Source organism: Pongo pygmaeus, chromosome 3 (assembly GCF_028885625.2).
Source record: "Pongo pygmaeus isolate AG05252 chromosome 3, NHGRI_mPonPyg2-v2.0_pri, whole genome shotgun sequence".
NCBI lineage: Eukaryota > Metazoa > Chordata > Mammalia > Primates > Hominidae > Pongo > Pongo pygmaeus.
Genome location: NC_072376.2, coordinates 140,190,121 through 140,415,020, shown reverse-complemented (window position 1 = coordinate 140,415,020; position 224,900 = coordinate 140,190,121). Strand labels below are relative to the sequence as shown.

Sequence of the window (224,900 nt, the reverse complement as noted above, 5' to 3'; positions counted from 1 at the left end):
TATTTTCCAATCTTTTGTCATCCATTATTGAGTGTAAATAATGTTCCTTTTTAAATAATGTTTGTCTTTTCTTGGAAATTTTGCAATTTTATTATGTCTTTAATTGTAGATTTGCTTTTACTTATTCACTCAAGAGTTTTTTTGTTAACCTGAAGACAAATGGATTCTTGAGATTCTGGAAAAGTATCAAACATTATTCTTTTGTTGTCTCTCACTTTTTTCAGTTTCTTCTGGATCTCTTATTAGAATATGTAAAATGTATTCAAACCACTATGACCTTTAGACTCTCCTTTGTCATGTTTTTAATTTCAAACACTGTACTTACAATTTCTAGATGTTTTTTCAAACTTGCCTGTCCTTTCATACTGTACTATTAAAAAATAAAAAATCTAATTACTTAAAAAGTCTATCATTTTAAACATTCTAATTTTATAGTTTCTTTTACAGTGTTTCATCACATTTTTAGTTCTTGGGGTGCTCATTCTGTTTGTCATGTCTACCACCTTTGCCACACAGTGCTTTGTTTTCTCAGTGACTCATCAGTTCATCTTCACTGAAGGCTACCTTTTCTGTAGGATTTTTTGTGGCCTAGGTTGTAGAAGTGTTTCAGAGAGGTTTTGTATTTGTTTTTGCCAATGCCCTGAGGGCTTCACTGGTCCTATAACAGTTTTAATGGTTTGGCTTGGAGTTCCTGTATTATACGGATAGTTTAAATATATATATATATATATGTGTGTTCTATACTTTGTTGTGGCACAAGCTTGTGGGGTTTTGATTTCTCACAGGTGGCTTTTTAATTTTTAAAATTGTTAACCCCCAAACCAGAGACATCACAGGTGGGTTTTTCTTTCCCTATTCACTGTTGGGGTAGTTGGCAATTCTTTTCCACTATGATTTGTTGCCTATTTTTCTAGCGTCTCTTCTTAAATAAAACACTCTTTTTTAAGATTGTAGCTTTTTTTTCTTTAAACAGAAATAGGGTCTTGCTCTGTGGCCAAAGCTGTAGGTCAGTGGCATGATCTTGGCTCACTGCAGCATCCGTCCCCTGGGCTCAAGTGATCCTCCCACCTCAGTCTCCTGAGTAGCTGGGACTACAGGCATGTGCCAGCACACTTGGCTAATTTTTTTTTTTTTTTTAGAGACAGGGGTCTCGGTATGTTGCCCAGGCTGGTCTTGAATTCCTGGCCTCAAACCAGCCGCATGCCTCACGTCCTGTGCCTGGACCCAAGTTTGTAGCTTCACTGGACAGTTTGTGTGGTTGGTAGGCATGGTATGTTTCAGTTTCAACCGCCTACTCTACCAGGGCCCCAATTCCTTAACTCCTATCTACACATGTGGGTGTCAAAATCACCCTTACTATTTGTTTCTGAAATCTGTGGGCTGCTACAATGTTAGCTCCTAGTTACTCTCCTGGCCTTGAGCATCTTTATTTCTGACATCTCTTGATATGCTATTTCCCTATTTAAAACAATACAAAACAAAAACAAATCTTTTTGGATATATTTTATCCAGCATGTTCTTGTGGGGGAGGGGCATCTGTCAGCACAATCTACCATATATAAAGTGAGAAAAGAGCAAAGGACTGGCCCTGGAGAATACTAACATTTAAGAAGTGGTGGAAGAAAAGGAGCCCTTCTGAATCTACATTTTGATCTATCAGCTAATGAGGAATGAAGGTATCAATTTCTTACTTGTGTAGCATAATGTTTATATATGAACAAAGGAACTGTTTCAGAAAATTTAATGTGAGGGTACCAAAGTTCTAATTTTTATTAGAAAGCATCAATCTAGAGTAGGAATATAAAATAGCAAAAATCTCTTCAGGGGCTTTTGGCCTCTTACTACCCAGACAATGTCTGTTATTTTCATTCCCACCTCCACTTTCTCTAGCATAACGTGCTGTGAGAAAACAATGTAAAATTCATCAAAATAAATGTAGTTTCAGTAAGTATAAATGACTACCAACTTAAAAGGTCATCTTGTTTTATGGAGGGTGTATTTTAATGAATTGAGAGAATGAAGCTCTGAGAATGGAATTTTAGGTATTATTTGGGGAGATGGTTTTAGGGCAGGAAATTAAAAATCCTATCTAATAAGACACTGTAAAAGATGCAGTATTCCAGCTCTCTTCTACAGAAAAAAAAAAAAGATGCAGCACTAGTCATTTAAGATAAAAATTGTATATATTTTAAATATATTTTAACTATTCATTTTCCAATGTTAATATTTTAAAAAATAATTTCCTTATAAAATCACGTTATGATTTTGCTCACTATAAACTATCTCTCGTTAATAACAGTTTAATGTAGTTTATACAGTTTTAGCTCTGTCCAGGATACTAAGTAATATTTTTACTTTTTGTTCTAACTATACATCTTTTAGGCTTCAAAGAATAGAATTTTTGTCTAGCAATTTAGTGATTAAATTCCTGTTTGCCCTCTATCCATGCCATTCAGAATTTAGAGCCTTTTTTCCTCTATGCATGCCTCTGTACAAATTGAAAACTTTTATATTATCTTACTCTTTATATGGGAAACTATTCCTCATATTTGGTTATTTTAACCATCTTTCTTTGCACCATTTGATAGCGTAGCAGGAAAGGAAAATATTTTCTATTTTGTTCCTGTAACTCCGTTATGTTGACCACTGAAAGAAATGATGTTTAGAGTTTGACTTTTTTTCCTCTTGAGGGATAACACCAATATATTTAAAAGTATGGTCTGTATTATTGTCCTTGAAATACGCTTTGTCCCTGTGCATGAGGAAGTTCATCCACCCCATTTTGCCCATTCACAGCCTCACAAAATCCATCTATAGTTTATCCCCACTAGCTTAACATCTCTTTACTCATTAGAACGTTAAAAACTTGGGGATTTCAAATATACTGTATTCTACAACAGCTCTGAAAAACAAGACAAACTCCTGTACAAAACCTTGGAATGCTGTTTATATCTGTTCATTGAGAAATACCTTTCTCTTTAGTTAAGCCAGTTCTGACAAAAATTTTGCTATACTCTGCTTACTAATGAAGTCAGAGTCAGGGAAAAAAAGACTCCTTTGTAACAGTTTTAAACTTCCTTTATTGTCAACAAAATATACAAACTAATTTTCAAGAGGATACCTTTTGTTCTAAGATATATTCACACTAGCAAGATTTTATTTATTTTAAAGATAAACTTCAGCAGATAAGCCATTTTTATTTTCCAGTTTCAGTTTTAAAATGTCACTAAAGTCATTATCAAATTTTAAATGATCACATTTATAATCAAAGGCTGATACCGTAAATATTATACACACGTAATAACAGCTGTCTTAGAAGAGATATAGAACAAAGCTTATTTGTGCCTACAGATATGATGACATCTATTGATAAGCTTTTAAGAAATATGTCATACCATATGACTTTAAAAGATGGGAAAACAGGTATATTAAATGAATAGCAATTTAAAAGAAGATACTTTCATTTCCTAGATTTCAGCATTATGTTTTACTTTTTAATCATAAAAAGAATTTTAAACTAACAAATTAAAATATACTACCTATAATAAATGAAATATCACACTAAAATGTGTTTGAGTCTAAGTGGGAGGAAAATCCACATTCATCTGATTTTTAGTATTTAAATTCTTGAAAAAATGTATGCTTTATTGCAGAACTGGCACTTTAACAAAATACAGACAATAACACACTATCAAAATGTATGCAAATGGCAGCTTGTATGTTTAACAAGTTAAATCCATGTATTTCTTAATTTACTCTCCCGATTACCTACCACCAATATCAATATGAAAGAATTCTTTGATTTTATCATATAATACCAACACCAAAGCACCCCCTGTACCGCGAAGAACATTGGAGAAGGCACCACGAAAAAAGGAACTGATTCCTTCATGTTGGTATATCTTCACAAAGCAGTCTAAGGTTCCTTTATATTGCCGTTTAGCCTCACCACTCTATACAAAGAAAGACAAAGGTTTTCCATTATCTGAATATCTTTTATCTTAAAATAGTCTTCTATTAGCACTAAGGATAGATAAGATAAACACTGTGTTGAGTAGCACTGTGTTAATAGGCATATATGACTACTGTCCCTAGTGGTTATAGAACATTCATACTTTTCAGGCATACTTGAAAACTGACCATACATTAGGCGTAACAAATGTCAAAGGATGTCATCACATAGACCATGATTTATCCTCTCACCACACTGCAATTAACTGACAAATCAATAGCAAAATAGAAAAATACCATATGGGCTAGGCACGGTGGCTCATGCCTGTAATCTCAGCACTTTGGGAGGCCGACACAGGAAGATCGCTTGAGCCCAAGAGTTTGAGACCACCCTGGGCAATATGGAAAAATGCCATCTCAACAAAAAATACAAAAAATTAGCTGGGTGTGCTGGCACATGCCTGTGGTCCCAGCTACCTGGGAGGCTGAAGTGGGAGGATCACCTGAGCCTGGGAGGTCAAAGTTGCAGTGAGCCATTGGTCACACCATTGCACTCTAGCCTAGGTGACAGGGTAAGACCCTGTCTCAAAAAAAAAAAAAAAAAAAAAAAAAGAAATCATATGTTGGGATGTTAAGAAGAACACTTCTTCTTAGAAAATACTGAAAACCAAATGATAATTATAAAACCTCTTAACTAAATTTTTAAGATGCAGCTTGAGTGGTAATTTATAAGGAAATTAATGACCTTGAAATATTAGAAAAGGCTAAAAGTTAATGAGCAACCTAAACATTTTTAGACAAAGTATAAACCTAAAGAAAGTAAAAACAAGAAAATAACTGGCAGAAATAAAGGAAATAGAAAACACATACAACAGCACAAAAAAAGTCCAGTTAGGTCTTTGAAATACTTTGCTGACAGAGTCTGGAAATATTGTTTGAGGAAAAAAGAGAAAAGGCCCCAAGATTATTGGAAATGGCAACGGTAACAAAAATGCAGATGATCCAGAAATTTAAGAGCAAGATGATATCATAAAAAACTTCATGACAATTATTTTTAAGTCATAAAAAATGGATAAATTCCTAGAAAAGTATAATTTACCAACAGAGTAGAAAAGAACTGGAATAATACTATAGTTGTTAAAAATTCAATCAGTTGTTGAAAATCTTCTCATAAAGAAAACCACATGTCCAAAAGGCTTTACATGTGAGTTCTGCTAAACAGTCAATGAACATTTAATTCCAATCTTACAGAAATTATTCTAGAGAAGAGAAAAAGTGGGATGACTCCTCAACATATTTTATGAGGCTCGCACAGCCTTGCTACCGAAGTCATACTAGAGCAATACAAGAAGGAAAAATACAAGCCAGTGTCATTAAACATGGATGCAAAAATCCTGCACAAAACCCAGCAATCAAATCTAGCAAGTGCTACAGAATACAATACTTACAAACTGGGTTTATCCCAGGCATACAAGAGTTAGCTCTAGAAAACAGATTAATTTAACACAATATGTAAACATATTAAAAGAAAAAAAGGTTTAATAATCTCAGCAGATATAGAAAGAACATGACTGCCATTCATAATTAAAAATTGTTGTAATCCAGGAACAGAAAGGAACTGTCATTACATGATAAAGGATAATGACAAAAAACCCCCACAGTTAATATTAAATTATGTAACACTGACATCATTTTCTGTATGATTAGGAACAAGATAAAGTTGCCAGTTACTACTTTGTAAATATAACACTGCATCCGGGGTCTCAGTGAGTACAGAAAGGCAAGAAAGAGAAATAAAAGGTGTAAGAATTGATAAGGAAGGAAGAAAACACTGATATTAGTTGCAGATTATATGCCTGTTCGTGTAAATAAAAACTTGGAAGGTATGTACATACACATTCGTGTTTGTAATAGCGTTAACAAAGTTGTGGGATGTAAAATGAAAATATAAAAATTAAGTAGTACTGTTATGCGCTGAATTGTTAAAATCATATATTGAAATCCTAATAACACCCTACGTATCTCATAATGTGACTGTGTTTGGAGATAGGGTCTTTAAAGGTAATTAGAATTAAATGAGATCACAAGAGTGAACCCTAAGCCAATATGACTGTCCTTATAAAAAGTGGAACAGGCCAGACGTGGTGGTTCAGGCCTGTAATCCTAGCACTTCGGGAGGCCGCGGTGGGTGGATTGCCTGAGCTCAGGAGTTCAAGACCAGCCTGGGAAACATGGTGAAACCCTGTCTCTACTAAAATACAAAAAATTAGCTGGGTATGGCAGTGTGTGCCTGTAATCTCAGCTACTTGGGAGACTGAGGCAGGAGAATTGCTAGAACCCGGGAGGCAGAGGTTGCAGTGAACCGAGATTGCACCACTGCACTCCAGCCTCGGCGACAGAGTGAGACTCCATCTCCAAAAAAAAAAAAAAAAAGAGGAACGGAGGAGGAAGAACCCTGTGAAAACACAGGAAGAAGATAGCCATTTATAAGACAAGGAGAGAGGTCTTCAGAGGAAACCAATTCTTGCTGACATCTTGATCTCAGACTTGTAGCCTTCAGAACTGTGAGAAAATAAATTTGTTGTTTAAGCAAACCACTTTTGTGGGTGACACCAGCCCTAGCAAACTAATATACACACACATATATAAGACTCATATTCCCATATTTTTTTTCTGTACTGTTGTGAGATTAGGTTGCAGACATCATGCCGTTTATCCTTAAACACTCGAGTGCATATTTTCTTTTTTTTTTTTTTGAGACAGAGTCTCGCTCTGTTGCCCAGCCTGGAGTGCAGTGGCGCCATCTTGGCTCACTGCAAGCTCTGCCTCCTGGTTCACGCCATTCTCCTGCCTCAGCCTCCCGAGTAGCTGGGACTACAGGCGCCTGCCACCACGCCCGGCTAATTTTTTGTATTTTTAGTAAAGATGGGGTTTCACCGTGTTAGCCAGGATGGTCTTGATCTCTTGACCTCGTGATCCACTCGCCTCAGCCTCCCAAAGTGTTGGGATTACAGGCGTGAGCCACAGTGCCTGGCTCAAGTGCATATTTTCTAAATACTGGGATATTTTCTTACATATCCAAAGTACAGTTATCAAATTCAGGAAATTTAATATAATACCACTGACCCAATCCATAGTCTACATGCAAATTAATTTTCCATTTTAAAAAGTTTCTCAATGTGCTAAATTAGAGCTAGCTATAGAAAGAGAAGAAACACAGACATAAATGGAATAACTCTAAGTATTATCCCTAAGTGAAGTAACGGGTTAGTTTTAATCTGCCAGATTGCCTACTGGTCCTTCCAGGACCATTTTGTAGTCAATAAAAATGAGGATAATGATAGGAACTACACCTCAGTGTTTTGAGAATTTAATGAGTAAAAGTATAGAATTCTTAGGACAGTATAAAGCATATAATAAGCACTATATTACTATTCTAGTTTTCTGACCTCATTATTTTCACTTGCCCTCATAAAACTTATGACCTGGCTATCCTGAACTACTTCTCAAGCCATATTTTTGTGTACGATTTCCCCCCTATGCTTAGAATGTTCTCTCACTGACTGAAGTAAGCCTACTGACTGAGATTTAGCTCTCTAAGAGACCACGTCTGATCATTTTAAGCATTTGGGCAACCCTCCTCTATGTATTCCTGGAACCTACACACATTTGTATTTAAACCACTAACTGTTATCTTCAATATTAGACTATGAATTTGGGTGCAGATTTTGTCTTTTTCTGTCACCAGAGCTTAGCATAGATTAACATGCAAATATTTGCGGAATGGATGAATGTAATAAGTACAGGTTGGTATCCTTTATCTGAAATGCTTGGAATTAGATGTGTTTTGAATTTTTTCAGATTTTAAAATATTTGCTTTGTATACTTACCAGCTGAGCATCTGAAATCTGAAAAGCTCCAATGGGCATTTCCCTTGAGCATCACGTTGGTGCTCAAAACATTTTGAATTTTGGGGTGTTCTGGATTTAGGATTTTCAGATTTGGGATGGTCAACTGGTAATAACAATGAGATCAAATGTATCAAAAATTTTGTTTAGGGACTTATATTTAGAACATAAATCATTACAAACAAGTTTTTGTCCTTGGAGTTCAAAATTATTTACTTTCTTAAAAATATATTACAATAAATAATGAAATATTTCAGTGGCTTGTGACTGGGCTTATTCTACTTAATCTAATATTTCAGTTAAGATAGACATACTCATCCAATTTCTGCCATAACCCTCTACCTTCCAAGCAATATATGCTACAGGAATAGTAGGCATTTCTGTTTTGATGGTAGGTGAGGAAGAAGCTTTGCTGGCTGATGGTTATTTTAGGATAGGAAAGAATATAAGACAGAATACATCATGTATTTATTTTAGCTAAGTAAAACAAATGACCTATGCCTTTCAGCCAACATTTCTCTTAAATTTGATTATACCTAAATATCAGCGATATTAAAAACTCAACTAAGCTTAGAAACAATAACATAAAATACCTGCATCATCATACGTCTTCTAACTGTGTCAAAGGGATAAGAAAGTATTCCAGAGCATGTAGTCACAACTTGAGCAATGAAAAAGGAGACAAGAAATGGAGTTTTCTTTGGCTTTGGTAATAAACCCTAGAAAAGAAAAATGTACCAAGTAACTATCCAAATTTCTAAGATATCTTAAATTCTTAAGTTAAAGGATAATTTTTATAAATATATGAAAGAGGGCCCAATTATACTTAAAATAAAATAAAAAAGTTGGATTTAATAGTAGCAGATCAGTAAAAAGTGGAATGCCACACATGACTGTATTTCAAAGGTATATTTCAAAAATATAAAGCATATTTGCCATTATAAGAATTTGTTATTAATGCACATAAAACTAGGGAAGATAGCAGACATTGACAAAATAGAAGTTCTTCCATGGCTCTTCCTTGTGGGGTTGAAAAAAGTGAAACAAATGCTTGCTTTTATCATCAACACATATTTGATGGGCAGCTTTAAAACTTTAAGCTAGTGGAGAAATGTTCCTAAATTTCACAACTACTGCAGGTGATAACAAACTAGAGACAGAATACACACATAACTTTTTTTGTGATTAAATAAATGTACGAGATCCTGTAATTTTCATTAACATAGCAGTCTAAAAAATACACTAAAAACTGATCTGTCCAGACAACAATAAAAATGCTATGCAACTACATTTATATCAATGAAGGAGTATAGAATAATTATTTATTATACTAATAAATAATACTGATATTAATTTCATTGCTTCCTTTTGGAAGCATTATAATGTAGTCATTAAGAACATGGATTTTTTTGCTTGCCTTTAACAAGTAAATTACTTAACCATTCCTAGGCTATTTACTTAACAATTCCTAGGCTATTTGTCTTTAAACAAAGGGGGGATTTTATTTTTTTTTATTATTTATTTTAAACAACTAGAATTATCTTTATTTTCTTATTATTTTTTATTTCAATAGGTTTTTTGGGGAACAGTAGTGTTTTGGTTACATGAGTAAGTTCTTTACTGGTGATTTCTGAGATTTAAGACGTAAAGTACTTTAAAAAGATTCCTAGAACTAGGTAATAGCTAAAAATTGGTAGCCACTATTACAATTTTTCTTTTTCCTACCACATAGAAGTGTTCTTAAAATCTGAAATGAAAAGGTAAATTGCAGAACAACCTGGAGAATACAACACAGAATCTAACAGTATCCAGTAGATAACCAAGCTATAGTAGCATTTATTTAATTAATTTTGCTTTGCCTACTTCTCAAAATGACATTTGATTATTTGCATATAAAAAAGTGATAATAGGGTTAATATAAAATCAGAAAAACTGTTAGAAGATGCCTTTCCATATACCAATGATTTGATTATGACATAAGCTTAATTAGCATGTTTTTCATTTGCAATGTGATGTACAGTGAAAACACCTCAAAAACTTAGATACATGCTTTATAACTAAAGTCAGATCCATACTGCAGTTATAATTTAATTAGGTTATGGCAAAATCATGATTAAGCAGAATTTCATGTCTCTCTTATTTCATCACTGATTTTTATTTTTATAATTAAAAGTAACATATCTGCTGAAAACATTACTAATTAAATAAATGGAAACCATATATTTAATATGTCTAAGTTAAAGCCCCCAGATTACCTTAACTGTGTCATAAGCTCCAAAATAAGAGGCTCGGTACACAATGATGCCCTGTACTGAAACACCAAACCCTTGGTATAAACCAGCAATTCCATCTGATTTTGCTATTTTCATAATACAGTCACCTAAACCCTTGAATTGTCGTTCCTCAGGACCTAAAATAAAGCCATTTTAAATCTATTAGCAACATTATATATCCAATAAACACTTTAATCAAAATAAACCTTTACAGATCTAAATGATCTGAAATTCCCACTTACAAGTCTAACAAAGAAGGCACAAATCAAAATCCTCCCATTCTTTTACAGATAATCAAGATTTCAAGCAATATCTCAAAAGAAATAAATGGAAAATATTAATCTCTCATAAAAACAATTTACTTCAAACAACCTGCCTTAAAGTATTTTATTAAAGTTACCAGAAGTTACTAATTGAGGTTCAGAAAATAATTTGAAACAGGCCAGGTGAGATGGTTCATGCCTGTAATTCTAGTGCTTTGGGAGGCCGAGGCAGAAGGACTGCTTGAGGCCAGGAGTTCGAGACCAGCCTGGGCAACATAGTGAGAACCTGCCACTACAAAAAATAAAAGAATATTAGCCAGGAGGCTGAGGCAGTGGATCACTTGAGACTAGGAGTTGGAGGTATCATTGAGCTATGATTGTGCCACTGTACTCCAGCCTAGGCAACAGAGTAAGACCCTGTCTCTATTAAAACAAAACAAAACAAAGAAACACTTAGAAATGAAAAACTTGGCAGGGCACGGTGCCTCACGCCTGTAATCCCAGCACTTTGGGAGACTGAGGTGGTTGGATCATGAGGTCAGGAGTTCAAGACCAGCCTGGCCAAGATGGTGAAACCCTGTCTCGACTAAAAATACAAAAATTAGCCAGGCGTCGTGGTGGTCGCCTGTAATCCCAGCTACGCAGGAGGCTGAGGCAGGAGAACTGCTTGAACCTGGGAGGTGGAGGCTGCAGTGAGCTGAGATCATGCCACTGTACTCCAGCCTGGGTGACAGAGCGAGACTCTGTCTCAAAAAACAAAACAAAACAAAACAAACAAACAAACAAACTCTAGGACTGTTGAAAAGCAAAAAGATAAAGCTAAAACTTAGTAAGGATAGTTTAAGATAGTTAACATGTCATATGAAGGGGTCATATTTTCCTAGTATTTTCTGGTTTTATTTTTCTTTTCCCTTGACCAAGAATTCCTTGACAATATTTTAAAACTATTATATATGTACAATGTAATCTTCCAAAAATAAACTAAATCTTCCTGATTTGAAAGAGAAAACAAAACTATGGAACTTAAAGCAAGATAATATTGAGTTATTTTTACCCTCTTATTAATAAAAATAAACTTTCAACTTCCAGTTAAATAGATGAAACTCACATTTTTATTTTTGCTCAAACTGCCACCCCTTCTGAGACATTTTCTGATCACTTACTTAAAATTGGTATCACTCTCTTCTAACTTTTTTCCCTAGCATTTATCAGTAAGTGACAATATATTTTAGTCATTTATTCGTTTATTATTACTTGTGTCCTCCACTAGACTCTTAGGTACATGAGGCATGAGCTCTATGTCTTACATGGGGGGTGGGGTGTGAATATGTGTGCATATATATATACACATATACAAACTCACACACGCTCTGAACTCTATGTCTTATATGAGGGGTGGGGTGTGAATATGTGTGCATATATATACACACACACACACACTCACACACGCCCTGTATCTGCAGGCATCCTGTATTCCAGAAGGCACTCAATATTTGTTGAATGAATCTCTGTACCCTAAAGAAACTCTATTACATTAATAATAATGAAATAAAACAGGTTTAAAGCCAGATAGGCCAATAAGAGAACATGACAGAATGAAATCTACGAAATTTTCCCAGATGGAGAGAATAGGGAGGAGTGGTAATTCACCAAATAGAGCAGAAAAAGCTGAACCTATTTTCTTACAGAGGAAGATACTGTTGGGAAGCAAGCCATTTGATCACAATAACCTCAGAAAGACTTAGAAATTAGAGGAACTAACTACTATTTCCAGGATGAAAGCAAAGGAGCAGGGAGATGCTCAATATCCACAACCTCACCCTGAGCAGCCAAATGACTTACTGTGCTGCCACCCACAGAACTGAACACAAGGCTCCAGATTTAACTGGGCCAGTTGTATGACCTCTGCAATCACTCAAACACTGAAAAAAGACTCACATAAAGATATTTTACTGTGAAATATAAGATCATCAGGGATAGAAAGAAACTAAAAAGAAAAAACATATACTAAAGGATCCGGAGTAAGCAAATTGGTATCTTAAGAGCAACATTAGAAACTAGAAGTCAGGGTAATATTTTCATAATTGTGAAGGAAAATAATTTTAAACTCAGACTTTTATATATGTCTTACCCTTTTTGAGAGGGTAAGACAAACACTTTTTTTAAGATATGTAAGAGCTCAATTTATTTTTTTTCACTCTTTCTCAAAAAGTTACCAAAGAATATACTCTACCAAAAAACAAGGGTGTAATAACAAAAAAGGGAAGATGTGATATTTAAGTAAGGATAGAGGCAAAGGGACTCCCTAGGATGAGATTTGTGCATCTAACCTAGAAGGGAGCCATAGCTGAGACAGGACTAAGTGCACGGAAGAAAAATCTAGGAAGGGCTTTCTAGGAAAAAAAGATGGGACTAAGTTATAAGCAGTTTTTATGTTCACTTTTTTGTTACAACAGGCTTTCCCTCCTTCCCTTTTTTAAGGGAAAAGAAGCAAGTAATAGACTTTAGGCCCTATGATTCCACCATCTGGTTGAGAACAAAGTTTGTAGACTTTATCTGGTAACACTATTATAGCACAATTAATGACAATAAATAACAGATGGTTCAAAATGCAAAGAAGGAAAAGTTAGTATTTCTAAAAATCTCATACCTTTTCCAATATCGACACCTAATCGGGTTCGGGCAAAATCCAGAGGATATACTACACATAAGGATGTTGCCCCAGCAGCTCCACCAGAAGCCAGGTTTGCCAAAAACCACCTCCAGAACTGAAATATATTAATTTAAAAGTGGTTATTAAACCACAGAATCTAACTGTTTAAAATACCTGGTAAATTCTTATTTTTATAAATGTTAAAACACCAGATTTATAAGCTACTTTTATAAAGTAAACATCTATAATAATGCATACCATGCTATCCAAAATATTTTCTCTTTATAGCCATATAGCTTTTGTTTCATGCAGTCTGGAAGACACAGTTTAGATGCTGACATACTGAAATTCCAGGATAGTTTAATGTTCTCTAGCAAAGCAGCCCAAATTAGCAAAAGAGGTCACATAATCATCTCTTTATGCTGCATACTTTTTTTTTCCTTAATAGCTACATACATTCTTAATAATAGTGCTTGCTATGATTACAATATCAGGCACATATGGAGGCTTTAGTTGTGCCCTTTTTCTGGGAAGGGTGCAGTAAGTAGTATTATGGCAAAAAACTGCAATTACTTTTTGCACCAACCTAAAATACTTCACAATGCCCCAGCTTCACTTTGTAATTTAAATAGAATTAAATTTGAATAGCTCAAAAATATGTATTTAATTATGTTCAAATGACAACATGGAAATTGGCAGACATCAATCATAATGTAGTTGTATGATATTTAAGTTAGGCCTCACTGGTCTACTTGTTCACATGAGCTACTGAAGAAGTATAATTATTTTTGATCAACATTTAAAATGTGCCTTCCCCAGGTTTAGCAAGATGCTTTTCAACATCTAGTGCTTATGGGAGAAGAAAGGAGTATCTGAATTGGAGCTGTTATGAAAAATCCAGGATACGAGGCTACTGCAAGCATTAAATACATTAAAGTGAATAATATTCTAGTCAAGCTCAATTTCTTGCTTTATTTTCTGGCTTTTATTTCTAACAATAAAGTGTCAGACAGCTTTGCAATTCTCAATGTTCTCTAGCCCTGGAATGCCCTTCCTTTTTTAAACAAAAAAAATAGTTATTGCTTCATGCTCTAATTCAAGTTCTACTTCTCTCATGAAATATCTGATCTCCAACCCATCTACTGAAACTGTATATGATCATACCCTCTTCCCATAAATACTTCATCTCTGTCAGAGAATTAAAGTTGAATCCCATGACCAATACGTAAAATGTATTAACATGTTATAGACTCTTTTTTTTTTCTGAGATGGAGTCTAGCTCTGTCACCCAGGCTGGAGTGCAGTGGTGCGATCTCAACTCACTGCATAGACTCTTATTTTTTAAATAGCACTTACAACCATTTTCTACTTTCAATTTATAATTATTTGTGTACATTTATACTCCTACAGACTATAAATTTCCTTTTTTTTTTTTGAGACAGAGTCTCACTCTGTTGCCCAGGCTGGAGTGCAGTGGCGCAATCTTGGCTCACTGCAAGCTCTGCCTACCGGGTTCACGCCATTCTCCTGCCTCAGCCTCCCGAGTAGCTGGGACTACAGGTACCAGCCACCATGGCCAGATAATTTTTTTGTATTTTTTTTTTCTTTTTTAGTAGAGATAGGGTTTCACTGTGTTAGCCAGGATGGTCTCGATCTCCTGACCTCGTGATCCGCCTGCCTAGGCCTCCCAAAGTGCTGGGATTACAGGCGTGAGCCACCGCGCCCAGCCCAGACTATAAATTTCTTGAGGCCAGCATTATTTTTCCTTAACAGCTTTACTAAGTATAATTCACACATCATAAAATTCACCTATGTAAAGTGTACAATTCAATTGTTACTATATTCACAGAGTTGTGCAACCATCACCACAGTTTTAGAATATTTTCATCACACCAAAAAGAAACCTCAGGCCTGTTTTAAGTCACTCCGGATGCTCCCTACCTCCTTAAGTCCTAGGTAACCATTAAACTACTTTCTGTCTCTATATATTTGCTTATCCTGGACATTTCATATAAATGGAATTACACAAGACACACTCTTTTGTGACTGGTTTCCTTCATTTAGCATGTTTTCAAGGTTCATCCATGTTGTAGTACGTATTAATACTTCATTCCTTTTTATTGCCAAATAATATTCTATTTTATGAACATTATCTACTCATCAGCTGATGAACATTTGGGTTGTTTCCATTTGTTTGAGGCCAAGATTCTTAATTCCTCTGTTTATTTCACAGAGCAAGTCACGAGGTCTTGCCCAGAGATATGTATTAAGTAAGTATTTGTTTAATAAAGTGTACTGGTAATGCCACTTACTGTTCCCAGACTCCCAAGGATCTTTTTAAGTAACACTCATCAGTTTTATTGTATAAGCAGCATGTCTCATCATACAGAAATAATTAGATCAGGAGATTACATCTGACATAAGGGTAGTTAATCCATAGTGTAGTAGATGATTGGTAACCTGGTAGAAAAAGATGAGCTGGGCCAGAGCCTCTTTCTTGGGAACTGAACTTTAAAGATTCAATACTAGTTATCAATAAGGACAGAAAAGGAAAAGTCTAAGACTTTTTGGAGACTGTTTAAAGCTATAGATCCTCTCCTAAGAAAAATCACACATGTATAAACATATATTTTTAGAGTGTGGGGTATTCTGGAAGCATTCATGGATCCCAGGTTAAGAACCTCTGACCTTTAGAAAGGCCAAAAAGGATTACTATGGTACAAATATTGAATTTAAAGGAATAAGAAAATATCAGTAAGTAAAAAAAGTAGGCAATAATGAGAAAACAGAGCAAACACACACACTAAAAGCAGATAATTAGAGAGAAAGACCAGGTGACTTGGGAGAGAAAGATGAGAGTATAGTTTGGTCCGTAGAGGTGCCTGTGGCTGAAATTCAAGTGCCACTGTATCATTACAATAAATCCTCTTTTTCCTGAGGTAATCTGAGTCAATCTCTGCTTCTGAAAACCAAGCACATCAACCCAACAAGATATGTGGCATAAAGATTTATAAAGTAGATCTTAAGTTCTACTTAATCTTTTTTTCTTTCTTGATGAGAAAGAAGGCAGATCAATGATTTTTGGTGTGGATAATCGTGTAATTTATCATTCAGACCAGGACACTTCTGATACAGAAAGTGGGAGCTATGAAAAAACGACAGGGGCAGGCACAACATATATAAACAGTATGGCCAATCTATGTAGTGATGGTAGGAAGGATAGAAATAGAGGGAGAAAAGCAGTAAGAATCTGCCCATGCTGAGTGACGATCCTGCATTTATGTAACAAAGCCTGTCCCTCCACAAGACTGAAAATAAAACAGACCCAGAAAAGGTAGTATGTATATAAGTATAAGTGAGTTTTGGTTGTTGTAAGTTAGTAATTTAAAGCATTACTATATTGGTGTGTGTGTGTTTTTTTTTTTTTTCCCCAGGCTGGAGTGCTGGGACTACAGGCGCCTGCCACCACACTCGGCTAATTTTTTGTATTTTTAGTAGAGACGGGGTTTCACCATGTTAGCCAGGATGGTCTTGATCTCCTGACCTTGTGATCTGCCCACCTCGGCCTCCCAAAGTGCTGGGATTACAGGCGTGAGCCACCATGCCTGGCCTACTATATTGTTAAAAGAAGAGGCACGGAGAAGAATCAGGAAGGGAGAAGAAGATGAAAGTCTGAGAGTCCTGAGGAAAAATAATCTTAGTGATTTTTAATTGTTGACAGACACTGTGTGAAAAGACTCAATGATGCATCAAACAACAAATGCCCTGAGACCAAAGTTGTTTATAACAACTTGTCTGGACAAGGAAGAGAACTGGGAGCAGCTCTAGTCTTCCTCATTGAGGGTTGTGCTGAAAGCTGCTAAGGGGTGGCTGAGGAGCAGTTTATGCCCAGGCCCAGCTGAGGCTCATCCAGTCTAGTCACCTCCGGTGAGTTTGAGAGTTAGATTGGAACAAACTAGTGGAGCAAAAGCTTTAAGCTCTGAGTCCCACTCTCCTTATCTGTACCTTTTGGGTAAAAATAATTACCTCAAAGAGTGAAGTGAAAATTCAATGAAACAATATATATAGTAGGCACACGCTTCCCTTACCATTTTTTAAAAAACTTTTTATTTTGAGATAATTTTGGATTCACATGTATTATAAGGAGTAATATACAGAGAGACTATCAATCCTTCAACGAATTATCCTCAGTGTACTAGCATACCTGTAGTACAAGAAATTGACATGATAAGGCCTACCCTATTCAGATTTTCTCAGTTTAACATGACTCAGTTGTGTGTTTATTCAGTTACATGCAGTTTTGTCACATGTTCAAATTGGTCAACAGTTCCATGAAAAGGATCCCTCATGCCACTCTCAAAATCACAGCCACTTCTCTCCCTCCTGGCAAACAGTATTCTTTTTTCCGTCACTATAATTTCATCATCTCAAGAATGTTATATAAAAGCAATCAGAAAGCATATAACCTTTGAGATTGGCTTTTTCTACCTTAAAATCCAAAGTTGGTGCACATATCAAAAGTTTGTTCCTTTTTTGTATGCTGATAAAATATACACAAGATTTACCATTTTGACTATTTTAAGTGTACAATTCAATAGCATTAAGTATGTTTGCAACGTTGTTTAAACTTTGTCACTATTTCCAGAACTTTTTCGTCATCCTAAACAGAACTCTGTAACTCATTAAACACTAACTCCCCATCTCCCCTCTCAGTAGTTTAGCAGAGGTTAACCACCTATTAATCTATAATCTGCCTTCTGTCGCTATGAATTTGTCTATACTAAGTACTTAAGTAGAATCATACAATATTTGCCCTATCAAAAGTTTGTTCCTAGACAAGAATGTCCACTCTCATCACTTCTATTGAACATAGTGGTGAAAGTCATAGCCAGAGCAATCAGGAAAGAGAAAGAAATAAAAGGCATCCAAATAGGAAACGGGGAAGTCAAATTACATGAGTAATTTAACCTAGAAAACCCTAGATATACCTCCCAAACCCTAAATATACCTCTAGACCTGATAAATGACTTCAGTAAAGTTTCCGGATACAAAATCAATGTACAAAATTCAGTAGCATTTCTACACACCAATAGCATTCAAGTTGAGACTCAAATCAAGAACTCTATCCCATTTATAGTAGCCACAAAAAAAACATAGGAATACATTTCACCAAGGAGGTGAAAGATCCCTACAAGGAGAACTACAAAACATTGATGGAAGAAATCACACATGACACAAACAAATGGAGAAACATTCCATGCTCATGTACTGGAAGAATCAGTATCATTAAAATGACCATACTGCCCAAAGCAATTACAGATTCAACAGAATTCCTATCAAATTACCAACATCAGTTTTCAAAGAATTAGAAAAAAGCATTCTAAAATTCATATGGAACCAAAAAAAGAGACTGAATTGCCAAAGGAATCCCAAGCAAAAAGAACAAATCCATAGGTATCACATTACCTGACTTCAAACTATACTACAAGGCTATAATACCCCAAACAGCATGGTGCTTGTGCAAAAACAGGCACATAGACCAATGGAACCAAATAAAGAACCCAGAAACAAGGCCACACGCCTACACTCAACTGATCTTTAACAAAGTTGACAATAATAAACAATGAGAAATGGACACCCTATTCAACAAATGGTGCTGGGAAAAATGGCTAGCCATATGCAGAAGAATGAAACTGGGTCCCTACCCTTCACCATATACAAACATTAATTCAAGATGAATTAAAGACTAAAATTAAATGTAAGACCTCAAACTAAAAAAATCCTAGACAAAAACCTAGGAAAAATTCTAAACATTGGCCTTGGCAAAGAATTGATAACTTAGACCTCAAAGCCAAATGCAACAAAAACAAAAATTGACAAATGGGACTTAAAAAGCTTCTGCACAACATTCAATGGAGGAAACAGACAATATGCAGAATGGGAGAAAATATGTGCAAACTATGCATCTGACAAAGGATTAATATCCAGAATCTATAAGGAACTTAAATAAATTGACCAGAAAAAAACCAAATAACCCCATTAAAAAATGGGCAAAGGACATGAACAGACATTTCTCAAAAGATGACAGTCAACTGGCCAACAAACATATGAAAAAATGTTCAACATCACTGATATGGTTTGGCTGTGTCCTCACCGAAACCTCAACTTGAATTGTATCTCCCAGAATTCCCACATGCTGTGGGAAGGACCCGGGGGGTAACTGAATCATGGGGGTCAGTCTTTCCTATGCTGCTCTTATGATAGTAAATAAGTCTCATGAGATCTGATGGGCTTATCAGGGGTTTCCACTTTTGCTTCCTCCTCCTTTTTCTCTTGCCACCACCATGTAAGAAGTGCCTTTCACCACCCACCGTGATTATGAGGCCTCCCCAGCCATGTGGAACTGTAAGTCCAATTAAACCTCTTTTTCTTCCCAGTCTCAGGTATGTCTTTATCAGCAGCATGAAAATGGACTAATACACTAATCATCAGAGAAATGCATATTAAAAGCACAATGACCTATTAAAAGCACAATACCATCTCACACTAGTCAAAATGGCTATTAAAAGGTCATAAAATAATATATGTCAGTCATGTGTAAAAAAGGGAATGCTTATACATTGTTGGTGGGAATGTAAATTAGTTCAACCCCCATGGAAAACAGTATGGAGATATCTCAAAGAACTAAAAATAGAACTACTATGCAATCCTATTACTGGCTATCTATCCAAAGGAAGAGAAATTATTGTATGAAAAAGACATCTGAACTTGTATGTTTATCTTAGCACGAATCACAATAACAAAGTCGTAGAATCAACCTAAGCGCCCATCAATGGATGACTGGATAAATAAATGTGGTACATATACACCATGGAATACCATACAGCTTTAAAAAAAGAATGAAATAATGACCTTGGCAGCAACATGGATGCAGCTGGAGGCCATTATCCTAAGTGAATTAATGCAGAAACAGAAAATTAAACACTGCATGTTCTCACTTATAAGTGGGAACTAAACAGAGGGTACACGTGTACATAAAGGTGGAAACAATAGACACTGGCAACTCCAAAAGCAGGGAGGAAAGTGGGGGAAGGGTTGAAAAGCTACCTGCTGGGTACCATGTTGACTATTTGGTTGATGGGTTCAACAGATGCCCAAACCCCAGCATTACACAATATACCCATGTAACAAACGTGTATGTATCCCCCGAATCTATTATTTTAAAATTTTCTTCCTTTCTACTGCTGAGTAATAACCCGTGATGTGGTTTACCACAGTTTAACCATTTGCCTACTGAAGGACATCTGAGTTGTTTCTAGATTTTGCCTATTGTAAGAAAAGCTGCTATTGAACATTGTGTATGCTGGTTTTTGTATGAACATAAATTTTCATTTCTCCAGGATAAATGCCCACCCAGAAGTGTAAACATGCATTATATGGTGGGTGTATGTTAGTTTCTAAGAAATCGCCATACTTTTTTCCAGAGTGGCAGTGCCATTTCACATTCCACCGGCAATATAAGAGTGATTTGGTTTCTCTGCACTGTGACCACTTCGGTGTTGTCATTATTGTAGGTATTTAGTGATATCTTATTGTGTTGTATCAATGACTTAAAAAAATTTTTCGGTACAATGGCTAAAAGTATCAATGACAAAAAAATTTTTAGTTGACAAATAATTGTATATATTTATGGGGTACAATGTGGTATTTTGATTTACATTTATATTGTTGAGTGGCCAAGCTAATTAACATATACATCACATACTTAAATTTTTGTGGTGAGAACATTTAAAACATACTCTTTTAGCAATTTTGAAATACACATTATTATTAACTACAGTCTCATGGTGTACAACAGAGCCCTAAAACTTATTCCTCCTGTCTAAATGAAACTTTGTACCCTTTGAGCAACATCTACCCATTCCTCATCCCCCGACGCTCCATCGACCTCAGAAACCACCAGTCTACTTTGCTTCTATGAGATCAACATTTTAAAATTCCATATATAAGTGGGATATACAAAGTCAGTAGCAGTATTTGTCTTTCTGCACCTGTTACTTCACTTAGCTGGTTATTCCACGTCACAAATGACAGAATTTCTGTCTTCTATAAGGCTCAGTAATATTCCACTGAATACATACATTTTCTTTATCCATTCATCTGCTCATGGACACTTAGGTTGCTTCCATATCTTAGCTATTGTGAATAATGCTGCAATAAACAAGACTGCAGATTGTGCAGATATCTCTTCATCATGCTGATTTCAATTCCTTTGGAATATATAACCCAGTAGTGGGATTGCTGAATACTGTGGTAGTTCTATTTTTTTTTTTTTTTGAGGTGGGGTCTTGCTCTGTCGCCCAGGCTGGAGCGCAATGGCACGATCTTGGCTCACTGCAACCTCCACCTCCTGGGTTCAAGCGATTTTCCTGCCTCAGCCTTTCTAGTAGCTAGGATTACAGGAACACACCACCATGTCCAGCTAATTTTTGTATTTTTAGTAGAGATGGAATTTCACCATGTTGGCCAGCTGGTCTCAAACTCCTGACCTCAGGTGATCCGCCCGCCTCGGCCTCTCAAAGTGCTGGGATTATAGGCGTGAGCCGCCACACCTGGCCCTATTTTTAGTTTTTTAAGGTACTTTTATATTATTTTCTAAAGCGTCTAAAGTAATTTACATTTCCAACAGTATACAAGGGTTTTCTTTTCTCTATAGTCTTGCTAACACATATCTTTCATATTTTTGATAATGGTCATTCTAACAGGTATGAGGTGATATTTCAAAGTGGTTTTAATTTGCATCTCCCTGGTTAGTAATGTTCAGCATTTTTTCATGTACCTGTTGTCCATCTGTATGTCTTCGTTTGAGAAGTGTCTCTTTAGGTTTTTGGTACATTTTCTAATCAGGTCATTTGTTTTTATATTATGAAAGTATTTGAATTCTCTATACAGTTTTTATATTAGCCCCTTTGTCAGATTTTTTTTTGGCAAATATTTTGTTTGCAAACATATTCTCCCAAGTGATGGGTTGTCTCATCACTCTGTTGTTTCCTTTCCTGTTCAGAAGCATTTTGGTTTGATACTATCCCATCTGTCTGTAAGTTTTGCTTTTATTACTTGTGCTTTTAGGGTCATATCCAAAAAATCATGGCTCAGACCAATGTCATGGAGCTTTTCCCCAATGTTTTATTCTACTAGTTTTATGTTTCAGGTCTCATATTTAAATCTTTAGTATGTTTTAATTTTTTTGTATATGGTGTGAGATAAAAGTCCAATTTCATTCTTCTGCATATGGACATCCATTTTGTCAATACCACTTATTGAAGAGACTGTCCTTTCCCCATTGTGTGTTCTTGGCTTCTTTGTCAAGAATCAACTGACCATAGATATGTGAGTTTACTTCTGGGCTTTCTGTCCTGTCATACTGGTTATGTTTGTTTTTATGCCATTTTCATGCTGTTTTGATTACTATAGCTTTGTAGCAGATTTTAAAACCAGGTGGTATGATAGCTCCAGCTTTGTTCTTTTTGTGGGTATTTTGTGATCCCATATAAATTGAAGGATTCTTTTTTTATTTCTGTGAAAAAATGCCATTGGAATTTTGATAGAAACAGCACTGCATCTGTAGATTATTTTGGATAGTAGGGGCATTTTAATAGTATTAATTTTTCCAAACTATGAACACACAATGAGTTTCTAGTTACTTGTGCGTTCTTCTGCTAGTTTTATGTTTCAGGTCTTATATTTCAGTTTTGGTTTCTTTAATCAGTGTTTTACACTTTTCAGTATATGGATCTTTCACCTCCTTGGTTAAATTTACTAAGTATTTTTTTTTTAAAGCCATTGTAAATATTACTTTCTTATTCCTTGTTAAGAGAATTCATTGTTAGTATGTAAAACGTGACTAATTTTTGCATGTTAATTTTGTATCCTGTGACTTTACTGAGTTCATTTACCAGTACTAACAGTTTTCTGGTGGTCCTTGGGGTTTTCTATGTATAAGATCATGCTACCTGACAACAGAGACAATATTACTTCTTTCTGTCCACGTGCATGCCTTTTATTTCTTTTTCTTGTTTAACTGCTCTGGCTAGGACTTCTAGTACTTTGTGGAATAGAAGTGGTGAGTGTGTCTGGTTTGTGATCTTAGAGAAAAAGTTTTCAATTTTTCACTGTTGTATATAATGTTAGCTGTGGGCTTATTATATGTGATCTTTTTTTGTGTTGAGATACATTCCTTCTACGCCTAACTTGTTGAGTTTTTAATGTGAAAGAATGAACTTTGTAAAATGCTTTTTCTGACATCTACTCAGATGCTGCTATGGTTTTTGTTAATACAGTTTATCACATGTATTGATTTGTGTATATTGAACTATCCTTATATCTCAGGAATAAATCCCACTTGATCATAATAAATAATCCTTTTAATGTGCAGGTGAATTCAGTTTGCTAGTATTTTCTTGAGGATTTCTGCATGTTTGTTCACTAGGGACGCTGACCTGTAATTTTCTTTTCTTCTAGTGTCCTTCTCTGGCTTTGGTATCAGAGTAATGCTGACCTCATAAAATGAGTCTGAAGGTGTTGCCTTCTCTTCCATTTTTTTGAAGACTGTGAGGAGGACTGGTATTAGTTCTTAAATATTTGCCATAAAGCCATCTGATCCTGGGTTTTTCTTTGTTTGGAAGTTTTTGATTATGGACTTAATTTCCTTACTCATTGTTGGTCTGTTCAGATTTTCTAGTTCTTCATGATTCAGTGTTGATAAGTTGTATGTTTCTATGAATTTATCCATTTCTTCCAGGCTACATAATTACTTGGCATATAAATTTTCATAATTTATATGGCATAAAAATCCTTCAATACTCTTAAAGATCCTTTGCATTTCTAGGTTTCAGCTACAATGTCTCCTCTTTCGCTTCTGATTTATATGAGACTTATTTTTAGTCCTGGCCAAGGGTTTTTTCTATTTTGTTTATCTGTTCAAAGAACCCACTCTTAGTTTTTAAAAATCTTTTATCTCTAGTCTCTATTTCATTTATTTCTATTGTGATGTTTTTTTCCTTCCTTCAACTGATTTTGGGCTTAGTTTATTCTTCTTTTTCTAGTTCTATAAGGTTTAACATTAGGTTATTTGAGGTCTTTCTTCTGTTGCTATAAACTTCCTCTTAGAACTGCTTTTGCTATACCCTATAAGTTTTGCTATGTTGTGCTTCCATTTAAATTTCTCTCAAGATATTTAAAAATTTTCCTTTTGGTTTCTTCTTTGATCCACTGGTTGTTCAGAAGCATGTTGTTTAATTTCCACATATTTGTGATTTTCCCTAAATTTCTCCTGTTCTTGATTTCTAGTTTCACTCCACTATGGTCAGAAAAGATAACTTGACATGATTTCAACCTCCTTAAATTTCTTAAGACTTGCATATATGCTTGTGAAAATGTGTATTCTGCAGGTTTTGGATAGAATGTTCTAAATATATCTGTTAGATCTATTTGATCTAAAGTGTAGTTCAAGCTCAATGTTTTCTTATTTTCTGTCTGGATGATCTGCCCATTGTTGAAAGTGCAGTATGCTTTGCAGTCTGTCTCTCCCTTCAAATCTATTAATATTTGTTTTATAGATTTAGGTGCTCCAATGTAGAGTGCATTTATATTTACAATTGTTATATGCTCTTGATGAACTGACCCCTTTATCATTACGTAATGATATTCTTTGTTTTCACAGTTTTTGACTTAAAGTCTATTTTGTATGATGTAAGTATAGCCACCTCTGCTCTTTTTAAATTTCCATTTGCCTGCAATATCTTTTTTTTTTAATTATACTTTAAGTTCTAGGGTACATGTGCACAACGTGCAGGTTTGTTACATATGTATACATGTGCCATGCTGGTGTGCTGCACCCATTAACTCGTCATTTACATTAGGTATATCTCCTAATGCTATCCTCCCCGCTCCCCCTACCCCACAACAGGCCCCGGTGTGTGATGTTCCCCTTCCTGTGTCCAAGTGTTCTCATTGTTCAATTCCAACCTATGAGTGAGAACATGCGGTGTTTGGTTTTTTGTCCTTGTGATAGTTTGCTGAGAATGATAGTTTCCACCTTCCTTCATGTCCCTACAAAGGACATGAACTCATCCTTTTTTATGGCTGCATAGTATTCCATGGTGTACATGTGCCACGTTTTCTTAATCCAGTCTATCACTGATGGACATTTGGGTTGGTTCCAAGTCTTTGCTATTGTGAATAGTGCCACAATAAATATACGTATGCATGTGTCTTTATAGCAGCATGATTTATAATCCTTTGGGTATATACCCAGTAATGGGATGGCTGGGTCAAATGATATTTCTAGATCTAGATCCTTGAGGAATCACCACACTGTCTTCCACAATGGTTGAACTACTTTACAGTCCCACCAACAGTGTAAAAGTGTTCCTATTTCTCCACATCCTCTCCAGCACCTGTTGTTTCCTGACTTTTTAATGACTGCCATTCTAAATGGTGTGAGATGGTATCTCACTGTGGTTTTGATTTGCATTTCTCTGATGGCCAGTGATGATGAGCATTTTTTCATGTTTGTTGGCTGCATAAATGTCTTCTTTTGAGAAGTGTCTGTTCATATCTTTTGCCCACTTTTTGATGGGGTTGTTTTTTTCTTGTAAATTTGTTTGAGTTCTTTGTAGATTGTGGATATTAGCCCTTTGTCAGATGAGTAGATTGCAAAAATTTTCTCCCATTCTGTAGGTTGCCTGTTCACTCTGATGGTAGTTTCTTTTGCTGTGCAGAAGCTCTTGAGTTTAATTAGATCCCATTTGTCAATTTTGGCTTTTGTTGCCATTGCTTTTGGTGTTTTAGACATGAAGTCCTTGCCCATGCCTATGTCCTGAATGGTAATGCCTAGGTTTTCTTCTAGGGTTTTTATGGTTTTAGGTCTAACATTTAAGTCTTTAATCCATCTTGAATTAATTTTTCTACAAGGTGTAAGGAAGGGATCCAGTTTCAGCTTTCTACATATGGCTAGCCAGTTGTCCAGCACCATTTATTAAATAGGGAATCCTTTCCCCATTTCTTGTTTTTGTCAGGTTTGTCAAAGATCAGATGGTTGTAGATGTGTGGTATTATTTCTGAGGGCTCTGTTCTGTTCCATTGGTGTATATCTCTGTTTTGGTACCAGTACCATGCTGTTTTGGTTACTGTAGCCTTGTATTATAGTTTGAAGTCAGGTAGCGTGATGTCTCCAGCTTTGTTCTTTTGGCTTAGGATTGACTTGGCAATGTGGGCTCTTTTTTGGTTCCATGGGAACTTTAAAGTAGTTTTTTCCAATTCTGTGAAGAAAGTCATTGGTAGCTTGATGGGGTATATGTGTATACTTAAGGCTAATGTAAGCCTCTTATAGGCAACAAATTGTTGAGTCTTTTTAATCCCTTTACCACTATGTTTTTAAATTAAAAATCATTCATTTACAATTTAAGTTATTAATAATATGGACTTACTATTGCCATTTTGTTAACTGTTTACTTTTTTGTAGTTCATTTCTTCTTTTCCTCCAATCTTGGTGTCTTCCTTCATAATTTGTTGTATTTCTGTAAAGGCAGGCTTTAATTCCTTTCTCCTTTTTTTTGTATTTACTAGAGGTTTTTAACTTTATGGTTATCATGGGGCTCACATAAAACACCTTATAATTACAATATTCTAATTTAAGCTGATATCAACTTAAGTTCAACTGCACATAAAAACTCTATATGTTTACTTCTCCATTTTATGCTACTGATATCACATTTTACATTTATGTATACTGCATATCTGTTAAATATTATAGTTAGTTGTTTTTAATAATGTCTTCTGACTTTAAAGATTAAAAGTGATAAACACATCACCTTTACAGTATTAGAGTATTTCAAATTTGACAATACAAATGGTTCAAATTACAATTTTTGACTTTACCATGAGTTTATAAGGAAATAATCGCATCATGAGTCAAGGAGTATTTGGACTTCCAATGGTTCAACTTATGATTTTTGACTATATAATCGATTTATCAGGGCATTAAATGTATTTTTGACTTAATATTTTCCACTTATTATGAGTTTAACATGCTGTCACCCCACTGTAAGTTGAGGAGCACCTGTATACCTTTACCACTGAAGTTTATACTTTCATATGTTTTCATGTTGTTATTGTCCTTTCAACTTTAAGAATTCCCATTAGCATTTCTTGCAACGTCAGTCTGGTGGTGATGAACTCCTTTAGCTTTTGCCTTGAAATGTGTCTTTATCTCTCTTTCATTTCTGACAGACAATTCAGCCAGGTATAATATTCTTGGCTAACATTTTTTTTTCTTTTAGCACTCTGAAAATGTCATGCCAATACTTCTGGCTTGCAAGGTTTCCTTTGAGAAGTTCACTTATAACCTCACATGTGATTAATTCTTTCTGCTAATTTTAAAACTCTCTGTTTTTGACTCTTGGCAAGTTGATTAAAATGTATCTCCAAGTATTCTTTGTTTATGTATTTTTCGACATGGGGTCTTGCTGTATTGCCCAGGCTTGTCTCAAACTCCTGGCTTCAAGCAATCATCCCACCTCAAGTATTCAGGATAACAGGAGTTATCCCAGCCTCCTCAGAATCTGGGATAACAAGAGTGAGCCACTGAACCTGGCTATTTTTTTTTTTTTTTTTTTGAGATGGAGTCTCCCTCAGTTGCCCAGGCTGGAGTGCAGTGGCGCAATTTCAGCTCACTGCAATCTCCACCTCCTGGGTTCAAGCGATTCTCCTGCCTCACCATACCCAGCTGAATGGGAGAAAATATTTGCAAAGTGACAAAGGTCTACTATCTAGCATCTACAAGGAACTTAAATTTGCAACAGAAAAACAACCCCATTAAAAAGTGGGCAAAGGACATGAACAGACACTCTTAAAAAAAAAGACATACACACGGCCAACAACCATATGGAAAAGGCTCAGTATCACTGATCATTAGAAAAATGCAAATCAAAACCACAATGTGATACTGTCTCATGGTCAAAATGGCTACTATTCAAAAGTCAAAAAATAACAGATGCTGGCGAGGTTGTGGAGAAAAGGGAACACTTATATACTGTTGGTGGGAGTGTAAATTAGTTGGACCATTGTGGAAAGCAGTATAGTGATTCCTCAAAGAGCTAAAAACAGAGGTATCATTACTGGGTATATACCCAGAGTAACACAAATCATTCTACTATAAAGACACATGTATGTGAATGTTCATTGTAGCACTACTCACAATAGCAAAAACCTAGAATCAACCTAAGTGCCCATAAATGGCAGATTGGATAAAGAAAATGTGGTACATATATAACATGCAATACTATGCAGCCATAAAAAAGTACAAAATCATGTCTTTTGTGGGAACGTGAACAGAGCTGGAGGCTATTATCCTTAGCAAACTAATGCAGGAACAGAAAACCAAATACTGCATGTTCTCACTTGTAAGTGGGAGCTAAATGATGAGAACTTATGAATACAAAGAAGGAAAAAACAGACATTGGGATCTACTTGAGGGTGGGGGGTGGGAGGATGGAGAGATGCAGGAGAAATAACTATTGGGTGGTAGGCTTAATACTTGAGTGATGAAATTATCTGTACAAAAAACCCCTGTGACACGAGTTTACCTATAAAGCAAACCTTCACATGTACCCCCAAACCTAAAATAAAATTTAAAAAACCTCATGTAGCTAAACAAGATCAAAATCTAAACCTTCCAATTCTAAGTCTAGGGAATTTTCTTGGTTACCTTTCTACCTGCGCCCCCTCACCCTGCCCCACCACCCTGGCCAAAGTACAGGGCAAAACATTCAATGAACAACTGTTAATAAAACTGTGAAAAAGGGGAATACAGAGCATAAAAGGAAATTTAAGGGGGCAGCAACAATGAAATGTTCCACAAAGACTTGCTTTTAAAAAACCTCCTAAGACAGCTTGGTTGGCTGAGGCAGGAGTGGGAGATGAGGAGTGATAGGGAGAAAAAGAGAAAAGATGAGGGGGAAGAGAGATTTTGTAAGAGTGAGGGGAAGATCTCGGGAGTAATGTAGGTAGTATAGTGTATTGGATACAACAAAACAAATAGAAATCAGAATAAATAACATGTAGTTTATATGAGTAGGAAATTTTGAAACTGAGATATTGTAACCAAGGGAGTAATTACTTGGAAAAAAAAAAAGTATCCTTGCAATAAAAAGAATTCTCTAGTTTAAATTTATCATTTTCCAGTTTTGCTCCATTTGGACTTCTATACACTTTAATCTCAGCTAAATATATCTTTATTCTCAAAGAAGAAATAATTTACTTCTTCAGGATATAAATTACCTCAGTAATAGGAACTACGAACTTGTTGATTTCTTTCTGCACTTACAATAAGCAGACAAAATGCCATGTTTCCCCAGGGCAAAACAGTAATAAGATGAAATTACATTAAGTGTAATATTTATTCAAACAATACTGCCTTGAGACAAAAGATCCTTTATGATTTTTGTAACAATACATACTTATTATTTTTTCCCACTACTTGAGCACATCTTCCCCAAATAAAACATCACAGTTAAGACAAATCTAACCATTTTAAAGAAAATTTTAGAGATAGTGAAATATATTTACACTGGATAGGAAATTTATATTGGATGGAAAATTTCTATATTGGAAGCAAAAAGTAAAAAAAAAAAATAATTACCTGTTTTTCTTTATTAACTCCAGACATGAATAGCTGCTTGTATTTGTCCTTAAAAGCAAAGTTTAGAGCTTGTGTTGGAAAATACCGAATAACATTTGCCAAATTGCCACGCCAAAAACTGAAGAAACCTATAGAAGGAAACATAAGTACAAAAACCTACATTGTATTATTAAACAATTGCCATAGTTTTAGCAAATTTAGCTATATGAACTATCTAAAACATACCTTTTCTTATGAGAAAAATAAAGTTTTCTAAAATGTGTGTCTCCATTGAAAAATAAAAAGGCAGTGTTAACTCTATTGAACCCCATTCCATTTTTTAAAAAATTTCAAATAGGGACCAAGTCAAGATGGCCAAATAGGAATAGCTCCGGTCTACAGCTCCCAGCGTGAGTGACGCAGAAGATGGGTGATTTCTGCATTTCCATCTGAGGTACCGGGTTCACCTCACTAGGGAGTGCCAGACAGTGGGCACAGGACAGTGGGTGCAGCGCACTGTGCACGAGCCGAAGCAGGGCGAGGCATTGCCTCACTCGGGAAGCGCAAGGGGTCAGGGAGTTCCCTTTCCTGGTCAACAGAAAAACAACCCCATCAAAAAGTGGGCGAAGGACATGAACAGACACTTCTCAAAAGAAGACATTTATGCAGCCAAAAAACACATGAAAAAATGCTCACCATCACTGGCCATCAGAGAAATGCAAATCAAAACTACAATGAGATACCATCTCACACCAGTTAGAATGGCAATCATTAAAAAGTCAGGAAACAACAGGTGCTGGAGAGGATGTGGAGAAATAGGAACACTTTTACACTGTTGGTGGGACTGTAAACTAGTTCAACCATTGTGGAAGTCAGTGTGGCGATTCCTCAGGGATCTACAACTAGAAATAACATTTGACCCAGCCATCCCATTACTGGGTATGTACCCAAAGGGCTATAAATCATGCTGGTATAAAGACACATGCACACGTATGTTTACTGCGGCACTATTTACAATAGTAAAGACTTGGAACCAACCCAAATGTCCAACAATGATAGACTGGATTAAGAAAATGTGGCATATATACACCATGGAATACTCTGCAGCCATAAAAAAGGATGAGTTCATGTCCTTTGTAGGGACATGGATGAAACTGGAAATCATCATTCTCAGTAAACTATTGCAAGGACAAAATACCAAACACCGCATGTTCTCACTCATAGGTGGGAATTGAACAATGAGAACACATGGACACAGGAAGGGGAACATCACACTCTGGGGACTGTTGTGGGGTGGGGGGAGGGGGGAGGGATAGCATGAGGAGATATACCTAATGCTAAATGACGAGTTAATGGGTGGAGCATACCAGCATGGCACATGGATACATATGTAACTAACCTGCACACTGTGCACATGTACCCTAAAACTTAAAGTATAAAAAAAAACTAAAGTAAATAAATAAAGATTCAAAAGAAAATAATCTCAGTTAACTGGGCTAGTGCTCAGAATTGAACAAAGTTAGATAAGTACATAGAGGGAAAGCTACTTGTTTGTTAAATAAGTAACATTAACCCTGTGGGAAAAAAATAAAGAATCTTGGTGAACCCAAGGCTGAATATAAAGTGATTACACAAAGACAATTCAGAAGCATATTTAATGGCAAAGAAATAATCTCAGTACTCATGGCTGACTCCATCTTTACTAGGGTATTCAACATGTGATGGTAACAGCTACTACTTACTGAGCATTCACTATATGAACCAGTCACTGGCAAAGAATTTACATGTATATCATTTAATCAATTATGCTTATTACATAGGTTCTCCAACCTACCCATTTTAAGTATGTACAAAGTGAAACTTTAAAAAGTTTAAAAACTAGGCTGGGGCAGTGGCTCACGCCTGTAATTCCAGCACTTTGGGAGGCCAAATTGGGAGGACTGCTTGAGCTCAAGAATTCAAGACCAGCCTGGGCAACATTGTGAGACCGCATCTCTACAAAAAATTAAAAAAATAAATTAGCCATGTGCAGTGTCATGTGCCTGTAGTTCCAACTACTCAGGAGGCTGAAGTAGGAGGATTTCTTGAGCTGAGGATGTAGAGGCTGCAGTGAGCTATGATCACTCAACCTCATTCCAGCATGGGTGACAGAATAAGAACCTGTCTTTAAAAAAAAAAAAAAAAAAAAAAGAAAAGAAAAGAAAAAGAAAAACTGTCTGAGGATTACTAGCCAACCAAGACTTAAAGTCAGGCTTTCTGTCTGACTCCAAAACTCTATTCTAGGCTTGGATTTCTGGAGAAACAAATCAGAAAAAAGTTCTAAAATTATTATAATAGATGAAGCTTTATTAAAAAAAGAAACTGCTGTAACAATTTTTGAACAGGAAGATAATTAAAAAATTCACAAATACATGGAAAGTAAACAACATGCTCTTAACAACCAATGGGTCAAAGAAGAAATGAAGAGGAAAATTAAATCTTGGGATAAAATGGAAACACAACATACCAACACTCATAGATGCATCAAAAGCAGTCAAGAGAGAAGTTTATAGCAATAAATGCATATGTATAAAGAAGAAAGATCTCAAATAACCTAATTTTATACCACAAGGAGCTAGAAAAAAGAACAAACTAAGTCCAAAGTTAGAAGAAGGAGAGAGACAATAAAAATTAGTGTTACCAAAATGCCAAGGGTTTAGTCTAGGTTCTGCTGCTCATTGCACAGAAAGCCAATCACAGAGACGATGAGTACTGCCAGGGAAGAAGGCTTTTTTGGGTGCTGTGTCTGAGGAGAACAGATCAATCTCAAATCCATCTCTTTCACGCACTAAAATTAGGAGTTTATATAGCAGAAAAGAAATGTAACTATGTGTGGGAAAGCAAGAATTAGGGAGGGATAAGAAGAAGGACTTGGTCAACAGGTAATCAATCAGGCAACCATGACAGGCAAGGGGTTAGTGTCTCAATGTCCAGATGTGGTGATCTGGTAAGTTTCAGTTCCTTGATACTATCTGGGAGGCCCAAAGGTTGGTTTCCTGAGAAAGGAACTCAGATATGACAAATACGAGTTTCTCAAGTTTTAAGACTGAGAAGGTCAATTTCTTGGTTTATTGATGAGAAACAATAAACATCCGTTCCATGGGCCAATTGAGCTGGTTTCAATGGCAGAAATAAATGAAATAGAGACTATAAAAATAATAGAAAAATATCAATCAAACTAAGAGTTTATTTTTTTGAGATCCAGTGCTGGTTGGTATTTTATTAGAAGATAAACAAAATTGACAAACCTCTAGCTAGACTTAAGAAAAAAAGAGAGGAGACTCAAGTAAGTAAAATTATAAGTGAAAGAAGAGACATTACCACTAATAGTACAGTAATACAAAGAGTCATAAGAGATTACTATGAACAGTTATATACCAAGAAATTAAATAACATATATGACATTGATAAATTTCTAGAAACATATAATCTAACAAGTCTGAATCATGAATAAATTTCTGAACAGACCAACAATGATTGAATCAGTAATCAGAAACTTAACAATAAAGAAAAGCCCAGGATCTGATGATTTCACAGCTGAATTCTACTAAATTCATTTTACAAGGCCAACATTACCCGGGTACCAAATCAAACCAAAATACTACAAGAAAAGAAAATTACAGGCCAATATTCCAATGAACAAACATGCAAAAATCCTCAACAAAATACTACCAAATTGAATTCAATATAATGATAAAAAGATCATTCACCACAATCAAGTGCGATTTATGCCTGGGATGCAAGGATGGCTCAACATGCACAAATTGGTAAATGTGATATACCACATTAACAGAATGAAGGACAAAAATCATATGAGCATCTCAAAAAATGCTGAAGAAGCATTTGACAGAATTTATCTTTATGTAATAAAAACTCTCAACAAATTAGGTATAGAAGCAATGTACTACAACATAATAAAGGCCATATGTGACAAGCTCACAGATAACATCATACTCAGTGGAGAAAAGTTGAAAACTTTCCTCCGAGATCAGGAATAAGACAAAGGGATCCACTCTTGCACTTTTATTCAATATAGTACCTTAAGTTCTAGCCAGAGTGATTAGGAAAAAAACAAGAAAAGTATCCAAATTAAAAAGAAGTTAAACTGTCTCTGTTTGCAGATGACATGATCTTACATACAGAAAACCCTAAATATGCCAACAAACTATTAGACTAATAATTCAGTAAAGTTTTAGGATATAAAATCAACACAGAAAAATCAATCACATTTCTATATACTAACAATGAACTACCTGAAAAAGTAATAAAACAGTGTCATTCACAATAGCATAAACAAAACATTAGGAATAAATTTAACCAAAGAGGTGAAAGATCTGTACGCCAAAAAGTTTAAAAAACTGATGAAAGAAACTGAAGAGACCTCCAGGCATTTGGAGCACCCACTCACCTAGATAAGCAGCCTGAGCCACCTACCCTTTCTGTGCAGAGATTGTGGTGCAGTGGGGCCCTCTCTGCTCCATACACAGGCAGATCTCCAGGCATTCAAAGAACCTGCTCATCTGCATTGGCAGCCTGAGTCACCCCACCCTTCCTTTGCAAAGATCTGTGCGGAGGGGGCCTTCTCAGCTTCACACTCAGGCAGGCAGAGTACCTAATTGCCATGATCAGCAGCCTGAGCTGCCCCATCCTTCCTGTGTAGACATTGTGGTGAAGTGGGGCTGTCTCTGCTCCGCAACCAGGCAGATTTCCAGGCATTCTGACCATCTGCTCTCCTGAATCATCAGCCTGGCCCATCCTTTCTCCCAGTAAATAGGGGTCAAGTACATATGTAGCCTCAGTTGACTTAGCTGTACATGCAATCTACTGGCCTGCAGGTTGGATCCCATAGCCCAATAAAAAACCTGCTGACATACGTGCATAGGGCTATAGAAGCAAAGTCAAAAGCCCCTGTCCAACACTGTCTACAGTTACACCCCCAAGGGTTACAGAGCAAAGTCTAAAGCCCCTACCCAGAATGTCCAAGGTCACCTGAATGTCCAAGGTCAACACTAAAGAAAAAATCTTAAAGAGAGCTAAAGGAAAAGGTCAGATCATGTACAAAGAGAAACCCATCAAGCTAACAGTAGCCTTCTCAGCAGAAACATTACAAGCCAGGAGAGATTGGGGGCCTATTTTCAGCATTCTTAAAGAAAAATTCAAACCAAGAATTTCATATCACATCAAACTAAATTTTATACATGAAGAAGAGATAAAATCTTTCCCAGGCAAGCAAGTGCTAAGAGAATTTAGTTACCACCAGACCAGGTGACAAGCAATCCTTAAGGGAGCTCTACACATGGAAATGAAAGAAAAATACCTGCTACTACAAAAACACTGTTAAGAACATAGCCAAGAGATCCTACAAAGCAACCACACAATATAAAATATGAAGAAACCAGCTAACAAATTCACAATATGATCAAAACCTCATATATCAAATATTAACCTTCAATGTAAACCTCTAACCACCCCATTTAAAAGGTACAGAGTGACAAGCTGGATAAAAAACAAGATGCATCTGTCTGCTGTCTTTAAGAGACCAATCTCACATGTAATGACACCCACAGGCTCAAAGTAAAGGGTTGGAAAAGGATCATGCAAATAAAAAACAAAAAAGAGCAGGGGTCATTATTCTTATATGAGATATAACAGAGTTTAAACCAGCAAAAATAAAAAGGACAAAGATGTGCATCACATAATGAAAAAGGGTTCAATTCAACAAGAAGATTTAACTATCCTAAATATATACATACCCAACATTTGGACCACCCAGATTTATAAAACAAGTACTTCTACACTTACAAAAAGACTTAGCCAGTCACACAATAAGAGTGGGGGACTTCAACACCCCACCAACAGCATTAGACCATCAAGGCAGAAAATGAACATAGAAATTCTAGACTTAATTTCCACACTTGACCATTTGAACCTAATAGACATCTATAGAATACTCCACCCATCAACCAGAGAATTACATTCTTCTCTTCTACACATGGAACATACTCCAAGATTGACCACATGCTAAGCCATAAAGCAAGTCTCCATAAATACAAAAAAATTGAAATTATATCAAACACAACAGAATAAAAACAGAAGTCAATATCAAAAAAAAAGTCAAAAGAACAGATTATATGGTAATTAAACAATTTGGGCCAGGCGTGGTGGCTCACATCTATAATCCTAGCACTTTGGGAGGCTGAGCCAGGTAGATTGCCTGAGCTTAATTTGAGACCAGCCTGGGCAACACGGTGAAAGCCCATCTCTACTGAAATACAAAAAATTAGCTGGGTGTGGTGGTGCACGTCTGTAGTCTCAGCTACTCAGGAGGCTGAGGAATGAGAATTGCTTGAATCCAGAGTGGGAATCGCTTGACCCTGGGAGGCCAAGGCTGCAGTGAGCTGTGATGGTGGCACCACACTCCAGCCTGGGGAACAAAGTGAGACCCTCTCCTAAAAAGAAAATTGAAATCAGCTGTTTAAAGGAAAAAACTAATAAACTGGTTTTTGAACGCTATTTTACACATGGCTTTTTAACTATTAATGGCCACTCTGGAAATGGCTAATTCAGCTGACTGGTATGAGATATTATGGGTTTCAGACTAGGAGTTATTAGTTATAATTCTGTAATTATGATTATATTGCTGAGCATACAAAAAATGAGTATAACATATAATAGCACAAGCCAGGCATGGTGGCTCATGCCTGTAATCCCAATGACTTGGAAGGCTGAAGAGGGATGACTGCTTGAGGCCAGAAGTTTGAGACCAGCCTGGGTAACACAGTGAGATCCTATCTCTAAAAAAAACAAACCCCAAACAAACTTAGCTGCCATGGTGGCATGTGCCTGTGCTCCCTGCTACTGAGGAGGCTGAGGTGGGAGTTCTTGAACACCAAAACTCCAGGCTGCAGTTAAGTCACGATTGTGCCCTGCAGTCCAGCCTGTGCGATGGAGCAGGACCCTATCTGAAAGAAAAAAAAAAAGAGTAGTACAAAGGTTTGTAACTTTGATTAGTGTACTGAACATAAACAGAAGGTTTTAATGATAAAGACATCTGGAAACTAACATGAGACCATGATGACAGAGTGTCAGATTTATGACTAAAGAGGTTTGCTAGTGTTGGCTGAAGAATGTGTGCCTTTGAGAAAAATTGTATTTGCTCGAATAAAACCATTTGCATCAAAAGAAACGTCAGTATCTCAATGAAAATTTACAAACAAATCCCTAGGAGTATAACAGGAAAACTGTTAAAGTAGTATAGCAGGCAATTCTTAATGGGTTAGGTCAGAAAAAATATAAAATCTCCCATACATAAAATAGTTTTACATAGATGTCACAGAATTCTTGAATTCCCTGAAGCTCCGGGTGTCAGGTTAAGAACTCTTGTTTTAACCTCTTTTCCCATAGATCACACTAAAACATCTTATTCTTATTTCCTTCTTTGTCTCTGCTGTACCTTGCTGTTAGAAACTCCAATGCCCCTGCCAAGAGTACAATACAGGAGGAGCCCCTAAGTAAAATTCTGAATGCATTTTCTAACTATTTTTGGGAGTCAGGTTTCAGCGTTTTAATTCAACTCTAACTTAGATATGCTATGCACTACATAGGTTCCAGCTCCCTTGGAAAGACTACAAAAATCTACTCTATGTGTAATGCAAGTTTATCCCAAATAATTTCATTTGCAAATGAACATCTGGAGTACATGTTTATAAATTCAGGAACACACACATACACATTAGTTACAATTACTTGAGCACTAACTATGGTATAGACACATGTTGAATATTTTACATGCATTATCTTTTTAAATCCTCACAACTACTGTATCAGATAGGTATAGTTATTATACCAGTATACCACTGAGGAAACTGGGGCTGAGAAAGGTTAAATAAAAACTGTTCAAAGTTACAAGGTATGGGAAAGGCTGAGACTTGGTTCTAGGTCCATTTGACTCCAGGTCTAGAGTTACTGCACTTCTATTGCCTCTATATAAAAATCCATTCTGGATAAAACAGTATTTTTTGGTTAGAATAAAACAAGGTTAAAGCAGAAGTGATACAATGGCAGGAACGTTTTGACTCTCTAGTCATACAGAATAAATGGATGGTTTCTTAATATATATCACAAAATTGGTAGAGAAAAATACAGTGATGGTGACCTCTTTCTCCATTAAAAGTAAAATAAATAAATAAAAGTTTAAAAGTTTCTAACCTAATTCCTAAGAAAAAAATTTCTTCAAAATTTAAGAAGGATGAGAAAAACCTGCTCTGAACCTAATTTTGAACAAATAAATAAGAATTGAAATAAAAGTGACAGGAAAAAGTTACTGGGCCATTTATTGGCTGGCTTTGCCAAGAACAAGAATGTTAGGCATGTTTGGATATATAGTCTAAACCAACATTTTTTTTTTTTTTTTTTGCAGAGAAGGTTCAACATGTTTTGATGATATGCCTATCAATTAAAAAAAAGTCTGCATGACTTCCAAATAGTATACATTAATAAATTACATACCTTTGCAATTATACTACCATATTATGTACATCTGTAAAACATACTCAAAATATAAATTAAAGAATGAGATAAAGATTTTTCATTTAAAAACTTTTATTTGGTACCTCCTCCACAGCAGACATTTTGTGCCTACTGGGGACAGCACTAGGAACAATGTTCCTGATCTTATGGAACTTACATCTTAAGAGGGAGGGACCAGGGAGATAGGTAGCAAATAACTATGTCTGTTAGCAATAAAAAACTGTAAAGAAAAAAACAATATATGAATATTGGGAATAATAAAAGGCTATTTAGATAGGGTTGTTAGGGAAACTTGAATGTTAGATGATATTAGAGCAAAGTTAAACATTTATTTAAAAGATGAAAAACAATATTTTCAAATATCTTGCTAATTATGATGTTTTCACACCATCATTTGCTATTATGTCAAGGCACTGTTAGGGTGAGGTTCATTTTTAAGAACAGTATATAGGAATCTATATTTCAAATAGTCTTCTTGTCTCAGGTCCAATTAGACTGTCATTGTTTCTACACTGAATGTCATGTGAATGATGAAATAATACGCCATTTCTTGGAGTAAATGGCATCAGCTATGTCTTTTTCTTGTGGTTCATCATTTGATATTGGTGTTACCCTTGATTTGGTTTTCACGGCAGAATCTTTTTCAAAGTTTTGTCCATGTTTTGAGGATTTAGTTAAAACCTGATAATAGAATCTATAAATCCAGTTAATTGGGCAAACATAAACAATAATATATTACTGAGGAAGGGTGCTTGTCATTCCCTCTACCCTGTGTAACTCCCACTCTTTTTTTCAGGATCCCTTAATGTCCTGTGATATGTAACTGACATTGGGCCCAAGCATAGGTGACAATGCCAATTTATAATATATATTAAATATCAGTAAAATTTATTTTTGTATTTTACTTAAAGTACATATAAATAAAATACCTAATATTTTCTTCCCATACCCCAAAATAGCATCTTCAAGATGGACCCTAGGATATTAAAAAACCTCACTGTTCTAAGTCTTCAGAAAAATGGGTTTGGGAAAAGCTTAGATGAAAGCTGATAAACTCATGACATGGAACTCCTAATAGAGAAGAGTTTGGATAGACTTGTAAAAAAGACTGTATGGATCTTTTTTTTTTTTTTTTTTGAGACAGTCTTGCTCTGTACCCAGGCTGGAGTGTAGCGGCACGATCTTGGCTCACTGAAGCCTGTGCTTCCCAGGTTCAAGTGGTTCTTGTGTTTCAGCTTCCCAGGTAGCTGGGACTATAGGCATGTGCCACCATGCCCAGCTAATTTTTGTATTTTTAGTAGAGACGAGGTTTCACCATGTTGGCCAGGCTGTTCTTGAACTCCTGGCTTCAAGTGATCTGCCCACCTCTGCCTCCCAAAGTGCTGCGATTATAGGCATGAGCTACCACACTCAGATCAGTTCTTTAAAAGGCTACATTTACAACATACTAATAAGACAGTTCCTTTGATTAAACACATATTTACATATGCATATTTTGCTCAGTGAAAAACCAAAATGTTAACTGTGGTGACTTTAGCAGTGATGTCACTTTTTGCTTCTTTATATTTTCTAATTTTCTACAATAATCATGCATAATTTGCATAATAAAGGTTTAACTGTGTTAAATAAAAGTACACATACAAAGTTGGAAGGTGATAAAACCAACTAAAGAATATATCTTTAAGAACAACATGAGGATAAATCCAGAAGCTTTCATAAGCCAAGAAAAGCTTATAAAAAGTGTCAAAAACACTCAAAGTGATATTTAAAGCTATATTCAAGGCGATAATGCAGAGATCTATCCTTGTAATGGAAAGAAAGCAGAGATAAGGTAAGAAACTAGAGAGCATCTAGTTGTGCATTCTGTGTTCATGTCTCTTTCTCCAGCTCATCTCACATGGCCTAAAGAAAGGAAAAGTTGTGAATAAAATTAAAGAAAACATAAAAACAATCTTCAGGACACCTGAGATGTGCATGTGTCTTGACTTTCAAAAAAGAAAGAGAAGGCAAATTGCAAGAAATTTATGTTTTAAAATAAGGAAGTTGGTAGGTCATGACCATACCAAAAATATAATAGTCAAGCTTGCCTCTACTTATAACGATTCAGTTGTAATTAACTGCATATTGACATTTTGAAATACGTCAAATAAATATGTGTACAAGTATACATACAATCATCATAGATTCAATAGCTACAAATACAGATGATACAGGTTGAGCAACACTAATCCAAAAATCCAAAATTCTCCAAAATCTGAAACTTTTTGAGCACTGACATGATGGGCAAAGGAAATGCTTATTAGAGCATTTTGGACTTTAGATTAGGGATGCTCATGTGGTAAATATAATGAGAATATTCTAAAATCTGAAAAAATTAAAAATTCCACAACTTTTGGTCCCAAGCTTTTCGGATACTCAGCCTGTATAAATGATGACCAAATACTATAAGCAGAGTTGTTGACATGAGTTTCTGCAATGATGAACAACTCTTAGTAAACTTCTGAACAAAAGAAAGTACAATCTTTTTTCTACTTCCTTATATGGTAGCTGCATTACTGGAATCAGTGTATACTAAAATCATGCCCCAGACAATGTGTGTTTATAAGTAAATCAGGGTTAAGTTATTTCTAGGCTTAGAGAATCATAAACAGGTTTTACTGCTACACGAAAATCGAAAGGGAGATCTAAAAGTCATTCAGGTTGCGGGATAAATCTTCATCATGTATGACTGGCCCGGATATAGCAGCAGGACGTTTAACATTCCTGGCCCTTGCCTTTCATACCATTGTAATGTAGGATTACACCCCTCTATCTTTGTGCTAAATAAAAAAAACTGCCCCACAAGTTTCCAAAATTGCCTCTAGATGGCAATAGTATCCTTGTTGTAAATTACTGATCTCTTAGCATAGGATACACCATGGTACCTTCATAAAGCTTTATATATAATAGAAAACACCTTCAAGTTCTACTTATGATCCTCTCATCTTGGAACTTAAAGCAAGGACCAGGATACATCTGACAATGATATCAACTTACAAGGGCCATATTGAATACGTCTAGGTTTAAATACTGTGAAAAACATTTAAAATATGAAATAAATTAGCACTAGTCAGCCCTATCTGACCAGAATACTTCATTTTACCTGACAAAATATTTGAAGCAGAAAAGCTAATAATAGAGAGGCCCCTACTTCTCTTCAGAAGTCTTAGAATATAAACGAAGAAGAGACAGTTTCCTTGCTTTTCCTGAAAAAATCCTGGGGGAAATGACAAGCTTGCTTTAATTAAATGAATGAGTGGAGAGAGGCAAAATGTGAAAGACCTGAGCTTAGCTCCCAGATGATGCATTAAGTTTCTACCCCTGACCCCATATACTCCACGCCACAGGTCTGGAAGAGTTGTAACCACATCCCTAGCATTCCTAGGGTACAAGGTGCTTTTTTAAATGGGACAGTATCTGGCCCTAGAACAGGACTAAAAGAAACGTCTGCACTGGAGTTGAAGCCACTTCATTTCTTGAGAATACACAATAAATAAGTCTATTTCTTTTTAAAAGATCATACAGATTTTTCTATTGAATCCAACTATATGGGCGGATTATATAAAATATCTGATAAACTTATCCCTTTAGCTAACTTGGGAGTCATTTTGCAGCAATGGTTCACAAAGCACTTTCGTTATTTCTTTAAATCATTCCAATATTAATAGAAAAAATCCATGATGAACAAAAATGAAATTTTAAATAAGGACAGCGCTTGATGCAAAAAGAAAAACTGGTAATACTGATCCCATCTTTATTTTAAACTTGTATATATTGTGCTCGTTATGAATTTTTTTGCATGACTTGATTTTTAAAAGATTGCATTAAAATAGTTTAAAGTTTTTTTTTTTTTCTGTTTTTAGGAGTGGAGGTTTAATAGCAAAAATAAAGAGAAAGGAGAACAGCTCTCTCTCTAGTGAAAGAGAGGGGCTTCGGAAACGCAAGGACCCTAAAGTTTTGTTTGTTTTTTTGAGACAGGGTCTCACTCCTTCAACCAGGCTGGAGTGCAGTGGCGCGATCTGGGCTCCCTGAAACCCCCGCATCAGGGTCCCCCAAGTAGCTGTGACTGCAGGCGTGCGCCACCACGCCCGGCTAATTTTTGTATATTTAGTAGAGACTGGGTTTCGCCATGTTAGCCAGGCTCGTCTAGAACTCCTGAGCTCGAGCTCAAGTGATCCGCCTGCCTCGGCCTTCCAAAGTGCTAGGATTATAGGGGTGAGCCACCGCGCCTGGCCTTAAAATACTTTTTATCTTTATGACTGAGGGTTGGTTTTTTTTTTTTTTTTTTTTTTTTTAGCACCCCCTTGAATTTTGGGCAGAACGAAGTGCCCCCTTGGTCTTCAGTAGAATAAGCAGAACCTCTTTTCACTAATTGGTTTCAGAGTACTGGTAAGCCCTAGTGCTCCCATATTTGTACTTCTCTTAGACATACTATTTCAACAAATATACATATAGATTTTGACACAAGGTCTCCTCTGTCGCCCATGCTGGAGCATAGTGGGGTGATTATACCAACAAATATTCAAGCAACTTACAGCATTAGTTATAGCAGAGTGCCTAATGGCATCTCCCTCAATCCTGGGAGGTCAACCACTTTCTTTCTGGACCTGGCACAGGTGCACCAAGGTGTAAATCTCACTGCAGATTCGGAGAAAGAGAAGGCAGTGGTCTCCCCGTTACCAGGACTTGGTCAGGACCAACGCGGCCCTGGGAAAGCAGAGCCTGTTAGGTTCAGAAACTAAATTCTGGAAGGGTAAGAAGCAAATTCATCACCAACAGCTGTAGCCGCGGTTGTGGGGCCCACAATCATGCCCCTCCCAGCCACCCCTCTTCTCTGGGAAGCTGCCTGGGGCGCTGGGAGAGGCTGACGGGGCGGCCTGCCTTTACGCACCCTGCTCGCGAGGAATCCGCACCAGGCAGTCCACCATGCCTTTGTACCGCGCCTCGGGGCTGATCTGCTTCGACGACGCCTGCACCTGCAGCAGCAGCTTCACCCGCTCGATGGGCGCCACCGCTGTCTTGGACACAGCTGCCGCGACTCCGCCGGCCAGAAGGTCCTTCCCGAAGGACGAGGCGTCAAACAGCCGCTTTTCTGCCTTCTTCTTCGCAGGCTCACGATGCATGATGGAGAAGGATATAAAAACCGGCAGCAGTGGCTAAAAATGAGTACGGGAGCTACGACGAAGGGAAGAGGAAAACCGCTGCAGCATCGTACTGGCGAGAAAGTGGCTCTTGGGACCCTGGGAGAGCGGCGCGCCGGCGTGGGGCGTGCGGAAAAGCTGCGCAGGCGCTCCAACGGCCTCCAGCCACGTGTCGCCTGACACGTGACTCCTGACACGTGACTCCTGACACGTGGCTCCTGGATGCGCGGTGACGCCTGCGCACTTCTAGGAGCGGAGCCTGGTCTTTCTGATGAGGGAGGGGTCCGGAGGCGGTGAGCACTGAGCAGGAAAGGCGAGGGGAGGGGCCTAGGAGAGCCAGTTTTGTATGAAGAAATTTAGTAGCTGAGACTAAGCCAGAGCAGTAAACCAGCGATGTGAGATTAACAGAATTTAGTTTTAGTTCCTAGTGTTACCCCCTTCACTTTCTTAATCGCTTTAATCCGTTACGTTTTCTTTTACCAGAGATGGTTCCTTTGACCTTTCTTGGCATCTTAAAAAAGACAGTCTTATCTGTTGTGTGATTCAAGTGATGTTCCCCTTAAATTTTACCCTATGTGCCTGTTAATGCTTCAGATTCCCTTGGAAATTGCTTTAATCCGTTCCTTTAATTAAGCAGGGATCCTTTGTCTAGTCACTTTCTGTGTCGTTTTGATGATTGTGCCCCCACAGCATAATACATGTTCCTCTTTTTCATATTGTATTTAAATTGATAATATCCAGAGCAGTGGTTCTCAATCCAGACTGCACATTCAAGGGGATGAGGGGTGTTTTGTTTTGTTTTTCAAATTGATGCTTGGGATTAGGCCCTGCACATTAAATCAGAACGTCTAGAAGTGAGGCCTGGCATCAGTATTTAAATTCTCCAGGTAATTCTAATCTTTGAAGTAATTCTAATTCTAGGGTTGAGGGCCAATGACCTATCTAGAAGAGTAGTTCACAAACTTTTCGATTGCAGGACCCCTCTTTTTCACCCTGAAAAATTATTGAAGGCCAGGTACCAGTAATCCCAAAACTTTGGGCCAAGTCCAGCCTGGGCAACATAGTGAGACCCCTCCTTTACAAAAAAAAAAATAGCTGGGCGTGGCTGCACAAGCCTGTAGTCCTAAGTATAGCTACTTAGGAGGCTGAGACAGGAGAATTGCTTGGGCGCGGGAGTTGTAGGCTGCAGTGAGTTATGATCTCACCACTGCACTCCAGCCTGGGCAACAGAGCAGGACCCTGTCTCTTAAAAAAAATTATTGAAGACACAATGAAGCTTCTGTTTTTATTATGTATATTGGCATTTACCACTCAGAAATTAAAACACAATTTAAAAATGTTTAATTCATTTAAAATAAAAATAATCCATTACAGGATAGCATAAGTAAGACTTTTAAATAAAAAATGTAGTAGAAAAATAGTATTGTTTTGTATTTTTGAATCTCTAATGTCTGGCTTAATAAAAGACAGCTAGATTCACATTACTGCTTTTGCATTCAGTCTGTTGCGATATCACACATGTAGCCACTGGAAAACTCCACTGTTTATTCAGGACAGAATGAAAGTGAAAAAGGCAAATAACAGTATCATTTAAGAAAATATCTTTGACCTCATGGTGTTCCTGTCTCCGTGACACAGAGGGGTTTTCCAAACTGCACTCTGAGAACTCATTTAGAGGAGGTTGGCAGATTCAGGTTTGACTTCTTTTGGCAAAAATACTCAGTAGAGATACGTCTGGCCTGTACATAACGTTTGTGTTTTTCTTCCACCTCACTTTTTTCACTTAATATATCGTGGAGATCCTTCTATAGTAGCATTTAATATATCCCTTTTTACAGCTCGTTTGGTGGTTTGAAATAAATGGAGATCCCATCTTATCACCTCTTACTCTGTAGGAACTGCAGAGCCTTACAACACATCTATAAAATGTGAGATGAGTTTTTAGCTTTTTTTGAATGTTAGGTTCTTATTTTTCCTTTGTCTTAAGTGTGTTATAACCCTTCTACTAGTAGTTGTCACTAGTAAAAAACCATTTAGGTCAGAAGGATTGCAGACCAGGAATGTTGTCAACATTTTGATTACCTCACATAAAATCAGTTGGCAAGTCCTACTGATATCATATGTTTGGTGCTACTTCCTTTCCATGGTGGCTTATTCAACTTTTTTTTTTGAGACAGTGTCGCTCTGTTGCCCAGGCTGGAATGCAGTGGTGCAATATGGGCTCACCGAAACCTGGGTTTCAAGCAGTTCTCCTGCCTCCACCTCCCAAATAGCTGGGATTACAGGCATCCACCACAACACCCAGCTAAGTTTTGTATTTTTAGTGGAGACAGGGTTTCACCATGTTGGCCAGGCTGGTCTCAAACTCCTGAACTCAAGTGATCCACCCGCCTCGGCCTCCCAAAGTGCTGGGATTACAGGCGTGAGCCACCGTGCCCGACCGGCTTATTCAACTCTTAACTGGGTTTTCCAGCTCGAATCTCTGTTTCTCTCTTTCACATGCAGCAGCCAGATTAATGTGTGTGTCTAAAGCATTAATTAATTAATTCCTAGGCTTAAACAAAATGAAAAGCCTTTCCATTGCATTGACTTCAAAATCCTTTGTCAAATTCATTGTAAATTCAATAAACAATTGGCTTTTTATTAGCAAACATCTGAAAAATGAAAGGTTTCATTCTCCTTCAAGGGAATTTGAAGCATTAGCAGGCACATAGGGAGAAATTTAAGGGGGAAATTACTTGAATCACTACAGGTAAGAGTGTCTTTTTAAGATCCGAGAAAGGTAAAGGAACCATCTTGGAGGACAGAAAGGAGGTGTTCTGCTGCTCCCCAGGGCAATTTTCTCTTTCTACCCTCCTCTAACATTTGATAGTTGACAATGTTTATATCATATTCCTTTATGATATCAAGCTTATTTCTGACATGTATTCATTGATAGAAGACAGACAAAACTGAAAGTATCAACTTAAAAATATAGCTTTGTAACCTTTGAAAAAACTTTTTGTTGAGACGGGGTCTCACTCTGCACCCAGACTGGAGTGCAGTAGCAAGATCATGGCACATTGAAGCCTTGAACTCCTGGGCTCATGTGATTCTCCCACCTCAGCCTCCCAAGTAGCTAGGACTACAGGCAAAGACCACCATATCCCGCTAATTTTTAAAATTTTTTGTGGAGATGGGGTCTCCCTATCAAGACAAGCCCAAGCTTGTCTTGAACTAATAGACTCAAGCAGTCCTTCCGCCTCAGCCTTTCAAAGTGCTAGGATTACAGTAGTGAGTCACCGTGCCCAATAGCTTTTTAACCTTATTAAAAGCACTAAATGAACTCTTCAATAGGTCGGAGCTGAAAATGAGTAATTTACTGCATTGATTTTACTTACTGATTAGGGAAGGAAAAAAATTCTAGTGATTTATGTTAATATTAAAAGTATAGAGTCTCTGGATCTTTGTTCTGTTCATTTTGCTCTCCAGAGAAATCAGCATGATTAGTTTCCTTACTTCAGGTCTGCAGTCAGCTCAGCAACCCTTTCCTTGGTCACCCTGTCTGCCACATCTTACATCCCCTTCTCTTGCTTCACGATTTTTTCTCTTAGCATTTACATATTTTACTTATTTATCTTGTCTGTGGTATGCCTCTCCCATTGGAACATGAACTCCATGAGGGCAGGAATTTTTTGCTGTTTTATTCATTGCTATAGCCTCTGCCTCCACATCAGCGCTTGACAAAGGGTAGAAATGCAATAAATACATGTCGGATGAATGCATGAAAAGGCAATGCAACTGCAAACAAACCTCCAAACCAGTTTTATTTAAAACTATCAATATCGTATAAAAGTAGCTTTAATTACATAGAATATAGAAACACAACTCTGCAAAATTAAATTATTTCATACAGTTTTGGTGCATAAAGTTTCAATAACATTGAATAATTTAAAAATATCCAAAGTATAAATTCTTGTTCTGAAAACTGTTTATTGATAAATGATTTTTCTCAGCTTTTCCCCAACATTTTGTACAGTAGCAGGTATGATTTAGCTGACTACTTGGTTTTTCAACCAATGGATATTTAATAATGATAATAATAAATGGTAGCAGTAGTAGCTAACACTTTTATAGCATGTAATATGTGCCAGGCACTGTTTAGAGAGAATTAACATGTACAATAATGTCCAAAGCAGAAAAACCTAGTAAATTGGTTTCACAGCTTTGCCCATTTGTATTAGAAATATAAAAAAGCAGGTATTACAAAATACTATCTTGCCGTTATACAGCATCATCAATAGTCCCTTGGCACAAATAAGAAACATTCCCTTACTAGGTACACTTCTCTGGCAAGACAAAAACAAGAGCTAAAGAAAGAGGAGAGGGAGAGAAAGTAAGAGTCTAAAATGTAATTTCGGGGGGCTAAAACATATGATAATGACACAATTTGATACTTTAAAAAATGCTAGCTATATATAGTTTTTCACATTAATAGTTGTTGGTGGAAGGGAACATTTGCATGATACTAATAAAATCCAATTTAACAACGTTTCCATGTCTTCTAAAGCATATTTCTAGGATATCTGCACTGTCATCCTGTCCACCTTTATTTAATTAAGTAATAGACACTTTACTGTCTGATAATCAGTTTGATGTTTCAGATGTGATTCTGAACATATTTGGAAAAATAGGCAGCTAAGTTTGCCTACAGAGCTTAGTTCAATATCCATTTAGAAATGAAAAAATAAGGTGTGATTTTATTTCTTAAAAATGCAGTGCCTCTTTAACATGGAAATTACAGTACACATCTACGATACAGCAAATAATTTTCCTTTTATTAAGATCAGTAGTCTGCTCTGCCTTTTTATTTCCATTATTGAGCGATGGTCTCATGTTTCTCTGACACCAGGAAAGCAGTTCAACACATCAAAATTTCATTAAATGAAACAAAAAGTCCCCTATGATAAAACCCTATCTTAGTTCAGTTTGTATGAAAACCTGAGGTGATCAACAGCTACATTTATTCATAATTATCAGTATTAGAAGTAGTTAATGGTATTTTCAGGGACATATCCAGAAATTTAAGACATTTAATAAGTTGTTTTAACCAAAGTGTCTTAATACATATATATGTAAATAAGTAGTCCTAAGACAGCAGTTGTGAGTCAAATGGTAGCATATGACAATATTGTGATCTTAAGGGGAGGATATTTCAAGTTTTGTTTTTTACACAGAGCCTCATTCTGTTGCCCAGGCTAGAGTGGCAGTGGCATGAGCTAGGCTCACTGCAGCCTCTGCTTCCCGGGTTCAAGTGATTCTCCTGCCTCAGCCTCCCAAGTAGCTGGGACTTCAGGCACCTGCCACCATGACCGGCTAATTTTTTTTTTTTTTTTTTTTTTGGTAGTATTTTTAGTAGAGACAGGATTTCACCATGTTGACCAGGCTGGTCTCAAACTTCTGACCTTAAGTGATCTGCCTGCCTCAGCCTTCCAAAGTGCTGGAGTTACAGGTGTGAGCAACTGTGCCGGGCCTCAAGCTATTTTCTATAGCATTTCAAGAACCAAGGTTTTTTGCCCTAATTTGAATGCCAAAATTAAGGCCCACTAGTCACTAATGGGACAAATATGTAGTGGTTTGCAACTTAAATGCTTAAGTGAAAATCTCTCAAACTATGACACAGTGATAATAGTGTTTCTTTTAAGACCAAATGACTCAAATGGTACACCCAGTGTTTTGCAGTTAGTTTTGACTAAGCTGGACAGCTCATGTTTAAAATGGAAAAATGTAGAGACCGATTTTAGATGTGCTGGTATAGCTTGTATTCAAAGCTTAAGACGTGGAGAAGAAACAGCTCAGTGTTGGAATGTCTTGGGGGCATCGAACCTCTAGGAGGATCTACAGGGTAAATGTCAAGTAAAAATGCAGTATTGATGTTCTTCCTTTCTCTCAATCTACCAAATTCTCACAGCCAAAGAAAATTCTCCACCATTAGTTTTCTTTTCCAACTAAAGGTCAAGTAAACTATTGTTCACTAAAGTGTTCCCCCTTTGAAAAAACCCAATGCATAATGATCTATATTTCTAAGACAAAAGTTAGTATTTTTTTTTTTTTTTTTTGAGATGGAGTCTCATTCTGTTCCACAGGCAGAAGTGCAGTGGTGTGATCTTGGCTCACTGCAACCTCTGCTTCCTGGGTTCAAGCGATTCTCCTGCCTCAGCCTCCTAGGTAGCTAGGATTACAGGTGCGCACCACCACGCCCAGCTAATTTTTGTATTTTTAGTAGAGATGGGGTGTCACCATGTTGGTCAGGCTGGTCTCGAATTCCTGACCTCATGATCCACCTGCCTCGGCCTCCCAAAGTGCTGGGATTACAGGCGTGAGCCACCAGCACGCCCAGCCAAAAATTAGTGTTTTATAAAAGAAGTCACCACAGAATTTTAGTTAACTTTTTCAGTGTCTTTAACATGATTTAGTTTTAAAAAAAGATTTACATGCAGCTTTCCTGAAATTCATGAATTATATAAAATGCATGTGAAATATACTTGAATGTGATTTTTTTTTTTTGAGACAGGGTCTCACTGTGTTGCCCAGGCTAGAGTACAGTGGCATAATCATAGCTCACTGCAGCCTCAACCGACTGAGCTCAGATGATCTTCCCACCTCAGCCTCCCAGATATGTGGGACTGTTAAAAGAGAGTGCTACCACACCCGGCTAATTTTTGTATTTTTTGTAGAGATGGAGTTTTTGCTATGTTGCTCAGGCTGGTCTTGAACTCCTGGACTCAAGCGATCCACCTGCCTCAGCCTCCCGAAGTGTTGAGATTACAGGCGTGAGCCACCAAGCCCAGCCGCTGAATGTATTTAAACAAAAACAAAAAAAATGAAAGTTGACAAATAGTTTAAAAAACACATATATATATACACACATATATATATCCTAGTCAAAATCGAGCTTACCTGAAACTTAAAGAGAATCAAATAAATAAAAAGTAAGTTAATTTTCATCTTTCCCCCTTTCCCCACAGTGAGGTATGTACTAGGATAGTTAAATTAATGAAAAGTATCTGATAAGGAATAAGTACTTGGACATTACTAATTTAGGAGGTGACCAACATGCAAGAGGCAAAAAAAAAAAAAAGTAGAACAGAGAGCCAAGATGGTCAAAGACAGGCAGCTCTGCTCTGCAGCTCCCACCAAGAAGGAAGAAAACTGTGAGTAAACTCTGCATCTTCAGTTGAGGTACCGAAGTTCTCTTATTGGGACTGCTAGGTGGTTGGCATGACCCACGGAGAGTGAGCAAAAACAGGGTGGAGCAAGATCCCATCCAGGAGCTGCACGCAGCAAAGTGAACTCCCTCCTCCAGCCAAGGGAGATGGTGAAGGATTGTGCTTCCCCTCCCTGAAAACCAGGCTTTTCCCACAGATCCTTGCAACCTGTATATCAGGAGATTCCCTCCTGAGCCAATGCTACCAGAGCTTTGGGTCCCAAGCACAAATCTGTGCTTGGGTGGGCAGCCGCTTTGAGCAGGCACTGAGACACTGGAGTATTTGCATACTTTGGCTCCGGGAACTCCCGTGAGGCAGGTGATCTGTCCACTCTCATGGGGAGGGGGCTGAAGCCAGGGAGCCAAGCAGCCTTGCTCTCACAGAACTCTATAAGCTAAAACCCACTGGCTTGGAATCCTCCCCCGCCAGCTAGAAACTGCCTAAGAAGACTGAGTTCTGGAAGTGGGGAAGGAGAGGGGGGAGAAGGGAGGGGAGGCCGCCATCACTGTGGCTCCAATTGGCCACTTTCCCTTGCTGCTAGCGCCAGCGAGATGGGGTGGAACCCAGATTCACTCCTCTTCACTGGATAGGGCCTCCCTGTGGGAATCTCAGCATCCCCAGCCAGGGGTTTATGGACAAAACATTGATAACCCTGAGAGGAGCCCCTAGGAGGAAGTATGGCTGCAGTATCATGGATCAGTGATCTTAGTCTTCTCTGCCTGCTGGCTCTGGAGAGTCAAGGCAGTCCAGATGAGGGGGATTCCCCCCAGTGTAGCACACCCACCCTGTCAAGGGGCAGACAGACTGCTTATTTAAGTGGTTCTCTGACCCTGCTCCTCCTGACTGAGACCTCCCAACAGGAGTCTCCAGACACTTCATACAGGAGCATTCCGGCTAGCATCAGGCCAGTGCCCCTCTGGGACAGAGCTCCCAGAGGAAGGAGAAGGCTGCCATCTTTGCTGTTCTGCAGCCTCCACTGGTGATATCTCCTGGGAGACGAGAGACCCAGGCAAATACGGACTAGAGTGGACCCCAGGCAAACTGCAGCAGCCCTGCAGAAGAGGGGCCTGACTGCTAAAGAAAAACAGAACGCAACAACATCAACAAAAAAGACACCACAAAAACCCCATCCAAAAGTCAGCAGCCTCAAAGATCAAAGGTAGATAAACCCATGAAGATGAGAAAGAATGCAAGGATACAGAAAACTCAGAAAGCCAGAGTGCCTCTTCTCCTCCAAAAGATTGCAACATGTCTCTAGCAAGGGCTAGAACTGGGCTGAGGCTGAGATGGATGAATGTCAATCATCCATCCAAGATGGGAAATAACAAACTTCACCAAGCTAAGGGAATATGTTCTAACTCACTGCAAAGAAGCTAAGGACCATGATAAAACATTATAGGAGCTGTTAAACAGAATAACCAGTTTGGAGAGGAACGTAAATGATCTGATGGAGCTGAAAAACACGAGAACTTTATAATGCAAACACAAGTATCCATAGCCGAATAGACTACGTGGAAGAAAGGATATGAGAGTTTGAAGACTATCTTGCTGAAATAAGGCAGGCAGACAAGATTAGAGAAAAAAGAATGAAAAGGAACGAACAAAACCTCTGAGAACTGTGGGATTATGTTAAAAGACTGAACCTACGACTGGTAGATATACCTGAAAGAGACAGAAGAATGGAACCAAGTTGGAAAACACACTTCTGGATATCATCCAGGAAAACTTCCCCAACCTAGCAAGACAGGCCAACATTCAAATTCAGGAAATCCAGAGAACCCCAATACAATACTCCATGAGATCAACCCCAAGACACATAATCATCAGATTCTCCAAGACTGAAATGAAGGAAAAAATGTTAAAAGCAGTCAGAGAGATAGGCCAGGTCACTTATAAAGGGAAGCCCATCAGACTAACAGCAGACCTCTCAGCAGAAACCTTATAAGCCGGAAGAGGTTGGGGGCCAATTTTCAACATTCTTAAAGAAAAGAATTTCCAACCTAGAATTTCATATCTGGCTGAACTAAGCTTCATAAGTGAAGGAGAAATAAAATCTTTTTCAGACAAGCAAATGCTGAGGGAATTCGTCACCACCAGGCCTGCCTTGCAAGTGCTCCTGAAGGCAGCACTCAATATGGAAAGGAAAAACTGTTACCAATCACTACAAAAAACACATTGAAATACACAGATCGGTAACACTATGAAGCAAAAACATAAACAAGTCTGCAAAATAATCAACTAGCATCATGATGTCAGGATAAAATTCACACATAACAATATTAACCTTAAATGTAAATGCACTAAATGCCCCAAATAAAAGACGCAGAGTGGCAAGCTGGATAAAGAGTCAAAATCCATCAGTGTGCTGTATTCAAGAGACCCATCTCACATGCAAGGACACACATAGACTCAAAATAAAAGGATGGAGGAAAATCTACCAAGCAAAAGGAAAACAGAAAAAAGGAGAGGCTGCAATCCTAGTTTCTGACAAAGACTTTAAACGAACAAAGATTAAAAAAAAGACAAAGGCATTACATACTGGTAAAGGGGTCAATTCAACAAGAAGAGCTAACTATCCTAAATATATATGCACCTAATATAGGGGCACTCAGATTCATAAAACAAGCTCTTAGAGACCCACAAAGAGACTTAGATTTCCACACAATAATAGTGGGAGGCTTTAACACCCCACTGTCAATATTAGATCATCGAGACAGAAAATTAACAAAGATATTCAGGACTTGACCTCAGCTCTGGATCAAGTGGGACCTGATAAATATCTAGAGATCTTTCCACCCCCAAACAACAGAATATATATTCTTCTCAGTGCCACATGGTACTTACTCTAAAATTGATCACACAATTAGAAGTAAAGCACTCCTCAGCAAATGCTAAAGAACTGAAGTAATAACAAACAGTCTGTCAGATCACAGCGTAATCAAATTGGAACTCAAGAGTAAGAAAGTCACTCAAAACCACACAACTACATGGAAATTGAACAACCTGCTCCTGAATGACTCCTGGGTAAATAATGAAATTAAGAGAGAAATCAAGAAGTTCTTTGAAACCAATGAAAACAAAGAGACAATGTACCCGAATCTCTGGGGCACAGCTAAAGCAGTGTTAAGAGGGAAATTAATAGCACTAAATGCCCACATCAAAAAGCTAGAAAGATCTCAAATTGACACCCTAGTATCACAACTAAAAGAACTAGTGAACCAAGAGCAAACAAACCCAAAAGCTAGCAGAAGACAAAAAATAACCAAAATCAGAGTGGAAATGAAGGAGCTAGAGACATGAAAAACCCTTCAAAAAATAAATGAATCCAGGGGCTGGTTTTTTTTTTTTTTTTTGAAAAGATTAACAAAATAGACCACTAGCCAGACTGATAAAGAAGAAAAGAGAGAAGAATCAAATAGACACAATAAAAAATGATAAAGGGGATATTACCACTGATCCCACGGAAATAGAAACAACCATCAGAGAATACTATAACAGCTCTGTGCAAATAAACTCAAAAATCTAGAAGAAATGGATACATTCCTGGACACATACACCCTCCCAAGACTGAACCAGGAAGAAGTTGAATCACTGAATAGACCAATAACAAGTTCTGAAATTGAGGCAGTAATTAATAGGCTACCAACCAAAAAAAGCCCAGGACCAGATGGATCTACAGCTGAATTCTGCTAGAAATACAAAGAGAAGCTGATACCACTTCTTCTGAAACTATTCCAAACAAATGAAAAGGAGAGACTCCTCCCTAACTCATTCTATGAGGCCAGCATCATCCTGATATCAAAACCTGGCAGAGATACAACAAAAAAAGAAAACTTCAGGCCAATATCCCTGATGAACATCAATGCAAAAATTCTCAATAAAACACTGGCAAACTGAATCCAGCAGCACATCAAAAAGCTTATCCACCATGATCAAGTTGGCTTCATTCCCGGGATGTGAGGCTGGTTCAACACAGGCAAATCAATAAACATAATTCATCACACAAACAGAACTAAAGACAAAGACCACATGATTATCTCAATAGATGCAGAAAAGGCCTTCAATAAAATTCAACATCCTTTCATGTTAAAAAGTCTCAATAAACTAGGTATTGAAGGAACATACTTCAAAATAATAAGAGCCATTTATGACAGACTCACAGCCAATATCATACCAAATGGGCAAAAGCTGGAAGCACCCCCCTTGAAAACCAGCACAAGACAAGGATGCCCTCTCTCACCACTATTCAACATAGTATTGGAAGTTCTGGCCAGGGCAATCAGGCAAGAGAAAGAAATAAAGGGTATTCAAACAGGAAGAGAGGAAGTCAAAATGTCTTTGTTTGCAGAGGACATTATCCTATATCTAGAAAACCCCATTGTCTCAGCCCAAAAGCTTCTTAAGCTGATAAGCAACTTCAGCAAAGTCTCAAGATACAAAATCATTGTGCAGAAGTCACCAGAATTCCTATACACCAACAACAGGCAAACAGAGATCCAAATCATGAATGAACTCCTACTCACAATTGCTTCAAAGAGAATAAAATACCTAGGAATACAGCTAACAAGGGAAGTGAAGGACCTCTTCAAGGAGAACTACAAACCACTGCTCAAGGAAACCAGAGAGGACACAAACAAATGGAAAAATATTCCATGCTCACAGACAGGAATAATCAATATCATGAAAATAGCCATACTGCCCAAAGTAATTTATAGAGTCAATGTTATTCCCATTAAACTACCATTGATATTCTTCACAGAATTAGAAAAAACTATTTTAAAATTTATATGGAACCAAAAAAAGAGCCTGTATAGCCAAGGCAATCCTAAGCCAAAAGACCAAAGCTGGAGGCATCACACTACCAAACTTCAAACTGTACTGTAAGGGTACAATAACCAAAACAGCATGGTACTGGTACAAAAACTGACACATAGACCAATGGAATAGAATAGAGAACTCAGAAATAAGATTGCACATCTACAACCATCTGATCTTCAACAAACCTGAGAAAAACAAGCAATGGGGAAAGGATTCCTTATTTAATAAATGGTGCTGGGAGAACTGGCTCTCCATATGCAGAAAATAGAAACTGGACCCATTCCTCATACCTTATACAAAAAATTAAGATAGAATAAAGGCTTAAATGTAAAGCCCAACACTATAAAATCCCTAGAAGAAAATCTAGACAATACCATTTAAGACATGAGCATGGGCAAAGATTTCCTGATGAAATCACAAAAGCAACTGCAACAAAAGCAAAACTTGACAAATGGGATCTAGTTAAATTAAAGACCTTCTGCACAGCAAAACAAACTATCATCAGAGTGAACAGGCAACCTACAGAGTGGAAGAAAATTTTGGCAATCTATCCATCCAACAATGATCTGATATCCAGAATCTACAAGGAACTCAAACAAATTTACAAGAAAAAAAAGAACCGCACTAAAAACTGGGCAAAGGACATGAACAGACACTTCTCAAAAGAAGACATTCATGCAGCCAACAAACATATGAAAAAAAAGCTCAGTATCACTGATTACTAGAGAAATGCAAATCAAAACCACAATGAGACACCATCTCACACCAGTCAGAGTGGCCATTATTAAAAAGTCAAGAAATAACAGATGCTGGCGAGGCTGTGAGGAAACAGGAATGCTTTTACACTGTTGGTGGGAATGTGAATTAGTTCAACCATTGTGGAAGACAGTGTGGTAATTCTTCAAAGATCTAGAACCAGAAATGCCATTTGACCCAGCAATCCTATTACTGGGTTTATACTCAAAGGAATATAAATCATTCAATTACAAATATACATGCACACATTATGTTCATTGAAGCACTATTTACAATAGCAAAGACATGGAATCAACCCAAATGCCCATCAGCGATAGACTGGATAAAGAAAATGTGGTACATATACACCAGGGAATACTATGCAGCCACAAAAAGGAATGAGATCATGTCCTTTGCAGGGACATGAATGAAACTGGAAGCCATTATCCTCAGCAAACTAGTGCAGGAACAGAAAACCAAACACTGTAGGTTCTCACTTATAAGTGGGAGCTGACCATGAGAACACACGGACAAAGGGAGGGGAACAATACACACCTGGGCCTGTTGTGGGGGTAGGGAGAGTATTAGGAAAAATAGCTAATGCATGCTAGGCTTAATACCTAGGTGATGGGTTGACAGGTGGAGCAAACCGCCATGGCACTTGTTTACCTATGTAACAAACCTGCACATCCTGCACATGCACCCCAGAACTAAAACTAAAACTAAAATAAAATAAAAGCACATTTTACTTAAGAGGTATTTTTGAAACCTCAATGCAATCATCTCATTTTACATGAAAACTCTGAGCTTAGAGAGGTACAAAAACTTGCTCATGGTCATAGCACTACTTAGTTACAGCACCTGGTCACCTGCTCCCAATTTCATAATCGTTTCATCAGATATCAGTATGAATTTTGAGAAAAATAAACAACAAATTGGGTATTTTTCAAGAATAAACATTTCCTATATTAATCTTATATAAAAAACACTTCACATTATTTCAAACCAGTCAATAAATTAACATTATATACCAAAATAGCAATAAGTTAACAATCCCTTCCTTCACATTTTAATCAAGTATATTCTCAAAAGTCTTACAATATTACATTAAGATTTAATGTATCAAATCCAACAGCATTTCATCTCAATATTTAACAATATTATGTTCAATATTGAATAGTAAAAAGAAGCTAAACTTTATCTCTTTGTGTATTGATTTCAGCAATTCTGACAGTGTTTGATCCTCCATGCACGTGTTTCTATGCATCAAGAAAGCACGGCTACAAGGTTAACCCAAAGAACAATTTAAAAGCTATTTCAATGGCAATTTCTGTGACTGAGTCATGAAAACAGACATAAAGTTCTTGAGGTTTTGGATGAAGAAAAAGTCTCCTGCAGAAGAAAAGAACACACTCATTTCAGAAATTAAAACAGCAACAACAACAAAAACTCTAACCATCCAATTAATTTAATTTTTGTTTCTGAAAGCATCAGTAGCAAATTTAAAATCCATGAATCTAAATCTATACTAGGGAGAAAGGAGCTAGATTTATTTCTAAATAAATAATATATGCCTTAGGTCAATTAGTTTTTATTGCTCTAGAGTGTAATAATCCTATTTTATCAATATGTATTATGATACCACTCAGTTTTTAAATAGCAAATCTAGTTATTATAATAAAGGCAATAGCACTAGCATCATAGGCACAATAGTTATTAAATATTTTATTGCTCTTTACTTTCTAATGTTTAATTTTTATTAAAACATTAAATATATGGTAGCTTTTTTTGGCAAATAGAACTGAATTGGAATTAACATTGACATTTTGTTTGATTTTCTTAAAGAGTTAAAATTCAAATCTATTTAATCAATACTAATGTATATAAATTGATCTATTTAAACTGGAGATAGTTCTGCCTGATTTTCTTAAATTTCTCTTCTGCATAAATCTGCATTATCATAATTCAACATCTTTTGATTCTTTCTATTCCAATTGTAATGAACGTAGTTAACACTCCACTGAACAGCTACATGTGTGCCTAACTGGTCTTCTCATTTCTAGTCTCTCTCATGTGCACATCATTCCATTGGCGCTCCCAGTTTAATCTTCCAGTAGTACAACTCTGATTACACTACATGGAATTAAGCTTACACTGATGTTCCCAAGCCTGGTTCACATGATAATCACAAAGGAGCTTACTAAAAATACCGATTCCCACTCTCATAGATTTTGATTTAGTAGGTCTGGGGCCCAGGCATCTCAGATTTTAACAAGTGACTCAGGTGATTCTAAATCCCATGGACCAGCACATGGGAATTTCTGCTTTGGATAATGTCTGTTAAGTGTCTGTCATATAGCTTAATACTACATGGTATGTGTCCACTACCCCTACTCCCAACTAATTCTGTGCCCTTTCCTCCACCAACCTTTACTCCAACTCAAATAACCTTCCGCAGTGGTTTAACTTAGGTTCCCAACTTGATCTTTCACTTAATCTTTGTATATGTCATTCCTCTACCATCCTGGCAAACCAGTCTGTTCACTGCTGCGCTGTATAATTTCCACTGTTCGCATCTTTGTTCATTAGATTTTGCCCCCTCCTCAGAATTCCTATAGTATTTGGTTGTATCATCTAATTCATTTTACATATATGTATACACACACATATATAAGGTTTCTCTCTATATCTATAAATATAGATATATAAAATATAGATATTTGAGCATATTTCATAATTCTTCTGCTAGATATAAGGCCCTTAAAGGCAATGACTATATCTCTGTGTTTGCCATACCACCCACTGCCCACCCACCCCACCACCAGTTTCACATTTTGCCAGGCACAGTCTCACCTACTGAGCCATCACATATTTATCAAGTGACTATATTATGTGCCAGGTACTGTTGCAGGTGCCAGTGGTGGACAAGACAGATACAATTCCTGACCTCATGAAGCTGACATTGTAATGAGGGTGGGGGGTGGAGAAGGACAAGAAAATAAACAATAAAAGAGTCATATAGAGAATAACTGAGTAGCCACTTTGATGAGGGAAAGAGATAATAGATCCTCTGACAAGATGACCTGTTAGCACTGGTCTGAATATCAAGGATCCAGAAGTGCAAAGGTCAAGGGATAGAATATCCCATGCAGAAGGAACAACAGAAACAAGATTTGATTGGTGCTCGTGCAGCTGGTGCACAGCAGATGGAAGAGCAAGGAGACAGGAGATGGAAACAAAGGTGGGCAGGGTCCTGACTGGGCATGGTCTTGTGGCAGGGGGCAGAGAGAGGGGAAGGGAAGGAAAGGGAAGGAAAGGGAGAGGATGGAAAGAGGGAAAGAAAGGAGAGAGGGGGAAGAAATGAAGGAAGCAGGGGAAAAGGGAAGAAGAGAAAAACCGTGGAATTATTATTTCAGTATATTACTGAAATTTAATTTTTTAAGATAATTTTCAATAGAAAAATACTCGGGAGGGATTTAAAGGAGATACTTAGCAAATAAAATAAATTAAAATAGTATAGCTAGATAAAAAATTCCATGCCTACATTTTAAAATGTTAATCTCCTTTACTACTTTTCTTTCACTTTTCCAACACTTTACTTTCAAATATCTTTTTTTCCCACTTACCCTACTACCCAGTAAGCCATAACTGGTGGTGCTTTTTTCTGATCAGTCCAGTTTCCAGGCGAACATTCAAACAACACACCATGTTCTTTAACAGGGTTAAGAGAAGACACCAACTTTGCAGAATCTGAATGGTCTCCACTATTTAATCCTTTCTTTTTCTGTAAATTAATAAGTATTGTTAGTATTAACTGGTATTACTAGTGTTACTTTAAAATGTTTTCACAGAGTAATTTGAATTGGCTGATCCAAATACTTAAGTGCCTGCAATGACATTCTTCTTATCTGCAGGAAAATTTCTACTCTTCCTCAATACTTAAATACCATATCCTAAAGGAGACTTCATGGATAAAGTGTCCCTTGACTTTTCTAGGGAACACTTTGTTCACAGGCCTATATTATTAGTATGCACATTATATTATATTAGCAGTTTATAGATCTGTCTTCCACAGTGGAAGATAGAAAATTATAAGCTTTTTTCCCCAGGGAAGAGACAATATGCAATCTTCTTTGTGTGTTTTAAAACCAGCAGTGCCTGGTTCATAGTAGGTGCTTAATAAATGTGTTCTAAATGAACAGATAATTCTGTAATAAATTGAAAAAATATATATTAAAAACAGTATTTTGTCTTCCTTTGACCCATAATCTCTAAATTTCATACTGATTAAAGCATTAGCAAAACAATGACTCATTTGGACTATAAAGACTTCTTATAAGTTTCAGGCCAAACAGTGGAGTGATCCTTGATCCTTTTCTTTCCTTCATAGCTTTTATCTAATCCATCAACAGATCTTTTTGGTTTGCCCTCCAAAATATATCCAGAGTCCAGAAGCCATAATCATTTCTTGCTTTGAGAATTTTGAAAGCCTCCTAACTGGTCCCTGCCTCCACCCTTGCTATTCTGTTTCCTGTTCTACCCACAGTAGCCTGAGTGATCCTTTAAAAAAAATTACGGATCATATCCCTTATTTGGGCAGAACTGTTCAAGAATGTATCATCTCTTTCAGAACAAAGCCCAAAGTCCTTATCATAGTCTATCCGGCCATGCATAAGCTGGCCCTGCTACCTTTGTGATATCTTCTTTCACTTTCTTCTCACTCAGTCTGCTCCAGTACTCTCCCAGCCCCTAGGGGATGGTTTCGGGATGAAACTGTTCCACCTCAGATCATCAGGCATTAGAGTCTCATAAGAAGTGGGCAGCCTAGATCCCTTGCATGGACAGTTCACAGTAGGGTTTGCACTCCTATGAGAATCTAATGCCACAGCTGACCTGACAGGAGACAGACCTCAGGCGGTAATGCTCTGCAGCTTTGCATTTGCCATTCCCCTTGCTGGAAGCTCTGTCCCCAGAGAGCAACATGGCTTGCTCCCTCACTTCATTCAGGTCTCTGTTCAAGTATCACTTGACATGATCAGAGAGACCTTTCAAAATAGTCACTCCCACCTCTCATCCTTACCATGTTTTATTATTTTGCTTGACACTGATTCTTCTCAGCATACTATTTTCTAATTCTTTTCTTTCCCTCATTAGAAAATAGGCTTCATGAAGGAAGGGACTTTGTTTTGCCACTGTTGTATCCCACGTTCCTAGAATAGTGTCTGGTGCAGAGGAGGTACCTCAATGTTTAAATAAGATAGGGAAAACTAATTTATATTACTAAATATTATCAAATAAGTAAATGAAATATTCCTTTATAACATTTATCAGTTATGTTAAAAAGGGAAATAGGAGCATAAGAACCCAAAGCATATAGAAATATATGGTCAAACACAGTATTTTTACAGAATAACAATTTCTGAGGACTCAAAAAAAATCCTATAAGACATAGAATTTTACTGCTGAATGAACTTGGAGAGATGATGTAATTCAGCCCACTTGCTTCATAGCTAAGGAAATAGGAGGTGAGGCTCAGTCCAGGATTCCTTATTCCTTGTCCAATGTTCTTCCACTTTTAAACCCAAGTTCTTCACAAATTTGGCATCCCTAACACATGTATTGCTATATACATTACAACCATTTTCAGAGAGGTTTTTCGGCTGTATAACGTCACAAGTAAACCTCTGTATGTTTTATCCTTTTCAAGAAATCAACACCTATCTTTTCCTGCCATTTAAATAATCTGATATTGTAATTGTATACAGCATTATTATTTATTCAACAGATAACAACATTCAATGAAACTTCATCCTGGATAGAAAAGCAAGCAAGCAATCAACCAACCAAATGCCAAAAAATTTGCATTAGTCTTGTGCCTATAGCTGTACCTTAACCCAGCGGTCCCCAGCCTTTCTGGCATTGGAGACCAATTTCTGGGGGAGGGATGGTTTCAAGATGAAACTATTCTACCTCAGATCATCAGGCATTAGATTCTCATAAGAAGTGCACAGCTTAGATCCCTCACATGCACAGTTCACAATAATAGGGTTTGCACTCGTATGCGCTGCTGATTTGATAGGAAGCAGAGCTCAGGCGGTAAGGCTCCCTGGCCCGCCACTCACCTCTTGCTGTGCAGCCTGGTTCCTAATAGGCCACAGAGAGCTACTGGTATGTGGCCCAGGGGGGTTGGGGACCCCTGCCTTAATCCATTATGTTCCAAAATACCTTATACTGTTGGCTAAATACTCAAAGAATTATCAGAGTTATTTTAGGAACCAATTGGTAGATATTATTACCAAGTAATGGTTGAGTCACAGATATCAAATATGGAAGGTTAATTTACATTACAAACGACTGTATTTTGCTTTGCTGTAGAAAACACAGGTCTACCATATCCTGAAAAGTAACCCAAGACATCAAATTCAGTATGAAATAAAACCTTGAAGTACTGTGAGTATAATTGTTTTGGCACCCACATTAAATTGAGTGACTATTTAAAAAAACTTAATTAAATGAAAACAATGCTGGGCATACTGATTAGATAATAGAATGCTTAGAAATCTGGAAATTAAACTGGCAGAAAACTGTATTTATAGCAGTGCCCTACCTCTTCCACCAATGTCTGTTGGAAAATTGCACGAATGGAAAGACAACACTGATGGAAATTCTTTATTAGCTGAGGGTGGATAGAGCCACTTAGCTGTGCCACCTCTTCAAGCGTAGGAGTAATAAAGATTCCTTGCACTGTTTCTAAGGCAACATAGTGGAAAAGTGTGTTCTCAGGACCAGATGTCAGTCTTAAAAAGAAAAAAAATCAAAGAGAAGAAAAAAGAAATTTTAGTAAATTTTAAAATATTGGTTCATTTTGAATTTAGTAGACTTCTTATAAGCTTTTATCTACAATATAATATTAGTAGTATAATTAGGGATGGGAAACTGGGCTAAACATTTAATTCCCTCTTCATCCTTAACTGAAGTACAAGCTAGGGTTATTAATTCCCTTAATGGAGGCAAATACTACATGTTATGCAAGGATAAGTAAACATCGATTCATTTGCAAGTAACTTAATCATTCCTTTGCTAAACAACCCAAATTGGCTAATTGTCTCTTTTTCCATGGTTGGTATTAAATAATTCAGCTCGTGTCTGGCCCAGATGGCTATAAGCCATAAACAAGATATCAGTCTAGGGTAGACCACATATAAAAATACCTTCCAACAAACTAAATATATTTAAGTTAGTAGCATTAAAGTATTTTACCATGACAGTCAAACTGATGTTCCTCAAGAACTACTGGAATGCAGAATGGGTAGGACTTAGTTACTGAATGAGATGTTTTATATATATTATTTTCAATATATTATATATATTGTATTTTGCAAAGATAGGTGCATAAAAGGTTAGGATAATATATTACATCCTGTTTTATATCATGATTTTAAAATGAACTACATCATATAAAAACATCTTTGCCTGTCAATAATGAGAATAAACACACATCTTTGGCACCTTTTAAAATAGGAGAGCCTATGATTTACACCACATGTGAATTTATGTTTAAACCATTGAACTTGAAAAAAGAGTCTCCTTTTACTAGAGACAATGCCAACACAACATACATATTTTTAAAATTCTGATATGGAGTTAATAAAATTTCAGAGCAATAGTTTTTGTTAAATGGAAGACTAGAGTTTTGTGAAGGTACTTTTGGGTTCCATAAAAGGTTTGGTTCCAATTTATTTGTCTTAAAATCATGTTTAACTATCAAAAAATTAAACATTCATATTTGGAGGCATTAAATACTAAAATTTAACACATCAGGTTTCTAATATTTTATGCAGACAAGTTACTTTGTTTTTGTCTTGACTTGAGAAAAAAAGAATTTTCTAACAACTTTGTAACACATATATTTGAACTTACTGTAAAGTGTTTCAGTGATTAAGAATGTGGTAGCTCTGTACTCTGTGTGTGTGTGTGTGTGTGCGCACACGTGTGTGTGTGAATTCTATTAGTACATGTCTAGTTGTTCAAATGAAAGTATGCAATTGAGTTTATTACACCAGTTGATCCCACACATGATGACATAATTAAATACCTGCCAAGACACAGGCAGAACTGCGTGTCACCACATAATAAGTGCACAAGAAGTGAATATATAACATTTCATATTATAATAATTACAGACAGTTTAAGTTGCTAAACATTCTCTCCTCACTCAGTTTCTTTTACCTCAGAATTCCCTACTCAATGAACGTTTGAAATTATACCTATTTTCTAAAGAGAGTGTTATGGGACCAGTTCCCTGGGACCCAAACTCTGAGAGTGAGATATGCCGGGAGGAAACTTATTAGGAAGTACTCTTGGGAAAAACAGCTGTAGGGGTGTAGTGACTGAGCAGGATTGAGCAGATGGAGAAGATGAACTGTGCTGCAGTGGCAACAAGTCTCAGTCGATACCACTGGGTACTGTGAAACTTGGCTGGCCTTTCAGAGTTGTCTTCAATATAGGCAAGGGGCCAAGCCTTTGTACTCACTCATTTATTAGTCATTAGAAGTGGGCTCCTCCCAGGGAGGAATGTAACTTTAGCTGAGTCAACAAGTTTCCATGTAGGACACAGCTGGGGGAGTGACAAGGCTAGGGGAGCTGTGAGGCATTAGCAGCCACCATTCTCAAGTGTTGGGAAGGAATATCCTGAACTAAGGTGTAACTGGACAGCACACCACTGCATCCACCAAACACTCTAAAAAATAGTAAACTCTAATTTAAAAATTATATTAAATATACAAAAGGGAGGTTACCTGTGGAGAGATAAAGGGGGACTTTCACATTTTGAAATATTACTTTGTGTGTTTTTCTCTTTCATAATACTAATATGGTCATTTTCCTAAATGTGTAATGAAATACTAAAGAAATACCACAGATACTACCTTTAATATGTAAGATATATCAGAATTACATTTGTTGAGTAAAATACATGTTATAAAATTGTACTTTCTCACTGTAAAACTTCCTGAGTTTAAGTGAACAAGAATAAGAAAGTTTCTTACTTCACTGTGTTATATATTTCTAATTCTTTTTCTGGAAGGTCCTTTTTCAAGTTTCCCAAATGAAATGGATTTGGAAGAGTAGACTTCTTTTTAGTGACCTGAAAAATATAGTTAAGTAGATCAGTTTATATCTAAGAATGGAATCGTATAGCAGAAACAATTTAAAAATTAAACATCCTTCTGAGGGAATTACTTACCATCTGCAATGGTTCCTTTAAATATTTTTGATGCTAACTTGTACCTCTTGGCTTATCCATGGCTGACAGGGATCCCAGGGTCATGTCCTGGGAGGGCATGATGGTGTTCCCTGAAAACCTCCTACCAGAGCCATTACCAAATTTACACGTATGCATACTTGTCTCCCCTCCCTAGATTCTGCACTCCTCAAAGGCACGGGCTGTGTCTTATTCATCTCTGTATCTCCTTTGTGTAGTATGGCCCTTGGCACTTAGTAGGTATTCAATCAACATTTGTTGAATGGCTGAATCTTAAAGGTTAACTCAATTTCTCTTAGGAGCTATTGATGGCTTGGTAATTCTTTAATCTGTCCAAATCTTTTTAGACTATTTCCTACCAATTCCATCGACTGTGATAATAGGTATGGTACTGATGTAAGTACTTCCAAATATACCCCACTTAGGGGTCCAAAAGTATTCTATTGTTTGGTATGAGGAGATTGCATTTGGTTATTTATGCCATGCTACCAGCATTTCATATTTTATTTGTGCTCCTTCTTAGACTCCTCATCTGGTGTCACCTCCATCCACCCAAATGACAAGTTTCAAAAATGTTTTGAAAGACGACAGCATCACTAGAATAAGCACAAAGCCTCCCAGGGTGAATGTTTTGATAATCATTTGGATATTTTATGGTATTTTCATGGGAAAAAATTAGGAAAAATTATCTGAAAAATGAACATCCTCTTTAGAGTCAACTTTTAAACTTTAAGTGTTACAAAGGTTCAGATTTTAAAATCTATAAAAATAGGATAATACAGACATATACACACACACACACACACACACATACACACATTTAGGGTTCTGATTCTCTTTGCTGAATATTTCATTGGCTATTTAGTCAGATCAGCCCCCAACAGGCCCCACAACTTGGATGCTCTCTGTTGTCATTGCAAATAGGGAAGAGATGAACACGGAAATTGAGATTAAAGTTTTCCTATTTGTAAGTACTGTTAAACAGATATGGATGTCAAGGGGCTCTTGTCTTATTACTTTATATTTCTTTTTTTTTGAGACAGAGTCTCACTCTGTCACCCAGGCTGGAGTGACAAATCATGCAGTGGCACAATCTCGGCTCATTGCAACCTCTGCCTCCTGGGTGTAAGCAATTCTTGTGCCTCAGCCTCCCGATGCATCTGGGATCACAGGTGTGCACCAACATGCCTGGCAATTTTTTTGTAATTTTATTAGAGACTGGGTTTTGCCACATTGGCCAAGCTGGTCTTGAACTCCTGGCCTCTAGCAATCTGCCACACCTGGCCTGATATTTCTTTTTCTTTTTGGTTTGCCAGCAGTGACTGAAATAACCACCATATCAAATGAAGAATGGTATGCCACTAAAAAAAATGTCTTGCAATTATAAAACAAGGACTGGAGAGACAACTTAGCTCCCAGAATGTACACACTTGAATAAGCACACACCTTAAGCAAGGTCCCACTTTCTTCTAAACCATCAGAGCCCTGAGATTCTCTTTGCTTCCGTACTGCATCCAGTGTAGTATGGGGGCTAAAGCCATCATCTTCTCCACCTTCACAACCATTGTCAGATCCTCCACTACTACGGGGAGGACTAGGCTTACGTGTCTTTAAGGAATAGTCACCAAAAAGCGTTCTTCTGCATGTTGGAGAAGTTGCTGCTTTGGAAGTACCTTGTAGCCTACTGAGAATAGGCGAAGTGGTCAAGCTATCTGTTTTTTCACGTGATCCAGTAAGGAACCAGTCAGCACAAGACAAACAGGGGATTGGAGAAGATGCTAGCCGTTCATCTATGCGAGAATCTACTCCATCCAGCTGGTGAAGAGTTGTTTTGACCTGATCCACATATATACAGTCTGGTCCAGGACTCCCAATAGCTTTGGATGCGCAACCTCCAGCTTCTAATAGTACACATAGCATATAATGTTTCTATAGGGAAAAAAATTACAAATGTAGGTTTAGCTACCATGAAAATATTTACATAAAATGTGCATGTATAAACTTACAAATATCGAAGACATAGAGGCATATGGCATAATCATGTGATGATTATTAAAAATTCCTCCCTCGTCTTTCCTTTTTGGTTATTATCAATGCTTCTTGATCCCAGTTGAAAACAATCTTACATTGCCTTATCTTGATATACTATCAAACCACTTCTTTTGAGACACAGAAATCCCTAAGATAGCTGTCAAGAGCCTCAGTTACTGGAAGTCCTTTCACCTACAATTGCATATTTATTCTGTTTCTGATTCTATATTATTTTCATGTCTCCCTCTATCTCCCAAAACAAGTCAATGGATAAAACCACTATAGAAAGGGGAACAAAAGACTTTAAAAACCTGCTAAAATCTTTTCTTAGATTTTATTAATATTTGTCCATGAGTATTAAATGGATGCAAAAGAAAAGGAATAAGGGGGCATATAACATTTCCTTGAATACTGATATTAGACATACTAATAATTTTACATGAGCATGTTTGTGTATTTATTTAGACAGTCAATAGATACCTACCTACCACTGCATCCCTCAACCCCTGCCGAAAAGAAAAAAAGAAAAGAAAAGAATAAAAATCCTAAGAAAGAAGCTGAGGTAAACTTACCAAGCCAACAATTAGCAAAAAATATCTTCCTTCGGGTTCCGGAAAGACTTCAGTGCTTGAGTCTTCCAAAGGTTGGAGGTGATGCTGAGGAAACACTTCTCTCCATATTATCAACTGACCAATTCTTTGTTTTGCTGCTAAAGGCAGCAGGCAATAGTGGCGACAGTATACGGCAATATCAATAAGATCATCCTTGGGCAAATGACTGCATATCAAATAACCCTTGAATTTAACCACAAAGAGCAAAAGTCTACTAGTGATGTAAAGCAATAGTCCCATAATATTTCTAAGAGTTTCATAAACACTTCTTCTGTTGGTTTAGAATATTCTAGTTTCAAATGGGGTAAATGAAGATATAGTAAAAGTAAATGTTTTTTTTTCTTGAGGTCAAAGTAGAGCTCAAATGATAACTTAAGGTGTACCGACAGGTAGACTTCAGCACAAAGCAAGATCCCTTCTGCGCAGCATAGCTTCAGTATTTGACAACATTAGAAAAGAACTGAATTCTGAGAATGGAAAGTCAAGAAGCAGGGGTCATGACAGAGACTTACTTTTCACTGTGCACCCTTCCCTACTGCTTCTTTGTTAGATGTGTTTTATATTGTGTTTAAAAATCCTTTTTTAAAAATAAAAGTACTTAAATTCATTTGATGCTTTGCTTTACATGAACGAAATGTTATATAAGATTTATTTAAAAGATAAATCTTTTTTTTTTTTTTTTTTTGAGACAGAGTCTCACTCTGTCACCCAGGCTGGAGTGCAGTGGCATGAACTCGGCTCACTGCAGCTTCTGCTTCCTGGGTTCACGCCATTCTCCTGCCTCAGCCTCCCGAGTAGCTGGGATTACAGGCACACATCACCATGCCCAGATAGTTTTTTTTTGTATTTTTAGTAGAGATGGGGTTTCACCATGTTAGACAGGCTGATCTCGAACTCCTGACCTCTGCTGATCTGCCTGCCTTGGCGCCCCAAAGTGATGGGATTACAGGTGTGAGCCACTGTGCCCAGCTGACTTTTCAACACAGGATAAAAAATACACTCTTTCAAAAGGAAATCCAGAAAAATATTGTTCTTCTCTCTTACATACTTGGTTCTTTGGTATTGCTTCTCCTGTGCACATTTGTAAGTACTTTATAAATGCTTTAGAATGCAATGAAACCATAAATATTTATTATATTTACAAGTATGTAGATGCAAATCTTGTTTTAAGGTCTTAATCTGGTCAGGCATGGTGGCTCACGCCTGTAATCCCAGTACTTTGGGAGGCCAAGGCAGGAGGATTGCTTGAGCTCGGGAATTGCTTAAGCCCAGAAATTGGAGGTTGCAGTGAGCTATGATTGTACCCCGCACTCCAGCCTAGGTGGCAGAGCGAGACCCTGTCTCTAAAATAAGAAAGATCTTAATCTTATGGTACCTACATTTAAAAGAAAAGAGATAAATGTATTTTTCATGTTTGTAAAAGTTTTGAAAATTTAGGTCTGTTTATACAGCAGCTGGACATGTAGACTTCAAGCTTCAACTTACCTTGTAAAATAGAGAAGACCCCAAAATTGTATACAGCCGCCTCATGTCATAGTAATCTTCAGACTGGGGGAAAAATTCATAGTGGATTTTATATTTTTATTTTTTTGTGATAAAAATTCCAATTAAGCTACAATAGTTAAAATGAAAATTATATTCCTTAGTAACTAAACTTTTCATAGTGCCATCTTTAGAAATCAATATACCAGAGTACTAGGATGAAATATAATATGCATATGTTTACTTCACTGAGAACAACCTTAATTTTTATTTTTTTAAGACGCTTGATTAGAGACATTAAGAACATAAAATCTGTCACTCTATGAGGGATTTCTTACAACATATCTTTTTAGGCAAAAAACTTTTACTCTACATCATCTACAGTGTCCAATATTACCACAAGCTATTTTTGAAAGCACTAATTGATGCAACCTATTTGCAAGCAACTGAGTGGTATGTAAAAAAAAATTAAGTATATATACCCTCTGAGTAATTCTACTTCTAGAAATCTACAGGAATACTCAAGCAGTGGAATCATGATTTTTATATAAAAAGTTAAGTTGGATTATTTGTAATATGGAAAAATTAGAGATAACATGAAATTCCACAGAATATCATACCTATGTTAAAAAAATATGATTGATCTATAAGAGCAGGCATAAAAGGTTTTAGGATACATTGCTCAGCAAAGAAGGCAAGCTGCAGAACAAAATATACATTATTATCTGATTTTTATTAAAAATAGCATCTCCACCAACTATATACATGTGTGTTGGTTTGTGTGTGGGAATGTATGTATACGGAAAAAGGTCTGGAAGGATACATTCCAATCCATAAGAGCAGTTACACCTGGGGATGGAAGTGAGAGAAAGGGATAAGCGAAGGTATTTGCTTTTAATAACCATGCTTGGAGCTTCACCCCGTATACAGCTATTACTTTTATAAGATTTTTTTCTTTTTAAAAAACCCAATGAAACCTAAAGAAAACTAAAAACTGGAAATAACCCAGCCATTCCTCAATTGGGGAATGGATAAACAAATTGTGATACATGTATATGATGGAATACTACTATTCAGAAATATTAAGGACTGAACTGCCTGTACAACAGCAGGAATGAATCTTAAATCCATTTATGCTAAGTTTAAGCCAGACACAAAAATTACCTACTGTATGATTATTTATTTATTTAAATTCTCAAGACACATGTGGAGTGTCTGGTTTATTCAAAGGGGCTGTCAGAGGCCCGACCATGGAGCAGGAACCAAATAGTTGGGAACTGTGGGGCTGAACAGGGCAGGGATGCCCAGGTATGAGAAGGTAAAAGGAGGTAGGCTAAGCGACCAGAACAGCATTAGGGCCAGGCTGAGTAGGATGATTCACTTTATATGACATCCTGGAAAAGGCAAAATCATGGCGACAGAACACACATCAGTGATTGCCAGAGGTTGGGGGTATGGAGAGGGGTTGACTATAAAGGGGACAGAAGAATTTACTGAACATAAATTATCGCTTAATAATATTTTTTAAAAACTAAGGAAAACACAGCATTAGGATGTAAGATTAAATCTTTAATCTAATTTCACCAAAAAGTGTAGAATAGATCCTTATTTTCATATTTTTTTAAAGGCAAAATTCAATGTGAAGTGTTGTGTGAGTTTTTACAAATGCATATAGCTATGTAAGTGCCACCAAATCGAGATGTAGAACAGTTCCCTCAACACCTCCCTACACCAACTTTTTTTCTGAGTAGTAGTCCATTCCTGGATATACCAGAATTTGTTTTGGTATTCACACCTGCTGATGGACAGTTAAGTTATTTGAGTTGTTTCCACTTTTTGGCTATTACAAATAAAGTTGCTCTGTATACAGGTCTTTGTATTACATATGCTTTCAGTTCTCTTAGTTTAAAAAGATAGGAACAGACTGGTTGAATTATATGGTAGGTATATGTTTAGGTTATTAAGAAATTGCCAAACTGTCTTCCAAAGTAGTTGTACCATTTTACAGTCTCAATTTATCCATTTTTTCTTTTATGAATTATGGTTTTCTTTTTTTTTTACTGTATCTAAGGAATCCCAATAGATTATTTTTTAACCATAGAAAATATTGTTAACTCCACTGCTCATTAAAATAGTGTTCTATAAAGGCAGGAATTAGATTTTTAAATTAAACATTTTGGATGTAAGTTCCAAAAACCAGATATTTTAATACTTTAGATCTGAACTGCTCCTAATAGTTAATATCCATCTAAACATTTTCCATTACTCAAAAAATTATGAGCCATAAGAGTTTACAATGCCTAAATTTCTATTATTTTTACAGACAAAACACCCTTCCACTTGTTTAGGGTGTTTGTTAAGACTCAGTTACCCTTCAAGCTAACATTCTCCTCCCACTTTCACTGGCAATCTTCTTGAGAATAATCCACACCTCGTGGCTTTTGCCTCCTTACTTCCTATTTACTTTGTAAAAGAACTTTTATTACTGAGAATTTTAGCGTATACAAAAAGGGAATTGTATAATTAGTTCCTGTATAGCCATCATCACCCAGGTTTAACTATGACCAGTCCATGGCTTATCTTGTTTCATCTGTATCATCATCTTCCCTTCCTCCTGCTGAATTATTTCAAAACCAATCCCAGATATTATATCATTTCATCTGTAAACACTTCAGAATGTATGTATAAAATAGAAGGAATCTTAAAATACATATAATCCTACCATTACCACAATATAAAGAATTATTTTCATCTAATACCCAGTCATTAGTGTTTACATTTCCTTGAATGTATGAGACTCATGAATAGATTCAGCCTCATCTATGAGATTCATTGTCTCATAGATGTTTTTAAAAGTTTGTTTGAATTAGGATCTAAGAAAGGACATACATACACTTGGTTGATAATATTCAGTCTCTTGTAACTGAGTTCTCTCTCAACTTCTCTCTCTTCTCCCCCACCTCACACCAACTTTTTCTAATTTATTTGGAGAAGAAACTGTCCAGTAGTATTTGCCAGTCTGGATTTTGCTGACTGCAACCCCTCTTCCAAAAATGGGGTCATTTAACATGCCTCCTTTTCAGTGGTATTTCCTATAAGTTGGTAGTTCGATCTTGAGGCCTCATCAAGCATATTTTATAGGTGGTCTGTGTGCTTCCATCAGGAACAACATATTATCTGCTGTTTTTCTGTTTGTGATATTAATAGCTATTGATGACCATTGCCTAGATCCATTAATTCATTGAGGGACTGCAAAATGGTGATATTCCAATTCTGTCAGTCTTTCTTGACATTTCAGTTAGACTACTTTCATAAAAAGAAGCTTTCCTTCACCTCTGTTTGGTAACCTTGACATATGGTTTAGACAAGAAAGGCAGGATAAATGTCTGATTTTTCTTCATTTAACAGTTTTCACAAAAACAAGTTAGTGCCCTCATATTCTCCAAAGTTGACTAGTAAGTTTCCTTTTTTTTTTTTTTAGTATCATTATGCACTCATGAACTTATACATATCTGATGTGTTTCAATCTGTTCTAGGTATTTCCTTATACATGTTCAACAGGGAGCCTCTTCAAGTTGTGTCATGACAATTAGAGCTCTACTATAACTCTATTAATTTTTGGAAAGCTTTCTGAATTTCTGATATGACAAGATGTTCTCAGACTTATCTTGTGCATTTTCAGTCCCAGTTTTGAATGAGCCAATTCCTGAGGAGTCCTGGTTCCTTTTGGTGAGAAATGTTATTTATACACCATGGTCTGGGTATTAGTGGTACTTATTGCTACTGCGATGGTCACTATTGCTAGGCCTTTTCATAGCTAGGAAATACAATAATTAAAAGATTAAAAATGATATTGAGACTTCCAGTTTAAGTACAGCTCTACAGGGTTCTTACTTAACTTAATCAGTATCACATCTATATTTATTTTCCTCAAAAGCTTAGTTCTTAGTGACACCAGTGTAATTAATCATTTTTAATCCCATAATATACACTGTGTAACAACTGTTTCAACTGAGTAGAAAATCCTAAGGCAAGCAAAATAGATTTTGTCACTGTCAAAACAGAGGCCTAATGTGTATTTCAAGATTATTATATATCCACTTGGTAAATATTTAGAATAATGACTGGTATACAAAATAAGAATTCAACATTGAGCCTTTTATAAAACCCCCTCCTTCTCTTACCAGTTCTGCAAAATCTGCAGCCTCCAAGTCACTTAATGCCATGTCTAATTCCATCTATGTTAAAAAAAAGAGTAACATAAACATTTGACTCATATTAGTTACTTTTTTAGTAATGGCCATATAAAAAGTGCTTAATTACTGCTTGAAAAATTGAGTATCTTTCTCCTTTGTGTTACTTAGGAAATGTCTCAAAATGGAACATATTGTTTTTAAGCTTTGCCACTGTAAAACAGTTTACTTATTTAACATATTGTTTTTAAGCTTTGCAAATATAAAAAAACTTACTCATTTAACATAGCATATTTCAACTAAATCTCAATAACTGCAAAATGGTCTTCACATATTCAATGCATAGTAAATTTATGAGCTTCAAAAGTTGCTTTCCAGTTTTAAGTTAGAAATTAATTTAACCCTTTTGATTTCGTAGAAGAAAATGAAAATCAGTCTTAAAGTAGCCAATTTATTTTGAGTTGTTCTCGTTTCTCCATTTCTTGTATATTACTCAATAGTTGGATTCTTGAAAAATATCAACATTCTTCCCTGTCTTTCTCCTGGACACAATGTTTTGCATTCAAGGACTGTCAATCGTTATTCCTAGATTAAAACACGAAGGCAAGTGTTCCTCTGGAATCTGGCACAGTTCAACTACCCCACAGAGTTATTAGAAAAAAAATCTCTTACTTAGGATTTGGGTTTTGTTTCTATGGAAACTGCCTGAACTCTTTCATGTATCACCTTTGTTCTTCTTTGAAGCATTCCAAATTTAAAAACAGAATAAATTTAATCTGAAGTTTAATCTGTAATACAAATATATATATAAATGAAAACTATCGGCAATTGAATTTTGTAGCATACATGCTATTCGTGAATAAGAAACCCCTTTTTTTTTTTTTTGAGATGGAATCTCACTCTGTCACCCAGGCTGGAGTGCAGTGGCGCGATCTCAGCTCACTGCAATCCGCCTCCCAGAGAATCACTTTTTTTCTTTAAAGGCCAAGGCACTCTCTGCAGGACTGTTTCACACACTAACTGTGTCTTACTGAGATGACAAAAGCTTTTGAAATATTAGTCATGCCTTTCAATGCTTTTCACACAGTATGAGTTATTACTCATTTGTGACCTACATTTTTCTGCATCTAGCAAATACTTTAGGTTCCCTTTTTTTTTGTGGCTATTAGTCTGTCTTGTGAAAAACCACAGGACAAAAAATTACCAATTTGTGGTATTTGATCTCAGAAACTGTTCAATGAGTTGCTATTCCTGCTACTAAACTCTACAGGCTAATTAATATACAAGATTAATATATATGTTTGTTTATATTCCTTAAACGAAAACATACAAATATCTTTTCTCTTAATTATTTCACTGTACCCTTGGAAAATACGATTGAAAAAAAACATCAAAATGAGGAAATTCTCAAATACCTGGGAAGAAAAACTAAAGTAAGACCTCATCATATACTAAACCTGGAACAAATAAGTTTTTTCCAAGTTAAAAATAACTATTTAGTTTGCTTTTAAAAATAAACAAGCAAAAATAACTATTTCCACCTAAAATTGCCAGGCATAAGTTACCTCACACACGATTTTTTTTTTTTTTTGAGACGGAGTGTTCCTCTGTTGCTCAGGCTGGAGTGCCAGTGGCACAATCTTGGCTCACTGCAAGCTCCGCCTCCTAGGTTCACGCCATTCTCCTGCCTCTGCCTCCCAAGTAGCTGAGACTACAGGCACCCGCCACCACGCCCACCTAATTTTTTGTATTTTTAGTAGAGATGGGGTTTCGCCGTGTTAGCCAGGATGGTCTCAATCTCCTGACCTCAGGTGATCTGTCCGCCTCAGCCTCCCAAAGTGCTGGGATTACAGGCATAAGCCACCATGCCTGGCCTTTAACTAGATTTCTTAAGGCATTCAATTCCTTAATATTTTCCATTAGAAGATACATACTCAATAAATCCTACTATTTTTAATACAATGAGAAATCTCAAGAGAAATGGAATCAACCTAAGTGTTCATCAACAGATGAATGGATAAAGAAAATGTGCCATATATACATAATGGAATACTATTCAGCCATAAAAATAACAAAATCCTGTTATTTATGACAACATAGATGAACCTAGAGGACATTATGTTAAATGAAATAAGCCAGGCACAGAAAGACAACTACCACATGATCTCACTCATATGTGGAACCTAAAAAAGCCGATATCACAGAAGGAGAGAGTAGAATGGTGATTACCAAAGGCTTGGGTAGTTAGGGGAGAGGGTAAATGAGGAAATGTTGGTCAAAGGATATACAATCACAGATAAGAGGAGTCAAATTTAAAAAAAATATTTAGAACAGGTAAGCTTACAGAAATGAAAACTATGCAAATGATTGCCTGGGGCTAGAGGGGTAGGGAGAAGAAGAAATTGGGAGAGGAAAGAGAGAAGTAAATAATAACTATTAATGGTCACGGAATTTCTTTATTAGATGGTGAAATGTTCTAAAATTGATTGCAGTGATGGTTAGGCAGCTCTGTGAACAGACTAAAAAATGTTGGATTGTACATTTTAAATAGGAAAATTCTATGATATGTGAAATATCTCAATGAAGCCATTAAGGAAAAAGAACTTGATTAAGTTCACGTAACTACTGTTCAAGCTGAAATTTTAAAATACACTGAGTAGAGAATCTTGACTATTAAACTGCTGTGCTATACTGCCTTAAATGAAGTAATTGGCAATTTAAACAGATAGGGCTTTATTGGTCTAAAACAGTGAGGTTTAATAATTTACTTTCATGTCTCAGAATAAAGTTTCAGTATAAAGTGAAGGTCTTAAAAATATTTTGAACTAAAAAAAATGAAATCACAACTTATCAAAACTTACATGGTGCAGCAAAAGTGGTGCTCGGGGGAAATTTATACCATTAAATGCATACATTAAAAAAGAAGAAATATCTAAAATCAATAATCTAAGTTTCTATTTTAAGAAACTAGAACAAAAAGCAAATTAAATCTAAAATAAGCAGAAGAAAAGAAATAATAAAAATTAGAGGAGAAATCAATGACACTGAAAACAGGAAAGCCATAGAGAAAAATCAATGAAACCAAAAGCTGTTTCTTTGAAAAAAAATCAATAAAATTTATAAGCCTCTAGCCTAACTAAGATAAAAATAGAGAGGACACAAATTACTAATACCAGAAATGAAAGTGGGGGCATTAGCACAGGGTCCATGGACATTAAAAGGATAGGAGAAGAATACTGTAAACAACCCCATGCTCACATATTTGATAACCTAGATGGAATGGACAAATTCCTTGAAAGATACAAGAAGAAACAGATACTATAAATTGGTCTATAAAAAATTGAATCAATAATTAATCAACTTGCAAAAGCAGAATGCACCAGGCCCAGATGGGTAGACTAGTGAATTCTACCAAACATTTAAGTAAGAAATTATACCAATTCTCTATAATTTCTTTCAGAAGACAGAAACAGAGGGAATACTTCCTAACTCATTCTATGAGGTCAGCATTACCCTAATACTAAAACCAGACAAAGACATTGTAAGAAAAAAACAAAAAAAAATGACAGGCCAGGATCTTTCATGAACATAGATTCGAAAACCTCCAATAAAATATTAGCAGAGGGAATCCAACAATGTCTAAAAAGAAATATACACCACAGCCAAGGGAGATTTATTCCAGGTATGCAAGGCAGGTTTGACATTCAAAAACCAGTTAATGTAATCCATCAGATCAATGGGCTTAAAAAAAATCACATGATTCTATCAATATATGCAGAAAAAGCATTTGATAAAATCCAATACCCCTTCATGATAAAAACTCTTAGTATACTAGGAATAGAGGGAAACTTCTTTATCTTGATAAAGCATATCTACAAAAAACCTACAGCTAACTTCATACTTAATGGTGAGAAATGAGATATTTCCTAAGATCAGAAAGGGGCAAGGATGTCCCCTACCACCACTCCTTTTCAACATCACAGTGGGAGGCCTAGCTAATGCAATAAGGCAAGAACATGAAATACGTGATTGGGAAGGAAGAAATAAACTGTCTTTGTTCATAGATGACATGATTGTTTACACAGGAAATCTGAAAGGATTGACACAATCTTATATATTACAATTTTCTATATTAACCTTATATACTGCAGCAGTATATAAGGAGCCTCTGCCTCCCAGATTCAAGTGATTCTCTCACCTCAGCCTCCTGAGTAGCTGGGACTACAGGCATGTGCCACCACACCTGGCTTATTTTTGTATTTTTTGGTAGAGGTGGGGTTTCACCATGTTGGCCAGGCTGGTCTTGAACTCCTGACCTCAAGTGATCCACCCATCTCAGCCTCCCAAAGCGCTGGAATTACAGGCATGAGCCACTGCACCCAAGCATAAAAGTCAATTGCTTTCCTATATACCAGCAATGAATAAGTGGAATTTGAAATTGAAAACACAATACCATGTACCTTAGCACTCCCCAAAATAAAATATACTTAGTTATAAATTTAACAAAGTATATACAATATCTGTATGAGGAAAACTACCATACTCTGATAAATGAAATCAAAGGAGAACTAAACAGATGGAGAGATATTCCACATTCATGGATAGGAAGACTCAATATTGTCAAGATGTCAGTTCTTCATAACTTGATCTATATAGTCAATGCAATCCCAATCAAAATTCCAACAAGGTATTCTAAAGTTTATATGGAGAAGCAAAAGACCAAGAATAGCCAGTACAATATTGAATGAGGACAACAAAATCTGGGGACTGATACCATCCTACTTTAAGACTTAATATAAACCTACAGTAATCAAGACATTGTATTATTGGTGAAAGAACAGACAAATATGTCAATGGAACAGAGAGTCCACAAATATACCCACATAAATACTGTCAACTGATCTTTGACAAAGGAACAACTACAATGTAAAGAGCAAAGATGGTCTTTTCAACAAATGGTGCTAGAACCACTGGGCACCCATATAAAAAATATCAATCTAGACACACACCCTACACCCTTCACAAAAATCAACTCTAAGTGGATCATATATCTAAATGTAAAAGGCTAAACTATAAAATTCCTAGAACATAGGAGAAAATTTAGATGACACTGGGTATGACACTAACTTTTTAGAGACAACACCAAAACCACAATCCATGAAACTGATAAGCTAGACTTCATTAAACTAATCCGGTTCTTTGAAAATATACATAAAATTGATAGACCATTAGAAAGATTAACCAAGAAAAGAGAGAAGATCCAAATAAGTTCAATTAGAAATGAAATGGGAGATATTACAACTGATACCACAGAAATACAAAAGATTACTGAAGGCTACTATGGACACCTTTATGTGCATAAACTAGAAAACCTAAAAGAGATGGATAAATTCCTGGAAATATACAACCATCCTAGATTAAACAAGGAAGATATAGGATCTCTGAATAGACAAATAACAAGTAGTGAGATTGAAATGGTTATGGAAAAACTGCCAACAAAAAAAGTCCAGGACCAGACAGACTCACAGATAAATTCTATCAGACATTCAAAAAAGAATTGGTACCAAACCTATTGACACTATTCCGAAAGATAGAAAAAGAGGGATCCTTCCTAAACCATTGTATGAAGCCAGTATCACCCTAACACCCAAACCAGGGAAGGACATAACAGAAAAAGAAAACTACAGACTGATATCCCTGATGAACATAGGGGCAAAAATCCTCAACAAAATACTAGTGAACCAAATCCAATAGCATATCAGAAAGATAATCCACTATGATCAAGTGGGTTTCATACCAGGAATGCAGGGCTGGTTTAACAAACATAAGTCAATAAATGATACACCACATAAACAGAACTTAGAACAAAAATCACATGATCATCTCAATAGATGCAGAAAAAGCATTTGACAAAATCCAGCATCCTTATATGATTAAAACCCTTAGCAAAATCAGCATACAAGGGACATACCTTAAGGTTATAAAAGCCACCTATGACAAACTTACAGCCAATATTATACTGAATGGGGAAAAGTTGAAAGCATTCCTCCTGAGAACTGGAACAAGACAAGGATGCCCACTTTCACCACTTCTTGTCAACACAGTACTCAAAGTCCTACCCAGAGAAATCCGACAACAGAAAAAAATAAAGGGCATCTAAATAAGTAAAGAAGAAGTCAAACTGTCACTGTTTGCTAATGATATGACTGTATAACTAGAAAACCCTAAAGACTCATCCAAAAAGCACCTAGGTCTGCTAAATGAATTCAGCAAAGTTTCAGGATACAACATTAATGTACACAAATCAGTAGCTCTGCTATACACCAACAGTGACCAAACTGAGAATCAAATCAAGAACTCAACCCCTTTCGCAATAGCTGCAAAAAAAAACTTAGGAATATACTGAACCAAGGAGGTGAAAGACGTCTACAAAGAAAACTACAAAACACTGATGAAAGAAATCATAGACAACACAAACAAATGGAAACACATCCCATGCCCATGGATGGGTAGAATCAATATTGTGAAAATGGCCATACTGCCAAAAGCAATCTACAAATTCAGTGCAATTCCCATCAAAATACCACCATCATTCTTCACATAACTAGAAAAACCAATCCTAAAATTAATACTTGGAACCAAAAAGAAGCCCTCATAGCCAAAGCATTACTAAGCAAAAAAAATCTGGAGGCATCTCATTACCCAACTTCAAATTCTAATATAAAGCCATAGTCACCAAAACGGCATGGTATAAAAATTAGGCACATAGAACAATGGAACAAAATAGAGAACCCAGAAATAAAGCCAAATACTTACAGCCAACTGATCTTTGACAAAGTAAACAAAAACATAAAATAGGGAAAGGACATCCTATTCAACAAATGGTGCTGGGGTGGTTGGCAAGCCACACGTGGAAGAATGAAACTGGATCCTGATTTCTCAGCCTTATACAAAAATCAACTCAAGATGGATCAAAGACTTAAATCTAAGATGTGAAACCATAAAGATTCTAGAAGATAACATTGGAAAAACTCTTCTAGACACTTGCTTAGGCAAAGACTTCATGACCAAGAACCCAAAAGCAAATGCAACAAAAACAAAGATAAATAGATGGGACTTAATTAAACTAAAAAGTTTCTGCATAGCAAAATAAATAATCATCAGAGTTAACACCCCACAGAGTGGGAGAAAATCTTCACAATCTATACATCTGACAAAGGACTAGTATCCAAAATCTACAAGGAACTCAAACAAATCAGCAAGAAAAAAACAAACAATCCCATCAAAAAGTGGGCTAAGGAGATGAAGAGACAATTCTCAAAAGAAGATATACAAATGGCTAACCAGCATATGGAAAAATGATCAACATCACTAATGATCAGAGAAATGCAAATCAAAACCACAATGTGATACCACCTCACTCCTGCAACAATGGCCATAATAAAAAAAAATAGATGTTGGTGTGGATGGGGCAAAAAGGGAACACTTTTATACTGTTGGTGGGAATGTAAACTAGTACAACCACTATGGAAAACATTGTGGAGATTCCTTAACTAAAAGTAGATCTACTGATTGATCTAGCAATCCCACTAGTAGGTATCTACTCAGAGGAAAACAGGTCATTATACAAATAAGATATTTGCACACATGTTTATGGCAGCACAATTCGCAATTGCAAAAATATGGAACCAGATGCCCACTAATCAACGAGTGGATAAAGAAAATGTGGCACATATATATATATACCATGGAACACTACTCAGCCATAAAAAGGAACAAAATAATGGCATTTGCAGCAACCTGGATGGAATTGGAGACTATTATTCTAAGTGAAGTAACTCAGAAATGGAAAACCAAACATCGTATGTTCTCACTCATATGTGGGAGCTAAGCTATGAGGATGCAAAGGCATAAGGATGATACATTGGACTTTGGGAACTTGGGGGAAAGAGCAGGGGGTGGCAAGAGATAAAAGACTACACATTAGGTACAGTGTACACTCCTTGGGTGATGGGTGGACCAAAATCGCAGAAATCGCCACTAATGGACTTATTCATGTAACCAAACACCACTTGTTCCCCAAAAACCTACTGAATTAAAAAAAAAATGGGCCAAAGGCCTTAACAAACACTTCACCAAAGAAGATATTCAGAAGGCAAATAAACACATGAAAAGATGTTCCACATCATATGGTCATCAGGGAAATGCAAATTAAAATAACAATGAGACAGAACTAGACACACAATAGAATGACCCAAATCCAAAATACTGACAAAACTAAGTCCTGACAAGGATATGGAACAACAGGAACTCTCATTCATTGCTGGTAGGAATACAAAATAAAGCCACTTTGGAAGACAGTTTGGTAGTTTCTTACAAAACTAAACATTCTCTTGCTATTTGACCAAGAATTAATTGCCCAAACATGGGAGCAACCAAGATTTTCCGCTAATGGATAAATAAACTATGGTACATCTGAACAATGAAATACTATTCAGCATTAAAAAGAAATGAGCTATCAAGCTGTAAAAAGACAAAGAGGAACTTAAGATGTATATTACTAAGTGAAAGAAGCCAATCTGAAAAGACTACATACCATATGATTACAACTATATAACATTTTGGAAAATGCAAAACGATGGAGGCAGTGAAAAGATCAATTGTTTCCAGAGGTTAATGGAAAGGGAGGGATGAAAGAGAGGGATAGGCAGAACACAGAGGATTTCTGGGGCTGTGAAACTACTTGTATGATACTAAAAGGATGGATCCATGTCATTGTAATCTGTCTAAATCCATAGAATGTACACCACCAAGAATGAACCCTAATGTAAATGATGGACTTTGGGTTATTATGATGTGTCAATGTAGGTTCATCAATTATAACAACTGTATCCCTGTGGTGGGGAATGTTGATAATGGAGAGGCTATGCATGTATGATGTATGGGGGAAGGGGGTATGTGGGAAATCTGTACCTTTCTCTCAATTTTACTGTGAACCTAAAACTGCAGTAAAAAATAGAATTAAAAAAAAAACTTCAAATGTTATTGTTATTCAAATTTTATATTAATCAAATAGAGCTTTAGACTACTTTAGCAGAAGGTATCTAGCTCTCTACCCAAAAGTATTGTTCTTAATCTCCTAACTGGACTACAAAATGTAGAAAACATCTAAGCCAGATCCTCACTGTTTCCTGTGTATTAATTTCATCTGCTCAACTTGACTGTGAACATCTGGAGGTTTTTCTGGATTCTGCAAAGCACGGCACAGACTTGAGCAACCAGCACAATGAACACTGATCTCCACACAGTAGTGTTAGACGTAACAAGGATAAAAGCAGCCAAAGCATTGGCAAGATAAACAACAGCTATGGTTTAACGCAATGAATTAAAAATGTATACCAGAATTCACACAGTGATTTCTTAATTTGATATTCTTTTAGGGTGAAATAAAGAAAAGCATATAAATCTTTTAAAGAAATATATGCTAAATTAACAAAAATCTCAATGAAAAAGAGGTAGCCTTCACATGGAATCTGTAAGCCCAAATAGACAATACTTTAGAACATCTTAAACTTCTTCGAGGGAAGATAATATTTAATGTATCTAAATTCTAAACACACTGGCCCTAAAACATTAAGTACCTCTACTATCACAGAAAGAAGGGACTATATATTTTGAGGGAAGAGGTTTCTTCAATGAAGAAATTCTGACAGAGGGGCAAGAACCTAGGTAATGGCCAGGTAGAATGGCAAGCCTCACGAGATGGTACCTTCTGACTCATGAAGTGGGCATGGGCCCTGTGACTGAGGATAAAAGACCCCAGAACGGGCATGAGACAGTCTTTGGAACCAGGGTCTTTCTCTTTTAAAGGTAAAGTTATCTAGTTACTTTCTACGTTTCTATCTATATTGAACACTTATATCCTTCCCTTCCCTTCCCTCTTCCCTCCCCCTCTCCTTTCCCTTTCTTTCTCCTTTCCTTTCCTTTTTCCTTTTCTCTTCCCTTTTCCCTCTTCTTTTTCCTTTTCTTTTCCTTTCCTGAGATAGGGTCTCACTCTGTTACCCCACTGTAGTACAGTGGTGCAATCATAGCTCACTGCAACTATGATTGAGTGGGGAGCCCAACTCCTGGGCTCAAGTAATCCTCCCACCTCAGCCGACTGAGTAGCTGGAATACAGGTGCGTGCCACCATGCTCTGCTAATGTTTACAGTTTTTGTGGAGACAGGGTCTCCCTTTGTTGTCCAGGCTGGTCTTGAACTCTTGGCCTCAAGTGATCCTCCCACCTCAGTCTCCCAAAGCACGAGGATTACAGGCATGAGCCACCACGCCCAGCCAATGCTTATGTATTCTTATGAAAACATTAGGTAGAATTATATATCTCATACTTTTTAGTTTTTAATGCAATTTAAGAAAATGGTAGGCCAGGTGCCATGGCTCATGCCTGTAATCCAGCACTCTAGGAGACTGAGGCGGGCAGATTGCTTGAGCTCAGGAGTTTGAGACCAGCCTGGGAAACATGGAGAAACCTGGTCTCTACTAAAAATACAAAAATTAGCCAGGCATGGTGGTGTGCATGTGTAGTCCCAGCTACTTGAGAGGCTGAGGTGGGAAGATCACCCGAGCCTGGGATGTGGAGGCTGCAGTGAGCTATGATCACGCCACTGCACTCCCACTCCAGCTGGGGTGACAAAGCGAGACCCTCTCTCACAAAAAACAAAAAAAAAAGAGAAAGAAAAGAAAAAGAAAGAAAGAAAGGAAGGAAGGAAGAAAGAAAGAAAGAAGGAAAAGGTAATTATTATCCTGAAATATCAAAAGACCAGGCAGTTGATAGAGCTAAGGACAAAAAAAATACCAGAAGGCAAAGCATCTTTTGAACATGCTCTAACACCTCATCTCCTTTCAAATAGTAATTGTATAATAATGCTCCCATAACAACAACTACAATGTGCCAGGCACAATTCTAAATACTTCACGTGTAATAACTCATAATTCTTCCATGAAGTAGGGACTATTATTTCCTCCATTTTACAGATGAGGAAACTGAGCAAAGTGATTGATACAACAATTTAAATAACTATTAAGCTGTCAAAAAGGCATTTATTTGATCATACATTGTAGAGTCTTATGAAGAGTAGGAACTTGAATTAGGTTTCTTCCGTAACATAGCCTAGGTTTCTTCATGAGCAGAGAAGTGGCTATGGCATAATGCCTCATTTAATACTAATACAAATGCTGTAACTAAATAGATTACATGGTGATCTACGTTGATGAAAATGTCTGAAATAATCTTGTCAGTCATTCAATAATAAAGTTATTCTAGGTTTACAGATATAACTAAAATCATATTGATAATTCTCAACCGTCATACAGTCTTACTATTGGTATGCAATCCATGGGACAAGCCAAAAGCTAATCACGTATGTTCATGTAAAAAAAGATTTTGGTAGATTAGTGGACTTTGTATTTTAACTGAGAATACTCTTAGTCAATCATGTCATCCACTTTTTTTTTTTTTGTACAGAAACATAATTCTAACTTGATAACCTTACATTATAAAATCAAAGTCACAAAATTCCAAAGTAAGACACACCATTTAATTATGATTTCTGAAAAGTAGTCCCAGCTTGGACAAAGCTTAAATTTAAAAGTAAGAGGAGACAGCTAATTTTTACTTATAAAGAATAATTTCGCTTTTTGGGTTTATTGCACTGGACCTCCTACTTTGTCAACCAATTGCCTCTTTAATTTTTAACCATAATTCCAAAAATAACAAAAAGTCTACGAAAAAAAGAGAAGATACAAGATTATAATAAGGCACCTGGTTCTGGTTCTTCTTTATAATACCTAAGATTACCTTGATTTCCAGTGGAAGTGTGAGCCACCGGACTCCAGGGAGGTTGTCTAAAAGTACTGCACTGGAAGCATCGTACTGCTGAGCACTGGGACTGGCGCTGGAATGCAGTTTTGCAGGCTGAAGTGCTCTTTGAAAGAACAAGTTAAAAAAATGATCCAAACGAGGAACATTCTCAATCTGGCAAAAGGCACTGGAGAAATAAGAGCTGTAAGTTAGAACAACATATGGAAATGGTGGTCATTTTTTGTGTGCTCCTAAGGGAACTGGATCTTTCCCAATTACACAGGCTATCTTCCTCACTCCTCTCTTCCTTCAATAAAATCGCTGCTAGAATGTTACTGACGGATTGTGTAAAGAAATTTCACCCTGTCCATACTTTTTACCCTAAAACCTACTCTTAAGTGTATCGAGTAGATGGCTCAATGGAAGAACCACAGGGCTAACACAAGTGACATATTTATAACAAAAAGGGCTGAAGTACCCTTTTTGTAAAAAATGTAGGTTGTTTTTACCTCTGACTATCTTTCAACCGTTTACAACTCCTGAAATCTTTCAGGAAATGTGGAATGATAAAGAGATTTTGAACTTTGTAATAGAACAGATCTGGCTTATCACAGCTCTTTCTAGGTAGCTATCACAGGCAAGTCACCTAACCTTTCTCTAACTTTGGTTTCCAACTCTGTAAAAATAGGGTTAATACAATCTAGCTCACATGCAGAATGCCTAGAACATAACAAGCCTAAGTTCTTATTATGCTTTTTATTTACTGGTAAACAGTAAGTACATAACAAGCATAAGTTATTTCCTCCTCTCTTTACTACTGAAAATATAACATTAAAGAACTCAAAAAACAAAATGACAGAAAAAACTGAAATACTTCGTTTTAGCCATATAAAAGTAACACAGCATTGACTGCAATCATTTATTGGAACAGCTCACTGAACGACAAAATAGCAGGTATATATGCTATCGGCATATCAAAACAATATTTGCTGATTCATCCAACAACTATTTGAGTGACTACTACATTCCAGGCACTATTCTCATTGCTGGAGGTATGGTAGTAAAAATATCAAGACAAAAGACAATGAGCTCCCATGAAGCTTATGTTCTAATGGAGAAAGACAGCAAATGAACAAACAGTAAAAAACATGAATTCATAAAAAGGACTATGCAGAAAACAGCACAATGTGAATGGGTGGTGCAACAGGTTGGCTATTTTAGGTTGAATGGTTGGAGAAGAATCTCTGAGAAAGGGCATTTGAGCTGATATTTCAATGTCAGGAAGATCCAGCGAGAAGAAAAAGTACAAAAGCCCTGGGCTGGGGAAAAGCTTTGCCAGGGTGTTTGCAATACAGTGCAGAGGAGGCACATGTGGTTTGATATCTGAAGTCAGAGGGGTAGGTAGGAGCCAGATAATATGTAGAAAGATCATGCTAACTGCTATATGAAAATTAGTTCAAGTGGCAAGAATGAAGGGAAGGAGACCAGTTAGGAGGCTACTGTAGTGTGTGAGAGATACCAGTGGCTGGACAGGGCAACGGTAAAGATAAAGAGAAATGGACAGATTGGAGATTTTGAAGACAGACTGATTAGGACTTGCTGATGAATTAGTTGGGAATGGTGAAGGAAATTATTATAGCTTTAATTTGGTCACAACATTAAACTGTTAGTATACAGTCAGTTTTCTGTGGCTCATAGAGAATTAACCAGCTCACAACTTTAAAAAGATAATCAAGTCTCTACACTTTTTGGTCTTTTTGCAATTTTTCACAATTGGCCCTTAATATCTTTCATAAACAGAAAAAAAGTTATTATAAAAAATTATTATAAAATGTCTATTAATAACATCCTGGATTCACTGTGCTTCTTGGTTTTAAGAACTCAATGGATCTTCACATTTATTATCGTAGTTTGCTCTTTAAATTCTCACTTGAAGTAGAAAAGAGTTAAATTTGCTGCCATCAAAAAGACACTTCCACTATCAATGGAAGATAAATTTCAAGATGGAAGAGAAATTAAGTCCCTCTGTCCCCAGTCTACTCTAATGGAATTTGTAGGACAACTCCAGTGGACTATTTTCACGTATGAAACTCATTGCAAAAATTTAATCTTTGATAATTTCTGGTTTTATGAAAACAGAAAGCTTCAATTAGGGCAAAATATGGCAAAGTTTGCTTCTGTTGAGTAAACTTAAAGAGGCAGTTCATAACCACATTCTTACTCTTCATTGATTAAAAATTTCCTTATTAGTAAAAGGTAAAAGTACTATTTATGGATGCCCAGCTCTTTGTAGCTCACTCATTTGGAAAATGTTGGTAAGCAATCAGGTTTGACAGGGATGTGCCTCCTCAGCGGTTCCTCTAGAGAACACTGCAAACTAGATAATTTTCCCAGATGACACAATCACAGAAAATTCCTTCATGCTACTGTGAGAACAATGAGAACAAAGATCCACTATAGATAAACAGAGAGCTGATATCACTGTGGTTTGGAAAAATGTATAAACTGCCTTTGGATTTTTGTATTGATATACTCCTAAGGCTTTAAACGTAAAGATACCATTTTAGCCCTCAGAAATACAAGAACAAAAGTCACTAAGAGAAAAATCAATTTCCCATACCCAATTTCATGTGCTCAAATGTTAAATGTTACCTCAAATTTCTGCCTTCCAATCAAGAAGGTTAAAAAAGCAAGAAGCAGAAAAATATGCATAATAGCATACTTTTATTAAAAAGGGAGTATGTATATTTTTATTGTATAGAAAATATATGGAAGGACACGAACAAAACCAGTCAATACCGTCTCTACCATATGTCTTTTTAAATAATAGTGCATAAATTTTTTACTAAAGAAATTTTTTTGAGAAAGAAGCATATTTCAGGATAGTGAATTTGATGGTCTTATAAGCAAAGAAAAACACAAAAATGTATTTTAAGTCTTTCTCTTTTCTGTATGTTATGAAGAAATACTCTTACATTTGCCCCTACAGAAATATATCAAATCAGAACACAGTTGTGGTTATATCACTAATTCACTAAGAAATTTCACTAAAGTCATATATGAGACCAAAAAGGAAAAAAAAAGGAAATGAATCAAATGAAAAACTGTCTACTGTTGTAACATAAAAGCTAGTAATAAAAGATGAGAAAATAAGAAGAGGAAGGAGAAAAAGAAGGAGGTGGAGGAATAAGGAAAGGGAAAGGGGGAAGGAAGAGGAAGAGAAGGAAGAAGGAGGAGGAGGAAGAGGAAGGAAGAGGAGGAGGAAAGAGGGGAGGAGGAGAAAAGGAGACAAATAACTAACCTGTCAAGCAAGAAATGGTCTTAAATGCAAAAGGTAACTTAGAATCACATAATTAAAACTTGAGTTTCAATTTGAAGAAGTACTTACCTATCTAAAGAACCATACATAAATTTTAAGGTTTGGACGACATTTTCTATCATGTTCCTTAGACGAGGAAGAGGAACTCTAAAAAAGCAAAATTACATGTATTAATTTACAACATAATCAAATGACATTTATCTAAAAGAAGCAGTTCATCCTTGAATTTTATACATATGGAATGTGAAAAGTATGTCTGTCAACTCTGAGTAAAGCTGTATAAAATGGTCGCTTTCGATGACTATTGATCACTTTATTCTAGATTTAGTTCCAGCATGAATCTAACAGGGATTTTATAACACCATTTATTTGTAAATCATGTAATTCTCTCTAAAGTTCAGTTTCTTCATCTGTAAAATGAGGCCAACAGTCACCAAGCCCTTCTCAGATTGATTCTGAGGATTAAATGAAATTAATGCAAAAAACTAGTTTTTACAAGACCTGGGCCCATAAAAAGAAATGCTAAATTCTTGACACTTTTTAGTATTACCTACATATCAACTGGGCCTCCAAATCCTGTGACAAAAACACACTCTTAATTGAAATGGAGAATGGGAAGAAAGTAGGAGAAAGGAAATAAAGAAATGGACTTATATTTTCTCATTGAAGCCTTGTAAGAATTTTATAAGGTAGCTCTTATTATTCCCATTATACAAATGAGTAAACAGAAGTCCAAGAAATTACATGATTTCTGCAAGGGTAGAAAAGGAGTAGAGCCTGCCGGTGAGCACTCATCTTCTTAGACCCAAAGTTATTCTCCCACTACCCCACACTGTCCTCCTGGTTAGGTTTCTGCTATTCACTGCAGCCATCACGGGAATGTGATCTTCCCATCTGAAAACACACGTCCCTCGATCATGTGCCCCACCCTAAATTCTGTGGGACACCACTTTTCTCACCCTGCTTATAAAAGGCATAGAGGTGAGGAGGGAAACACGCAGTCTATGGCACTGAGATTGACGAGGAGAAAATCCCAGGGCTGTGAGTTCAATTACAAAGCACGTGCAAAATGTTGGTGATACCAAGACATGTAAGTTGACACTGAAGAGGTGCTTATGCGTGATATCTCAATACTCTATTTGCAAGTTTGAATAAATGAGAATAATACTACCTATCTTTTAGTTATGTGAAACGAGATAGAAGAGGGAAAATAATCCGGAACAGAGGGTTGGTGTGAGCATTTAAGAGAAGGGTAAAGAGATGGCTCAAGCTTACTTTTCACTGGAAGCTCAGGAAAGAGAATAAAGGGGATCTTCAAATTAATTCTAACTTATCAAGCCAAGTTCTTTAGGATAGGAATGACATAAATATTTAGGGAAGATGGCCTCCCTTCCCCTACCCTGATTAATAAAGATTGAGAAATTGGCTAGAGCATCCCTCATGTGGCACAACCTTGGTCCAGAGCTCAGCAGTGACAGTCCTTTGTTGGCACCAGGATACAACCTCACCTGGAAACTGTCTCTGCCTAGCTGATTCAGCTGGTGTCATCAGAGTGTGGTTGAACAGCCTTTGCTCAGTTCCTTAACCAGGTCTGCCTTTCCTCCCTCTAACTGCCTATGCTACCTTTATCTCACCACTGTATTTTCTTTCTTCTCTTTTGCCTTTTGGGCTGGTACAAAAGTCTTAAAGAGACATGTTTTATTCTGCTGCTACATCCTAAATCATCTCATTCTGGATGTTCTCCAATCCTTGTAAACCCATAATTTATTTCTTTTCTTTTCTTTTTTTTGAGACATTGTCTTGCTCTGTCACCCAGGGTGGAGTACAGTGGCAGCATCACAGCTAACTGCAACCTCTGCCTCCAAGGCCCAAGCAATCCTCCCACCTCAGCCTACCAAGTAGCTGGGACTACAGGTGCATGCCACCGTGCCTGGCTAATTTTTGTATTTTCTGTAGAGACGGGGTTTCACCATGTTACCCTAGCCTGGTCTTGAACTCCTGAGCTCAAGCAATCTGTCAGCCTTGGCCTCCCAAAGTGCTAGGATTACAGGTGTGAGCCACTGCCTGGCTGTAGACCCATACTTTCTAAACAACTCCTTTTTTCCTCATGATCCAAACCCAAAGGACAGTCTCTGAGAAGGGTTCAGTATCCTATTTTAGACAGAAAAACACATTTTTATCTTGTGTGGCTGGTTAAAAAGTGCCCTCATCTAGTATATGTCACTGCGCCATTATCCCCCCATGTTAAAAGATTTGAACCCCACATTGATGGTAGATTATATTTCTTTCTGTCCAAAATTAAAGTTACCTTCAAAACATAATCATTTTGATATTTTTCACTGTAGCCATCTCTGGAATTCCTGTTTGTGATGGTAAAATAGGTCACAAATTCTCTGATACTCTTCCCCTCAAGAAGTGAGGCTTAATTCCTCTCCCCATGAGTGTGGGCTGAGCTTAGTAACTCAATTCTAACAAACAGAATGGTGGAAATGACAAATATTGTGGAAATGGCAGTGTATCACTTCTAAGGCTAAGCCATAAAAGGTCTTGTAGCATCCCCCTCTTTCTGTCTTTTGGCTCGCCACTTTGGAGGAAGCCAGTTGACATGTTATGAGGATACCCAAGCAGCTACACGGAGAGGTCCATGTGGCAAGAAACTAGGCCTCCTGACAATGGCCATGTGTGTAAGCCACTTTGGAAGCAGATTCTCCAGCTCCAGTTAAAGCCTTCAGGTAAGTCTATCCCTGGCCAACACTGGACTGTAACCTCAAGAAAAGACCTTGAGGCAGAACTACCTGCTAGGTTACTCCTGGATTCCTGAACCACAAAAACACCTCTGTGTTAATAAATGTTTACTATTTAAGTTTAAATTACCCCTATGTTTTTGGGAACGATTTGTTACACAGCAATAAAAAATGAATACACTGCTATATAATGAAGGAAATCTGGTTAACAAATTCATTAGTAATAAAAAATAGTCATATTCATGTTCAGATTGGCTAGATAATGCATCTTTCTGGTACATCTTTTTCTTTCTTGGGAAGCTTGGAGCAACACCAAAAGAAAATTTATCTCAACTGGTATTCTCTGAAGTTGTATCCATCACATATTATAGTATTTATTTTGATATTTGATTCCTATTTTGTAGACCATATGCTATGATTCTACCGACCAAAGAAGAAAACTAAAGTGTGTTTAATTACTTAATAAAAGTTGTCTGAAGACCTTTTAAAGTAGGCAAAAGTCTAAATTACAAGTTTTAAAAACCATTGAACAGGAACATAACATTATTATAATAGTAGTTAAGTCCATCTCTTTGGGGCCATTCTCCATACTTGTAGTCTATTTCTCCCTTAGTTTTCAATGTCCTATGACGTTAGGGAATCAATGTTGTAAAAAGAATTCAGACAGACCCTCATTCAATTTCCAATCCTGCCTCTTACTAATTATGCGAGTTTTGGCAAGTTACTGAACCCTCTTTTGATTTTACTTTCCTCATATGTAAAATGGAGCCAGTAATCACTAAGTACGTCTGGAAGTGATTTTGAAGATTAAATGAGTTTAATAAATGTAAAGTACCTAATGCAGTCCCTGGAGCACAAGATCAGTTTATTATAGTATCAATCCTGCTTTTACCTCCAACTATTAAAATAATGTATACTTCAAAATACTCACAAAAAAGTTAGCAGGGAGACCATGATAATATAAGATGTACCATTAGAGAAGTCACTTTAGAGTTACATATACCTTATGTTGTCAAAGATGCTCAACATCAGGGCAAAACACCCTTCTGCTGACCCTTAATTCTCCAAAACCTCCAACAGTAAAAAACTGTAAATGTGCGAAATCCAAATCACAATATTGTCAAAAATTTAAGCAGAGGCAGAGCTCATCTCTCAGCCACCTCTCTACTGACCACAACAGAAGCAAGTGTATTGACAGCCCCACCCTTACTAACTGGCCCAGCTGAGGCTTCATGGTACCTTTCTGCATTATTCATACCAAATGAACACAGGTAACTATTTTACTCGTGCAATAGATCTTTAAACTGTAAAACTGTTCAAGGAGTTTGTCTTTTGACAAAAATGTAATAATTTTAACAAAACAAAAGTTAACATTATTTTGAAATGATTTTAAGGTAAGCAAAAACCTCAACTTACTCTTCAGCAGGCAGGCCAATTAGCAACAACTTGTCAGATTCTTTCCAATAAGCCACATGAATTTGTTTTCCATTTAAAACGAGGGATGAGCTAAGAAACAATAAATTCAAAATAAGGTTAGAATATCTTTAAATGTCATAAAATTGTAAGTATAATTCATAAAAGATTGCATATGGTATGATTTAAGAACTGCATACTTAATAAGTAGATTTCTTTTCATATACCTGTCACACAAAAAATGCAAGGAATCATATGACAGTAAAAATATACTCCAACATATTAAAAAAAAACAAAACAGAAAACTCTAGGCCAGGCTGGGTGTGGTGGCTCACACCTATGATCCCAGCACTTTGGGAGACCAAGGCAGATGGATCTCTCAAGGTCAGGAGTTTGAGAACAGCCTGGCCAACATGGCAAAACCCTGTCTCTACTAAAATTACAAAAGATAGCCTGGTGTGGTGGTGCATGCCTGTGATCCCGGCTACTCGGGAGGCTGAGGTACGAGAAGTGCTTGAACCCGGGAGGCGGAGGTTGCAGTGAGCCAAGATTGTGCCACTGCACTCCAGCCTAGGTGACACAGTGAGACTCTATCTCAAAAAAAGAAAAAAGAAAACTCTAGGCCAAACAAAAATAGACCCACTATAGAAAAAAAAAAAGTTGAAATTCTCTTGCTAACATTAAGTGACTAAATATAATTTTTTTTCCCAAAAGAAAGCTTCAAAACTGGGTGCAGTGGATCATACCTATAATCCCAGCACTTAAGGGAAGCTAAAGTGGGAAGATTGCTTGAGCCCAGGAGTTTGAGACCAGCCTGGGGAACAAAGTAAGACCCCATCTCTTAAAAAAAAAAAAAATTAGCTGGGCGTAGTGGAGTGGTCCTGTAGTCCTAGCTACATGGGGTAGGGACTGAGATGGGAAGATCACTTGAGGCTGGGAGGTCAAGGCTGTGGTGAGCCATGATTGCACCAATGCACTCCAGCATGGATGACAAAGCGAGGCCCTGTCTCAAAAACAAAAACAAAAACAAAAACAAAACAAAAAAAGAAAGCTTCATCTCAGTTGGTTAATTTAACAAATATTTTGTGACTGCCTATTTATGAAGATGATTTGCTAAAGAAAGGAAGATGTAGTCCCAGCTGAGATGACAATCAGTATGGGACACAAATATTTAAACAAGTAACCAAAATCCAAGTCAGATTTAAATGTGTTCTCAAGGAAACTTTTGGGGTGATGAATGTATTCACTGTGTTGATAGTTTCAGGGTATACACCTATGTGAAAACTAATCAAATTGTACATTTTACATGTTCAGTTTACTTCATTATACTTCAGTGAAGTTTTAAAAATTTAAATATGTTCTAAAAAGAGATACAATAATGAATTATGATAATATAGAGAACTTAAGTGTGTGGAATTTAAAATATAAATTATAAAATAAATTTTTTCACACAGAACATTGCTTTTGTCTTAATACTTTTAGAAACGCATACACTTTTAGACAAATATTAGCCTCTTGTAGTATACTAATATTACTATAGTTTAAAAAGTGTGTATGCAACAAAAGATACACACATTGCTAAGGAACCCCTAAAATAATTTTCATATTTATTACCTTTTCAAAAAAGTTTTTCTAGCTGTATTTATTGCTTTCCAGAATTAACCCATATCTCATGGTTAGTAACAAAATCTAAATATTAGGTAAAATAACATCTATTCTTTACAGTGGAAAAAATAAAGGCAAAAAAAAAAAAAAAAAAAAGCAACACCGCACAGAAAAACTTAAATTTTCTTTCTAATAAGACTGAAAAGGAGGAATGCACCTCCTTATGCTAAACGAAATGCACCTCCTTATGCTAAATGAAAGAAGCCAGTCACAAATAGCCACACATTATATGATTCCATTCATATGTAATATCCAGAACAGGGATATCTATAGGAATGGAAAGTAGATTAGCAATTGCCCAGGGGTTGGGCTGGCTGAGCTAAAGAGTATAGGATTTCTTTCTGAGGTGAGAAAAATGTTTTAAAATTGAGTTTGATGAGGGTTGCGCATATCTGTGAAAACACCAAAAAGCATTTACTTGTACACTTTAAAATTTATTATCTGTATATATTTAGGGGGTACAAGTACAGTTTTAATAGATGGATGTTGCATGGTGGTGAAGTCTGGGCTTTTAGTGTAACCATCACCTGAGGAGTGTACATTGTATCCATTAAGTAGTTTTTCATTTCTGACTCCCCTCCTGCCCTTCAAAAGCTCCAATGTCTGTTATTTTACACTCTATGTCCATGTGTATACATTATTTAGCCCCCATTTATAAGTGAGAATATGTAATATTTGACTTTCTGTTTGAGTTGTTTCACTTAAGATAATGGCCTCCAGTTCTATCTACGTTGCTGCAAATGACATGATTTCATTCTTTGTTATTTATTCCATTTATTTATTTAATTTACTCCATTTATTTATTTGTTCTTTTTTATTCCATAGTATATACATACACCACATTTTCTTTATCCAGTCATCTGTTGATGGATGCTTAGATTGATTCCATTATCTTTGCTATTGTGAATAGCACTCATAAATATATGAGTGCAGGTATCTTTTTGATATAATGATTTCTTTTCCTTTGGGTATATACCCAGTCATGGGGTTACTGGATCAAATTGTAGTTCTATTTTTAGTTTTTTGAGAAATCTCCATACTGTTTTCTGTAGAGGTTGTACTCATTTACAATTCCACCAGCACTGTATAAACATTCCCTTTTCTCTGCATCCTCACCAGCATCTGTTATTTTTTGACCTTTTAATAATAGCCATTCTGACTGGTGTTAAGATGTTATCTCATATCTTGCATTTCTCTGATGATTAGTGATGAGCATTTTTTCATATGCACGTTATCCATTTGTATGTCTTCTTTTAAAAAATGTCTGTTCATGTCCTTTGCCCACTTTTTAATGGGGTTATTTGTTGTTTTCTTGTTGAGTTGTCTGAGTTCCTTATATAGATTCTGGATATTAGTCGGTTGGTGGATGTGCAATTTGCAAATATTTTCTCTCATTCCGCAGGCTATCTATTGACTCTGGACTAGTTCTTTTGCTGTGTAGAAACTTTTCAGTTAAATTAAGTCCTACTTATCTATTTTTTGGTTTTGTTGCATTTGCTTTTGAGGTCTTACTAATGAATTATTTGCCTAGGCCAAAGTCCAGAAGAGAGTTTCCTAGGTTTTCTTCTAGCATTTTTATAGTGTCAGGCATTACACTTAAGTCTTTAATCTAACTTGAGTTCATTTTTGTATACGGTGAGAGAGATGGGTTCAGTTTCATTCTTTTGCTTATGGCTATCCAACTTTCTCAGCACCATTTATTGAATACGGTGTGCTTTCCCCAGTGTATATTTTTGTCAACTTTGTCAAAGATCAATTGGCTATAGGCACGTGGCTTTATTTCTGTGTTCTCTGTTCTGTTCCATTGATCTATGTCTATTTTTATACCAGTACCATGCTGTTTTGGGTTGCTATAGAAAGCCTTGTAGTATAATTTGAAGTCAGGTGATGTGATGCCTCCAAGTTTTGTTCTTTTTGCTGAGGACTGCTTTGGCTATTCAGGCTCTTTTTTGGTTCCATACCAATTTTAGGATTACGCATGCACTTCAAATGGGTGAAATGTATCACTTATGTACCATATCTCAATAAAGATTTTTAAAAAATAAAAAGAGGCCTGCAATATGCTTTTATGAACCCAAATTTATAAACTAAATAGAGCCTCCAGTACTACTGTATTGAAAATAAACTAATAGTTTGTATATACACTACATTAAAGTCACATAGTTAAACATGACTTTTAATTAGTTAAAACATAAAATTCTTCTGTCTATTGCCTTTTAGATTCTACCTCTTTTAAAATCATAGAAATGTCATTTCTACCTGAATATGGGGGAAAAAAGTTAAAGCCTAGAAAATCCAACTTGATATTTTCTCAGTATTACAGAGGCTGTTGAAATTTGAGATAAAATTTCTTTGTAAAGTCTAAAATTGTTGAAATAATAAGGAAGAAAATTTGTTTATAATTCTTAGATTTATTTTATGAAAAAAAACACAAAATCTAAAAGCTTTGAGCCTCTTCGTCCCATAAATTAACCATGGCATTTCAATGTCAGGGCTTAATAAATCAATGGAATGGGTATTTGACTCTATAATTGACATTAACAGTACTAAATATAAAATGATTTGACATCAATTTTGCTCATCCATCATTAACTACACTGATGATGAATGCAGCTGTCCTATTTGTCTATTTTTGGTTTTGCTGCATTTGCTTTCGAGGTCTTAGTCATGAATTATTTGCCTAGGCCAATGTCCAGAAGCATTTTTCCTAGGTTTTCCTCTAGCATTTTTATAGTGTCAAGCCTTACTTTTAAGCCTTTAACCTAAATCAAGTTAGATTAAAGGATTAAAGGGACAAACGGAAGCTAAATAATGTGTACACATGGACATCGAGTGTGGAATAACAGACACTGGAGATTTTGAAGGGTGGAAGGGTAGGGAAATTCACAGATTATGAATAGCCCTCCTAAAGAACATTCTGTATTTTTCTATCATTGTTGTAAGAACAGAATATGTCCTAACTATATGACCAATTTTGGTGTTCAGCCATTCTTGCCAATTCTGTTTGCCACAAAGGTATTGCCTAGGAAGTTAACCATCAAGATAGAAACATGAAAAAGCTGAGATTCATAATAATGCCATGCTTAAAAGATACATCTTCATGAAGAAATAATAAATATAGGCCCAACTGTTATTTAAAATGTGCCAAAACACCCAGATCTACAGCTGTGTTGAGAATCTACACTTCAAATAGATGACTGGTAGAAATAACTTAGATGAAGCAAAAATCTGCAGACATTCTGCAGAGCTCGTTATCTATAATGTATAGATATATACGTGTATACACATACATTATAGACCATAATGTATATAATACATACATTGTAGATACAAGTATATTTGTATACCAGATACTTGTTTTAGCATTTTATTTGTCAGGGTGAAATAAAAGAACTTGAAAAAAACAGAATTAAAGCTAAATAAAAATTCTTACCTAGTAACTTGTGTCCCAGTTATGTTTTCCAGCATGTCACAGAGTGTGAGAAAAATCCCTCTCACACTTTTAAGTTTCTGAGATGCTTCAGACATTGGATAATGATAAAGAATTTCCTGCTGTTAAATGAAACAAATGATCAAACCACCCAATTTTCCAACCATTATCTTTGTCAGGGCAAGTTCAAACTTTGTATTAAGAAAAGAACAAAAAATGAATCCTTTCAGCTTCAGTGGGACTTTTGTTCAAACACAAAGGGAGAACTATGCTTGGAATTTTAACACATTAACTAGCATGTAAAATACTACACTTGAAAATAAGTTAGAGACTGCCAAAGTTAGTCATAATAACAAATAATATACTAAGTAGGATACTGATTAATTTAAATTACAATTCATTTAAAACCGTTTTAAACTTTAATCTCTTTAATAATAATGTATAATACTAATATTTTATTATATTTTGTTAATACTATACAGTTATTCTCATCCCCTGTGGTTACATAGCTACACAGGTACCACAAGTAACTATTAGGAGTCTTTAAATTTAATTACTTTTATATTATTTTTTAAAAGACCATATTCAGCATTTTTGGTGAAATCATTAAATCCAAGCCAAGAGAGCAATTAAACTTACAAAGTGAGAATATAGAATTAAATTATAATATAGATAATAAGAAAAAAGTGTCACGATATTATAAAATCTTATTTGTCAAATTAGAAACACTGTGTATACCACAAACTAATCTGAATTCAAACTTTAAAAGAGCATATTTTATTTTAAATCACAGAAAATACTAGACGTACAAGATAATTCACAAAATGCTTTATATTTTTCTATTTTCAAGAAGAGCATGTCCCAGGAAACAGATAGTTTTTACAAAATAAAATGACAAACTTCAAAATCAGGATGTGCACTGTGCTAATAGTTTCATACAAAGAGATGAACCATTCTGTACCTCATTTTTTGCTGTTACTTAAAGCAACATTTATTTCTCTCACAAGGAAAATTAAAAGCAGGCAAAATGAAAATGTTAAGACAGGAACCATGAAGAATTCAGAGTGGCTTCCAGTTGCCCTGTTTAATGACTGTATCCATAAATATCAATATTGCCACTATCGAAAACCCAAACTCCTTAAATAGTATCATACATTTTCTCTGGTTCTCCATCTCTCTAAAGAGTATTATATATCTTGCTGCGGTCTCACTATACAATAAATAATTACATGATATGGTCTCCAAGTCTTGCCAACTTTTACATTATGATAAATATAAATAAATTGGAGACATCTGCTTTTTATACTTAGTAAGCACATTCAATATATGCAAATTGCTATAGAATATGCTGGCCAAATACACTCTGCCTAACAACTAAAATTTTATTGCAGTAATTCTAGTGTAAAAAAGTTACAAAACATTATTTTATATCTAGAAATTAAGTTAAATATCAGTTAAGATCTTCTGTTGTCTACTTAATAGATTTAAATCTTGGCCAACAAATAATTTTATTGCATTTAGCCAAAATACCATACACTACTTTAAACAAAAAAAAAAACCCATATACTCTTTGAATAGTTTTTTGAAATCTCCAAGCTTATGGTCTTTACATTTTGAAATCTTGTGACTTGAAGAAGATAAGCTTTTATTAAATATGTAACTCACAGAAACAAAATGACCTTATGACATTTTGTTATAAATTAAGCCATACTAGTTAAAAAAGGTCATTTGAGAAGATCTCTGTTCCAGTCATAAAAGCCTCACTATTAAAGACCTGGCAAGCTCTACGGTTCCTAACCAATTTAATTAGCTGTATTTTTAAGCACTTATTAGTAGCATGCATTTGCAGTAGCTTCCACTCTGTTCAATAAGAATAAAAGCCTCTCTTAATTACAATGTTGATACAGGGCTGGCAACAGACAGAAACCTGTTCTTTTGAGAAACATCTACACACTTTCCCATGGAAAGAAAGGCAAGGATGACAAAAGGTCTTAGCAGTATCTTACTCCAAAATGACTTAGAAAGATTCAGGATGTTATCATCCCAGAAATTTGTTGTATGTTTTATATAACAAATGCTTAAATATTTCATTTGTTTTAAAAATATAAAGGATCAGTACTACACACAAGAAATTAGAATTATTAACTCTAGGTCTGTATGTATTTTTCAGAACACAGAAAATAGAAAAAATGTGTCTAAGTAAATTCCTTCTTTGCCATTTTGATTATTCACTAAATTTTGATATATGAAGCAACACAAGGAAATGCATCCTTTTGGATAAAACAGCTTTAGCACTGAGAATACAGACTGGAAGGATTTCAAAAAGAAAGAGATACAGATTAGTTAAAAACATTTTAAATCTTACTTCTGTTCAAAGCATTATGTTTGACTAGATGCTCTGAGAGACCCTTGCACTGTAAAACCAGATGCATGGCCAGAACATACTTGTCAAATTGCTGACATGCAAGAAGCAGAGAGGTTTCCAAGGACAACCTTCCAACCTCCTCCATTACTGCAAAGCAAGTTAGGGTCTCTGCTGGGAGTGCTGAGTGGTGGGCAGAAAGACAGAAGCAGGGCTGTCCTGAGGGCTGATTCCCATGACAACTTCCATCAGGACACTGAGTACTGGGCTAGGAACAAGGTAGGTGAGCTGAGCCTAGAACCACTGTGTTAAGCCCATACCCTCAAGTAAGGCTGAAATATCCTAGGTCAGTGGCAAAAGCAGAATAAACAAATTATCTTTGGAGGAGAGCATCCCCTCATTAGAATGACAAGACTCCCAAAGATAACATCAAGCAATAAGTTTAGTCAAAGATCCCCAAGGACATAAGAAGGCAAACCATTACAAGTGAGAATCCTCTTAGGACTAGAGCTAGTAGAATGGGCAGATATAGAATAGAGTATAGAGTCTACAAGCACAGAGTCACAAAGATGAGCAAGCAACAAGAGACCACCGGGAATATCATGGCAGATTTGAAATGTTGATTAAGCACTATTCAGAAACTTCTAAAAATAAATATATAATTGTTAAATAGAAAACACAATGGAGAGATTAAACAACAGTTTGGGCACAGAAGAAGTAAAAAGCTGAACAAACACTAGAAAAGGCATATTCCTTACAAAGGAATGGTAGACTGACAGTAGACTTCTTAACAGCAATAATGGAGGTCAAAAGACAAAGGGATACTATCTTCAAATAGATTAGAGAAAATAACTATCTACTTAGGTGGCACAAGCAATCCCATGTATTCACTTGATCTTCCTGGCCACACAGGAAGGCTACATTTCTTACTTCCTTGCATATGGATAGACCATGTGACTAATTCTACCCAACGGAACATGAGCAGAAATGATGTTGCTTCTTTCAAGTCAGGTCTCCAAAATGTCCCATGTGATACTGCCTGCCTTCTCTCTTCTCTCATTGGCCAGCTAGATGCAAAGGATCTAACAGAGGACTCCTAAGCCCTTGGGAATAATAGGAACACTAGAAGAAAGGCTGGAGTCACTGAGCCACATGACCAGGAACAGTTAAATGAAATGAGATCTAAACTTTCATCATGTTAAGCCACTGAGACATTAGGATTGTTAGTTATGGCAAGTAGCCTACCCAGATGAATACAATCTAGAATTATCAAGCTACCTTTCAGGAAGAGGTAAAAGAAGACATCATCAGACAAATAACAACAAAAAGAATTGATCACCAACACACTTTCACTAAACAGAAATGTTTAAAATATGTTTTAGGAAGAAAATAATGATCCAATAAGGACAGTTTCTGATGTAAGAGGATGATGAGTAAAGAAAAAATGAGGCACAATTGTAAATTTAAACTAGGTACAGCTGTATGAAATATATAGTATTTATATTAAAAACAAACATATAAATATGTGCAATATATAATTATATTTATATATATCATTTATATATTGTATAATATATACTTAATTTATAAATTTTATGGTGTATAAAATGTAATAATAATAAGTAGTAGTAGTATAATTATAGATGATGGAGAAAAGAGATAGCACTAAAATATTGATGACAATAGCACATGAGTAAAGAAAGGGTAACTGAAGCTAAGGTGTATTAAGGGCTTTGAATTATTTGAAAAGGGGTTAAAATAGTGTTTCACTTTAGAATCTGTTAAGACAAATATCATGATAAAATTTTAAGTGTAATCATTTAAAAAATAGAAAGAGTATATAGCAAGAATAATGATACAAGCAACGAAAAATAGATAAGAAAAATATCACAGAAAAAGCAGTTCCAGTAGAAATTTTTAAAGAAGATAGCAGAAATGAATTCAAATATATCAGTAATCTCTATAAATGGACTCACTAAGTTTGTCTGTTAGAAGACAGAGACTGCCAGATTGGAAATAGGCTGTGTGTAAAAGACATGTCAAATACATAAAGATACGGACTGAGAAAAAGAAAGAAAAAAAATTCAAATACTTATAAAATAAAGCTCTATGATATTAAATATTATTTTTAAAACGTTAATGTTAAAAAAGGACTTTAAGACAGAAACAAACTAGGGTGGAGAGGATCATATCATAATGTCAAAAAGTTTAGTTTTCTCCAGGAAGATTAAATAATTCTAAACATTAATGCACCTAACAAAATTGTCTCAAAATATATAAAGCATAAATATTTAGAACTGGAGGGAAAAATGGACAAATCCTCATCAGAAGGGGAGATTTCTATATCTTTCTTAATTACGAATAGGCAAAGCAGACAAGAAACCAATAAAAGATAAAACTCGAACAAGACAATTAACAGCCTCAAAACATTGATGTTGAAAGGTAACCTGGTATCAAAGAAAGGGCATAGAATTTGGAAACACTTCAGCTTAAATAGAAATTGTCAGTTACTAGCTATGTGAACTTAAACATTTTACTTATCTTTACTAGGATTATTTCCTTTACCTGCAAATAAAAATACCAAATATCTGATATTATGCTAGACAAAAAGTAGGTATTCAATAAACATTGAAAATGAATTAGGTGGCTCTGTGGTGCAATGGATAGCACATTGGACTTCTAGTGATGAAAATGAATTTAAAAAATAATATGTAAAACATAAAAACTATTTACAACCTATGGAAGAAAGTTAATGTTACATCCCCCTGCATTAAAAGCTATTAATAGCAGGAGGGGATTGATTGTAACAGGGCACAGAGGAAATTTTTTGAGGTGACAAAAATGTCCCATATCATGATTGTGATACTGGTTACAAAAGTGTAATATATTTGTCAAAACTCATCAAATTGTACACTTAAAATTGTTGAATTTTATTATGTATAAGTAATACTTCAATGAAACATATCAAAAAAAGCTAAAAAGACCTTAGCTTCTAAGTTAAAAGATACTGCAACAATACCTTCCTCTTTTTTCTTTTCCTACAGAAATAACTGAATAATTTGTTTTCATTTTAAACACATTTGTGGTATGAAATATTCATATCTATAATAGAGTATTAGATACACAATTTTAAAGAACAACAGTTAATTCATTTTTGTCTCTTGCTTAAATCAAATATACTTAACTATTCACTGGGAATACGATAAAAGGTCCTTACTTTTTCCTTTGGACTTTTGACTAAACTTATTTCCTTTGGACTTTTGAGGACACTCACCTCTTCCTTTGAGGTTTCTGAGTCGAGCTGTAGTGTGAGATACATAATGATATGAGGAGTGTTTAGGCCGCTCTGCTGGATACCTTCAACCTCTTCTCCCCAGAGAAGCTTGACTAAATCACTTGTGTTGGACTGTGTCTTTTTCTGTCTTGGTTGGGATGTCTCCTTTTTCACAGCATATGCATTTTCAAATGTCAGTTTCACCTTTAAAAATTAAAACAATGTGTTGACTTTTCGACAAGGGAAAATCAGCTGCAGTTTTCACAGTGAAGGATCTGTGCGTGTACATACACCCAGGTATGTACAGTATATATAAATCATCCTAGAGTGAGGGCTCCTGATGGCTGGGGCTTTGTATTCTATTTATATTTGTATCTTCGGCTCCTAGGAGAGTGTCTGATACATATTACCACAAATATTTATTGAATAAGAATGTATAATGTTCTGTATAAAAATTCATTTAATTAAACATAATCATTGCAGTCTAAATTGTTGACTATAAAAATAAGAAAGGCCATCAAAAACCAGAAATTAGTATGATCTAATAGTGCAAAAAGAATAACACCACAATATGAATGCCGATAGCACTGGCTCATCTGGGAAGATAGAAGGAAGACATTCAGCATTAAGAGTGACTTCACACAACCAAAGTTAACTCTCCTTTCAAATAAGGTGGTATTTCAAATATTCTTCTCTCAGACATTCTTTCTGGTTCTTTAAAACAAAGGCCAAGGAAAGTAAACGCTATCAACATGCTGGATCTTAGACCAGCGTGGCTCTAAGAAGGTTATCAATTTTATCAAGACAGTTTTAATTTCATGGCCTGATGTCAAGATTGGTAAGAGTCCAGAATGTGGCCATTTTCCACAGGTATGGAAAGGTAGCCTCCATTTCTCAATTACCTAATGGTTCTGGTACTGGTCTGTGGCCTGGGGGTTGGGGACCCCTGGTGTAAGAGGATGCCCTTATTCTTAGGAGATACATGCCAAAGTACTTAGGGATGAAGTATTAAAATTACCTATCCTTGGAAAAGGAAATATTTGTCTAGATACCAATTGGTCAAAGATAACTCGTTCATTTCAAAGAAGAACCAAAATTGGATAGTTACACATAGAAGAATGAAACTCTGTCTCCCACCGTACACAAAAATTAACTTAAGATGGATTAAAGACTTAAATCTAAGACCTGAAACCATAACAATTCCAGAAGAAAACGTACTCTTTGGATACTGGCATAGGCAAAGAATTTATGACTAAGACTCCAAAAGCAAATGCAACAAAAACGAAAATAAATAAATGGGACCCAATTAAACTAAAAAGCTTTTGCACAGCAAAAGAAATAATCAACAGAGTAAACAACCTACAGGATGGGAGAAAATAGTTGCAAACCATGCATCTGACAAAAAAACTAATATTCAGAATCTCTAAAGAACTCAAATCAGCAAGAAAAAAGTAATCCCATTAAAAAGTGGGCAAATGACTTGAATAGACATTTGTCAAAAGAAGATACACAAATGGTCAACAAACATGAAAAAATGCTCAACAGGACTAATCATCAGGGAAATGCAAGTTAAAATAAAATGAGATACCTACCACCTTACTCCAACCAGAATGGACATTATTAAAAAGTCAAAAAACAATAGATGGAGCAGACATGGTGAAAAGCGAACGCTTATGCCCTGCTGGTGGAAATGTAAATTAGTACAACCTCTATGGAAAACAGTATGAAGACTTCTAAAAGAACTAGAAGCTGATCTATTATTAGGTCCAGCAACCCCACTACTGGGTATCTATCTACCCCAAATTCCTTTATCTGAGAATGAGGATTTAGGAGTACCCAAAAGAAAGTATATGCGAGCCTTTGGTGGTGTTCCTTGGAAATTTGAGAACTCTTTGGGGAATTCCTGAGTACAGACTTTGTGACAGATAGATGGGAGCTCTGAAGATTGTCCCCTGGCATTGGGCTTTAGGAAGGAGCTCTGAGTGGAGATGTGTGAGCAGTACAGAAGGGGAGAAATCAGATCAGAGGGAGCATGAGATGAGTCACATCCTAGGGAAGCAGGTGTTACAGAGATGAAGCTGGAGTGTCTATGAGAGTTGTGCATAAGCAGTGGTGACAAGAAAGTGGGTCCTCAGAGAAAGAAACGCATCTCAGAACAAGGAAGGCATCTTTCCCAGCTGAGATTCTTATGGGTGGAGAGGTCAAAAGATAGGGTGCAACCTACCAAAAATAAAAAAGAGAAATTTTTAAGTCTACCAAAAATAGACTTAAAAATTCACCAATTTTCTTCAGGCAGCAGCAACAACCTCAAATTTAAGATTGGTTTGCTATGGTTGGTGAAAAACAACATACTTGAAAACTAGTGTTATACCTGGCAAACAACATCATTTCTTTTCTGTGGTGCAAGGACCTTTTTGTCTCACCACAACAAAAACTCAAACAAAAACACACACCACCGAACCATCCATTAAAATTCCTTAGGGAACTATTTCAGCCACTATTCTTCTGATTTAAGTAAAGTTGGCTCCATAATACAAATAAAATTATACTTTAAAAAGACATTTTTAAAAGCTTACATGTTAAGTAGCTACAAATGTCAGGAAATCTGGTTGCCTTGATAAAATGGTAAAGGATGAGACAGATAACCAAATTAAGAGTTAAGTGCTATTTTAAAAAATAGGTTGATATACATAAATATTAGGGATATTATGTGTTTTATAGGGAAAAACTTTTATTAAATGATACTTAACATAAGTTAGTTTACATGAAGCTTCTTATAAAGGGTTTTCTCTTATTACTCGGCGAGACCTTAACCTGGTACAAGGTTCAGGATCCTTCGTGTCCTATGTCCCTCTTCTTTGTGCAGTTTGCCCAGCCTTTCCTCAGACCCAAGGATGCACTCTCTATGACTCATCACTTCCAAAGTCTTGTCGCTTTGTCTTTTCTTTCTACTTCAGTCTTTAGCCCATCCTATTTAAAAAGCAATGTCTCTTCCAAACAAAGAAATCATCTACCAAACAAAGAAATCCTCTGATTCCCCTTAAGCTACCATCCTCTTCACAGATGGGACCTGGGGAGGCTGTCAGAATCTGCAGCAGCTGTGGAAGCTGACCAGTCTCTCACCTCTGCTTCAGTCTGCACAGTCTCTCCCATCATCTACACGGCTCTCTGAATGTCTCGTCCTTTCCCTGTTGGCTAACAGCTGGCAGATGCTTTCAATACTCCTTAGTCAAAATTCTGAGGGAATTGAGTCTGACTGGCTCAGCAGATTATCTCTCCTCCATCCTCTTCTCTTCTTGGGCCACCTCACTGAGTGACTCAAGACAAAACTTGGAAGGCTTCTTGGACTTCTCTCTCTCTTGTAGAAAGTATTGTCCTCTTTCCTTCCTCTCTATCTTAAATCTAATCTCCTCCTCCTCCATCCCCGGTCAATAAAGGCTCAGGCCTTTATCATCTCTCTTCTGGACTACTGCAAACCCAACCACCTGGTTTCCTGACCTCCCGTCTTGCATATGCCTCCCCCATCCAGAGTGATATATTCCTAAAATGCAAATTTGATTTGCATGTAAGTCCTGCACTTTAAAATGTTGATATAAATGGTTACTTCTGGGTTCTGAGAATAGATTTACAAATGTTTAAAAAATTTTACTAGTTTGTTTTCTAATTTTTCCACAGTATATGTATCATTTCTGTGTAACAAGGAAATAATAAAAGTTAAAACATTCCACTCAAGAATCATCTCCTTTAAGAAGCCTTTGCCCCCTGCTTTAGGCCTAAGAACTACCTGAGAGAGGAGTCCAAGACTAATAATCTTCAGGCTGTTCTCCTAGAAAAGGAGTTAGGTTCCTCCAAAGCTCTAAAAAAGCCAGCTATGGCCCAGTACTAAATGAAATCAGTCTTGGTCATCTGCAAAATTTGGACCCAAGCTCCCGGATAAAGACGGGAGGAGATGATGTACTACATGCATGATTATGTACCTATTAAATAAATGAGAGCACAGAGCTGCAGAAATGGATCAGGGTCACAAAAGTCAGCAATTAGATGGGTATTTGCACCGTTGTTCTCGTTATTTAAAATTTCAAAAACCTGTTTTTTAAATCAACATTTTATTTTAGAAATTTTAAAACTACAGAAAAGTTGTAAGAAGAGAACAATGATTGCCCATAATCCCACACCTAATGGCACTATTGTTCACATTTTGTCACATTTGCTTCATTTTGTCTCTTCTCTCTGGTCTTCCTTTCCTTTCCTTCCATACTCCTCCCTTCTCTATATGTATTTTTTAAGTTTCTTGGCTGAACCTGCAAATTATTTGCAGGTATTTTAATACATTGTCCCTAAGTACTTCAGCAGGTATCTCCTAAGGATAAGGGCATCTTCTTACACCAGGGGTCCTCAACCCGCAGGCCACGGACAGGTACCAGAACTGTTAGGAACCAGGTGGCATAGTAGGAGGTGAGTGGCCAGTGAGCGAAGCTTCATTCATATTTATAGCCACTCCCCATCACTCACATTATTGCCTGAACTCTACCTCCTGTCAGATCAGTGGTGACATTAGATTCTCCCAGGAGCACAAAACCTGTTGTGAACTGTGCATGTGGGGGATCTAGGTTGTGCACTCCTTATGATAATCTAATGCGTGATAATCTGTCACTGTCTCCTGTCACCCCCAGATGGGACCATCTAGTTGCAGGAAAACAAGCTCAGGGCTCCCACTGATTCTACATTATGGTGAGTTGTATAATTATTTCATACTAATAGAAATTGTGTATACAATAAATGTATACTTGACTCCTCTTGAGTGTTTAACAAGGATGGGTTAATTGTGGATGGAACTGGTCCAAAATATTTAAATCCTAATTTCTTTCTCTCCCTTTTTCTTCTGCTAAGTGTGCACAGTTGAATTTGCAAAGGTTAATTAAATATAAGTATAATGTGATTCTGCTGTAAACATAACTTTTCATATTTTTGAAGAAAGAATAGACATGATTGAACTCTGGCAATACTGGAAGCACACCTGCAACCAACATAGGCAAGAAAAGGGGATCCCTTACTCAGGGATAATACATAGCTACTCGACTTGGAGGAAGCTGACTCACTTGTTAAAATACTGCAATTCTTCACTACTAATCAATAAGTAGCTGCTGTCTGAGCACCCTGAAGTACCCTAGTACCCTCCCTTGGACCTCCCCACATCTAGTGACTAAAGTGGGTAACAGTACAACCTACTCTAGCACCATGGCTGGCTGATGTCCCCCTGATTGTTACTATTTCAAACACCACCCCATTTCCATCTACATCTCACTATCCATTCCTAGGCATTGCTGGTCTCAGCTACCATAGTTATCCCAGCACTTTCATTTTACATTTCCAAAGATAGCTAAATTTACAGAGCATCTGTGTGTGTGTGTGCATGCGCACACATACATGTGCATACAAAGTATGTTTAAAACAAATAAATGGGCATTAGGGAAATCTTGTTTCCTAGAAAATAAGGAATTTCATCATGTGCCTTATTATTTCAGAATCTCAAATCAGATGCAGCTGAGATTCTGATTTATCAGGGATTCTATTCTTCAACCTGACCAATCCAAAAATGACTTCATCCTCTCACCGACTGATGGGTCCTCTGTCCCACCAGTCTCCAACCTTTTTGGCACCAGGGCCTGGTTTCATGCAAGACAATTTTTCCACAGACCAGGGTTGGGGGATGGTTTCGGGATGATTCGAGCACATTACATTTATTGTGCACTTTATTTCTATTATTATTATAATACATTGTAATATATAATGAAATAATTATACAACTCACCATAATGTAGAATCAGTGAGAACCCTGAATTTGTTTTCCTGCAACTAGATGGTCCCATCTGGGGGTGATGGGAGACAGTGACAAATCATCAGGCATTAGATTCTCATAAGGAGCAACAACCTAGATCCCTTCCTTGCATGCACAGATCACAATAGGGTTCGTGCTCCTAGGAGAATCTAATGCCACCCCTGATCTAACAGGAGGTGGAGCTCAGACACTAATGTGAGCGATGGGGAGCAGCTGTAAATACAGATGAAGCTTTGCTTGCTTGCCCACTGCTCACTTCCTGCTGTGGAGTCCAGTTCCTAACAGGCCATGAACCACTACCAGTCCATGGCCCAGGGTTTGGGGACCACTGCTCTAACCCATATAAAGCATATCATCTTCCCTATCCCCCCAAAAAGAGAACGCTAATTCCTGATGCTATCTAGAACAGTATTCATGGTATACTCTGTTACCAAAAGGTATAGCACTTGCAAAATACCCCTAATAACTGAAAAACATCATCTACAACACACAATGTCAATGTTTAGGGTATCAAAATTACTTTTTATAAAATAAATTTATTTCTATCTACAAGGATTGAAAACTAATTCGTTAAGTAGCCAAACAAAAGTCCAGGAGAAAAGCTTAATTAAATAACTAAAAAAAAAATCAAGAAACTTGTATGATTTGTTTTTAAAATAAAATCACATTGGAAAAAAAAAAACATTATAGCAACAGTGATCTTAGTAAGTCAGAGAACAGAAAACTCCATGCCTATTTAAAATGACTCTTCTAGGAACTAGATTGTCACAAGCATATATGGTAGTTATAATGGCAAGTTTGCAATTATGTACATTTTCATTACTGTTGCTGTTACTGCTTTATGCAGAATTTTACTTGTAGATATTTTTCTCTCTTTTTAGAATAATCTCCAAAAGCTAATAATATTAGCAAGAGCTAAATTTTCTTAAATAGGCAAGTATCAGTGTAACTCATCCATTATACATGATATTTTTCAGAAGCTTAAAAAGGAAAGTAGTGCACGACATATTTATTTTATGTAACATCATAAAATATAGAAAAAGAATGTCCATACCTGCATAGGTCCAGGAATGCAAGACAGAACTCTCTCGATGTTTTCAGTAGTAACATCAACATCATTCACAGCAACAAGGACATCACCTGAAACCAGAATAACAATAAAAGATAGTTTTATGAATATCTAAAAACCATAGAGGTCTAGAATTGGAACATTAAACAGCTACTCTGACCTCTTCAAAGTACAGTGAGAAATGTGGTGCAGACAAGCAGGAACTTGTCCAGGTTTATACAGCTCATTGGTGGCAGGGCTAATCTCCTAACTTTACTCTTCTTAATCTATAATACTGCCCATTATTGCACCATAAATAATACAACCTATGAATATTTAAAAAAATAAATATTTTTATTCTTGATACAATTGGGAGAATTATGTAAACCCAAAGAACAAATGGAAAATTTGTAGCATGAACCAAATACTGTACTTGACAAAATTGAATCTAACCACTTAGACCCACAGTAAAAACAAAACAAAAAAAATCCAGCTGAAATTCTAATTAAATCCATGTGGCACATCATAACACAATATGCTATGGTATTCACTTCTGTTATTGATCTATGTCTACACACAGTTCTTTGCTTCAAAGGCCCCAACCATATCAAAATACACTGCATGTTTGGTAAAAATTTCCTTTTCCATGTACTTTAAAAGAAATGTGTATGTTTTCCAAATCTGATAATGAAATAAATATCAGTGTTAAAATGGAAATTTACTTTCAGAACATAATTAAAGATACTATCAAAATACCAGTGAGCTATATTAATAGAAATATAGACATACCAAAGTTATTTTTCTCATCATTCCTAAATATATTATTAGGAAATTGATGAAATAATTCATATTCATCCATTCATTTAACAAATATTTACTGAGCACTTAATGTGTGCCAGGCACTATTCTAAGGACTAGAGACAAAGAATTGAACAAAGACAAAATCTCTACTCTCAAGGAGCTTAACATTCTTTGGGGAAGATGGATAATAAACATGTATACGGGTTAAGTATCCCAAATCCAAAAATTGAAAATCCAAAATGCTCCAAAATCCAAAACTTTTTGAGCACCAACCTGACCCTCAAAGGAAATGCTCATTGGAGCATTTTGGATTTGGGATTGTCAGATTTGGGATGCTCAACAGGCAAGTATAATGCAACATGCAAAAAAAAAAAAAAAAAAAAAATCGGAAGCACTTCTGGTCCCAGGTATTTTGAAGGAGTACTCAACCTGTATATGTAGAATCGTGTTGGTAGATAATTCTTCATGAGTCTCATGTTTCTGTACATCTTACAAGCCCAGGCATTGAGAGTCTTTGTTCTAGACTGTCTTTTCAAAGACATTCGCGTAATGAACAGCCTTGGACAACAGAGATAGTGTTTCCATCCTGAGCAAAGGTCAAGCTTGTTTACTGAATGGTATAATAAGGTCAATGCTGTGCTCAATATCTTATTATTAATAACTGTTCTTTATAAAAGATTGGTGTTCCCTAAGTTCAGAGTTCCTTTCCTTTAAGGCAACCCATTATTAGGCATCACTTGGCCATCTGTAGGGTTGGCAAACAGATGAAAATGTTGCCACTGTAGGTACTGCTATTCCTCCTTTTTTTCCTTCCTCTCCCTGATAATCTATTGAATGGGAATGGGGTTAAGTGCAGAGTAAGCAGGAGTAGTTTCTTAGGCCAACTGTGAAGGCTTGAACTAGGTTTAGATGCTCAAGAGATACAACTCAGATGAGAGTTTTGCAAGCATGGGCACCAAGTCATTATGATGGTTAACTATTACAGCACTTCGGACAAACTTTTCTAGATTTAAAAAAAATGATTTCAGTGCTATTGCAAGTAGTATTTTCAAAAGTTTGAATTCCAATGATCCTTTGTGGTATATAAAAATATAGTTAATTTGTGTAAATTGGCCTTGTAAATTGAGATCCTGCTAAATTCAGTTATTATTTCTAGTATCTTCTTGTAGATTCCTTAGGATTTTCTAAATAATGATGTCATCTGAGAATAAAAATAATTTGACTTTTTCCTTTAAAAAAAAAAGTAAGAACTTGCAGACTAAAATAAACTTTCAACTTGAAGTCCACTTGGAAAAAAAAAACACAACACGATGCCTGTTTAATTTCTCCTATATAAGAGATTAAACAAGAGTACTATATCAAATTACTTATAGCTGTAGTGATTTAAAAAAAATAAAGGAATGATGGACACAGTATAGCTGTGTCAATGTAAAATGAAACCACTTTTGGACTATCCTAATGATTAGTTCTGTTGTCTATAGTTTGTTATCCTCAGGGCACAGAAATAGTAAAACCATTTTAAATTTGTTACTTTAAACTAAAACTCCATTGGATGATGTGCCAAATGACTTTTTTCTCCAAATCCTAATGAATACATTCCTGTAGCTGAGTGTTATAGGGAGTATTATCTAAAATTATCAAGTCTAACAAACCTCTAAAAAGAGGAGATGGTTCATCATAAAAATATATGAAAATAAATTTTGAAAGCAAGTGTAGTATACCCAATATTTTTAAATGTTTAGTAGAAAATTTTCCCATTCTATGAAATAAATATTATATCCACTTCTCATTCTCCCAGACATTTGTTTTCCTCTAGTGTTTCTGAACACTTCTGTGAAGTGACTCAGAGACGGCTGGCTTCCTGGACATCACACCTTTGCAGTGGACATCCTAAACTCCAGGAAAGGTCTTTCTCCATGAGTACACGGGAGTCATTAATATGATCTGTCCCATTTCAAAGGCTAAAAGGGAATGAATTATATGATTGGTTTGCATTGTTAAATAAGAAATGGCCTGGGTAGAAATAAGATAACATTTTTATTAAGAGATATATTTAAGAACCAAATAAAATATTTTAAAAAGAGATCAGTTTATCACAGTTCCTCAATGTAAAGTTAAATTATGTGAGAAAAGCCATCAATTTCTCAGTATATACTTAACATCAAACAACATATGTGTACTAAAGGGCTACTACATAAGGCACCAAGGGCTTATGAAAATATATATGCAAAACTTTGTTTACTGCTGTGTTTATACTACATATAAAATGAATATACAACTTAAATTATTTTTGACAAAAAATTAGTGTATATAAATGTAGGAAAAGAGGAGGATATATATCAAAATGTTGTCTTTGGGTATATGGAATTTTTCTTTTTTGCTTAATTGTATTTTCTAAATTGTCTACAATGAACGTATATTATTACTATCGCAAAAAGAAAAAAAAACTCATATTTTACCAAAAAACCCCCCACTGTGGTAGGCAGCATAATTGCCCCCCAAAGATGTCTATGTTTCAGTCCCTGAAATCTCTGAATATGCTACCTTACACAGCAAGAAGGACTTTGCAGTTGTAATTAACTCAAAAGACTGGAAGACTGTCCTGGATTATCCAAGTGACCGTCAGGTAAAGATAAAGGTCTTTATAGGAGGAAGGCAGAAGTGTCAGGGTCAGCATGAGAGAGACTGGAAGATGCTAGGCTGCTGGCTTTGATGATGGAGGACAGGACGACAAGCCAAAGAATGCAGGTAGCCTCTGAAAGCTGGCCAAGGAATGGGATTCTTCCCTGGAGCCTCCAAAAGGAATGTAGCCCTGTGGACACCTTGATTTTCATACAAGAAGACCCATTTTAGATTTCTGGCTTATGTTATTGCAAGATGATAAATCTGTTTGCGGTAATTTGTCATGGCAGCAATAGAAGATGAATGCACTAGCCTAATAATACAAAGCAATCTTTGTGATGCACCAAAAAAGGAAACACGAATGCTAAAAAGCAAAGATGGACGTACAAGGCGTATCTGGAGGTCAGTTAGGAAAAAAATAAATCAGCCTTGCTTGTTAGAGGTGGGGATTTGTGGATAGAAGGAGTGGCACATATGTATGGGACAGAAAAATGAGATCAAATTGTGAATTGAAACTGATCCTTTAAATTAAGCCAAATTTGACTTCAGGGAAAGGGAATCCGGTTTTTGAAAAGCAGTTACTATACTGCCATTTTATACATTCAAAACTCAATGTTTTCTGCCAATGCATTTACTAACAATAAATTTTGTTATTTTTTTTGAGTTTCAATCTCAACCCCTCATCTATAATATGTGGGCACTAAACCAGAGAGAATTAAGGCCCCTCCCAACCTACCATTCTAGAAGTCCTTGAATAATGGTACCAGCTTGTTTTTGTGAAAACTGTTAAAAGAAGAAAAATCAGATATTTATCCTGCCTTTCCTGTCTGAACCATATGTCAAGGTTACCAAACAGAGGTGAGGGGGAGCTTCTTTTTATGAAAGTAGTCTAACGAAATATCGAGAAAGACTGACAGAATTGGAATACCACCATTTTGCAGTCCCTTAATGAATTAATGGATCTAGGCAATGATCATCAATAACTGTTAATATCACAAAAAGAAAAACAGCAGATAATATGTTGTTCCTGATGGAAGCACACAGACCACCTATAAAATATGTTTGATAGGCCTTGAGATCTAACTACCAACTTACAGGAAATACCACTGAAACGGGGGCATGTTAAATGAATTCTGGCTCCTTTTACAGAACTAAAAGAACAAACCATAGAGATATTTAGTTCTATCCTATCATTTCACAAGAAGGAAAGTAGAGGACCCAAGGGAATGTAAGTATGTATTTGCTCCTGTTCCAGTCATCTATTGTTGCATAATAAGTCATCCAAACAATTTTTTTTTTTTTTTTTTTTTTGAGACAGAGTCTCACTGTGTTCCCCAGGCTGGACTGCGGTGGTACAATCTTGGCTCATTGCAACCTCTGCCTCCCAGGTTCAAGTGATTCTCGTGCCCCAGCCTCCCCAGTAGCTGAGATTACAGGCATGCACCACAAGGCCCAGCTAAGTTTTGTATTTTTTAGTAGACACGGGGTCTTGCCATGTTGGCCAGGCTGGTCTCAAACTCCTGGCCTCAAGTGATCTGCCCACCTTGGCCTCCCAAAGTGCTGGGATTACAAGTGTAAGCCACCACGCCAGGCCTATCCAAATAATTTTGAGGCTTAAAACAACAACAATTGGCCAGGCATGGTGGCTCATGCCTGTAATCCCAGCACTTTGTGAGGCTGAGGCAGGTGGATCACCTGAGGTCAGGAGTTCAAGACCAGCCTGACCAACATGGTGAAACTCTGTCTCTACTAAAAAATACAAAAAAATTAGTCACGCATGGTGGTGGGTGCCTGTAATCCCAAATACTCGGGAGGCTGAGGCAGGAGAATTGCTTGAACCTGGGAGGTGGAGGTTGACGTGAGCCGAGATGGCGCCATTGCACTCTAGCCTGGGCGACAAGAGCAAAACTCTGTCTCAAAAATAAATAAATAAATAAATAAAATAAAAAATAAAATAAAAAAATATAACAACAACAATAATTTATCGTCTCTCCTGGTTCTGGGGTTAACGGGTCAGCTGTGGTTCTCACTTGGGATTCCTCATGCAGTTACAGCCAGATGGTGGTTGGGGCTGGAGTCATCTTAAAGGCTTCTCACTCACATCTGGTGGTGAGGGCTTCAGCTGGGGCTATCAGCTGGATCACTGGTGTCTTCACCTCTTCATACAATGGTGACTGGGTTCTAAGGGCAAGTATCCCCAAAATAACCAGGCAGAAGCTGCATCACCTTTTATGATCCAACTTCTTAAGTCACATGGCACCAATTAAGCTGTAGTCACCAGCCCACCCAAATTCAATGACACAGAGCACAACTCTCCGTGGGAGGAGTATCAACACTACATTTTAAGAAAGTGTTCAGATCCTGTTGAGATCATTCTGGAACACATACTTTGCCACAGATGCCCTTCCTACAAGATTCCATATGATCCTCCTTGTAAACCCCTATGATGACACTTATCAGACAGTGAGGAGCTGCCTGCCTCACTGTAACCTGTCTCTTCCACTAAAACATAGCTCCTTTCAAGAAATAATTGGATCAGTAAAGTAATCTTTGTATCCCTGGCACTTAGCAGATGCTAAAAAAACAACTTGTCAAATCAGTGAACAAACAAACGAAATTCAGATTTAAAGCTGGAAATATTTGTAAATGTATCTGTAAATGTTCTTCATTTAAACCTCTTATGCTAGATAAACTTAAAAGACTGTCAGCTTTTAGAACTGTTATTACTTTTAAATTTTAGTAATAATATATCCTCAAATTTGACTCATTTATCTTTAAGTAATTAGATTGCTACTAACTCAAACATTGTATCTAACGGCTTAAAATTTATCAGCAACACAAAATGTTCATCTTAATATATATTCAGAATAACTTGTGGGTTTATTTTTCTTGAAAATTGGTGGGCTATTTTATGACAGATATATTTTATGACACACACCCTTAAAAGGAAATTTAATGTAACACCACTGTTGCTAAATATGCCAAATGAAACAGTTGAAAACCACTCCAAGAACTTAGTGTACTCAAGTGCAAACATACAATTTAAAAGTATTTTTATTCATAAATTATATATTTTTGTATCCTGTTACTGGCTATAGCCATTCAAACCTAAATTATCACTCTATAATCAACATTTTTTTCTTGTCAGCAAATATAACCAAGATGAAATAAAATTATATAATTCAAAACTTGAAAATTAGGTAAGCTATTTCTTGGCCTAAACAAGGCACACACATATTCAACACATTGAACTGGTTATTTTAAGAACACGGTGCCTTGTAGTGCACCATGTGTAACCATTTCTCTACTGTACCAAATGTCATTAATCAGTTCTTTATCTGTGGAGACTGTATATAATTGTTTTTATCACATTTCCCGCAAGGTGTCATCATTAATCATGTATCTCTGTAAACAAGGATGGATGTGTACCAGCAACACTTACCAATGAGGACCTGACCGCTCTTCATAGCAGATCCCCCCGGCAGCAGGCCATGGACCACAAGCCTCTCTCCATCACCCTGCTTTCCAGTTCTTCTCCAGCTCCACTTGGTCTGATGAATAATTCCAACCAGCACTTCCAGAAGCTTGAGCTGCTCTTTGGCTTTGATGACAGTTAGCTTTTTGGGGTTTACATAAACATTCACATCTTTGTACCGCTGTTGGACAATAACTCCTGTCTTCTGATTGGACTGATGCTTTAGAATGGATACTGGTCCATTGTCATTGCTATTTTTTTTATTGCAGCGCTTGGGTAAAAGTCTTTTCCTTCTTAAAATTTTGGTAAACTGCTTGAGTTTGGGTTCATACTTTTTTCTTTCTTTGTAATCATCTTCAATGATAATCTCATTTTCACTGAACCTGACATGGTTCACAGTTGGTGTCTCAGGAAGGAGGCTTTCTTCTTCATCCTCACTCAATTCCAAATAGAACAGCTCTCCATTTTTCTGCACACTGTCCAACCATTCAGGCTCAAGATCACTATGAAAGAGAGAAAAGATAATCTTAATAGCAGCCCAATATATAAAAAAAAGGTATGTCATCCTGGCATGGGGGTGAGGGTTGGGGCTGGGGAGCAGGAAGATGGGAAAGAGTGAAACTTCTTTATTATTTCAAATTATCCTATTTCTAATTTATTGTGATCCTCAACATTATTTCATATAGGATGCTTTTTTTTGTAGAGCTTTGAAGAATAGGAGTTGGGGGAGAAGGAATCAAAAAGGCATAGCAATAGAAAGGAAAACCAATGAAAAAAGAGATGGTCCCCTTATAGAATCTATGAGTTGAAAAAAATTAAATCAACCACTGTGTGGTTACTGCTCACTTTAAACAATTTCACTGAATGATAATTTGCATTAGCAGTTGATTATGCAATTATATCCACAGAAGCATGCCATTTGGAAATTGTACATGAAAATCTATTATTTGCATAGAAATTATTTAGGATGGCTGTCAGCTTAAAATGAAAGCTAAAGCCAGCTTTAACAGACTTTTACATAAGTTTTCAAAAAAGAAACATTCACTTCACCATAAACTAAAATCTGTCCTGAAAACCCATTTATAATCACAGTTAATATAGTAATGATCACTTTACTGTCTATAATTTCCATAAAACTCCTTTTTATGAAAAATTGTAGTAGAAAAAAGCAAAGCACATATTACATAATTCATTGTGATTATAAAAAATATTTTTAACTGGGAAGTATGCCACTGGAAAAAAAAAACAAAATTACTGCTATTAAAATGATTGAAATAGCATTAAGGAGCAAAAATACTCATGGTAACAAACTTAAACTCTACCCTGTTCAATGTTATGAACAGTTTACCTTTCAAACTGCTATTCTTTAAAGTGAAACTAGTAATAGTGGAAAAATTAACATGTAGAGAGTATTTTCAGTAATTTCAGTAATTTCAGTAATTTCAGTAATATCCTGGCCTGAAAGAGTATAATTTGTGTTGTAATCATTAAATCAGATAGAAGACATTTCTGTTTTCTGCACTGTTTATTGGCAACTCCAGTTCTCTTAACTTAAAAGTCAAATGTCTCTTTCTAAACACTTTGAAAATTAGCCCCCAAAATATACTATTCTATTACTCAACTCAAACTAACCACTGCCCTGGTCTGTGGCTGGTCATTAATATAGAATTTTCAGCTACATATGAGTCATTTTTTAAAATGCCTAACAAGCTGAAAATATCAACACTAACATTTCTTTGGGACTTCTTGGTTCCCAGTGTGTGGCATCATCATAGGCACTAAGCCTCACTTATTGCAGATAATTAACCAAATATCGCTTATTTCAACCATACCTATCTGTACCCACAGAATCAATATTTAAATAACTATGCAGTTCTACTCTTGAGAGTCCAAATAACTATATCCCCACCATAATCATTTAGATAACAAAGCTACCTTAATTTTAATTGCTACAGTGTAAATACCATGATTACACATTAATTACTTAAAAACATATGTATCAATGTAATATATATATATATATCAATTTAAACAATGAATAAAGTGTATCAGCCTTATTATCTCACCCTTTTAACCTGGTAAGTTATTTGTATTAGAGATATGTAAAAGAAACATTTTTTCCACTTACTAAATATGAAGATGATTCATTTCAATCTCTAAAGTTTGAATGTGAAATCACTTTTGGTTATGATTCAAAGATCCATGCATGTGGGGGCCAAGGGGATAGCATCTTGGCATTCAATTGTGGAGCAACTAAACAGCTCCAGGAACTATGGTAAGTACCAGAATTATAATGACGAGAATGTCAGTTCCCGCCCTTGCTTAGGAAAGAAGAGAAAGTGAGAGAGAATTCATGACAGTACACAGGGTAAGTACAAGATAGAGGCATACAGGAGAGTCACCCAGCTTAGCCATACAGGAGAGTCACCCAGCTTAGCCTAGCTGGAGGTTGAGGGGAGATCAGGGAGACCCCAGAAATAAGTTTGAAAGGATAAATGAGGGAGGGAGAGAGGTGGGGAGCCGAAGGGAAAGACGTGAAGAGGATTTCAAACAGGAGTAACAGCATAAGCAAAGACCTGAGGATAGTCCCCATGGCCTAGATGGAGAACCACTAGCAGTCTGCAGTTGCCAGAGTAAATGTTGCAGGTGGGGAATGACAGAAGTGGTCAAGCCCTAGTTTTGCCAGGCTTTTTAGATCACCCTAAGGGGTTTGGCTTTTGTAGTGCAGGTAAGAAGGCATCAACAAAGAGTTTTACGTAGACAGTTTATGTGTTGGATATCCCTGGATAGGCCTACTTTGGCAAGTAAATGGTTGGTGGATTTGAGATGGACAAGACTCAAGACAGGAGGACTAGTCAGGGGGCTGTTTCAGTAGTTGAAGCAAAAATGACAAAGCAATAGTAGAAGAGATGGAAAGTAGGAAAAACATTTGAGAAACTCTTGAAAATCACCAGGATTTTGAGACTGATTAGGTGGGGAGAGAGAGAGAGCGGGGTTCATGTTGACTAGATTTCTAGTTGGTGACTATACTTTCATGCATCCTTTTGTGCATACCCATGTGCAGACTCATTGTAACACATGGGAAACAATACTTGTGTTACTATCTCTCTCTCACATGAACACTGTTAAAAAAAATCCATGCTTTATAATCATATAAAAACACATATAGGGTTCTTCTGTCACTGTTTTGAAAAAGTGGAATCATTATATACGTACCTATATAAAGTACATATATAATTTCTCACTTAACAATACAGCTTAGAAATCACAAGTGGCTGCATAATATTTGATATCAAGGATGTAGGACATTTGGTCATTCACCTACTGATAAGCTTTGTGTTCAGTTCTTGTTTTTCCACCACAAAGTTACAGGAACCATCAATATACACGTGTGTGTGTGTATGTATATATATATCTATATATCTATATATATCTTTACCCAAAAGACTATACCAATTTATATTTTCACTAGCGATGTGTGGGATCCACTCTCTTAATGTCTAGATTTTTGAAAATACATCATTTTAAGAAGAGAAAGACATCTTTTAAAAAGAGGAAAAAACTAAAAGGAAGATAAAGAGGTAGAGACAGGTAAGTGTACATAAGAGACCCCACACAGAAGGGCAACTTATACTGAAAAGTAAATGAACTGAGAAATCATGAAGAGCTAAGTTCAAATTTTGTTCTATTATGATTTTAACCTTTCTAAGATCGACTGATTGATTACTTTAGTTTTCCTCCTCTTGAAAGTAGATTATAGCTACCCCACAGGACTCTTGTCAATAGAAAATACAATAATGTTCCTGGCATGGTTAAGTTCCAAATAAATATCAGTTCCCTTCCTCTTGCTTTTACTAAATATAACTCTTGTGTTTCTGTATTTTTCTAACCGGAATTAAATGAAGGTGTCTCTAATGATCTCAGTTTGCCAGGTTTCAGGGTAGGTGATAGTGACACAAGAAGCAAAGCTAGGCACTGCCTTTAAGGACCCTACAGTTCAATATTCCTGGAAGGTTCTTTATTCCTACTCCAGAGAAATAGTTCTGAGTTAGATAAGCATCAAGAAATTGGTCAACAGGTACAAAGTTACAGTTAGACAGGAGAAATAAATTCTGGTGTTCTATTGCACAGTAGGGAGACTATAGTTAACAATATTATAATGTATATTTCAAAATTACTAGAACAGAGGATTTTTGAATGTTCTCATCACAAAGAAATAATAAACATATGAGGTGATAAATATGTCAAATGCCCTGATTTAATCACTATACAATGTATACATCTATTGAAACATCACATTGTACTCCACAAATATGTGTAATTATTATGTGTCAATTTTTTAAAAAGAGGATAAATGATTAGTGTATTAAGAAATTTTAATAGAATTCTAATGACTGTTGTCCCAAACTAGTTCTTCTAGCCCTATTAGAAGAAAGGAGATGTGTTAACAACAACAACAAAAAAACAACACAAAAACCTAACCTTTCATTACAACTTCCCCAAATTAAAGAAATCAATACATATAGATAATCCCCACTCCAGGAGATGAAGTTTAATCCCTCCTCACCTTGAGTATAGACTTAGTGACTATACTCTTCCAGAGAACAGAGTATGGAAAGAGAAATACAGTAACTTTCCAGGGAAGAGACCTGGCAGACACTACCTTACATAACCAAGTGATCAAGGTAATGCAAAACAGGAAAGGACTAAGAAATCGTTACAGACCAGAGGAGACTAAGCAGACAATGCAATATTCTGGATTGAATCCTGGAATAGAAAAAGAACATTAATGGAAGAGTGGTGAAAGCCAAATAAAGTTTGGAGTTTAGTTAACAGAAATGACCAATGTTCATGTCTTGTTTTGACAAATGCATAATAGTTGTGTAAGATGTTAACATCAGGGGAAACTGGGTGAAGGATTTACGGGAAGTCTGTACTACTTTGGAACTCTTGTGTAAATATAAACTTACTCAAAAATAAAAATAAAATTAATGAAAGGAATTAAATCTAGCAGTTTTAATTCAGATCTTTGTAGTACATGGGTCGTATTTCAGCACTAATATAAACACTCCTTCAAAAATTTTTAAGACCTTATGGTACAAGCTGCAGAATTATTGTGTAAATGTTTTTCAATTTTCTTTCAATGAGTCTTATTTTGTTTATTCTGCTTTGCTTTAAGCAGAATAACTGTATGTTTATAGCCTGCCTGCAACGTTTTAGGGCACTTTAATTGGTATTCAAGGCCCTAAATGATGTGGTAAACAGGAGTAGAGCCCTTCTTCCCAAAGAAAGACTTGTTAACTTGCAAATAAGCAAGTTCACTTACATAAGCTGTAACATAAATATATTAAAGAAAATGAACTTCAGATAGTGCTAATAATTGTCTCATTCCTGACGTATTCAAAAATATCTAGGTCAACACTAAATCTTTTAATACCCCTGTAATAGTTATTTGAATCTCTCAGGTCTTTATTTGCATTAATGCCAGCATTTTTCATCATTTGCAATAGTACAGCAATTTCCTTAACTACCACAAGAAAAGAGTTATAAAACAGCCAGCCCTACTGGCACATTTCCTTAGTTAAGGAAAATAAATACTTGTTACTATTTCAAATGTGTTATAGTACACTTTTTTCTTTTTTTCTTAGTGGGCAAAGCACAATGCACTTTACCAAAGTGGTCAACACATATAGTTATGAGGTGATAATAGGTGTAACAGGACAATTCTAGGAACAGAGAAAAACCACACACAATAAAAACACTGTGACAAATTAATATGGATTCTATCTGGCACTTATTCAGTAAGCACTTGCCTGCCTATGCTTTTCTGTGTTTTCTTTTCTGTGTTCTGTCTACCAACAATATCTAGTTTTCACTCTTGACGGTCTTCTGATCATTTTCTAAAGGAACACCATGAATTTCAATCATTAAAATGTATGCTGGATGATATAGCAGCTTAGGGGTAGGGAGTCTCAGATGAGCTGAAGCTCTTCTTGCTAAGCAACATTAGAATAACCGTTAAGCATGTCAAAGAAGGCAAAGGGATCAGCCAATAAATGCATTAACTGTTCATTCACTGCAGGTAATACATTTCTACATCAGGAACACATCTAATAGTGACTTCATCCCCCGGGTCACATTTCCTACCACCCGCCCCCTCAGCTAAACAGGGCATTCCTATGCATCACTAAATTAGTGATACAATCTAACCCTGGCAGGACAAAAGTCATACACCAACAAAACATTTTGTGATAGGACTTTACTGTACTTTTAAAGATGTCAGACGGGACAGAGAGCTAATCAAATGGCTGAAATGCAAGTGCCAACACTCAGGAATAGAGACTGCTATAGGACTAGAGTTCAGGATGGAGAGATAGTCTAAGAGAGACCAGAAAAGATTCTAGGAGAAGGTAGAACTTAAGTGGGAGCTTGAATGATATTGACAAGAGATAGGAAGAAAGGGTATTTTAAACAGAGAGAACAAAGCACATAAAGGTGTAGGTGTGAAAGCAAGTGGTCAATTTGAGAATGAGTGGATAATCATTTTCAATAATGAACAGGGAGATCAATAGAAATGAGACATGAAAGACTTGGGACAGATCTAAAATTTAAAAATCATCCTAAGGAACCTAGAATTTATTTGGAAGGCCACCAAACTTTTGAGTAGAGTAGAAAAATGATTTAGAACTGTGTTTTAGAAAGCAAACTGGCAGCGGTATGGAAGAAAGACCAGAAACAGAAGAGATCAGAGGCATGCAGATTAGTTAGGAGGCAACTCCACTGGTACATGGGAAACAAGGCAAGAGGCAAGAGGCAAACCTTTTAAGTAAGGCAGTGCCTGTGAGAATGGAGAAGAGAAAACCAGAGAAGGAAGTCAATAGTACTGGAGACATCAGATCTGAAGACAAGAGTAAGGAGATAATGATGTCAGTAAATGAGATGAGTAGCCTAGAGGAGAGATGGAAGACAATGAATTCTCTTCACACACTGAGCTGGAAGTAGAGATGACAGCAGGGTATTACCATTTTTCATCATAAACCTAGTTATATACCATGTGTCTTTTTAATCTGTATTAAATTAAAAGTAAAAAGGAGTCAGGGTTCAGAGTAGAAGAAAAAGTAGGAAATACTATCCTAAATTGGATGTTAATAGTATGGCATCATGAGTCTAAATGAAATATTTTGATTCTTCACAAGTAGTATGTTCCCATGTTAAAAATTCAAGAAAGAGAGGAATGTCAGCATTTCTACACATCATTTTGTTGGGGATATGATGTAACTCCGGCAGAACAAAAATCATAGACCAGCAAAATATTTTGTGTTAGGGCTTTGCTGTACAGATTTTTATTTATTTATTATTTTTTTTGAGATGGTGTCTCACTTTGTCGCCCAGGCTGCAGTGCAATGGTGCGATCTCGGCTCACTGCAAACTCCGCCTTCTGCGTTCAAGTGATTCTCTTGGCTCAGCCTCCCAAGTAGCTGGAATTACAGGCGGACACCACCACGCCCGGCTAATTTTTTGTATCTTTAGTAGAGGTGGGGTTTCACCATATTGGCCAGGCTGGTCTCGAACTCGTGACCTCAGGTGATCCACCTGCCTCGGCCTCCCAAAGTGCTGGGATTACAGGTGTGAGCCCAGCTCAGAAGAAGTCTTTAGTGTGCAATGGTGATAAGGCTTCACTGTACAAAAAAAAGAACTTTTTTTTTCTTCAGACAAAATTTTGCTGTCACCCAGACTGGGGTGCAATGGTGTGATCACAGCTCACTGCAACCTCGAACTCCTGAGCTTAAGTGATCCTCCCACCTCAGCCTCCCAAGTTGCAGGACTACAGGCATGTACCATCATGCCTGGCTAATTTTTTTATTTTTTATTTTAGAGATGGGGGTCTCACTATGTTTCTGAGGCTGGTTTCTGACTCCTGGTGTCAAGTAATGCTCCTGCTTTGGCTCCCCAAAGCAGGATTACAGGTATGAGCCACCATACCTGGCCGAGAGATGAACTATTAATGGGGGCAACAACATGGATGAATCTCGAAGTAATTATGCTGAGTAACAGAAGGCAGACGAAAAAGAACATTCATACTGTACAATTCCATCTTTATAAAACTTTAGAAACTACAAACTCCTGTAGAGTGACAAAAAGCAGATAAATGGTTATCAGGAGAGGCATAAATGGACTTAAGTAGGTACATGGGGAGACTCTTAGGCGAGATGGATATGTTCATTTTCTTGGCAGACTATACATGTTAAAACATCAAATTGTACATTTAAAATATGTGCAGTGTTTTGTATATTAATTATCCTTCCATGAAGCTATTTTTAAAGTCCCAGAAAAAAATTTAAAGGACATACCTCCCTTCTCCAGCCAGTCCTTGTGGTTTAGGTAGAAGTTCCTTAGCTTTAACAGCTATCTCATTTAAAATTATTCCTGTTTCTCTCCATCAGCCAGTTTTAAAACTGACGTAACAACAACAAAAAATTCACTTGGAAAAATTAAAAATCCAAGTTACAACATCGACAAACTCTGTGTAACATGAACTAGGCATATTAGCTGGTAACTTGGCATTGTTGCAGGTGAATGTATGATTTCTGTTATCTTAATACTAAAACTAGCTAATGGCTCCCTCAGCCCAACCAACCCACCAGTATTATCTCTGAAGCCTCCCAGGGTATGTGCCCGTGTGCCAACTTAAGACATACTGCAGCAATATACACTCTTCTTCTTTAACAAACCTAAAACAAACCTATTAAAAGAACTCTACCAGAATTTACCATAATGTAATTTTATCTCAAAGATGATAAACTTTTAAATTCTATATTGACAATCACATACAGCTCAGGTACAAAGCATGCATGAAACAGTAACTTCTAAAAAGAACACGCAGGTAACTAAAACCTTGAAAATTTAGGATACTTTATGTGAGTCAATATGCAGTACAACTTCCTTAGTAAGCTTCATGTAGTCCATGAAATACAATAGGAAATTCATGTCTTTGCTTTAATGAGAAAGACTAAGGTTGGCATTCCTGTACCTTTGATTAAAGAGTGGTTCTGTACAAGTTGGGAAGGCCACTGTTTATAATGATGACTGCAGCTTAGGGAAGTAAACATCTACCATAAGGGAAGAACTAAACATAAGCCTTCTTGGTAAGTTTAGCAAATTAACCCTCATGTCCTACAAATCAAGAAGGGACAGACTTAAAATTTGAAACTTGGTAGGACTTGAAATACAGACCAGCAAAACATCTTATGATAGGGATTTTCTACACTTTTATTATTAGGAAGATAAAGACACTAGAACATTTGGCGTGATTAGTGACATGTGAAAAGCTTAATGATCATTTTTTAAAAGCTAAAATATAACATATATACATGTATTTTGAATCATGAAATACTTTTACTCTTTTAAGTGACAAGTTCTCCTATCACAAGGTCCTCAGATTGGTCATTTCCTAGGAAATAAAGTTCACTATTTTAATCCCATCAAAGTCATGGTGGCCCATTAGGTATCAGGAGTCTTGAATTCTCACACTGACAACACTCAGCTGTGCAACCATACATGAATTATAGATTCTCTCCGGGCTAAAAAAGTATGTGACTCTAAAATGTGGAGAAGCCAAGAGTTTGAGTCTTACACTGTCTATGGCTTCACATACCAAGACCAAATAAGGTTCTATGTAATTCATATTTCCTTCCAGCAGCCTTGTGTAATAATCATGAATTTAAAAATTTTTTTAATGCCTACAGCAGATTACAAAAAATAAGATATTTTAAAATTTGTTTAAGTCTTCAAGAATGTATTAAACAGGTTTCCCCACCATACTTTTAAAGACAATGACAAAAATCTTTTACATACTGATAGGTAAAAACAATTGCCAAATAACTGTTGCTCCTACATACACATAAATGATTTGTAACTGTTGTTCCTAAATACACATACAATGTCATCCTAAAACTGACCAGGTATGGTTGTCCATTACTGGGTTAGTTGACATTTTGGCACCAAAACTTTTTCACGATTAGTCATTCACTTCAAGCTACTTTGACTTTTCTAAAGTTCTTAATCCATAGCAGTAAGGGATAGATTTTTCTTAAAAATGAAGTAGCACTGAGTACCGTGAATCAAAATAATCTTTTCATGGCATTATGAAGAAAGTGAAAACCTTTAGGTATCTGTATTTCTAAAAATTAAATTATGACGTAAAATGGAGAACAAGAAAATCATGGAGATGCATAGGAAAATACAGCAGAAATATCCAGAAGTGCTGAGAGGTTGTCCTTGATGGTGAGACTATGGGTGGGCATTCCTTCTGTTATATAGCTATCATTTCCATAACAGAAAAAATCTACATAAATTTAACAACTGCCTTATAAAACGTGTAGGGTGTCTCTCCACTCCAAATACTAAAGAGATTAAGCCACAAAGGTCACACCAAAGAAGCAAGAAGACACTGCGATCGGAACAGTTTTTTAAACACTGTTACAGATATATCCTCCTATGGCCTAGACAGAGCCCATGACCAAAAAGAGGAGATTCTCATCTAAGAATCATTAAAAAAAACAAAAAAACAAAAAAACCAAAAAAAAACCACCTACAGTAGCAAAGAATGGCATCGTCATTTCTGTTCACACCACCATACAATGGAACGCGGTGCAATTAAATCTCACTTATTATAGAACCACAAATACTCGATTCCAACCACGCCAACACCCTTGCAGTTCCCCCAGCCCACGTGTATATTCTCTGGATTGAAGGGATGGGCTTAATTGTCCCTCTTTGAAAACCTTACTCATAATCGCTACTCGCTGAGGAATATGAACCCGAGTCGCTGACCCGATCTTCAAAATCATAGTCCTCATCTTCTTCTTGTGAAGAGGGGTCTCCAGGGAGCTCGTCTGAGCTCGGACGCGAATCGCACGAAGCCACAGAGGCCATCGTTGGGAATGCAATAGCTACGACTGGAGTAATTCAAATCTCGCAGCTACAACTTGCTGAGGCCGCCATGTTGCCTCTGCTTGGGAAGGGGCAGAGGCCATGTGACCACCAATCCTTAGCTGCAATTGGTGGCAGGTCGCGTTGCCAGGGAGACGGAGAAGCTTCCCAGAAGAAACAAGGAGAACAGAAAGCAGCCAATCGGCTGAAACTTCGAGGAGGGCTTCTCGGTTGGAAGGATAGAATAAAGCTAAAACTTAACCGCTTACGCTCCCCAGAACGCTCTTCCTTAGAGCAGCATAACTTGTTAAAACAGGCGGAGATCCACTGGGTTTTGCCCCTTTTTCTTCCAGTGCTGGATATCCAGTTTGCTCTTTGTCCTGTGTTTCTAATGCCTAACAGCTGTCGGTCAGCCTGGATTTCCTTCGAGGTGAAGGAAACCGCCTTTACCTTTCCTTAGGACCTCATCCGTGCAAGTAATGGACGCTTTTAAGCAACGCGATTTAGGTGTTAATAATACGCTCCATTGTTTTATGGGTTTCATATTGTTTCGCAATTGCAAACATTTTCACGGTTATCCCAAGTAGGTATTGTAGAGTGCCACAAATGAGTGGCAGTCCTGTGGAATCAACTTCATGTTCATTTTCTAACTCAAAATTTTATAATCTAATTAAGTGTTCTCATTACTAAAGTTGGAAGTGTAAACAGGTAAAATCTACCTGTTATTTATGAATACCTATATCAAGTATTTTTTAAGTACAAAAATAACAGCTAGCATTGATTGAGAGTCAGCCTTGGCTCTGCTTACTTTATTCATATACAATGCTGAGCATTCACATACTATGAAGTAAATATTTTCTCTATATTAAAATAAGGAAACTAAGCTTTAGAGAAGTTATGCATCTTACTAATGGTTACACGGCTAGCAGTCAACAAAGTCAACCAAGAAATGAACCTAAGTCAATAACCATTACATGAAATTCCCTCCCTCAGAACCCAGTAATTCAACTATTAGAGATCTACTCTGAGAAAGGATGCAAATTTATAAAATTTGGAAAAGTGAAAAGCTGAAAGCAATCTTAAAATGTCAAATAATGGGGGAAAAGTTAAATATATATAAAATATGATGATTATGATTTTAACTAGAATGTGTTCAAAGAGTAAAGCATGGGGGAAATGTTCATGTTGCAGCATGTAAAAAAGGATATAATGTTATTTTATGATCTTAAAGGCTGGGTGCTGGGGATTCTCTAATGGGCAATTATAACATAGTGATAAGTATTACAATAAATACAAGGTTCTAATGGAATATCCAGAAAAAACCAAAGTAGTATACATGGGGCCATGACAAATTTCTTAGAGGAAGTATTAATTTATATTGTTATTATGGCATGGTTCCAACAGAGAAAGAGTAATGGGAGATGAGTCATCACATGGCCGGTATGGGTATATGCATGGGGAACTCAAAGGAACCTGAATTGTAGCTGTTGCAGGGGCAGAAAAACTCTACCTCCATCTTCTTAGGGTCCCAGCTGGGCCTGAGAATTAAACTTACCTAAGATAGATTAACAAAAGAAAAGCAACTGGAACTTGTTATACAGATTTTGAGGCCCTGCTCCACATCAACAGGATCAGAATCTCCAGGGGAGGGGCCTGGAAATCTCTATTTCAAACAAGTGCCTCCTGTGATTCAGCAAACTTGGAGAACTGCCGTAAATTTTCTCTCAGTTCTGTGCTTCATACATGCAGGCCAACTGGCCATTCCCTGAATAGGCTAGAACCCACTCCCACCTCGCGAATTGGAGCCTAGCAGACAGACCTCTCTCCTTGCTCTAGAATCCAAGTTTTACATGGCAGGGGAACCCTCATAAAGAAATGAAGACCCAAAGAAGCAGTTAGAGTCAGTTAACTTATATGCTGGATTGGACAAAGAATAGTTAGTTGTAAAGAAGCAACTAAACTAAATTGAGAAGCTTAAAAGATAAGTTATTTTAACAAGGTCTGTACAGAATTCTCTTGGTTTCACTTCTATGCCCTTGAGAATAAGAATGTTACATTTTTCTAGTGTAGGGAGGGTGTCTTTCACATGGGAGCTTCATCTGCTGCTTTTAAGAAACAGCACAAAGGCACTTGCTGTTTTTCAAGTGTATTAAACTTAAATGGCCAGGATAGTGTATTTTACCTCCCTCACAGCCAAACAAGCTGCAGTATGCAGCTTATACTTTTAAGCTGAAGTTTAGTTGTATTTACATTAACTGTACATTACATGTACAAATAAATATACATTAAACTATGTACATTTGAATTTGTACATTACGTGTACAAATGTACATTAAACTATATACATTTGAATTTCCTAGGTTTTATGGTTTTGTTTTAATTTCTAAAAGTGCTTTTTATAGTGTTATAACAGCTATTACATTTTGTAATTTATTTGTATTAATTCATAAAATTGTTTTCATCTTATATAGGAGCTATAAAGCACAGTTTATACCTCATTTATTTAAAATTATAATTAAAAAACTTAAGTCATCCATGGAAATCCACAAGAGTTTTTTCCTTAAAAGAGGTCTATATGTTACTAAAGTTGAAGAATAGGAGAAGGAGTTTGTAAAGGGGTAATGGGCAAAAGGAGTGTCAGAGGCATTTGAACCAGAGCGACTCCATCTTGAATAGGGGCTGGGTATAATAAGGCTGAGACCTACTGGGCTGCATACCCAGGAGGTTAGGCATTCTTAGTCACAGGATAAGATAGGAGGTCGGTACAAGATACAGGTCACAAAGACCTTGCTGATAAAACAGGCTGCGGTAAAGAAGCCAGCCAAAACTTACCAAAACCAAGATGGCTACAAAAGTGACCTCTAGTCATCCTCACTGTTCACTATACACGAATCATAGTTAGAGTACAGTGAGCAGTGAGGATAATGAGCATTGGTTGCTAAAAGACACTCCCATCAGCACCATGACAGTTTACAAATGCCATGGCAATGTCAGGAAGTTATCCAATATATTCTAAAAAAGGGAAGACCCCTCAGTTCTGGGTATTGCTCACCCCTTTCCCAGAAAACTCATGAATAATCCACCCCTTGTTTAGCATATAATCAATAAATAACTATAAGTATTCTCAGTCAAGCAGCCCATGCCCCTGCTCTGCCTATGGAGTAGCCCTTCTTTTATCCTTTACTTTCTTAATAAACTTGCGTTCAATTTACTCTATGAACTTGCCCCGAATTTTTTCTTGGGTAAGGTCCAAGAACTCTCTCTCTTGGGGTCTGGATTGGGACCCCTTTCTGGTAACAGGAGGTCCTTGAGGTGGTAGGAGGGGATAGCATCCAAGGCACAGAAGGAGGGATATGACCTCCCTGGACACGTCTTCCCTAAAACTAGAGGGAAGAGCCAAAGAAGGGTGCTGGTGTGGATGGTGACTTGCCAGTTTCAGGCAGGAAGCTGAGGCAGTCTCCATGTGACAGTGTTTACTGTCTAGTAAGTAGGATGCAACCTTGCCAGCTGAAAGTGATGGAGGAAGTAATGGGGTCAGAAGTTTGAAGAAAGTGGAGACAGGAAGGAAGAGAAACAAATATTTCCATTAGCATTGAGATCCAACAAAAAATATTACTTTTAAAATCAGAGAAACAATATTATTTTAAAAAGCTGGAGTTACTATACTCATTATTTTGAGTTTCATGGTAAAATATACATGCTTACTTTCACCACAATCTTAAACATTAGAAATAATTTAAGATTCCATTTCAAAATAAAAAGTGCTTTAGATACCTCTTTAATAAGTTAATCTTTCCTTGTTTTAAAAGCAACTTATTGGAAGTAAAAAATAAAATAAGATATTAAAAAAGGACATTTACAAATTTTAGCAAAATATCACGTTTTCTTCCTACAAATTTTTCATCAATTTTTTTTTGTAAGCATCTAATAGTTTCATACCCTGCCTCATAAGCCTTGCATGGCACCTCCTTAAATAGAAAACAAAGTCCAAACTGTGTAGCTTCTTTTAAATTTTTTTCTCCAATTCTACAAACAATTGAACACCAATTCAGAATTAAATGCTTTATTCCATGTTACATCTTAATCAAACTGATCAACTTGCCTATTCAAAAGAATCAACTGGAGCTTGTTATACAGATTTTGAGGCCCTGCTCCACATCAACAGGATCAGAATCTCCAGGGGAGGGGCCTGGAAATCTCTATTTTAAACAAGTGCCCCCAGTGATTCAGCAAACTTGGGAAACTGCCCTAAACTTTCCCTCAGTTCTGTGCTTCATGCATATGGGCCCACTAGTCATTCCCTGAATAGGCCGGAACCCACTTCCACCTGCTGAATTTGAGCCCGGCAGACAGACCTCTCTCCCTGTTCTAGAATCCATCATCCATGTAACCTTGAGCAAATGACCTCCACAAGCTTCATTTTCCTTATCTGTAAATTCAGATAATGGTACTTACTTCACAGGACTGTTTGGAATCTAATGAGTTAATGCATGTAAAATACCTAGCACATAAAGCGTCAATAAAACAGCTATTTTATCTCATTTACTCACACAGTTCTCTTACTGTGGAATGATAGTTACCCAAAATTCATTTGTTGAAATACTACACCTTTCTTCAAGATCCAATTCAAATAGCACCTTTTCCCAAACGCCCTCCTAGACACATCTCCTACCTCAGTAAGAATTCCTTTTTCTACTCTTTCCTCATAATCTATCCCATAAAATTAGGTTATAACTAATATCAGTCTGTCTTATATCTAAATTAAATAGGAATACATCTATCATTGCCACCAAATGACAATCTCCTGGAGAACCTGACTGGGTCTTTTTTTTTTTTTTTTTTTTCTCTTCAGTCTTTCACTTGTCACAGGGTTGAACTGGAGCAAAAAATGCCACATGAAAGTATACCTGCTAGGACGTTAGCTATATCCCTGAGTTACGTTAACTCCCTTGGCTAATTTACTTCCACGTGTTTGTTAAATGGATAAAAGTGAGCAACAACAAAATTTACCACCTCGCTTGATCTTTCATCAAAGAAGAAATAATAGCAATCATTTTTATCCTTATTTTAATTTTCAGGTTGTAGTATCAATTAGTCATATTTCTAAATTTACATATATCATACTTCTACTAACCTTACTAATATTTAATAAGCTTAGATATTTTCGAAAGGATGAAGAAAAGAAAGGAATAGGATGCCATTTTCAGGACCTTTATAAGAATATTCTGTATGTTTCATAATTAGCAATTGCAAGATTTAAGAGATTTAGACTGGGGTATATTTTCATTTTCCCTTTTCCACTACAAAATGACCAGCCATCTTCTGAAGCCCAAATATATTTAATTTAATGCATATGAGACATGACATCCTTATTTCCATAGATTACCATCTTGATTAGGCAAACAATACAATTCTGACATAAAATACACCAGATAAGGACATAATTAAATATTTAGTATCGTTAGCAGGTTCAGGAGCTCTTTCTCTAGTAGAAATAAAAGCTAGCAATGAGAAGTAAATGAAAATAGGGCCACATGAGGTCATATTCATTAAAAATTTAAACTACAAGGTAAAAATTATGTAAGAGTTTTGTTAGAAACTAATATTGCCTTAATTGTGAACACAGAAATAATAATACTTTATGTACTATGTGGTAATAATGACAGCCATAATTATTTTTAAAATATGAATAAATAACTTGGTAGACCAACAAAATAGCATTTTAGAAAGTGAGACTTTATTATGTTAGACGATTTCAAATTTCAGAGTTTATATATCAAAATAACATTTTAGCAATCCTAAATGTACAGAATTGTATTATGGTCTAAAATTCTTATTTCCCTCTATAAAAGTTGAATTACTTGTTAAAATGCATACAACTTACCTGCAATAAGATCATATATTCCACATTTGAATAGTAATGGAATACAGATGAGAATCCAGAAGCACAAGTGAGACTAAAATAGATGGCACAAAGCTCAAGCCCAAAACCCAATTCATTTACTCCTATTTCTTTTTATTTTATATCTTCATTTACAAATTATAACAAATTTGGCAAGCTGTTCTACCACTATAGATCAGAAGGAAAGAAGGCTCCCTGAAAACAGGAATACAACAACCCTGGAAATTATTGATGGCTGACAATCTGCTGATGAAGAGGAAAGTAGAAAACAAAAGGCAGACATGAGAATTAACAAAAAACCATAGTTTATAAATGACTGCCAAATGCCCTAAGTAGCACCTAAAACAAAAAAATTCACAGCATTGTTGAATCCTACAATAATTTGACATCGACTGTAAAAAATACTTGATAATCTGTAAGTGCCATGCATTCTCCAGTCAGGGGATCCAAGTTCTCATCCTGATTTTGGCACCAATAACCAAGTGGAAGTGGACAAAGTCAGTTTCCTCATCTGACAGCAGCAATAATAATCTCTGCCTACTCTATAGGATTGCTGAAAATCAAATGAGATAACCCTTGAAATCTAATGCCTTATACCTTAAGAAATAGAGCAGTGTGTACTTTATACTATATTTTCAAAAACTGTTTTTTTAATTATTCATTTTAGTTTTTATTTTTAGATCTTAAAAAGATATTACATACTCTTTTACTAACAGGAATATTACTTCATTGGGCATACTCCCTGAGAATTCTGGATAGTTGTGGTATTTTGAATTTGCATATTTTCACCTTTGGTAAGAGTATGAAATTTGGGTCGTCAAAAATTTTGAGAATCACCTCTAGTTCACTCTCTCCACTGGCTTAGGGGTCAAAAAACCAGCACTCTAGCCTGGACCAGCACCATTCATTAGCTATTAGGCCTTGGGAAAAGTCACCTGGCTGAATCTTCTCAGAATCTTTAGGAATTATCATTTTGTGTTTTGTTTTAGTTTTTTATTATAGAACAGTTGTTACCATAATCCCTTATATTTGACAGAACTTTAGTTTTATAAAGCACTTCCATATCATCAGAAATTCACACCAACACCTTGTGAGGTGGGTATTATCCCTTTATATTACAGAAAGAACAGGGGAAAATACAAATAAGTTAAAAGTCTTGCCAAGTCACACAACTACAGTGCAACAGAAGAATTAGGACTCCAAGGAAATGATTAATTTGCAATAGTATTGTGCATATGTTTTTTTAAAAAATATTTGCGAAATACTGAGTATTAATAGTATTGTTTGGTTATTTCTTATAATCAAGATGACACAAAAATAACTTAAGTAACTGAGAAATACAATACTGATGCTTTTCCTTGACTCAGACAACTTATGTGTAACTTTTTTCAAAAAGCAGAATAGCTAAATTTATTTTGCTGAGCTATTGTTATTTTAGTATTGACATTTTGAAGTTAGCGCCTCATGCAGAGAAAAGTTTGCAACTTTGCTTTAATTTTGGTTTGGCTGAAGTATCTTTTTCAAAAGCACAGCAATTTAATGCTTTACATTTTAAAAACCATATTTGCAATGGAAAATATACAAGTAATTTAAAAAAGGACACACTCACAAGACTTACCCTTTAAAGTAAGATGTTAAAATAAAATAGTCTGTTATTTTCTCTTAATAACGTGGCTACTAGTCTCTTTAATGCAATTGCCAAAATTTTGTATATAATTTACAATGGATGTTTTAAAGGAAAAACATAAAAGTTTTGTAACAGTAATACTTTTAAAATAGGCCATGTATTGATATAGTTCATGAGAACTATGATAAGTACAAGTATGATTTAAGGGTTATCAAATCTCCCTAATTTCTATAATATTATGCCTAAACAAATCTGTACATATACAAGCAAAAGACATTTGATTAGATGTGAACTTGTGTGAAATACAGATGCATTAAATGAAAGAGAAACCTCTACAGATGTCTAAGTTTTTTAAGTGCGTGTTTGAAAACACTGAATAATAAATAACCACTATTAAGAGTAATGCATTGCAGTAACGAAAAGATTTTCGTATAATGTTAAAAAGAAAGCACTGTTAGCCATGATACTAACAAACACATTTATAGTTCCAGATTCCATTGGTTCCTCTAGCATATGGGAGCAGTTATTTGTAATTCAGATAAAGTTGCTTTTCATTGTGATACTGAGCAGGTTATTCTAGAAATATTCCACTACTTCCGAAATAATCATCTGGGTCTTGATGACTATAGCTTAAACATATTCTTTTGCCTGGTTTATTCGGACAGGTTTGTTCTTTGGATCTGAAACCCTAAAGTGTTCATCAGTTTGAAATTTTTTGGCACTTGACATTTAAAACATGAGAAATATAAAGAAATTCTGTTGCAGCAAGGTCTTAAGCTTTTAAAATTAGCACCCCTCCCGGCTTTACAACAAAGTCATGCTGTGAATGAGTTTTTAGTTAATGCTTCTTGGGATTTATTCCTGGACTATAATTTTATCAAATGCAGGGGGAATTGTCTTTGGGAATTTAGCAGAATACCCTTTTCACCGCTCGTTTAATAATATTTTATTTTATGTGGCAGGGGCTCTTTGGGGGTTGGGGGAAACCAACTGCAGAAAATTGCAGGTTTCAGAAGACAGCTCTGAAATCGCAGACACCCAATTTCTCCCTTGCACACTGTCTTTCTTTTTTACTCACACTTCCAATAGAACAGGATTTCTGCAGCTCATATGGTTTCCTACAAAGACTTAAAAGGGCCACTCGAAACGTTTACAGATGAGAGGGCTCACATAAACCTCCCCCGACAGATATTTACTAAGCGCCACTTACTCTTTCTCGCCACAAATGTATTCAAGAGGTACTTTAGATATATTTCTAAGAGTTTTTTTTTTTCCCTACAACGTCTTATGAAGGCCAAGCCTTCCTAGAGCTAAAGCAGCATTAACTGCTTGGTATTTCATCCATCCTCTCTTAAAATTGAAAGACAATTTGCTCTTCGTGTGGACTATTTCTTTCTCTTCTATAAACCCATCACTGCAACCACAGGATTTAATATTTGTTAGTCTATTTTGCATAAAGGATAAGGCTGGACGAAAGTACCAGCAGTTAAAATTAATGCACTAGCAGCTTACAGAAAGTTAGGGTTCTCATTCTTCCTAGAGAAACTCTTAAATTTCTTTTGTGCAGTTGTTGGTGTGTGGGCGCAAGCGCATGCGCACGCGCGCGTGTGCGTGTGTGTGCGTGTGTGTGTGTGTGTGTGTGTGTGTGTGTGTGGCGGGGGGGTGTGTAGAATTAGATTTGTTAGAAAAGAAGCTCTTTTCCATTCCAGTCACAACTAAAGTTCAAACAAAACTCTTAGCTTGCTGGAAGAAGCCTGGAGGTGTTAAAGGACAGCTTCGCTTAATCTTTTTTCTCTTCTTCCTAAGGTAGCGTTTTCCGGAGGAGATGGGTGACCGGGACCCGCGCGGGGCCAGTCTCGGCAGCGGGACAGGGTGGATCGCTGGCACCCGATTCTGGAAAGGGTGGGGTGCAGGTCCCAACGGCCCTTCGCGGCCAGCGCCGCACTAAGGCGAATCCCAAGTCAGATGCTTCCAGAAAGACCCCAGAAAGAAAAGCGGCCCCTCCCTCGCCAACCTTCCCGGGGCAAGAGGGCGGTCTCGCCCTGCGCCCCCGGGCCCTGCACTGACCTGTGTAACAGGACACGCTGCACTGAGTCCAGGTCCTCCAGGCTGCGGGGGGCAGGTTTGGGGATGCTCGACCTGCCCACCTGAAACATGCCCACTGGAGACTCGCTGCAGGGGCGGACGACAGGTCACCCAGGTCCCAGCCCCGGCTCCCGCCGAACCGCCTGGCCCCCGCACAGCTCCGGCCGCCGCGGGGAACCTGGAGGTGCCAGCCTCCGACGCGCTGAAGCCAAGGGCTAAAGGCGGTGGTGTCAGCGACGGCGGCCCCTCCTTCGCCCGCGTGCTCCCCTACCGGTCTCGGAGCCCGGCGCACTGGCGGGCGGCGCGGCCACTGCTCGCTGTGGGGGCCCGGGGCAGGTGGGGGCTCTGTGGGCCGCCACCCCCCCCAGGGCTCGCGAAGTCCAGGCTGCCCCTCTTCCACGTCTGGGTTTTTCCGGTCTCTTCCACTGGCCCAACACACAGCCCGTCTCCGGCGCGGGCGGCGAGCCGTCGAGCGCCTCTGGACCCCGCCGCCTGGCGCTGCGCTCTTTCGCCGCCTAGTGCGGGATGCAGCTCTTCACCCTCCCTTCCAGGACAGCGAGGCCGCCTTGGCCAGGGACACCCGCGTCCAGGCGCCGCCCCCAGTGTAGGAAACTACCACCTGCAGCTTCTAGCGCTGCAAACAAGGGAGGAGTGGAGGAAACTCTCAAGGGCCTCTGAGGCTCTGGCTGCTCTGTGGAAGACCTGAAAATGAGTGGGGGAAGAGGCAAGGTAGTTGTCTGTTCTTGGTGGGAGTTTAAATTCAGCCTAAAGAAGCCGTATACATTCATCCGTCCATGCAAATGTGTATTATCACTTGCTATGTGCCAGGCCGAGTTCTAGTCCTTGGAGGTACAAGAGTGAATAAAAGGTAGACTCTGACTTGTCTAGTGTGGCTTTATTCTCTTTTTGGGGGATTTATTTGCTTTAAAATATACTTGACCCCAGGAGACAGTCTCTACTCTAGGGCATTAGGTATTTCAGTGAACTATTCTATGGCCTGTGGTCAAAGAGAAGACAAAATTAGCTTGGTGGTTTTTCCATCGTGGGAGAAGTGACGCATGTGTGACTTCTTACTGTAGACTGTCCCTAAGTCAGAACCGGCCAGAAAGGTAAGGGGAACCACTGAAGGAGAATAAATGGAGAAACTGGAGAGTAATAGTTTAAAATGTGAGCTACCATAGGTTATAGATTACAGATTAATGATAAATGGTAATAGATTAATTTTAAACTTTAGGGTAATTAGCTGGGACTTGGCTACTCACTGTAGGACCTCTAAATGTCATTATCTGCAGATCTTTTCTCTTAGGTCCATTTCTCCAATCAAGGATGTCTTTCTGGCTGCCAAGTGGGTTAAGTGGGTGAATGATGGAGGCCCCACCTCTTAGCATATAGACTTTTACTTAATTCCTCTCTTTTCAGTAAGTCGCCTTACCCCTGGTCTACACTGTACCTGTGTTCTTGAGTCCACTGCATCAAGAATCTGAAAATGTTCATGTCTTTTGATTCAGAAATTAATCCCAAGGAAATGATAAAAAGTGAGGGTCGTGATGTTCGTTGCAGTACATTATTACAGCAAAAATATGAAAGGTATAAATGTCCAAAATTAATATAACTACCTACATAGATTAAAGTTCATTCATACAGTGGTCTAATATATATTTATTAAAAGGAAGTTTAAATAAAATGCTTAATGGCATAAGAAAATATTTATGACTTAAACTTTAGTAAATATTCAGGAGACAAAATTGTATATTCAGTTTTTTGTTGCTATGTAAAAATTGGGAAATTGATTGGATGGACATGCACCAAATCTTAAAAATGATTATATCTGGAAGTAAAATTATGAATGATGTTTTTTCTTGTAGTTTTCCATGTACATTTTTTACAATAAATATATATTATTTTTATAATCAGAATGTATTCAATCCATTGTGGGAATGTAAATGTGTGGAAAGAATGATTTATAGTCCCACTTGGGAGGCTGAAGTGGGAGGATACCTTGAGCCCAGAAATTCAAAACCACCCTAGGGAACATAGCAAGATCCCCCTCTCTTAAAAACAAAAAACAAAACAAAATCCAGATTGATTTGAAGAATAGTTGGTGGCAACTGAATTTGTGGGTAATAATTTCCAATTATTATCTATTTCAGATTACCATTCTTAGATATATATAAGTGGTTTTGCAGAATATTTTATCATTTAAGGGTACAAGGGTAGCCTACATTTTAAAAAAGGACCATTACAAATCTTTTATATAGAGAACAGTTATTTTGTAAATCAGATATTTGCTATTTTTTTTACTATAATAATTTATCTTTTGTTTGAAACTACTACATAAGTTTTCCCTCTGACTTCAGATTTTGTGAAAAGTCCATGTTCTCATTTGCAAGTGGGAACTAAACATACTGTACTCATGGACATAAAAATGGCAGCAATAGACACTGGGGACTACTAGAGGGGGAAAGGAGGGAGGGGAGCAAGGGTTGAAAAACTAACTGTTGGGTACTATGCTCAGTACCTGGGTGGTGGGATCATTCGTATCCCAACCTTCAGCATCAGGTAATATACCCAGGTAACAAACTTGCACATGTACCCACTGGATGTAAAATAACAGTTGAGAAAGAAGTCAGTAGTAAACATTAAAAATGTTTTGTGTGAAAAGTTTATGATGTTATAAACCGCTATTCAATTACGTGTTCAAAATAAATCTTCATTTACATATATTTTCTTAAAGTAGGATTTATCTATAGCTACTTGTGGGCAAGAAAATATTCTATACGTTCAAATTTATTCTAGACAATGACAACTTATATATCATAACAGAATAATTCATTTAACATGGAAACTTTTACCACTAAAAGATTCTCACCATGTTTTTATGTTTGTATATTAATTGGATTGTTTCAATCATACTTTCCTTATAGCAACTTATAAGGAAAATAAGATAAAATATTTGCAACATGTATTTTGAGATGAACAACCTGTACAGAGGGAGAGGTTGATGATGCAAAAGAAAAACGAGATCATTTGTACTGCCAATTCCCAGAGTTAGGAGAAAATGGTATATTAGTGCACAACTAGAGGTCTCACCTTGGACTAGAAGAGGCACACTTCATTATTATTATTACCATAATTTTCTGCATTTCATAGTAGAGATTTTTAAATAAAAATTGACAGCTACCAGAGAAATCAGGACAGAGCCATAACTTTTCACTAATTTTAGGTGTCCTTATCCTTTCTGACCTTTATCAATAATGGTTTCCATAATGATTTTTAGGCTTTTGCCTTAGAGAAATAAATACCTTTATAAAAAAGAAAAAACCCACCCTAGTTTTAGGCTCATAGAATATCGGTACTATTTTTTAATGCATCATGTATTAACTGATCTCCTCTAATAGATTCTAAAGTTTTTTGAGGTCAAATGATGTCAAGAAGCTTTAGAATCTATTAGGTGGTACATGATTTGACCTCAAGCATCCATATATGTTGAGTGACTGCATCCTGGATCATGCTTGCTTCTGAAGGTGAAATCCTGGGTCAACTCAGTATTGACTTAAAGTTTGAGAGAGCTGTTTTCACTGGCTCGCTACAGGGTTCTATACTTGACCTAGTTCTATTTAATAATTTAATCAATGACTTTAATGAAAATAGGGAAAGTATGCTTGCCAAAATTGCAGTGGATGAAAAATTGGAAATGTGTTGGCTCTTACAAAATTTCTGGAGTCTGGAAACCCTAACTCAAAAAGGAAAAGGTATGTGTGTGTATTTTTGCACATATTTTAAAAATAATTATAATAGATCAGGAAAGGAAAACAAGCAGGCTTAGCAGCCATTCAAGCGTAAAAGATGCAGGCAAATTATTCAATTGCAGTATGAACAGTGTTAAAATGGCTACCATTGTACACTACTCAAGTACCATATAAATTTCTGTCTTCTGTGTACCAGATTTTAACAAACACATTGTTGCTAGAGGAGTGGATTAGTATCCATCAAACCCACCAATCTGTCATGAATCTCCTGTTTTTACTTTCTTCTGTGGTCTATCACCCTCTTGGAAATACTTGAGCATTGCTACATGAAAGGTGGTTAGGAAAAAACTCATTCAGTAGAATTGTCTAAGAATTCTTGACATCTTTTTTTCTTTTTTATACATTCAAGGGGTATGTGTGCAGTTTTGTTACATGGATATACTGTGTAGTGATGAAATCTGGGCTTTTAGTGAACCCATCACCCAAATAGTGAACATTGTACCCAATAGGTCATTTTTCAATCCTCACTCCTCTCCCACTCTTCCTGCTTTTGGAATGGTGTCTATTATTCTCCTCTCTATGTCCATGTGTACCTGATATGGTTTGGCTCTGTGTTCCCACCCAAATCTCATGTTGAATTGTAATCCCCAATGTTGGGGGAGGGACTTGATGGGAGGTGATTGCATCATGAGGTTGGATTTCCCTTTTGCTGTCCTCATAATTGTGAGTTCTCATGAGATCTGGTTGTTTGAACGTGTGTAGCACTTACCCCTTCACTCTCTCTCTTGCCAGCCATGTGAAGACCTTGCCTGATTCCCCTTTGCCCTTCACCATGATTGTAAGTTTCCTGAAGCCTCCTCCTCAGAAGAAGCCTACACAGTCTGCAGAACTGTGAGGTGATTAAACCTCTTTTCTTTATAAGTTACCCAGCCTCAGGTATGTCTTTATAGCAGTGCGAGAACAGACTAATACAGTATCCATCCTTTAGCTCCCACTTATAAGTGAGAAGTTGTGGTATTTGATTTTCTGTTTCTGAGTTACTTCACTTAGGATAATGGCCTTCAGCTTTACCCATATTGCTGCAAAACACATAATTTCATTTTTTATGGCTGCATAGTATTCCATGGTGTATATATATCACATTTTCTTTATTTAATCGTCCATTGATTAACACTTAGGTTGATTCCATGATTTTGCTATTGTGAATAGTGCTGTGATAAAGATTTGAGTGCAAGTATATTTTTGATATAATGATTTCTTTTTTTTAAATAGATATCTGCAAGTGGAATTGCTGGATCGAATTGTAATTCTATTTTTAGTTCTGTGAGAAATTTCCATACTGTTTTCCACAGAGATTTTACTAATGTACATTTTCAACAATAGTGTAAAAGTATTCCCTTTTCCCCACATTCTTTCCAATATCTATTGGGTTTTTTTTTTGACTTTTTAATAATAGAAATTTCTGGCACGTCTTTAAAATTTTTTTCTCTTTTTCCAACTTCTGTCTCTAGGTATATACATGGCAAACAGGGGCCAGATTATATACACTGCCTTAAAGATTATGGTCTTTATCCTCAGTGCAACAAAATAAAGTCATTGAAGAGTTTTAAGTAGAGGACTGACATGATGACATGGTGAGCTATTTTAAAAAATTCACCCTGGTTTGCTCTATGAAGAATGGATAGCCAAGAATGAGTCTTAGTTGTTTTTGTCATTGCCTTTATGAATGGAGTGAGTCTTGAAGGACAGCAATATTTAATGGCAGGATAGAAGAATATATGCCTGGAAAGGACACACAGAAGTGGCTAGAGAAAGAAAGGACTTAAATCACGGAAGCAAAAGGAACTTAATGTTTCCACTGGAAAGTCAAGGATGATGAAGCCTGAAATATGTCCTTTGAATTTAGGCACAAGAAGGTCATTAGTGAGTGCTGATTGTATGGAGTAGTGGTGGGGGGGAGATGTATTGAGACAGCTGGGAGAGTGAGCTGGAGGGGAGGAAGTGCAGGCAAAGAGCAGAAATAGCTCTTCTGCAAAGTTTGCATCAGAAGAGAATTAGTTATGGGTTAATGTGGTGTTAAGGCAGATTTCTTCCTTCCTTCTTCTATTCCTCCCTTCCTTACCTTATTATAATGTCAGAGGCTTGAGTAAGGTTAAAATAACTGTGAGGATAATCTATTAAATAACTGAGAGGAAGAGGCTGAGCATAAAAGGAAGAAAAATGAGTTGTCTTACAAAGAAGAGGGGATGCTGCTCTCTGGTATCAGAGGGGATACTGCTCTCTGGTATCCTGTGGACAACAAATCAGGGCAGGTGTGAAGGTCTGTAAGTTAAATGGTTGAAGATGGAGTCTTCTAGTCAGGGGGCATTATGGGTTGGTTCATGTTCCCTCAAAATATACATGGCAATCCTAACCCCTGGTACCTGGATGTGACTGTATTTGGAGGAGTATCTTTGCAGATGTAATCAAGTTAAGATGAGGTCACACTGAATTAGGGTGGGTCCTAATCCGGTATAACTGGTGTCCTTATGAGAGAGGAGAAGAGAGACATACACACACAGAGGGAAGTCAATGGGAAGGCACAGAAAGACAGTGACATAAGACAGCAGAGGCAGAGATCAGAGTGATGCATCTATAAGCCAAGGAATGCCAACGATTGCTGGCAGCACCAGAGGCTAGGAGTAGGCATGCAACACATTGTTCCCAAGAACCTTCAGAGAGAGCATGGCCCTTTCATCACCTTGATTTAGGGCTTCTAGCCTCCAGAATTGTGAAAAGATAAATTTCTGTCATTTTGTGCCACCCAGTTTGTATTAATTTGGTATGACAACCCTAGGAAACTAAGACAGCTGGATTCTATTTTTGGGTGTGTAAAATGGGAGACAAGATCATCTGCTAAATATGAGAGGGCAGGTAGGGGATGGAGGTTTGAAAACAGCACGGAAAAGATCACGCTGATGTAGTGAGAGGAAGACAGGGCTGACCAGTGTAATAAATGTAAAGAACTTGTCTGGCATGTTCAGGGCACTGGTCAGCAGGATTTCTAAAATGGCCCCCAAAAGACATTCTACCCTAATCCTCAGAACCTGAGAATGGGCTGAGGTATCAATCCCGTAATGATCTGATATTATATGGCACAGTTGGTGTTAAGATGGGGAGATTATCTGGGTGGGAAAGATCTAATTGCATGAGCCCCGAAGAGCAGAGAGCTTTCTCCAGCTGATGGCAAAAGAGGAAGTTAGAGAGATGCTCTTGAGAAGAACTCTGTGGGGCATTGCTGAGTTGCAGATGGAGGGGCAGCCTCTAGAAGCAGAGAGTGGCCCCTGGCTGACTGGTGGCAAGGGTACCTCAATCCTACAACTACAAGGAACTAAATTCTGCCAACAGCTTGGATAAGCTTGGAAGAAGATTTTTCCATAGATCTTTCAGATAAGAGGTTAGTCCTGCTGAATCTTTGGTTTTGCCATGTAAAACCATAAACAGAGAACCATGTTGAGCTTGCCTGGACTTCTGGCCTACAATATGGTGAGCTAGTAAATGAGTGTGTTTAAGACTGCTAAGTTTGTGGCAATTTTTTAAATGTAGCAATGGAAAACTGATACAGGGTATTTTCAGGAATGGTGATGGCCAATGGACTATGAACAATTCCACCCAGTAGGCCCTGTGGGTGGAAATAATCTCTAGCAGTGCTTGGCAGCTCTGACGCAGACATAGTTTCCAAGACACCACATTCTTCTGACTATAGTTCTTTTGCATTTTTTGGTTCCTCTTCTCCCAAACTCTAAAGGTTGGAGCTCTCACCAGAAGTCACATATCTAGTAATTGCCTTCAAACATCTTAAAGGCCACCATGTGGAACAGAGATTGTCTTATTCAGTATATATTCTGAAGTTAGAATTAGGACAAGTAGACTTTATATGAAGGCAGATTTATACTTAATATATAATGCAAGTTGGGCTTTTTGAGAAGCTGACTCTGAGATAGAGATTTCCATATAGGAATTTTATTGAGAAGTTTATTGATCACAATAAACTTAGGATCAATAACTATAGGGGAGTGAAGGAAGGACTGGGCAGAGGGAGCTGTTGAATGGTAATGCAGGCTCAACAAAGACCTCAGCTGATCCCATGTGCTTCAGATGAGATGGTCCCTCAGAGTTGTTCTGAGTTGAAGCAAGAGGGAAAGGTCCTTGTATCCTCTTAACCTGTCATTTAAACTAGAAAAGAGGCATAACCTTGGGCAAGGTAATTATCTTCAGCTAAAGGAAGTTATTGGTGAGGAACTCAGCTGAGAATCACAGCTGTCAACATTCCCAGCTGGGTGGAAGAATGAATGCTTGCCTCCTAAAGGCAGGGATGAGAGGGGCGGAGATCAATGTGCTCCACAGCATCTAACACGATATAAAAGAAGATGCACCAGTGTGATGGGGCTCTATGTCACTAAAGGGGTTCGTCAGTAGAGGTTGCAGGACCCCTCGCAAGGATGTTGCACTAGTGGAATCTAGTATTGAACAGAAAAATGAAGTGGAGTGTGAGTCCTTAGAGAATTTCTGAAATTCTTTTTATTCTCTGGCATTTCCAGTGGCTACAGGTGTCCATTCCAACACTGGCTCACCCTTGCAGCTTTAATGTAGTGACCATTTATGAGCTCTCTGCCCTAGGAAGAAAATATAGCATGAGTCAAAGTATGGAATGATATATTAATACTTGACTACCCTTGACACATTGGATTTAATTGTGTTCTTCTACCCTCAGGACAGTACATATGTAGTCAGGAAAGTTCTCCAGGCGGCCTTGGACTGGCCCAGTTCTCCCTCCTTTCTCACATGTAGTTCTCAAGAATGATTGTAGAATGTGCTGGGAATGCAGTAGCCTGAGATAAGGAGGAATTGGCCACAACGGCTCAGTCACCCCTAGAAACAGAATGCCCTTCAACACTTTAGCCCAGTGCGTCCTGTAGCTGCCAGGGTATAAAACCCAGAATGGGCTGCTTCCTGGGGTCCTTCAGCTGCATTTTAAGTGGGGCACATGGAGACGACACTCCATCAGGCTTGGGTAGCTTTCTTGAGTCTTGGGGGACTGGCTCATCGTGAATCCTAGGCTTTTGTTGTCCTTTGCTGACTATCTGTGAGTAATAAATCTGCTTCATGTAACTTCTTTTTTTTTTTTTTTTTTTTTTTTTTTTGAGATGGAGTCTCACTCTGTCATGCAGGCTGGAGTGCAGTGGTGCGATCTCGGTTCACTGCAGCCTACACTTCCCGGGTTCAAGTGATTCTCCTGCCTCAGCCTTCTGAGTAGCTGGGATTACAGGCATGTGCTACCACACCCAGCTAATTTTTGTATTTTTAGTAGAGATGGGATTTCGCCATGTTGGCCAGGCTAATCTCAAACTCCTGACCTCAGGGGATCTGCCCGCCTCAGCCTCTCAAAGTGCTGGGATTACAGGCATGAGCCACTGCACTCGACCTGCATGTACCTTCTTAACATGTGTGAGTGTTTTGTCTCGCTGGACTCCCACAAGTAGTACAGGTGCAGCCCGGGATGCAGTGGGCTGAAATAGTAACTAGTGCACAGTGAAACTGCTTTGCATGTAGGAGGCCTAGATTTTTAAAATTATAGAAATATCTTAATCTAGTCATTATTCCTTTAGAAAGAGTAACTTTATTCAGTTTTTATAATTGGCAGAGCAGGTTTCTCTATTTCTATTTACACATCATTATTTAGGAGGAGTCTTTTAGCTTAAAAATGGGTTAGAGCTATTATCAATGATCTAAAAAGAGTTTTGTTTTTTAGTTAGGTTCAGCTTTCTGAAGAATTTGAGAATCCATCATTGCACTGGAAAATGGAACAAAAAGTAGACTTCAAAGGACCTTGCCCACAAAAGACACCAGAATGGTGGGTCATCTGGCAGGGGGAGGCTGGGATATGTGGGAGGTGAGGTGGGGGCTGAGAAGGAATAAGGAAGACAGAGCTTCTGGGTACACACCAGCCTGTGTAGTGTAGACAGGAAATAAATGTTTTTTACCTGCTGAACTCTGTGCTCATGATAGGATTCTGGTAAGACTGTTCTTTTTGGTAATGTTCTATATGTGTATACTCTTCCAGACATTGAGAGGCATAACGGCAGGGTTATAACAATCTAGCATTTCTGACTTTTCCTCATGCATATGATTTATTTAACAAATATTTAATGAATATTATTAAATGCAAATCACTATATCATCCATTAAAAATGCTTTCAATGTCCTATATCACTTGGTTCTTGTTCTATCTTCCTAACCAGATGAGGGATCTTGTTAGATTTTTGGCATCCTCCTGGGTTAGGGATCCTGGCCACTTTCTCAGGAGTTAGTTTTCAGCTCTGATGTACCAAGCTCTGCCCTGTCTCAGGCTGTCCCACTGCTGTCACTCTAGAACATAGCAGGAGCATCTATACCACCACCATCTGATACCCAATTGATATACTCTTGCCATTTCCTGGACCCCTGAATGCATATTCAGGTGTTTTCATCCTAAGCATTGAATAATAATATGTGTGTGGAGTGACAGATAAATAGGATGATAGGCAGATATGTAGATAAAGTTGTATTTGCTTGGGGCAGGGCGCGGTGGCTCATGCCTGTAATCCCAGCACTTTGGGAGGCCGAGGTAGGTGGATCACTTGAGATCAGGAGTGAGACCAGCCTGGCCAACATGGTGAAACCCTGTCTCTACTAAAAATACAAAAACTAGCCAGGCATGGTGGCATACACCTGTAATCCCAGCTACTCAGGAGGCTGAGGCAGGAGAATCACTTGAACCTGGGAGGCGGAGGTTGCAGTGAGCAGAGATCGCACCATTGTGCTTCAGCCTGAGCGACAAGGCGAGACTGCGCCTCAAAAAAAAAAAAAAAAAGTTTTATTTGCTTGGATCCAAATCCTTTCTGTGTGCAAACCCTTACAACAAAATAGGTGGAAAGGGCTCTTTCCTTGCTCTATTCTCTCTGGGGCCTCGTATATGCCTCCCTCTTCAGGAGCTGGAAATTCGTTAAATGGCATAGAGCACCAGCGGCGAAACCTCCGACTTCTTCATTTGAAAGATACAACTCAGTCTTAGAGTATGGGAGTGTGTCTTGAACATTCAAGTGGATGCTGTGTGTTTGTGTGAGCTGCTAACCGTAATGCTGTCTCATAATGCATGGTGTCACCCTTCACTCTCCTTTTAATGGCATCACACAGATAAAAGGTAAGCATAAGAATGTGTAAGAACCTGTGTAGGAGGTAGGAACAGACAGTGAAATGCTACAAAGATGCGGTGCCTTTGTTAAGTGTCTTTTATTCTGTCATGGTCCAGATATAATTAATGACACAGTGAAGTTATAAAAATAAGGATGGTGTGTTCACATAACTGAGAATTAAGGAAGTGAGAGGAAACCTAAAAGGAAATAAGGCAGTGGTTGCACAAAAAATCAGTGTTCTGACCTGTAATGGACTAAAGGGTATTTGGTAACTTTAAGCAAATGCCTTCTGTAGGGGAAAGACAGCACAGTTTATTCAAAGTTATCATGTCTGGCTCATATATTAATTTTGGGGGCATATATGAATAAGGATACACAGAAACAATAGACATAATTTGTTTTATCAATCAAAAAGCCTTTCACAAAATTTTCCATCAATGTTACAATGGGAAAAGATGAGGCGGGTAGGCAATTTAAAAGGTGTAAAAAGTCTTAGAGACATAAAATGAAAAGTCTCTGGGAATAGAATTGTGATCAATAGAGGCCTCCGAAAGGAAAGGTAGAACTGGATGGGTTTAACAACTTATAAATACTGGAAAGTCAGAACAGGCAGTGACATACTTGAAGATATTGCTTGTTGCTAAGCTATTTCGGGAATTTTAATGACTATGGAATAAACTGGTAACTACTTGAATAGACAAAAAAGGCATATTAATTTCAGTGATTGAAAATATATGAAAAATTAATCCAAATTAGATTTATCTATGCGTTATCAGTTATGGACCAGGTGAAAGACCTGAAAATCAGTTAAGGTGTAATCTCAGTGTGGACAGCCTAGAAATTCAAGATTTTAAACAAAATGTTGATACAAAATAAAGGCTATCATCTACCCTAGGTCAAAGTCATGTGCTCTGATAGCAAAATTCCATGCATAGTTTTAATAGACTCCATAATAAGATAATAAAAAAATAGGCAAATGTTTCCAAAGAGGTAATTTAAATGATCCTAAAAATGGGTGGGCTGAACGTTTGCAAGAGATCAGGAATACAGGTTGGAAAGATGACCATGGAATGTGATTTATTAATTTTTTCTCAACTTTTTTATTTTGAAAAATTGCCAACCCTCAAAGAAGTTGAAATGAACATCTATATGCCCCTCACCTAGAATTCATCAATGAGCATTTTTTACATTCATAATCTCCGTTTTTCCAAATTCTTTGAAAATAAGTTGCGGAGGTCACATTGTTTTTTTCCTAATACTTTAGCATCTGTTTCCAAAGAAAAAGGACATTCTATTATATAACCACAATATTATTATCACAATATGACTGACACATTAGTGTTATCTAATAAATGGTCCACATTTTCAGATTTCCAAATTTTTCAATAATATTTTAGTTATTTTTAAAAAAAACTAGAAGCCAATCAATAATTATTTGTACATTAAGTTGTCATGTCTCTTTAATCTTTCATTTTAAACATACTACCAGTCCTTTTTTTTTCTGGTCTTGGTATTGACATCTATGAAAAGTCTAGGCCAGTCATTTTGTAGAATAGTCCACAATTTGGATTAAAAAAATATATATATACGGGGTCTCTGTCACCCAGGTTGGAGTGCAGTGATGCTATCTCGACTTGCTGCACCGTTGCCTCCCAGGCTGAAGCAATCCTGTCACCTCAGCCTCCCTAGTGGTTGGGGCTACAGATATGTGTCACCACACCCAGCTAATTTATTTTGTATTTTTATAAGAGATGGGGTTTCGCTATGTTGCCAAGTCTGGCCTTGTACTGCTGGGCTCAAGCGATCTACCTTGCTTTCCACAGTGCTGGGATTACAGATGTGAGCCACCATGCCTGGCCCATGATGTGGATTTATCTTATAGTTTCCTTATGACTGTATCAGGTTAAACATGTTTTAATATGAATAATACATAGGCGATACTGCTTTCAATGCATCCCTCCAGGTTGCATATAATGTCAACTTGCCTCCTCATTGGTAATGATGAGTTTAAGCACTTGGTTAAGGTGGTGTCTGCTAGATTTCTCCACTGCAATAGTAACTTTTCCCATTTGTAATCAATAAACAATCTTTGGAGTGATGTTTTGAGTCTGTGTTCCTCAATAACTTTTTAACCAAGAGTTTTGGTGTCCATGGAAGATTCATACCTATTTTCTCATTCTCTCATTGCTTTTATATTATTAGCTGGCATTCTTTTAAGGATGAACTCCCTCTACCTTTTTAAAGGATCACTGTTGCCTTGCAGATTCTTTTTCTATTTAATGTGTTAAAATCCATTCCATAGTTATTCTTTTTGATGCTTAAATTGTTCTGACTCCAGTGTTCCTTTGAACATCTCCATCAATTTTTCAGGATTCTTTTGCTTTCCGACACAATACAATATTTCAAATTCACCTTGAACTTTCCTTGCTCCAAATTTGTAATCAACTGTTTGTCAAAGAAATTCATTAAAAATTATTTATGTATTTATTTTAAAGTAAGGAGTGGTATTTAGACACCAAGATCTGGGTGTTGGGAGAGAGACAATTCTGTGCAGGTCTCTCACATTTCTGTGCACCTTGTGAGGGAGGGAGTCCCAGCTCTTTGTTCTGGACTCCTTTTTCCGGGGTGTTTGTGAAGTGAACAGCCTTGAAAGACAGAGATAATGTCTTTCTCCAGAACAAAGGCCAGGTTTGTTTACTGTCCAGTGTAATCAAGATAATGTCTCTTTCTGGGGCAAATGTCAGACAGCCTTCCCATTCTACAAGATTCAGCTAAGTTCAGGGTTTCTTTCCTATAACAGAACCCATTGCGTGTGCAGACATCACCTGGTTCTTTTCATGTTGCTCTGTGGGAATTGAGGTTGGAGAACAGGAGCAAATGCTGATACTCTGGGAACTCTATTTCCATGAATAATAAAGTCCTTTGTTGCTGACCCAGGAGTTTCTTGTGTTCTGCTGGCATTCATGAAACTGGCAGGCTAGCTTGTCAGGTTTCAAGTAGGATAAAATCTCAGACTGTACAGTTCTTGACACTGGGGAATGGGTATGTTTACTGCTACTGATGTGTCATTGCTTCCATGCCTTTTCAATGGAGAAAACTAGGAAATATATTTTTTAAAAATCACGAGTTGATACTAACAACTCCTATTTCAAAAGAATGCCATTAAGTGCTTCCTCTCCTTCCCCTAATCCATATTTACATCTCCCTTCTCCAGCAGAGAGAGCCCCAGTTCCTAAGAATATCAATATATTCACACAATTACTCTTTCCTGCATTTCATATAAATTGGGATTAGAATTATTAGGCCAAAGTCATTATAAGTTCAGTAGTTGTTTGCAGTTTTTTTTTGTCCTTACAGTATATCACACCAAAGATGCAGTCACATTACTGTACTATAAAGATACTTCAATTCTCTTTTTTTTCTGATTATGTTACCAATTTGGTATTGTTCTGACTCCAGTGTTCCTCTGAACATCTCCATCAATTTTTCAGGATTCTTTTGCTTTCTGACACAATACAATATTTCAAATTCACCTTGAACTTTCCTTGCTCCAAATTTATAATCAACTGTTTATCAAAGAAATTCATTTTAAAAATTATTTATGTATTTATTTAAAAGTAAGGGGTGGTATTTAGACACCAAGATCTGGGTGTTGGGAGAGAGACAATTCTGTGCAGGTCTCTCACATTTCTGTGCACCTTGTGATGGAGGGAGTCCCAGCTCTTTGTTCAATTTTAGACCTGCATAATACTCCATCTCGTTTATTCAACCAGGTTCCTATGCATGGGCCTTTTGATCGTTCCTAATATTTTACTATTATCAGTAATGCCATATTGAATAACCTTTTGTTTTGGGTGAGGTATACCTTCAGGGTAAATTCCTAGAAGTAAAAATGCTGGAACAAAGAATAAATGCACATGCAATTTGCTAATACCCTCCTAATAGATTACATCATTTTGTAGTGCCATGTAAAAAGTTTGAGAGCGCCCTGTTCATTTCTCCTTAATGGTGTGTATGGAAAAGCTCCTGAATTTTTGCTTATCTGAAACGTGAAAAATTGTGTTAGTATTTGGCATTTCTAATTATATGTGAAATTATGCATCTTTTCATGTGGGGGGAAATCGGTGTGATTGTTATACATATGCATATGTCACAGCTCATCAAGTTAAATATTTTAAATGTGTGCCACTTATTGTATGTCAATTATAGCTAAATAACACTTTTTTTTAGTTTAAAAAATTAAGGAGTGAAAAGAGACTAAAACCCCAAAAGAAAAATGAAAAGACAGGAGAAGGCAGTTAAAAAAGAGAGAGATAAATAAATACTCTTTAATAATATGCCTTAAAATTATGGCATAAATTTAAATTTTTTAAAAATTTCTTTCTGTGAAACTTAACAGGAAAATTACAGTGTATGCCGTCTCAACCCAAGATAACCAAGCACTTTTCACAGACAGAAAAAAGATCATTTGAATAATATAAAGTAATAAAAACAACTTGAAAGTAAATAAACAGGTCATACATAAAATGTAACATGATGAAGATTTATTATATTCTCCAAAGGAGGAAGAAATGGCTTGATAGTGGGTGGTGAAGGAGGATGTGGGGGGTTGGGGAGTCATTCTTTGAAAGGTGCATTATTTTTTTCTGCGTGATCTTCATCAATTTGTTTGACTTTAGGGAGATCACAATTATTTGCACTCAAATTACACTTAAAAATAAAGTTTATAGGCCGGGCGCAGTGGCTCACGCCTGTAATTCCATCACTTTGGGAGGCCGAGGCGGGCGGATCACCAAGTCAGGAGATCCAGACCATCCTGGCTAACATGGTGAAACCCCGTGTAGTTCCAGCTACTCGGGAGGCTGAGGCAGGACAATGGTCTGAACCCGCGAGGCGGAGCTTGCAGTGAGCCGAGATCGCGCCATTGCACTCCAGCCTGGGCGACGGTGCGAGACTCCGTCTCAAAATAAATAAATAAATAATAAATAAATAAAAAATAAAGCTTATAACAGTTAAGACCACCTTCAAAGAAAAATACAGGGTAGACATTACAGTGCTTTGAAACACACGGAAACAGCTAATGTGTAGCGCAAACTGCAGAGCATAGATCTGTTGGCATAGGTCCACACAGAAAAATATTTTTGGACCATCCAAACGTGGAACTCAATTCAAATTTGCTCCATTTTGAAATTTCCTGACTACAAATGTATTGAGTAAAATGGTGACTGTCTTTTTCTAAAATTGTAATATTGAAATATCACTTTTTACGATAAATCTACTTAGCATGTTTTTTGGGAAAAGGTAATTATAACAAGAAAGAAAAACCCAGATAATGTGAAAGGCAGTATAACTTTTCAAGAGGTGTGATGGTAAAAATGTCACTGAAATCAACAATCATTAAATAAACTGAGCTTGTATTTCAATGTTACTATTCTAATGGATAAGAAAAGCTGAAATTATCATGTCTAAGTAAGTAGTTTACTTTTGTAGAGTTACTGATGATTCATCAAACATACTGCTCTTGTAGACACTAAACACTTCTAAGTCTGGTTATCACATGCTTTCTTTCATGTTTTAACTCAGAACCTTGATTTATGCTTTCCATTGTTTTTGGATAAAATCCAAATTTCCTAATTCTGTTGAAAGAGCCTCCACAATTTGGTTCTCACAAATCTCTTCAGGTCTTTTATTTTCACCCTTCCTCTAGAGCTCTTTGTTTTAGCTATGTTGAAATGCTTTTACCTTCTAGAATTTGACCTACTTTATCTCACCCAAAGGCCTTTTAAAACCTGTTTGCTCACGTTAAACACCCTACCTTTTATCCTGATTTGATGGTTACACAATATATACATGTATCTAAATATCGTGTGGTACCCTATAACTATGTAAAATTATTATATGTCAATAAAAATAAAATAAACATAAAAACCCCAACCCTGCCTTTTGTTCTTTGCCTCATTCTCTTCCTACTGAGGAGTCTCAGCTTAAATTTCAATTCTTTGGAAGGTCTTCCGTGTCCCCAGATTAGGTTAGCCCTTAGGTTCCCTTGCTAGGTGCTTCCAGAGTACTGTGTATTTCCTTAATTACAATAGCCTTTATTATAATGCTTTCTTCATTGAATGCCTTCTGAACTTTCAAGGGCAGGTACTATGAATGTCTTATTTATTTCTGTCTCTTCAGCATATAGGAAGATCTCTGTAAGTATTTCTTGGATGGATGAATAAATAAAAATGTATACGAACTATGCCATTAAATATACACTTTTAATATACTTTTGTCAACTCTATCAGTTAAAAATTGGGGGCTTTTAACCCTATCATTAACATTTTTATTACAAAAATGTATTTCTATTTATCTGTTTCTATTTCCCTGCAGTGAGAAGGACAGAATTCTGAAGCATAGACACAGAATAAATAATGCCTCCTTGCTGTTACAGTTTACTTGGAAAAAGCATGTCTACGTTATAAACATTGTTATTTTTATCCTATACTTTCTGGTTGGCACAGGACAGATATTAAAAATATACTTTATAACCTGAAATCTGTTTTTTAACTTAATTTTTTTTTTGCTTTTTAAATACATATATTTTCAGAAAGTCATTGCTTGCTAACTGAAATCTGTTTTAAAGCAATACATTTTCTATAGAGAAGGTATTTTGGATAAAAAGAAAGATGATGTAGCATGGTAGAGATTTGGGAGAGCATTTTAAGTAGTTCGATTTGTTTAAGTATTGAATATGAAATTTAAATCACGTTTTAACTCTTTCCTTTAAAAGTATACAGATGTTTAAAACAATATTATTAAAAACTTTATTTTAGATATTTAACAATACCTTTTAGAATTGGTGGCTTTATATTAACATTGCAGTTTTAGCTAGTCCATGGTATTTGGAAAAAAATCAGGTTTACAATGGTGATAAATATAATGCAAAAGTCTTAAAATGATTTAAAATGACGACGTAAGAGTTATGAAATAATCAGCCTAAGCCTGTATTAAATTAAGAAAAATTTCCTCTTTTAGTTTTGAAAAGCAAAAGGGCTCCACCTGGTGTTGAATGAAACTATAGACTTTTAAAAATGATTTGATGATTTTACATTTTCTAAAAATTGAAATTCAAAATGCTTTTCTTGATTTTCTGTTTATAGTAATGCTATTGATATTGTTCCAAAATTACATGGACTTAGTTCTTTTATGAAGTAATTAATGTATGTCTGATAAAAAATGTTTCCTTTAACATTTTAAAAGATTTTAGAGAAACTTCTCTCACGCACCTTCCCTTCATCCTATCTTTGGCAGGCATGAAAATGCACCTCCCAGACAGAGCACCCAGCTGCTGTGCTTTGAAGTCAGCCACACCTGCCATTCATTGCTCTTACCAATGGACTGAGTGCTGTGGCAATACTGAGGCCGTGTTGGTCCTGGAAGACAGGTGGGGCTCCTTCCACTGCTTAGGCTGGAGTACTTCCCCACAGCTTTGACAAACAATCCTTAGACTGCAGAGCAGTGTAGGATTCTTCCATTCAACCTTCTCTCCCTCATCCTGGGGTCAGACTTGGATGCAGTCTGACAGCTCTCCCAGCCTTTCCTAGCTCCTTGTTTATTTCTTTTTACACAGGCATTTCCCACTATTAAAATCCTGACGTATTTAATCCTGTCTTTGTATCTGTTTCTCTGAGGTCCTGGGCTAACACAATTTCCCTTCTGGAACTTTTATGAAAAATGAGCAAGTGGAGGCATTGATCTTATTTTCTAATATCTGGGTGGTCTACTATTTGGTCCTTATGCATTAAATTAGATTTTGAAATCTTAAACTCAGGTCCAGGTCTCTTCGAGCTTTGCTAATTAGTGCATGATGTGGAAAAGTTCACGTGTCCTACGGAACTACTTGACACTTTGATGCTCCATGGCATCGAAGCATGAAGAATGAAATAAAATGGTATAATTATTTTGTATTTTAACTACAAGATCTCAAAGGATGTTATAGTTAAAATTCAAAATAATTATACTATTTACATGATATAACTATATACCACATAAGGTATAAGGGCTGTTTGTGATCCTTTAATTCTCCAGGATCTCAGAGAAACAGATGCAAAGACAGGAGTAATAAATATAAATACATTTATATGATAAAAATATTAATGATAGGATCAAAAGCCCCCAATTTTTAACTGATAGAGTTGACCAAAGTATATTAAAATAATATACTTAATTACTTAATTTAGTTAGCATGTTATTGTTTGCACCAGTCACAAGGGCTTTTGGACAAGAGTGATGATAAATCAATGCAAATCCAACATCGCTTCTAGAAAAATGCCTTCTCATGCCTGTAATCCCAGCACTTTGGGAGGCTGAGGCGGGTGGATAACCTGAGGTCGGAGTTCGAGACCAGCCTGACCAACATGGAGAAACCTCGTCTCTACTAAAAATACAAAATTAGCCAGGTGTGATGGTGCATGCCTCTAATCCCAGCTACTTGGAAGGCTGAGGCAGGAGAATCGCTTGAACCTGGGAGGCGGAGGTTGTGGTGAGCCGAGATCGTGCCATTGCACTCCAGCCTGGGCAACAAGAGCAAAACTCCATCTCAAAAAAAAAAAAATTTTTTTTTTACTGATGAAGAGAAGGACTTTAATGTCACTTTTTACCCACACAATAAATCATATTTAGTGTTAGTTTTCAATATTAAGTGCTGGTGATGATGCAAATGCATATTCAGATTTGTTGGCTCTCATTGAAATGGGATATACATTATTGGAGTATCCTAGAGAATAATAAACTATGTGAAGTGAAAGACACTTCAGTTCCTGATAGAAAGGCAATAAGCACCAGTAACTTCCGATTTCTGGAAACTGCCCAGGGATCTTGTGTCATTCCATGTGCTTGGTTTGCTTCTATCTCACTGATATTTACACTAAGAGGTTAATGCAACTCTAGGAAGATAAAACTTCAGATTACTTTGTAGTATAAGAGAATGGAAAGAAACCATAGCCTGGGAGGTAGAATATCTGCATTTGAGTTGGCTTCACTTACCTTGGGTAAGCCACTTACCTTCTTTAAACTTCCCTTTCCTTATCTGTAAGATGGGGCTATAATTCTCTGACTCCCATTCACGTGGTCATGAGGCTTAAATGAAATAACCCACTTGAGAACACTCAGTAAACTAAAGCACATTGCATTTTTAAGGTTATATAATCATAGTTTACTTGTATTTCTAATAAAATTATCTGCTAAAAATGTAAGTAGGGATTCTGATCTTTTATATGAATTTTGAAATTTATAGTACATGTAAAGATATTTAAGTAAAAATTTTCTGAAACAACTATTTAAATAAACAAACATGTTTTAAAATAGATCTTATTTTGCTTTGCTTCTTTCATGTAAAATACATAGATTATTTACTAATAAAGACAAAGATTATAACTTAGCTACCTTTTGGTAGGTTAAAAATGGAAACAAAACTAAGTGTAAATTTGAATTGCATGAAAGATCTGGAGAGACAGAGAGATTAATTTTCTCCCTTCAATTTTTGAGGCAGTGGTGGAGGAAACACATTTTTATAGAACCTGACAATTAAAGCACAGAATGAAAGAAGACATCTTTGTTTATCTGTAGACCTGAGCAATGAATATTTTTGTTTTAATTTTTTTAGTGTGCTCTTTTATAGGTTTTCATGAAAGTAAATTAATAATGTAACATCTCCACAAATTCTGTTTTAAAACTATAGCTGATAATGTTCTTACATGATAAAATATTGTCCATAAATTATTCATTTGTTGTTAAAATACAAAATAATTATTCCACTTAATTTTGTTCTTCATGCCTTATGCAACCATTTAACTGTGATAAGTATAACACTGTTATTATGAAGTAGTTTAATTAGGCATGCTTATTCTGGTTAACTTAAGCAAAAGGAGGAAAAAATGAGCTACCGATATTTCACACAGACTCCCAGGAAAAGCTGAACATCTAGGCCTTGGGAAGTGCAGGAACAGGAGGCTCTGAGGTCTAGGGAGAAACTTTTCATCCCCTCTTTGCTCTGCCTAAGATACTCCTTAAGTTAAAGTCTGGGTAAGGTTGCACTCTGAGCCCATTCCTTGGTCCTGAAGAAAGTAAAATACCTTCCGTGAAATGCCAGTTTTGTGCAATACAAGAGGGGTGGTCCCCGAAAGAAAGTGAAGGGATGCTGGGCAAGAAAATAACAGATACTCACTACTTGATGTATTCAACTCAAATATTTTCCAACGACTTTTTTCATTTGTGACAGTTATAATCACTTTCCTTAGTTTCTAAGATGACATGCACTATCTGTTAAGTCATGACAAGCTCAGATATTCACCAATATGCTTTTTGATGTTCATTTCTTCTCTCTAAGCAAATGCTGCACTAGATAGACCAGGCACTGGTGCTTATCACTGAGGTATTGGTATTTTTTTGTTCTTGGGATTGTATATTCTTGAAATGATTGCTGCCGTGTAAAGTTAAGGCAAGGCACACTGGAAAATTGCAGGCTTGGCGAGTGTACAGGTAAATGGTATTCTTTACTGCTTCCCCATGGCCATTATTAACAGGATGACTTGAGGAGAGGCAGCAGATGCCCATGGGAATAGTGTTTTATCTTCTAGAGATAGAAGCTCTGTGTATGCATGCTCATGGACATGGCACAGGTATGGCTTTTGGGCCAAAATATGTGTATTTGCTGCTTTGAGAATGACTTCTTTCAGAGGCCAATGTGGGAGGATTGCTTGATCCAGGAGTTTGACTCAGCCTGGGAAACATAGCAAGACTCTGTCTTTATAAAAGATAAAAAATGAGCTGGGCATGGTGGTGTGCACCTGTAATTCCAGCTATTTGGGAAGCTGAGATGGGAGGATCCTTTGAACCCAGGAGTTCAAGGCTGCAGTGAGCCGTGATCGCGCTGCTGCACTCTAGCCTGGATGACAGAGCAAGATCCTGTCTCAAAAAAAGAAAAAAAAAGACTTCTATAAGTACTTTAGTTTAGAGTTAGCTAGAAAAGTAGTACTAGAAATGAGGCATGATATATGTTTCACATCTGAAAAACTCTCAGAACATCTCTGATTTCTATCACCATTATGTATACATTACAATAATATCTGTTGTTTAGATTGGACAATATGTGTTGCTACTCTTATCTTTTATTACATTTGAAACATTTTACATATTCAGATTCTGTTGTTTATAATTTACTTTTTAAATAGTTATAAAAATATCATTTAAATATATAATTTATCTTTCTGTTATTAAAACAGATATTCTAGCAAGAAACACTAGAGGGCATTCACTGCTTTGTTCAAAGACATTGGTCCACTTTATATGCAGCTGTTCATATGTGATGCAATTTGTTAATATGCTTGAGAAATTAAGTATGAAAATTTTCATTTTCTAAAATATCTCAGCATATTATTGAATACTGAAACAACAAAAACCAAAAAGTGGATAAGTAGGTCACAGGGCACAAGAATATCAAATTTTTCATATTGGAAACAAATCTTTAAATAATCTTCAATGTGACTTAATTTCCCTTAAAATAAGTCAACAAATAATACAAAATATCAAATTTTTAGCATTTGTAGTGCACAAAAAAGATTCATACAATTTTAGACTTACCTTTATTTTAAACGCACCTGGAATTTAAAAACACAAATAAATTATGTAGAAGCATCAATGAGTTAAATCATTCATTTCCCAATTGTCATTTTATTATAAGGTATCAATGAAATTATCCTGCTTCTATTTCCATTCTCAAGTTTTCTTATTACACTTACCTATCCTTTTGCTGTCTATTCAATTTAACTTATTTATGCATTCAATTCTCTTATTGGGCACATTCTCTATGCATTGCTTTGGGTTTGTAATTCTCAAAATACTGTGTGTATGCTACAACAAAATATGCTCAAATAATTTGAGTAAGAACAAATCCTCATGAACTATAGAGATGACAGAAAGAAGTAGTTTTTTTAGCCTCAGTTTCTTTTTTGATAGGTTTACTTTATTTTATATTTTATTTATTATTATTATTGTTTTTTTTTTGGGACAGGGTCTCACCCTGTTGCCCAAGCTGCAGTGCAGTGGCAGGATCTCAGCCTGCTGCAGCCTCTGCCTCCTGGGCTCAAGCAATCCTTCCACCTCAACCTCCTGAGTAGCTGGGGCTACAGGCGTGCACCACCACACCTGGCTAATTGTATTTTTAGTAGAGACAGGGTGTTGTCATGTTATTCAGGCTGGTCTTGAACTCTTAGGCTCAAGCAATCTGCCTGCCTCGACCTCTCAAGGTGCTGGGACTACAGGAGTGAGCCACGGTGCCCTGCTGATAGGTTTATTTTAGACTGGACATCTGGCTAAATATTCTTATTGGCTTAAGTTTAGACCAAACTATGTAAAATAATCTGAACAATTTTATAGATAACTTTATAAAACCACATGGCTTAACGAAAACCTAAAAAAGCAAGTGTTTTCTTAACATTTTTACCTCTAATTTTTATATTTATATGTGGAATTTAAAAAAATGCAAGTATCACAAATATGAATCTTAGCATATCTCTCCCCTGCCTTCAGAAACCCATTTTTAGATAAAATTATCTAATAAAAGTTAAGTAAATTTTGGCCTGGTTCGGTGGCTCACGCCTCTAATCCCAGCACTTTGGGAGGCTGAGGCGGGTGGATCACGAGGTCAGGAGTTTTAGGCCAGTCTGACCAACATGGTGAAACCCCGTCTCTACTAAAAATACAAAAATTAGCCGGGCGTGGTGGCATGCACCTATAATCCCAGCAACTTGGGAGGCTGGGGCAGGAGAATCGCTTGAACCTGGGAGGCGGAGCTTGCAGTGATCACGCCACTGCACTCCAGCTTGGGCGACAGAGCGAGACTCCATCAAAAAAAAAAAAAAAAGTTAAGTAAATTTAAACTATATGTATGAAATCCTTTAAAAAGTATAAGTGCTGTATAAATGTAAGAAGCTGTCATTTTGGGGTTTAAATTTTGACTTTGGTATTTGTCAGCTCAGTGTTTTCATCTGTAAAAATGGAAACAACAACTCATTTGATGACTTTCCTCCCTTTTTGCATCAGTACTTTCCTGAGAAATGACAATCTAGCTGATGGATCGTGTCTAGGTACTGCAGAAGGTGGGGAACCATATGAGGAGCAAGAAAGAAAAAAGCAAGGAAAAAAACGACATGAAATTTAAAAAAATTATAGAGCTGTAGGAATGAATTTTTCAATTGTAATGTAACACTACCAACCTAAAAAGATGACAAAAAAATTGTGAAGGACTATTTACATGTCTTTTAAGTCACTACCCTTACAGTATCTTGGTTCTCAAGATACTGTATGAGTTTTCTGTTTTACGGGTTTTTCCAACACATTTTGAAACTTTCACTGGCTTCTTCTAATTCGCACTGTTTGTGATCTGTCTCCTATGTTATGTCAGTGTGGGATTAGGAAATGCAATAATAAATTATATTAAACATAATTAGAAAAGCAAATCTATTAGCATTCCAAAAAATATATGACTTTTGGAGTATTCTTTTTTTTTCTGTTTGTAGTTAGCTTCTTTAGTGTAGACATAATTAGGAAGTTTCACTCATAAACTTGCCCTCTTTTGATTGTGCAATTAGCTCTGAGACAGCAAAGTTCAAATGGTGTACCTTTTTTTTTTTTTTTTTTTTGCAAACAATGACTCTGTTTTAGAGTCAGTGCTTTTGTCCAAATATTGTAGAGGTCTTTTGGTGTGGGATAAGGGTGTATTCTGGGAGGTAGCTGGTGGTGACATCAGAATCAGAAGGAGCATTATGTTGTTTTAAGAAGCACATTTCAGCTTTGAACAATGAGAACACTTGGACACAGGATGGGGAACATCACACACCGGGGCCTGTCATGGGGTGGGGGGGAGCGGGGGAGGGATAGCATTAGGAGATATACCTAATGTAAATGACGAGTTAATGGGTGCAACACACCAACATGGCACATGTAAACATATGTAACAAACTTGCACGTTGTGCACATGTACCCTAGAACTTAAAGTATAATAATAAAAAAAGCACATTTCATTGTATAATTACTTTGATGTGTTCTTAATCATTTTACATGGAAATTTTGAATAACATTTAAAAGGGCCTGAGATTTTTAGATTTATTAGAAAGAGGCAGTAGGTTTAAAAGAAGGTTGAAAGATAGAAATTATTGGGCAGCTACTTTTGGCACAAAATGATCCTTTGTTTTGCAAAACGAAATCTTGTACTCCAAGATTCCTGGATATATAGCACATAATTTGATCTTTAAAAATTTTATTTACCCACATTTTGGAGGGACTATATTTACTTTGGAAATAGGGCACATCTAGAACTTTTTTTTTCCCCTTTAATTTTGCTAATATGCTGAGCAACTCCTAGTTCTGATAACTACCAGAGAAAGTGAGGAATTTAGGGTAACAGCATTCACCGACAGGGGAGCTTCGCTCACAGAATCCTGAGAGTCTCTGGGACCTTGAAAAAGTGAAAGAAACTTTCATGTCACCATACTCCTTGCAATCCCACAGTCCATATCTAATTGCTTCCACTGACATTTGACTGCTCCAATATTTTGTCTTCCCCTTAAGCTATCGACATTATCTGGAACCTGCCTCACTCTGCCTGCCTGCCTGCCTGACTCTTCATTGTCAAGAGGCCTTGCTACACACAGTTTCTTTAGCTTTCTCCTTTTTTCCCTCAAAATATTCTATCTTGTAATCCCCTGATCAAAATCTTCAGGGACCCACTTGCATATTTCAAACTGAGTATGTATCCTTCAGCCTGGTATTTAGGACCCTCTATAATTGGCTGTCTCTGTATAACCTCTCATGACTTATTTTATTCTCTGCACTTAAGTCAAACTCATCAATTTGCTTTTTTTTTTCTTGAAAATGTGCTACATTTTCTCAACTTTTCACATTTTCTCTTGCTGTTCTATTCACCAGGAATACTTTTTTTCATTTTCATCTGCAAAAATTCAAGCCATCTTCAAGATACATCTAGATGCCAAGTTCTTGGTTAAGCCCTCCCTGTTCTCATTTGGATGTCACATCCCTTTCCCCCCCTGAATTATGCACTCAGCTTATGCCTTTACCAGGTCTTATATTAAGACCTACCTAATATTAAAGCTATTTTATATTTTTCTTGAATTCTGTTCTTGAGGACAGAAGAGTATCTTAATCCAAGTTTTGTCTTGTTTTTTTTTGAGACAATCTGGCTATGGTGCCCAGGCTGTACTACAACTCCTGGGCTCTAGTTATCCTCCCACCTCAGCCTCACAAGTAGCTGGGCCACAGAGGTGGTGTATAGTATTATTTTTTCATGCAATGTCTAAAACAAAGCTTGACCCACAGTAAGTGATCAACAAATATTTGTTCAGGCTGGCCTGGGCAAAGCAGTGAAACCCTGTCTCTCCGAAAAAACCAAAAAACCAAAAAAACCAAAAAAAACCCCCAAAAAATTAGCCCGGCATGGTGGTGTACACCTGCAGTCCCAGCTACTCAGGAGATTGAGGTGGGAGAATCTCTTCAGCCTGGGAGGCAGAGGTTGCAGTGAGCCGTGATCGTGCCTCCGGCCTAGGCTACACAGCGAGACCCTCTCTCAAAACAAAAACAAACACACACACACACACAACAGAAATAAAATATTTTTTGCATTATTTTCTGATAATGTGGGGTGATTTTAAAGATTGATTTTCAACATAACACAGTTCTGGAAACCATATTATAAAATAGATTGTTATAAAGTAGCTTATGTTTTGTACTGGAATGATATAATTCTCAGGGGCTTGATATGTGCCTGATCATCAATTTTGGCATAATATTACCAACAATATGTTTTAAAAAGCGAGACTTGGCCGGGCATGGTGGCCCATGCCTGTAATCCCAGCACTTTGGGAGGCCGAGGTGGGCGGATCACCTGAGGTCAGGAGTTTGAGACCAGCCTGGCCAACATGGCAAAACCCCTTCTCTACTAAAAATACAAAAATTAGCTGGGTATGGTGGCGTGCGCCTGTAATCCCAGCTACTAAGGTGGCTGAGGCAAGAGGATCGCTTGAACCCGAGAGGCAGAGGTTGCAGTGAGCCGAGATCACACCATTGCGTGATCATGCCCATCCAGTCTGAGTGACAAGAGCGAAACTCCGTCTCAAAAAAAAAAAAAAGGGCAAGCCTTTAAATTCAATAATTCTCAATAGTCATTTCCTCAGACTGTAAGTATATTGTTGATTATATAGTGTTTTGAAAGTGGGCAGAATCACACAGAATCACCTTTTCCAAACTTCCTCAGTTTATGAGATGACAAAGAGATTGAATGACTGCTCAAGGTTTTACAGCAGATTAGTGGCAGAACAGTGATTAAGACTCAAGTTTTCCGATCTCAGTTAAATAGCTTCTTCAGGACTTTATCATATCTCTTTAATAAAGTTCACAATACGAGTTTAAAGGTACTTTACCTATTTATTATACCAGGTTCTATGACAATTGTCTTCAAGGGTAAATATAGCTCATAAAATATTCCTGTGGACCTATTCCTAGGGTCTCTGAATGTGTCTCCTCAGAATTCATATGTTGAAACATAGTTACCAAAGTGCTGGTATTAGGAGGTGAAGCTTTTTAGAGGTGATTGGACGAGTGCCCTTGTAAAAGAGACCCCAGAAAGCTGCTTTGCCCCCTCCACCATATAACACAGTGAGAAATTGGAAGAGGGTACTTACCAGAACCCAGCCATGCTGGAACCATGATCTTGAATTTCCCAGCTTCCAGAACTATGAGAAATAAACTTCTGTTGTTTATGAACCATCCAGTTGATGGTATTTGTTATAGCAGTATGAATGGACTAAGACACTTATGTTGTGTTTTTCTTATCTAAATGTTATTTTAGTTTAACACAGTTGTGTATTGCTTAACAATGGGAATGCATTCTGAGCAATGCTCTAAGTGAGTTTACCATTGCATGAACATCATGGAGTATATGTTCACAAACCTAGATGGTATAGCCTACAACATACCTAGGCTATATGGTATAGTCTATTGCTCTTTGGCTACATACCTGTATTGAATACTTTAGGCAATTACAACCACTGTGTATGAAACATAAAAAAGGTACAGTAAAAATATGGTATAAAAGGTAAAAATGGTACACCTGTATAGGGCATTCAGTATGAATGGAGCTTGTAGGACTGGGAGTTGTTCTGAGTGACACAGTGAGAGAGTGGTGAGTGAATGTGAGGGCTGAGGACTTTATAAACACTGTACCCTTTGGCTACACTAGATGTATAAAAAATATTTTTCTTTCTTCAAAATGAATTAACCTTCACTTACTGTAACCTTTTTTTTTACTTTATATGCTTTTAAATTTTTTAAAATTTATGATCTCTTTTGTAATGACACTTAGCTTAAAACACAAACACATTGTACAGCTGTGAAAATATTTTCTTTCTTTATATTCTTATTCCATGTTTTTTTTCTATCAACATTTTTAAATTTTTACTTTCTAAACTTTTTTGTTAAAAATGAAGACAAAAACACACACATTAGCCTAGGCCTGGACCCAAAGCACTCCATGGCCTCTACAATATTCATGCCATCTTTCACCTTGCTAAAGACCACATGCTTGCCATCCAACTACTCTTGGCAGTGCAGGTGAAAAACTGGGAACCGTCTGTGTTGGGTACAGCATTTGCCATGGACAAGATGCCAGGACCTGTTAGGATGAAGTTCTTCTCATCAACTTTCTCTCTGTCGATGGACTTGCTACCAGTGCCACTATGGCTTGTGAAGTCACCACCCTGACACATAAACCCTGGAATAATTCTGTGAAAGCAGGGACCCTTATAACCAAATCCTTTCTCACCATTGCTCAGAGCACGAAAGTTTTCTGCTGTCTTCGGAAACTTGTCTGCAAACAGCTGGAAGGAGACGCGGCCCAAGGGCTCGCTGTCGACAGCGATGTGGAAGAACATGGTGGGGGCTGACCAAGGATGATAGTATGGGGCTCCTGGCGGCGGTGGCATCTGCAAAGCATCATTTTCCAGATTTTCTATAGTAAACTATGCATTAAACTCATTCCATTGAACATTCTTTTAAAAAAAAAATCCAACTATGGAGAACGGTACTACCATGAATCTAGGCCTCCTGAAATATAGGCACCTTGCCCTCTCTTCTTTTCTTGAAGACTTGGTGTAGAAACAGGGAGGAGTGATAATATTTATAGTTTCTATTTGTTGTAACAAGGCATCGTTGAACTCTTAGTGGCTAAGTGCAATGTAGGCTTTTTTTTTTTTTTTTTTTTTGCTCATATCACAGTCTACAGCAGGCCAGGAAGCTTTTCTGGTCAACTCTCTTCTCAGTGGTGCTTTAGGGATGTGAGCTCTTTCCTCAGTGTGGTTCTGCCATCTTGGAGTACTTATGTCCAGCCCCATCGACAGTGAAAAGAGAAAAGAGAGAGTGAGAGAGAAAGGAGAGGAAGAGAAATTGACAGACAGATTTGAAAGAGAAGCTGACAGAGACAGAGGTGGGAGAGGGAGAGACTGAAACAGAGAGCGAAAGAGAGAGAGAGAGAGTGAGAGACTGTGTGAGAACATTTTTTAGGACTAGATTTAGAAGTGGTATACATCTTTCTACTTTGCTTCTACTTACATTCCTTAGTCCAGAGCTAGTCACATGAGTCTACCTGTGTGTCCAGAAGGAAAATGCAAATAATTTGATGCATACATAATATTGTTCTTGCCATAGTATATAGATAGATAGAGATAGATACATAGATACACAGCAATATACAGAGATAAACAGATCCAGGCTTTAAAAATAATTGCAGATTATTTAATTTATTTAATTAATTACTTTATTTAATTTTTACTCTTTCCTATTGCTTCATTGATATGGTTTGGCTCTGTGTCCCCAACCACATCTCATACTGAATTGTAATTCCCAGTGTTGGAGGAGGGGCCTGGTGGGAGGTGACTGAATCATGAGGATGGATTTCCCCCTTGCCGTTCTTGTGATAGTGAGTGAGTTCTCACGGGATCTGGTTTTTTGAAAGTGTGTGGCCTTTCCCCTTCCCACTCTTCCTCCTGTTCTGCCTGTGAAGAGGGTGCTTGCTTTTGCTTCACCCTTCTGCCATGATTGTGAGTTTCCTGAGGCCTCCCCAACCATAAGTCCTGTACAGCCTGCACAACTGTGAGTCAATTAAACCTCTTTTAGTCATAAATTACCCAGTCTCACTTTCTTTATGGCAAAGTGAGAACAGACTAGTACACTTGTTAAGTGAGTATCTTTAGCTTTCTGGTATAGAAAACAATAGAATAATGAGTAAAGAATTTGAGAAATGAAATACAGCTTATTATTAGTTTGAAGAAGCAGAGCAGAATACCGAATAGCAGGGTTTTGTGTTTAGGTTTTAAATGAGACGATGCATAAATTAAGCTTAAATCATATCCAGTAATGGATTTATTGAAATCTGTAGCCACAAGAAGAATTGGAAATTAGACAAGTTTCTTTAAAAAATAAACTCCACAAAACAAGGCTTAAAGCTGGCAGTGTGTTGGTAACTTGCTGGGGCAGTAGGTAGGGTGGGAGAAAACCCTGATTTGTAGCATTTGATGATTTCTGCAGTGTAAATGTTTCCACCAATGTCAAGCTTGAAAAATTAATTAACAGTTAATAATTAGCCCTCTAAGCCAGAAGTAGCCAGGGGTAGCACACCACTCCTTAAACTCTACTACCACAATCAAGCCCAGGAAACACTTTCTATGTTTTATTGTGCAGGCAATTAATGGCCACCACAGCTGCCCTCTTCACCTCCACCACCACAACTGCCACATATTGGTGCTTACAATGGGCCATGCCCTGTGCTAGGCATTATGAAGATGATCTCTTCAAATCCTCACAACTATGCTTTGAGGTAGGTATTATTAATACTATTTCCATCTTACAAATGAGAGAACTGAGGATTTGACTATTCCAAAGTCAAATGGTGAGTAAGTAGCAGAGCCAGGATTAAAAACATATATAAATCTTAATTTAGTCTAAAACTAGGAATGCTTCGAAGCTAGTATCTGTAGCAAATATCTTGCCATCTGGGGAATAAAAAATTAGATTTAGGAAGCTTCTAAAGGGGGATTTTTGAGAAATATTCAAAGAACAAAAAGCTGTCATTTGAGACTCATACTGAGTCCTATTACTCTCAAACTTTAGCTGGCATTGAAGTGTTATAAGTGCTCTTAATATATCACTTTTATTTTAGGTTTTGAAAATATTTGTACAGTACAGGCATATTTTATTTTATTTTGCTTTGCTTTATTGCATTTCGCAGATAGTGCGTTTTTTACAAATTAAAGGTTTGTGGCAACCCTATGGGGACCATTTTTCCAAGAGCATGTGCTGACTTCATGTTTCTGTGCCATATTTTAGTGATTATTGCAATATTTTAACTTTTTCATTATGATCATATCTGTCATGGTTATCTGTAATCTGTGATCTTTGATGTTACTATTATAATTGTTTTGAGGCACCATGAATCACACCCATAAACAACAGTGAACGTAAGCAGTAAATATTGTGTGTATTCTGACTGCTCCACCTACTGGCCATTCCTTCATCTCTCACCCTCTCCTTAGGCATCCCTATTCCCTGAGACATAACAATATAGAAATAGGGCCAATTACTAACTCTACAATAAGTGTTCAAGTGAAAGATATGGTAGCAAATCTCTCACTTTAACTCAAAAGCTAGAATTGATTAATCTTCGTGAGGAAGCCATGTTGAAAGCCAAGATAGGCCAAAAAGCTAGGCCTCATGCACCAAACAGCCTAGTTGTGAAAAGAAAAGTTCTTGAAGGAAATTAAAAGTGCTTCTCCAGTGAACACATGAATGAGAAGAAAATGAGCAGCCTTGTTGCTGATATGGAGAAAGTTTGAGTGGCCTGGATAGATCAAACAAGCCACAACATTCCCTTAAGCCAAAGCCTAATCCAGAACAAGGTCCTAACTTACTTCAATTCTAAGCTTAGAGAGGGGAGGAAGCTGCAGAAGAAAAGTTGGAAGCTAGCAGAGGTTGGCTTATGAGGTTTAAGGAAAGAAGACATCTCCATAACATAAAAGTGCAAGGTGAAGCAACGAGTGCTGATGGAGAAGCTGCAACAAATTACCCAGAAGATCTGGCTAAGATAATTGATGAAGGTGTCTACACTAAACAATAGACTTTGAATGTAGACAAAAGAACCTCCTGTTGGAAGATGTCATAGGACTTTCATAGCTAGAGAGAAGTCAATGCCTGGGTTCAAAGCTTCAAAGGACAGGATGACTCTCTTATTAGGTGCTAATGCAATTGGTTACTTTCAGTTGAAGCCAATGCTTATTTATCATTCCCCAAATCCTAGGACCCTTAAAATTACGCTAAATGTGCATTGCCTGTGCTGTATAAATGGAACAACAAAGCCTGGATGACAACACATCTATTTACAGCATGGTTCACTGAATATTTTAAGTCTACTATTAAGATTTACTGTTCAGAAAACAAGATTCCGTTCAAAATATTACTGCTTGTTGACAATGCACCTAGTCCCCCAAGACTTCTGATGGAGATGTAGAAGAAGATTAATGTTGTTTTCAACATCTAACACAACATCTATTCTGTGGCCCATTGATCAATGAGTCATTTTGACTTTCAAGTTTTACTATTTAAGAAACATGTTCTATAAGGTTATTGCTGTTATAGATAATGAGTCCTCTGATGGATCTGAGCAAAGTAAGTTGAAATCTTCTGGAAATGATTCACCATTCCACATGTCATTAAGAACATTCATGATTCATGGGAGGAGGTCACAATATCAACATTAACAGGGATTTGAAAGAAGTTGATTCCAACCCTCGTGAATGACTTTGAGGGGTTCAGACTTCAGTGGAGGACATAAATGCAGATGTGGTGGAAATATCAAGAGGCCTAGAATTAGAAGTGAAGCCTGAAGATGGGACTAAACTGCTGATATAACTTTAACAGAGGAGGAGTTGCTTCTTAAGGATGAACAAAGAAAGTGGTTCCCTCTTTTGTTTTTTACAGTTTTATTTATTTATATTTATATTTTCAGCTGTTTTTTTAGATTTAGGGGTACATATACAGGTCTGTTATCTAGGGAATATTGTGTGATGCTGAGGTCTGGGGTACAAATGATGCCATCATCCAGGTACTGAGCACAGCATCCAATAGTTAGTCCCTCAACCCTTCACCCCACCCTACCTCCCTGCCCCCAGTAGTCCCTAGTTTCTATTGTTGCCATCCCTACATTCATGAATATCCAGTGTTTAGCTCCCATTTGTAAGTGAGAATATGCAGTATATGCTTTCCTGTTCCTGTGTTAATTTACCTAGGATAATGACCTCCAGCTGCATCCATGTTGCTGCAAAGGACATGATTTCATTCTTTCTTATGGCTGCATAGTATTCCATGGTGTATATGGACCACATTTTCTTTATTCAATTTACTGTTGATGGTCACCTAGAATGATTCCATGTCTTTGCTATTGTGAATAGTGCTGTGATGAACATATGAGTGCATGTGTCTTTTGGGTAGAAAGATTTGTTTTCTTTTGGATATATACCCAGTAATGGGATTGCAGGGTTGAATGGTAGTTCTGTTTTAAGTTCTTTGAGAAATCTTCAAACTGCTTTCCACAGTGGCTGAACTAATTTACATTCCCATCAACAGTGTATAAGCATTCCTTTTCTCCACAGCCTCACCAGCATCTGTTGTTTTTTGACTTTTTAATAATAGCCATTCTGACTGATGTGAGATGGTATCTCATTGTGGTTTTAATGTGCATTTCTCTAATGATTGGTGATGATGAGCATTTTTTCATATGTTACTGGCTGCTTGCATGCCTTCTTTTGAGAAGTGTCTGCTCATGTCTTTTCCCTGATGTTTAATGGGGTTGTTTTTTACTTGTTCAATTGTTTAAGTTACTTATAGATTCTGGATATTTTACCTTTATTGGATGTGTAGTTTATCAGTTCTTTTTCCCTTTCTGTAGGTTGTCTGTTTACCCTGTTGATAGTTTCTTTTGCTGTGCAGAAGTGCTTTAATTTAATTAAGTCCTACTTGTCAATTTTTATTTTTGTCACAATTGCTTTTGCTAACTTACAAATTATTTCCCAAGGCCAATGTCCAGAATGGTGTTTCCTAGGTTTTCTTCTATGATTCTTATAGTTTGAAGTACTACATTTAAATCTTTAATCCGTCTTGAATTAATTTTAGTATATGGTGAAATGTAGGGTCCAGTTTCATTCTTCTGCATATGGCTAGCCAAGTATTTCAGCTCCATTTGTTGAATAGGAGTCTTTTCTCGATTGCCTATTTTTGTTGATTTTGTTGAAGATCAGATGGGTGTAGGTGTGTGGCTTTATTTCTGTGATCTCTGTTCTGTTCCATTGGCTGTTTTTGTATCAGCACCATGCCGTTTTGGTGACTGTAGCCTTATAGTGTAATTTGAAGTTGGGTAATGTGATGCCTCTGGCTTTCTTCTTTTTACTGAGGATTGCTTTGGCTATTCTGGCTCTTTTTTGGTTCCATGTGAATTTTAGAGTAGCATTTTTTAGTTCTGTGAAAAATTATGTTAGTAGTTTGATAGGAATAGCATTGAATTTGTAGATTGCTTTTGGCAATATGTCCATTTTAACAATATCGAATCTTTCAAGCCATGAGCATGGATGTTTTCCATTTGTATATGTCATCTTTGAGCAGTGTTTTGTAGTTCTCCATTTAGAGATCTTTCACCTCCTTAGAGGTATTCTTTGATATTTTCTTTTGTGGCTATTATAAATGGTATGATTTGGTTCTCAGCTTGAATGTTATTGGTGTGTAGAATTGCTGATTTTTGTACATTGATTTTGTATCCTGAAACTGTACTGAAGTCATTTATCAGTTTCAGGAGCCTTTGGTGAAATCTTTAGGGTTTTGTACATATAGATTTATATAATCAGTGAAGAGAGTTAGTTTGACTTCTTTTCCTATTTGGATGCCTTTTATTTCTTTCTCTTGCCTAATTCCTCTGGCTAGGACTTCCAGTACTATGTTGAATAGGAGTGAGAGTGGGCATCCTTGTCTTGTTCTAGTTCTCAAGGGGAATGCTTCCAGTTTTTGCCTGTTCAGTGTGATGTTGGCTGTGGGTTTGTCATAGATGGCTCTTATTATTTTGAGGTATGATTCTTTGATTCCTCGTTTCTTGAGGATTTTTATCATGAAGCAATGTTAGATTTTATTGAAAGCTTTTTCTGCATCTATTAAGATGATCATATGATTTTTGCTTTTAATTCTGTTTCTAATGAAGTGGTGAATCATATTTATTGATTTGCATATGTTGAATCAGTCTTGCATCTCAGGAATAAAGCCTGAGATGCAGGCTTTATTTATTTATTTATTTTTTGAGACAGGGTCTTACTCTGTCATCCAGGTTGGAGGGCAGTGGCATGATCTTGGCTCACTGCAACCTCTGCCTCCTGGGCTCAAGTGATCCTTTCACCTCAGTCTCCTGAGTAGCTGGGACTATAGGCATGCACCACCACACCTGGTTAATTTTTTTTTTTTTTTTTTTGTAGAGACAAGGTTTCACCATATTTCTCAGACTGATCTAGAACCCCTGGACTCAAGCAATCTGCCTGCCTCAGCCTCCCAAAATGCTGGAATTACAAGCATGAGCTCCCATTACTGGACTGAAGCCTACTTTTTGATGTGCTGCTGAATTTGGTTTGCTAATATTTTGTGGAGAATTTTTGTGCTGATGTTCATCAAGGATATTGGATTATACATTTCTTTTTTAGTTGTGTCTTTGCTAGGTTTTGGTATCAGGGTGATGTTGACTTTGTAGAATGAGTTAGGGAGGAGTCACTCCTCCTTCATATTTTGGAATGGTTTCATTAGAATTGGTACCAGCTCTTCCTTGTACATCTGGTAGAATTTGACTGTGAATCCATCTGGTTTGTGGCTTTTTTGGTTGGCAGGTTTCATTTTATTTTGTTTTTTTTGAGACAGGGTCTCACTCTGTCAGCCAGGCTGGAGTGCAGGGGCACTATCATGACGCACTGCAGCCTCAACCTCCTGGGCTCAAGCAATCCTCCTGCCTAAGCTTCCTGAGTGGGGGTTTTTTTTTTTTTTAATTACTGATTCAATTTTGGAACTTGATATTGGTCTGTTCAGGGTTTCAGTTTCTTCCTGATTCAATCTTAAGAGGTTGTGTGTTTCCAGAAATTTATCTATTTCCTCCATATTTTCAAGATTGTGTGAATAGAGGTGTTCATAATAGTTTCTGAGAATCTTTTGTGTTTCTGTGGGATTGGTTGAAATGTCCTTTGTCATTTCTGATTGTGCTTATTTGGATCTTCTCTCTTTGTTAATCTAGCTAGCAGACTATCAAAATCGTGCTTATCCTTTCAAAGAACAAAGTTTTGGTTTCACTGATGCTTTGTATAAAGTTTTGGCTCTCAATTTATTTCAGTTCTGCTTTGATTTTAGTTATTTTTTTTTCTTCTGCTAGCTTTGAGGTTGGTTTGTTCTTATTTTCCTGGCTTCTCTGTGTGTGGTATTAGATTGTTAATTTGAGACCTTTCTAACTTTTTGAGGTAGGTGTTCAGCGCTATAAACTTTCCTATTAGTACTACTTTTGCTGCATTCCAGAGATTTTGGTATGTGTGTGTCTGTTTTCATTTATTTCAAAGAATTTTTAGATTTCTGCCTTTTTCATTGTTTACCCAAACATAATTTAGGAGCAAGTTGTTTAATTACACATGTAATTGTGTGGTTTTTACATATCTTCTTGGTATTGATTTCTATTTTTATTCCACTGTGTTCTGACAGTATGGTTGGTATGATATTAAGTTTTTTTGAATTAATTGAGACCTGCTTTATGACTGAGCATATGATCAATCTTGGCATATGTTCTTGTGCAAATGAAAATAATGTATAGTCTGTGGTTGTTGAATGGAGTATTCTGTAGATATCTTTTAGGTTGTGTTGGCAAAGTGTTGAATTTAAGTTCAGAATTTTTTTTGTTAGTTTTCTGCCTTGATGATTTGTCCAGTGCTGTCAGTCTGGTGTTGAAGTCCCCTATTATTATTGTGTGGCTATCCAAGTCTTTTCATAGGTCTAGAAGTACTTGTTTCATGAGTCTGCATGGTCGAATGCTGGGTGCGTATATATTTAGGATAGTTAAGGCTTCTTGTTGAATTGAACACTTATATAACGCCCTTCTTTGTCACTTTTTACTCTTGTTGGTTTAAAATATGTTTTATCTGATATAAGAATAGCTACTTCTTTTATTTCTTTTCCATTTTCATGATAGATCCTTCTCTAATCCTTTACTTTGAGCCTATGAGTATTGTTACATGTGAGATGGGGTCTCTTGAAAACAGCAGAGGGATGAATCTTGATTTTTCATCCAGCTTGCTAGTTTGTACCTTCTAAGTGGGGCATTTAGACTGTTTACATTCATGGTTAATATTGATATGTGAGGTTTTGATTCCATCATGAAATTGTTAGCTGGTTGCTTTATTGTTTCTATTGTGTGGTTGCACTACAGGGTCTATGGGCTATGCACTGAAGTATGTTTTGTGGTTGGAGGTTTTTTTCTTCTCTTTGTGTGTGTGTGTGTGTGTGTGTGTGTGTGTGTGTGTGTGTGTGTCCATGTTTAGCACTCCCTTAAGGATCTCTTGTAAGGCTGGTATAGTAGTAACAAATTCCCTTAGTTTTTCCTTCTCTAGAAAATATTTTATTTCTCCTTTGCTTAAGTAGCTTAGTTTGGTGAGATATAAAATTCTTGGTTGGAATTTCTTTTTTTTTTTGAGACGGAGTCTCGCTCTGTCGCCCAAGCTGGAGTGCAGTGGCATGATCTTGGCTCACTGCAAGCTCTGCCTCCCGGGTTCACACCATTCTCCCGAGTAGCTGGGACTACAGGTGCCCGCCACCACGCCTGGCTAATTTTTTGTATTTTTAGTAGAGACGGGGTTTCACCATGTTAGCCAGGATGGTCTTGATCTCCTGACCTCGTGATCTGCTGGCCTCAGCCTCCCAAAGTGCTGGGATTACAGGCGTGAGCCACCGCACCCGGCCGGAATTTCTTTTATTATCTCATTGTTTTTTGAGACAGAGTCTTACTCTGTCACCCAGGCTGGAGTGCAGTGGCACAATTTTGGCTCCCTGCAACCTCTGCCTCCAGGATTCAAGCAATTCTCCCACTTCAGCCTCCCGAGTAGCTGGGACTACAGGCACATGCCTCCACACCTGGCTAATTTTTGTATTTTCGGTAGAGACGGGGTTTCACCATGTTGACCAGGCTGGTCTCAACTCCTGACCTCAAGTGATCCGCCCCACCTCTGCCTTGTGAAGTTCTGCGATTACAGGGGTGAACCACCATGCCCGGCTGGAATATCTTTTCTTTAAGAATGCTAAAAATAGGCCCTCAATCTCTCCTGGCTTGTAAACTTTCCACTGAGAAGTTTGTTGTTAGCCTGATGGGGTTCCGTTTGTACCTGATCTGACCTTTTTTTCTAGCTGCCTACAAGATTTTTTCTTTAGTAATGACTTTGGACAATCTGGTGAATGCATGCCTTGGTGATGTTCTTTTTGTAAAGTATGTTATGTGTATTCTCTGGATTGTTTATATCTGAACGTCTACCTCTCTAGCAAGATTAAGGAAATTTTCTTAAATTTTTCCCCCCAAATGTGTTTTCCAGGTTGTTTCCTTTATTTCTCTCAGGAATGCCAATACTTTGTAGGTTTGGTCACTTTACATAATTCTATATTTCTTGAAGACTTTGTTCATTTTTTTTAAAGTTCTTTTTTTATTTATAGTTGTATGACTGGGTTAGTTAAAAAGACCAGTCTTCAAGCTCTGAAATTCTTTCTTCTGCTTGGTCTAGTCTGTCAATAAAACTATCAATTGTATATTGAAATTCCTTAAGTGAGTTTTTCAGCTCCAGAGCTCTGATTGATTTCTTTTGGAACTGTTTATTTCTTCCATCATTTTCTGTATTGCTTTAGAAGTTTCTTTGTGTTGTTTTCAACCTTGTCTTCAATCTCATTGAGCTTCCTTACAATCCATGCTTTGAATTATTTATATGTCATTTCTGAGTTTCCATTTTGTTCAGGGACCATTGCTGGAGAGCTAGTGTGATTCTTTGGTGGTGTCACTACATTCAGATTTTTAATGGTGCCAGAATTCTTGCATTGGTTCCTTCCCATCTGGATGTGCTGGCACTTCAAAATTTTGTAATTATTTTAGTGCAGGTAGAATTTTTTCTTCTTTCCCTATGATACTTTTTGTTCTTTCCTTTTCCCTTTCTCCTTCCTCCTTAAAGGGTGTGGCTGTAGGGAATGCAGGATAGGGTCTTTTGACTTTGCAGCCTCATGCACTTCTCTTGGCGCTTTAACATTGGGCTGTGCAGTTCAACCTACAAGCCAGTAGATGGTGCTTATAGGTAAGAGCTGGCTGCAGCCAATGAAGTTGGGTATATACCTGGTCCTTGTTTACTGGGAGAAGCTCTCTGTTATCTCAGACAACGGGCTGGTTTGTGGAATGCACAGTAGTCTAAGCTTCTTGCTCAGCCCTGGGAGTGTGGGGGTCAAAGTAGTTTATTGAGATGGAATTTACTCCTGGCAAAGAGGCTGTGAACATTGTTGAAGTGCCAGCAAAGGATTTAGAATATTTCATAAACATAGTTCATAATGTGGCAACAGGGTTTGAGAGGATTGCCTACAATTTTGAAAGAAGTTCTATTGTGGGTAAAATGCTATCCAACATCATTACTGGTAATAGAAAAATCTTTCATGAAAGGCAGTGTCAATTCATACAGCAAACTTCATTGTTGTCTTTTTTTTTTAATTTAAAGGAATTTAATTTAGCAATGAATGATTCATGTATCAGGCAGCCTCTTGAGCTACAGTAGGTTCTGAGACTCCCCACTGTTGTCATTTTTTTTTCTTTTGAGACGGAGTTTCGCTTTTGTTGCCCAGGCTGGAGTGCAATGGTGTGATCTTAGCTCACTGCAATCTCTGCCGCCTGGATTCAAGCAATTCTCCTGCCTCAGCCTCCCGAGTAGTTGGGATTACAGGTGGCCGCCACCATGCCCAGCTAAGTTTTGTATTTTTAGTAGAGATGGGGGTTTCACCATTGTTGGCCAGGGTGGTCTCGAACTCTTGACCACAGGTGATCCACCCGCCTCGGCCTCCCAAAGTGCTGGGATTACAGGTGTGAGCACCGCATCCAGCCCCCATTGTTGTCTTATTTTAAGAAATTGCCACAGCCACCCTGACCTTCATCCACCACCACTTCGATTAGTCAGCAGTCTCAACATCCAGGCAAGACCCTCCACTAGAAAGAAGATTATGACTTGCTAAAGTTCAGATGATTGTTAGCAATTTTTAGTAATAAAGTATTTTAAAATTAAGGAATGTGCATTGTTTTTCTAGACATAATTCTGTTGCTCACTTAATAGACTACAAAATAGTATAAAGGTAACTTATATGCACTGGGAAACAAAACATTTGTGTGACTGACTTTATTGCAATATTTGCTTTATTATGGTGGTCTGGAACCAAACTGGCATATATCTTCAAGGTATGCCTATATATTTTTCTTTAGTTCTTTTTGTTTTTATCCAGAGGATTTTTGTGCATAAAAAAAGATTCGTTCATTCAGCACATTTACTGTTGTCTGCAGATCATGACTTTTGGCATATCAAACACTAAAACATGTCCACTTTACCTTGCGTGGACATGTTTTAAGTAATTATAGTTCTGTTGACCTCACTTTTGCATTTCAGGTCTAAATTTCTCACCCAGTTACATAGCTGTTAGTGGGCAACATGGGCATTTCCAATGTGGTGAGATACTTAGACTCCCTTAACTGTGTCTTCCCGTTGGCTACCTAAGTTCCGACTCTGGAAGAATCACATTTATAAATCATCTTGTGGCATGCCATTTAAAAATTTTTCTCATTATCTTATGTAGATGGAGAAACCTATTCATTTCATAATAATTTCGGATGCACAGAAGCATTAACCGTAGAAGAGAGAAGTCACTTTATAATAGTTCAATTCTTTTGTTGGAGGCCAGTTTTATAGTTAGACTGTTAAAAACCTTGTCCTCAAATCTGTGGTTGTTCTTATGCAGTGTAGTAGAGATGCAGTAGGATATGACCTGAATATGTAGCCAATTGAGTACACTCTGTGGAAAGACAGTAAACTGATTAGGTCTTGCTCTGATGGTAGTATCCTGTTAAATTTTCTAGAATAAGAATGATACATGTGACATTTTAAATATCAGCTTACATATGCTTCATCAGTGTGCAATTGTTATTTAATTATTATAGCATTTTCTTATCAATCTAAAGTCATTTAAATAATTCTTTATATATGAAATTAGAAAATATCTGAAGAGATTATAAAGAATAATCGATAAACCATAAGGGATCATATAAGACAAAATGAGTCTTATTTATTTAAAAGGAAGGAAGGAACATTTAAAAGGTTGTGTCTGTTGGCCAGGCGCCGTGGCTCACGCCTGTAATCCCAGCACTTTGGGAGGCCGAGGCAGGTGGATCATGAGGTCAGGAGGTTGAGACCATCATGGCTAACACGGTAAAACCCCGTCTCTACTAAAAATATAAAAAATTAGCCAGGTGCAGCGGCAGGCGCCTGTAGTCCCAGCTACTCGGGAGGCTGAGGCAGGAGAATGGCGTGAACCCGGGAGGCAGAGCTTGCAGTGAGCTGAGACCGCGCCACTGCACTCCAGCCTGGGTGACAGAGCAAGACTCCGTCTAAAAAAAAAAAAAAAAAAAAAAAAAGATTGTGTCTGTTGAGGGTGGTGTATAATATGTATATATGCACATAGGTGTGGGTGAAATTCTTTTCTCAAACATCTTTTATATTACATTATAAATGGAGCTGAGTCTTTTAAAAAAATCAATCCAAGAAGAGAATGGTATCATAGAAGTCTTTAGATTGCCTGGAAAATAAAGTGTTAGTTGAGACAATTTGCATAAATGCCAACACTGTTGGGGAAGGATTTGGACCAAGTCTTGGTATACTTTGTTTAGCATACAAATGGAACAAATCCCACCAATTTTGCTTCTTCTGAGTGTATTTTTTCTTGACTTAGCCATAAAACAGGTCTTCAGTCAAAGATGATTTTAGCAATTTGCTCAATTTTAGACTATGTGAAATCAGTTGGCAAGTAGGACATCATCTAAATATTTTAAACATCATGGAGAAAGTTACAACAAAAACCCAACAGTAATACTATTGTGGCCTTTTTAATTGGGTAAGCATTTTGAACTAGTGTGTATACTTCTGAAAATATAACTGTATCAGTCAGGGTTCAACCAAAGAAGCAGAACCAATGGGAGGTATGTATTAAGAGATTTATTGTAAGGAATTGGCTTATGGATTGTGGAAGCTGTCTATACGAGTCCAAAATCTGTACAGCAGGCTGTCCACAGGTAAAATTTCCTCTCCAGGGAAGCCTCAACTCTGCTTTTTAAGGCCTTTCAACTGATTCAGTCAGGCCCACCAGATTATCTAGGGTAGTTTTCCTTATCAAAGTCCATTGATTATGGACTTCACAGTCACAAATACAAAATGCCTTCCAGCAACACCTGGATTAGTGTTTGAATAACTGGGGACTGTAGCCTAGCCAGGTTGACATATCAAAAGACCATTACACTAACCTAAAGAAATAAGCATAAATATAGAAAAAGCTTTCTGTGCAAATCTGTTCACTTTTGCTAAAAACCTGGGAATTGTAAAATATTGAGTAATAGGCAAGTAGTTAAATTATGATACATTTGTATGAGAGATATGTTATTAAAATAATGTTTTTAAATTACACAGAGGATTTTTAAAGTTTCATAAGGTTAGCTAAAAATTCAGGAGACAAATGTGTGATTATTATTTTAAACATTTTAATAGAAAAATGAGTATTCAGCAAAATGTCAGAAAAGGTGTCTTTGGGTACCTTTGGTATCTTTGGTACAAAAATTACTGTTCCAAAAAGTAGTGTTTTCTACTTTTTAGAAAATTACTGTTCTAAATTCGTAGTGTCATGAATTTTCAAAATATCATGCTAAGGATGTTTTAATTTCCATTAAGCCAGTTGATTTAAAAATTTTTTTGCAATAAACTTGTAAGGTTGTTATTAAAGATGTTTAAACTTCTATGCCATGTCACTATCATAAATTAGGGCAGGAATACACCACTTGCCTTGTGCCCTTTTAAGAAAGGAAGAAAAAATATAGGTCTCAAATTCATAGGAATTCTTTATTACAAGTAAAAAATTCTCTGGCTAACTTATTTGTAAAAATGTTTTCTAGCTTTAATAAACTTTAATAAAAAGAAAACTTTAATAAAAGTTCAAAGTTTGATGAATTGCTAAGTATATTCTTACTTATTAGAATTTACAAAGAACTTCTTGAAACAGATTATGTTATTGCAAACATGATCACATAGAAAGGTTGTGTATACTCCTTTGGGATAGTTGTGTTTCTTTTTTTTTTTGAGACAGGGTCTGGCTCTGTTGCTCAGGCTGGAGTGCAATGGCATGATCATGGCTCACTCCCAGGCTCCAGAGATCCTCCCACCTCAGCCTCCCAAGTAGCTGGGACTACAGGTGCACACCATCACGCCCGGCTAATTTTTATACTTTTTGTAGAGACAAGATTTTACCATGTTGCCCAGGCTGGTCTCAAACTCCTAAGCTCAAGAAATTCGCCCACCTCAGCCTCCCAACGTGTTGGGATTACAGGTGTGAGTCACCATGTCCTGCCTGTGTTTCATTTGTAAGTAGAAATAGACAAAATAAAACCATATACTCTGTATTATCCCAACTATGTATGAACTGTATGTGTGTGTGTATGTGTGTGTGTATGTATGTGTGTGTGTGATACAACAAATTGTTAACAGAGATTACGTATGTGTGGTGAAATTATTGTTATTTTTTTCTGTATTTTCCAAACATTTTCTAATGTTACCGTTGTGATCATGCAAACAAACTTTAAAAGTAGTCTTTAAGTGGAATAAAGAGGGTGACATCAGCAAGACAGGGGACTAGAGACATGTGGCATTTGCTACCACCCCCATCCCCCAAGAGAGGACCAAGGCAATGAATAAACAGCTATGATTTGACAGGAGTCTCAAAGAGAGTGTGCTGGAGTACAACAGGTAAGTGAACAGATGCCTGTGGTGATTAAAAAGCCCAGGAGGGCAGCATGGAGACACCTGATCTCTGGCTCCATCTTCCCAGGCTGGATTGGCCCAGAGTTAGGAGGGACTTCCCTTGTGGGAAGAAGGTAAGCAGAAGAACCTCACTAGCCCTCATTGTTGTTGCAAACACCTACAGTGCTTACTACAAGAGATCCCATAGTCTTCACAAGCACTGAGCCCAATTTAGGGAGCTGCTAGGAATTTACACAGCTGCATTGCTCCAGATTAAGAGCACAAAGTGTGCACTCCTAACTCCCGCCTTCACTCTCAACCCTTGTGACCTAAGCTGCTGCAGTATGGTGCCATCTTGAGACCAGAGCCACTTCTGGAGTGCACCTTGCTCTGGGAGCCAGTAGCCACTGAACATCTCCAGCCATGAGGCTCTGTCTTTCTTCCACTAAGACCACATGGTGGTACAGAGCCACATGGGTGACTGCAACGACGTGACCCTGGCTGCATGGAGCCTGGGCCCAGGACAGGCTGTGGCTCTGGTCCTGCATGGCCAGGAAACCAACCTCTGTTGGATGTGGTTGCTTACACTTGTAATCCCAGCACTTTGGGAGGTCGAGGTAGGCAAATTGCTTGAGCTCAGGGGTTCAAGACCAGCCTGGGCAACACGGTGAAACTCTGTCTCTACAAAAAATACAAAAATTAGCTGGGCATGGTGGTGTGTACTTGTAGTCCCAGCCAAAGAAACAGTCTGATAGACCTGCCCAGGGCAAACCCGCCCTTCAGCTGGCCAAACTCCCATGCACCCTCCCTCAAGCAGGAGTGGCCTCCGAGCTGCCTAGCAGCTGAAATGCCCCCCGCTCCCAGCCAGTAGAATGGCTATGTTTCTGTGCTCAAGACCTGAGAAATACTTCCGTAGGTCCGCCCCCAGCCGATACACTCCTAGGCCTGCATACAACCTATGCATACAACGGGTTGGCAAACTTGAGCTCTGGCTTACTGGGGTTGGGGTCACAGGGCTGTTACTCTGGCCTGTGGTTAGGGCACATGGCTGTTCAGCCAGCCTAGAGGTGTGTGTGCCAGGGATGGGCCCACAGTGCTGTTTCTCAGGCTCTGGACACTGGCACATGACCACTCAGTCACCCGTGGACATGGGCTGACCACTCCCTGACTGGTCAGCTGCCAGCTAACACACTCCTAGGACTGCCCAGCAGCCCTGCACCTGTGCCCAGGACCTGAGAAACATCCTGGAAGTCCATTCCTGATAGACCCACTCCCAGGCTGGCCAAGTAATCATGTGCCTGAGCCCAGAGCCTAAGAAACAGCCCAGTGGGCCTGCTACTGGTAGACAAACTGTACTACACTGCTTCCACAAATGCGCATAGTCACTGAAACACTTGCAAACATCACCAGTATGGTTTATAGCTGAAGAAACTGCACAGAGATACTATATTACTTTGTCTACCTAGAACCAAAGCCAGTGCACTCCACCCAGTTGACACATCAAGAGTCACCTATAGGAATACATCTTTCTCCACAAAACCTGCTAAATAAAATTGGAGGAGGTGACTCCTTCACCAGATGCAAAAAAAAAAAAAAAAAAAAAAAAAAATAGGGACATATCAAACATGAAAAAGAAGAAAACATGTCACCTTCATAGGAACACAATAATTCTGCAATAACAGACTCCAGCAATAAGAAAATATATTAAACACCAGAAAAAGAATTTGTGTTAGGTCATTCTTGCACTGCTATTAAAAATACCTAAGGCTGGGTAAGTTATAAAGAAAAGAGGTTTAACAGGCTTACAGTTCTACAGGCTGTACAGGAAGCATAGTGCCAGGATCTGCTTGGCTCCTAGAGAGGCATTAGCGAAGTTACAAGCATGGCAAAAGGCAAAGGGGGAGTTGATGTATCTATCACATGGCAAGAGTGGGAGCAAGAGAGAGAGTGGGGAGAAGTTGCCACACATTTTTAAACACAAAATTATTGCAACTGTTTTTTTTGTTTTGTTTCATTTTTGAGAAGGAGCCTTGCTCTGTTGCCCAGGCTGGAGTGCAATGGCGCAGTCTCTGCTCACTGCAACCTCAGCCTCCTGAGTTCAAGCGATTCTCGTGCCTCAGCCTCCCGAGTAGCTAGGATTACAGGCATGCGCCACCACGCCTGGCTACTTTTTTGTATTTTTAGTAGAGACGGGGTTTTGCCATGTTGGCCAGGCTGGTCTTGAACTCCTGACCTCAGGTGATCTGCCTGCCTTGGCCTCGAAGTGTTGGAATTACAGGCGTGAGCCACCGTGCCCGCTGCAACTGTTTTTATTAGATCTTTGGGGCCTGTGGGACTCCCTTGGGCAGAGGTCCGGCCAAGAGATAGGCCACGCCCTTACAGGACCAGCCTGTGGAGGGAGGCACGCCTAGGTCCCAAACCAGCCCGCAAACCTGTGTGACTCAGTCCTCTCAGTTTTCTGAGAGTGTGGCCTCCTCCTCTCCAATTTCCAGCGCTGGGCATAGATCCCGGCTTGACACTGCCAAACCAAGGGTGGCAGACCTGGGGGAATAGGACCTACTCTTGGTCCCCTCCTTCAGACCCACAGAGTTGAGTTCCAGGTGTGCTGGGGAATCCAAAGGGCTCCCAAGCTGCCAGAATGCACTCAGCTGGAGCAAAGCACCCATGCTGGGCAGCAGAGGCTGCACTGCTTACACACTCCTTTGGGGCAGCCAAGCAGGAGCCCTGGGAGGGGCTGGCGGGCAGGTGGGTTTGCAGGGCACACATGTCCTAGTCCAACAGGGAAGCCAGCACTGCTTTCTCCATGGTGGTTAGCTGGGGCCAGTGAGCTTCTCAGAGGGAGACGGAGAGCCCTGGGGGATGGACATTTATGGCCTGGCTCTGCTGGAGCTGTCCTGTGCACAAAGGTCCCTGGCTCCATGTCTGCTATATGTCTGTCTTCATTTAATCTCCAGGAAGATCCCCCTATACCAGCTCAAACATCTGTGAGGACTATGGGGTCCCCTGCAGCTAGGATCCCAGAGGTCCATGGTGAGAGTAGGCATTCCCTCAGTTCCTTCACTGACTCATTCCCCAGGAGTCAAACCCAGCCCTAGCATTCAGGCACTCCACATGCGGTTCCTAGCTTCCTCCCTCTTCAGCTTCAGCATCTGTATCTTTTCTTCGTCCACATTTGGCATTTTTCTCTCCAAAGATCTGTTCAAATTATGTTGATTTGGTTGAAATACTGTTGTCTCTCCGTAGGAGCAGCACTTTCCGCCTGCGTCTAGTCGGCCATCTTGCCCACCCTCCCGGAATTCTTGGAAAAGGAGTCTTTCTGCCAGATGCTGACCTTTCTTCATGCTAGTAAGGTATATAATAAGGTAGTTTTTCAATTTGAGAGGCATATCTGAAAAGAGTTCTCTCTCCAAATTTTCCTTGGAGTTGGAATTAAATTTATAACACTTGCCTGAACTATTACAGCAATATAAACTTAATACTTCTTTGTCAACCTAAAAATTTAGGAAGAAAAACAAGACACTTTTATCATGTATGAAGACAAAAATGGTTGTATTCCTATGTTATGGGTTAGTCACTATCTTCATTTAGCTCAAGGTGAAGAAGACTGAGAAGAAACGTCAAAACCCATTTCCCCCCCGTTTTCCAGTCAAAGGGGAGCAAGCAGTCCTTTTAAGGGGAGAAGCCAGCAGGACTCCCTCCAGGCAGGCAGAGAGGAGACAGGATTCTATTTCTTCTTAAAGACCCACAGCTCACATTTTTCTCTTTTTAACTACATAGCTGGACACAGAATCTTTAGAGTTGAGAGTCTTTACAAAGCTGGCTGGGTAGATTTCTGACCCAGCCTAAAATCTTCTGTCCTCCTACTCTTTCTAGGATCAGTCAAACATATGCCTGAATTTAAAATGTTACCATCAGTTGAAGTAGCTAAGGCTCCTAATTAATGTGTTTATTAGACACGTTTCTTAGAAAGGGATTAATAGATTTCCTTTTATTCCTTGATCCACTCTTCATGAATATTTCACTCTTTCATTCATTCATTCAAATGACAAATATTTACTGAGCTTCTACTGTGTGCCAGGCATACATCTAGACTCTGGGGATCCAGGTAGTAATAGCAACAACATCTTACTCATCATGGAACATAATTTATAGTGAGGGCCATGGACAAGAACAAACATGTATGTAATACATGGGTGATATGATTTGGATATTTGTCCCCTCCAAATCCCGAATTGAGTTTATTTTGCTCTAATAGTTTAAGCAAGTGTTGTCATGGGGGTGGATCCCTCATGAATGACTTGGTGACCTCCCCAGGGTAATGAGTGAATTCTTGCTGTTAGCTCACATAAGTACCGGTTATTTAAAGGAGCCTGACATCCTTCTCTTGCTCCTACCCTTGCCATGTGATACATCAGCTCCCCCTTTGCCTTCCACCATGATTGCAAGGTTCTTGAGTCCTCACCAGAGACTAAATGGATGCTGGTGCCAAGTTTGTACAGCCTGAAGAACTGTGAGCCAAATACATCTCTTTTCTTTATAAATTACCCAGTCTCAGGTATTCCTTTATAGCAATGCAAAATGGATTAACACAATAAATATTAAACGTATGGGGATAGAGAATGATATCATTGTGGTCAGGGAAAGCCTTTCTGATAGGAGATGTGAGTGAAGTGTCGGGGAAAGCTATGTAAATATGTATTGGAAAGGCATTCTAGGAAGAAAGAACAAGTGCAAACACCTTGAGTTGAGATTGTGAGTGGCCTATGGAATATCAAGGACAGTACTGAGGCTGGAGAGGATTGAGGAGAGAGAGTACTGAAGAAAATGAGCTCACAGAGGTGGCTATATTAGATGAGATTTGCGTGTATATTTCTGTACCTCCCTGGGTTAAATGAAAATTGAGGGCTCAGTTTTTAGATATGGTGACATGCATTTAACTGTGATGATTGTATTGATCTGAGAATAGTTCACAAGTGAATAAAGTATATATTTTAATTTCAAGTGTTTTGATTAAATCTTTAATGTAGGTGCAAATTTTGTGCTTGCACAGTATTTTATATTTAATATACTTTAATTAGAATTGAATTAAAAGAAACTGTAGTAATCATCAAGTACCATCTTTTTATTTCATAGATGAGTCAATTGTGATCTAGAAAGGGTAAGTAATCTTATTAATAGCATAATCATAGCTATAGCATTCTGTGTCAAGCACTATGCTGAGTGCTTTACACACTTGATCCTCACAGCCGCCACATGGGGTGAGCATTATGGTGCCCATGGGGTGTGCCCTAATAAGTGGCAGAGATGTTCAAAGGCAGCTGCAACCTTCCTCTCTGCTGACAGTGTGACTGTTTTTAAGAGAGGCTCTCTGAAGATTCATGGTTTATTTTTAGACATGAAAAAAATTCCAGTATCTAGGCTGCTTGAGTTTTGGGACAAAGCCTTCCATATTTCCTTTGCTTGACTCCAAAGCCCAGGTTGTTGACTACTATGCTGTATTGCTTCTAAGTGATAATGTTCTAAGTTGATAATTGGGATAGTTGGGTCTCAAGCCTCAAAACAAACCCTTTATATTCCCAGTTTGGTGGTGTCTTCAGGATACCTCCTCTCCCTAATTCTTTGAGCAAGCGCTGGATCATACGGGGAGGTAAAGGGGTGTTAAAACCCCTGTTAGGTGTTCCTACTGCCATAGTCCTGTCTTCAGGTCCCCAGGTCCTCTGACAGATCCATCCCTCAGTGATTGCTTGAATTTTGGTCAAGGTCTACTTCACCGTTTTTACATGCCCTAAATTATTTTGCCATGTTGGTCTAGGAATGTTTCCAAATTAAACTACACAGAGATTAAGGAGAATAATTCTATCAGCATTTTTTTTTCTAAAGAGTTATGGACTAGGGGAGAAATGAGGAGGAAAGACAGAGCACATTTAATGGTGTAGACCATACTGTTCTGCCAGAAATTCTTCCTTGTTTTTAATTCTTTTCTTCTCTCCAGAGACAGCATTTTAAAGAACATTCAGAAGGAAGACATAAAGGGCTAACATCTTTGGAGAAGATAAATATGTGTTATCTGAGAAGAATAACCTGAACCATCATTTGCAAATGACATAATAATCATCAAGAAATGCTGAAACCAAAGAATAGTGTGTTATTGAGTCCCAAGATTTTCTTTGAATTTTTGCTGTATCTTTGTTTTGTTTTCCTTGTGGGAGAAGACCATTATGCACATATCCCAAAGGATTCTGGAGAGTTGGCTTGTTCTGTTCTCTCTCCACACCTGGCTAAATACTTTTTGGCACTATACAGCTTGGGTAAGATGTGGATTTATTGACCAACAGGCTGGGGGTGACTGTGTCAAAGGAATACATTCAATCATTTTTCAGAAAGCTAAATGAGCAGGAGGATTCCAAAGACTTAGGAATCTTAAAAATTTGAAAATTGACTTAGCAAAACCACATCCAAAAATTTATATCCAAGAAGTAGTGGAACAAGTAAACAAACTTGCAAATGCAAAGTTGTTCATTGAAGAGTTATTAAGAACAGTAAACACAGGAAGTACCTTAAACATATGGGGGAATTTTAAAAGTTTTAAAAATTAATTATGGGGCTGGGCATGGTGGCTCATGCCTGTAATCTCAGCACTTTGGAAGGCTGAGGTGGGTGGATTGCTTGATCTCAGGAGTTTGAGACTGGCCTGGCCAACATAGCAGAACCCTGTCTCTACTAAAAATACAAAAATTAGCTGGGCATGGTGGTGCATGCCTGTTGTCCTAGTTACTTGGGAGACTGAGGCAGCAGAATCGCTTGAACCTGGGAGGTGGAGGTTGCAGTGAGCTGAGATCATGCTACTGCACTCCAGCCTGGGGAACAGTAGTGAAACCCTGTCTCAAAAAAGAGAAAATTAATACATGGTTCATTTATTGAATGGAATATTATTTAACCATGAAAAACTAATGTAGATAGATATTTGCTTAGATGAAGAAATTTCATAGTATATTGTTAAGGGACAAAGCAGATATTTTACATATTATATATTTACAATAGAATTCAATTGTGGTATTCTTTGGACAATTAGACATAATTTTTCTTTCTGATCATCTATGATTTTAACTTTTTCTACAGAAAAACTAGGACTATAAAAAGTTTAATCAACATGAAACACACATGTTTAAAAGTGTCTCCCATAAGATGTTCTCATTTCCTTTCATCCAAATAAGATGGCATTTGTATGTGCATGTATGTGTAGAAATAAAACGCTGTTTCTGAGAAAATTCTCTAGTATCTTAGTATTTAAATTAAGGGAGAGAACTTTAAAAATAAAAGTAATTATGTCACTTCTCTGCTCAAAATTCCCCAAAAGCTCCACATGTTAAAGCTACAGATCTTTAAAACGACCAAGAAAGTCCCACCTGAGCTGACCCTTCATTGCTTGTCTGACTGCATCTAGTACTTTCCTTCAGCTTACTCTGCTCCAGCCACACCCGCTGCTGTCCCTAGAACTCTCTAGGCTTGTTTCTTTCCTATGGCTTTTGCACTTGTGGATCTCTTTGCCTGGAATGCTCTCCCCCCAGATTCTGCCTAACACTATCTCTTTCAAGTCTTTGCTCAAATGTCTTCTTAATGAGGCCTGAACCTTTACTGTACTTAAAATGGCAACTTGCCCATTTTTCTCAGTACTCCTGATCTTTCTTGTTCTGGCTTAGTTTTTTTCTACTGGACAATATAGTATTACTTCAGTAGGGAGTCTAATGATGATCATTGCATTAAAAACACTCCAAATTCCATGAATTGTTTGGTTGACAATAAAGAGGTTGATTAACTTCAGATTTTGTTAATTATGTATGTTAAGTTTCTGGGAAGTCATAAGAAAATAGAAATAGATTATATATTTTTCAAGCTTTTAGAGGAGAATAAAGCAAAGAAGGGCCAAAAAATCAGTTAATCCAAAATAAGTCAAGGAAAAAGAAATAAATGTAGAAAAAGCAGGATAAAATGAAAGCACAAAATACATAAATAAAAAATGTTTTCAATAAATATAAATTAGTTAAATTCTCTATTTAAAAGCAAAACATTGTCAGACTGGCTCACACACACACACACACACCACACACACACACACCACACACACACACACACACCACACACACACACACACACCCTCTGTAACAATACCAAAAAGTTGAAAGTAAAAGGATAGGAAAAGATAGGTAAATATGTATGAAATGAAAGCTGGTATAGCCATATTACTGTTGGACAAATAGACTTGAAGTTTAAACAGGGTGAAAGAAAACCAATACATAGTTAATTTAAAAAGAATTAATTTATCCTTCCTAGAATAATAACATAACTTTACATACAAAAAGCAAAAATTAATAGAACTTCAAATAAAAATTGTTATATTTACTATGTATCCACTATTTATCAAATTGGTAAATATCACCTTGGAAAATTTTAATGGTCTTCTCAGAAATTTATAGATTAAGCCAACAAAAAAATTAGTAACAATATGGAAGATTTCAACAACGTAATTAGCATGAACTAATTACGTTAATCTAATGAACTTATACAGAAAGTGGAACCCTACAATTGATGTAGATCCATTCTTTTCAAGTTCATGTGGATCATTTACAAAAATGGACCAAATTCCAGGCCATAGAGCAATAATTCAAATAATTAATATGCTTTAGATCATATTTTTGTTTCTCTCAAGACAATTATGTTAGAGATCAATAAGATGATACAAGACAAAATAAATTCCATATATTTGGAAATTTAAAAAACCCCAAGCCTCAAACACTAGTATTATAAAAGAAGAAATTTAAACATTATTGACCTAATTCAGTCTCTTTAGAAATTTGAACAAGCACAGTAGAATAAACATAATAAAGTAAAAAGAAGGAAATAATAAAGATAAGAAGGGGATTAATAAAATTAAAAATGAGATATAATAAGGAGAATAAAGAAGTAAAGAAGTAAGATATAATAAAGACAATAAAGAAGTTCATTGATAAAAGAAGATATAATAAAGAGAATAAAAATAAGATTATAATAAAGAGAATAAAAAATAAGATATAATAAAAAGAATAAAGAAGTTCATTAGTAAAAGAAGGAATCACCCTAAAAATGAGAAAGACTTGATATGGAATAAGAGCGAATTTGTGGTTAAGTGTGTTAGGCGATAGATACATTAATTAAGTTGATCTAATCATTCCACAACATATAATATATAAAACATCATACTGTACCCTATAAATATATGCAATTATTATTTGTTAATTGAGATGTTTTAAAAAAGAAAAAAAAAGAGAACCTGTGGGAAACTTATAGTCTTAAATACTTGTATTATAAAAGAAGAAATTTAAATATAATTGGCTTAATCCAGTCTTTTTAGAATTAGAATGAGCACAGTAGAATAAACATAAATAAAGTAAAAGGAAGGAAATAATAAAGATAAGAGAAAAATAAAATTAAAATAAAATACAATAAAGAAAATAAAGAAGTCAAAAGTTGACTCTTTGAAATACCAGTAAAATTACCAAATAGATGGCAAGATTTATATTAAAAAGAGAAAAGCCACAAATAAACAAAATAAGGAATGAAAAAGAGGACATAAATACAGATGCAGCGGACATTAAAATAATTTATGCCAGTAAATTTAAAAACCAAGTGGAAAAACTCATAGAAAAATGTTAACCCTAATTGACTTAAGAAGGATTTAAAAACCTGAATCCTATAACCACTAAGGAAATTAAATCAGTGGTTCTGTATCTTTTCTCAAAGAAAACACCAGATCAGAGAGCTCTTCTGCTGAATTCTAGAAATCATTCCAGGAAGACATAATATCAATAAGAAAATTATTTCAGATACTCTCTATTTTATGTTGTAAGAATGGTACAATCTTAATATAAAAACCAAACAGAGTAAGAAAAGGAAAATTGCAGATCGATCTCATTCATAAATATAGATATAAAAATTCTAAACAGAATCAAATTCAGCAGTGCACAGAAAAGTAGATTGCATAGTTATCAACTGGGGTTTATTCCAGGAGTGCAAAGATTATTTTGTGTTATTTTTAAGTATCTTTCACCACATCACAGATGAAAATATTAACCCAAAAATGAATGTATTGATAAATATGCTTACATTAAAATTAAGATCTGCTTATCAAAAGATACCTTAAACAAAGTGAAACACAGGATTCAACTTGAGAGAAGAAATTTGCAGCATATATAATTGACAAAGATTTTTACTTAATATACAAATTATTTTAAAAAATCAATTACAGGAAGTCAGGCAATCCAACAGAAAAATGGGCCAATGATATGACCAATCACTGCACAAAAAAGGAAACGGAAATGAATACAAAATTGTGAAAGGATACTCAACCCCATTTGTAATCAGGAGAATTCATATTAGAACTACAATGAGGTACAATGAGGTTTATACTTATAGTGGCAAAAATTAAAATGCATAATATCAATGGTTGCTAAGGATGTAGATAAAGCAGAAACTCTTATACACTGATGATCAAAATATCAATTGGTACAAAACTTTGGAAAATTTGGAATTGTCTGGTATTGCTGAAGATATGTAAATCTTACAACCTAGCAATTACACTTCTACTTTCATACTTAGGAAAAACTCTTGCTCTTGTGGATCAGAAGACACACATAAAAATATTCATGGTTGTGTTGTTTATGAGAGCCCCAATCTAGAAGCAACCCAAATGTTCAATGGCAGGACACTAGACAAACACACTGGGGAATTCATACTGTGGAAGACCACGCTGAAGTTGAAAATGAATGAACTACAGCTACTCACATCAACAGGGATGAAGCTCACAACATGGAGTGAAAAAACAAGTCGTAAAAGAGTAGAAACAGAATGAAAAAATATAAAAAACAGGCAAAATTAAATAATATGTTTTAAGAGTAATAAAAATATGTGGTGAAGTATTAAGAAAAGCAAGGTAATGATAAACACAGTTTAGGATTGAGGGGAGAGAGGTGAGATGGGGCAGGACTACCAGAGGCACAACTCCAGGGCACTCTTAGCACTATACGATATACAAATGATGATCCTTGGAGTTAGGAAGCACAGTGGTCTTTTGGGAGGGGATCCAGGGACTTCAGCAAAAATGGCAATGTTCAGGTTTTTAAGCTGTGTGGTTGATTTTAATATATGCCCTTTTGTAAGTAAAATAATTAATAAAATAGAAAAAGAAGTGTAAAAAACCTTCAGATAGTGAATGTGAGTTCTTGTTCCAGCTCCATCTCTAATATAAAAACTATGTCATCTTTGGCAAGCCACTTAGCCTCACTGAGCCTCATTTTTCTTGTTTTAATAAATGGTTATAACAAATCCAGGCTTACCTATTTTATAGGATTGTGTGAGGATCAAATGTACTTTAAAGCATTTTATGTGTTATTAATGAAATGACATATTCATGTGCAACAGTTTTCCCACATGTGAATTCAAAGGTTTATCTCTCCAAACTTAAAGGTTTATCAAACTCCAAACTTAAAACCCACACGATGAAAGGTGAGGGTGATTAATTTAATCGTGCAGCTTTTCTTCTTCCAGTTATAGTGTTCTGTATCGTTATTTGCCAAAGACTGTCTAAAGCGGTTAGCAGCCATGATGTAGCTAGCCTTGGAAAGAGTATTGGCCTTGGAGTTAGAAAACTTAGTTTTGAATCTTGGCTTTGTCACTTACTAACTGAGACGTTGGCAGTTTGCTTCCTACCTATGCTCTTTGGTTGTTGTATCTGTAAGATGGTGGTTTTATTGCCATTGTTCTAAAGGGGGAATTGAAATATTTTCTTTTCTTTTTTTCTTCTCTTCTCTTTTCTTCTCTTTTTCTCTAGAGACAGGGTCTCGCTGTCACCCAGCCTAGAGTGCAGTGGCGTGATCATAGCTCACTGCAGCCTTGAACCCTTGGGCTCAAGAGAACCTCCTGCCTCAGCCTCTCAAATAGCTAGGATTACAGATGTGTGCCACCGTGCTGGAGTAATTTTCATGTATTTTGTAGAGATGGGGTCTTGCTATGTTACCCAGGCTGAAATATTTCCCTAAGAGATGGCAGGGCTCCCTTTCATTCTTTGTATCTACACAGGGTGCATGAGAAGCAGCAGCAGCCCAGTTTTCTTACCCGGGTCAGTCAGTCAAGGTAGCGGTAGGTTTTCATTATGGCAAGCACACCCAACCTGATTGTTTTCTTCTGTATTGTCTGTCCATTTGCAGACAATAACCTATTCTGCCTTTTTTTTTTTTTGAGATTGAGTCTCTCTCTGTCACCCAGGCTGGAGTGCAGTGGCACGATCTCGGCTCACTGCAAGCTCTGCCTCCCGGGTTCACGCCATTCTCCTGCCTCAGCCTCCCGAGTAGCTGGGACTACAGGCGCCCGCCACCACGCCCGGCTAATTTTTTGTATTTTTAGTAGAGACGGGGTTTCATTGTGTTAGCTAGGATGGTCTCAATCTCCTGACCTCATGATCCGCCTGCCTCGGCCTCCCAAAGTGCTGGGATTATACGTGTGAGCCACCGCGCCCAGCCACCTATTCTGCCTTTTAAGTTTTGACTTGCTTGTGGACCATTTGTGAGGCAGTGAACACATGCTTCTCTTAAGAGAAGCTGCTTCCTTCTTTTTTGTCCTTCTGCACCTCAAGTTCCCTACAAAGCAGAAAACAATACAATCTCGGTGATCACTAGCGCTTTTGATTGTAACATGTATTGTCATGTTGCGTAATACAGCAACCTAGAGCGGGTAAAGTTAAGGAGGCTTGTTCCAATTTCATTAGGGCTTTTATGTGTTAAGGGCTAGTATTAGTAGATTGCATTATTTTGATGATTAAATCTAGAGGCATATAAAAAATTGAGCTTCTTATTTTGAGATAATTGTAGATGTACATGCATTTTAAGAAATAGTACCGAGAAGCCTTTGTAGCCTTTACTTAGTACAATATCACAACCAATCCAGCCTGTCTTACGCAAATTTACTCGTACTTGTGCCGTGTGTGCATATTTAGTTCTGTGCAATTTATTATCACATGCGTAGGTTTATATATCCACACCACAGTAAAGACAAAAATAGTTCTATCTCTACAAGGATCCCTTGTGTTTCCCGGGGTTTTTTTTTTTTTGAGATAGAGTCTCACTCTGTTGCACGATCTCAGATCACTGCAACTTCCACCTTCCGAGTTCAAGCGATTCTTCTGCCTCAGCCTCCCAAGTAGCTGGGACTACAGGTATGCACCACCACGCCCAGCTAATTTCTGTATTTTTAGTAGAGACGGGGTTTCACCACATTGGCCAGGCTGCTCTCGAACTCCTGACCTCGTGATCCACCTGCCTCGGCCTCCTAAAATGTGTTGTCCTTTTATAACACCCTTCTCCCTCATTCTAATCTTTGGCAACAACAGATCTGTTTTCCATTTCTATAATTTTGTCATCTTAAGAATGTTATAAAAATTGAATCATATACTTTGTAATCTTTGGAGATTGGCTTTTTTTTCTAAGCATAATTCCCTGGAGATCCATCCATTGTTGGATGTATCAGTGGTTCATTCCTTTTTATTGCTGCAAAGTATTCTATGGTATGGATGTACCACTGTTGGTTTAAACATTTGTCCGTTGAAAGACATCTGGGTGTCTTCCAGTTTTTGGCCACTATGAGCAAAGCATTTATAAACATGAATGTAAAAATTTTTCAGTGAACATAAGTTGGCATTTCTCTAAGATAAATGCCCAAGAGTACAATTGCTGGTTTGTGTTTAAACATGCGGTTGCATGTTTAGTTTATGAGAAACTGCCAAACTGTCTTCCAGAGTGGCTGTACCACTTTCATTCCCACCAGGAATGTAGGAGTGATCCAGTTTCTATTGATCCTTGATAGTGTTTGGTGTTGTCACTATTTTATATTTTAGTGATTTTGGTGGGCATATAGAATTATCTTATTATGGTTTTAATTAGCATTTCACTACTAGCTAATGATGTTGAACATCTATCACGTGCTTATTAGCCATCTGCATATCCCCTGTGGTGAAATGTCTTTTACCTATTTCCTAACTGGATTTTTAAAAGTATTGAGTTTCAAGCGTTCCTTATACATTCTAGATACTAGTCTTTTCTCAGATACGTGGTTTGAGAATACTTTCTCCTAGTCTGTAATGTGTCTTTTCACCTTCTTCAATGGTCTTTGGCAGAGCCAAAGTTTTTAGTTTTCATAAAGCATCTAATTGATCAGTTTTTCCTTTCATGGATTGTGCTTTTGGTATCAAGTTAAAAACTCTTTGTCTAGTCCTAGATCACAAGGATTTTCTCTTTTTTTTATATGCTTTTTCATAGTTTTAGGTCTTACATTTAAGTGCTTGATCCATTTTGAAATAACTTTTGTATAAAGTATGAAGTTAGATCTAGGTTCACTTTCTTGCCCACATGGATGTCCTATTGTTCCAGCATCATTGAATTAATTTTGAACATTTCTCAAAAATCTGCTGGGCATATTTGTGTTCTTCTATTCTGTTTTACATATGTATACATATGTAATACATGTATGTATTACATACATAATCATATCTGTTTTACAAAAAGAAAGTAAAACACACTGCACTACACTCTAGCCTGGATGATAGAGTGAGACCCTGTCTGTTAGAAAAAGAAAAAGAAAAAGAAAAAGAAAGTACAGGAGTACAGTACCAAGAAAAGGAAAAATGCACAACTATGTATTAACTAGTTGTTCTATTTAACCTGCATAGTTTGAACTTTGATTCTTTTTGTTCCAGACTAGTATAATAATATTTTAGATAATAATTGTACAGTAACTAGTTAGTTTTAGGAAAGCTGAAAAGTCTATAAAAGATTTAATTTAGGGAACTGCTAAATTGTACTACTCATGTAATATTTCATTTTCTTGCTTTATTATTTAGATTTAAAATAATTAATTAAAATAGAAAAATACACTTTAACTTTTAAAAATATTATTTAAACTCAGCAAACTATTTAATGTATAAACTAAAATTTGCACTTACCAAACATCAATATTACACCTTGTAATTTACACCTTGTTTCACTGTTTTAGATGTTAAATACAAATTAAAACTCTAAGTGGTCAAGTAGAATGAGAGTATTGAAGACACTCAAGGTCTGTTTCTTTGTTTTTGCAACTACTGTGCTATCATTGTTTGACTCTCACATCGCAATGCAGGAATATGTGCTTACAGGGGTAGGAGAATGAACTGTCCACAATGTTCCCACAGAGAGCTCGAAATAAGCATGTTGCTGAGGCTGGATGTGTTGGGGGTAAAACTAGGAGTTCTCCGAATTTACTTCCATGCAGAATATAATGTTTATTAAAGAATAGGTAACAAAAATGTGCTAATCTGAAGTGCACATGCATATGATTAAAACTTAACAATGACCACAGCGGTTGTTTAGAAATTAGGCCAATGAAAGATTTTTTTCAGGTAATAATAGTTTACCACTGACATCGTTTAGAATTGCCAGCTCACAGTAATAACAAAAAGCAGACCAACTTTTTGTCCATTTTATTATTGTTTTAAAAGTCTCTACATACAGTGAACCCATTTATTGGCTGCTTCTGAAACAGATGCTGCACTCCAGTTTTGGAAGATACAAGCTTTTTGGGGCCTTTGCAGGGGTTGTTGGGAAGTTATGCCCAGTCAAGACCATCAGTTGGCACACTTGCTTGTGGCCTCTGTAGCATGGAAGGCTTCTCACATGGTAGTACAAGGTTCCCAGAGGTACCATCCTAAAAGACTGGGCAGAAGCTGCAAGGCTTCTTTGACCTAGTCTTGGAAGTTAGACTATTGCTTCCTGTGCACTCTGCTGGTGTGATGGTTAACACTGAGTGTCAACTTGATTGGATTGAGGGATGCAAAGTACTGTTCCTGAGTGTGTCTGTGAGGATGTTGCCAAAGGAGATTAACATTTGAGTCAGTTAAGGCAGACTCACCCTCAGTCTGAGTGGGCACAATCTAATCAACTGCCAGTGCGGCCAGAAAAAAACCAGGCAGAAGAACGTGGAAAGACTAGGTTGGCTTAGCCTCCAAGCCTACATCTTTCTCCTGTGCTGGATGCTTCCTGCCCTCAAGTATCAGACTACAAGTTCTTCAGCTTTGGGACTCGGACTGGCTTCCTTGCTCCTCAGCTTGCTGATGGCCTATTGTGAGACCTCACCTTGTGATCGTGTGAGTCAATACTCCTTAATAAACTCCCCTTTATATATACATCTATCCTGTTAGTTCTGTCCCTCTAGAGAACCCTGACTAATATAACTGGTCAAACAAATCACTAAGATCAGTCCAGATTTAAATGTGAGGGAAATTACAGTCTCCACCTCTCAATAGGAGGAGTAGCAAAACATTTGTAGCCATCTTTAACCTTCTAGAAGTAATGTAAATTTTTATTCAGGGATTATACCTCCTATCATCTTTGCATTTATGTTCGCTCCTCTCTCTCCTTTACCTCTTATCCAATAAGTATTCAAGTCTGCTGGTTCTTCCTCTGTCAGGCCCTTAGAATTTATGAATTGATTAGTGTGACTTCTGGATTTCTGATTTTATTCCTTTCCTGTTTTTATTTATTTATTTGTTCATATCTCAAAGGCCCATTTGAGGCAGCGAGCAGCAGAGCTTAATATAGGTGCACAGGCTCTGGAGCCATCTGACTAGGTTCAAAAGACAGGTATTTAACCTCTCTGTACTGTGGTTCCCTCATCTGTGCACTGGGAATGATGATAGTATCTATCTTATCCACTGCATGACATTTAAGTGGCTTAATAGGTATAAAGCTCTTACAACAATATCTGTCACATGGCATATCCTTAACAAATGATAACTATTGTGATTAGTATATATCTTGATTTGAGATCATGCAGAAGCACCTTCCAAAACAAAGATTTGAGTGCAAGTAGTTTATTTGGGAGGTGATCCCAGAAAACTCTATAGGATATAAAACAGAGAGGGGAAGGCAGCCAATAAAGGACAAGTTACCAGCATGGGAAACTAGAGCTTAATCCACCAGAGAACCTGGGAGCCATTGTAGAACATACATTTCACAGGGAGTTTGCCCAAGGGTCAGGGAAACTGGGTAATGTCACCCATCATTGGAGAAGAACTCTCTCCAGCATGTGTTAATTCCCTGATACTTCTTTTTTTGCTGTGTGAAAAAGTCTTTAGACAAGGAGATACAGAATCTAGCAGGTGGAGGTCAGGCCATGGGCACAGAAATGATAAGGCCCGAGGGCACCTAGCAAGGGCAGTGATGGATTCCACAGACCATATTATTCATCTTCCAGGGATTATGAACTGGGTTCTACTTATGGGCTTGCCACTTGAAAATTGGCCAAATATAGTGTAAGCTTGGAGGGAGAAAGAAGTAGCAGAGGAAGTAGAATTAAGAAATGAGCATGTGGCAGAGCCAATGATAATTGACTCTTATGCCCAAATGGATCTTTTTTACATTCTCAAGGCCTCTTATGACTTTGGCTTTCTGTATTTATCTACCTTCTTCCTAACATGTTCTTTTATTTTCCCTCCATTTAGCAAGGCTGAGCCACTTACCATAGCCTACATGAATCGTGATCATTTCCACTATAAATGCAGAATGACAATATCATACATGCAATGAGTAGGAGAATTACTCCTTTACCAGCCTGGCACATATTTATTCCTACACTAATAGTCTGCAAACTGCACAAAGCACAGATTTACCTCAAACTGTATTCATAAATATTGAGGAAGTTGTTGTAATTAACGAAACTATAGTACTTTAAAATCTGATCTAAATTTGCAAAAAGTCATTCAAGACTACTGATGAGTTACCCTGCGATTTGAACATGCCATTCAGTTTCCCTGGAGCCTTCTCTGAAAGCCACACAGCAGAGGTAGGAAGCACACTCAGAAAAGTCTTGAGGGAAGGGCACGGCATTTGGCTTTTATTACTCTGGGTTGATCTTGGATCTGATCTGTTACTGAGGAACAGAAAAGGTTTAGCGTGGGGCTGGTTTTCATAAAAGGAGGCTTCCATCTCCTACTGGAGTTACTTGGGCTGAGCCACACTAGGAATGTTTTTGAAGTGGTATGCTCATTAAAAAATAAAAACCAGAAGAAATAATAAGAGTAAAGCATTGCAAATTACTTCTGTTTATTTAGGCAGTGTGTTACCACTGTGCTGGCAGAGGTTTTATTTTTTCAGTTTTGAACCAATCCTCTGAAACCAGAGCTAGCCTCATCAAATGTTCAATCAGCAAGTACTTGATGAGTGTTCAAGGAATCTACCACTGAATGTGAGGAGCGTGTATGAAAAACCCAAAAACTCTGTCCTGGAGAAGTTTATAGTTTTATAGGTCAAACTAATGCATAATCAAAATAAATGTATAGTTGTAAATGCAGTAATTACCGATGTGTATTTAGGGAGAAGGATGGATAAGAACCAAGCTACTGGGTTGAAGAAACACTAGAGTGAAGTGGTGAAAACTGCAAAGACGTTTGTTCTTGACTTAACCTCTTTTTCCCTGATTTTTTTTCTCATTTAAGCTCTAAGGAAGACTATGACTACAGGTTGATGGACAAGATATTTTGGAGGCTTTATGATTGAAAGATCCTTGGTGAAGTGCAGACCAGTGCTATTCAATGGGACTTTCTGTGATGATGGGAATGTTCTGTGTAGTCCAAAGCCATAGCTACTAGCTGTTATGGGATCACTGGGGTGTCGCTTTTCTGGCTGGAAACCTCTAGCCGGTGGTGCCTTTGCCTGAGTTTTGCTCAGGCCTGCTGGGCTCATTTTGCCCACTCGGCCTGGCAGGCTGCGCTCAGTTCATGCTACTGGCCTGGATCCTACCACCCGCCAAGGGCAAGTCAGGTGTGGAGTGGTGAGTGGTGTGTGAACGACTGTGGGATTTAGCCACTGCACAGTCACGCGGGCTGCTGCAGTGGGGTGGGCAGCTCCAGGTGCTGGCATGGGCTCCAGCTTTCAGAGAGTCTGTGGCCAGACCAGGTGCACTGCAGGCAGCTTCCACGGCTGGCACTGGAGAATGCAGTGGCGCCCAGAAGCTTGGAGATGCCAGAAACTGCAGGGCCCCAAAGAGGGAGTCACAGCCCTGGGTTGGGGAGCTCCCAGGTCTGGGCTTCCTAAAGGGCTGCAGCTCACCTCTTATTCTTTTGGCCTACATGTGGCAAGCAAGGGGCATGTTTCAGCCCTGTTTGTGTTGCAGGCTGTCTTTTAGCCTTGCCATTTGGCAAGTCCTGAGTTCTTGTCCTGCAACTGGGCAGAATGAGGTATGCAGACAAGTAAAGGGTGAACAAGATGAAGAGGAGCTTTATTGAGTGATATAACAGCTCAGAGGAGACTCTCAGGGGGCAGCTGCTTTCTGCAGCTAGGGTGTCCTGTTGAATGTTCAACTCCCAGCCGAGAGGGTAGCTCCTCTCTGCAGGCAGGTTGTCCCAACAAGTGTTTAGCTTCCAGCAGAGAGGGTGGCTCCTCTCTGCAGCTGGTCACCCCATTGTCTGTCCAGCTCTGCCTGAGCCTGGGGGTTTTATGTGCCTCAGAGGGAAAGAAGTGCATGCTGATTGGTCTATGGGCTGCTATGGGTGGGCCTGAAAAAGGCATCACAAGTTCCCACTCCAGTCTGTGGGACTGGTTGCCGAGCCCCCATCCTTCAGGCCCTCCCTGGCTTGAAGATGGGGCTTAACTGGGACTGCCCCCTTCCACCTGGGTGCCTATCTGCCTCCTTCCACCATCCATGGTGCCCAGGCTGCTCATGCCAATGGGCACCTGCAGGCCAGCACTGACCTGCCCTCAGTGTCTCCCCTTGGCTTTCCCCCGACCCTATGCTCATTGTTGCCCAAAGTCAGGAGTGGGCTGAGGCAGCAGGGAACTGGCATGTTTCAAGTGTGCTGCCCTGAGTGTTTGCACACCTGGATAGGCTGTGACAGTGCCTGAACTCGGCCCCAACCCCACTTCAAGATTGGAGAGAGTGCTAGGAGCAGAGAGAGGCCATGTGGAGGGAGCAGACACCCCCAAGCCTGCAGGGGCAGGAGGGGCCTTCCCAGGCACCCCGGGGTGCAGAGTACAGAGATGCCCCCATACTGCACCTGGGAGGGCAGGGCTCTTTCACTTGCTCTATGGAGCATGCAGGCAGCCCCAGCCGCACTTCCTCACAACCTGGGGTGGGGTCTCCAGGTCCTCGCTGGGCCCCTCTCTGCCCACCCCTCTTTGCCAAACCATGCTGCTCCCCTGCTGGCGGGCAGCTCTGCCCAGCCCCATTGTGGCAGCTCCCAGGGCAGCGGGCTCCAAGGGGACTCCTGCTTGTCCCTGGCTCCTGCCGGCTCCATGGAGTGCAGCACCACCCCACGCCCAGCTCCACCTCATCCCAGCACCCTCCCCACAGTGGCTGTAGGCAAGAGTGATGAGGGTCCAGAGTGGAGGAGGCTCTGGGCCTGGGGGTAAGTCCTGCCCTGCCGCATGAAGGTAGGAGTGGCACAGCCAGCTGCTCTGGGCATGTGAGGCACAGGGGACCTACACCGCCGTTGCTGATCCCACAGCTGCTCCTGCCACCACTGCTCACACCTCCCCACTGCAGCTGGCACGGTGGTAGCAGCCGATACTGACAGCCTGCCATGCCATCATAGCCACATGTGGGTAATGAGCACTTGAAATGTGGTTAGTGCAACTGTGGAACTGAATTTTTTATTTAATTAAATTTAAATTTAAATAGCCACATGTGGCTGGTGACTAGTATCTTAGGCAGCACAAGTCAAGACAATACTTTCTGTTGAGAATTAACCACTTCCCAAGCAGTAAAAACTGGAGGAACAGACAAGACAAGAACAATAGCTGGCGAGAGGCCATGCAGCTCAGGTGGCAAAGGAAAACTTGAAGGCTGCTGTGGGTGTAATGAAGGTCCATGTATCAGTCCAGGCCCAGTCAGGAGAAACCACCCAGTTACTTATTTATTTTTGTTGAGGCAAAATTGACATAATATAAAACTAATCATTCTAGAATCAATAACTCAGTGGCATTTAGTATATTTACAAATGTTGTGCAACTACCACTTTTTTCTAGTTTCAAAATATTTCATCACCCCAAAAGAAAACCCCACACTTATTAAGCAGTTGCTCCACCTTCATTCCTTTCTTTAACCCCTGGAAGGCACCAATCAGCATTCCGTGTCTATGGTTTTGCCTATCCTGGATATTTCATATAAATGGAATCATACAATATGTGGCCTTTTGTGTCAGCTTCTTTCACTTTCTAGCAATGCTATTCATAATAGCCAGCAGGTGGAAACAGCCCAAATATCCATTAATGGATGAATGGGAAAAAATTGGGGTACATACATATAATGGAATATTATCCATTGAAGGATGCTTGAGGCTGGTTCTGAAAGTGTTGGAAGAACCAAAAACTGGAGTCAGCCATTGCTGTGGGAAGGTACTGCTGCTGTTGCTGAACTAGGAAGTAGGAAGACAGCCAATAAAACTAACAGGAAGTGGACAGGAAGGAACATGTCTCTTTTCCCTACTGCAGCCCTACAGTCTGCCCCCCGTTAGAAAAGCCTGACAGTAGTCAACTGGCAAAGCAGACTGTGGTTTGCAGAGTTCCAGCCCCAGCATCACAAATCAGAGTAAAGAGGGAGTAGTTTTGGAGATAAGAAACAATAATTAAGAAAGGGCATAGTCCGTACAAGAAAAGGACTCTGGGCTGTACTGATAGAGCTTGGGTGTGTAGGGGGGAATGCCGAGATCTCAGATATGGTTTTTTTTATAATTTCATGGAGTTTCATCCTTACTTTATTCTTTGTTAGATGTAATAAAAGGATCTACCTGGCCAGTGTACACTGAAATATAATGTCCTAACATATTTATATACTTGAATTTTCAGGTAATTTTTTGTTCTTTTCCAGGCTGTAAAAAGAAGATGTTTACTGGAGGCTTGTAGTAAAGTTAAAGTAGCTCTGTTCCAATGTTTGACCATTCAGAGAGGAGTCATATCCTTCTTCACTTCACAAGGTATCTCTCACCTTCATTAAAAAAATTGAAATATAATCCATATCCTGCAAAATTTACCATTTTAATGTATACAATTCAGTCGTTTTTTAGTTTTTTTCATAAAGTTGTGCAACTATCACCACTATCTAATTCCAGTCTATTTTAATCATCCCCCAAAGAGACTTAATACTCATTAAGCAGTCATTCTCTATTCCTCCATTCTCTAGCTCCTAGCAACCACCAATCTGCTTTCTGCCTCGGTGGTTCTGTATTCTGGACATTACCTATAAATGGGATCACACAATATGTGGCCTTTTGTATCTGGCTTCTTTCATGTAGCATCATGTTTTCAAGGTTGCTCCGTGTTGTAGCATTTATCAGTACTTCATTCCTTTTTATTGCTGAATAGTGTTCCATTGTGTGGAATATCATATTTACTTCATTCACTCATCAGTTGATGAACATTTGATTGTTTCCACTTTTCGGCTATTATGAATAATGCTGCTATGAATATTTATGTACAAGTTTTTATGTGAACATGTTTTCATTATCCTTGGGTATATACAATGGAGTGAAATTGTTGGGTCATATAGTAACTTAATGTTTATCAGATATTTTGACAGATATAGTTTTTAAAATTTTAGCTCTATTTGTCTACTATTTAGTATATCCATGTTTTTGCTGTTTTTTGCCTTTGGATGTTTTGGTAATTCTCTTCATATTTTTATTTTTCTTTAAAGGAAATAGCACAAGATATATATATATATATAATCTTAAATTATATATGTAATTTAATTGATTAATCACAAATAGAAATGCAAAAAGTACAATGTAAACATGCCTCTTAAACTTCCTCTTTAATCTCCAGTGATAACCACTATTACAGTTTTTTGTGTTTCTTTTATCCCAGTTTTTATCTACGTATTAACACACATATATGAGTATCTATGTCTATGTATATCATTTGAATTTTTTATAGTAATAAAATCTGGTTTTATGTAATGTTCAAAAGTTTTCTCACTTAAATCTATATACCTGTTAATTCTTAGAAATCTACCTCTTTCCTGGTTTCTCTGCTACCTGTCTGACCACTCCTTCTCTGTCTTCTTTGCAACCCTTACATATGGGAGTACCTTCAGGTTCAATCCTAGTCTCCTCTCGCCTCTTCCCTCTCTTCCTTTTCCTCTTTTATTCTGTCTCTTTTTTCTTTTTTCATGTGATATTTTCTCCTTACAAGATGTCATTCACTCTCAGAGTTTCAATTGCCCTTTTATTTTATGACTTGCAAATTTTTATTTTCAGTCCAGATCTCTCTTTTACATTTCAGGTTTGAGTATCCAACTTCTCACTTGATATTTCCATGTCAATTCCATCATGTTCTCCCCTCACAAATCTGTCCTCCGTTTGTGCTCTTGCTTCATAGAATCCAGTTACACATCCATTTAATTTTACAAACCAGACACCCATTGCTCCTGGCAATCCTTCTCTTTAACTTCCCATATTCAATCCAGTTGATTAAATCCAAATTCTGTTTATCGCCTTATTATCTCTCAAATCTGCCAATTTCTCTCCATTTCCACAGACATGGTGCCAGTGTTTCACCTGTTCAGTTTCCTATCTGGTCTCCACACATCCACTTGGGCTCCTAACCAAATCCTCCTCCTCAGTGCAGCCAGAATTATCTTTTAAAATTTAAACTAGATTGTGTTACTTTTCTACTTACAGCCTTTCAGTGGTTTCCCATGACTCAGAGTTTTTAGTCTTGCTCTACTTACCTCCCTTGCTTCATCTCCTGGCACTCTCCCAGCTCCTGGGCTTCAGCCACACCTGTTACCTTCTAGCTATAGGGACTTGCATATGCTGCTCTTTCTGACTGGAATGTTCTTCCCTTTCTTTTACCAATTGACCCTAAATCAGTAATTACCTTCTCAGTGTAAGTCTAGATTGGGTTCCTTTGTGTTATAGGCCCTTATACAATAGTGTTTCCTTTAGACTTTTAGTTTGTTTGTAGTTATAAATTTATTAGTGTGCTGATTTGAGTCCTTCCAACTATAATTGTGTCTGCTTTCCAGCATCTTTTATCCTCAGTACCTGATACAGTCCTGGTACAAATGACTGTTGAAGGAGCAACTGCATAATATTACATAGTATGTATATACCATAATATATTTCATCAGTTTCTTATTGAGGGACAACGTGTAAGTTGTTTCTACATTTTCTCTATTAACAAATATTTTGTATAAGACTTTAAAAGCCTAGTTAAGAACATGATATTTTTCCTCTCATTAGATGTTCACGAAGTCAAGTGTTTTGAGAACAATGTTAGTGCAGCCTGATTACTTTAACATTGTCTTGCACTACAGAAGAAACAAAGCAGTTATTATATATTAATAAAAGTTAAACTATTTATTTACACATGAATAGGACCAAATGTGGTAAGAAAATCAATAACTATAGTGAATGAGAACAATCAAGAGAAAGAAATAACAGAAAAATATAAACATTTTATTTGTAACCAACAAAGATATATATTTTATTTATTCATTTTTGATTCAGAGTTTGAGTAATCATTGCCATTAAGTTCTTGGCATGAAACCTACTTGTTATCTTTTCATGGGATGGCCACAGCTTGCAGGCTACCCGTATTTTCGATCTTGTTGGGATTATTTTGACTTAACTAGGTTAAAAGTATACACAGGACTACATCCAAAACTATGAAAACTCATAAAAGAGTGAGGCAATAGATATTAAATTAGAACATCTATTTTCTTTGATTTAGATATCCCTATTTTGGGGACTTTTTCTTATATGATAGAAGCACCAGTATCAAAACACATATACAAAGATATTCAAGCAGCATTATTTGTAGTGGCCAAAATGTTGGACAAAAACTGTGTGTTCACAAATAGAGTGATTGTTGGATTATTTATAGAACAGTTATACTATGCGTTGATTATGCAGTTATTAAAAATACACTTGAGGTAAATCTGCTAATCCAGAAGGATATCTGTGATCTATTATGTTTTGGAAAATTCTCCAAAACTTAAAAATAATGCAAAAAAGATGATCTTAATATCCTGCTATAACATTTTCTAACAAGCCACCCTAAAGGTCATCTAGCTCTCACCATGGGAAAAGAGACGGTCTCACTTAAATTTTAAAACTTGGTAAAGTTAGATGTTAACTTACAGAAATCTAATAAGGTGAAATTTTTTTTTTTGTATAGTAAAAATAACTCCAAATGTTATGATTTTATTCCCCTGTAGGACAGTGGCCAATTTTATATTTAATCTAGCAGTTTTATTTAAAGTATTCTTTTTTTTCATTGTTAATATGAATATAAATTCAAGTTTCTCATTCAAATTGAATCAACCTCATTCTGCTAGTTTCCTCATTAATGAGTCAAATAAAATTTTGACATGTGCCCATTACTATTTGTGTGGGACTTTATTATTATTATTATTATTTACCAATATGAGAATTAAGTTTCAATGATTATTAAATGAGAAAAGCAAATTGCAGAGTAATGTGTATAGATTGTTTATACAATTGTATTAGTCTGTACTCACATTGCTAATTAAGATATACCTGAGACTGGGTAATTTATAAAGGGCTTAATTGACTCACAGTTCAGCATGGCTGAGGAGGCTTCAGGAAACTTACAAGCATGGCAGAAGGTGAAGCAAACACATCCTTCTTCATATGATGACAGGAAGGAAAAGTGCTGTGCAAAAGGAGGAAAAGCCGCTTATAAAAACATCAGCTCTCATGAGAACTTACTCACTATCACAAGAACTGCAACATGGGAGTAATGCCCCCATGATTCAACTGCTTCTCACCAGGTTCCTCCCACAACAAGTGGGGATTATAGGAACTACAATTCAAGATGAGATTTGGGTGGGGACACAGCCAAACCATATCATTTGGCCCTTCCCAAATCTCATGGCCTCACATTTCAAAACCAATCATGCCTTCCCAACAGTTCCCCAAAGTCTTAACTCATTTCAGCATTAACTCAAAAGTCCATCTGAGTTAATGCTGAAATGAGTTTCAGCATTTTCAGTTAATGCTGAAACTCATCTGAGACAAGGCAAGTCCCTTATGCCTATGAGCCTGTAAAATCAAAAGCAAGTTAGTTACTTCCTAGATAAAATGGGGGTACAGGCATTGGGTAAATATATGCATCCCAGATGGGAGAAATTGGCCAAAACAAACCAGGTGCAGGCTCCATGCAAGTCTGAAATCTAATAAGGCAGTTGTTAAACCTTAAATTTCCAAAATGATCTCCTTTGACTCATTGTCTCATATTCAGGTCATGCTGATACAAGAGATGGGCTCCCATGGCCTTGGGAATCTCCACCCTTGTGGCTTTGCAGAGTATAGCCCCTCTCCCAGCTGCTTTCATGGGCTGGCATTGAGTGCCTGAGGCTTTTCCAGGTACATGGTGCAAGCTGTCAGTGGATCTACCATTCCAGGGTCTGGACGATGGTGACCCTCTTCTCACAACTCCACTAGTGGAGCTAGTGCCCCAGTGGGGACTCTATGGGGGCTCTAGACCCCACATTTCCCTTCTGCACTGCCCTAGCAGAGGTTCTCTATGAAGGCTCTGCCCCCACAGCAAACTTCTGCTTGGACATCCAGTCATTTCCATACATTCCCTGAAATCTAGGCAGAGGTTCCCAAACCCCAATTCCCAATTCTTGACTTCTGTGTACCCACAGGCTCAACACCAGGTGGAAACTGCAAAGGCTTGGGGCTTGTACTCTTTGAAGCAATGACCTGAGCTGTACCTCAGTCCTTTTTAGCCATGGCTGGAGTGGCTGGGATGCAGGGCACCAAGTCCTGAGGCTGCATACAGCAGGGGGGTCCTGGGCCCAGCCTAGGAAACCATTTTCCCTCCTAGGCCTCTGGGCCTCTGATGAGAGGGGCTGCTGCAAAGGTATCTGACATGCCCTGGAGACATTTTCCCCATTGTCTTGATGATTAACATGCAGCTCCTCATTACTTATGCAAATTTCTGCAGCAGGCTTGAATTTCTCACCAGAAAATGGGGTTTTCTTTTCCATCACATAGTCAGGATACAAATTTTTCAAACTTTTATGCTTTGCTTCCTCTTGAACACTTTGCTACTTAGAAATTTCTTCTACCAGATACATTAAATCATCTCTCTCAAGTTCAAAGTTCCACAGATCTCTAGGGCAGGGGCAAAATGCTGCCAATCTTTTTGCTAAAACATAGCAATAGTCCCCTTTGCTCCAGTTCCCAACAAGTTCCTCATCTCTATTGGAGACCACCTTAGCCTGGACTTCATTGCCCATATCACTATCAGCATTTTGGTCAAAGGCATTCAACAAGTCTCCAGGAAGTTCCAAACTTTCCCACATTTTCTTGTCTTCTTCTGAGCCCTTCAAACTGTTCCAAACTCTGCCTGTTACCCAGTTTCAAAGTTGCTTCCACATTTTTGAGTATCTTTACAGCAGCAGTCCACTCTATGGGTACCAATTTATTGTATTAGTTCATTCTCATGCTGTTAATAAAGACATACCTGAGACTGGGCAGTTTATAAAGGAAAGAGGTTTAATTAACTCACAGTTCAGCATGGCTGGAGAGGCCTCAGGAAACTTACAATTACGGTGGAAGGAGAAGCAAACACATCCTTTTTCACATGGCAGCAGGAAGAAAAAGTGCTGAGCAAAAAGGGGAAAAGCCCCTTAAAACCATCAGATCTCATGAGAATGAGCTCACTATCATGAGAACAGCAGCATGGGGGTAACTGCCCCCATGATTAAATTACCTCTCACTGGTTCTCTCCCACAACATGCGGGGATTATGGGAACTACAACTCAAGATGAGATTTGGGTGGGGACACTATTTCAACAACCGTACAAAAAAATCTTTATTCATACATCTGCAAGTATGTATGTTTGTGTGAGTGCGAATGTAAGCATGGAAAATACATACAAGAGAGTTAACATCACTCCTGTTACTTTGGGAGAGAAAATGATATTCAATGGAAATTATTACAATTATATATATATATATATTTGTTGTATTTTGAGAATTACTTCTTAATAGTTAAAAATTATAAAAAAGACAGTTAAATGGGGAAACCTTCTTAAAAGATTTTGTGACAATTTATAATCCATTGTTTATTCTCGTAGTGTATACAATACACTCACATTAAAAAGATTTTATTTTCAAATGAAAAATTATTCCACAAAATTGGCATTGTATTTTACCAGCTGCATCTGCTCATGCTTTTATGATTGCTAAAAATAGCCTGAAATTTCTTGATATACTTTTCTCTTTCACTTTTCTGAATATATAACCTTAGGTCTATTTGGTCTATGAATTCATTTACTTGAGGTGAGGAAGGAGAAAAAGTTATGGAAGGAATATATCTCCTCAATTCAAATTTGCTCCAAGATTATATTCTTGTAAGCCTGTGTATATATAGAGAGGGTTTTCTAAAATCCTTTATTCTCCCATTTTTGCATATCAAGAAGCAAATTTGGGGCACTCAATTCCTAGAGCAGAGGAGGTGCCATTTGCATTGCCATCTAAGCCATGAGTCTTTCTTCTCTATGGCAGGGAACATTATGGTATAGAAGGACCACTAGATACCACCTGTGCAGACAGTTCAAATTACTGAATTGGACTAGAGTTTAAATAAGATTGGATGTTTAGTAATCTTTTCCTCTCCCACCTAGGGGAAAACCATATAACTATAGGCAAAGTGAAGGAGATACATTCTTTCTGTAAACTTGGCCTGAGATGTGGATTAATTTGCAATGCCTTTACATTTTTGTGTTATATACCCCAAGACTGGGGATGTGTACTGTGTGGAAAAGTTGGAGGGGCTTGGGGTTTGGAGTCAGGCTGATGCATTAAAATTATGTGTCCTTTAGTACGTAACTTATTTAACCTGTAAGAACCTTAGTTACTTGTCTGTAAAATAATAATGTATATAACATGCCCAGTACAGTACTTGGCACAAGTGGGCTGTCAGAAATAGTGATCTTCCTGTCTATCAGGGTGAGATGTCAAACCACTTAATTCTAGAAAGAGTCTATAAAAAAGCTCCTTTGCCTGTATAGTGCATAAGTTTGGAATATTGCCTATTACTGTTCCTTAGGTCAGAAAAACCCCCACTATTTAATATTTAATAAGACATTTATAATGGTTGCCACCTGCTTTATTAACAGAATGTTTTCTCTCATTAGAGTAGATGAGAAGAGCTGACTATACTCAGGGGAATGGGTGTGTCCTGCTAAAATCAACAGGAATTTGTAAGGGAAAGTCCATTGGGATAATAAATATGTGTGACTGTGGTTTTAGTGGTGTGAAAATGTGTGAGGAAGCTCTTTTATAGGAATGTCTGATAGTTATATTGGCATAGACAAAGGAACGCTGAGGTTTGAAAAATGATTTAGAAAACTTGGGCAAAGTAATCTTTAATGGGTAGTTTGTATTATATAGATTGCCTGGAACATGGACAGTGATAATTTTCTATTTCCTTTTGCTTGTGTAGCTGAAGTGCTCACATTTCTATTGCCTAAATAAAGATTCATCAGTGTGAGAGGATTATAGCTTTCTAAAAAATAGTGTTATGAAAAACTTAATTAGTGTTTTATGTAGCCACTGATTCTTTTGATAGACTCTGAGCCATATTTGGACAATTTGGCAATGTTTAATGAAACAATGGAAATGTTTAGTAAGCCAATCAGGTTAACATATGAATAATGGTTCACTTTATAAAGGTTTTATTGATTTTTGTTAAATGACCTCCAGATGTGTTTGCATTTTTTCCATAACTTATTACAATCCATATTATAATATTTATAAATAATACAGAAAATTCTTTGGAGATGATGCTATATATAATATGTTGATCTACACCAGATGGCATTAGGTAAGAGGCAAATACTGTTAAAGTTAAAGGCCTGTGTGGTGTAGGATTTGAAGCAATTCTCAAGCAAGTTGTAAAATACTAGATACGTAAATTTTAAAATCTACATCATTTCTAAAAGGAAAACTTTTGCAAGCTTAATCAAATTCTCATCTCACATGTGTGAAACAGCTTTTGTGCTGTTGAAGTTAGGAAATGCTACTGTAGTCTCAAGCCTGCTATTGATTCTATAACTTGAATGGTAAGTGATAAAGTTTGCAAAGATCATTTTCCTAAGCTGCTAGACAAACATTTATAGGAAAAAAGGGCTTGTTTTTGTGATTTTTTTTACATTATGTAATAACTGAAGATGCAATGCAAAGCATATAGTGCATAATGTATATGTATATACATCCGTACACAGATCCAGACACATATATATGTATGTCTGAATATATATATTCAGTTTCAACTTAACTTCACCAGTTGAAGTGGTGAAGTTAAGTTGAAAACAGCATAAATGTAGAAGAGAAGAATCTCACCTAAAAAGAAGGAACTAATTTAAGCTGTCTATAAACATAAAGGTACTAAAGTTTATTATGATAAGTAATTTTTTTGAGATGTTGGTTGATTACAGTCAAGGAGAATGAATAAGAAAAAAGAAAAAAATGCCTTTCTGCAATAGCATAATTGACAGAAAACAAACCTAGAAAAGCTCCTTTTTCTTTTTCTCTTTCTTTCTCTCTTTCTGTCTTTCTTTCTTTCTTTCTTTCTTTCTTTCTTTCCCTCCCTCCCTCTCTCTCTTTCTTATTTCTCTCTTTCTCCTTCTTTCTTTTCTCTTTCTTTCTTTCTTTCTTTCTTTCTTTCTTTCTTTCTTTCTTTCTTTCTTTCTTTCTTTCCTTTCTTTCTTTCTTTCTTTCTTTCTTTCTTTCTTTCTTTCTTTCTTTCTTTCTTTCTTTCTTTCTTTCTCTTTCTCTTTCTTTCTTTTTCTGTTTCTTTTTCTTTTTTATTGAGATGGAGTTTTGTTCTGTTGCCCAGGCTGGAGTACAGTGGCATGATCTCGGCTCACTGCAACCTCCACCGCCACAATTCTTGTGCCTCAGCCTCCCAAGTAGCTGGGATTACAGGCACCCACCACCACACCCAGCTAATTTTTTTGTATTTTTAGTAGAGAGGACATTTTGCCGTGTTTGCCAGGCTGGTCTCCAACTCCTGACCTTAGGTGATTCACCCGCTTCAGCCTCCCAAAGTGCTGGGATTACAGTTGTTAGCCACCATGCCCGGCCTCCATTTTCTTTGTAATGTTTTGTAACATTTGTAGCGCTCTGCCAGTTCCTCTGCAACAAATACTGAGTGCCATTTCTGGAGATGTGGCTAACTTCATTTCATGAGGTTCATTCATAACGAAAAGTCTGATCACTTAAAAAAATTCTGTACCTGTAATCCCAGCTCTTTGGGAGGCCAAGGCCGGTGGATGGATTGCCTGAGGTCAGGAGTTCAAGACAGGCCTTACCAACACGGTGAAACCCCATGTCTACTAAAAATACAAAAATTAGCTGGGTGTGATGGTGGGCACCTGTGATCCCAGCTACTCGGGAGGCTGAGGCAGGAGAATCACTTGAACCCGGGAATTGGAGGTTGCAGTGAGCCGAGATCGCACCATTGCACTCCAGCCTGGGCGACAGAGTGAGATTCCATCTAAAAAAAAAAAAATCTGCCACTTTTGTGTTTGTGTTTTCATTGTTACAGTTATGAGACTGATATGAAATCTGTACAGGTACGGTACCAGGTAAATTCTACCTCAGTGAACATTACCATTAATGCCACTTTTAAAAAAATAGAACAATACTAAACAAGTGAATGAATTCTGAATGGACAAATAAAAATAAAGGGAATTATAAAGCCCTCCTATTGTATATGTGATATTTGATTTTGATTGTCATACTTAATTCTGGGTTAAGATATTTTCAGGCTTAAACCTTATAATGAAAAGAAGTAATTGTTCTGTATGTGGAAGAAAGGTGTGATGTCAGCTAACTTTGGCTTCTCCTCTCTGCATCCATCATGATTGTCCTAGTTGCATCCTCATCATTTGTCTGCTAAACCGTTTCTGTAATTTACTACCCAGTTTTCGTGTTGAACAGCCATTGTTCTCTGCAATTTGCTATGTACAATATGTTTGAAAGGATCACCTGATGATTTATACCCTGAGATGGGTTCTTTAGTGAGGTGTTCCCCAAGAGCCTTGGAATCAGATTACACTTTGGGGGCACAACTTCAATATTAGCGCAAAACGATCAGATCGTAAGAGGCCAAGTAGGTAAGCCAGATGTCACTGTAACCTGATTGTGGTTGCATCCATTCACTTAGAGAGTCCTCGTCGGTCATGAAAGCTAGAAAAAGGATAGTGAAAGTGGGCAACTCTGGTACTGTTGAGGAGAGATGGCCTGTTGGCCATCAGGTACTCTTGTCCCATTGGCAAGATTATATCTGCTGTAGAATTGAGTGCCACCACTTTTTATGAGATACTGCAATGGCTCCACCTTGCTGATGTGATGAAGCTCAGGCTCTTTACATTTGCCTTCCCCTTTCCTTTCTTCTGACTCACTTGTACTGGTTTAGGCATCACTTCCTCCAGGAAACTCTCTCCTACTACTGTAAATGCTCTCCTCTTTGCTCTCATGACATTCTGGCACTTAGCACAGTATGTTGAAATTAGACTATAAAGCTCAGCACTAGGTGATACCCTCCATTATTGTGTTTTAACTGTTGTATTTGCTTTCCCACCAGCAGTATATAAGAATAATTATTGCCCTAAGCCTTGCCAAGAGAGTGGTTGCTTTAATTTGCATTTCTTTGATCATGAATGAAGATGAAAATGTTGTCATATATTTAAGGACTATTTTTATATCTTTTTTCTGGTGTGTGTGAATCATCCGTTCATGTCTTTTGCCCATTTTTCTGTCATGTTTTTGATATTTTATCTCTTAATTTTAAGAGTTACTTCTATATTAAGGACATTAGTTCTTTATCTGTGACATATATGATACAGATATTTTTTTCTCAGTTTGTCAGTTGATTTTTTTTTTTTGCTATGAGTAGTTGTTGATTTTTAATGTAGTCAAATGTATCAATCTTTTAAAAACTGCTTCTGTGTTTTTAGTTATGGTTGGAAATTATCCCTTACAGGTTAATGAAGAATTCAACCATGTTTTCTAGTACTTGTATGGTTTCTTTTTTTATATTTATATCTCTAATCCATTTAGAGGTGTGTGTGTGTGTGTGTGTGCATGCACATGTGAGTGTGCTGTGAGGTGCAAATTTAATTTTGATTTTTCTCAGATGGTTAAACAGTTGTTCTCACTCCATTTATGAAAAAGTCAATTTTTGTAGTAGTGACTTGAGATGCCATTTTTATCATATACTGAAGTTTAATATGTACTTGAGTCTATTTTTAAAATTTCTATTCTGTTTGACTAGTCTGCCTATTTATGCACAATACTACATTATTTTAATTATAGCAGTTCTATAGTGTTTCAATGCCTGGTAGGGTTAGTCATCCCTTCCTCCATCAGTTTTTATTTTTTGTGTTGTTCTGTGTATTCTGTATGTTCATTTTTCTACATGAAGTTCAATATTGCATTGTATAGTCTATCAATAGTTACATAGAAAGCTTGTTAGTATTTTATTGGGATCACATTAAATTTATAAATCAACTTAGGGAAAACTGACATTTCAAGATGTTGAGTCATCATGTTTTTCTATTTATTTAGCTATATTTTATATCTTCAGAAGTGTTTTAAAGTTTTTCTGATGTAGGTTTTGCATATTTCTTGGTAAATTTCCCCAAGTATATTAACTTCTTGGTTGATATTATAAATGAGCTTTTCTCTTTATTTTTTTGAGACAGAGTCTTGCTCTGTTGCCCAGGCTGGAATGCAGTGGCATGAATATTGGCTCACTGCAACCTCTGCCTCATGGGTTTAAGTGATTCTCCTGCTTCAGCCTCCTGAGTAGCTGGGATTACAGGCGTCTGCCACCACACCAGGCTAATTTTTGTATTTTTAGTAGAGATGAGGTTTCACCATGTTGGCTAGGCTGATCTCAAAATCCTGGGTTCAAGTGATCCACCCACCTCGACCTCCCAAAGTGCTGGGATTACAGGCATGAGCCACTGTGCCTGGCCACCTTTTCTCTATTCTTATATCCTCTAACTGATTATTGATTATACATATGAAAGCTATTAATTTCCATATGTTAATGAAATGGGAGAGTTCCCTGATCCCCCTTGCAGGATGTATGACAGGAGTGTGGCTCGTCTGTTCAGCTTCTGTGCTCTCAAACCCCTTACAGGAGGGGGAGCAGGCAGACAGGCAGGGGCAGGAGCTGGGGCAAGTGTTTTTGGGCTCCAGCCCCACAGTAGTGTCTAGGGGTATGTGCCTGTAGCTCTTGAAGCCCCAGTAGGCATGCTACAGTGTTCTTTTAGCTTTGCTGTCTCAGATGGCTTAAGTGTTACCAGCTCTGTGCCATCTTGGTACTCAGGTTCTTGTCTGGTGTCCAGGAAGAATCAATTCACATAGACAAATTGAAGAATGGTAAATGTGGGGGATTTTATTGCTGGATGGAGGTGGCTCTCAGCAGTATGGATGTGGAGCTGGAAAGGGGATGGAGTGGGAAGATGATCTTCCCCCGGAGTTCAGTTGTTCCACAGCCAATCTCCTCTCTGACCATCCCCAGCTGAACTCTTCTCGACGTTCAGACACTCCTTTTCTTCTCTCCTTCTCTGTGGTGCCACTCTTCGGTTCCTCTGCTCTTCTGCTCGTATACTCATGGAGCCTGGGGTTTGGGGTTTATATGGGTATAGGATGGGGGGGATGATGGGCCAAAAGGCAACATTTGGGCACAAAAACAGGAATGCCTGTTTCCATTTAAGGCTGCGGTTTTCCAGGCTTGAGGGTGGGGCCTTTGCCGGGGAATCGCCCTCTTCTACCCAGTATTTCCCTGTCTCCTGTCCATATCATTAATTAGTAACATTTTGAATAGAAATACTCAATAGTGTAAAAATAATATATAATTTCATTGAATACAAAGCTTGAAATATATTTTGGGGAAACTTGAAAAACTAAATTTTATCTGAAATAAGAAATACGTGAAAATATCCAGGAAATTTCTTAAAATAAATTTTAATGAAGGTATCACATATTAAAATATGTTATGAATCTTTAACAGTTAAAATATGTAGCTATATGGGATAAAGCAGGTTTCAGATAAAGACTGAATTCTTTATATATAAAGAAAGATAATTTATGATGAAGATGTTATTAATTCTACTAAGGAAAAGATAAAACTAATGAATTATGATAGGAAAGCTGATGATCACTTGGAAAAAAAGCCAGATTTCTTTTTTTAGTCTCTGTACTTAAATGAATTTAGATGCATCAAATTATAGATTGTTTTTGCACTATTGAATTTAGATGCATCAAAGTGTTACTTACAAAAATTGAAGCCTTAAGAATACTGAAGAAAATATAGTTGGATATTTTTATGATTTGGGAACTAAGGAAACCTTTCAAAGCATCATACCCAATCCAGAAAGCGTAAAAGAATACACTCAAACATGCGCTGTAAGGCAAAAACCAACCAAACAAAAAACACCATCAACAAAACCCCCAAAAGGTTAAAAGGTAAATTACAGTATAGTAAAAATATGGGCAACATATGTACTAATATGGACCAGGAAATAATTTTATCTTGGAAACTTTAGTGTTTAAAAGTATAACTTTCTCTATTTAAAATTCAATATTAGCACAAATTTTAATTGTCTTCTTTGGCAATGAAACATTTAATCTAGTCATTTCCCACTAAACTTAGTTAAATGTAGTGATTTTTCAGGGGTCAGGGTTTTCTGTGTCAACCTAAAGTGAGCAACAGAGAGACTGATCTTCCAGAGCAGAGAGTTTATTCCAGAGTAGCAGGAGACTGCAATCCAGGATATGCATGCTATGATGGATCATAGGTGCATCCAAGGGAGGTGGGGTAGGGGAAAGCTTTTAAGGACAGAAAGGTGAAGTCCACAGAAGCTGTTTTGGAACAAGACTATTGGAGCTTGTTGCAATAGTTGGCATTAACTCATTGGCAGAGACAGTCATTGTTAGGCAAGCGTCTTTGGGCAAGCAGCTCATATAGAATACTGCAGTTTTAAGGAATCCCTTGCAGAGTTCCCAGCATAGATATGCATGTATGAGGACCCCTTTTTCATGGCCTCCAGCTCCCTTTTATTAGGGCTTCACATCAGTGACTCCATTTTGATACTGATAACTTTTTTGTCTAATCTATATACCTCCCTTCTTGTGCCCCCTCTCCCTAAATGGCAGTTGTATTCCAGGTGGTTAACATGGTGCCCTGGCATTGGTAGAAGGAGGAAACTGGTCCAGTTGTCATCTGTTGGGGTCTGATAATATGCACTTTGCTTTATAGCCTCTATCCTCACTGCAGCTGCTGTTCACGTTTTTGCCTCTGATATTTTTGCTTCTGCCATGACATGTGGCTTATATAATCAATATCCTATCTGGTGAAGGCACATTTCTGACCTAATATGGCATCTCGTCTGCTGAAACTCTCTCAGGTATTTTTCTTTTTTTTTTCTTAGACAGAGTCTCGCTCTGTCACCAGGCTTGAGTGCAGTGGTGCAATCTTGGCTCACTGCAACCTCCGCCTCCCAGGTTCCAGTGATTCTCCTGCCTCAGCCTCCCAAGTAGCTGGGACTACAGGTGCGTGCCATGATGCCCAGCTAATTTTTGTATTTTTAGTAGAGACGGGGTTTCACCATGTTGGCCAGGATGGTCTCGATCTCTTGACCTCGTGATCCGCCTGCCTTGGCCTCCCAAAGTGCTGGGATTACAGGCGTGAACCACCGCACCTGGCCTCAGCTATTCCTTTAGCTATACAAAACTTGAGGGAGTGTCTTAGGCTCCTTTTATTTTCTTTTTCAACTTTTATTTTAGAATCAGGGGGGTACATGTGCAGGTTTGTTACCAAGGTATATTGTGTGATGCTGAGGTTTAGGGTATGACTGAACCTGTCACAGAGGTAGTGAGCATAATACCCAACAGATAGTTTTTCAACCTTTGTTCACCTCCCTCTCTCCCCAGCAGTAGTCTGCAGTGTCTATTGGAGTCTCTTGCAAGCATACTTTCCTTTCTTTCCTGTTCTGAAGCCTTTTAAAATAAACTTCCACTCCTGCTCTGAAACTTGCCTTGGTCTCTTTTTCTGCCTTATGTCTCTCAGTTGAATCCTTTCTTCTGAGGAGGTAAGAACTGAGGTTGCTGCATACCTGTAGGGATTTGCTACTAGTAATTCAGATATCTTCCACCAGTAACAATATCAAGTGCCTATTTTGGAACTCCAAGTCAGGAATTTGATTTTTGTTTCTTCTTCCTATTCACCACTTCGCTGAAACAGTAAGTTTTAGTCTCATGGCCTAGCTTTAACAGTGGGCAGCCCTTGAGGTAAAGGCAATTTCCAAAATGTAAAATAAAAACCAACATTGTTTAAGTATGTTGCTAATTTTTAAATAGCTCTTGCAAATTGACAAGAAAAAGATAAACCTGCCAATAGAAAAATGGACCAAAAGATAAAGGTGTTATTTACAAATGGAGAAGTGCAAATGGCCAATAAATATATAAAACAGAGGTTCCACTTTGCTTGTAACCACAGAAAACACACATTTATCAAGATGTCATTTTTTTTACCCATTTTATTGAAAAAGGAGAAAAATATAATAATGTCTATGTTGGAAATCGAGTACAGGAAAAGGAGTCTATGTAGTAAAATCTGGCACTTCTTAAGAGGGCAGTTGGGAGTATGTGGCAAAATGTATAATGTGTATATCCTTTATATCTACAAGTGTATTCTAAGGTTATAATCTGGTATCTTCACAAAGGCATATATGTGAGGAGCTAGTAATAGCACTGCTTATAATAATGGGAAATTGGAAATAACCTAATTACCTATTGTAAGGAGTTAGTTAGATATGTTGGTTACAGACAATGGGACATTATATAGTATGGAATACTTCGCAGTGTGAAGGAACAAAACATAATTTTCTGTCTGTCCTAAATTCCTGGCTTGGACGTCCTGTAACAAAAGACAGATTAACAAGAGAAAAACAAATAGAAGTTTATTAACAATGTCCTCATGTGTATACCTGTGCAACTCATGTTTACATGGGACATACCCAGGGAGAGAGATGACTTAGAATGCAAGCTGAACTACCATCTTTAGCTAAATACAAAAGGATCTGGAGGAGCCCAGTTATGGGGAGGTGACCAGGAAAAGCATGGTAAAAAAGAAGTTAGGCACGGTGGCTCATACTTGTAATTCCAGCACTTTGACAGGCCAAGGTGGGAGGCTCACTTGAGCCTAGGAGTTTGAGACCAGCTTGAGTGACAGCCAGACCCCGTCTCAAAAAAAGAAAAGGTTTGTTATGCAGATTTAAATGAGGGTCTTTGCCCTTCATAACATTTTACTTCCTTTACTGGTACAGAGAGGGAGACACCTCTACAAATGGAGATTTCTTTTTTAAATGTAAGTTTCCCTTACGAAAGGGTAACCTCTACTCTGTTTTCAGAACTTCTCCTGTGTGTGTCTGCTATTTCTCAGAATAATCAGCTCAAAATAATCTTTATGCTAAAAAGGTATATTTTGGGGTGGCACATTCTGGTCTTCCACTGTCATATTTTGAATGGTGTATTCTGGTCTCCTACAACTGCTACTAAAGAAATGATACATAGCCATATTTAGTGACAGGGAAAAATATCCATGATACAGTGGAGTTATAAAGTAACAAGTGTGGTATTAAAGATCTCTTCGTACAGAGATGCATAACCTCAGTGGGTCCCATTCACATCCTAGTGGAAATCCTGTCATTTGTGACAACTGGGATGTGAACAGTGCTTCAAGAATTTTACAGTGTGGCAGCCCTGATAGTTTGATGCTTTTTTAAATAAAAAATTCTATGCATATGTAAAGCAAGAACCAATTCTAGCATACATAGAGAGAGAGAACTAATTCTACGCATATGTAGAGAGAGAACTAATTGTTTCTTTAAATGATGGCCTCAGAATTCTCTGAAATGATTGTGCTAGATATGTGTGCTTGGTTATGAAGATATGGCTCCTTTTAGCATAGTTGTGATGGGTGGGGAAGGGATAGAATTCTCCTTCATAAGAAACTAAAAGGAATTTTGGGACTAGATGCCAGCCAGAGAAGTTGGAAGGGGATTGCCCAGCAGCAGGGAGTAAGTGGAAGATATAGTACAGTGAAAATTTCCTTGGAGTAGAAAAGGCTTAGGAAATTTTTGAAGGACAGGATATATAAGATGGAATTTTCCATAGATTCCTTTTCTCTGCTGCCCACACTGCTGTCTTAAGCATTAGCCGCTTATGCTACTAGACAACCTTCATTAGGAAATACTCTTCTTCATAGTGAAGTGACAGGGCAGTGGCCAGCTGGGTCTCTATGCAGAGCTGGTGAAACACAGAATGGAGGTGGAGAAACAGAGCATTTAGGGTCAGAGCCAAAATATACTTGATTTTTACAGGGGCAAGGACTTTAGCTAATGTTTGGGTTAGATATTCATGAACATTGTTCAACAAAATAAAAAATAATTTTTTTTCTGGTGGCAAAATTTGGGGTAGTTTTTTACTTCTGTTTTTAATATCCTTCTGAACTATTTGCAATAATTATAATTATTTTTTAAATTAGAAAAACATGATCTTTTCTTTAAAGTAGCACAACGATGTGAATATACTTAATGCCATTAAACTATGCTCTTAAAAATGGTTAAGATGGTAAATTCTACGTTATGGTGTATTTTACCACAACTTAGAAAAAAGGACACATTAATGTCACAAAACTATAGATATTCTCCACAAATCCTTGTAAAATACAGAAGAAGAAAAAATAAAAATGAAAACAAATGTACTATCATTTTTCTAGGGTAATTGGATGACTCCTGAAATTTCCTGTATAGTTTGTTTCGGACTATTGATACAGTAGGAGTGAAAAAAATGCCGAGGAGGCATGAAAATGAACAATTAAAAAGCCAGTGTGCATTACAACGAAGGCATCTCATGGTTTTTGCTTTACAGTTTTCACGTTTTGTTTTCGTCCTTGCCACTGCCTTTATATGTCTAAAAATTGCCACCGGGGGGCAGGAGTGTGCCAAAGTCGGGCAATGTCAGGTGCCTGAACCAGCCAGGTTTGGGGTTTCTATTCAATTTCCTCACGGAGGAATTATTGTTCCTTTGTTCTTATTATACAGAATAAGAGCTGAAGGCACATTTTCCTAATAATTAATGATGTTGAGCATCTTTTCATATTTCCACTGGCCATCTGTGTGTTTTGAGAGAAATGTCTGTTCAAAAGTCCTTTGTTCATTTTTTTTCTTTTTTTTTTTTTTTTGAGACAGAGTCTCACTCTGTCGCCCAGACTGGTGTGCAGTGGCACTATTTCAGCTCAGTGCAACCTCTGCCTCTTGGGTTCAAGCGATTCTCCTGCCTCAGTCTCCCGAGTAGCTGGGATAACAGGCACGCACCACCACGCCCAGCTATTTATTTTAATTTTTTTAGTAGAGACGAGGTTTCATCATGTTGGCCAGGCTGACTTCAGGTGATCTTCCCACCTCGGCCTCCCAAAGTGCTGGGATTACAGGCGTGAGCCACCGTGCCTGGCCCCTTTGCTCATTTTTTAATTGGGTTATTTGGTTTTTTTGCTATTGAGTTGTAGGAACTCCTTATATACTTTGGAGATTAACCCCTTAAAAGATACATGGATTGTAAATATTTTCTCCGATTCCACAGGTTGCCTTCATTCATAGGTTGATTTCATTCTATTGATTGTGTCCTTTGCTTTGGAGAAGCTGTTCAGTTTGATGTAGTCTCACTAGTCTATTTTTGTTTTTGTTGCCTGTGCTTTTGGGGTCATTTCCAAGAAATCATTGCCAAGTCCAGTGTCAAGAAGCTTTCTCCCTATGTTTTCTTTTAGTAGTTTTACAGTTTCAGGCTGTGTTTTAGTCCTTAATCCACTTTGAGTTGGTTTTTGTGTATGGTGTAAGATAAAAGCCCAATTTCATTCTTTTGCATGTGGATATCAAATTTTCCCAACACCATTTGTTGAAGAGTCTATTCTATCCCCACTGAATACTCTTGAAATCCTTGTGGGAGATAATTGACAGTATTAGTGTGGATTATTTCTGGGCTATTTTGTTCTATCGGTACGTATATCTGTCTTTATGCCAGTTCCATACTGTTTTAACTACTGTACATATTTGTCATATAATTTAAAATCAGGAAGTTTAATGCCTCCAGCTTTGCTCTTCTTCCCTCAGGATTGTGTTGGCTATTCTGGATCTTTTGTGATTCCATATGAATTTTATAATTGCTTTTATCTACCTCATTAAAAAATTGGGATTTTGATGGGGACAGCATTGAATTTGTAGAATGCTTTGGGTAGTGTGGACATTTTAACAATATTAAAGATGTCATCTCATATATGTTAGGATGGCTATTATCCAAACAAAAAAACCTCACAAAAAACAAAACAACACTTCTATACTGTTGGTAGGAATGTAAAATGGCACAGTAGCTATGGAAAACAGTATAAAGATTCCTCAAAAAATTAAAAATGAAAATGGCATATGATCTAGCAATCCTACTTCTGAGTACATGTCCAAAAGAATTAAAATGTGGATCTTGAAGAGATATCTGCACCTCCGTGTTAATTAATTGCAGCACTATTCACAACAGTCAAGATATGGAAAAAACCCAAGTGTTCACAGACAAATGAATGGATAAAGAAAATGTGGTCTATATATACAGTGGGAGGTAATTCAGCCCTAAAACAAGAAGGAAATCCTGCCATTTGTGACAACATGGATGAACCTAGAGGACATGCTAAGTGAAATAAGCCAGACACACAAAGACAGATATGACATGATTCCACGTATATGAGGTATTTATAATAGTCAAATTCATCAAAGCAGAGAGTACAATAGTGGATGCCAGGGGCTGGGGTAGGGAAAGGGAGAGTTCAATTGATATAAAGTTTCAGTTATGTGGGAAAATAAGTTCTAGAGATCTGTTGTATAATATGGTGCCTATAGTTAACAGTATGGTATTGGGCACTTCAAAATGTATTAAGTGGGTAGATCTCATGTTAATTGTTCTTACCTCAGAAACAAAAACAACAAAAATGAAAACAAAGAGACACAAGGAAACTTTGAGAGGTGTTAGATTTGTCTATCACCTTGATTGCAGGATGACATCATAGGTATTTGCATATGTTCAAACTCATCAAATTGAACACATTTGCTTCACAGGATGAAATAAATAGTAGGCAACCTAACATTATGTGAGTAGCCAAGGTAGAATTTAAACACTAGTGTCTTAGTTTATTTTCTGTTGCTTATAACGGAATACCTGAAAAAGAGTAACTTATAAACAAAAGGAATTTATTTACAGCTTTGGAGGCTAAGTAGTACAATGTTGAGGAGCTGCGTCTGGTGAGGGCCTT

The 224,900-nt window shown here is 37.3% G+C and overlaps 2 protein-coding genes and 1 long non-coding RNA gene across 7 annotated transcripts; 1 reads left to right on the top strand and 2 right to left on the bottom strand.

The window, feature by feature from the left end:
* Nucleotides 1–3,061: 3,061 nt before the first annotated feature.
* Nucleotides 3,062–43,662, bottom strand: SLC25A31 (solute carrier family 25 member 31). The gene is made up of 6 exons (XM_054485063.2): nt 43,228–43,662; nt 29,751–29,878; nt 13,046–13,163; nt 10,115–10,269; nt 8,453–8,578; nt 3,062–3,953 (listed from the first exon to the last, which is right to left on the bottom strand). The coding sequence occupies exons 1-6, from the start codon at nt 43,457–43,459 to the stop codon at nt 3,765–3,767; spliced, it is 948 nt and encodes a 315-aa protein (XP_054341038.1). The 5' UTR covers nt 43,460–43,662; the 3' UTR covers nt 3,062–3,764.
* Nucleotides 43,663–47,266: 3,604 nt separating this feature from the next.
* On the bottom strand, nt 47,267–138,735 carry INTU (inturned planar cell polarity protein). 5 transcript variants are annotated; one of them, XM_054485058.2, is made up of 16 exons: nt 138,235–138,735; nt 117,674–118,209; nt 110,815–110,900; nt 103,922–104,125; nt 98,289–98,407; nt 93,194–93,283; nt 89,103–89,180; nt 85,712–85,901; nt 73,848–73,901; nt 69,667–69,729; nt 68,143–68,364; nt 66,986–67,468; nt 65,325–65,422; nt 62,885–63,074; nt 59,904–60,061; nt 47,267–57,669 (listed from the first exon to the last, which is right to left on the bottom strand). In XM_054485058.2, exons 1-16 carry the CDS (start codon nt 138,321–138,323, stop codon nt 57,558–57,560), a joined length of 2,772 nt encoding a protein of 923 aa, XP_054341033.1. In that variant the 5' UTR covers nt 138,324–138,735; the 3' UTR covers nt 47,267–57,557. The 5 variants fall into 5 exon arrangements, with proteins under 5 accessions (XP_054341033.1, XP_054341034.1, XP_054341028.1 ...); XM_054485059.2 differs by having other exon boundaries at nt 85,712–85,838; XM_054485053.2 differs by lacking the exon at nt 138,235–138,735 and adding an exon at nt 128,496–129,116 and having other exon boundaries at nt 85,712–85,916.
* A 29,591-nt stretch (nt 138,736–168,326) lies between these two features.
* Nucleotides 168,327–185,766, top strand: LOC129035631 (uncharacterized). Its single transcript, XR_008502251.1, has 3 exons — nt 168,327–168,418; nt 169,007–169,142; nt 185,677–185,766. It is a non-coding gene; the product is annotated as an uncharacterized LOC129035631 (long non-coding RNA).
* The last annotated feature ends 39,134 nt before the right edge of the window (nt 185,767–224,900 follow it).

Coding starts and splice junctions, on each gene's coding strand:
- SLC25A31 (XM_054485063.2), bottom strand. CDS start 43,459: ATGCATCGTGAGCCTGCGAAGAAGAAGGCAGAAAAGCGGCTGTTTGAC. Junction 29,879..43,227: donor GCGGATTCCTCGCGAGCAGG/GTGCGTAAAGGC, acceptor TTCCTTCTATAG/GTTTCTTCAGTTTTTGGCGT. Junction 10,270..13,045: donor AGGTGTCGATATTGGAAAAG/GTATGAGATTTT, acceptor GCTTTATTTTAG/GTCCTGAGGAACGACAATTC.
- INTU (XM_054485053.2), bottom strand. CDS start 128,641: ATGGCCTCTGTGGCTTCGTGCGATTCGCGTCCGAGCTCAGACGAGCTC. Junction 67,469..68,142: donor TTTTGCTAATTGTTGGCTTG/GTAAGTTTACCT, acceptor TTTTCCCTATAG/AAACATTATATGCTATGTGT. Junction 60,062..62,884: donor AACAGACATTGGTGGAAGAG/GTAGGGCACTGC, acceptor ATTAATTTACAG/AAAAAGAAAGGATTAAATAG.